At 45.7% G+C, this 222,503-nt stretch overlaps 2 protein-coding genes and 1 non-coding gene across 6 annotated transcripts; 2 read left to right on the forward strand and 1 right to left on the reverse strand.

Annotated features, from left to right (window-relative positions):
* Positions 1-4,419: 4,419 nt before the first annotated feature.
* LOC134355303 (U6atac minor spliceosomal RNA) lies at positions 4,420-4,546 on the reverse strand. The gene has a single exon (XR_010020024.1). It is a non-coding gene; the product is annotated as a U6atac minor spliceosomal RNA (small nuclear RNA).
* A 2,730-nt stretch (positions 4,547-7,276) lies between these two features.
* Positions 7,277-51,561, forward strand: eif3k (eukaryotic translation initiation factor 3, subunit K). Its single transcript, XM_063063562.1, has 8 exons — positions 7,277-7,445; positions 9,416-9,514; positions 17,500-17,620; positions 21,722-21,796; positions 39,172-39,238; positions 45,240-45,317; positions 51,203-51,328; positions 51,447-51,561. Exons 1-8 carry the CDS (start codon positions 7,387-7,389, stop codon positions 51,476-51,478), a joined length of 657 nt encoding a protein of 218 aa, XP_062919632.1. The 5' UTR covers positions 7,277-7,386; the 3' UTR covers positions 51,479-51,561.
* A 6,525-nt stretch (positions 51,562-58,086) lies between these two features.
* On the forward strand, positions 58,087-165,677 carry LOC134354589 (calpain-9-like). Of its 4 annotated transcripts, XM_063063558.1 has the most exons (20): positions 58,087-58,366; positions 76,270-76,339; positions 80,901-81,019; positions 84,967-85,100; positions 86,035-86,203; positions 89,535-89,606; positions 90,915-91,000; positions 92,628-92,699; positions 100,086-100,252; positions 106,005-106,177; positions 106,261-106,469; positions 109,453-109,492; positions 123,248-123,325; positions 125,950-126,010; positions 126,623-126,687; positions 127,893-127,961; positions 134,551-134,629; positions 137,639-137,755; positions 157,062-157,120; positions 161,378-165,677. In XM_063063558.1, the coding sequence occupies exons 1-20, from the start codon at positions 58,130-58,132 to the stop codon at positions 161,402-161,404; spliced, it is 2,103 nt and encodes a 700-aa protein (XP_062919628.1). In that variant the 5' UTR covers positions 58,087-58,129; the 3' UTR covers positions 161,405-165,677. The 4 variants fall into 4 exon arrangements, 3 of the variants coding, with proteins under 3 accessions (XP_062919628.1, XP_062919630.1, XP_062919629.1); XR_010019855.1 differs by lacking the exon at positions 161,378-165,677 and having other exon boundaries at positions 109,453-109,504; positions 134,555-134,629; XM_063063560.1 differs by lacking the exon at positions 123,248-123,325 and having other exon boundaries at positions 109,453-109,504.
* Positions 165,678-222,503: the final 56,826 nt, after the last annotated feature.

Genomic DNA, 222,503 nt, shown 5'->3' on the forward strand with positions numbered 1-222,503 from the left:
TCGGGCCACCCCCCCCCCCAAGCACACTTTCCATCCGTGCCGGGTTGAGCGTCGAGCTAGCCACTTGGCCTCGTAAAAACAAGGGTCAAGTCAGGAACATTCATATCGTGACCTGGTTAATCCAAAAGGAGACCAGTCCTGACACTACGCGCCAGACAAGAATGGCTGACTGTCTGGTGCAACACGCTAGGGAGGAAGGACAGGGAGAATGTGCAAACTCCTTACAAACAGCTGGTGGGAAATGAATTCAGGTTGCTTGTACAGCAATGAGTTACACCACCCTGCTGTCTATGGAAGGAGAAACAGAATTGATATTTCAACTCTAAGATATCAAATTTCCAGCAAAACAATTGTTTAAAATTTTTGAAATAGAATTTTTAAATTGTTTTAGATTAACAGCAATATGTTACCTAGCCATTAAATGTTAACTTTTGTAATAGTTTGTGGGTTAAGAGTGGCTGTTATTTGTGTATGTGATCCTTCAAAACAGATATCATCACCCTTAAGCTAAAGGACACTCTTTGTCTTAACCAAGGAACTTGGATAAGACAAAGTCATTGATAATAGTTACTTCCTGCCATCTCCAGCCCCACATTATGCCTTGAATCCATCCTTTAACTCCTCTGTATGTATAATCTATTGTTAGAAACATGGGAGTAGGAATAACAGAGAAGATGGCAAAAGAACTCGGTGGGTCAGGCAGCATCTACAAAGGAAAATGGACAGTCGACATTTCAGGTTGAGAACCCTTCATCTAGTTGGAGGCTCCAGATGAAATTCCACTGTCCATTTTCCTCCTCAGATGTTGCCGGACCTGCTGAGTTCCTGCAGCAGCTTCTTAGTTGCTCCAGGTTCAGAGTGCTTCTACTTCCTTACGAGTTTGCAGCAGTACTTCTACTTCCTTAGACATTCGCAAAGCTTTGGCATGACATCTAAAACTCTGACAAACTTCTATAGATGTGTGGTGGAGAGTACTTTGATTGACTATATCACAGCCTGGCACGGAAACACCAATGCCCTTGAATGGAAAATCCCACAAGAAATAGTGGATATGCTCGAGTTTATCACAGGTAAAGGCCATTCCACCATTGAGCACATTAACACGGAGCATTGATGCAGGAAAGCAGCATCCATCATCAGGGACCCCCACCACCCTCATGCTCTCTTCTCACTGCTGCCATCAGGAAGAAGGCACAAGAGCCTCAGGAATTGTACCATCAGGTTCAGGAATGGTTACTAACCCTCAACCATCAGGCTCTTGAACTGAAGGGATAACTTCACTCAACTTCAGTTGCCCCATCATTGAAATGTTCCTGCAACCAATGGCCTCACTTTCAAGGACTCTTCATCTAATGTTCTCACTATTTATTGCTTATTTATTTATTATTATTTCTTCTTTTTGTATTTGCACAGTTTATTGCCTTCTGTACTCTGGTGTAAAGCCCAAGTTGGGCGGTCTTTCATTGATTCTGTTATGGTTATTATTCTATAGATTTATTAAGTGTGCCCACAAGAAAATGAAGCTCAGGGTTGTATAGGGTGCCACATATTTACCTTTATAATAAAATTTGCATTGAACTTTGAGTGTCTTGCGTCCCCACAGGAACATGAAGAGGAAGGTTAACTCTCAATAGTCCACCAATCAAGGAGCAGGAGAAGATGGCGGTGCGACGCAGCGCACAGCGACCACTCCGGTGAATGATATCTGTTATCTGTCAAGTACCGTGAACAGGGTGCCATGCACAATCCTGATTGGATGGAGACAGACGTGAGAAGCACGGAGGAACATCTGGAGAAACTTCTGAAATGCCTTCTTCGCTGCCGCTGCTACTGTGCGATCGAGAATCTCCGGAGGAGAAGGCCCCGAGTCCTCGGCTTTGCCTGTTGCTCGGCGGCCGGGATGGGGTCGAAGCGCTCGGTAGAGATGGTGCTCGGAGGCTCGAAGTTTTTGGACAGACTCAGAGTCGGCTGTGGTTGAGTGCTTCCAATGCATCCGCAGTTGTCGGCGCCTGGAGGTTTATGGCAAGGAGAGTTTCTCCCTTTTGCTGCCTGCTATCGGGACTATCAGGAGTCAATCGGAACTTTAAGACTTTATTTTATTGTGCCCATGGTCTGCTCTTTGTCAAATTATGGTATTGCTTTGCACTGTTGTAACTATATGTTATAATTATGTGGTCTTGTCAGTGTTAGTCTTTGGTTTGTTCTTTTTTTGTGTGATATCACTCTGGAGGAACATTGTATCATTTCTTATTGCATGCATTTCTAAATGACAATAAACAAGGACTGAGGGTCCTCATAATCTAATCTAAAGTTTATTTGTTAACAGATAGTGCTAAGAAAAATGTATCAATCTCAAATTTAAAATTAGTTAATAGCAACAAATGCCTACCATAAATTCCTGTGTACATAAGTGCTACCAAAAAAGCATGATTCTAATAGTTAATATATGCCTCCTAATCCTAGATGCCCATACCAACATTCTCTTAATATATCATATCATTTGCCTTCAACCTGTGCAGAATTATTCGAATCATTACATGCCAGGGAATATGACTCCAGTTTGTCATAGACTCATAGAACACTACAACACAGAAACAGGTCCTTTGGCCCATCTAGTCTGTGTCAAACTATTAATCTACCTAATCCCATCCACCTGCACCTGGACCATAACCATCCATACCCCTCCCAAGCCTCACAACACGCTGGAGGAACTCAGTAGGTCGGGCAGCATCCGTGGAAAAGATCGGTCGATGTTTCGGGCCGGAACCCTTCATCAGGACTGTAGAGGGAAGGGGCAGAGGCCCTATAAAGAAGGTGGGGGGAGGGTGGGAAGGAGAAGGCTGGTAGGTTCCAGGTGAAAAACCAGTAAGGGGAAAGATAAAGGGGTGGGGGAGGGGAAGCAGGGAGGTGATAGGCAGGAAAGGTGAAGAAGGAATAGGGGAAAACACAATGGGTAGTAGAAGGACCTCCTCTCTTGCCACCATTCAGGGCCCCAAACAGTCCTTCCAAGTGAGGCAACACTTCACTTGTGAGTCTGTTGGGGTCATCTATTGCATCTGATGCTCCCCGTGCGGCCTCCTCTACATCGGTGAAACCCGACGCAGATTGGGGGACCGCTTTGTCGAGCACCTCCGCTCCGTCCGCCAAAACCGACAGGATCTCCCAGTAGCCACCCACTTCAACTCTGCTTCCCACTCCCATTCAGATATGTCCATACATGGCCTCCTCTACTGCCATGATGAGGCTAAACTCAGGTTGGAGGAGCAACACCTCATATACTGTCTAGGTAGTCTCCAGCCCCTTGGTATGAACATAGAATTCTCCAACTTCTGGTAATTCCCTCCCCCTCCCTTCATCTATCCCTATTTCACTCTGCCCCCTCCCCCAGCTGCCTATCACCTCCCTCATGGTTCTGCCTCCTTCTACTACCCATTGTGTTTTCCCCTATTCTTTCTTCACCTTTCCTGCCTATCACCTCCCTGCCTCCCCTCCCCCACCCCTTTATCTTTCTCCTTACTGGTTTTTCACCTGGAACCTATCAGCCTTCTCCTTCCCACCCTCCCCCCACCTTCGTTACAGGGCCTCTGCGCCTTCCCTCTACAATCCTGACGAAGGGTTCCGGCCCGAAACGTCGACCGATCTTTTCCACAGATGCTGCCCGACCTGCTGAGTTCCTCCGGCGTGTTGTGAGTGTTGCTTTGACCCCAGCATCTGCAGGTTATTTTGTGTTTACATACCCTTCCCATCAATGTACTTATCCAAATTGACTTTAAGTGCTGAAATTAAACCTGCATCTCACCACCCTCTGTGAAGTTCACCTTTCACCTTTAACCCTTGACCTCTAGTTCTAGTCACACCCAACACTAGCAGAAAAAGCCTGATTGCATTTACACTACCTAGACCCTCATCATTTTGAATGGCTCTATCATATCTCCCTCCTTCAGAACTTGGAGTTTTTCCTCTTTTGTATTCCTTGCTGAGATTGTGAACATGCAGGTTGGTGCTACGTTAAACATCAATGTCTCCAGTCTGAAAATGCAGGAAGGAATGAATTTTGTTCTCTACTTGAGGTCCATGGACCCCTTGGTTAATGGTAAGGCTCCATGACATTCAGAAAGTTCAGGCAGCATCAACGTTTTGGGCTGAAACCCTTCTTCAGAACTGTGGAAGTGTCTCAGCCTGAAATGTTGACTGTTTACTCCCCTCCATGATGCTGCCTAACCTGCTGAGTTCCTTTAACAACGTAAACACGAGGAATTCTGCAGATACTAGAAAGTTCCTTTAACATTTTGTGTAGCTGCATTGATTTGGTTTTCCAGTATCTGCAGACTTTCCTGTGGTGATGGCATAAAAAAAAATTTGGAGCTTCTGAAACAAAGAAAAACGGGGGCATTCTTGCCCAAGAGAAGGACGAGAGGGAAAAAAACATGGTTAGATGCCACTAAGTAGATGGCAATGCCTTAACCATTTGTGTGTTGTAAGGCCACTAGGGCCCCTTCCATCCTTATCAAGGGGAGTGCTAACCTTCTCTCCTTTCATACAACACAACTTTTCTCTTGGAGAAAAATGTTATTTAAAGCTTGAAATTACAATTCACGTTAAGGTAATGATGAGTAATTCAATTGATTATATATTTCCTAGTTCACATTCTCAATTTTACATTAAAACGATATAATCATATCTGATATCTGTGCATTGAGCCTGAATTTCAAATTTTATTGCACTAAAGCAATTGTTTTAATTATGCTAATATATGCACAGTTTCAGCCAATTATAATTCGCTAAATATATTAGCTACAGGGCGTCACTGAAAGTTTGCGCAATAAATCTAACGAAAAAGCCTGGATGCAGTATGGAAAGGGAATGATTTTACGGCGGGTTAAATTAACGCGAAATTTAATCGTATAGACAAAACTGCTCCAACTGTGCGGTTTGCGCATGCTTCAATGGGTGTCCCGGCGCTCCGACGGTAAAAGAGCGATAACTTGCAGTCAAAGCTCCAAGATTGTTTCATGTCATTTCTGGTACAAAAGTATAAAGCAGAACCAAATAATTGTTACTCCAGATCCGATGCAGCACAAGAAGAAACATAATAAGATAAAGAACACAATAATAATTTAAAAAAGACAAAATAGTTTATATACATAGATCGAATGGCTGTCCATCAAGTCACAATCAGAATCAGTTTCAATACCACCGACATTATGTCGTGAACTTTCTTGTCTTTACGGCAAAGTACAATACAATACCTACTAATTGAGCAAGGCACTTAACCACACATTGCTCTGCGATGACACTGGTGCCAAGCTGTATCGGCCCCAATGCCTTTCCCTTGGACAACATTGGTGTTGTGGAGAGGGGAGACTTGCAGCATGGGCAACTGCTGGTCTTCCATACGACCTTGCCCAGGCCTGCAACCTGGAGACCTTCCAAGGTGCAAATCCATGGTCTCACGAGACTAACGGATGCCTATAAATGTTCCACTCTCAGAAAATAGAGGTGTTGGTGAGCTTTCCTGATCGTGTGGAATGTGTCCAGAGGTGTCAACAGCAACAGCTCCACATCAGATGCCACATCTTTGGCTCTTCACTCAGCCCTGGAACATCTGTACTGCAAAGATGCATTCATCAGGATGCTCTTCATTGACAAAAGCACAAACATCAAACCCTCAAAACTAATCAATGCCTCTATTCTCTACTTCCTCACTCGCAGACCCCTGTCGGTTCAAATTGGCAACATCTCCTCCATGATCTCCATCGGCACAAGGGTGCCACAAGCCCCCTGCTTTACTCACTTTACATTTATGACTGTGAGAAAAGTACAGCTTGAATGCCATATTCAAGTCATAGGCTGAGTCAAAGGTGGTGATGAATCAACAAATGAGAGGGAGATTGAAAATCTCCTGAATGGTGCCATAGCAACAACTTCTTACTCAATGACAGCAAGACCAAGGAGCTGATTCTAGACTTCAGAAGAAGGAAACCAGAGGTGTCTGAGCCAGTCCTCATTGGAGGATCAGAGGTAGAAAGGGTTAGCAACTTTAAATTCCTTCGTGTTTTTAACAGAAAGCCTCATCTGCTCCGAGGATGAGGCTTTCCGTTCCAGGACATCTCAAATGTCCTCTTTCTTTAAGGATCGTGGTTTCCCTTCTACCGTCATCAATGATGCCCTCACCCACATCTCCTCCATTTCCTGCACTTCGGCCCTCACCCCATCCTGCCACCACCACAACAGGGACAGAGTTCCCCTTGTCCTCACCTACCACCCCACCAGCCTCCGCATCCAGCACATTATCCTCCGCAACTTCCGCCACTTTCAACAGGACCCCACCACGCAGCACATCTTCCCCTCTCCGCTTTCCGCAGGGGTCAGTCCCTCCGCGACTCCCTTATCTGCACGTCCATCCCCACTGATCTCCCACCCGGCACTTATCCCTGTAAGCGTAAGTGCTACACCTGTCCCTACATCCCTTCTCTTGCCACCATTCAGGGCCACAAACAGTCCTTCCAGGTGAGGCAACACTTCACTTGTGAGTCTGTTGGGGTCATCTATTGCATCCAGTGCTCCCGGTGCGGCCTCCTCTACATCGGTGAAACCCGACGCAGATTGGGGAACCGCTTCGTCGAGCACCTCCGCTCCGTCCGCCAAAACAGACAGGATCTCCCAGTAGCCACCCACTTCAACTCTGCTTCCCGTTCCCATTCAGATATGTCCATACATGACCTCCTCTACTGCCACGATGAGGCTAAACTCAGGTTGGAGGAGCAACACCTCACATACTGTCTAGGTAGTCTCCAGCCCCTTGGAATGAACATAGAATTCTCCAACTTCTGGCAATTCCCTCCCCCTCCCTTCCCCTATCCCTATGTCACTCTGCCCCCTCCCCCAGCTGCCTACCACCTCCCTCATGGTTCCGCCTCCTTCTACTACCCATTGTTTTCAGGGCTATGACCTCAATGCTTCCTCTCCCCCACCCCTTTGTCTTTCAAATTACTGGTCTTTCAACTGAAGCTACAAGCATTCTTCAAATCCTTCCCCATCTTTCATTCTTCAGTCCTGACGAAGGGTTCCGGCCGGAAACGTCGACCCATCGTTTCTGACTGATGCTGCCCGACCTGCTGAGTTGATCCAGTGTACTGTGAGTGTTACCGAAAGTTTGGCCGATGCAGGAATGCGCATGCGCTTTAATTACCCTCGTCGGGTGCCGACGGCCGGTACAAGGCGTGCTTTTCAGTCACGGCCGGGGGTTAACGTCGGTATAGCGCATGCCTACTTGGTGTTTGGCCCTTTGACCCCTCTCCCTTTTTGACGGAGCCGCGTGTGAAGGCCTGTGTTCTCGGTGTGGAACCTGGGTTTGGCGTCCTCCTCTCCCCCGGTGACAGAGCCATGAGTGCCATTGAGCAGATGCGGGCCAACGTGGGCAAGCTGCTAAAGGGCATCGACCGGTGAGTGCGGGAGCCGGGGCTATGGAGGGAGAGTGGAGGAGGGTCCGGGAGGGCCAGCAGGAAGGAGGGGTGGGGAAAACGCTGAGAGAGGGGTAGAGTAGTGGTGGGGGAACGGTGAGCTCAGTGGATGCTGGAGAACCAGGAGAGCCCGGGGGACCGGATGGGGGGTGGGTAGTTGGACCAGGGTACCGAGATGGGGCGAGAGGGTAACAGATGCTGGAGGACCGGGAGACTAGCGTCTGAGACCAGGGAGGATGGGGTGTGTGTAGGGAAAGTATGAGATGGAGGCCTGTCCAGGGCTGTAGCCTCGATGATTCAGTAGGTTGCAGGTGTGACGAGATTCGAGCCCCTGGGTCCACTTTAATGATTCATGAGCCTTTAAAGTTGTGATAGTATTGAAGTTAGGGGAAGGCATGGGTGGGGAGAGGGGCTATCCAGGGCTGGAGTCTCGATGATTCGATAGGTGACAGCGTCACTAGATTCAAATTTCAAAGTAAATTTTATTATCAAAGTACGTATTTGTCACCGTATTCAACCCTGAGATTCATTTTCCTCCGGGCATACTCAGAATAGTAACTATAACGGGACTAATGAAAGATCAACCAGAATGCAGACGACAACAAACTGTGCAAGTGCAAATATAAATAAATAGCAATAAATAACGAGAACATGAGATAAAGAGTCCTTAAAGTGAGATGATTGGTTGTGGGAACATCTCATTGATGGGGCAAGTGAGTGTAATTATCCCCTTTTGTTCAAGCGCCTGATGTTGAGGGGTAGTAACTTCTTGAACCTGGTATTGTGAGACCTGAGGCTCTTGTACCTTCTACCTGATGGCAGCAGTGAGAAGAGAGCACGGCCTGGGTGGTGGGGATCTCTGGTGATGGATGCTGCTGTCCTGCAACAGCGTTTCATGTGGATGTGCTCATTGGTTGGTAGGGCTTCACCCGTGATGTACTGGGCCATATCATTACCTTTTGTAGGATTGTCATGATGCAGCCAGTCAATACGCTCTCCACTACACATCTGTAGGTGTGCTGGAATCTCAGTGAAGAAGCTGATGAGCCTTCCTTGTAATAAAGCTGACATAAGTCAGTGCAGGAGCCATGTGCCTATTTTGTGTCTGTCTGTATTGTATTTTGCAGCATGTTTATTATGGGTAATTTGTCCTGTGGGTTGGGGCGTGGTAGAAGCAAATGAGTATAGTTACATTAGTTTTGTTTAGTTGGGGGGGGCGCGAGCCATGGGGAATGATTTTTCTTTGTTGACCGCTAACTAGATCGCTATCATTGCTAATTATGCTTAGTTATATTGCTAGTTCGGCCACTTAGTTATTCTAATTTGAGTGCTAAGATTGCTACATCACTAATTCAGTTATAGGGCATCATGGTAGTGTAGTGGCTAGCACAATGCTTTACAGTACGGGTGACTAGGATTCAAATCCCACTGCTGCCTTTAAGGAGTTTGTACTTTCTCCCCATGACCATGTGGGATTCCAAAGACATACAGTCTGCTTGGTTAGTTGGTCATTGTAAATTATCCCGTGATTAAGCTAGGATTAAATCAGGGGATTGCTGGGCGACATAGCTCAAATGACCAGAAGGGCCTATCTTAAATAAATGGGTTCATTAGTTTCTTTTAAATTGCTACTAGATTGCTCGTCTTTGCTGGTTTCATAATAAAGGATCAAATGTACTTTTTTGGATTTGAAAATTCATTATTTGGAAGCGTGTCAACTACCTTGACTTAGTCTCTCAGTGGGTTTGGTTTGTTTTCAAGTAACCACTATAGTCTGGAGTTTGCCGACATATCTAAAGGAACCATTTGGGGTTTTGTGACACTCCAGCACATCCTAGATGCCCCCATTTTTTAATGTGATTCATATCCTCAAGCTTCACTAATTTCTATGCTTAAATTTATTTGCTCAGGTTTATCGATTACGGTGTCTAATCCTTTGCCCTCTCCCACAGATATAACCCTGAGAACCTCTCAACTTTAGAAAGATACGTGGAGACCCAGGCCAGGGAGAATGCCTATGATCTGGAAGCCAATCTGGCAGTACTCAAACTGTGAGTATAATTCTCTTCATAAGTGGTAGAGGGGTGACTTGAGACCAAGGCTGTGAGCCTACTTCTGCTGTTCCGGGTTTGGATTGATGGACTTAATTTGGTTCTGAATGCTGTTGCTTGCTTTTATTGTTTGCATTTGTTTTTTTCTCCCCCTCACCTGGAGGTTGGTCTTTTTTTTTAAATTGGGTGTTGGACTTTTTTAAAATTGGGTTCTTCGGGTTTCATGCTTTGTGGCTGCCTGTAAACAGATGAATCTCAAGGTTGTATAATTTATATATTGATAATTGCTCTGATCTAAAGTATCATAGCTCCTTTTTTTCCAAGAGGCTCGCAGCTGAATATATTTCAGACCCTTTTGGGTTCAATCTCCAAATTTCTGGGGTCTGTAGTATCTTGCTTTCATATTTTTTTAATGTATTGATACAGCACGAATTAGGCCCTTCCACCCTTTTGATACATGCTGCCCCTGCAAGCCCTGACAAACCTGGCTACCCCTAACCCAATCACAGGACAAGCTACAATGGCCTTTTAACTGACCTGGTACGTCTTTGGATCGTGGGTGGATACCGAAGCATCCGGAGGAAACCTACACATTCCACGGGGAGGGTGTGCAGACTCCTTGCAGAACAGCGCTCAGAATGGAGCTCCGGAGTGCCCTGAGCTGCAATAGTGTCACATTACCGTGCTGCCTGAAACATAAATCATCGCCCCAGGTGGGACAGTTGTCATTGCCAAACCTGAGTGTTTTGTCCCTGTATTTATTTTCCCGAATAACACTGATCTATTGAAACATTTTAATTCTGATTCCTATTCCTATTTGGATATTTCAGTCCATGGCCGCCTCTTGTGCCAAGATGAGGGTGGAGGAGCAACACCTTATATTTCTGTCTGGGTAGCCTCCAACCTGATGGCATGAATATAGATTTCTCCTTCCATTAAACACATTCCCCCCTCCTTCCCCTATTCCCCACTCTGTCCTTTCACTTCTTCTCACCTGCCTATTACTTCCCCTGGGTCCCCTCCTCCTTCCCTTTCCCCTGTGATCCACTTTCCTCTCCTATCAGGTTCCTTCTTCTCCAGTCCTTGACCTTTCCTACCACGTGATGTCTGCCGTAGACCTATTGTGGCAGTAGGCAAATTGTAGTGGGTCCAGGTCCTTTGTGTTGCCTGGAGCCTCTCCCGGAATTGTTTCTTGGCTTTTGAAATAGCCCCTGCAAGTTGTAGCTGGTTTTCTTACATAGACCTGGATCGCCAGATGATAATGCGCAGATCTGGCCCTCAGTAGATTACAAACCTCCTGGTTCATTCACAGCTTTTGGTTTGGGAATGTACATCAAGTTTTCATAAGCACACACTCATCCACACAGGTTTTAATGAAGGTGGTGACAACTGCAGCATACTCATCCAGAATCAAAGATGATTCCCTGAACACAGTTCAGTCCACTGATTCAGAGCGGTCCTATAAGTGCTCCCGTGCCTCCTTGGTTCTAACTACTGGGGCTACAGTCTTCAGTCTCTGCCTATACTCAGAGTAAAAGTGCAGCCAGTTGATAAGATTTTCCGAAGTGTGGGATGGCACGGTAGGCATTCTTGAACCTAGTGTAACTGTGGTCCAGTGTGTTATTCCCTCTGGTACTACAGGTGATTTGTTGATGATTATTTAGTGACTTACCAAGCTGGCCTGGTTAAAATCCCCCAAATTGATGGAGAAGGCGTCAGGATGTGCTGTTTCATGCCTGTTGATTACGTTGCTCAGTTTGTCTGGAGCCTGTTTGACATTGGCTGGAGATGGGATGTACCTACATGATCAATGAAATCTCCTGTTGGCAAGTAAGATGGCCAAAACTTAATTGTGAGGTATTCCAGGTCTGGTGGGCAATATTGGGAAGTCACCGACATATTAGTACACCAAAAGTTGATCATGAGGCACAAACCTCCATTTCGACCGACTTATCTTGATAGTATATTGTTAATCTGTCTATTCAAATCGCATCTGACATGGAAGGGGTTAACGAAGATTCTGTAAAACAAAAGACGCACATGTTCCTGACATCCCTCTGATGTAGCACCCTAGCTCTGAGATGGTCATTTTTATTATTTTTTTTTAAATTTTATTTTTATTTGGATAAGGAATTCACAAGTATCATGTACTTTTTTCATATGTATAAAACTATAATTATTTATGCATTCTTAAGTACACATTGAGATGATATAAAAAGAAATTAGACACTTAAATAGATAATTATGTACAGTAGAAATTCTAATCTATTAGGCTAAGTAATGGTATTAATTGTTAAGAAAAGTAGTAATAATAGTGGATTAGTAATAGTTTCCATATATCTCTTCTGGATCACTTCTTCTGGTCCAAAATATTGTGTTTAAGCCTATGTAACAACCATTGTAGGTGTTTATATCCTAACTTGTTCATGCTTGCTCCTGCCCCCAGACATAATTATCCGATCTCTATGTACTTATTTACTTAATTTTATCATTTTTTATCCCTTGCCCAAATCTTTTCCTTTACTTGTATTAATTCTCTATTTTCCAAACAAAAAAAAGACAAAAACAGTAAACATTTAGACTAGGGGTGCTTACATTAGAAACATTACTGTGTTGATAAGAAGAGCAGTATAAATCATTCGGAGATTCATCTAAAGTCTGCTCGCATTGGGGTTATATATTCAATCCATTTATTCCAGATTTGATAAAATTTTTCTTTTTGAATTCTCAGGGAGTAAGTCAACTTTTCCATTTAAAATATTTCCAAGATAATTTCGTGCCAATCTTCTAATGTAGGTGGTATTGGATTTAGCCACTTTCTAGTGATTGATTTCTTACTTGCCGCTAAAAGGGCCTGCAGCAACTTTATGTCTTCCTTCTGTTCAAGAAACAATACATGCCCCAAATAGAGCGTCTCAAAGTTCAGAGGTATCTGGGTCCTAAGGACCTTCACTAATGTTCTATGAATACCTTCCCAATATAGACTTAATTTAGGACAATCCCAGAAAATATGGAAATGATTTGCCTCCTTGGAGCCGCACCTTCTCCAACACGTCACGTTTGTATCTTTATATTTTTCCTGATATGGGGTCTTGAAGTATCTTATAATATTTTTCCAACAATGTTCTCTCCAAGTCAAAGAATTAGTCGAAGACCACTGAAAGCTGCATATTTTCCCCCAAGCCTCCTCTGAAAGTACCAACCCCGCTTCTTTCTCCCACTTCTCTTTAACATACAATGTGTTTACATTTTTAGCATGGGAGAGTGCATTATATAATCGAGAAACTGATTTACTAGGTATTGAATCGCAAGCCGAATTAAGAATCTTGAAAAATTCTAATTCTACTGTTGATAGGTCTATATATCTACAACTCTGGTTAAACATAATTTCGTACTTGAAGGTACCTAAAAAAGTCATTGTGTTCTAGGCCATGTTTGTCCTGCAGGATTTGGAAACTTTGTAATACTCTTTTATGTATAAATGAGAGGTAGGTTGTAAGACATTTCTTTATCCATAATTCAAATCTTTTATCTCTTCTGTTGGGAAGGAATTCGGTATCATATGCACACCATCTGAAGAGTTTTAGCATGTTATTAATTCCACATGAATTAACCACCTTCTGCCATATTTTTAATGTAAGATTTATCCAACTGTTTTTAAATTTTTCCAATTGGGCCATCAATCCTTTGTCAGCTATTGAGGCCTGTAGAGGAAAACTGTCAACCAACCCGAATACTATTTCCTTCCATCTAGCCTTATATTCCCTATTACACCAATATAACAGAGAGGTTATCTGTGAGGCATAAAAATAATTTCTCAGGCAAGGAAGAACCATACCTCCTCCTTCCTTCCCTAACTGTAAGGTGTTATATCGAATTCTAGGTTTCTTTCCTTGCCAAATGAAGCGGGAAATCCATTTGTCCCATTCCCTGAATTGATTATCATCCACCTCCACAGGTAAAGTACGGAAAAGATACAGTAAGCGAGGAAGAATATTCATTTTTATAGTATTTATCCTTGAATTTAAACTTAAAAAGGGGATAAGATTCCATCTATGCATATCTGCTTTTATCTCTGAGATTAATGGCCCATAATTTACCTGTGACAGTGTTGAAAGATCCTTCGGCAGGGTTATTCCTAAATATTTTAATGATTTAGCTTCCCACTTAAGATCATATGTATCCTGCAATTTTTTGGATGGTGTATAATTTAGGGTCATAACCTGCGTTTTCTTTACATTTATTTTATAACCTGATATTTTTCCAAAGTCATCCAACAGTGTAAACAATCCTATAAATGATTTTTCTGGTTCACTCAGATAGACTAAAACATCATCTGTGAATAACGCCACTTTCTGTTCAATCCCTGCCACCTTGATACCTTTTACGATTTCGCTCTGTCTTATTAGTTGGGCAAGCGGTTCAATATATAGCGCGAAAAGGAGAGGAGAAATTGGGCATCCCTGTCTAGTGCCTCTCTCTAGAATAAAGGAGTCAGAGAGATCCCCATTTATCTTAATTCGAGCTGTAGGGCTGTCATATAGAGTCTGAATTACTTTAATAAACTTTTCTTGAAAGCCGAATCTTCCTAACACTCTGTATAGGAATGCCCAACTAACTGAATCAAAAGCTTTCTCAGCGTCTGATCCTACTACCATTGTCTCTGTCTCGTTCTTATTAACCTGTTCTAATATGTGTAGAGTTCCCTTATGTTGTCCTGTGTTTGTCTTTGTTGAATACATCCAGTCTGGTCTAAGTGGATTAGGCCAGGTAAGAGCTTTTCCAATCTGCGCGCTAATATAGATGTAAATAGTTTGTAATCTAAATTAAGAACACTAATTGGCCAATAATTGCCACATTCTAGTTTATCTTTACCCTCTTTAGGAATAACTGAAAGAATCGCTTCTCTCCAGGAAGGTGGAGTTTCTCTTCTCTGCAAGATCCAATTAAAGGTGTTAAGTAGTAATGGGGATAACTGTGACTTCAGGGATTTGTACCACTCTGAGGTAAACCCATCTGAACCCAAGGACTTTCCAGCCTTTAACCTAGAGATGGCCACATTCAGTTCTTTGGCAGTTACTGGTTCTAATAGACTTTCATTTTGTAAGTCTGTAAGTTTAGGTAAATCTAAAGAATTCAATGAACAGTCTATATAGGGCTCATTGGAGGCCCGGGGTTGGGAGTACAGCTCTTGATAATATGTTTCAAAAATCTCTTGAATTTTCCCTATTGTACTCTCCACAAGCTTTGTCTTTGGATTCTTTATTTTATGAATTGTATTGTCTGCTTGTTGTTTTCGTAATTTATATGCTAGTAATCTAGCTGATTTACCTCCTACTTCATAATTCTATTGTCTCAGGTAAAGAAAATTTCTTTGAGTTTCCAACGTAGAAATATCGTCAATTTCACTTTGCAATTTCCTAATTTCCTGTTGTCATTTTTATTATAAACGCACCAGAGACTATACATTTGCCAGCAAGATAGTCGGTATTGGGAGTCGAAAACCTTTTTTTTAAATGCACTATCAGACCAGCACGTTGATCCCTCTTTTGCTGGCAGCTTCTTAACTTTTTACTCCTTACTGCTCTATATAGTATTCTTTTTGATATTTAGAAACTTTTCATTACTTTTGAAAGCATTTTTGCTTTACAGCACTTTGACATGTGCCTAAGACTTTTGCACAGACAGGCTAGCTTATATACATCAATTTGATTGTATGTCCATAAAGATACACGAGGCACAGGAATGTCTGTACATAAGGACATGATAAAGCAGTGGTTCAAAGGTTTAAAGATTCATTTGTTATCAACGTATACAACTCTGAAAACCTTCTTCTCCAGATAGCCATGAAACCAAGAAAGAAAAGAACGGGAGCACGATCATCAACCCCCAAATCCCCCTCCCCTACACACAAAAAAACAAGAAAGATCAGGTGGAAAACACAGAATACAGGCTATACAACTGAAGAAAAGTCTATAGTCAAAGTCCATATCCAAAATGCAGAAAACTTGGGTAACATTCTGCAGGCACAGCGGCAGGCCTTTCCCAGCAGAGCGATCCCACCAGCGATCAGAAGGCAGGCAGCCAGTGCTTGCCTTCACCATTCTCCCCAATGTTTCAATTTCCCTCGGTGAATGGGGGTGTGGAGGGGTGGGTGAATGGAGGTGTTGATCAGCTTTACTACTTGGGGAAAGTAATGGTTCTTGAATTCGGTGGTCCTGGCGTGGATGCTACATAGCCTCCTCCCTGATGGAAGTGGGACAAACAGTCCATGAGCAGGGTGGGTGGAATCCTTCATGATATTACTGGCCCTTTTCCAGCACCTTCCCGAATGTATGTCCTTGACGGTAGGTAGGCTGGTGCCGGTGAATGCTTCAGTTTGTAAGTCTCCCAATTAGACTCAGTTCTTTGGGCATTTTATACTACAGAGTACTTGTGGTGTAAAATATTCTCACTCTCCCTCTGTCAGTTCCTTTAAATTTGCCTCGTCTGGTTATTGACTCACCTGTGAGTGAAAATTCACATCTTGTGTATTTCACATTCAAGTCCAGTTTATTGTAATTCAGCCTTTGCCGGTACACTTGTATACCGTCAAAGGAAACTGCGTTCCTCCAGACCAAGGTGCAACATACTTCTTGCAAGGTTGAAGTTTGAAAACGGCTGATTTGATTCTGTAATTTACTGCCAAAGACCCTGTATTTGCTGACCACAGGCTTGTTAATGCCTGATGGTCTCCTTTGCTCTGAAATAAACTCCATACCGATAACCCTGTGAAGTATCTTAAACCCCCGCCATTCTGGGGTCTTGATCACCGCTAACATGATTGCTGCTCTATAAGTAGTGTTGGATGGCAGGAAGAAGATAACACCCCTACCAAAGGAGGCGTAAGGTGCTCCTTCCTTCCTCTAGCCTTGGGCAAGGTGTACCACCTACTTAGCCCCCCACCCCCCTCCAAAAAAAAGCAGGGTTACGTGAAGCCATGGGAGCAGCTGGTGGATGGTCGTATGAGCAGCCAGTGTATATCACAAGTCCTGGTTATGTGACCACTGATGCCAGGTAGACAATCTCTGAAAAATATTGATAACGGCTGGGATTATGGTAGTGTGATGGTTAGCACAATGCTTTACAGTACTGGTAATCAGGATTCAATTCCCACCACTGCCTGTAAGGAATTTGTGCATCCTCCCCGTGACCACAGGCATATCCTTCCACGTTCCAAAGGCGTACTGATAGGTAGGTTAATTGATCTTTGTAAATTGTCCTGTGATAAGGCTAGGTTAAATAGGGGAATTGCAGGGCAGCATGGCTGGAAGGGCCTATTCAGCGCTGCATCTCAATAAATTTTTTAAAAAATTAATGTTCAACGTAAATTTATTATTCAGTGGCCACTTTATTGGTACACCTGCTTGTTAATGCAAGTATCTAATCAGCCAACCATGTGGCAGCAATTGTGTGGCTCAGTTGTTCCGGTCAGACATCACAGTGGGAAAGAAATGTGATGTGAGTGACTTTGATTGTGGAGTGGTTGTTGGTGCCAGGCGGAGTGGTTTGAGAATCTTAGAAACTACTGATATCCTGGGATTTTCTCTTGAGTTCACAGAGAACTGTGCATGAAACAAAATAAGCACCCAGTTCTAAAACACCTTAGTAATTAGAGGTCAGAGGAGAATGGGCAGACTGGTTCAAGCTGAGAGGAAGGTGACAGTAACTCAAATAACCACGTGTGACAACAGCGGTGTGCAGAAGATGTGCACAGCATGCTGATCCTTGAAGTGGTTGGGCTACAGCAGCAGATAACCACAAACATGCACTATCTTGAGATTCATTTTCTTGCAGGCTCTTAGAGTAGAACAAATGGGTAATAGGAGGTGGATATTATGTAATGTTTACATCATTATGAAAGGTGAACAGGAGACGGAGGCATCTTCAAACATAAAGGAAAAGATGGCCACTGCAGTGATCCGTTTGTTTTATGTTCTTTGCAGGTACCAGTTCAATCCCGCATTTTTCCAGACTACCGTGACTGCACAAATCTTGCTAAAGGCCCTGACTAACCTGCCGCACACAGACTTCACGCTCTGTAAGTGTATGATCGACCAGGCCCATGTATCTTTACCCAAAAGGCTGCTGATTGTGGGGTCACCCAATACTGTGCTTCACAGGGTTCTCATGTTGGGTTGGGGAGGGGGTGAGGGGAACTGGAATGCAATAATCCAATTTTCAGGTATTATTTCTATACCATTGGGTCATAAAATCATAGAAAAATACAACACAGAAGCAGACCTGTCATCCGTGCCGAGCCATTTAAACTGCCTGCTCCTATTGGCCTACACTGGGACCATAGCCCTGCTTACCCCTCCAAACGTCTCCTAAACGTTGAAATTGAGCTCTCATCCACCACTTGTGCCAGCAGCTTGATGCACATTCTCATGACCTACTGAATAAAGAAGTTTCCCTTCATGTTACCCTTAAATCTTTCACCTTTCACCCTTAAGCCATGATCTCTGGTTGTAGTCCCACCTAACCTCAGTGGAAAAAGCCTGCTTACATTTATCCTCTATACCCCTCTTAATTTTGTATACCTCTTTCAAATCTCCCCTCAATCTTCTACGTTCCAAAGAAAAAAAGCACCAAGATTAAGCCATCACGAAAGCATAGAGCTGCTTCCCTCCCCTTGATTGCAATTGGCAATCTCCTCTGATCTGGGCAGACATTTAGGTGCCGGGCGGCACCTAATTAATTGGCTTGTTTATTTCGGCTTTTTTCTTAAAGATGCGCTGGGTGCGTCCCGGCTACCGCTGCATTCTTCCAGGCCCGCTATCGGTCTGTGGCCTGGTGGTTGGGGACCACTGGTTTAGAAGATGCATGTCAGAATGAGAATCAGAATCGGGTTTAATATCACCAGCATTTGTCATGAAATCTGTTGGCTTTTCAGCAGCAGTACAATGCAATACATCATAAATATAGGAAAAAACTGAATTGTCGCATATGTGTATATATATTGTGTGTGTGTTTATGCACGTGTTTGTGTGTGTATGTATGTAGATATATTAGTTGAAGTAGTGCAGAAACAGAAATAAAAGTAGTGAGGTAGTGTTCATGGGTTCAATATCTTTTCAGAAATTGGATAGCAGAGGGGAAGAAGCTGTTCCTGAATCGTTGAGTGTGTGCTTTCAGGCTCCTGTACCTCCTTCCCGACAGTAGCAATGAGAAGAGGGCATGTTCTGGGTGGTGGACTCCCTTAATGTACTGCTCCTTGAAGATGTCTTGGATTCTATGGCAGCTAGTACCCATGATGGAGCTGACTAATTTTACAACTTACTACAATCCTGTATGGTTGCCTCCCCCCCCCCCCCCCGCCAATACCAGGTGATGCAGCCAGTCAGAATGCTCTCCATGGTACATCTGTAAAAGTTTGTGTTTTACATGACAAACCAAATATCCTTAAACTCATAATGAAATATAGCCACTGTCTTGCCGCCTTTACAGCTGCATGGGTATGTTGGAATCAGGTGTGAAAAGGGAAAGCAACATGTTTGGCTTTTGGTTTCAATTGTGTTCTTGGTTTGCAGAGAAAATCAATCTGGTCCCACTTCCAAAGACCTGCGGGTTAGGGTTAGTAAGTTATGGGCATGCTCTGTTGGCGCTGGAAGCGTGGCAGTTCCTGCAGGCTGCTCAGCACAATCCTCACTGATTTGATGCAAGTGACACATTTCACTGTATGTTTTGACGTACAGTACTGAGTAAAGTTTTGGGTGCATATACCCGGTATGTCTAAGACTTTTGCACAGTACTGTATTTGTCAGAAGCAGAAAGTGTGAGCAATTTCAAGTTCCAAGAGTCAGTATCTCTGAGAAGCTAGCCTGACCCAACATATCGATGCAGCTACAAAGAAAGCAGTAGCTATATTTCTTGGGAGTTCAAAAAGATTTGGTATGTCACTAAAGGCACTTGCACATTTCTGCAGATGTACTGTGGAGAGCATTCTCACTGACTGCATCACCATCTAGTATTTTGTGGGGGGGGGTGCATTACACAGGATTGGAAAAAAGCTGCAGAGAGTTGTAAACTTAGTCCCCTCCGGCATGGGCACTAGTCTCCATAGTATCCAGGATACCTTCAAGGAGTGATGCATCAAAAACGCAACATCCATCATCATTAAGGACCCCCATCACCCAGAACATGCCCTCTTCTCATTGCTACCATCAGGGAGGAGCTACAGGAGCCTGAAGGTATACATTCAATGTTTCAGGAACAGCTTCTAACCCTCTGTAATTCAGTTTTTCTTTCTCTATTGTTATGTATTGCAATTTACTGCTGATGCAGTACAAATTTCACGATGTATGCTGGTGATATTACACCTGATTCTGATTCTGACGGAGTGGAGAGAGAGTTTATAAAGGATGTGGGAATGGTGAGGGTGGAGCGTCGTGGGAGGGTGTGGAAAAGGTGCAGGCGCACCCAGCCCTGAGACACCAGGAAAGGTCATTTAATTCCAAACTATTGGTTTTTTAATCATTACAGAATGTCTGTCTGGTGTTTCCCACTCCCTCCCCTCTCCCTTCCTCTTTTCACAACCATAATTCTCCTCTTCCCACTCTCGGTTCACAATAGAGACCCATATCAGAATCAGGTTTATCATCACTCACATGTCATAAAATTTGTTGGTATTTTTTGCAGCAGAATACAGTACAATACATAAATGAAAAAGTCTTGGGCACCCTAGCTATATATATAGCTTAGATATATATATTTACCTAAGACTTTTGCACAGTACTGTACATGTGACAAATAAAACTAATCTCTTTACTTGGGGTATAGTGGACAGCTGTTAGATTAGAATACCAGTAATGAGGAGTGTCAAACAGGTGGGGATATGAATTCAAAACCTACCATGACAGCAAGGGGAAATTAGATGAGTTTAACAAAATGTGTATTTAAAACATAATTAGTGGCTGAGGCCAACATGTTGAGAGCCGATCAATGTCACTAATGACCATGAGGATCTGCTCTCTCTGCCTGGTCTGGCTTGTCACTGACACCAAAATTGTAGTGGACATTAAGGAAGGCCATCATGGCTTGCAGTGGGATCTGGACCAGATGGGAAAATGGGTTGAGAAATGGCAGATGGAATCTAATGCAGACAATTGTGACGTGTTGCATTTCTGTAGGACCAACCAGAGTAGGTCTTGCGTAGTGAGTGGTAGGGCACTGAGGAATGCAGTAGAACAAAGGGATCTGGAAATACAGGCCCATAATTCATTGAAAGTGGCGGCACAGGTAGATAGGGTCATAAAGAAGGCTATTGGTGCATTTGTCTTCATAAATCAAAGTGCTGAGTATAGGACTTGGGATGTTATGTTGGCGTTGTATAAGACAATGGTGAAGCCTAATTTGGAGCATTGTGTGCAGTTTTGGCCACCTACTTGCAGGCAAGGTGTAAATAAGGTTGAAGAAGTACAGAGAAATTTTACCAGGATGATGCTGATTCTAGAGAACCTGAGTTATAGGTAAAGGCTGGATAAGATAGGAATGTATTCTTTAGAACGTAGAAAATTGAGAGGAGATTTGATAGAGGTATACAAATTAAGAGTGGTATAGATAGGGTAAATGCAAGCAGGCTTTTTTCCACTGAGGTTAGGTGGGACTACAACCAGAGGTCATGGGTTAAGGGTGAGAAGTTTTAAGTGAACCATGAGAGGAAACTTCACTCAGGATGGTGAGAATGTGGAATGAGGTCCCATCAAAAGTGGTGCTTGTGAGCTCGATTTCAACATTTAAGAGAAGTTTGGATAGGCATATGGATGGTAGGGGTATGATGGAGGGCTATGGTCCCGGTGCAGATCAACCGGAGTAGTCAGTTTAAATAGTTCAGTACAGATTAGTAGGGCCAAATGGCCTGTTGCTGTGCAATACTTTTCTATGACTGATTAACATCCAGTTGGGTTTGTGTCAAATTCAGAAACTATCCTGAGCAGAGGAGAGTGCTAGGAGAAATACTGGGGTATTCTGGGATGCGAAGCTGTTTTCTGAAAATTAAAAGTCGTTAAGTGCAGCGACGTCCTGTTAAAACTGAGTAGTTAGTCTGCCATAGTTAAACTTGCCGGATAGTTACTTACAACAAGCACGGGCTGTGTAAACGACGTTTCCTTCACCCCTTGCTGCTGAGAGTTTTAAGATGAGCCTTCCTTAACCAAGCGTACACAGCAGGAGGAGCGGCCGATCCAACAAATCCTAAATCTGGGTGACCTCTTAGAGACCTGTCATTTCCAGGAATTCTGGGTGAGTAAAATGCCTTTCTTCTTTGTTCATGTTAGAGATTCTCCGGTAAATGTACCTTGTGTGAAACCTGAGCCGTCCTTGTGGGTAGTGGCATTGCAATGTTTTGTTGTGTTCGTTTTAATGGATGTGCACATTATACAGTCGGCTTTCTGTCCACAGGCCCTCAGCAATCTTTCAGAATCGGGTTTAATATCACCAGCATATGTCGTGAAATTTGTTAACTTTACGGCAGCGGTACAATGCAGTACATGATAAATATAGAGAAAAAGATCTGACTTACAGTAAGTGTGTATAAAATAGTTCAAATAAGCAGTGGAAAAAAAAAGTAGTGAGGTAGTGTTCATGGATCCAATGGCCATCTAGGAATCGGATGGCAGAGGGGAAGAAGCTGTTCCTGAATCGTTGAGTGTGTGCCTTCCTACTTCTGTACCTCCTTCCCAATAGTAGCAATGAGAGGAAGGCATGACCTGGGTGGGGGGGGTCTTTAATGATGGATGCGCCTTTTTGAGGCATCGCTCCTTGAAGATGTCCTGGATTCTGCAGATGCTAGTGCCCGTGATGGAGCTGACTGAGTTTACAACTTACTTCAACCTTGTGCACTTGCTTGCCCCCAATCCCCATACCAGATGGGGATATAACCAGTCAGAACACTCTCTACAGTGCATTTGTAGAGGTTTTTGAGTAATCTTTCCATTACATCTTTGAGCTGTGGGTCCCTACGTATAGAAGGGGGTTCATAGAATGTAGTCACCTGTCAGTCAGCATCTGTGGAGATTGAAGTAGTGTTAATGCTTTAAATTAATGATTCTTCTTCAGAATGGGAACAGTGGAGAGAACAAAGATTTTGAGTTGCAGGGAGGATGGAGGCTATTGTGAATACAGGACATTAGAGTATGACATACAAAACGTTGGAGGAACTCAGCAGGTCGGGCAGCGTCAGTGGAAGGGAATGAACAGTCGATGTTTCAGACTGAAAAGGAAGGAGGAAGAAGCTGAAATGAGAAAGTGAGGGGGAGGGAAGTTATAGTCATACTTTATTGATCCCAGGGGAAATTGGTTTTTGTTACAGTTGCACCATAAATAGTAAATAGTAATAAAACCATAAATAGTTAAATAGTAATATGTAAATTATGAAAGAAGTCCAGGACTAGCCTATCGGCTCAGGGTGTCTGACCCTCCAAGGGAGGAGTTGTAAAGTTTGATGGCCACAGGCAGGAATGACTTCCTATGACACTCTGTGCTGCATCTCGGAGGAATGAGTCTCTGGCTGAATGTACTCCTGTGCCCACCCAGTACATTATGTAGTGGATGGGAGACATTGACCAAGATGGCATGCAACTTAGACAGCATCCTCTTTTCAGACACCACCGTGATAGAGTCCAGTTCCATCCCCACAACATCACTGGCCTTACAAATGAGTTTGTTGATTCTGTTGGTGTCTGCTACCCTCAGCCTGCTGCCCCAGCACACAATAGCAAACATGATGGCACTGGCCACCACAGACTCGTAGAACATCCTCAGCATCGTCTGGCAGATGTTAGAGGACCTCAGTCTCCTCAGGAAATAGAGATGGCTCTGACCCTTCTTGTAGACAGCCTCAGTGTTCTTTGACCAGTCCAATTTGTTGTCAATTCGTATCCCCAGGTATTTGTAATCCTTCACCATGTCCACACTGACCCCCTGGTTGGAAACGGGTTACCGGTACCTTGGCTGTCCTCAGGTCTACCACCAGCTCCTTATTCTTTTTCACATTAAGCTGCAGATAATTCTGCTCATACCAAGTGACAAAGTTTCCTACCGTAGCCCTGTACTCAACCTCATCTTCCTTGCTGATGCATCCGACTATGGCAGAGTCATCCGAAAACTTCAGAAGATGACAAGACTCTGTGCAGTAGGAAGGGAATACAAGCTAGAAGGACCCACCACCACTTATAAGGAATTTGTACGTTCTCCTAGGGTTAGGGTTAGGGCTTTCTCCAGTTGCTTCGGTTTTGTCCCACAGTCCTGGTACTGGTTTAATAGGCTAATTGGTCATTGTAAATTGTGCCATGATTAGGCTAGCTTTAAATTGGGGGATTGCTAGGCGGCACGGCTGGAAGGGCCCACTCCACGCCAGATCTCAATAATAAATAATCTAAGAATGAATGAATAAATAAGGTGCTAGGCCACGTGACAGGGAAGGTGGGAGATGATGGCTGGAAAAGGTGTAAAGGGCTGAAGAAGAAGGAATGTGATAGGAGACGAGAACAGACCTTGGGAAAAAGGGAAGGAGGAGCACTGGGGGAGATGATCAGGCAGGTGAGGAGAAGAGGTAAGAGGGGAGCCAGAGTGGGGAATAGAAGAAGGGAGGAGGGGGAAATTGTGAAGTTAGAGAAACCAATGTTCATTCCATCAGGTTAGAAGCTATCCAGATGGAGTATAAGGTATTGCTCCTCCAACCTGTGAGTGGCCTCATAGTGGCAGTAGAGGAGGCCGTGGAGCAGTGTGTCAGACTGGGAGTGGGGAGTGGAATTCAAATAGTTGTCCACTGGGAAATCCTACTTGCTGTGGACAGAGCAAAGGCGCTTGACGAAGCAGTCTCCCAATCTGCGTTGGGTATGTATGGACATGAGAATCAGGAGTAGACAACCTGGCCCCTCAAGTCTGCCCTACTATTACGAGACAACTGTGTGGCAGAATCTCAAAACAAAATGCTGGAGGAACTCAGCAGTTCAGACAGCGTCTTTGGAGAGGAATGAACAGTTGACATTTTGGGCCAAAACTCTTCATCAGGACCAAGAAGGTTATAGCCCGGAACAATTGACTGTTTTGGATACTGCCTGACCAGCTGAATTCCTCCAGTATTTTGTTGCTCTGGATTTCCAGTATCTACAGAATATCTTGTGTTTCAAATTTCACATCGGTGATGAAGTCTGTGATAGGTGAAGCCAAGTGAGGGAGAAGGTAGGTGGGTGATGAAAGCCTCAACCTATCACTTTCCACCTTGTACTCCTTCCCCTCCTCCCACCTTATTTCTGGTTTTTTCTCTTTCCAGTCCTGATGTAGGGTTTCAGACCAAAATGTTGACTGTTTATTCACCTCCATAGATGCTGCCTGAACTGCTGAGTTTTTCCAGCGTTGTGTGTACAGAACCTCTTGTCAGATTCTCATAGTCCCCAATTCCCCAATCTTTCAAATAATTAGCTGCTTCCATTTTAAGTTCTTTGAGCAAGCTTGGAGCAATGAATTCCAGAGATTCACTATCCTTGGATGAAGTCTGTTCAGAGCTCTGCTTAAAGTGACTAGTACCTTGTCTTTAAACCATGTCCCCTCGTTCAATGTTTTCCCATTAGTGTAAGCATCTAAACATCTACCTGAGGTGTCTCCTTATATCTTGTGTGTTTCCATACCATCTCTTCTCATTCCTCTAACTCCAAACAATGTAGTCCCAACCTGTTTAACCTCTCTTGAGAGGACAATCTTCTCACCCCAGGAATTAGCTGGTGAAGCACACACAAAATGCTAATGGAAGTCAGACAGCATCTATGGACGGGAATAAATGGTGGACATTTTGGGCCAAGAGTCTTCCAAAAGATCAGTGTTTATTCCCATCCATAGGTTCTGCCTGATTTGCTGAGTTTAACATAGAATACTACAGCACATGATGAGGTTGTTACAGCTGGGGTGGCCATGGGCATGAGCTCCCACTACCTATTAAATGCTCCCAATGGCATGTATCTCAAATAGCCTTTGGCAACCAAGACCAGCTTGTGGCCTTTGCACCTGGCTTAGCGACTAGGCTCTGCAGAACTATTTCTATTGACAGGAGAAGGGGCGAAGGCGAGTTACTGCACCTTAAAACTATTCGCATCAGACAGATGAGGCTCCTCTGCCATGATTGACAGCTTATCTAGGAGAAGGAAAACTCTTGATCTCAAATTTCCACTGCCATGGGGAAGGCTCAGGGGTAAACACTGAGGAAAAATCCAAAGCTGGAGTCCCTAAGGCAATCGTACATTGAGTTCAATGTTGACTGGTGACTCCTGCAATGTTCCTGGTGCCAAACTGTATTGATTGCTGCCGTTCCTTTGGGTTCATCAGATGCGTGGAGGGGGGGAGCTTGCTACACACACAACAGCTTGCTCTCCACATCATATTTCCCAGGCTTGTCTGACAGCTAGGACACAACATCCATGGTCGACCCTGACTGATGGAGGTCTCACTCATTAACACATCTCTAGAAGTTGGTCAAAGTTTTAAGTGTCAGCATTGTCACAGAAGTTGCTATTCCACATTGAACTCAACTTAGAGCTGCCTTAGGGACTTCAGCTCCAGATTTTTCCTCAGAGTTTACTGCTGAAGCCTTCCCCATTGGTTGGTATAGCCACAAGGCAACAAAGGTTTCAGATAAGAGATTTCCTTCTAGATGAGCTGCAAACCACAACTGGGATGCAACGTCCATGGTTGTCCCTGACCAACAGAGGGCCTCATTTAGCATAGCACTGTACAGGCCTTCAGCCCATGTTATTGTGCCAACCTTATAACCTTCTCTTTCATTCAAACCCTTCTCTCTTAGATAGCCTTCCATTTTTTCCCCTTAAAATGATGTGCCTTCCAGCATTTTGTGTGTATTGCTCAAGATTTCCAGCATCTGCAGGATCTCTTACATTTATGATTATCCTGGTGAATCCATTTTGGAATGCCTCCAGTGCTGTTATATCCTTTCCTCGGGTACGTCCTCACCAACACCCTGTACAATCTGAACAAAACATCCCTTTTTCTAAACTACAAAACCCTTTGCAATAAAGGCCAGTATGTCATTGTTACAAGAATCACTGCTTGTAATAATGATCAGGAAGGCACAGAGAGAATCTGTACTTACCAACACATACCTTTATTGTCTCATAGAAGAACTTGTGAACTTGCAGAACTAAATACCTGTGTGCATACCTACTAAGTTTCCATGACCTTCCATGAATAGTCAAACAATAAAATAGTAATACCAGTTAAAATAAGTCTTCGCTGCTGGCCGCATGTTCCTCAAAGTTCCATTTTAAATCTTCACGTCTGTGAGGCACTTCACATCCACGATGGTGAATCTCCTACCAGTCATCGGTGCCAGTACACTTGAAGTGTTTGCTTTCAAACTCATTGTTTACCAATTCAAATATTGCATTTCAGTGTCTTTGGCTACAGCATGAGTCTGACCCTTAACATCTTATTGGCTCTTCTCCAATGCAGCATCCATTTATTGCCCTCTTCCCGCAACTGACAATAGGTAATCTATGGCTCTTTGTTCTCAATCAGCAACCAGTCTGAATCACACAGGGCAAGTACAGACCCCAGCAGTCACAAACTTGCATGTTATATACAACTAAAGAACACCTCGCAAATAACTTCTTATTTAGAAATGATCCCTAGTTCAGCAGGTTACTCGGAGCCCCATTGTGTTGACTTTAGAACGTGAATCCAGCCAAACGAAGTGGAGAACACAGAGTCTCTTCATAAAATGGCCACCTCCATCTCCTTCCTCATGGCAAGAACTAAGTCTGTTTACTTCCACTGTCATCAGTTCATTCCAATTCACTGATGTGTAGACTAGTTCTTTCTGGCCAAGATCATTTACCTTCTTGCCAACTTCTGGCCGTTATCAGCTAACTCTTTTTGTCTGATTCAGAATCTGTTTTATTACACTGGACAACAATTTTTTTTGAGTGTAGCCGCAGATTTTTTTGGTTTATGATAGACCACTTGAAGCTGAACACAGATATAAATTCAGACTATTTGAATCACATAGGAATTTGGAGAAATGAAATTAACTTTTATTGAATACATTATATTTAATTTCATAATAGTGCTGACGCTTTGCAATAGCTTGTCTCTGAGCTAAAAATGTTTTGTTGATGATTTCCATTTGTACTCAGAATCTCAGGCTTCTCGCTAAGTGTCCAACAATAATCAGGCAGCATTGATGGATTCCAGTTGCTCTGATACTGTTTCTCCATGACCACAATGTCTTGGTGAAACCTTTCACCATGCTTGTCACTGACAAGAAAATTTTCAGCAACATCCTTGAATGCTTTTCATGCAATTTACTCTGGTCCCACCAGAAGTTCTTCAAATTCCCTGTCATTGATGACCTGTTTGATTTGTTGACCAAGAAAAATGTTTTCCTTAATCCTGGCATAAGTTATTTTGGGGAAACATCTGCCTCAAATATTGAAATCCTTCATGGAAATTTATAGCTTTTCTAAAACCTGATCTGCTATGCAGTGTCTGCACTGCTTAAGCATACCTAGACAAGATAGAAAATTTTTCAGCTTACGTTGTGGGCAACATTTTAATTGACTTGAATTATGAATCGAAATAACAAATATGGCTAATATTTTTAAAATGGTGTGTGACAGGGAAATTTCATGGTGATTTTCAAGATACACCCAAAAGCAAAATTTTTGTTTATCTAGTGCTATCACTGATGCATGTTTTGCAGCAGTCTATTGTAATACATTAAATATACCATAAATTAAAATAATAAACATAAAAATGTAAATAATTGGTGCAAAAAGAGTGTTCATGGGTTCATTACTTACAGCCCATTACACCCCTGGTGTTTAGGGCAGCAATGAATGTCCCCCATCTGTCTGTCCATACCGTCACACAAAGATGTAGAAGAATTCTTCATTGATGTTTCCATAACAATGTTTTTATGACTGGTCAGGGCTGTTAGCCCTGGGCTGAACCTGGAGGACTGGTGGACCACTCTTAGTCTGGCCTCTACCCTTTGACCTGTTTGGCATGGATGACCCTACCAAGAGCCAAAACACAAAGCCCTGACTCCAGCCAATGTAGCTCTCCAAGTCATTAAAGCACACAAGCCTCCAAACCCTATGACAACGTTGTGGTTCTCTTGGAGAATAATTTTGTATACCTCCTATCAAAACTCCTCTCAATCTTCTACATTGCATGGAATATACATTCTTTCCTTATAACTTTAGTCCTCCAGGCTTGGCAACATTCTTGTAAATTTTTTCTGTGTTCTTTCCACCTTATAGACATCTTTCCTGTAGGTAGGTAGGTGACCAAAACTGCACACAATACTCCAAATTAGGCCTCACCTATGTCTTGTGCAACTTCAACATAACATGTACTGGAGGCATGGGTTCATTGTCTGTTCAGAAATCTGACGGCAGAGGGGAATAAACTGTTCATAAAACGTGTTTTCCAGACTCCTATACCACCTCCTTGATGGTAGTAATGAGAAGGAGGCAGTTCTGGATAGTGAAGGTCCTTAATGATGTTTGCCCCCCTTTTTGGTGCCTCACTTCTTGAAGATGTCCTCGATGGTGGGGCGGCTAGTGCCCATGATGGAGCTGGCTGAGCTTACAAACCCTGTGCACAAGAGCACCTCAATCTCTCTGTACCGTTTGCAGTCTCTATCCACTTAGATCATTTGTCTTTGCTTCCTCTTACCAGAATGCATGTCATCAGTTCCCCACATTTAGCTCCGCTTGCCAAGTTTTCGCCCACTCACTCGGTCTATCTATATCCTGCTGCAGATTCGCAATATCCTCATTAGAGCTTCTGTCTACATCTGTGCCAGAGTGAACACCACAGTTGTCCAAGTGACACAGTGCATTTAATTAAAAGATGAACTAGGGCAGCTAAAGGCGGTGGTGGGGACGGGGGTGGAATCGATGCTTGGGCAGTGTGATGCAGAACACAGGAGTTGCTGTCAACTTGAAACTAAAGAGAAAGCTGGAAATACGGTATCTGTCAGTCTGCTCTATAGCACAGAAATGGCACTTTGGCCCATCTAGTCCATGTCAAACTGTTATTCTGCCTAGTCCAGGGGCTCCTGACCTGGGGTACATGATTCAATGGTTCATTTAATATCAGAGAAAGTATACAGTATACAACCTGAAATTCTTGCTCTTTGCAGAAATCCATGAAATATTAAAAAAAAACAAAGATTAAACGACAGAAAAAAACATAATCCCAATGCCCCCTACCCCTCTCTCACACACAAGCATCAGCAAGCAGCATCAACCCTCTCTTCCCCCCCGCCCCACACACACCCCACTTAGTCTGGCATAAAGCATCAGCATTCTCACTACCCACCCTGCAAGCTACTGCAAAGCCTACCAAAGAGAGACCATAGTCTACAGTACATTAAAAAAAATTAACTTCATTCCAACATTTTTGACATGCCTCTGTCTCACACAAAAGGGAGGGACAGATATTACTCTTTCCACGTTGAGAGGGGAGGCAGTTGCTGTTTCAATGTTACAGTCACATCTGAAGTGTTGCTTTTATTTCGAGTTCCCCTATCCGCAAATCCACAGCAACGTCATTCACCCCTGAGAGGGGGAGGGGGAGAGGGATAGATATCACCAAGTGCAGAGCCTTCTGACTGCTGCTCTCACTGTCTTCAGTCTTCCAACTCCTGCTACGCTTCAGTTTGCGACGGAACCACCTCCCCAATGGTAATTAGAAGAGGGCATGTGCTGCATGTTGAGGGTCATTAATAATGTACATAGTCTTTTTGAGGTGTCACCTCCTGAAGATGACCCTTGTTCAATGATATTGGTCTATGGCACAAAGAAGGTTGGGAACCCCTGGCCAAGTCGCATCAATCCACACCTAGACCATAGCCGTCTGTTCCCCTACTGCCCATGCACGTATCCAAAATACTCTTGAATATTGAAATAAGCCCGCATCCACCACTTCCGCTGGCTGCTCATTGCATACTCATCACTCTCCGAGTGAAGTTCCCAATAAGTATTTCATCCGCAGCCTATGACCTCTAGTTCTAGTCTCTTCCAAGCTCAATGGAAAAAGCCTGCTTGTGTTTTCCCGATCATTCATTATGGGTGGTGGGGTGGAGATGCATCCTGCCAAAGGAGGTGTAAGGTGCTTCTTCATTCCCCTAGCCTGCAGGTTACACTTGGGCTGGGTGTAGCACCTGCTTAGCCGCACCTTCCCCCGTCCGGCCAGAATCAGGGTCATGTGAAGCCATAGTCGTACGAGCAGCTGGCCATGTCACAAGTCCCTGGTTATATGACCACTGACTCCAGGCAGACACTAGCAGGAAGGACAGCAGAGCAGCAATGGCTGGAGTTTCTGTGGAAAATGAGGGAACTGCAAGACACACATGTTCCAAATAGAAGAAATTTTCGGATGGAAGGAGGACACTACAGTGGCTGACAAGTGAAGTCAGAGCCAAAGTAAAAACAAAACAGAGGGCATACAAGGAAGTCAAAGCTAGTGGGAAGATAGAGGATTGGGAAGCTTTTAAAAACTTGCAGAAGGAAACTAAGAAGTTCATTAGGAAGTAAAAGATGAATTATGAAAGGAAGCTGGTGACTAATATCAAAGAAGATACTAAAAGCTTTTTTAAGTATATAAAGGGTAAAATAAGTTAAGGGTAGATATAGGACCAATAAAATGACGCTGGGGATATTGTAATGAGAGACAAAGAGACGGGCACTGAATGTGTATTTTGCATCAGTCTTCACAGTGGAAGGCATCTGCAGTATACTGATATTCAAGAATTTCAGGGAAGTAGAGTATGTGCCGTGAGAATTACGACTGAGAAGGTGCTCAGGAAGTTTGAGGGTGGATAAATCTAATGGAATGTGTAGCTGGAGAGATTGCGGAGGCATTAACAATGATCTTTCAAGAATTGATAGATTCTGGCATTGTACCAGATGACTGGAAAATTGCAAATGTTACTCCACTATTTAGAAAGGGTGGGAGGTAGCAGAAAGGAAACTATAGACCTGTTAGCCTGACATCAGTGGTTGGGAAGTTGTTGGAATTGATTGTTAGGGTTGAGACTACGGAGTACCTGGAGGCACATGACAAGGAAAATCCTGCCTGACTAACCTACTGCAATTTTTTTGTGGAAATTACAAGCGGGGGGGGAGATGCAGTAGATGTGGTGTACTTGGATTTTCAGAAGGCCTTTGACAAGGTGCCGCACATGAGGCTGCTTAGCAAGATAAGAGCCCATGGAATTACAGGGAAGTTACTAGCATGGGTGGAGCATTGGCTGATCGGCAGAAAACAGAGTGGGAATAAAGGGATCCTATTCTGGCTGGCTCTCGGTTTACCAGTGGAGTTCCACAGGGATCGGTGTTGGGACCGCTGCTTTTTACGATGTATGTCAATGATTTGGACTATGGGATTAATGGATTTGTGGCTAAATTTGCTGATGATACAAAGTTAGGTGGAGGAGCAGGTAGTGTTGCGGAAGCAGGGAGCCTGCAGAGAGACTTGGATAGTTTTGTAGAATGGGCAAAGAAGTGGCAAATGAAATACAATGTTGGAAAGTGTATGGTCATGCACTTTGGGGAAGAAATAAATAGGCAGACTATTATTTAGGTGGGGAGAGATGCAGAGATGCAAAGGGACTTCGGAGTGCTTGTGCAGGATACCCTAAAGGTTAACCTCCAGGTTGAGTTGGTGGTGCACAAGGCGAATGCAAGAGCAGGGATGTGATGTTGAGGCTCTATAAGGCACTCGTGAGACCACACTTGGAGTATTGTGTGCAGTTTAGAAAGGATATACTGACATTGGAGAGGATCCAGAGAAGATTCACGAGAATGATTCCAGGAATGAAAGGGTTACCGTATGAGGAACATCTGGCAGTTCCTGGGCTGTAATCCCTGGAGTTCAGGAGAATGAGGGGAGGATCTCATAGAAACATTCTGAATGTTAAAAGGCCTGAACAGATTAGATATGGCAAAGTTATTTCCCGTGGTAGGAGATTCTAGGACATGAGGGCACGACTTCAGGATTGAAGGACGTCCATTTAGAACAGAGATGCGGAGAAATTACTTAGAGGGTGGCAAATCTGTGGAATTTGGTGCCACGAGTGGCTGTGGAGGCTAAGTCATTGGGTGCATTTAAGGCAGAGATAGCTAGGTTCTTGATTAGCCAGGGCATCAGAATCAAGTTTATTATCACCGGCATGTGATGTGAAATTTGTTAACTTAGTAGCAGCAGTTCAGTGCAAACATAATATAGAAGAAAAAAAATAAGTAAATCTTATTCACTATACTTCATACAGTTGTATTGAATAGATTAAAAATCATGCAATAAACAGAAATACTATGTATTTTTAAAAAGTGAGGTAGTGTCCAAGGGTTCAATGTCCATTTAGGAATCAGATGGCAGAGGGGAAGAAGCTCTTCCTGAATTGCTGAGTGTGTGTCTTCGGGCTTCTGTACCTCCTACCTGATGGTAACAGTGAGAAAAGGGCATGCTCTGGGTGCTGGAGGTCCTTAATAAAGGACGCTGCCTTTCTGAGACACCGCTCCTTGAAGATGTCCTGCAAAGGGTATGGGAAGAAGGTAGGGAAGTGGGGATGACTGGAAGAATTGGATCAGCCCATGATTGAATGGCAGAGCAGACTCAATGGGCCGAATGGCCTACTTATGCTCCTATATCTTATGGTCTTATGGATAATCTCTGAAACATTGATAATCGCTGGGGACACCGGTCTTGTAAAGACACTGCACAGAAGAAGACAATGGCAAACCATTTCCGTAGAAAATTTTGCCAAGAACAATCATGATCAAGACCATGATCACCCAGGTCACTATCTATACTCAATATACTTCCCTTCTTTCTCCTACACTGGCAAGAAATAAAGTCCTAACCTATTCAACCTATCCCTGTAACTCAGGTCCTCAAATCCCAGCAGCATCCTTGTAAGTTTTCTCAGTACTCTTTCAAGAATTCAAAGCAAATTTATTATCGAAGTACATTCTGATGTACTTACGTTTGCTCCTGAGAACTGCAGAACTGTTTCCAGTGACCAGTCTCTCTCCCCCACCCTGCCACCAAATGTTTAGTTGTTGCTTATCAGCCTTGCTTGCTTTCTTGCCGTTCATTACAATACTGTGACAGTATGGATACCATGTAGTGATCTTTTATATTATCCAACTTGTGTACAGAATTGACTTGGGAACATCTGTAAAGGAGGAACCGTTCATTACTCTGGATGGCCAGTAGGTGAAAGTGGGGGCAGGGTGGAAAAACTTTAAACACAAGAAATTCTGCAGATGCTGGAAATCCAAAGCAACACACACAAAACAGTGGAGGAACAGTGCAGGCCTGACAGCATCTATGGAAAAGAATAAACAGTTGATGTTTTGCACTGAGACCCTTCACCGGGACTGAGAAGGAAGGGGAAGATGCCTGAATAAAAAAGATGGGGGGAAGGGAAAGAAGCTGGCTGGTAGGTGAAACCAGGTCGGTGGAAAAGTCAAGGGCTGGGGAAGAAAGGACCTGATGGGAGAGGAGAATGGACAATATGCGAAAGGGAAGGAGGAGGGGACCCAGAGGGAAGTAATAGACAGGTGAGAAGAAGTGAAAGGTCAGAGTGGGGAATAGAGGAAGGGGATCGTTGGAGTTTGTTCACTGGAAGGAGAAATCAGTATTCAGACCATCAGGTTGGAGGCTACCCAGACAGAATATAAGCTGTTGCTCCTCCACCCTGAGGTTAGCCTCATCTTGGCATAAGAGGGGGCCATGGATGGACGTGTTGGAACGGGCATGAGAATGGCTATTAAAATGTTTGGCCACCAAGAAGTCACGCTTGTAGCGAATGGAGAGGAGGCAAAGAGCTCCCCAATTTACAACAGGGCCACATTGAGAGCACTGGATACAATAGACCCCAGCAGCTTCACGGTTGAAGTGTTGCCTCACCTAGAAAAGGGGGGGGGGTGGTCTGAATGGAGGTGAGGGGGGATGTGAAAGGCCGGGTGTGGCACTTTGGCCGCTTTCAGGGATAAGTGCCAGGAGGGAGATTAGTGGGGAGGGACGAGTGGACAAAGGGAATCATGGAGGAATGAAGGTAAAGATATGTTTAGTGGTAGAGTCCCTTTGGAAATGTTCAAGTTGTGGAGGATAATTATCAGAAAGCAGTTTTTCAGCCCATTGAGTTCTGCTAGCTCCTCTGTTAGTCATCCCATTACCTTCTATTTTCCTGTGACTCTGCAAGTAACACTAAACTACAGTGACCAATTAACCTACCAGCTCATCTTTGAGATATAAAATGAAGCCAAAACACTTGAAGAAAGCTATACAGTCATAGAAAGAATTGCAAACTCTGTACTGTTGGTACCGGAGATTGGTCTAGCTTCTACAGTTTTTTTTGTTTACAGACTAGTTACCTTGTATTACCAGTACATTTCTAGTCACTGCCCATTAAGTAGTAACAGTAGCAGCTGGGTTTAGGGTGGTGAAATGTAGAAGAGAAAGTTATTGGAGTTATAATGAAAATAATCTGGCTTTGTTTCTCCTTTTTTCCTGCTAAAGAGGTATGGGTTAATAAGGTTTTATGTGGGCCTGTTGATACCAGAAGCATGGTGTCACTTTCCCCAGCACGTTTTCAGAGTGTGTTGGATATTGATGCAAATGATGCATTCACTCTATATTTTGATGTACATGTGACGAATAAAGCTAATCTTTATAACGTCCTTATTATTGGTCTCCCTCCATAATGTGTGTATGTTTGGTGAGCTACTTAATGTGCTTTTGAAGGCAGAGAAGTTAGATGGTTTGCATGTGGTCATAAAATAAAATTTCCCTCGTCTACTGTGTCCGGTGGTCCTGATGCGGCCTCCTGTACACTGATGAGAACCAATGTTCCCTCTAAGGTGTGCACGCGCACACATCCTAGCATACTAGCATACAAAAGGTTGTCACCCTCTACCTAGTTGGCACTTTAAGTGTATTTCACAATCATACACAATCACACTTCCTTCTCTGGTTTCTGACATGGACAGTGTTTACAACGTAGAGTTTTCAATGATTTGTCTGCAGATTTTAGAACTGGCTTATTTATGCTGTTTTTATTGAAGAAATTATTGATGTCCTATGTCGAATTCGAAAGCAGCAAAGGGCATGAAGTTCAGAAGAACTGCTAGTTCATTCAAAGCAGAATGTCTTAGTGAAACAGTAGAAACTGTTACACTGTAAGCTCATGAGATCAGGAACGTGCAGCTACCAGAAATATTTATGTACAAAACAGAAACTGGTGTTACCTGTGTGTATTGTCATGGTGCAAAAGTTGCTGACAAATTTGCGAAGTGGAGTGATATTTGGAAACTTGACTTTTTAAAGCATCATTTATCAAGGAAATCATATAGATGGTGTGCAAAAGCTCTGACGAGAATATCTTTCATTGCCTGCTACCTATGTTTTGTGAGAGTGCAGATGAACGAGAGTGAAAATGATCAACCCCAGAGGACATCAAAGTTCTTATTGAGAGTTAAAATAGATACTTCTGTACACTCAGTTGGACATGTGGGAAAGTATGTGAGAAATAAAACTCATTGGTGTGTATTATTTTATTTCTTTTAAACAAGTTAGTAGTTTATTATCCTTAGAATGGCTGCAGATTTACTTCCACTTAAAATTTCAGTGTGCACATATCACTGGGCAAAAAATTGCACGGCACAAAGATTTTTGCACACACTAGTCATTATAAATTAGAGGGAACATTGGTGAGACCCCATCATAAATGAGGGGACCACTTCATCGAGCACTTCCAGTCCACCCACCAGAAGCTAAATCCCTGGTGGCCAAACATTTTAGTTCCAATTCCCACTCGACATGTCGGTACATGTCCTCCTCTTGTGCCAAGGTGAGGCCACCCTCAGGGTGGAGGAGCTTATATTTTGTCTGGGTGGCCTCCAACCTGATGGCATGAATAAAAATTTCTCCTGGTTAAAACACGATTTCCCTCCCCCTCCTCTCTTCTTCTATTCTCCATTTTGGCCTATTGCCTCTTCTCACCCGCCCATCAGCTCCCCCAGGTCCCCTCGTCTCCTAAGATCCACTCTCCTCTCCTGTCAGCTTCTTTCTTCAACCCTTTAACTTTCCCACCCACCTGGCTTAGCTATCATCTTCTAGCTAGCCTCTTTCCTCACCCCACTCACTTTTTTTTAATATTCTGGCATCTTCTCCCGTACTCTCCTGTCCTGATGAAGGGTCTCAGCCCAAAACACTGACTATATATTTCTCACCACAGATGCTGCCAGACTTACTGAGCTCCTCCAGCACTTTGTATTGATTATAATTTCTGTCAGACCTCACCTCAGCAAACACACTGTCTGCCTCTGCTTGTCTGCTGTCTACAAACTTGAGCTAGCCATCAATTCTTTTGGCCACATTTCACACTGAGTTTCTGTCTGGTATTGGCTCTTGCTTTAAACTTTTTTCTCTTGTTCGCGAATCACTTCATGGTTTCCTCTTGATGCCTCTTTACCTTGTACAGTTATGGATAATAAGACACATGAGCAGAATTAGGGTGATTGGCCCATCGAGACCGTTGTGCCAACTGAATGAAGGTTTGTCACAGAAGATATTTGGTTATTTGGCCGTGGTGTGGTATCTGTGGTCTCCAAGGGAGAATCATCTAGACTAATCTCACTTTCTGGCTCTGTCTAGAACCTAGATCAGGGGTCCCCAACCTTTTTTGTATCGCGGACCGGTTTAATATTGACAATATTCTTGCGGACCGGCCGACCGGGGTGGGTGTTCAAGTAGGGTTAAACTCACCTCAACATGTCTTTTACAGTTAGGGTTGCCAACTTTCTCACTCTCAAATAAGGGACAGAAGTAGCAGTCAAATCCCGGGACACTTTACCCTGGGAAAGACTACCATGACCATGAAGCTTTGAGCAGGCACCTGTCGCGTACGTGCTGATTTTCCCCCCACAAGTTGGTTTTGCCTTCATCTTCCCGACTATACTGTACATATGTTATTTCTACTTTATATAGGCTGTGTATTTATCATATCATTCCTGTTCTTACTATATGTTAGTGTTATTTATTTTCAGTTTTATATGTTATTTGGTATGATTTGTTAAGTTATTTTTTGGGTCTGGGAACACTTAAAAATTTTTCCCATATAAATTAATGGTAATTTCTTCTTCGCTTCACGCCATTTCAGCAGGAAAGGTTTCATAGGAACGCTCTACCTTAGCGGGGGAAATATGGGAGAATGGCGGTCCCGTATAGGACAAACCAATTTAGCCCAATATACAGGATGTCCCAGCAAGTACGGGACAGTTGGCAACTCTACGTTCAAGTTCAACAGTGTGTGACAGGGAATGAGGAAAGGTGCAGCTGACTCATATCGTTTTCTCACGGCCCGGTAGCACGTGCTCTGCGGCCCGGTGGTTGGGGACCGCTGACCTAGGTAATGATGTCAGTTGCACCTGTAAGGATGACACTATCTTTGAACTTGGCTAATTGGTCATTGTAAATTGTCCCATGATTAGGCTTGGGTTAAATCAGTGAATTGTTGTGAGGCATGGCTCGAAGGGCCGGAAGGACCTTTTTCTGTGCTGCATCTCCATAAGTGAATAAATATATGGTATCTATAGTGTGTGCTTGTGTATGCTTTTCTGTTTTCATCTGTGTGCGCGTGCGTATCTGTCTACAGACAAGGCATGCGTATGTGCACGCACACTCACTCCCAAATGTAAATGCTCACCACCAGTAGTTTTGTCTTAAGGTGTCTAATCACAAGATTCTGGAACAACCTCCTCATTTCCCCTGACTCCTTTGAGGCTCCTTACCCCAGTTCCAAGTTCTGCAGTGCAAACTTCTGTTTTTAATATAATACTGAAGTTCTTCAGAATGTTAGCTAGTTTGAAAAATGCAAGTATTTTGTTTGTCAGAATCGGGTTTATTATCACTGGCATGTGTCTTGAAATTTGTTAACTTAGCCGCAGTACAATGCAATGTACTGTAAGTATTGCCAGCTATAAAATGTAAATATTTGTTTTAGACTGTGGTGTTTTTATTGGGTGGCAGGGTCGAGACTCATCTCTACCAAAGGAGGTGTAAGCGCTCCTTCCCTACGCTAGCCTGAGCAAGGTGTAGCAGCTGCTTAAAGCCCCCAGATCAGGGTCACATGTGGCCATGGGAGAGGTGGTGGATGGTTGTACCTCCTGTTTACGCAACCACTGACACCAGGCAGAGTATTGATAACAGTGGGGGGGGGGGGTCACCCATCTTGTAAAGACACTGCCCAAAAGAAGGCAATGGCAAATCACTTTTGTAGAAAAATTTGCCTAGAACAATCATGGTCAAAGGATCACAATGGCCCATGTCATACAACACTGCACATAACGATGATGGTTGTATTTATGGATGGCTGGTAAACAGTTGGGGTGTATGCTTCACTCTGTATTTTGAGGCTGATATGCTAATTGGCTAAATTGTACCTGAAGTGTAGGTGAGAGGTAGAGTATGAGGAGGATTAGTGAGAGTTGGGAGACAATAATATGGTTGGGATAGACTCGGTGGGCTGAAGGGCCTGTTTCTCGCTCTCTGACAAATCTATACTCTTTTCTCTTTCCTTCCCCATCTAGCGCAATCTAGAAGAAAATGCTGAGCTAATTGACGGAATAACAAGTTTTGAAGATTCTGTGCGTAAATGTGAGTGCAAGTCATGATTAATAAGCTCCTTAGATTTTATTCTGATAAATGGGAAGAGGGAGTGGGACTGTGCAAGGGAGGCAAACTGGCTGATATTGTAATACATCCCAGATACCACTAGAATTTAAAACCTCTGTACTTTGATCTCTCTCTCTTTCTCTCGATGGTGGGGCCGAGTTTGCTGCTGATGCTTGTGTCGGAGGATTTAGGTTGGGAGGGAGGGGAGCAACACGGCGGACTTTAACATTGCTAACAGTGAGTTGTTTTCTGTCTTTTTAATCTCCCCTTTCACTGTGTGACACCTCTGTCCCTTGATTAGGGGGGAGGGAGAGAGAGAGCCTGTGGCATGCCGAATTTGTCGAGGTGAACGATTAATTTTTTGTCATACTGCAGATTATGGTCTCTCTTTGGGGGTTTTACTATTCCTTGCTTGGTGAGTGGTGGGTGCTGCTGCATTTTACTGAAATAAGTGGAGGGGGAGGTTGATGCTTTGCAGCTGCTTTTGCATGAGGAGGGTATGTGGGGGGGCTTTGGGGTTCCGATGTCTTTACTGTCACTCATTCTTTGGAATACTCTTCTGTTTTTCTTGGATGCCTGCAAAGAACAAGAATTTAGGTTGCATAATGTATACATTCTGATATTAAATGGAACCATTTGAAACCAGTAAACTGCCTGTGTTATCGAGGATATTGTGAAACAACATATCTATGCAAGTGTAAAAAACAGCAGCAGACATTTGTATGGCTCCTTTAAGATCCCAATGTCCTTCACAGGAGCTTAACTCTTTATTGAAGAATTGTGATCCACAGTCATCACTGGACTTGATTACTTAGGAAGTCACTATTTTTAATTGATGTCTGCTTTTTCAATACTAAAAATTGACTTAGAGCATTTTGGCCAAATGGTGCAAGCTGAATCATCAGTAAGACAAAGGTGATGGACTTTGGGAGTAATTGAACCCTGGTCATGATTGTTAGTGTTGTAAAGTGTTATGGTAACTGCTACACCACAATGCTGCCCTGTTTTACAGCCAGTGAAGACCTCCTGAACTGTAGGCACTGGTATGATGTAGGGAACATGGAGTAGTAAGCTGTCACAAATTCCAATATAATTACCGCCAGATCTATTTTAATGATGAACAAAGATTACTCTGAGCTTCGATGCCTCGAGCTGTAATAGTGTAAAGACGTTGCTTGCATAGTGTCCTTTCTGAAGTTTTCAACTCCTAATTTGTGAACTGGTGGCACAAATTAGTACAAAGAGGTATGATTTAGTGGCCATTACAGAGATGTGCTTGCAGGGTGTGGAGGACTGGGAATTAAATATCCAAGGGTATCAGGTAATACGGAAGGATAGGCAGGAAGGTAAGGGAGGTGTGGTAGCGCTCTTTATTGAGGATGAGATCAGGGCAATAGTGAGAGCCAATATAAGATCTAAGGAGCAGAATGTTGAATCCATCTGGATAGAGATTAGGAATAGTAAAGGGGGAAAAAACCACTGGCGGGAGTTGTCTATCGGCCATCGAATAATAACATTACAGGCAATAAACAGAAATATCTGAGGCATGTAAGAATGGAACAGCGGTTATCATGGGGGATTTCAACTTTCACATAGATTGGATGAATCAAGTTGGTCGAGGTAGTCTTGAGGAGGACTTTATAAAATGAATTTATGATGGCTTTCTTGAATAGCATGTTGCTGAACCTACAGGGGAATGTACTATCTGAGATCTGGTACTGTGCAATCAGACAGGTAAAGTTAATGATCTTGTCGTTAGGGATCCTCTTGGAAAGAGTGGTATGACTGAATTTCTCATACAAATGGAGGGTGCATACAAAGTCCCCAAGAGTAGTGGGAAACTGAAAGATTAGGAAAACGTAAAAAAACATCCAAGTACCACTAAGTAAGCAATAAAGAAAGGTAAGCTAGATTATGGAAAATAACCTAGCTCAAAATATAAAAATGGATAGTAAAAGTTTCTGTAATTATATAAAGCAGAAAAGGGTGGCTAAAGTGAATGTAGGTTCCTTGGGGGACGAGAAAGGGGAATTGATATTGGGTAATGAGGAAATAGCTGAGGCTTCGAATGACTATTTTGCGTCTGTCTTCACGGTGCAGGACACATCTAACATGCCAAAGAGAGATGTTATAGATGCGATGGGAGGTGAGGACCTTGATACAATAGCTACCACTAAAGAGGTAGTGCTGAGCAAACTTGTGGGCTTGAAGATAGACAAGTCCCCTGGTCCTGATGGAATGCATCCCAGGGTACTGAAAGAAATGGCAGAAGTTATAGAGGCTTTGGTGATGATTTACCCAAATTCTCTGGACTCTGGGCAGGACCCGGCAGATTGGAAGACGGCAAGTGTCACACCACTGTTCAAAACAGGATGTAGGCAAAAGGCAGGTAACTATAGGCCAGTTAGTTTAATATCTGTAGTTGGGAAAATGCTTGGAGCTACCATAAAGAGGGAAATAGCGAGGCATCTGGAAAGAAATGGATCCATCAGGCAGACAATCATGGATTCAGCAAAGGCAGGTCCTGTTCTTTGAGGATATAATGAGCGCAGTGGATAGAGGGGAACAGATGGATGTTATTTACTTGGATTTCCAGAAGGCGTTTGATAAGGTGCCACACAGAAGACTTATCGATAAGATAAGGATGCATGGAGTTGGGGATGATGCATTAACATGGATAGATGATTGGTTAACTAATAGAAAGCAGAGAGTTGGGCTACATGGGTGTTACTCAGGTTGGCAATCTGTGGTGAGTGATGTGCCGCAGGGGTAGGTGCTGGGCCTGCAACTGTTCACAATATACATCAATGATCCAGAAGAGGGGACAGTGTAGTGTATCTTAAGTTTGCCGATGATACTAAATCGATTGGAAAGTCTGCAGAGGGATATAGATAGGTTAAGTGAATGAGCAAGGGTCTGGCAGATGGAGTACAATTTGGCAAATGCAAAGTCATCAACTTTGGAAGGAAAAATGAAGAGAAGATTATTTAAATGGTGAAAAAATGCAGCATGCTGCTGTGCAGAGAGACATGGGAGTGCTTGTGTATGAATCACAAAAGATTGGTTTGCAGGTACAGCAGGCTATCAAGAAGGCAAATGGATGAATTTAAGAGCAGGGAGGTTATGTTGCAACTGTACAGGGTACTGGTGAGGCCACACCTGGAGTACTGCAGGCCGTTCTGGTCTCCTTACTTGTGGAAGGATAGACTGGCTTTGGAGGCGGTGCAGAGGAGGTTCACCTGGTTAATTCCAGAGATGAGGGGGTAGACTATGAGGAGAGATTGAGTGGCCTGGGACTGTACTCGCTGGAATTCAGAAGAATGAGAGCAGATCTTATAGAAACATACAAAATTATGAAAGGAATAGGTAAGATAGAGGCAGGAAAATTGTTTCCCTTGGTGGGTGAGACTAGAACTAGGGGACATAGCCTCAATATTTAGGACAGAGATAAGGAGGAACTGTTTTTCCCAGAGAGTGGTGAGTCTGGAGTTCTCTGCCCAAGCAGTGGAGGCACTACCTCAGTAAATATATTTAAGACAAGGTTGGATAGATTTTTGCATAATAGCAGAATTAGGGATTTTGAAGAAAAAGCAGGTAGGTGGAGATGAGTCCATGACCAAATAAGTGATGACCTTATTGAATAGCGAAGCAGGCTCAACAGGCCAGATGGCCTACTCCTGCTCCTATTTCTTATGTTCTAATTCAATATGAGCTACATATATTGCTTTATCCCACTTCCATTAATACACAAATGTAAAGATACTTTTATAAATAAGTAAATTATGTTTGGAGGTTGTTGAATAAAAATTCAATCTGTTGCTGACTATACTGTACAAGATCTAGGATGCCTAACACTGCAAAACAAATTCTAGAATTCTGATTAGCTCAGAGAAGTGAATAATTTAAGGGAGACAAACAGTCTACAAATACTGCTGGGCTAAATTTAACAGAATACATTTAAAGTTCCTAAGCACTGGATAATCTGTCTGTTTATTGAGATACAACGCATAATAATAGGCCCTTCCAGCCTTCTGAGCCAAGCTGCCCTATAACCCCCAATTTAACCCTAGCCTAATCACAGGACAATTTACAATTATCTGTTCAATAACCTGCCAACCAGTACATCTTTGGAAACTGGAGCACCCAGAGAAAAGCCGTGTGGTCATGAGAAGAAGGTACAAAATCCTTACAGACAGCAGTGGGGAAATGTCTGAAACATAGTGTTAGCAGCCCAGAATTTTAAGTTTGTACCCTATTTAATTCCTTCAGTCTGAGAGTTATTGTACAGAGTTACTGGAGTTTAGAAGACTCGGGGTGGCGGGGGGGAATCTCATGAAACCTGTTGAATGTTGAAAGAGTGAATGCGGAGAAGGTGTTTCCAATTGTGGGGAAGCCTAGGATCTCAGACTACAAGGACAGCCCTTTAGAACAGAGATGTGTAGGAATTTCTTTAGCCAGAGGGCAGTGAACCTGGAGAATTCGTTCCCACATATGGCTATAGAGGCCAGGTTATTGGGTATTTTTAAAGAGGAAGATGATAGATTGTTCATTTGTCAGGGCATCAAAGGCTATGGGAAGAAGGAAGGAGAGTGGGGTTTGAGAGGGATAATAAATTAGCCAATATTGAGTGGCACAGCTAAATGGCCTAATTCTACTCCTGTGTCTTGTGACCCCAAGAGAGGAAAATATGGCTGTGTCCTCTGCCCATTCTCAGCATCTGCTTTGTTAAAAGGGAGCCCTTGCCTTGTCTAATTTGATGAATTGGTGATTCCAATGCTCTGTATACTTGGCTCAATGCCCTGTGGTTCAGATTTAACAGCAATCTGCATTATCCAAATAATCACTTTGCTACCAGTTTCTTGGTAACTAGGAGGTGCCACGAATGCTCGTCAGTTTTGTGTAACACACACAAAATGCTGGAGGAACTCAATAGGTCAGGCAGCATCTATGAAGAAGGAATAATCAGGCAGGTACTTTGGGCCCACACTTTCCATTAGTTCTGTGTACTCGATCCTTTTTTGTTATGAGCCCTCTGTCGGTTGGGGTCGACCACGGATGTTGTGTCCTAGCTCTTTAGGTATGCAAGCCTGGGTAGTACAATATGGAGAGCCCATGTAGCAAGCTCCCCCTCTTCACGTGTCTGATGAGCCCAAAGGAATGGCAGAGACCGGTGCAGTTTGGCACCAGCAGCAACATAGGAGTTGCCAGTCGGCACTGAACTCAATGTAGGGGCTCTAGCTCCAGATTTTTCCCTTGGTGTTTACTCCTGAAGCCTTCCCCATGAGCGGGTATAGCTGCAAGGCAGCGGAGGTTTGAGATCAGAGCAGCATAGAAGTGTGGTGGTTAGCACAGCGCTTCACAGTACAGGCGACCCAGATTCAATCCTCTCCACTGCCTGCAAGGAGTTTGAACGTTCTCCACGTGACCGCGTGAGTTTCCTCTGGTCATTCCGGTTTCCTCCCACAGTCCCAATATGTCCTGGTTGGTAGGTTAATTGGTCATTGTAAATTGTCCCGTGATTGGACCAAGATGAAATCAGGGCATCGTTAGGCGGTGTGGCTCAAAGGGCCTGAAGGGACTGTTCTGCACTGTGTCGCTAAATAAATAAAAATAAAGACAGGATAACGCTGCTCTCGCCCACGAGCTCTGCAGTGCACCTTGAAAGGACCTGGATCGTGGAGGATAATTATACAGTTTTTCTTAAAATTAAAGTGTGGCAAAAGAAGCGGATATCATCTGTAGTGATAAATGATTTTGTATTAAGTTGTTACATAAAGGAAACATGGCCAAAATAACTGATGTTCCAATGTACTTCCTCTAGGACAAGAGTAGCCAAACTAGGGTCCACAGACCTATCAGTGAATGGTAGAGATCTATGGCATAATAAAAGTTTGGAAGCCCTGTACTAAGACTTAAGTAGTCTGCCTGGGATGAAACTGTCCTGTCAGGGATATGCCCTAACGTATTGGAATTCTTTCCGCAGTTATCTGTCACGTGGTTGGAATCACATATCAAACAATAGATAAGTGGCTGCTGGCTGAAATGTTAGGAGACCTGACAGGTAAGAATCAATGCAGACTTGGGGGGGTTGGGACGTAAACTGTCGTAACCCCAGCAGGTACAGTACTTTGCGTCTATTTCTAGGGTCCCCAGGACTTTTGCACAATATCATATTCAGGAACAGCTTCTTCCTCTCTGCCATCAGATTTCTAAATGGACATTGAACACATGAACACTAATTCTCTATTTCTATTTTTTCACTTTTCTATATTTATCACGTTTTGCATTGTACTGCAGCCACAAAGTCAACAAATTTCACAACATATATCGGTGATATTAACCTGATACTGATTTTGCACGTTAGAGTATTTGCCAACATGGAGCAGAGTCAGTTTGTATACCTGGTGGTTTACAATGGATGTTGGGAATGGCGAGAGTGGAACGCCGCGAGAGGATTGTGGGACAGGTGGCAGAGAAGGAGTGACAGGGGCAGGGGGTGCAGATACCCCCAGCACTGAGACACTAAGCAAGGTCATTTGGTTCCAAACAATTGGTTTATTGATCATTACAGAACGTCTCTCAGGTGCTTCCCACTCCCTTCCCTCCACTGTGCTACAAAAGTCTTAGCGCCCTACCTATATATGTGCCCAAGACTTTTGCACTGTACTGTAAGTTCTTTAGCACTAAATTTAAATATAAAGCAATATACTACAAATGTATCAGAACTGTCTCCATTTTTACTCCTCCCCTCAAAGTTTCAATCTAACATTGATGTCCTGAATTAATTTATTCTTTCTAAGGAGCCCAGGATTGTCGACTGCTCATTCCTGTTCTACTCCTTGTGGTCTTTCAGTGCTCCTGAATCACTTTCCCACACCTTAACAGCTAGAGCGAAGAAATTTTAAGACTGTCTTCCAAGGTGAATCCGTGTTTTCTGGAAGACAAAAGGAAACAGTCTTTTTTCCCTCCCAGTTACTCTCGACTGACTTCTTGCTATTGATTCCATTTACCTTTCTCAGAGTGAGGAGGGAGCTGTGCTCTGCCTTTCCACTAAACCACATCCACAGGATGAATTTTAGGGACTGTTTAACATGGGACAGTCCTTCCATCTTAGTTGGATTGTATTTGTTCGCTTCAATTTTTTGCATGATTTGTGTTTTATTTGTTTCTCTTGTGTATTGTGTGTTGGTCTTTTATTTTTATTTTTATTTTTTTTCCCCTTTAATTGGGTTCTTTCTTGTTTGTGGCTACCTGTGAGCAAGCAAATCTTAAGGTGGTATAACTTATATGTTCTTTGATAATAAATGTACTTTGAATCTTTGAATATCTTCCCTTCCATCCAGGTGAGGCTGTTGGTTTGAGAACATAGAGCATTAAAGCATAGTACAGACCCTTCAGCCCACAATGTTGGGCCAACCGATTTACAACTGTAAGATGTAGGAGCAAAATTAGGCCATTCAGCTCATTGAATCTGCTCCACTATTCCATCATGGTTGATCCATTTCCCTCTCAGCCCCAATCTCCCTTCTCCCCTTCATACCCTGACTAATCGGAATCTATCGACCTCTGCCTTAAAGGTGTGGCAACAAATTACACAGATTCACCACCCTCTAGACGGAAATTCATCATTTCTGTTCTAAGTAGACATCTCTTTATTCAGAGGCTGTGGCCCCTGATCTTAGACTCCCCCACTATAGGATATATCCTTTCTACATCCATTCTATCGTGGCCTTTCAACACTCAATAGGTTTCAATGAGATCCTTGTCATTCTTCAGAATTCCAGTGAATACAGGCCCAGAGTCATCAAGCACTCTGCATATGATAAGCCTTTTAATCCCAAAATAATTTTCTTTGAACTCCCTCCAATGTCAGCACATCCTTTCTTAGATAAGGAACCCAAAACTGCTCACAATACTCTGAGGCTTCACCAGTACTTTATAAAGTCTCAACATTACGTCCCTGCTTTTATATTCTAGTCAAGACTATTCCAAAATAAATCTAGCCCTTTCCTCCTGTATATTAATTTGGCCTGTTATAATAATGTTGAGCTGTATAATAGTTTACCCCTGGATTTCCATTTAAGAACCCAGGTTACTGTATTCCTGTTGACCTGCTGTTACAGCTTATATTGTTCACACCAGAATTAGCCCATAGAGTGTGCTCCGCCATTCCATCATGGCTGGTTTATGTGCCCTCTCCTGACTTCAGAGTGTAACCCTTGATGCTCTAATTATCCTCCGCTTTAAATTTACCCAAAGACCCCAGCCGTCTGTTTCAATGAATTCCACAGATTCAACCCCCTCTCCCAATCACCAATGGCTCAAGAAATTCCTCCTCGTCTCTGTTCTAAATGGACATCTACAAGTACATGTTCTACGAGTCTGTGGTGGCTAGTGCTATCATGTTTGCTGTTGTGTGCTGGGGCAGCAGGCTGAGGGTGGCAGAAATCAACAGGGTCAACAAACTCATTCGTAAGGCCAGTGATGTTGTGGGGATGGAACTGGATTCTCTGACGGTGGTGTCTGAAAAGAGGATGCTGTCTAAGTTGCATGGCATCTTGGTCAATGTCTCCCATCCACTACATAATGTACTGGGTGGGCACAGGAGTACATTCAGCCAGAGACTCATTCCACCGAGATGCAGCAGAGAGTGTCATAGGAAGTCATTCCTGCCTGTGGCCATCAAACTTTACAACTCCTCCCTTGGAGGGTCAGACACCCTGAGCCAATAGGCTGGTCCTGGACTTATTTCATAATTTACTGGCATAATTTACATATTACTATTTAACTATTTATGGTTCTATTACTATTTATTATTTATGGTGCAACTGTAACGAAAACCAATTTCCCCCAGGATTAATAAAGTATGACTATGACTATGACTATCTTTCTATTCTGAAGCTATGCCCTCTGGTCCTAGACTCCACTGCTATTGGAATCATCCTCTCCACTTCCACTCTATCTCCGAATCAGTTAGGTCTGATATCATTGGCTTATGTTGTGAAATTTGTTGTTATGTGGCAGCAGTACAAAGCAATACATAATAGAAACTAAATTACAGTAAGTATTTGTAAATGTATATTGAGGAGGGTGAATGAGTAGTGCAATGAGGGAGGGGAAAAACGTAGTGAGGTAGTGTTCATGGGTTCAGTGTCCATTTAGAAATAGGATGGCAGAGGGAAAAGAAGCTGTTCCTGAATTGCTGACTGTGTGTCTTCAGGCTTCTGTACTTCCTGATGGTAGCAATGGGAAGAGGGCATGTGTAACACTCACAACACGCTGGAGGAACTCAGCAGGTCGGGCAGCATCCGTGGAAACGATTGGTCGACGTTTTGGGCCCATGTCCTGGGTGATAGGGTTGCATCACTCCTTGAAGATGTCCTCAATGCTGGGGAGGCTAGTGTCCATAATGAAGACGACAGTTTACAGTTTTCTGCTGCTTATTTCAATCCCCTACCCTGCTCTCCCCACCCCCCATACTATCCTCCTTTATATTCTTGGCTAGCTTACCTTCGTACCTCATCTTTTCTCCCCGTATTGCCTTTTCAGTTATCTTCTGTTGCTCGTTAAAAGTTTCCCAATCCTCTGGCTTTCCGCTCATCTTTGCTATGTTATACCACTTCTCTTTTATTTTTATACTGTCCTTGACTTCCCTCGTCAGCCACGGTCACCCCTTACTCCCCTTAGAATCTTTCTTCCTCTTTGGAATGAACTGATCCTGCACCTTCTGTATTATTCCCAGAAATACCTGCCATTGTTGTTCCACTGTCATCCCTGATAGGGTATCTTTCCAGTCAACTTTGGCCAGCTCCTCCCTCATGTGTCCATAGTCCCCTTTGTTCAACTGTAATACTGACACTTCCGATTTTCCCTTCTCCCATATCGGACCGCAAAGCACTCCAGCGTGTGGTGAAAACTGCCCAGCGGATTATCGGCACCCAATTGCCTATCATTGAGAACATCTACCATAAACACTGCCTGGGCAAAGCGAAAAGCATTATCAAGGACGAGGAATTCTGCAGATGCTGGAAATTCAAGCAACACACATCAAAGTTGCTGGTGAACGCAGCAGGCCAGGCAGCATCTCTAGGAAGAGGTACAGTCGACGTTTCAGGCCTAAAGGGTCTCAGCCTGAAACGTCGACTGTACCTCTTCCTAGAGATGCTGCCTGGCCTGCAGCATTACCAAGGATGCATCTCACCCTAACCATGGACTTTTTACTCTCCTCCCATCCAGTAGGCGCTACAGGAGCCTCCGCTCCCGCACCAGCAGGCACAGGAAGAGCTTCTTCCCTGAGGCTGTGACCCTGCTGAACCTCACATCACAGCGCTAAGCAGTATTGCACCCATATTGTACTGTCTCAGTACTTTTATATTTGTGTGCTGTAGCACTTACTTTTTATTCGCAGTTATTGTGTAAATAATACTATTCTTTGTATTTCTGGTCAGATGCTAACTGCATTTCATTGGCTTTGTATCTGTACTCGGCACAATGACAATAAAGTTGAATCTAATCTAATCTAATCTAATTAAGCACTTGGACTTTTAGAGTACAGACTCCCTGTTCAATGTAGCAATTTGGAGTGGGGGTATTTTTCCTTTTGCCAAGCTCTTCAGGCAGAGCTTATCCACAACCCAACCTGAAATCATCTGAACTCAACACAGATAACGCCATTAATTCCCGGACTTCGTAATGGTGATCCACCATCCTGCAGTTATATAATACAAAGTCTTCCGGTGCCATTTTAATAACTGATATCAAGATCTCAAGTAACACACACACAAAGCAGTCGACGTTTTGGGCCGAGACCCTTCAGCAGGATTCCTCTCCACGGATGCTGGCTGACCTGCTGACTTCTCCAGCACTTTGTGTTCCTATGGATTTACAGCACCTGCAGAACCTCTTGTGTTCAGGATGTCAACATCTGTCTGTACTTGGGTCTCCACTAGTAGACATTTAAGAGACCATTTAGAGCTCTTTGCTGGGGACCTTTGTTGAGCCCCTCCCCTGGGTCATGGCTGTGTCAATGAGGAGTGAATCCTCATCATTAGTACAGCATCGTTGTACATTTCAGGAGAGTGAAACCAGAGGTCCATGACCAAGTCCTCAGAGGATCAGAGGTGGAGAGGGTCACAGCTTTAAGTTCCTGAGTGTTACTATTTCAGAGAACCTGTCCTGGACCTAGCACAAAATTGCAATTGCAAAGAAAGCACGACAGTGCCTGTACTTCCTTAGAAGTATTCGGAGATTCAGCATGACATCCAAAACTTTGACAAACTTCTATAGATGTGCCATGGAGAGTATATCGAAAGGCTGCATCACAGCCTGGTATAGAAACTGTCTTTGAATGGAAAATCCTTCAAAAGGTAGTGGATTTGGCCCAGCACATCACGGGTAAAGCCCTCCCAACTATCGAGCATATCTACATAAAGTGCTGTTGCAGGAAAGCAGCATCCATCATCAGAGATCGCCACCACCCAGGCCGTGCTCTCTTCTCACTGCTGCCATTAGGAAGAAGGTACAAGAGTCTCAGGACTCTCATCACCAGGTTCAAGAACAGTTACTGCCTTTCAACCATCAGGCTCTTGAGCAAAAGGAAATGTCTTCACTCACTTGCCCCATCATTGAAATGTTTCCACAACCAATGATCTCACTTTAAGGACTCTTTATCTTGTGTTCTGGTTAATTATTGCTATTTGTGTATATTTGTAGTTTGTTGTCTTCTGCCCTTTGGTTAATTTTTCATTGATCCTGTTATAGTTTGCTATTCTATAGATTGCTGAGTATGCCCATAAGAAAATTAGTCTCATGGTTGTATATGGTGACACATATACTTTGATAATAACTGAAATTTTAGTGTGGATTGGAAAGAGAGCCCCAGACTTCATCATGAATAATCAGTGGTCCGTTTACAAGCTTCGTAATCTCTTTGAATATCTTCTTCAGATTCCCAGTTGCAAGCTTGGATGAGCAAGTATGGGTGGACAGAGTCAGAACCTGATAAAATCTTCATTTGCAACCAAGAAGAAAGTATCAAACCTAAAAATATTGTGGAGAAGATAGATTTTGACAGTGAGTAAAACGTGGCCCACATTAAGGTGGCCGATAGTCTTTTAAAGGTGCATGTATTTTTTTTTCAAGTTCTAATTTGTAAACATGACATTGATGTATGCTATTCTTTGCATTACAGGTGTGGCAAGTATCATGGCTTCATCACAGTGAAATCCCAAAGTTCCTCAGTTTTGTTTTCAGACCAAATAATACTTTCTATAATACATTATTGACAATAAAGTTGAAATCATTTACATTGTCTCCTTGGAATAAATTGCCAACTAAAGGTGTTCAGTGGTATGGAATATTCCGTCGTGTCTCCAGAATAACTTACTGTGTTTATTGATTTGTTCTTGAAACACTATTTCTAGCCTCTTGCATCTCTCTCTCTCCCTCCCTCCCCTCCCCTCCCCCTCACACAAAAAGGATTAACCACAAGCAAGAGAAAATCTGCAGATGCTGGAAATCTAAGCACAAACAAGAGAAAAATCACCCATTTTAATTTCACTTTCCATTCAGACATGTCCATCCTTGGCCTCCTGTACTGTTGTGATGAGGCCACACTCAGGTTGGAGGAGCAACACCTTGTATTCCACCAGGTTTGCCTCCAACCTGATGGCATAAGCATTGATTTCTCAAACTTCCAGTGATGCCCCTCCCCTCTTCTCTATCCCCCATCCCGTGAAAGCCCAGAGCTACAGAAGCTCCAAGGTCACTTCCTCTCCCGGGGATAAAATCTTTGAAAATGGGCTCCACCTGGGGACTGTTTGAAAGACAGGCCTGGTGCAGAGGAATCAGGTGAACTGCTATGGGCAGCCTATACCCCAGTTGGGGCGGTGGGCTTAACTAGCTGATCTCACAGCATTCATTCACGGGGATGAAGGAACGGGGCTCGTTTTGCTGCTGTGTTCTGCCTTCTGCTCAACATTGTGGTGGGTATGTGATGTTGGTACCAGAATGTGTAGAGACACTTGTAGCCTGCCCCCAGCACATCCTTACATTGTGTTGGTTGTTAACACAAACAATGCATTTCACTGTATAAATCTAAATGCTGGAACTCTTCACAACGACACTGGGAGCAGTTGTATTCAACTGAGGAAGCTACCTGACAACTGCATTCTCAAGGTGAATTGCCAGCTTCATCATGGGAAATGACAGCCACTATGGGAATTAATTTTATGACTTCCAGTAGATATTAAGTACAGGTTCAGTAAAAATTGTTTAACAGCAGAAGAAACCAACCTTTGCCTAGTCTCAATGATATCAGAACAAGTAGTTTTTGCTTGGGAAGGGAATCATAAGCAAATAGTTTGCCCACCAACTACAACTGTACAATCAATGTTATTTGCCTGCAGATTAACAGCAAAGGGGATTACGCCGCACAACAAAGATTCTGTTTCCTGAATACTTTTGGGAGCATCTTACTGATTTTGGGCTATTGATCATGAAAATCTCCATGAAATTTCCCTATCCTGTGTACCATTTAAAAAAAATAATTGCCTACTTTGTTATTTCAATTCATAATTCAAGTCAGAGTAGTTGATGCCAGGACCAAGTAAGGCATTCTGTTGGTCCACAAATCAAACACGCCATCAATGTCAGGCAATTCAGAGAACTTCTAGAGGGACCAGAGAAAAATCGCAAGGAAGGCATTCAAGGATATTGAATATTTTCTTGGCATCTACAGAGCACCAAACTACATTCAGCTGGTTAACAACATGCTTCAAGCATACAAAACTATAAAGTGCAACATATCACTGAAGACTCATTTTTGCATTCCCATTTAGACTTCTTCCCAGCAAACTTCAGCACTGTCAGTGACAAGCATGGTGAAAGGTTTCACCAGGACATTGCGGTAACTCAGGGCAACTGGAATCCATCAGTGCTAGCTGATTATTTAAGCAGAATGCCTCAGACACTGAGTACAAATGAAAGTCATCAACAAAATATTTTTAGCTTAGTTGAACCATTGCAAGGTGTTAGCATCATTATGCAATTAAATACATTATAGTCAATAAAAGTTATTTTCTTGTTTCTCCAAATTCCTATGTGATACAAGTAGTCTGAAATTATATTTTCATTCAGCTTCAAGCGGTCGATCATAAACAACAAAAATATCTGAGGAAGCAAGGCTTTTGGAAAAATGTGTCCAATATTATATATATCTCCATTGGAGACCTGGAGGAAAAGAATCATTTATCTCAGGGCTTCCCAACCTGAGGTCCACAGACCCTTCAGTTAATGGCACAAAAAAAGGATCAGAACGTAGTGTAAAGCTATTACGCCACCAACGACCGAAGATAGTTGTTCAATTCCTGCCACTGTTGACAAAGAGATAACTAATACAGCGGACATGCATTGAAGGTGAGAGTGGCTAGTTTTAAAAGGGCTGTGGGGGGGTTAAGGATTTTTACTCAGAGTGGCGGACACCTGGAATACACTGCCTGGTATGGGTGTAGAGGCAAATACATTAGAAACTTTTAAGAGACGTTTAGACATGGATATGAGGAAGATGAAAGGATATGGATATTGTGTAGGTAGGAATTTTTTAAACTTACTGTTTAGCTGGCCCAGCACAATATTGTGGGTCAAGAGCCTGTCCTGTGCTGTACTGTTCTCTGTATTCCACATGACTGTGGGCTTCTTCCTGTGCTATACTATTCTATGTAATTCCACATGACTGTGTGGGCTTCTTACTGATGCTCCAGTTTCCTACCACACTCCAAAGATGTACGGTTAGGGTTGGTAAGTTGGCGCCAGAAGCATAGGCTGCCCCCAGCACAATCCTTGCCAATTTGATGCAAACGACACATTTCAATGGTTCGGTCTAATATCAGATACTGTATACAGCCTGAAATTCTTACTCTTCACAGACATCCACAAATGAGGAAGAAAAACCGTAAGCATTAATGACAGGTAATGGCAGAACTCCACAGTCCTCCCCTCTCCCACAAACAAGCAGCAGCGAAAGCATCAACCCTCCTCTCCTCCCCCCCCCCCACCACTAGACAAGCAATAGCAAAGTCCCAGAGACCTTGATCCTCGAGTCCATCAGAAAACACCAGTCCATAACTCAGTGCAGGGGCCTTCCGATAGCAGCACACACCGCCTGCTGTCCCGATGTTTCCATTTTCCGCCACACTTTGTTCGGTGGCAGCAGCGAAGAACCGGGTCGCCCACGGGACCCCACCCCGAAAGCACACCTGGAGATATTGAAACACCAGACCGCACATTTTGAGGTAGGTGTGAACTATCATTACTATGGCTCGTACTTATTGCCCGTTACACTGCTGGCGTTTAGGGCAGCAATGAAGGTCCTCCTGTCTGTTCACACCGTCACACTCAGGTTCTTCATTGCTGTTTCCGTAACAATTTTTTGACCAGTCAGGGTTGTTAGCCCTGAGCTGAACCCCCGAATTTGGATCACTGACCACTCTTAGTCTGTTCTTTACCCTTTAACCTGTTTGGCTGGGTGACCCTACAAAGAGCCAAAGCACAAGGCGCAAACTCCAGCCAGCAGCTGTCTAGGTCACTGAGGCACACAAGCCTCCAAACCCTAAAGCAAGCTTGTAGCCCTCTTTTTATTGAGATACAGTGCGGAATAGTTCCTTCTGGCCCTTGGAGCCGTGCTGCCCAGCAACCCACCGATTTAATCCTGGTCTGATCACGGGACAATTTACAATGACCATTTAACCTACTAACCGGTACGTCCTTGTACCATGGAACGAAACCAACATGGTCTCGGGAGGTAACGTTCAAACAGCAGCAGGAATTGAATCTGTGTCACCTGTACTGTAAAGCGTTGTGCTAACCACTATGCCTCTGTGCCGCCCCAGTAGGGCCGGATTAAGCTAGTGCGGGGCCTGTGGCATATGTTATAATGGGTCCCTAAATTTAAATAATGCACATGAGTGTTAAAACATAAATTATTTACTTGCATAGTAAAGTAATTCAATTTGTTCATTTGCTGTACAGCCAGATAATACGACAAATATCTGACACTTCAGTAATAGTATTACTTACATGTAGATATCAATTTCAAATGTCAAAAATAACAAAACTACAACTTAAAAGTTAAATTTTCTAGATTTAGCATGAGCAAATTTGTTGGTGATACTGGAAATGTCTATTTCACGCAGAGGTTCATGTTCAATGCTCATTAGAGTGAGATTGTTCAATCTGTTTTGACCCATGGTGATCCTTAGTTCATTTTTAATCCTTTTCAATTTTGAAAATGAGCGTTCTCCACTGCAGATGGTAACCATGAGTGACAAATAGATGCGCAAGGCATCTTCTGCATTTGGAAAACATGACTCCAAAGAATTGTCAGTTATCAAACGGTACAACTGTAACTCTACAAGGTCTTGTTTGGTGCCAATATGAGAAGCAAGATCAGTTTTCAACAGTTCAGTAAACTGCACAAATTCTTCATTAAGACTTTCTTCCAGATCTTCCGGATATGATTTAATAAGATTTGATGACCTCTTTATGATCTCTTCAGGTGTAAACGACTGTAACTGATGAAGGAATCCAAAAACACCATTCACCTTTAGATAAGCTTTCTGCCTTTTTGACAGGGCAGAAAGCAAGCTGTTAATAATGGCAAGAAATGTTCAGCTTTTAAACTTCTGAGAAGGTGTTTGAGATTCAACAAATGAATCAAGAGTGCTGGAACCACTGAAATCATCATACACGTGATTTTGCTTGTGTTTTCTTCGAGTTTACTATTGATAATCTTCACACTTAGTCAGATCCTTGGTTTTTTGCTCAATGTCTGAAAAAGTAGACCGCATAGCTTGAATATATCCATGCAAGGATTCATAGAGTGCACAAGCTGTGTTCAAGTCTTGGCCAGAAGATTGCAAAGAAGCACTGGTCATTTGAAAACACTGTAATACTTGATCCCACATTATGACCATTATTCCTCGTTCCAACCTCATCGTGGTTGAAAGCAGTCCACAAGCCTGTTGTCGACACTCTGCCTTCTGATCATTGTTATTTGAAATGTCATCCAAGACTGGTTTTATTGCAGAAAAGCTGTGTGAAAGTGCTTTTGTTGCATCTGCACAAGCTGACCACCTGGTATCTGACATTCTTTTCGCAATGGGCAAATGAGCACCACCATCAGATAATGCAGCAGAAAGGAGACCCCACCTGTAAGTAGGAGCAGAAAAAAATGTGTACAGGCTTTCTACAAATTGAAAGAAAATTAATGCTTCTTGACAACATTCAGCAGCACATTTTCCAACCAAATTTAGTGAATGTGCAAAACATGGAATGTAATCCACAAACTCATTCAGCTCTTTAATTCCTGCTTGTAAACCACTATACTTGCCACTCGTGTTGCTGGCATTGTCATAACTTTGACCAACCATGGCAGTCTTTTATATCAATGTCATTTTCCTTTTAAAAAGTCAACTAAACTTTGAGTGAGCTGTTCAGCACTATGACCTTCCGTATCCAAAAACTTCACAAATCTTTCAACTGGTCCAGACGGCAAAACATGGTGCACAGTCAAAGTCACCTGGTCCACATTAAATATATCTGGAGTAGAATCCAATGAAACAGAATAATACTCGTATTTCTTCACTTCACCGATAATGTGATCCAGTATGCTGGATCCAATCAGATTGATGAATTCCTCACATGTTGTTTTAGATAGGTATGATTTATGTCCCCTTCCTTGGTTTGCATGAGCATTTATACCATGACACAGCAAGGAGCCAACACACGCCTGCACACACATACTGTACCATGCAGCATGCAGCTCCCCCGACATGAAAACAACAGCGTTGCCGGATCGTTGTTGTTGTGGCGTGGATGAAATCACAGAGCGTTGCATTACCGGCAGTTTCTTTATTTGATAAAACAAGGTTACAGCAGGCAGAGACCCCGGCAGAACAGGTCTAACCACCTTGTGATTGAGGCTCGATATTTATTTGCTGAACACAAAGGACAGTTCATAGTTACAAGTAGAGATAGCTCTTTGAAGTTTTCACATCTTTTGATTAGATTCATTCTACTGGCGCCAGTATGCCTAAACTGGAGTTCATGGCCTTTAGGGATCCATAATACATTATTTGGTATGTTACGTGCTAACATAGAGGACAATTCATATTCAAAAAGCATAGATATGGTGTCTTCATAACTACCTGTAAATTTAGCATTCTTGTCTCGGAGGTGCCAGAGATGCATTGTTACAAATGAAACTGGGTTCACAGCTTTTAGGAAATGCATTGTTATGAACTCAATCCACAGTATTTTGTCGAAGAACAGACGACTGATGGCCGAAATCATTTATTTAAGTGTAAATGAATCGTCTACCCAAAACTCACTCTAACAGTCGTGAGAATACCGATTTCACCAGACTGCAGTTTCCAAGCACCTAGTGCGGGCGGGGCCCGTAGCATATGCTACTTGGTTAATCCGGCCCTGCGCCCCAACCGTCCACTTGGAGAATTATTGGAATTTGTTGACTTTTTAAACAATTTCTGTTGTAACTTTTTTTTTAAAAAATGGGTACACAGTTGTAAAAGAAATAATAACATGAGCAGAGACTGGGAGCAACAAGATATTTTCTATAAAGGGGTAACACAGGGGCGATGGGCCGATTGACCAGCATCTTTGCATTCTCCCGATCTAAATTTCTGGCGGGTTGTAAATATCGGCGAGGCTTCAAGCCGGCAGTGTTTGCTCGTTCTGGTTTGGGACTGGGTGCCTTGGACAGGTTGCCCCACCCGCTCCATGACGTTGGACCTCTGTTGCTGGAGCCGCTCACTTCCCTGTTCCTGTATAAAGAAGGCAGCGGGTTTTTTTTACACCATGTACCCGTTGCCCTGGAGTGGTGGCGATCGGAGACCGGGCTTCTACGACAACAGCTCGGTGCTGTTGAGGAACGCCAATTTTCACCACAACCCCGCAGTCCCTAAACTTCCCCAGCCTCGTCCCGGCGCCGGGCTGTTCGAGGACCCGCACTTCCCCGCCGACAACTCGTCCCTGCACGGCCCGGGAGGAGCTTCTCGCTTCAACGTCGCTGTATCCAGCTGGAAGCGACCTCAGGTAAAGACTGGGACAGGCTGGTGGGGGCTTGTCCATGAACGGAAGGGGGGATATCTTCGGGGGCATAATTTTAATGTGATTGGGAGGAAAGTATGGGGGAGATGTCAGAGATAAGTTTTTTTTAACACAGTGAGGGTGGGCACTTTGAACGCACTGTACAGGTAGATACATTCGGGGCATTTCAGACTGCTCTAATGTTTTCTTTGTTGCATTGGGAACTGAGGGGAGATCTGATAAGTGTATAAATTAGAGTGGTACGGTGGTGTAGTGGTTAGCAAGACGCTTTACAGTACAAGCAACACACATCAAAGTTGCTGGTGAATGCAGCAGGCCAGGCAGCATCTCTAGGAAGAGGTGCAGTCGACGTTTCAGGCCGAGACCCTTCGTCAGGACGTCGACTGCACCTCTTCCTAGAGATGCTGCCTGGCCTGCTGCGTTCACCAGCAACTTTGATGTGTGTTGCTTGAATTTCCAGCATCTGCAGAATTCCTGTTGTTTGCTTTACAGTGCAGGTGACCTGGCTACCATTTGTACGTTCTCCCTGTGAGTTTCCTCCGAATGCTCCGGGTTTCCTCCGACAGTCCAAAGATGTACGGGTTAGTAGGTTAATTATAATATAACTAGGCTAGGATTAAGTTGGGGGCTGCCGGTTGGCACAGCTCAAAGGCCCGAAGGGACCTGTTACAAGCTGTATTTCCAAATAATGTTTTAAAATTAAAAATAATCTTGCACTTGCTTTTAGTACATATTTAATTGAAAGGAACAAGGTGAAGCCTCCGTTGGTCTGGGTCGACCATGAATGTTGCATCTAGCTGTCTGGACACACAGGCCTGGGCAGTACGATATGGAAAGCAAGCAGTGGCCCAAGCCCAAGCAGCAGGCGCCCCCTCTCCAGCATCTGATAAACCCAAAGCTAGACAAGGTGAGGAGGTCCTGAAGGAAGATTTTAGGGAGCTAGGTAGAAAGCTGAGAGACAGGACCTGCAGGGTAGCAATCTCAGGATTGCTGCCTGTGCCACGTGCCAGTGAGGGTGATTTGGCAGGTGAATGCGCGGCTGAGGGACTGGTGCAAGGGAGCAGGGGTTCAGATTTATGGGTCATTAGGATCTCTTCTGGGGAAGGTATGACCTGTACAAAAGGAACGGGTAACACCTGAACCTGAGGGGGTCCAATATCCTTGCAGGCAGGTTGGCCTGGGTTGTCTGGGTGCGTTTAAACTAATTCGGCTGGGGAAAGGGAACAGGAATGATAGTGCTGAGATGAGGTAGTTGGGTTACAAACAGAGCCAATGTGTAGTGCGACTCCTAGCAAGGAGAGGCTGATAACAGGGCAAAATTGCAGTCAACAGGATGAGTTGCAGTGTAAAAGGTGGACAAAATCAGGACTGCAGATGTTATATTTGAATGCACGCCGTATACGGAATAAGGTAGATGAACTTGTAGCATAGTTACAGATCGGCATGTATGATATTGTAGGCATCACTGAATCATGGCTGAAAGATTATAGTCGGGAGCTTAATGTCGAAGAATTGTATTGAAAGGACAGACAGGAAGGCAGAAGGGGTGGTGTTGCTCTGTTGGTTAAAAAATGAAATCAAATCATTAGAAAGAGGTGACATATGGTCGGAAGGTGTTGAATAATTGTGGACGGAACTAAGGAACTGCAAGAGTAAAAAGACCCTGATGGGACTTGTATACAGATCCCCAAATAGTTGTGAGGATGTGGTCTACAAATTACAATAGCAGATAGAAAATGCACGCCAAAAGGGCAATGATACAATAGTCATGGGGGATTTCAATATGCAGGTAGATTGGGAGAATCAGGCTGGCGCTGGATTCCAGGAGGGGGAATTTCTAGAATGCCTACAAGACGGCTTTTTAGAGCAGCTTGTGGTCCAGTCCACCAGGGGATCTGCTATTCTGGATCAGGTGTTATGCAAGAATCTGGAATTGATAAGAGAGCTTAAGGTAAAAGAACCCTTGGGGGGGGGGGGAGCAATCATATTATGATTAAATTTACCCTGAATTTTGAGAAGGAGCAGCTAAAGTCAGATATGCTACTATTACAGTGGAGTCAAGAGAATTATAGAGGCATGAGAGAGGTGTTGGCCAGAATTCATTGGAAAAGAACACTGGCAGGGATGACAGCAGAGCAGCAATGGCTGGAATTTCTGGAAACAATTGGGAAGGCACAGGATGTATACATCCCAAAGAGGAAGAAGTATTCTAAAGGAAGGATCACACAACTATAGTTAACAAGAGAAGTCAAAGCCAACGTAAAAGCCAAAGAGAGGGCATTAAATAAGCAAAAATTAGTGGGAGTTTAGAGGATTGGGAAGTTTTCAAATGCCAACAGAAGGCAACTAAAAAAAAGTCATTAAGAAGGTAAAGATGGAATATGAAAATAAGCTAACCAATAATATTAAAGAAGATTCCAAAAGTTTCTTCAGATACATAAAGTATAATGAGGAGGCGAGAGTGGATATTGGACCACTAGAAACTGATGGTAGAGAGATGCTAATGGGGGACAAGGAAACGGCAGACAAACTGAATATGTATTTTGCATCAGTCTTCACTGTTGGAAGACACTAGGAGTATGGTGGAAGTTCCAAGTGTCGGAGGGCTTGATGTTTGTGAAGTTACCATAACTAGAGAGAAGGTTCTTGGCAAACAGAAAGGTCTGAAGGTAGATGAGTCACCTGGACCAGATGGTGTACACCCCAATGTTCTGAAAAAGGTGGCTGAAGAGATTGTGGAGGAATTAGTGATGATCCTTCAAGAATCACTAGATTCTGGAAGACTGGGAAACTGCAAATGTTCCTCCACTCTTCAAGAAGACAGAGAAATTATCGGCCAGTTAGTTTGACCTCAGTGGTTGGGAAGGTGTTGGAGTTGATTGTTAAGGATGTGGTTTCGGGGTACTTGGAGGCGCATGCTAAAATAGGCCTTAGTCAGCATGGTTTCCTCAAGGGAAAATTTTGTCTGACAAATCTGTTGGAATTCTTTGAACTGACAGAAGAATCAGTTGATGTTGTGTGTCTGGATTTTCTGAAGGCCTTTGACAAGGTGCCACACATGAAACTGCTTAACAATCTACGAGGCCATGATCTTACAGGGAAGATTCTAGCATGGATAAAGCAGTGACTGACTGGCAGGAGGTAGAGTGGGAATAAAGGGAGCCTTTTCTGGTTGGATACCAGTGACTAATGATGTTCCACAGAGGTCCGTGTTGGGACTGATCCTTTTTACATTATATATTAATGATTTGGATAATGGAATTACTGGCTTTGTTACAAAGTTTGTGGATGATACAAAGATAGGTGGAGAGGCAGGTAGTTTTGAGGAAGAAGAGATGCTACAGAAGGACTTGGAAAGATTAGGAGAATGGCAAAGAAATGTCAGATGGAAAGCAGCGTCGGGAAGTGTATGGCCATGCACTTTGGTAGAAGAAATGAACAGGTTGACTATTTTCTACATGGAGAGAAAATACAAAATCCGAGGCACAAAGGGACTTGAGAGTGCTTGTGGAGGATTCCCTAACGTTAATTTGCAGGTTGAGTCTGTTGTGAGGAAGGCAAATGCGATGTTAGTATTAATTTCAAGAGGACGAGAATATAAAAGCAAAGATGTAATGTTCAGACTCTATAAAGCACTGGTGAAGCCTCACTTGGACTATTGAAAGCAGTTTTGGGCCCCTTATCTTAGAAGGGATGTGCTGAAACTGGAGAGGGTTCAAAGGAGGTTCACAAAAATGATTCCAGGTTTGAATGGCTTGTCATACGAGGAATGTCAGATAGCACTGGACCTGTATTCATTGGAATTCAGAAGAATGAGGGATGACCTCATTGAAACCTATTGAATGGTGAAAGGCTTTGATGAAGTGGATGTGGAGAGGATGTTTCCTCTGGTGGGGAGAGTTTAGGGCCTGAAGGCACTGCCTCAGAATAGAGGAGTGTCCTTTTAGGACGGAGATGAGGAGGAATTTCTTTAACCAGAGAACGGTGAATCCGTGGAATCTTTGTCACGAGCATACATACAGACTTGGTATTTATATTTAAGGCAGAGACTGATAGATTCTTGATTGGTCAGGCACGAAGGGATGTGGGGAAAAGGCAAGATGTTGGGTCTGACAGCAGAAGTTTGAGATCACAGTTTTCCTTCTCCTAGATGAGCTGCCAACCATGGCCGACAAGCCCCATCTACCCGAAGCAACTGGTTTTAGGGTGCCAGTAACCCACCTTTGCCCCTTCTTCTGTCAGTAAAAATGGTTCCACTGGGTCTAGTAGCTGAACCACATGTGAAGGCCAGGAGCTGGACTCGGTTGTCAGAGGCTATTTGAGACATGCCATTGGGGACATTTAATAGGTAGTAGGAGCTTGTCGCAGTGACCATCAATGGGGAACTTATCCCAGTGACCATCCCTGGCCATGACAACCTAATGAACCAAGGTATAACTGCCAGCTTTTAGCAGTTTGGGAAGAGAAAGGAAGCTGTTGAACCTCTGGAACCTTAGCTGTTCTGTGATGTGTTTCATGTCCTCTGATACACTTGTTCATCAGATTCAGAATTACCAAATGTTCCAGCATTAATTACTGTCTGCTGAGTGAAGACCACTCCAAGCTGCTGCCAAGTCAGTGTTCCCTGACTTCACTCTGTTTCACTTGTTGTGCCTGTGTGAGATATTAACCATCAGACCATGAGAGATAGGAGCAGAAATGGGCCATTTGGCAAATTGAGTCTGATCCGCCATTCCAGCATGGCTGATTTATTATCCCTCTCAATCCCATTCTCCTGCCTCCTTTCCCAAAATCATTCTCATGAACATCCTCTGGACCCTCTCCAATGTCAGCACCATCCTTTCTCAGATAAGGAGCCTAAAACTGCTCACAGTACTCCAAGTGAGGACTCATCATTAAGTCCTTGCTTTTGTATTCTAGTCCTCCCGAAATGAATGCATTCACCTTTCTCACCATCAACTCAACCTCCAAGTTAACCTTTAGGGAATCCTACACAAGGGCTTCCAAGTCCCTTTGCACCTCCGATTTTGAGTTTTCTGCCCATTTAGAAAATAGTCTGTGCTTTGCTTCCTCCCACCAAAGTGCATTGGCATACATTTCCCGTCACTGTTATCCAGCTGCCACTTCCCTGCAGTCTCCCCACTTCCTCAACACTACCTGCCCCTCCACCTATCTTCATATCATCTGAAAACTTGGTCACAAATCCATCAATTCCATCATCAAAATCATTGATATATAAAGTAAAAAGAAGCAGTCCATATCCCCAGTGGAACACCACTAGTCACCAGCACCAATCAGAGAAGGCTTCCTTTATTCCCCCTCTTTGCTCCCTGAAAACAGCTACTGCCCTATCCGTGCTAGAATCTTTCTTGTGATGCACTGGGCTCTTAGCTCATTCAGCAGCCTCATGTGTGGCACCTTGTCAGAGGCCTTCTGAAAGTCCAAGTACACAACATCAACTAATTCTCCTTTGTCTATCCTGCTTGTTATTTTCTTAAAGGATTCCAACAGATTTTTCAGGCAAGGTTTTCAGTTAAGGAAACCATGCTGACTTTGGCTATTTTATCATGTGCTTCCAAGTATCCTGAGACCTCATCCTTCACAATGAACTCCAACATCTTCCCAGCCACTGTCATGAGCTGACTGGTCTATCAATTCCTTTCTTCTGCCCCTTGTTGGAATTCTTTGAGGAGATTACAAGTAGAATAGATAAAGGGTATGCAGTGGATGTTATATATTTGGATTTTCAGAAGGCTTTTGACAAGGAGGCTGCTTAAGACCCATGGTATTACAGGAAAGTTACTGGCATGGTTAGAGCATTGGCTGATTCGTAGGAGGCAGTGAGTGGGAAAAAAGGGATCCTTTTCTGGTTGGCTACCAGTGACTAGTGGTGTTCTGCAGTGAAACATAGAAACAGAAAACCTACAGCATAATACAGGCCCTTCAGCCCACAATGCAGTGCCGAACATTTACTTACTTAAAAATTACCTAAGGATACCCATAGCCCTCTATTTTTCTAAGCTCCATGTACCTATCCAGGAGCCTCTTAAAAGACCCTATTGTATCCGCCTCCACCACCATCGCTGGCAGTCCATTCCACGCATTCACCACTCTCTGCGTTTTTAAAAAAAACTTACCCCTAATATCTCCTCTGTACCTGCTTCCAAGCAGCTTAAAATTGTGCCCTCTCACGCTATTCACTTCAGCCCTGGGAAAAAGCCTCTGACTATCCACACAATCAGTGCCTCTCATCATCTTATACACCTCGGTCAGGTCACCTCTCATCCTCCGCCACTCCGAGGAGAAAAGGCCGAGTTCACTCAACCTATTCTCATAAGGCATGCTCCCCAATCCAGGCAATATCCTTGTAAATCTCCTCTGCACCCTTTCTATAGTTTCCACATCCTTCCTGTAGTGAGGTGACCAGAACTGAACACAGTATTCCCAGTGGGGCCTGACCAGGGTCCTATACAGCTGTAACATTACCTCTTGGTGCTTAAACTCAATCCCATTGATGAAGGCCAATGCACCGTATGCCTTCTTAACCACAGATTCAACCAGTGCAGCAGCTTTGAGTGGCCAATGGACTCGGACCCCACGATCCCTCTGATCCTCCACACTGCCAAGAGTCTTACCATTAATACTATGTTCTGCCATCATATTTGACCTACCAAAGTGAACCACCTCACAATTATCTGTGTTGAACTCCATCTGCCATTTCTCAGCTCAGTTTTGCATCCTATCAATGTCCCGCTGTAATCTCTGACAGCCCTCCACACAATCCACACCTCCAACCTCTGTGTCATCAGCAAATGTACTAACCTATCCCTCCACTTCCTCATTCAGGTCATTTATAGAAATCACAAAGAGTAGGGGTCCTAGAGAAGATCACTGAGGCACACCACTGGTCACCGACCTCCATGCAGAATATGACCCCTCTACAACCACACTTTGCCTTCTGTGGGCAAGCCAGTTCTGGATCCTCAAAGCAATGTCTCCTTGGATCCCATGCCTCCTTACTTTCTCAATAAGCCTTGCATGGGGTACCTTATCAAATGCCTTGCTGAAATCCATATACACTACATCTACTGCTCTTCTTTCAGCAATGTGTTTAGTCACATGCTCAAAAAATTCAATCAGGCTCGTAAGGCACGACCTGCCCTTGGCAAAGCCATGCTGACTATTCCTGATCAAATTATACCTCTCCAAATGTTCATAAATCCTGTCTCTCAGGATCTTCTCCATCAACTTACCAACCACTGAGGTAAGACTCACTGGTCTATAATTTCCTGGGCTATCTCTACTCCCTTTCTTGAATAGGGGAACAACACCTGAAGCCCTCCAATCCTGCGGAACCTCTCCTGTCCTCATTGATGATGCAAAGATCATCGCCAGAGGCTCAGCAATCTCCTCCCTCGCCTCCCACAGTAGCCTGGGATACATCTTCTCCAGTTCCAGTGACTTATTCAATTTGGTGCTTTCCAAAAGCTCCAGCACATCCTCTTTCTTAATATCTATATGCTCAAGCTTTTCAATTGTCTGTAAGTCATCCTTGCAATCGCCAAGATCCTTTTCCATAGTGAATACCGAAGCAAAGTATTCATTAAGTACCTCTGCTATCTCCTCCAGTTCCATACACACTTTCCCACTGTCACACTTGATTGGTCCTATTCTCTCACGTCTTATCCTCTTGCTCTTCACGTACTTGTAGAATGCCTTGGTGGTTTCCTTAATCCTGCTTGCCAAGTCCTTCTCATGGCTCCTTCTGACTCTTTTAATTTCATTCTTAAGCTTCTTCTGCTAGCTTTATGATCTTCTAGATCTCTATCATTATCTAGTTTTTTTGAACTTTTCGTAAGCTTTTCTTTTCTTTTCTTCTTGACTAGATTTTCAACAGCCTTTGTACACCACGGTTCCTGTACCCTACCATTCTTTCCCTGTCTCATTGGAAAGTATCTATGCAGAACTCCATGCAAATATCCCCTGAACATTTGCCACATTTCTGCTGTATGTTACCCTGAGAACATCTGTCCGAATTTATGCTTCCATGTTTCTGCCTGATAACTTCATATTTTCCCTTACTTCAATTAAACACTTCCCTAACTTGTCTGTTCCTATCCCTCTCCAATGCTATGGTAAAGGAGAAAGAATTGTGATCACTAACTCCAAAAGAGAGACCTGACACCTGACCAGGTTCATTTCCCAATACCAGACCAAGTACAGCCTCTCCTCTTATAGGCTTATCTGCATATTGTGTTAGGAATCTTCCCGAACACACTTAACAAACCCCTTGCTTTAGGGAGATGCAAATCAATATTTGGGAAATTAAAATCTCCCACCACGACAACCCTGTTATTATTACACCTTTCCAGAATCTGTCTCCCTATCTGCTGCCCGATGTCCCTGTTACTATTGGGTGGTCTGTTAAAAAAACACCCTGTGGAGTTATTGACCCCTTCCTGTTTCTAACTTCCACCCACAGAGACTCAGCAGGCAACTCCTCCATGACTTCCTCCTTTTCTGTAGCCGTGACACTATCTCTGATCAGTAGTGCCACGCCCCCACCTCGGTGTTTGGTTGGTGTTGGGACCGCTTCTTTTTATGCTGTATGTCAATAATTTAGATGATGGAATAGATGGCTTTGTTGCCAAGTTTGCAGATGATAGGAAGATTGGTGAAGGGGCAGGTAGTGTTGAGGAAACAGGAAGGCTGCAGAAGGACCTGGACAGGAGAATGGGCAAGAAAGTGGCAAATAAAATACAATGTTGGAAAATGCACGGTCATGCACTTTGGTAGTAGAAATAAACATGCAGACTGTTTTCTAAATGGGGAGAAAATCCAAAAATCTGAGATGCATAGGGACTTGGGAGTCCTTGTGCAGAACACCCTAAAGATTAACTTGCAGGTTGAGTTGGTGGTGAGGAAGGCAAATACAATGTTAGCATTCATTTCAAGGGGTCTAGAATACAAGAGTAAAGATGGGATGCTGAGGCTTTATAAGCCGCACCTTGATTATTGTGAACAGTTTTGGGCTTCTTATCTAAGAAAAACATTGAAGGTTCAAGTATTTTAAAATCTGAAGTTTGTAGTGCAGTAAATAAGATGAAAGGCAGCAGGTCCTGATGAATTAGTAATAGAACAAATTATTGCCCTTGAAGATTGTGGAATTGAAAAACTTACTGATTGAATCAATGACGTTTATGAGACTGGAATAATGCCAGAAGAGATGAAAAAATCAGTATTATCACTCTTCCTAAGAAAGCTGGAGCAATAGAATGTGAATTACATAGGACCATAAGTTTCATGAGTCATATCACCAAGATACTTCTAAGAATTTTGATGACAAGAGCTAAAAGTAAGATACAAGCTGAAATAGGCAAAGAACGATGTGGTTTTGTGAAAGACAAAGGTGCAAGAAATGCAATATTGATGTTAAGGATACTATCAGAACAAGCTATTCAAGTGCAAAAAGATGTGTTTGTTTTATCGACTACACAAAAGCATTTGATAAAGTGAAGCACAATAAGTTAAGGTGTTATACTTACATGCACGCAGCATAAGGAATAAGGTCGATGATCTTGTCATACAGCTACAGATAGGCAGGTATGATATTGTGGCCATCACTGAGACATGGCTAAAGGATGCATGTCTCTGGGAGCTGAAATCCAAGGAACATCCAAGGATACACGGTGTATCGGAAGGATAGGCAGGTAGGCAGAGGGGGTGGCGTGGCTTTATTGGTAAGAAATGATATTAAATCTTTAGAAAGAGGTGACATAGGATCAGAAGGTGCGGAATCTTTATGGGTTGAGCTAAGAAATCGCAGGGGTAAAAGGACCCTGATGGCAGTTATATACAGGCCTCCAAACAGCTGCAGGGATGTAGACTACAAATTACAACAGGAAATAGAAAAGGCTTGTCAGAAGGACAGTGTTATAATAATTGTGGGGGATTTTAACATGCGAGTGGATTGGGAAAATCAGGTCGGCACTGGATCTCAAGAGAGAGAATTTGTAGAATGTCTGCGAGATGGCTTTTTAGAACAGCTTGTTGTTGAGCCCACTAGGGGATCGGCTGTACTGGATTGGGTATTGTGTAATGAACCAGAGGTGATTAGAGAGATTGAGGTGAAAGAACCCTTAGGAGGCAGTGATCATAACATGTTTGAGTTCACTGTGAAATTTGAAAAAGAGAAGCCGAAATCTGATGTGTCGGTATTTCAGTGGAGTAAAGGAAATTACAGTGGCATGAGAGAGGAACTGGCCAAAGTTGACTGGAAAGGGACACTGGCGGGAAAGATGGCAGAGCAGCAGTGGCTGGAGTTTATGCGAGAAATGAGGAAGGTGCAAGACAAGTATATTCCAAAAAAGAAGAAATTTTCAAATGGAAAAAGGATGCAACCGTGACTGACAAGAGAAGTCAAAGCCAAAGTTAAAGCAAAGGAGAGGGCATACAAGGAAGCAAAAATTAGTGGGAAGACAGGATTGGGAAGTTTTTAAAAGCTTACAAAAGGAAACTAAGAAGGTCATTAAGAGGGAAAAGATGAACTATGAAAGGAAGCTAGCAAATAATATCAAAGAGGATGCTAAAAGCTTTTTCAAGTATATAAAGAGTAAAAGACAGGTAAGAGTAGATATAGGACCGATAGAAAATGATGCTGGAGAAATTGTAATGGGAGATAAGGAGATAGTGGAGGAACTGAACGAGTATTTTGCATCAGTCTTCACTGAGGAAGACATCAGCAGTATACCGGACACTCAAGGGTGTCAGGGAAGAGAAGTGTGCGCAGTTACAATTATGACAGAGAAAGTACTCAGGAAGCTGAATAGTCTAAGGGTAGATAAATCTCCCAGACCAGATGGAATGCACCCTCGTGTTCTGAAGGAAGTAGCTGTGGAGATTGCGGCGGCATTAGCGATGATCTTTCAAAAGTCGCTAGATTCTGGCATGGTTCCGGAGGACTGGAAAATTGCAAATGTCATTCTGCTATTTAAGAAGGGGGCAAGGAAGCAAAAAGGAAATTATAGACCTGTTAGCTTGACATTGGTGTTTGGGAAGTTGTTGGAGTCGATTGTCAAGGATGAGGTTACTGAGGACCTGGAGGCATATGACAAGATAGGCAGAACTCAGCATGGTTTCCTTAAAGGAAAATTCTGCCTGACAAACCTATTACAATTTTTTGAGGAAATTACAAGTAGGCTAGGCAAGGGAGATGCAGTGGACGTTGTATATTTGGATTTTCAGAAGGCCTTTGACAAGGTGCCACACATGAGGCTACTTAACAAGATAAGAGCCCATGGAAATACGGGGAAGTTACATACATGGATAGAGCGTTGGCTGATTGGCGGGAAACAGAGAGTGGGAATAAAGGGATCCTATTCTGGTTGGCTGCCGGTTACCAGTGGTGTTCCACAGGGGTCCATTTTGGGGCCGCTTCTTTTTAACGTTGTACATCAACGATTTGGATTATGGAATAGATAGCTTTGTGGCTAAGTTTGCTGCTGATACAAAGATAGGTGGAGGGATCTGTAGTGCTGAGGAAACAGAGAATCTGCAGAGAGACTTGGATAGATTGGAAGAATGGGCAAAGAAGTGGCAAATGTAATACAATGTTGGAAAGTGTATGGTTATGCACTTTGGCAGAAGAAATAAATGGGCAGACTATTATTTAAATGAGGAGAGAATTCAAAGTTCTGAGATGCAACGGGACTTGGGAGTCCTTGTACAGGATACCCTTAAGGTTAACCTCCAGGTTGAGTCAGTAGTGAAGAAGGCGAATGCAATGTTGGCATTCATTTCTAGAGGAATAGAGTATAGGAGCAGGGATGTGACGTTGAGGCTCTATAAGGTGCTGGTGAGACCTCACTTGGAGTACTGTGGGCAGTTTTGGGCTCCTTATTGAAGAGTGGATGTGCTGACGTTGGAAAGGGTGCAGAGAAGGTTCACTAGAATGATTCCAGGAGTGAGAGGGTTAACATATGAGGAACATTTGTCTGCTCTTGGACTGTATTCCTTGGAGTTTAGAAGAATGAGGGGGGACCTCATAGAAACATTTTGAATGTTGAAAGGCATGGACAGACTGGATGTGGCAAAGTTGTTTCCCATGATGGGGGAGTCTAGTACGAGAGGGCATGAATTAAGGATTGAAGGGCGCCCATTCAGAACAGAGATGCAAAGAAATTTTTTTAGCCAGAGGGTGGTGAATCTATGGAATTTGTTGCCACAGGCGGCAGTGGAGGCCAAGTCATTGGGTGTATTTAAGGCAGAGATTGATAGGTATCTGAGTAGCCAGGGCATCAAAGGTTATGGTGAGAAGGCGGGGGAGTGGGACTAAATGGGAGAATGGATCAGCTCATGATAAAATGGTGAAACAGACTCGATGGGCCGAATGGCTGGCTTCTGCTCCTTTGTCTTATGGTCTTATGGTCTAAGTTATTTGAAATATTACAGGAAACTCTAGATCTAGATTCGAAAGACCTCTGCCTAATCAGAAATCTGTACCAGGAACAAACTGCCGCTGTAAGAATAGATGGAGAAGTGAGTCAGTTTACGAAAATCAAGAGAAGCGTTAGACAAGGGTGTGTTTTCTCCCCGATTTATTTAATGTGTATAGTGAAACAATATTACAAAAAATAAGGGACATCTTGGGAATTAAAGCTGGCAGTGAAAACATCAATAATTTCAGATATGCAGATGACACTGTGTTAATTGCAAGTACGGAGGAAGAACTATAAAACTTAAATTGATATAATTGTTGAAGAAAGTGCAAAAATAGGTCTATCTATCAATTGCAAAAAGACAGGATGTATGGTGATATCCAAAAAGAAGGAGAATCCTATCTGCAGGCTGAGAATAAAGGGGGAAGACATAAAACAAGTACAGAACTTTTGCTGCTTAGGAAGCTGGGTGACATCAGATGGCAGGTGCGACATGGACATCAAAAGAAGAATAAGGATGGCAAAAGACACCTTTACGAGAATGAAGAGTATACTGACCAATATTAAACTAGGCATGACAACCCGCCTCAGAGTACTGAACTGATATGTTTATCCAGTTATGTTATATGGCTCAGAATGTTGGACAATATTTAGTAATGTGAAGAAACGAATTGTAGCAGCAGAGATGTGGTTTTTGAGGAGGATGCAAAGAATATAATGGACGAAACGAATATTTAATGAGGATGTCATGAACAGAGCAAACACAAAAAGAGAAATAATGTATGAGATCATGAAAAGGCAACGTAACTTCATTTGACATGTGATTAGGAAAGAGGAGTTAGAATGCACCATCCAATCTCTCTGCCTACCTGCCTGGCAATAATACAATGTGTATCCTTGGATGTTAAGCTCCCAGCTATAATCTTCATTCAGCCACAATTCAGAGATAACCACAAGGTCATACGTGCCAGCTTCTAACTGTGTCACAAGATCATCTACCTTATTCTGTATACTGTGTGTATTCGGATATAACGCCCTCAATCCTGTATTTGTCACCCTTTTTGATTTTGTCCTCGTGTTACACTGCAACTTATCCCACTGACTGCAATTTTGCCCTATCATCTGCCTGTCCCTCCTCTCAGTCTCACTACACACTGCAACTAGTTGTATGCCAACTGCCCCATCCTCAACTCTATCTCTCAGATTCCCAGCCCCCTGCCAATTTAGTTTAAACCCTTCCCAACAGCTCTAGCAAACCTGCCCACAAGGATATTGGCCCCCTCTGGCTTTCAATTGTAAACCTTCCCTTCCCAGAAGAGATCCCAATGATCGGGAAATCCGAACCCCTGCCCCTTGAGCCAGTGCCTCAGCTCTACGTTCACCTGCCAAATTATCCTGTCCTTGCCCTCACTGGTGTGTGGCACAGGCAGCAATCAGGTGCTACGGTTTCTTCCCACAGTCCAAAGACGCACTGCTTAGATGATTAGTTGGCCATTGCCAATACTCTTCAGAGATTGTCTGCCTGGCATCAGTGATCACATGACTAGGACTTGTGGGTATGCACCAACTGCTTGTACAACCACCCGCTCCCATGGCTTCACGTGACCCTGATCAGGGTGGGGGGTGTTGCCAAGGGTGCCCCGCAGGCTCGTGGAGGGAAGGAACTCTCTACTTCTCCTTTGGTATAGAATGTTTGAACGTTGGCAGTAGAGGAACACTGTTTTGTTCGGCTGCATTTATGTATGGTTGAATGGTAATTAAACTTGAGTTTGATTTGATTTGACTTAATTCCACCACCGCCACCCAACCTATGATTAGGCTAGGATTAAATAGGTGGGTTGCTGGGCTAGACCACTCCTTGGGCCGGAAGGGCCTGTAACACACTGTATTTCTAAATAAAATTTAAAAATAAATAAATAAGAGCAATTACGGCAATAACAGGTAGATTGTGCAAAGACCACACATGCACTGGCAGATTGTGCAAAGACCACACATTTCCTTTTCTAAAAGGAATGGGAGGATTCCGATGGGATTAGAGGGTATGAGTTATACGGAGAGGTTGGACAACTTGGAATGTTTTCCCCGAAGCACTTGGGACTGAGGAGAGATCAGATAGGCTTATAAAGTTATATTAGAAACACAGAAAACCTACAGCACAATACTGGCCCTTTGGCCCACAAAGTTGTGCCAAACATATCCCTACCTTAGAAATTATAAGGCTTACCTGTAACCCTCTATTTTTCTAAGCTCCATGTACCTATCTAAAGTCTCTTAAAAGACCCTATTGTATCCGCCTCCACCATCTTTGCTGGCAGCCCATTCCACGCATTCACCACTCTCTGAGTAAAAAACTTACCCCTAACATCTGCTCTGTGCCTGCTCCCTAGCACCTTAAACCCGTGTCCTCTTGTGGTAACCATTTCAGCCCTGGGAAAAAGCCTCTGACTATCCACACGATCAATGCCTCTCATCATCTTATACACCTCTATCAGGTCACCTCTCACCCTCTGTCGCTCCAAGGAGAAAAGGCCGAGTTCACTCAACCTGTTTTCATAAGGCATGCGCCCCAATCCAGGCAACATCCTTGTATATCTCCTCTGTACCGTTCCTATGGCTTCCACATCCTTCCTATAGTGAAGCGACCAGAACTGAGCACAGTACTCCAAGTGGGGTCTGACCAGGGTCCTATATAGCTGCAACGTTACCTCTCGGCTCCTAAATTCAATTCCACGATGGATGAAGACCAATACACCATACGCCTTCTTAACCACAGAGTCAACCTGCGCAGGTACTTTGAGCGTCCTATGGACTCAGACCCCAAGATCCCTCTGATCCTCCACACTGCCAAGCCTTACCATTAATACTACATTCTGCCATTATATTTGACCTACCAAAATGAACCACTTCACACTTATCTGGGTTGAACTCCATCTGCCACTTCTCAGCCCAGTTTTGCATTGTATCAATGTCCTGCTGTAACATCTGACAGCTCTCCACACTATCCACAACACCTCCAACCTTTGTGTCATCAGCAAACTTACTAACCCAGCCTTCCACTTCCTCATCGAAATCATTTATAAAAATCACGAAGAGTAAGGGTCCCAGAACAGATCCCTGAGGTACACCACTGGTCACCGGTCTCCAATGCAGAATATGACCCGTCTACAACCACTGATTGCCTTCTGTGGGCAAGCCAGTTCTGGATCCACAAAGCAAAGTCCCCTTGGATCCCATGCCCCTTTACTTTCTCAATAAGCCTTGCATGGGGTACCTTATCAAATGCCTTGCTGAAATCCATATACACTACATCTACTGCTCTTCTTTCAGCAATGTGTTTAGTCACATGCTCAAAAAATTCAATCAGGCTCGTAAGGCACGACCTGCCCTTGGCAAAGCCATGCTGACTATTCCTGATCAAATTATACCTCTCCAAATGTTCATAAATCCTGTCTCTCAGGATCTTCTCCATCAACTTACCAACCACTGAGGTAAGACTCACTGGTCTATAATTTCCTAGGCTATCTCTACTCCCTTTCTTGAATAAAGGAACAACATCCGCAACCCTCCAATCCTCCGGAACCTCTCCTGTCCTCATTGATGATGCAAAGATCATCACCAGAGGCTCAGCAATCTCCTCCCTCGCTTCCCACAGTAGCCTGGGGTACATCTCATCTGGTCCCAGCGACTTATCCAACTTGATGCTTTCCAAAAACTCCAGCACATCCCCTTTCTTAATATCTACATGCTCAAGCTTTTCAGTCTGCTGCAAGTCATCACTACAATCACCAAGATCCTTTTCCATAGTGAATACTGAAGTAAAGTATTCATTAACTACCTCTGCTATTTCCTCCAGTTCCAAACACACTTGCCCACTGTCACACTTGATAGGTCCTATTTTTTGACGTCTTATCCTCTTGCTCTTCACATACTTGTAGAATGCCTTGGGGTTCTTACAAAATCTTAATAATTATATGATAATCGATACATTATTTCAGATAGGACAATCCATAATAAACATCTGGATATATTACAGGATAAACAAAGAGGAACAACTCCCTCAGTAGATATAACCATTCTCAAGACACACATGCCCCTTGACCAATGGAGACCCTTACAACATGCATTCCTTATGTCATTAGTCCGACAACCGAATTACTTTCTCTGTCAATCAGCTTCTAAATGTTGCTACTCTGTCATTCGTTGCCATGCCCTGCTGCTGATTCCTTCTCCTCATCATACGTTCTTACCCCGACCATCGTCCAGAGCCCCAAACTCTGCCCTGTGCAGACCCGCCTCTGGTTTCTGACCCTGCTCTGTTGAACATCCAACTAATGGTTTCCCATTCTGCTTTCAGTCTTTAGAGGACAGTGGTGTTTTCTAACAACCCTTTAGAAGCTGGGAAAATGACCCATAATGTGGAAATGAGCCCTGAATAAGGAGGTTAGCTACCAATGTCATTCTTCCTCAGCCCAGAGATTTGAGGGGCAAAGACTATGTCAGACAGAACGTCAGTCAGCTCATCTTCTTTAGTCTGCAGAAAATTCAAGGGAAACCTCCTCACCCACAGAGTGGCAGAGATAGGATAGATTGAGCCTCATTCCCATGGTGGAAACGCCAAATACTGGAGGGCAGAGGTTTAAGGTGAATGTTCTTGCGCAGAGTGATGGTGGTGGGAGCAGGTACGGTGACGGGGTTTGAGTCATTTAGACCGGCATGTGAACGCGCAAGGCGATGCAGTACAGTGCAGAAGTCTATGGCACATATACCGTATACAGCTAGGGTGCCTGAGACTTTTGCACAATACCGTAGCAATTTTATGGATTACACTATATAGCTGCCACAAAAAAAAAACAAATTTCATGATATGTGAGTGACGATAAATCTGATTCTGATATGGGTCTGTATTGTGGATTTAGAGTCGGAAGGGCACAGGGAGAGGGGAATCATGGTTGGGAAAGGGAGAAGGGAGAGGGGAGCGAGTGGGAAGCGCGGAGAGACATTCTGTAATGATCAATAAACCAATTGTTTGGAATCAAATGACCTTGCCTGGCGTCTCAGGGCTGGGTGTGTCTACAGATTTACAAACTCACTCTCTGCTCCACATTGACAAATGCTGTACTGTGCAAAAGTCTTAGGCACCCTAGCTATAATATATACTGTATGCCTGACTTTTGCACAGTACTGTACATGCCACCATGTTCTACACTGAGATTCATTTTCTTGAAGGCATTCACAGTAGAACAAAGAAATACAATAGAATCAGTGAAAAATTACAAATGAAGACTGATAATGTGCAGAAGAGACAATCTGTGCAAATACAAAAAGAAAATAATAATAAATAATAAATAAATCTGAGAAAATGAGTTGTAAATTCCTTGAAAGTGAATCCACTAGCACAATTGTCAAAAGTCTCAACATTTTCAAAGAATGCGCCTATCTTCCCTTCCACAGGAAATCTGTGCCAGGCCTCAGTTTGTGGTTGATGGGACCACCAGAGCTGACATCTGCCAGGGAGCCTTGGGTGAGAACCGCTGATGTGGGGTAATGTTAACGTTAGAAATATTTCCTTGTGATGGTATGCACATAGTTTGGAAATAAACATCCAGGCAAGTTATTCAAAGTTTACGCCAAATAGCAAATATAAGATGTTGAGGTGAGACATTGAAATGGAAGGTGAATTTGACTCTGAGCTTAAGATCATAAAACATAGCAGCAGAATTGGGCCATTCGGCCCATCTAGTCTGCTCCATCATTCCATCATGGCTGATTTATTATCCCTCTCAATCCCATTCTCTTGCCTTCTCCTTGTAACCTTTGACACCCTGACTAATCAGGGACCTACCAACCTCTACTTCAAATATATCCAATGGTTTAGCCTCCATAGCCATTTGTGGCAATGAATTCCACTGATTCGCCACCCTCTGGCTAAAGGAATTCCTCCTCATCTCCATTCTAAATGGACAACCTTCTATTTTGAGACTGTGCCCTCTGGTCCTAGACTGTCCCTCCAAAAGAAGCACCCTCTTCATATCCACTCTATCTAGGCCTTTCAATATCAATAGTTTTCAATGAGACCCACCCCCCCCCGATTCTTCTAAGTTCCTTTGAGTAAAGGCTCAGAACCATCAAACACTCATATGACAAGTCTTTCAATCCCAGAATCATTTTCGTGAACCTCTTCTGAATCCTCTCCAATATCAACGCATCATTTCTTAAATAAGGAGCCCAAAACTACTCATGATCCTCCAAGTGAGGCCTCAGCTCTGCCTTACAAAGCCTCAGCATTACGTCTTAATAAGATTATTAAGGGATTGGACACGCTAGAGGCAGGAAACATGTTCCCGATGTTGGGGGAGTCCAGAACCAGAGGCCACACTTTAAGAATAAGGGGTAGACCATTTAGAACAGAGTTGAGGAAAAAAATTTTCACACAGAGGGTTGTGGTTCTGTGGAATGCTCTGCCTCAGAAGGCAGTGGAGGCCAATTCTCTGGATTCTTTCAAGAAAGAGTTAGATAGAGCTCTTAAAGATAGCGGAGTCAAGGGGTATGGGGAGAAAGCAGGAAAAGGGCACTGATTGTGTATGATCAGCCATGATCACAGTGAATGGCGGTGCTGGCTCGAAGGGCTGAATGGCCTACTCCTGCACCTATGGTCTATCGTCTGTTGTCTTTGCTTTTATATGAAAGGAATGCTAACATTGCATTTGCCTTCCTCACCAGTGATTACCCTCTGCTTCCTGCCACTCAACCAGTCTTGAATACTGTGAATGGCAGGTAATTCATTGCCATTGGTGGCAGTGGAGGCCAAGTCATTGGTTATGCTTGGAGCGGAGAGGGCGGGTACAGGCCGGATCGAGGTGACGGGGTCTAGCCCCCAGAGCGTATCAGAGCAACTACTTGGCCAACGATTTAGAGGCCAGGACAGATTGAAAAGGCCAGGGTGTCAGGGCCTGAGGTGAGGGCCAGGCCGGTTCAGCTCGCTGCTCCACAACGTTTACTCAGCTCTGCGCTGAAGTAAGGGTTTGCGGATGGACTTTCTTTGTGGTCTTCAGTTCAGAACACTATTAGCTTGCATTTATAGTTTGCACAATTTGTTTTATTTCTCTCTGCGCATTAGGTGTTAGTATTTTCTTAATGGGTTCTTTTGGGTTTCTTTGTTTCACGGCTGCCTGTGAGGAGACAAATCTCAAGGTTGCGTAACGTTTGATGATAAATGTACTTTGAGATTGACAGATACTTAAATACTCAAAATTTACAGGGAGAAGGCAGGAGAATGCGTTTGTGAGGGGAAATAGATCAGCCATGATGGAATGGCAGAGCAGACTTGATGGGCCAAACAGCCTCACTTTGCTCCTACAGCCTTATGGAGTAGTTATTCATGTGGAAATTTCTCAAAAGTTTTTCTAAAATCTATGCAGACTAATTGGACGTTAACCCTCTAAATTCTATGGAATGTACAGAGAACAAATACAGCTTATTGGCCTTGGCAGACACCAAAGCAGGTGCCTTGATATGAAAAAAAAAATGAAGATGTTGGAAATCTGAGTTAAAAATTGACTCCTCATATTAAAGATTAGCTTCATTCAGAACACCCAGTGAAATGTGTCGTTTGCAACTGAGCAAATCTGTGAGGATTGTGCTGGGCAGCCCGCAAGTGATGTCGTTCTTCTGGCGCCAACGTAGAACGCCCACGGCTTGCTGATCGTAAGCAACGCACACAGAATGCTGGAGGAACATTTTAATTCTGATTCCCATTCCCGTTCCGACATTTCAATCCACGGCCGCCTCTTGTGCCAAGATGAGGCCACCCTTAGGGTAGAGAAGCAACACCTTATATTCTGCATGGATATTGATTTCTCCTTCTGGTGAACCAATTCTCCCCTCTTCTCCCCCTCTCCCCCCCCCCCGCCACCTCCGCTTTCTTCACTTTGACCTTTCACTTCTTATCTGCCTGTTACTTCACCCTAGGTCCCTTTCTATGGTCTGCTCTCCTCTCCTATCAGATTCTTTCTTTTCCAGCCCTTGACCTTTCCCACCCACCTGGCTTCACCTCTCAGCTCCTTCCCTTCTCCCCACCTTTTTATTCTGACAACTTCTCCTTTCCTTCTCCGTCCTGAAGAGGGTCTCAGCTCGCAAAGTTGATTATTTATTCTTTTCCGCACATGGTGCCTGACTTGCTGAGTTCCTCCAGCATTTTGTGTGGTTTGCTCTGGATCTCCAGCATCTGCTGACTTTCTCATGTAACCAGGAGAAGAACACTTGGTCACAGTGAGAATCCAAACCCGACCAATGATCGGGTGCTGTTCACCAACGTGCTGATCGCAATGCTATCGTGCCGCCCCAGACAGTGTCTGGTGAAGGGAAGCTGAGTATTCTGATGAAGGATCTTTGATTTGAAATAACTGTGCTCCCACAGATACTGCTTGACATGCTGAGTGTTTCAAACATTCAAATTACATTATTATCAAAGAAGCACACAACGTCCAGCCAAGCTGGTCACTCTACCCTACATCAAGAACGTATCAGAAATGACCAACAGATTTCTACGACCATTTGCCATCACAGTAGCACACAAACCTGCAGCCACACTACGCCAATGTTTATCAAGAATAAAAGACCCCCTACCTACAATGTAAAGAACAAACACCATATACAAAATTCCATGCGCCAACTGCCGCAATATTTATATTGGACAGACTGGTAGGAAGCTATCAACAAGGGTACATGAACACCAACTGGTTGTAAACTGTCATGATCAACTTTCCCTATATCTATATATTGTGACAGCGAAGCACATGAATTCGACTGGACCAATGTCACTATCCTGGGCCAAGCCCGTCAACAACAAGCCCAAGAATTCTTAGAGGCTTTGTTCTGTACACAGAATTTTATCAACAAGCACGTTTACATCCCACTTCAGTGTCAAGTCATCAGTCCAGAGCCAAGAGCCGATTCACACCTGATTACACGCGTCAATCAATGAGGATGACGTTAGTCCTGAATAACGGTCGACTGACTCAGCCTGGACATCAATTATGACCTAATCCGATTTTAATGAACCAATCGCAGATTACATAATCTGTACCCAATAGAAATGGCAAGCATACCCACACCCCCCCCCCCACACACCACAGGACACATAAAAGACAAACAATATAGATCATCAACATTTCATTGGAAGTTGCACTGATGATGTTGCCTAGCTGGGTAATGAAACATCTGCAAGCTAACAAGCTAGCTGGGTGAGCCACTCAACAACAACATTATCGAAGCATGTATTCAGTATACAACCCTGAGATTCGTCTTCTCACAGACAGCCACAAAACAAAGAAAACCATGGAACCCATTCAAAAAAAACATCAAATTCCCAACGTGCAAAAAAAAAGAACAAATTGTGCAAACGACAAAAAAGAGTGAAACACACAGAGTATAAAACATCAAACCACATCGAAACAGTCTGGGATTGTTCAGTTCAGCTTAAGGTGGCGCATTTTCTATTTTTGTTAAAGCTGCTGCCTTTTTGGTCGAGGTAGTTCCGAATCACATGTCTAGAGACTGAGCTGAGCGAGGTATTTAGGTCACTGCTGTGTTTCTGTGCAGTGTGTTACGACATATTTTGGAATGAGGGTATATAGCAAGTATTAATTTCACCAGCAACCAATCTTCAGACATGAACATGGATTGTAGATTAAATCTAAAGTGCAGCCCTGAACTATAATCTTCCTGGAGCTGTCGTCTGGAGTTGATTGCAAACCAGACAATGCTGATTAACAATCATTTTTGGTGTCTGGAGTGTGGGTGTGAAGACTATATGTGATTCAAAGGAAGCATTGTAGATAACGTTGTAACTCTAGAATTGTCTTGCTGTTAACTTTGAAGTTTAACATGTAAAATGTCATGTAATATTGGGTTGCGATATAAAATGGTGTCTCAATATCATTTCTGCTGCTCTTTTTGTTGGATAAAGCACGTCTGTATCCACTAGCTTCAGTGTTTCTCCAGTGACTTTGTACCCGTCACAGCAGTGTGTACAAAGCTCTGTACATCTTCTGATCATTAACGCAAACCCATCTTGTTGCCAGGCGACTGCTGGCTCCTGTCTGTCATCACTTGCCTCAGTCTCAACAAGGATGTCATGAAACAGGTGATCCCACCAAACCAGGGATTCGGGACCGGTTACTCAGGGTGTTTCCGCTTTAAGGTATGTCCTGGTCGTCCATGTCCTTTTGCTATCTGTAAGGGGTTTGTACATTCGCCCTGCAATCATGTGGGTTTCCTTCAAGTACACCAATTGGTAGGTTAATTGGTCATTATAAATTGTCCTGTGATTCGGCCAGGGTTAACTTTGGGGGATCGCTGGGTGGTGTGGCTGGAATGGTCTCAATTTTTAAAAAAAGAGAAAGAAACAGTGGCCACCAGTGATTCGTAATTGGCTTGTTTTTGTCATGTGTACCAAGGTACAGTGAAGAGTACTTTTTACATGCCGTCCAGGGTCAGATCATACCAAATACAAGTACTTTGTCAATACAAAAGTCAAAACTATAACAGAAAGAAGAAGCATACACACACAAAATGCTGGAGGAACTCAGCAGGTCAGGCAGCATCGATGGGAATGAATAACAGTGAACATTTCGGGCTGAGACCCTCCTTCAGCACTGAGAAGGAAGGGGGGGGGGGAGACGGCAGAATAAAAAGCTGGAGAGGGGAAGGAGGATAGCTGGAAGGTGATAGGTGAAGCCAGGTGGGTGGGAAAGGTAAAGGGTGGAGGAGGAGGAATCGGATAGGAGAGAAGAGTGGAGCATAGGGGAAAAGGAAGGAGGAGGTAACCTAGGGGGACGTGATGGGCAGGTGAGAAGAGGCAAGAGGGCAGAGTGGGGAACAGAGGAGGAGGGGAAGATGGTGGGGGGAGTAACTTGGTTCACTGGAAGGAAAAATTGATATTCATGCCATCAGGTTGGAGGCTACCCAGATGGAATATAAAGTCTTGCTCCTCCACCCTGAGGGTGGCCTCACCCGATAATCTATTCTGTACCTGACAATAGTTAATTTATGCAACACACATAAAAGTCGCTGGTGAACCAGGCCAGGCAGCATCTCTAGGAAGAGGTACTGTTGACGTTTTGGGCCGAGACCCTTCGTCAGGACTAACTGAAAGAAGAGCTAGTAAGAGATTTGAAAGTGGGAGGGGGAGGGGGAGATCCGAAATGATAGGAGAAGACAGGAGGGGGAGGGATGGAGCCAAGAGCTGGACAGGTGATTGGCAAAAGGGATATGAGAGGATCATGGGACAGGAGGCCTAGGGACAGGGTGAGAAGAGGAATAGTCCAGATAGCTGTAAGAGTCAGTAGGCTTATATTAGACATCAGTAGATAAGCTGTCTCCAGAGATAGAGACAGAAAGGGGAGGGAGGTGTCAGAAATGGACCAGGTAAACTTGAGGGCAGGGTGAAAGTTGGAGGCAAAGTTAATGAAGTCAACGAGCTGTCTCTTATAAAAATGCCATCCCCTTCTTTCAATTCCTCCGTCTCCGCCACATCTGCTGTCAGGATGAGGCTTTTCATTCCAGGACGAGGGAGGTGTCTTCCTTTTTTGAAGAAAGCGGCTTCCCTTTCTCTACCATCAACTCTGCTGTCAAACGCATCTCCCCCATTTCATGCACATCTGCTCTCACTCCACCCTCCCGCCACCCCACTAGGAATAGGGTTCCCCTTGTCCTCACCTACCACCCCACCAGCCTCCGGGTCCAACATATAATTCTCCGTAACTTCCGCCACCTCCAACGGGATCCCACCGCTAAGCACATCTTTCCCTCCCCCCTCCTCTGCTTTCCGCAGGGATCGCTCCCTACGTGACTCCCTTGCCCAGTCATTCCCCCCCATCCCTCCCCACTGATCTCCCTCCTGGCGCTTATCCTTGTAAGCGGAACAAGTGCTACACATACCCTTACACTTCCTCCCTTACTACCATTCAGGGCCCCAAACAGTCCTTCCAGGTGAGGCGACACTTCACCTGTGAGTCGGCTGGGGTGATATACTGCATCCGGTGCTCCCGATGTGGCCTTTTATATATTGGCAAGACCCGACGCAGACTGGGAGATCATTTTGCTGAACACCTACGCTCTGTCCGCCAGAGAAAGCAGGATCTCCCAGTGGCCACACATTTTAATTCCACGTCCCATTCCCATTCTGATATGTCTATCCATGGCCTCCTCTACTGTAACGATGAAGCCACACTCAGGTTGGAGGAACAACACCTTATATTCCGTCTGGATAGCCTCCAACCTGATGGCATGAACATTGACTTCTCAAACTTCTGCTAATGCCCCACCTCCCCCTCGTACCCCATCCGTTATTTATTTTTATACACACATTCTTTCTCTCACTCTCCTCTTTCTCCCTCTGTCCCTCTCACTATACCCCTTGCCCATCCTCTGGGTTCCTCCCCCACCTTTCTTTCTCCCTGAGCCTCCTGTCCCATGATCCTCTCATATCCCTTTTGCCCATCAACTGTCCAGCTCTTGGCTCCATCCCTCCCCCTCCTGTCTTCTCCTATCATTTTGGATCTCCCCCTCCCCCTCCAACTTTCAAACTCTTACTAACTCTTCTTTCAGTTAGTCCTGACGAAGGGTCTCGGCCCGAAACGTCGACTGTACCTCTTCCTAGAGATGCTGCCTGGCCTGCTGTGTTCACCAGCAATTTTTTATGTATGTTGCTTGAAATTCCAGCATCTGCAGAATTCCTGATGCTTGCAAGTTAATTTATGCACTTTACTTTGTTTATTTATGCATAATTCATCTGTAAATTTTTATCCTTGCTTTCCTAACTTGCACTACACCTTGGTTTGGAGTGGTCTCGTTTGACGATATACATGTATATAGTTAAATGACGGTAAACTTGCCTTGATTTGAAAGGGGAAGAAAGTAAACTTTTGAAACATCAGAGAATTGAGTTGAATTGGCAGAGAAGAGGAATTGTACTGTGTTGTAATATCAACTAGACTGTCAGCCAAACTCCATTCAAAAATAACAGAGTCTGGGTACGGCCTCCTAGCTCCTTGGTTTGTTATCCCTCTCCACACCTTGTGGCACATCAGCTGGCCATCTTGCCGTTTCCTTAACGTTTTATCTTTTTTTATGAAGCTGGGTTGTTAGCTCGACGCTGAACCTAGCCCGGATGGAAACTGTGCAAGGAGCCGGCCGGATTTGAACCCAGATCTACTTGCCTTGGAGTCTGGGGCTGATGCCACCACACCACCTTCCGGCTACAGTGAGCAGGGAGTGAAACTGCAAAACAACAAAATACAGTGTAATCACTGCGTTGTTCCTTTCACACAGATAAATGTACACAGATAAGTAATGACTTAGCCAAGTTTTCTGCAGGTGAATATTATAAGATTCTGACAAGTAAATACTGCAGGTAAATACTTGTGTAAGTCATTTGCATCTAGGTGAGTGCCTAAAAGAACTCAAAATTAACATTCTATTTCAGCAAAATATTATTGATACCTTCTGATTTATTTCTAAACAATATAACATCGACTTACAAGCAATGCTTTTGTTAGGGAAATAATAGGATGGCTTTAGATAGTAACTACTTTTGCTCCTAACATAAATCTCTGGCATTTTACCAGCCAATGTGCCTTCCTACTCACTACTTCCTGACTGCACCGGAAGTGACCTAATACAGATCTGAAACTGCTCATTTCAAAATAAAAGCTGAACGTGCTTAATTATATGATTTAAAAAAAAAACAAACTTAAATCAATCGCCTGAAGGACAGAACAGGAGGTGAGGCCTGGGGCAGATCATCTGTGATCACATTGAATTGTGGGGTTGGTTTGAGGGGCCAAGTGGTCTATTCTTGTTGCTATCTTTTCCAGGAGGTTGTGGGTTGGAGTTCCGTCCCAGACACAAAAGTTTGGCTTATGTCTCCCCACCCCCCCCCCAACTTCCTTTCCCGTCCCTACGAAGGCTCTCAGCCCAAAACGCGAGTTGTTTATTCCCCACCATAGATGCTGCCTGACCTGCTGAGTTCCTTCAGTATTTTGTGTGTATTGATTTAGGTTAACGCTGCTGAGTTGTTTGAAGAGAAAATTGCCCTGGTTTGCTGCTGATAATCTAACGTTTGATATTGCCTTTTATTTCCACAAGTTCTGGCAGTATGGGCAGTGGGTCGAAGTGATAGTTGATGACCGATTGCCCACCATTGACAACAAGCTGGCATTTCTCTACTCCAGGAACAACAATGAGTTCTGGAGCCCTCTCCTGGAGAAGGCCTATGCCAAGTAAGGACCTGCTGAGTGTTTCACCGTGACTGAGCGTCCACAGTAACGGTCTGTGAGTAGCTTGAGTTACCAGACATAAGACCCTTAGACATAGGAGTAGATTCAGGCCAATCAACCTATTGTGTCTATTTTGCCTTCTCCCCATAACCTTAGACATCCTAATTAAGAGCCAACCAACCTGTGTGTGTCTATATTAAATAAAACACGCGCGTGCACACACACACACACACACACACACACACACAGAGCGCCTAAGACTTCTGCACAGTACTATATGTGTCAACGTGGGGAAGAGAGCGAGTTTATAAATCTAGCAGGAGCAAAGGGTGTTGGGAATGGCAAGGGTGGAGCACCACGGGGGTCGGGGGGGGGTGTGGTGGTGGTGTGGGTGCAGACACACCCAGCCCTGAGGCACCAGGCAAGGTCATTTACTTGCAAACAATTGGTTTATTGATCATTACAGAATGTCTCTCTGGTGTTTCCTGCTCCCTCCCCTCTGCCCCCTTCCCACTCTCAGTCTATAATAGAGACCCATACAGAATCAGGTTTGTCATCACTCACATATGTATGAATTTTACTTTTTCTTTTGCAACAGCAGCACACTGCAATAATTAAAATTACTACAGTACCGTGCAAAAGTCTTGGGCACCCGAGCGCTATATATCTATCTATCTATCTGTGCCTAAGAACACATATATATGCCTAAGACCACATATATAGATATATATATACCTAAGACCACATATATAGATATATATATATGGCCTCCACACCCATCTGTGACAATGAATTTCACAGATTCCCCCCCCCCCCCCGGTTTTGTTGGAGCTGGAGTGTTTGGCATAGCGGTGGGACCAAGGCAGTGGACGTTGGGTGGTTGGTGCTTTGGGCTGTGTCCCAGTTAACCAAGGCCTTCCATTCTCTCATTGCACAGGCTGAAGGGGTGCTATGAGTCGCTGTACATCGGTTACCCTCTGGAAGCCATGGTCGATCTCACTGGTGGAGCCCCTGAATCCCTTCAGATTGACGAGATGCCCAAGGACCTTTGGAAATTCTTGAAGAAACTCCTGGACAAAGGCTCCATAGTTTGCTGTGCAAAGCCGGTAAATAGAAACGGCATTCAGGAAATAATAGCCGTGTTTTCATCTGGAGGGTGCTGTTGGATCTCTGTTTATTTTCTGAGCCTTGGGGTCCTTCCGGGAGTCAGGAATAGTGAGCAGTGTTAATTCCAAGATTCCAGGGAGTCTTGCGAGACCATGGATCTGCACCTGAAAAGTCTTCACTCTCCAGGGCGCAGGCCTGGGCAAGGTTGTATGGAAGACCAGCAGTTGCCCATGCTGCAAATCTCCCCTCTCCATGACACCAATGTTGTCCAAGGGAAGGGCATTAGGACCCATACAGCTTGGCACCGGTGTCGTCGCAGAGCAATGTGTGATTAAGTGCCTTGCTCAAGGACACAACACGCTGCCTTGGCTGGGGTTCGAACTCACGACCTTCAGGTCGCTAGTCCAATGCCTTAACCACTTGGCCACATGCCCACACAAGTACCGAGTAAACTAAATAAAGAGCTGAGAAACTATGCTCTGAGGGGACAAGGGAATAAAGAAACCAAGACGGTGCCTCTGAAAATCCGTCACTTTTATAGATAAGATATTCCTTAGATAGAGATAAACTAGATAGGCACTTTATTGATCCCAAAGGAAATTACAGTGTCACTGTAGCATTACAAGTGCACAGCTATAAATATTAGAAGAGAACTAGAAAGAATAAAAAAAAGTTACCACAAACAGTCTAACAGGAGGGGTCATCACTTCCCCGGCTACAGGTTGACTCATTATAGACCCTAATGGCTGAGGGTAAGAATGACCTCGTTTAGCACTCTTTGGAGCAGCACGGTTATCTTAGACTATTACTGGAATTGTTCATCAGCTCAGCCAAGGTGGCATACAGAGAGTGAGAAACATTGTCCAAAATTGTCAGGATTTTCCGTAGGGTCCTTTGTTCTACCACAGCCTCCAATGTGTCCAGTTTGGCTCCTATAACAGAGCCAGCCTTTCTAATCAATTTATTGACCCTGTTGCTGTCACCCATATTGATGCCATTGCCCCAGCACACCACCGCTTAGAAGATTGTAGTGGCGACAACAGACTGGTAGAACATGTGAAGGAGGGGCCTGCATACTCTAAAGGACCTCAGTCACCTCAGGAAGTAGAGGCGACTAGTGAATAGGCTGCATAATTAAAACAATTACATCACACGGGTACTGTGCTAATACTTAGCCAATAAGAAATGACAGAGTTGATAAGACCATAAGACATGGGAGCAGAATGAAGCCATTTGGCCCATTGAGTCTCCTCCATCATTTTTCCTCTCGGCTCCAATCTCTTGCCTTCTCCCCACATCCCTTCATGCCCTGACCAATCAAGAATCTGTCAACCGCTGCCTTAAGTATACATACAGACTTGGCCTCCACAGCTGTCTGTGCCAACGAATTCCACAGATTCACCACTCTCTGGCTAAAGAAATTCCTCCTCATCCCCTTTCTAAAAGGACAAGTCTCTACTCTGAGGCTGTGCCCTCTGGTCTTAGACTCTCCCACCACAGGAAACATCCTGTCCACATTCACTCTGTTTGTTGAGGCTTTTCACCATTCAGTAGGTTTCAATGAGGTCACCACTCATTCATCTGACTTCCTGTGAGCCTGAAGACACACACTCAACATTTCAGAAACAGCTTCTACCTCTTGTCCATCAGATTTCTGAACAGTTCATGAACCCATGAACACTACTTCACTATTTTTGTTGTCTTTTTGCATTACCTACTTATCAATAGCAACACACACAAAATGCTGGAGTAACTCAGCAGGTCAGGCATCATCTGTGGAAAAGAGTAAGCTGTCAGTGTTTCTGCTGAGACCCTTCTTCAGTCCTGAAACGACAACTGTTTACTTCTTTCCGTAGCCGGTACTTGAGCTGCTGAGTTCCTCCAGCATTTTTTGTGTGTTGCTTTAGGTTTCCAGCGTCTCCGGGCTGCTTCTCGGGTAGAATATTGGCACAGTAGTCTGCGTTACCATTCATTCTTTGGAGTTTTATCTTCTATTTTGAGGATGTCTGTGAAGAGTAAGACTGTCAGGTTGTATACTGTGTACATTCTCTGATATTAAATGGAACCATTGACCCATTGTCATTAGAAAGGATGACAATAATATTAATGGACAGGAGTGGACTCGATAGTGTGGGGGAGGAGGGAGTGCGAGAAAGATGGGGGGACAGATTGGCACCTAGAACTCACTACAAGGGTAAGTGTTATTTGCAAATTTGATAGCAACACTGGCAGTTAGCGTAATGCTTTACAGTACCAGTGACCCAGTTTCAATTCTCACTGCTGTTTGTGAGGAGTTTCTATGTTCTCCTGGTGACTGCATGGATTTCCCCTGGATGCTCTGGGTTCTTCCCACATTCCCGAGATGTACCGGTTAATAGGTTAATGGGTCATCTGGAGTATGGTGTGCAGTTTTGGTCACCAAATTTGAGGAAGGACATTCTTGCTATGGAGGGAGTGCAGCGTAGGTTCACTGGGTTAATTCCAGGGATGGCGGGAATGTCATATATTGGAAGATTGGAGCGACTGGGCTTGTATACACTGGAATTTAGAAGGATGAGAGAGGATCTCATTGAAACACACAAGATTATTAAGAGATTGGACACGCTAGAGGCAGGAAACATGTTCCCGATGTTGGGGGAGTCCAGAACCAGAGGCCACAGTTTAAGAATAAGGGGTAGACCGTTTAGAACGGAGTTGAGGAAAAACTTTTTCACACAGAGGGTTGTGGATCTGTGGAATGCTCTGCCTCAGAGGGCAGTGGAGGCCGATTCTCTGGATGCTTTCAAGAAAGAATTAGATAGAGCTCTTAAAGATAGCAGAGTCAAGGGATGTGGGGAGAAGGCGAGAACAGGGTACTGATTGTGGATGATCAGCCATGATCACAGTGAATGGCGGTGCTGGGTCGAAGGGCCGAATGGCCTACTCCTGCACCTATTGTCTATTGTCACATGGATGGAATTGGGTGACGTGAGCTCGTTGGGCCGGAGGGGCCTGTTCCATGCTGTATCTCTAAATAAATAAACTTAGGCCAAAAAAAACTGCAGATTTTCTTGTGTTTGTTATTTATTAATATTTCTTACTACATCTGATAGTGTAGTTTTTTTGTGATTGAACTGTAGTCCTGCCACAAAACAATAAATTTTACAGTGTATTTTCAGTTGTTGTAAACCTATTCCTGATTTTGATTCTGGATTTGGTGAAATAGACAACTCTTCAGTGCCAGCAACCTCGGGATGAGCTTCGAGGAATACAAGTGTAAAGTATTTTAAAAATTTACAAGAGTATTATAATCCGATAAGTAACATGTAATCCTCCTTGTTCTCTGCACAGGGTCCAGTGGGAGTATTAGGTGAACAAGGCATTGTAACTGGACATGCGTACTCCGTGACTGGTGTTGACAAGGTGAGCTATGGCTGTTATGTGAAGCAGTGGTGTGTGACCCCTCTCGGGTTTCTCTGCAGTTTGTACTGCTGGCTGATGGAATGATAGGTGACCTTCTCAGAGCCTCGGTAAACCTCCAGCTCAGCCAGACATCCTGTGAAATAACTCTTCCTCTCACTGTGCTTCCTTCAGGTTGTCATAGCCTTAGAAAGGGGCGTGGGTAATAGTCATAGTCATACTTTATTGATCCCGGGGGAAATTGGTTTTCATTACAGTTGCACCATAAATAATTAAATACTAATATGTAAATTATGCCAGGAAATAAGTCCAGGACCAGCCTATTGGCTCAGGGTGTCTGACCCTCCAAGGGAGGAGTTGTAAGGTTTGATGGCCACAGGCAGGAATGACTTCCTATGACGCTCCGTGTTGCATCTCGGTGGAATGAGTCTCTGGCTGAATGTACTCCTGTGCCCAACCAGTACATTATGTAGTGGATGGGAGACATTGTCCAAGATGGCATGCAACTTGGACAGCATCCTCTTTTCAGACACCACCGTCAGAGAGTCCAGTTCCATCCTCACCACATCACTGGCCTTACGAAAGAGTTTGTTGATTCTGTTGATGTCTGCTACCCTCAGCCTGCTGCCCCAGCACACAACAGCAAACATGATCGCACTGGCCACCACAGACTCATAGAACATCCTCAGCATCGTCCGGCAGATGTTAAAGGACCTCAGTCTCCTCAGGAAATAGAGTCGGCTCTGACCCTTCTTGTAGACAGCTTCAGTGTTCTTTGACCAGTCCAGTTTATTGTCAATTTGTATCCCCAGGTATTTGTGATCCTCCACCATGTCCACACTGACCCCCTGGATGGAAACAGGGGTCACCGGTGCCTTAGCCCTCCTCAGGTTTACCACCAGCTCCTTAGTCTTAGTAATGGGGACAAACTCCCACTCCCAATGGCATTCATGTGAAATGGCCTCTGACAACCAAGTCCAGCTCCTGGCCTTCACGTGTAGTTTAGCTACAAAGTCTGGCACAACTGTTTCTACTGACAGGAGAAGGGTAACACGCACAAAATGCTAGTGGAGCTCAGCAGGTCAGGCAGCATACGGGGAAAGGAATAAACAGTCGGCGTATGGGGCAGAGATGCTTCGCTTCCTCCCCACTGAATTTATCCCTCACCGAGGTCTCCCACGTGCTTCCTAAAGTGGAAGTGCCTGTTCTTTAGTCAGTGCCAATTTCGAGATTTGCCTGCTCTTGGCCTGTTGAAAGTGTGTGAGGTGTCCAGAGTCTTGGTGATCACTTTTATTTTTGTGGATTTCCCAGGTTCAACTCAAGACAAGCGGAGTGGAGTTGGTGCGAGTTCGCAACCCGTGGGGGAGAGGGGAGTGGAGCGGTGCCTGGAGCGATGGGTAAGGGGAGAGGGAGATCTGGTCAGAGGATTTCACCCCTAAATTCTTATTCCTCTGCATAGATGCTCTTTGACCTACTGAGTTCATCAGGCATGTTCAAGTTCAAATTTAATTGTCGTTCCACCATACATTTTTCCACTGAGGTTGGGTGGGACTGCAACCAGAGGGCATGGGTTAACGGTGAAAGATGAAAATGTTAAGGGGAAACTTCTTCACTCAGAGGGTGGTGAGAATGTGGACCGAGCTGACAGCACAAGTGTGCCAGGTGAGCTTGAGCTCGATTTCAATGCTTAAGAGAAGTTTGGATAGGTACCTGGATTTGAGGGATATGTACTCCGCCTCCACACGCCGACTCCTGTTGTAGACGGCAATATGATCTGTAACAAATCACAGAAAAGTACAGCATAGAAACAGGCCATTTGGCCCATCTAGTCCATGCTGAACCGTTTAAAATGCCTAGTCCCATCAACCTGCACCGGGACCATAGCCTTCCATATCCCTCCCATCCATGTACCTATCCAAACTTCTCTTAAATGTTGAAATTGAGCTCGCATGGAGCACACTCTCACGGTCCTGTGAGTGAAGAAGTTGCCTCTCATGTTCCCCTTAAACTATTCACCTTTCACCCTTAACCCATGACACCTACTTGTAGTTCTACCCAACCTCAATGTAAAAAGCCTATCTATATCCCTCATAATTCTGTATACCTATATCAAATCTCCTCTCAGCCTTCCATGTGCTAAAGGATACAGTCCCAACCTATTCAAACTTCCCATATAACTCAAGTCCTCCAGACCTGGCAACATCCTTGTCAATTTTCTCTGTACTCTTTCAACCTTATTTGTGTCTTTCCTGTAGTCCTGCTCCTCCCCTATTGATCAGCTTGCTAGTGGGGTAGACCAGATGTACTAATTTGCAGAAAAAAAGACGTCACGGACGAACAATTATACCTACCTTTGGAGCCAGAGAGGCCACTGTCACCATGCGCATCGCCATCTTACCGGAAGTGGTAAGATCTTACCGTGCGTTACCCTGGATTTCCACGCCAAGGTTTTATGCGTTGTTTCAATCTCTGGGTGGGGAATATCTAGGTGCTAGTGTAGTGTGAGGTATACCATTCTCCTCCTCTCCACAACGCTTCCACTTCCCGTTTTCTAGTTGCCACACGGGATCACTGAGCGTTCCAGGTGGCGCTCCCTGCATTTTCAATGTGCTCGCAGGATCAGAATCAGGTTTAATATCACCGGCATATCTCGTGAGATTTATTGTTATGCAGCAGAGTAATAAAAATTGTAAATTACAGTAAGAAGTATACATTTTAAAGTTAAATTAAGTAAGTAGCGCAAAAATAGAAATTTAAAAAGTAGTGAGGTAGTGTTCATGGATTCATTGTCCATTTAGAAATCAGATGGCATAGAGGAAGAAGCTGTTCCTGAATCATTGAGTGTGTGCCTTCAGGCTTCCTGATGGTAGAAATGAGCAGAGGGCATGTCCTGGGTGATGGGGGTGCTTAATGATGGAAGCTGACATTTTTGAAGCATCACTTCTTGAAGATATCCTGCATGCTGGGGCTCTCACCATTATATTCTGAGCGTGAAGATTTTAGATCACTTCTGTCTCTCTGCAGGTCTGCAGAGTGGAGCCAGGTCTCAGAACAACACCGTCCCCTGAAGGTACACTTGGAAGATGGAGAGTTTTGGTAAGAACCTCTGTTCATTTCCCACTAACTATCCAACAGTTCCTCCAACCCCGAGAAGAGATCTCTGAAGGGTCTGATTAAAAATGAAGTGATGGGGGCCAGGGAACTGAGAGTTGTTGAGATGGTGGTGCATGTGCCAGGCGTCCCTGATTCCCAGATGTAGGTGAGAAGGGACTAGGCCAGGCAGGACAAGATGGAGTCCAGATGAAGGCCCTCAACCTAGAGAGCATCAACGTCCAATCCTTCCACAGATGCTGCCTGACCTGTTGAGTTCTTCCGGCGTATTCTGTGTTGTTTAATACCTTCCATCTCCACTGCCTCAATCTATAACAGTCATTAGAGACACCATCAAAACAGAATTAGAACCAGCTTTATTATCACTGACGTTTGTTGTGAAATTCATTATTGTGCTGCAGCAGAATCGTACAATACAGAAAACACACTATAATTACAATTATCATTAAGTGCCGTGTCGTATGATGTGGGCGATCTTGGTCTTTCCATGATCATTAGATTAGATTATGAGGACACTCAGTCCTCGTTTATTGTCATTTAGTAATGCATGCATTAAAAAATGATACAATGTTCCTCCGGTGTGGTATCACAGAAACACAAGACAGACCAAGACTAAAACTGACAAAAACCACATAATTATAACATATAGTTACAACAGTGCAAAGCAATACCGTAATTTGATAACAGCAGACCATGGGCACGGTAAAAAAAAGTCTCAAAGTCCCGATAGCCCCAACATTTCATGCAGATGGTAGAAGGAAGAAAGCTCCCCCTGCTGTGAGCCTCCAGCGCTGCAAACTTGCCGATGCAGCATCCTGGAAGCACCCGACCACAGTCCGACTCTGAGTCCGTCCGAAAACTTAGAGCCTCCGACTAGCCCTCGGATACCGAGCACAATCTCTGCCGAGCGCTTCGACCCCGGCCGCCAAGCAACAGGCAAAGCCGAGGATTCGGGGCCTTCCCCTCCGGAGATTTCGGATCACACAACAGCGGCGGCATTTCAGAAGTTTCACCAGATGTTCCTCTGTGCTCTCACATCTGTCTCCATCAAATCAGGATTGTGCACGGCACCCTACTTGACAGATTACAGATATTCATCACCGGAGAGGCCACCGCAAGCTGCGTCGCATCGCCATCTTCTCCTCCTCCCAACTCCATGATTGCTCTTGGGAAATTTTTCTACAGAAGTGGTTTGCCATTGCCGCCTTCTGGGCAGTGTCTTTACAAGATGGGTGACCCCAGCCATTATCAATACTCTTCAGGGGTTGTCTGCCTAGCGTCAGTGGTCACATAACCAGGAATTGTGACGTGCACCAGCAGCTCATATGACCATCAGCCACCTGATCCCATGGCTTCATGTGATCCTGATCGGGGGGGCTAAGTAGGTGCTACACCTTGCCCAAGGTGACCTGCAGGCTAGCGGAGAGAAGGAGCGCCTTACAGCTCCTTTAGTGGAGATGTAGCTCCACCCTGCCACCCAAAATAAGTAAGTAATGCAAAGAGAGAGCAAAAATATTGAGGTGATGTTTAGTATTCATAGGTTGATGGACTCTTCAGAGATCTGATGGCAATGGGAGATAAAGCTGTTTCTAAAACACTGAGTCTCCCTAATGGTAGCAATGAGAAGAGGGCATGTCCTGGATCATGGGGATACGAGTGCCAAGATCATTCACATGGAGGTGTGGAAGCAGGTTTTCCAAATTATAGTATCTGATGACAAACGAGAGAAAATCTGCAGATGCAAATTGTATCTGATGTTTGGGTACACAAAGGTTACACTCACTGACCCTGGGGGGGCGAATGTGGTCTTTGTGCTGACTGACAATGGAAGTTTTGTCTAGAACAGGATGTCCTAGTTGCTACACAACCAATGTTGGGCAGTTTGGCTTGTTCTGAAACATGGTTACTGTTGTGATATAGGAAACATGACCACGTTGGACACGCGACTGAAACTTGCCATGCAAGTTGACAAGTTGGCTAAGAAGGTGTATGGTCTGTTAGTCTTCATCAGTCAAGAGACTGAGTTGAAGAACCGCAAGGTAATGTTGCAGCTCCATCAAACCCTGGTTGGACCACACTTGGAATGTTGTGTTCAGTTCTGGACACCTCATGATAGGCAGGATGTGGAAGCTTTAGAGAGGGTGCAGAGGAGATTTACCGGGATGCTGTCCAGATTAGAGAACATGACTTATGAGGAAAGGTTGAGTGAACTGGGGCTCTTCTCTTTTTGGAGGCGACTTGATAGAAGTGTGCGAGATGATAAGTGGCGTAGATTGAATGGATAGCCAGAGTGGAAATGGGACATGATTTTAAGATGATTGGAGGAACGTATGGGGTGGTGGGTAGTATCATGGGTAGGTTTTTTTTACACAGAGAATAGTGTGTGAAATACCCCACTGGGGTTAGTGGCAGAGACAGATACATTAAGGGCATTTAAAAAGGCACATGGATGATAGAAAAATGGAGGTCCATGTGGGAGGGAAGGGTTGGATTGGATTTAGAGTGGTTACAATGTCAGCACAAAATTGTGGGCCGAAGGGCCTGTAAGGTACTGTAATGATCTTTGTTCTATGCTCTGGAATTCAGAAACATGAGGGGTGACCTCATTGAAACCTATCAAATGTTGAAAGGATGTGTAAAGGGAACCTAACACCAGAGGACATAGCCTCAGAATGGAGGGGCATCGTTGTAGAACGGAGATGAGGAGGAATTTCTTCATCCAGAGAGTGGTGAAGCTGTGGAATTCTTTGCCATAGATGGCTGTAAAGGCCGACTCATTGGCCTTCACAGCCGAGGTTGATAGACTCTTGATTAGTCAGGATATGAAGAGATACGGGGAGAAGGCAGGAGATTGGGCTGAGAAAGGAAAATGGATCAGCCATGATGAAGTGGCAGAGCCGACTCGATATTCTGCTCCTGTGTCTTATGGTCTTTGTGAACACCAGTTGTTGAGGGATGAATGTTGGCTGAGATCCTGGGGAGAACATCTTTGCAGTAGTAGTGTGTGGTCTTCCATGTCCGTCTGGCGGGGGGGGGGCGCGGTTGGTGAACACACAGATTGGTGAGAGTCTGGAAAGGTGTTGGGTGAGGGGAAAAGTAGCTGGAATTTTTCACCAGTATGCTCCTACCACAAACATTTCATCTTCACCTCTCTCCAGGAGCATCAGCCTGTTTCATTTGCTGAAGGCTCCCTTCTTGAGAAAAGATAAGTTAATTTGTTATGTGGTCTGCTGAACAGTTTGGGCCTGCTGTGATGGGGCCGGAATGTGTAGCGACTCCTGTGACACCAGCGCTCTCTCACCATATGTTTTGATGCACATATGATCAGTAAACTTGAATCCTGAATTTTAATAAGCTGAACCTTCTTAACCTTCAAAGAATGTAAAAATATTGGACTGCCTTAAAGATTAAACCACTTTCATTCCTCAAGGCCCTGACCCAGGTACAAGGGTCTGGCAGATGGAGTACGTTGGTAAATGCAAGGTCATCCACTTTGAAGATCAGATTATTATCTAAAGGGTGAAAGACTGTAGCGTGCTGTTATATCAAGGGACTTGAGAGCACTTCAGTACCAGAATCAGGTTTAATATCACTGGCGTATGCTGTGAAATTTGTTGTCTTTGTGCCAGCAGTACAATGCAATACATCATAATAGAATAAAACATGAATTACAGTAAATAGATATAATGGTTAAATTAAATCAGTAGTGCAAAATAAAAATTAAAAAATAGGGAGGTAGTGTTCATGGATTCAATGTCCATTCAGAAATCTGATGGCAAAGGAGAAGAAGCTGTTCCTGTACCTCCTCCCTGGGTTTTGGGGGTCCTTAATGATGGATCTCTCCTTGAGGATGTCCTGGATACTGTGAAAGCTAAGCATGATGGAGCTGACTAAGTTTACAACTCTCTGCGGATTATTTTAATCCTGTGCAGTAGCCCCTCCCCACCATCCCCACCGCCCCAGGCTTCTGTACCTCCTACCTGATGGTTACAGTGAGAAAAGGGCATGTCCTGGTGCTGGAGGTTTTTAATAATGGACACTGCCTTTCTGAGACACCGCTCCCTAAAGATGTCCTAGGTACTTTGTAGGCTAGTGTCCAAGATGGAGCTGACGAGATTTACTACCTTCTACAGCTTCTTTCAGTCCTGTGCAGTAGCCCCTCCATACCAGACAGTGATGCAGCCTGTCAGAATGCTCTCCACAGTAAAACTATACAAGTTTTTGAGTGTATTTGTTGACATGCCAAATCTCTTCAAACTCCTAATAAAGTATAGCCGCTGTCTTGCCTTCTTTATGACTACATCAATGTGTTGGGACCGGGTTAGATCCTCAGAGATCTTGACACCCAGAAACTTGAAGCTGCTCACACTCTCCACTTCTGATCCCTCTATGAGGATTGGTATAGAAACATAGAAACATAGAAAATAGGTGCAGGAGTAGGCCATTCGGCCCTTCGAGCCTGCACCGCCATTTATTATGATCATGGCTGATCCTCCAACTCAGAACCCCGCCCCAGCCTTCCCTCCATACCCCCTGATCCCCGTAGCCACAAGGGCCATATCTAACTCCCTCTTAAATATAGCCAATGAACTGGCCTCAACTGTTTCCTGTGGCAGAGAATTCCACAGATTCACCACTCTCTGTGTGAAGAAGTTTTTCCTAATCTCGGTCCTAAAAGGCTTCCCCTCTATCCTCAAACTGTGGCCCCTCGTTCTGGACTTCCCCAACATCGGGAACAATCTTCCTGCATCTAGCCTGTCCAATCCCTTTAGGATTTTATACGTATGTGTTCCTTCGTCTTACCCTTCCTGAAGTCCACAATCAGCTCTTTCTTCTTACTGACATTGAGTGCCAGGTTGTTGCTGTGACACCACTCCACTAGTTGGCATATCTCACTCCTGTACGCCCTCTCGTCACCACCTGAGATTCCACCAACAATGGTTGTATCATCAGCATATTTGTAGATGGTATTTGAGCTATGCCTAGCCACACAGTCATGTGTAGACAGAGAGTAGAGCGGTGGGCTAAGCACACACCCCTGAGGTGTGCCAGTGTTGATCGTCAGCGAGGAGGATATGTTATCACCAATCTGCACAGATTGTGGTCTTCCAGTTAGGAAGTTGAGGATCCAATTGCAGAGGGAGGTACAGAGGCCCAGGTTCTGCAACTTCTCAATCAGGATAGTAGGAATGGTGATATTAAATGCTGGGCTATAGTCGATGAACGGCATCCTGATGTAGGTGTTTGTGTTGTCCAGGTGGTCTAAAGTCATGTGGAGAGCCACTGAGTTTGTCTCTGCCGTTGACCTATTGTGGCGATAGGCAAATTGCAATGGGTCCAGGCCCTTGCTGAGGCAGGAGTTCCGTCTAGTCATGACCAACTTCTCAAAAGTATTTCATCACTGTCGATGTCAGTGCTACCGGGCGATAGTCATTAAGGCAGCCCACAATATTCTCCTTTGGCACTGGTATAATTGTTGCCTTTTTGAAGCAAGTGGGAACTTCTGCTCGTAGCAATGAAAGGTTGAAAATGTCCTTGAATACTCCCACTAGTCGGTTGGCCAAGGATATGTTGGGCCCAGGATAGATCCTTCGAGATATTGACACCCCAGAACTTGAAATTGCTCACTCCTTCCACTTCTGTTCCCTCTATGAGGACTGGTGTGTGTTCCCTCATCTTATCCTTTCTGAAGTCCACAATCAGCTCTTTGGTCTTGTTGACTTTGTTGTTCCTGCGACACCACTCAACTAGCTGATATATCTCACTTCTGTACACCCTCTGAATTTCTGCCAACAATAGTTGCATTATAAGCAAATTTCTTGATGGCATTTGAGCTGTGCCTAGCCACCCAGTCATGGGTGTTGAGAGAGTAGAGCACGTATCCCTGGTGTGTGTCAGTGCTGATCATGGAGGTTCAACTAAGCTAGAAATGTATCTTGATGATTCTCATTTGTACTCGGTGTCTGAGGCTTCTCACTTAAGTGTCCAACGATAATCAGCCAGCACTGATGGATTCTAGTTACCCCAATACCGTTTCTCCATGACTGCAATGTCCTGGTGAAACCTTTCACCATGCTCATCACTGACAGCACCAAGATTGCAGGGAAGAAGTCTAAATGGGAATGCAGAAAATGAATCTTTAGTGACATGTTGCACCTCATGGTTTTGTATGCTTGAAACATGTTGTCAACCAGCTGCATGTAGTTTGATGCTCTGTAGTTGCCAAGAAAATTTTCAACAACATCCTTGAATGCCTTCCATGTGATTTTCTCCGGTCCCACTAGAAGTTCTTCGAATTGCCTGTTATTGATGACCTGTTTGATTTGTGGACCAACAAAAATGCCTTCCTTAATCTTGGCATCAATTATTCTGACTTGAATTATGAATTGAAATAACAAATATAGGTGACTTTAAAAAAAATGTGCATGATAAGGATATTTCATGGTGGATTTTCATGATCAGCAGCCCAAAATCCATAAGATACGCCCAAAAGTATTCAGGAAGCAAAATCTTTGCTGTCCTGAGTATTCAAGGAATAGACTGTGTAAAGGTTTTAGGTAAGACTTTTGCACAGACTGCAGTAATTTTATGTATTGCACTGTACTGCTGCCACAAAAGAAACAAATTTCATGAAGTATGTGGGTAATGATAAACCTAAGTCTGATATGGGTCTCTATTAGGGATTGAGAGTGGGAATGGGACAAGGAGAGGGAATCATGGTTAGGAAAAAGGGAGGAGAAGTGAGAGGGGAGAAAGTAGGAAGCACCAGAGAGGCATTCTGTAATGATCAATAAACCAATTATTTGGAATCAAATGACTTTGCCTGGTGTCTCAGGGCTGGGTGTGTCTGCACCCATGACACTGCCTGTCCCTGGCACTCTCTCTCTGCCATCTGTCCAACCCCTCTCCCATGGCACTCCACCCTCACCATTCCCAACATCATTTGCTCTCACCAAATGTACAAACTGGCTCTCCACTCCACATTGACAAATGCTGTACTGTGCAAAAGTCTCGGGCACCCTGGCTGCGGTGTGTATGTGTGTGTATATAAAAAAAAGTATCGAATGCTTAGGACTTTTGCATAGGACTGTACATAGCAGGAATATTAGGCATTATGGCAAGTAGGTAGATGGAGCTGAGTCCACTGCCAAATCAGAATGGCCATATTGAATGGTGGAGTAGGCTCGATGGGACAAAATGGCTGACTCCTGCTCCTAGTTCTTATGCAGAATTTGAACCCACAACCTCCAGAAGCAACATACAACACACACAGCCGCGGCTGACAGTTAAATGACTGTGTGCGAGTGGGTTATTTTCCACCCTGGTGCTGTTTAATCAGATGGTTCTTTTGTGTGTGTTTGCTTCAATGAGGATGTCCATTGAGGACTTCAAGAAACATTTTTCTTGCGTGGAGATTTGCCATTTAAGTCTGGATCTGCTCTCCAACCCAGATGGGAAGCTGAAACCCTGGGTCCAAATGATCTACGAGGGTCGCTGGATTCGGGGCTTCTCTGCTGGAGGCAATTTACACTACAAAGGTAGGACGCACGCACTGAGCGTCAGATGTTGTCTCCATCACTCTACCGTCCGGGTGGGTGATCAGAGCAACATCAGGGGTGCCCCACTCTGGAGCAAGGAAGGTCAGCAGGATTTTCATCCCTGAACCAGTCTCACTCCTGTATTTACCCTGTGAGGACCCCTTCCCTCTTCCACCACCCCTGAACCAAGGTCTCCCGGTGGCCACCCATTTCAATTCTGCTTTTCATTCCCATTCTGACATGTCAGTCCTTGGCCTCCTCTACTGCAGCGATGAGGCCACACTCAGGCTTGAGGAGCAACACCTTGTATTACGCCTGGGTAGCCTCCAACCTGGTGGCATGAGTATCGATTTCTTGAACTTCTGGTAGTGTCCCCACCCCTCCTTTCTGTTCACCATTCCCCATTCCCATTTCCCTCTCTCACCTTATCTCCTTACCTGCTCATCACCTCCCTCTGGTGCTCCCCCCCCCTTCCCTTCCTTCCATGGTCTTCTGTGTTCTCCCATCAGATTCCCCCTCCTCCAGCCCTATATCTCTTTCACCAATCAAGTTCCCAGCTCTTTACTTCACCCCTTTCCCCTTCTCTGGGTTTCGCCTGTCACCTACTACCTTGTACTTCTTCCTCCCCTCCCCCCCCCACCTTCTTTCGCTGACTTCTCGCCTTCCTTTCCAGACCTGAAGAAGGGTTTCTGCTGAAGCATTAGCTGCCTGGCCTGCTGAGTTCCTCCAGCGGTTTGTGTGTGTCACCCCTGTCCTGTACACAGTGGGGACCCTTTCCGTCCTTCCTATTTCTGTTAACTGGAGCTTAATCTGAACTGGGTTCCATTTCTAATCTGTACAAGTCCTGTCCACGCGTCATTCCCTCACTTACTGATCTCCCTACCCACGTCCAACAACACCCGATTCTATTTCTTCATTCCTGCCGACAGCCTGCACCTCCAAGCCCTGCCTTGCCTCTAATTCTGGCTCATCATCCATCACCAGCTCCATTCAGAATTAGGTTCACTCATCACACATCCCCCAAAACATGCAGTGTACGGCCTCATCTGCGTTAACAACCAGCACATTCTGAGTGTGTGCTGGGGGCAGCCCGCAAGTGTTGCCAACACAGCATACCCACAGTGTTCAGCAGGACAACACAGAACGCAACAGGCAACAAAGACAGAGCAACAGTTTTTTAAAAAAAAACAAGTCCCTTCCCCAAGTTCCTACCCACACAGATAGGCTTCCAACCCCAGTTCAGGCTTTGAGTGTAGCCTTGTGTGTACATTGAAACATACAGAGAAAAGCATTGTCTGTGTCATAGTCATAGGAAAGTAAAACACATAAAGGAGCCCTTCGGCCCATCTAGTCCATGCTGAGCCATTTAAACTGCCTATTCCCATTGACCTGCACTGGGACCATAGCCCTCCATACCCCAACCATCCAGGTACCCATCCAAACTTCTCTTAAATGTTGAAATTGAGCTCACGTGCACCACTTGTGCTGGCAGCTCAGTCAACAACCAAAACGGTCTGAGGATTGTGCTGGGGGGGGCAGCCCACAAGTGTTGTAATGCCTCCAGTGCCAGAAGAGCGTGCCCACAACTCACTAACCCTAACCCTGTGGAACCGTCCTTGAAATGTCAGAGCCACTTTCTGGGAAGAAGACGCTTCGGCCCATCGAGTCAATGCCGGACTTGCAGCGTAATCCCATTCCCCAGTGTCCTGGACGGAGACTGCCCCACTCTCTCCCCAACTTCCCATCAGTGCACCTTGCCCTCACACTAGGGGCAAATTCATAGCAGCTGAACAACCCACCGTGTCTTTGAGACGCGGGAGGAAATTGTTGCACCCGGTGGGAAACGCATACAGTCACGGGGAGAACACACAAGCTCCACACCAGTAGTGCCGGAGATCAGAATCGAGCAGAGCTCTCTGGTGCTCTGCAAGGCAGAAGCTCTACCCATTGTTGCTCTGCCCCGACCACCTCTTGAGTTTCAAAGTTCAAGGTAAATTTAATATCAAAATACATGTATGTCATCATGTACAACCCTGCGATATGTTTTCTTCTGGACATTCTCAATAAACCCATGATAAAATAATAACCATAACAGAATCAGTGAAGACTGCTCCACCTTGGGCATTCAAGCAGTGTGCAGACAACAAACTGTCCAAATACAGAAAGAAAAGTTAATAATAATAAATAAATAAGCGATAAATATCAAGAACATGAGATGTAGAGTCCTTGAAAATGAGCCCATAGGTTGTGGGAAATTTCAGTGAAGGGGCAGGTGAAGTTGAGTGAAGTTTTCCCCTCTGATTCAAGAGCCTGATGGTTGAGGGATAATAACTGTTCCTGAATCCGATGGTGAGAGTCCTGAGGCTCTTGTACCTTCTTTCTGATGGTAGCATCGAGAAGAGAGCATGGCCTGGGTGGTGGGAGTCCCAATGATGGATGATGCTTTCCTGTGACAGTATTCAACAGTTAACATAGAACCTGGGAGTGTGGTAGAGTCATAGAAAAGCACAGCACAGAAACAGGCCCTTTGGCCTATCTAGTCCATGTAACCATATAACCATATAACAATTACAGCACAGAAACAGGCCCTTTGGCCTATCTAGTCCATGTAACCATATAACCATATAACAATTACAGCACAGAAACAGGCCCTTTGGCCTATCTAGTCCATGTAACCATATAACCATATAACAATATAACAATTACAGCACAGAAACAGGCCCTTTGGCCTATCTAGTCCATGTAACCATATAACCATATAACAATTACAGCACAGAAACAGGCCCTTTGGCCTATCTAGTCCATGTAACCATATAACCATATAACAATTACAGCACGGAAACAGGCCCTTTGGCCTATCTAGTCCATGTAACCATATAACCATATAACAATTACAGCACAGAAACAGGCCCTTTGGCCTATCTAGTCCATGTAACCATATAACCATATAACAATTACAGCACGGAAACAGGCCCTTTGGCCTATCTAGTCCATGTAACCATATAACCATATAACAATTACAGCACGGAAACAGCCATCTCAGCCCTTCTAGTCCATGCCGAACTCTTATTCCCACCTAGTCCCACCGACCAGCACTCAGCCCATAACCCTCCATTCCTTGCCTGTCCATATAACTATCCAATTTAACTTTAAACAACAACATCGAACCTGCCTCAACCACTTCTGCTGGAAGCTCGTTCCACACAGCTACCACACTCTGAGTAAAGAAGTTCCCCCTCATGTTACCCCTAAACTTTTGTCCTCTAATTCTCAACCCATGTCCTCTTGTTTGAATCTCCCCCACTCTCAATGGAAAAAGCCTATCCACGTCAACTCTATCTATCCCCCTCATAATTTTAAATACCTCTCTGAAGTCCCCCCTCAACCTTCTACGCTCCAAAGAATAAAGACCCAACTTGTTCAACCTTTCTCTGTAACTTAGGTGATGAAACCCAGGTAACATTCTAGTAAATCTTCTCTGTACTCCCTCTATTTTGTTGACATCTTTCCTATAATTCGGTGACCAAAACTGTGCACAATACTCCAAATTTGGCCTCACCAATGCCTTGTACAATTTCAACATTACATCCCAACTCCTATACTCAATGCTCTGATTTATAAAGGCCAGCATACCAAAAGCTTTCTTCACCACCCTATCCACATGAGATTCCACCTTCAGAGAACTATGCACCATTATTCCTAGATCCCTCTGTTCTACTGCATTCTTCAATGCCCTACCATTTACCATGTATGTCCTATTTTGATTAGTCCCACCAAAATGTAGCACCTCACATTTATCAGCATTAAACTCCATCTGCCATCTTTCAGCCCACTCTTCTAACCGGACTAAATTTCTCTGCAAGCTTTGAAAACCTACATCATTATCCACAACTCCACCTATCTTAGTATCATCTGCAGACTTACTCATCCAATTTACCACCCCATCGTCCAGATCATTAATGTGTATGACAAACAACATTGGACCCAGTACAGATCCCTGAGGCACACCACTAGTCACTGGCCTCCAATCTGACACACAGTTATCCACCACCACTCTCTGGTGTCTCCCATCCAGCCACTGCTGAATTCATTTTACTACTTCAGTATTAATACCTAACAATTGAACCTTCCTAACTAACCTTCCATGTGGGACCTTGTCAAAGGCCTTACTGAAGTCCATATAGACAACATCCACCGCTTTACCCTCGTCAACTTTCCTAGTAACCTCTTCAAAAAATTCAATAAGATTTGTCAAACATAACCTTCCACGCACAAATCCATGTTGACTGTTCCGTTAAAACTGCATACTCCCATCGACCTGCACCAGGACCATGGCCCTCCATACCCCTACCATCCATGTACCTATCCAAACATCTGTAAGTCTTGGAATCAAGCTCACACATGCACCACTTGAACTGACAGTAAACACAAAGTACTCTGCAGATGCTGGTGTCAAAGCAACACTCACAACACGCTGGAAGAACTCAGCAGGTCGGGCAGCATCCGTGGAAACGATCAGTCAATGTTTCGGGCCGCCTCCACCTCCTTCTACTACCCATTGTGTTTTCCCCTATTCCCTCTTCACCTTTCCTGCCTATCCCCTCTCTGCTTCCCCTCCCCCACCCCTTTATCTATCCCCTTACTGGTTTTTCACCCGGAACCTACCAGCCTTCTCCTTCCCACCCTCCCCCCACCTTCTTTATAGGGCCTCTGCCCCTTCCCGCTACAGTCCTGACGAAGGGTTCCAGCCCGAAACGTCGACTGATCTTTTCCGCGGATGCTGCCCGACCTGCTGAGTTCCTCCAGCGTGTTGTGAGTGTTGCTTGCGCTGGCAGCTCGTCCACGCTCTCACCATCCTCTGAGTGAAGAAGTTTCCCCTCATGTTCCCCTTAAATATTTCACCTTTCACCCTTAACCCATGACCTCTAGTTGCAGTTCCTCCCAACCTTGTTAAAACTAACATGACCCTTGAGTGGATGAAGGGTTGTGCTTGCCTGGTTTCTGATGCTTTCTGCTCCCTGGGTTGAGGAATGAGCTGTTTGGGGTGCTTATTATTTATTTATATGGAGATACAACACGGTACAGGCCATTCTGATCCAACAAGCCTGCACTACCCAGTTACACCCATGTAACCGATTAACCCACAAGACCATAAGATATATGTGGGAGCAGAATTTGGCCATTTTGGACAATCGAGACTGCTCTGCCACTTCTTCATCAAGGCTGATCCATTTCTCTCTCAGCCCCAATCTCCTGCCTTCTCCCTATATCCCTTCATGCCCTGACTAATCAAGAATCTATCAACCTCGGCCTTAAATATACCCTACGATTTGGCCTCCTGTGGCTCCCCCACCAAAGGAAACATCCACTGCATCGAGGCCTTTCAACTTTAGGTAGATTATTGACGTCACCCTTCATTTTTCTGAATTCCAGTGAGTACAGGCTCAGAGCCATCAAACACTCTTCATACGACAAGCCACTCAATCCTGGAATCATTTCAAGCATGTACGTCTTTGGACTGTGGGAGGAAACCGGAGCACCCGGAGAAAACCATGTGCTCACAGGGAGAACGTACAAACTCCTTACAGGCAGGAGCGGGAATTGAACCCGGGTTGCCGGTATTGTAAGGGGGTTGTGCTAACCACTGCTCTACCGTGCCACGGCTTTAATGGGTTCTATTGGCTGACGCTGTAATAGCATCACGCTACTGTGCCGCCCCTTTACGCGATTCCCTTTGCCTTGTTGCTCTCAGACAAGTACTACTGGATGAACCCACAGTTTAAACTCACCCTGCTGGAAGAGGACGATGATTCAGAGGACGCTGAGGTGAGCTGTACCTTCCTGGTGGTCCTAATGCAGAAACACAGGCGAAGGATACAGCTGACGGGAGTCAACTTCCTGTACATCGGCTTTGACATCTTCCAGGTGAGGTCACGCCGCACGGCCTCATTCTTACTTCACCCGCCTCCGACTCTCTCTCTCCTCACTCCCTCCATCCTCCTCTGCAGGGAGACCCCGCGAAGGCTTTCCTGACGTTTGAGGACCTGCAGAGGACGGCGCCCTTGCTGTCCACGAAGGAGCACAGAAACACCAGTGAGGTGACGCTACGAGGCCGCCTCCCGCCTGGACATTACATCATCATCCCGTCCACGGCCAACCCCAACGAGGAGGGTGAATTCCTTCTACGGGTCTTTACTGAGAAGGGTAACCTAGCCAAGTAAGCAAGAGGATTTTTGTCCCAAAATCGGGCTACGGAGAGTTGAATTCAATTATCTATCCATCTATCTATCTTTTTATCTACCTGTCTATCAGAATAGGCCCTTCTGGCCCTTCGAACCGCGGCGCCCAGCAATCCCCCGATTTAACCCGAGCCTAACCATGGTACAATTTACAATGACCAATTATCCTACTAACTTGTACATCTTTGGACTGTGGGAGGAAATTGGGGCACCCGGAGGAAACCCACACAGTTACGGGGAGGACATAGACAGCGGTGGGAATTGAACTTGTGTTAACCTATGTTAGGTTGGGCAAGGATGGCCCGGTAGTGTAGTGGTTAGTGTAATGCTTTACCGTACCACGAATGATAGTACAGGGTTCAATTCCCACCACTGTCTGTGAGGTGTTCGTATGTTGTCCTGAGCAGCGCGCAGAGTGCTGGAGGAACTCAGCCCAAAACATTGACTATTTACCCTCTTCCATGGATGCTGCCTGGCCTGCTGAGCTCCCCCAGCATTTTGTGTGTGTTTCCCTGATGATATTGCTGGCCTTCTCGTGGCAACGCACCGTGACGATGGGCTGGATGGAAGGGGATAACAAGCCGGTGATGGAAGGGGGCTGTTTACCACTTGCCGTGGGTTACGTTGGCCCTGAGCAGAGCAGTTGCCAGAACCAGGCCTCAATGCTAGTGGAGGGAGAGAAACACCACCAGACCTCAATGCTAGTGGAGGGAGAGAAACACCACCAGGCCTCAATGCTAGTGGAGGGAGAGAAACACCACCAGGCCTCAATGCTAGTGGAGGGAGAGAAACACCACCAGGCCTCAATGCTAGTGGAGGGAGAAAAACACCACCAGGCCTCAATGCTAGTGGAGGGAGAGAAAGGCTACCAGGCCTCAATGCTAGTGGAGGGAGAGAAACACCACCAGGCCTCAATGCTAGTGGAGGGAGAGAAACACCACCAGGCCTCAATGCTAGTGGAGGGAGAGAAAGGCTACCAGGCCTCGGTGCTAGTGGAGGGAGAGAAAGGCTACCAGGGCTCAATGCTAGTGGAGGGAGAGAAACACCACCAGGCCTCAATGCTAGTGGAGGGAGAGAAAGGCTACCAGGCCTCAATGCTAGTGGAGGGAGAGAAACACCACCAGGCCTCAATGCTAGTGGAGGGAGAGAAACACCACCAGGCCTCGGTGCTAGTGGAGGGAGAGAAAGGCTACCACGCCTCAATGCTAGTGGAGGGAGAGAAACACCACCAGGCCTCAATGCTAGTGGAGGGAGAGAAAGGCTACCAGGCCTCAATGCTAGTGGAGGGAGAGAAAGGCTACCAGGCCTCGGTGCTAGTGGAGGGAGAGAAAGGCTACCAGGCCTCGGTGCTAGTGGAGGGAGAGAAAGGCTACCAGGCCTCAATGCTAGTGGAGGGAGAGAAACACCACCAGGCCTCAATGCTAGTGGAGGGAGAGAAAGGCTACCAGGCCTCGGTGCTAGTGGAGGGAGAGAAAGGCTACCAGGCCTCAATGCTAGTGGAGGGAGAGAAACACCACCAGGCCTCAATGCTAGTGGAGGGAGAGAAAGGCTACCAGGCCTCGGTGCTAGTGGAGGGAGAGAAAGGCTACCAGGCCTCAATGCTAGTGGAGGGAGAGAAACACCACCAGGCCTCAATGCTAGTGGAGGGAGAGAAAGGCTACCAGGCCTCGGTGCTAGTGGAGGGAGAGAAACACCACCAGGCCACAATGCTAGTGGAGGGAGAGAAACACCACCAGGCCTCAATGCTAGTGGAGGGAGAAAAACACCACCAGGCCTCGGTGCTAGTGGAGGGAGAGAAACACCACCAGGCCTCAATGCTAGTGGAGGGAGAGAAACACCACCAGGCCTCAATGCTAGTGGAGGGAGAAAAACACCACCAGGCCTCAATGCTAGTGGAAGGAGAGAAACACCACCAGGCCTCAATGCTAGTGGAGGGAGAGAAACGCTGGGACAGGTTACTGAGTGCAGCCAGGCTTTATCTGGAAGGTGCAGCGGACGCAGTCAGTTTTACAGAGAGGTCTTGATACACAAGAGAGGGGGTGGTGGGTGGTGAGGTAGACTACAGTTAGTGTTGCTGCCTCACACTTCTGGGGTTCCCATGTTCGATTCTGGCTTTGGGTACTGTCAATGTGGATTTGCGTTTTCCCCCGTCTCTGCTGTGTGCTCCAGTTTCATCCCACATCACCAAGGGATCCTCTGGTTGGTGAACTGGCCCTCAGTGTGTATAAGTGGTTAAAAAGATTCAAGAAGTTGGGAGGAATGTGAGAAGGTATAAACCATCGAGCTGCAGAGAACAAAGCAGTGGGGAGTGGGGCAGTATGGACCCTATGGGCAGAATGGCCTCCTTTATGATGTATCAGCAATAAGATGAAAACTTGGAGTCACAGAGGGAGAGAGGAACTAATTGGCAAGCTACTTATTCCCAAAGAGCCCACGAGCTGATGGTTGTGCGGCCTTCTGTGGAGACTGCCTCGACACCCGAGGTGGCTCAGTCTTTTCGGCTGGGTGGGCCCTGGTTCACCACCACAGGTACCTACCAGTAGGTTCAGAGCCTCCGAAGAAGGCAGTGGGCTTCATTGCTGTAAACTACACCAAAGTTTAAGTTTTAGAGTCCCACTCTGCAATCCTCTCCCCCACCCCCCCACAACAGTGAAGCAGATCAGAGCCTTTAGGGCAATCCTCCCAACTCCCCCACTTTGAATCTTTTTAACCATTCATCCACATCGAGGGCCAGTTATCCACCCAACTTATCTTTGGCAATGTGGGAAGAAACTGGAGCACCAGGGAGAATGTGCAATGGAAGGAAGTGAGGACAGAGGTCGTGGACCTCGGGGATCATGTCATACTCTGTACACGTACCGCTGGGAACTGAACGCTGATCAAAAGAATCATCGATCAGTGGATGTTTCTGTGTCTTCATGGTGAACGGACCACAGTTGATTGAATGCTTCTCTCCCTTAGACCAGTAGAGAGGAACGTGTCGCCAGCTGAGACTCCACAGGCAAGTGCAGAGGTAAATGATTTTATGCACGCGTATGTGTGCGCACGCGTGCCTACATGCATGTGTGTGTGTGTGTGTGTATTTGTGTGCACATGCAAGTTTGTATGTATGCATGTGTGTGAGCACTTCTGTGTCTTTGTGTGTGTGGATGTGAACACGCTGGGTTGAGCTGTTCTCTGATCTCAGCAATCGATTTGCAAATGTTTCATCACCATACGGGGAGATGTCGCCAGTGCGCTGTTCTCTTGTGAGATTGGATTGTGAACTCAACCTAACCGTGCACCACATGAGCGACACATTTTCCGAGTTATTTCCATGTGAATGTGTGTGTGTGTGTGTGTGTGTGTGTGTTTGTAAGTGTATGACTGTGCCTTACTTTTAAATTCGTTCGGATGTGAGCTAGTGAACTGAGGCCAGATGTTTGGGACTGAGAGATGTGGATCAACAGAGGCAGGTAAATTCTCTATCGCTGAAATTATAGGTCACTGAGGGAGTTGCTAGTGAACTAAGTATTCAGAGCCACATCTGGCTCCCCTTTAAAAAGCTGCCATGGCACAGAAACAAGCCCCTTGGCCTGTCAACCCTCAACACCTGTATGGAAGCACCAATGTCTTTGAATGGAAAATCCTACAAAAGGTACTGGAACCGGCCCAGTCCATCACTGGTGAAGCCCTTTCAACTATTGAGCATGTCTATGTGAAAAGCTGTCGTAGGAAAGCAGCATCCATCATCCGGGATCCTCACCACCCAGTCGTGCTCTCTTCTCGCTGCTGCCATCAGCTGGAAGGTACAAGAGCCTCAGGACTCACACCACCAGGTTCAGGAACAGTTACTACCCCTCAACCATCAGGCTCTTGAATAAAAGGGGATAACTACACTCACTTGCCCCATCATTGAGATGCTCCCACAACCAATGATCTCACTTTAAGGATTCTTTATCTCGTTATCTCATGTTCTCATTATTTATTGCTGTTTATTTATATTTGCATTTGCACAGTTTTTTTTTGCACTCTGGTTGATCTTTTATTGATCCTGTTATAGTTACTATTCCATAGATTTATGAGTATACCTGCAAGAAAATGAATCTTGGGGTTTACACATATGTACCTTGGGTCCCTAAGGCGGTTTGATGTTGTTTACAACTTGACTCTGGCAACCTCTGCGATGACACTAGTGCTAGGCTATATTGGTGCTTGCCCTTCTCTTGGACTACATCAGTGATGTGGAGAGGGGGAACCTGCTGCAGGGGCAACAGCCGGTTCTTCAAATCTTCCCACCCAGGCTTGCACCCTGGAGAGGACACAGTCCACCAGAGGCACAAACCCGTGAGCCCCTGGGCTCGATGGCTGCCTACTACTATATGTACTTTGATAATAAAATTTACTTAGAACTCTGAACACTGGCCCCAGGTTGGGCTGTTGTTAAGGCCAGTCATGATGGGTATAATATCCATGAATCAGGAGCAGAAATAGGTTTAATATCACCAGCATACGTCGTGAAACTTGTCTTTGCAGCAGCAGTACAATGCAATACATAATAATAGAAAATGCGAATTACTGTAAGTGAGTGTGTGTCTACTTTTATATATATATATATATAAATCTATTTTATATGATGGTAACAATGAGAAGAGGGCACGTCCTGGGAGATGGGGGTCCTTAATGATGGATGCCACCTTTTTGAGGCATTGTTCCTTGAGAAAGAGGGCTCTACTGGTAAAGAATGGCATCAGATCAGTGGAAAGACGTGACATAGGATCGGAAGAAGTTGAATCCTTGTGGGTTGAGTTAAAAAAACTGCAAGGGTAAAAGGACCCTGATGACAGTTATATACAGGCCTCCCTACAGTAGGTGGGATGTGGAGGACAGATTACAACAAGAAATAGAAAATGCATGTCAAAAGAGCAATGTCTTGATATAGTCATGGGAGATTTTAACATACAGGTCGATTGGGTTAAATCGGGTTGGTAATGAATCTCAAGAGAGTGAGTTTGTTGAATGTCTACTAGATGGCTTTTTAGAGCAGTTTGTCATTGACTCTGTTAGGGGATCAGCTCTACTGGATTGGGTACTCTGTAATGAACCAGAGGCGATTAGGGAGCTTAAGGTAAGAGAGTCCTTGGGAGCCAGTGATCACAATATGATTGAGTTCACTTGAAATTTGATAGGGATAAGTAAAGTTTGATGTAGCAGCATTTCCGTGGTACAGAAGTTACAGAGGAGTTGGCCAAAGTAACTTGGAAGGAGATGCTAGCAGGGATGACAGCAGAGCAACAATGGTGTGAGTTTCAGGGAAAAATGAGGAACGTGCAGGAGAGATGTATTCCAAAAACAAAGAAATCCTCAAACAGCAAAATAGTACAATGGTGGCAGACAAAGGAAGTCAAAACTAATGTAAAAACAAAAGACAGGGCATACAACAAAGCAAAAATTAAGCAGTGAGTGGGAATAAAAGGATCCTTATCTGATTGGCTGCCAGTGACAAGGGTTGGTGTTGGGACCACTTCTTTTTATGCTGTATATCAGTGATTTAGATGATGGAATAGATCATTGCCATGTTTGAGGATGATACGAAGATTAGTGGAGGGGCATGGCAGGTAATGTTGAGGAAACAGGTAGGCTGAAGAAGGACTTAGACAGATTAAGAGAATGGGCAAGAAAGTGGCAAATGGAAATACAATTTGGAAAATGCATAGTTATGCACTTTGGTAGTAGAAATAAATGTGTAGACTATTTTCTAAACAGGGAGAAAATCCAAAAATCTAAGATGCAAAGAGACTTGGAAGTACTTGTGCAGAACAGCCTAAAGGTTAACTTGCAGGTTGAGTCGGTGGTGAGGAAGGCAAATGCAATATTAAGCATTCATTTCAAGAGGTGTTGAATACAAGAGCAGGGATGTGAGGCTGAGGCTTTATAAGGAACTGGCGAGGCCCCACCTTGAGTATTGTGAACAGTTTTGGGCTCCTCATCTAAGAAAAGATGTGCTAGCATTAGGGAGTCCAGAGACGGTTTACAAGGATGATTCCAGGAATGAAAGGGTTATCATACGAGGAACGTTTGATGGCTCTGGGTCTGTACTCACTGGAATTCAGAAAGATGGGGTGGGGGAATCTCATTAAGTCCTTTCGAACGTTAAAAGGCCTAGACAAAGTAGACGTGAAAAGGATGTTTCCCTTGGCTGGGGAGTCTAGGACAAGAGGGCACAGCCTCTGGATAGAGGGGCGTCCATTTAAAACAGAGATGCAGAGAAGTTTCTTCAGTCAGAGGGTGGTGTACTTGAGGAATTTGTTACCACAGGAGGCTGAGGAGGCCAGGTAGTTAGGTGTATTTAAGGCAGAGGTTGATAGATTCTTGATTGGACTGGGGAATGGGGTTGAGGGGAAAAAGGCTCAGACATGATTGAATGGCAGAGTAGACTCAATGGGTCAAATGGCCCAATTCTGCTCCTGTGTTTTATGGTCTAAGATATCCTGGATACTATGGAGAGTAGTGCCCATGATGGAGCTGACTAAGTTCACAATTCTATGCAGCTTACTTCAATCTCGTGAACTCTACCCCACTATTTTACTCTCTGTTTACACTAATTTATATTTTTAATTTTTTCTTTTTGTAACTCGTGGAAATGTTTAGGTATTGCGCTGCCCTGCTGCCACAATACAACAGATTTCACAACGTATGTCATCGATAATAAACCTGATTCTGATACAAACAGGAGCACCTCAGATTCCCCTTGAGCCTGCCTCCTCATTTATGAATATAAAGCTCAAAGCAAGTTTATTATCAATGTACATCTATGTCACCATATACAACCCTGAGATCATTTTCCTGTGGGTATACTCAACAATTCCCCAATAGAATAATAACCTTAATGGAATCAATGGAAGACCGCACCAACTTCGGCGTTCAACCGAAACACAAAAGACAACAAACCCTGCAGATGAAAAAAGAAAGAAATAATAATAAATAAATATTGAGAGTGTGAGATGAAGTGTTCTTGAAAATGGGTCCATATATTTTGGGAACGTTTCAGTGAGGAGGCGAGTGAAGTTGTCCCTTTGGTTCAAGAGCTTGGTGGCTGAGGGGTAATAACTGTTCCTGAACCTGGTGGTGTGGGACCTGAGGCTCATTGTGGTGAGTGAAGTTATCCACACTGGTTCAGGAGCCTGATGGTCGAGGGGTAATAACTGTTCCTGAACCTGGTGGTGTGGGACCTGAGGCTCATTGTGGTGAGTGAAGTTATCCACACTGGTTCAGGAGCCTGATGGTTGTGGGGTAATAACTGTTCCTGAACCTGGTGGTGTGGGACCTGAGGCTCATTGTGGTGAGTGAAGTTATCCACACTGGTTCAGGAGCCTGATGGTTGTGGGGTAATAACTGTTCCTGAACCTGGTGGTGTGGGACCTGAGGCTCATTGTGGTGAGTGAAGTTATCCACACTGGTTCAGGAGCCTGATGGTTGTGGGGTAATAACTGTTCCTGAACCTGGTGGTGTGGGACCTGAGGCTCATTGTGGTGAGTGAAGTTATCCACACTGGTTCAGGAGCCTGATGGTTGTGGGGTAATAACTGTTCCTGAACCTGGTGGTGTGGGACCTGAGGCTCATTGTGGTGACTGAAGTTATCCACACTGGTTCAGGAGTCTGATGGTTGTGGAGTAATAACTGTTCCTGAACCTGGTGGTGTGGGACCTGAGGCTCATTGTGGTGAGTGAAGTTATCCACACTGGTTCAGGAGCCTGATAGTTGTCGGATAATAAGCTGTTCCTGAACCTGGTGGTGTGGGACCTGAGGCTCATTGTGGTGAGTGAAGTTATCCACACTGGTTCAGGAGCCTGATGGTTGTGGGGTAATAACTGTTCCTGAACCTGGTGGTGTGGGACCTGAGGCTCATTGTGGTGACTGAAGTTATCCACACTGGTTCAGGAGTCTGATGGTTGTGGAGTAATAACTGTTCCTGAACCTGGTGGTGTGGGACCTGAGGCTCATTGTGGTGAGTGAAGTTATCCACACTGGTTCAGGAGCCTGATAGTTGTCGGATAATAAGCTGTTCCTGAACCTGGTGGTGTGGGACCTGAGGCTCATTGTGGTGAGTGAAGTTATCCACACTGGTTCAGGAGCCTGATGGTTGTGGGGTAATAACTGTTCCTGAACCTGGTGGTGTGGGACCTGAGGCTCATTGTGGTGAGTGAAGTTATCCACACTGGTTCAGGAGCCTGATGGTTGTGGGGTAATAACTGTTCCTGAACCTGGTGGTGTGGGACCTGAGGCTCATTGTGGTGAGTGAAGTTATCCACACTGGTTCAGGAGCCTGATGGTTGTGGGGTAATAACTGTTCCTGAACCTGGTGGTGTGGGACCTGAGGCTCATTGTGGTGAGTGAAGTTATCCACACTGGTTCAGGAGCCTGATGGTTGTGGGGTAATAACTGTTCCTGAACCTGGTGGTGTGGGACCTGAGGCTCATTGTGGTGAGTGAAGTTATCCACACTGGTTCAGGAGCCTGATGGTTGTCGGATAATAAGCTGTTCCTGAACCTGGTGGTGTGGGACCTGAGGCTCATTGTGGTGAGTGAAGTTATCCACACTGGTTCAGGAGCCTGATGGTTGTGGGGTAATAACTGTTCCTGAACCTGGTGGTGTGGGACCTGAGGCTCATTGTGGTGAGTGAAGTTATCCACACTGGTTCAGGAGCCTGATGGTTGTGGGGTAATAACTGTTCCTGAACCTGGTGGTGTGGGACCTGAGGCTCATTGTGGTGAGTGAAGTTATCCACACTGGTTCAGGAGCCTGATGGTTGTGGGGTAATAACTGTTACTGAACCTGGTGGTGTGGGACCTGAGGCTCATTGTGGTGAGTGAAGTTATCCACACTGGTTCAGGAGCCTGATGGTTGTCGGATAATAAGCTGTTCCTGAACCTGGTGGTGTGGGACCTGAGGCTCATTGTGGTGAGTGAAGTTATCCACACTGGTTCAGGAGCCTGATGGTTGTGGGGTAATAACTGTTCCTGAACCTGGTGGTGTGGGACCTGAGGCTCATTGTGGTGAGTGAAGTTATCCACACTGGTTCAGGAGCCTGATGGTTGTGGGGTAATAACTGTTCCTGAACCTGGTGGTGTGGGACCTGAGGCTCATTGTGGTGAGTGAAGTTATCCACACTGGTTCAGGAGCCTGATGGTTGTCGGATAATAAGCTGTTCCTGAACCTGGTGGTGTGGGACCTGAGGCTCATTGTGGTGAGTGAAGTTATCCACACTGGTTCAGGAGCCTGATGGTTGTGGGGTAATAACTGTTCCTGAACCTGGTGGTGTGGGACCTGAGGCTCATTGTGGTGAGTGAAGTTATCCACACTGGTTCAGGAGCCTGATGGTTGTGGGGTAATAACTGTTCCTGAACCTGGTGGTGTGGGACCTGAGGCTCATTGTGGTGAGTGAAGTTATCCACACTGGTTCAGGAGCCTGATGGTTGTGGGGTAATAACTGTTCCTGAACCTGGTGGTGTGGGACCTGAGGCTCATTGTGGTGAGTGAAGTTATCCACACTGGTTCAGGAGCCTGATGGTTGTCGGATAATAAGCTGTTCCTGAACCTGGTGGTGTGGGACCTGAGGCTCATTGTGGTGAGTGAAGTTATCCACACTGGTTCAGGAGCCTGATGGTTGTGGGGTAATAACTGTTCCTGAACCTGGTGGTGTGGGACCTGAGGCTCATTGTGATGAGTGAAGTTACCCACACTGGTTCAGGAGCCTGATGGTTGTGGGGTAATAACTGTTCCTGAACCTGGTGGCGTGAGTCCTGAGGCTCCTGTACCGCTTTCCTGATGGCAGCATGGCTAATCCAAGACATGAGAAAGTCTGCAGATCCTGAAAATCCAAAGCGACATACACAAGATGCTGGAGGAACTCAATGGGTTAGGCTGTGTCTATGAAAATGAATAGATAGCTGATGTTTCAGGTCAGGACCCTTCTTCAGGACCTGAAGTAGTTCCTGAAGTAGCGACTTGTATGAACCTACTCCATGATCAATCTAACCCTTCCCTCGTGAATCAAACATTTGCTGATCTGTTTATTTTTCTATTTGGGATCAGAATTATAAATCTTAGCTGACCTTGGAGGGGAGTTGGGTGATCCTGTACACCTGTGCCTGTGGTTCCGGGAAGGTGACGGGTGCCAGGTTTGAGAGCTGCTCACAGGAGGGTGCCCGCTTGCCTTGATCACCAGCAGACAGGCAGTGTGTGTCTTTGCCCATTTGTGTGAAGAGCAACCATAGAGTCATAGAGCACTACAGCATGGATACACACCCTTCGGCCCATCTACTCCATGCTGGATATTTTATTCTGCTCCATCCCATCCACCTGCACCCGGGCCATAGCTCTCCGTACACCTTCCGTCCATGTACTTATCCAAACCTCTCTGCTGAAGAAGCTGGGCTTACTGCAGCCTGCTTCAGCCACCCAGGGAAGAAGGCGTCAGAGGCAGTGTGCGGAGATGGTGCACGATCCAGCAAGTGGTGGAAGTGATAGGCTTGGATGTTTTTATTATGATGGTTGTCATCATCATAGCTTGTCACACCAGACAGCCAGCCACTTTAGTGTTGTTTGGTTGATGTTGAGCAGGTCAGTGTCAGCTAAATCAGGTGAGAGTGGGCAGTTGCACAGAACGTGTTCAATGTTCTGCACCCTTTCGCCACACGCACAGGATTCGCTGGTCTTTAAACCCCACTTCACCATATTGTCTCCTGTCCTACAAACTCCCGCTCTCGCTCTGTTGAGAGTACACCACTTCCGTCTGTCAAGCAGTGCCCCGTCTGGTAACATTCCTGTGGGGTCTTGCACTGTATTGTCTGGTGGGGTTCTGGCTTCTGTTTGTTGCCAGAAGTCAATCTTGTATGTTTGGGGGGGATGTTCCGTGCGGTAGTTCCTCCACTGTAGCAAAGCTTTTCCTCGATTTTAGGCGGTTGGAAGCTGACACATGATGATGTAGTGGGTGCCGTGGATCCAAGTTCTGTTTACCTCTTTCAATTTTTGTTGTATTGTGTCTTCGGATCTCTGGGGAAGCAATGTCTGCAAGTCTGTAAATGATGTTAGTGGGTGTGGGGCGCAGTGTGCCCGTGATTATTCGGCAGGCTTCGTTAAGCAACGGGTCTATTTTCTTCGCATGGGCTGATCTGCCCCACACAGGTGCACAGTATTTTGCAGGTGCATAGCAGAGTGCGAGGGCAGTTGATCTAAGTGTGTGAGCATTAGCTCCCCATTTCGTGCCTGCTAATTTTTTCATTATGATCATTTTTAATTATAAGATCCTGTTGGACATCGGTACTGTGGAACACTGTGAGTCCGGTTCACTGGTTCATTGGTGAGACCAACAGCAGGGGAGCTGCATGGCTTCGAAGGTAGCGCGGACCAGCTCCTCATGCCTCAGGGCCGCCCGTTGCAGGCTTCAGGGAAGGAGAGTGAGAGCTGGCTTTGTGCTGTCGGACTCCGTACTGGGTTGGGGACTAACCTGTCCTGTCGGTGCTGCTCTCCTGTGTTCACTCGGTGGAAGACAAGTTGGAACTGTAGCTGCCCGTGAGCGATATGAGGAACTGCTGCAGGCTTGTTCCTGCGGAAACATGGCTCCAGGGTAGCATCCTGGCACCATCAGGCTACAGGATAAAGCGTGCAGGGATGTGGACTATATTAACATTATTATTATTTTGTAACTGTGTCTTTCTGCTGTCATGATGATATGTGCGTGTTTCATACCTTGGCCCCGGAGGAATCCTGTTTCTTTGGACTTTATTCGGGGGTATGGTTGACAATTAAACTTGAATTTGAACTAATTGTTGTAATTGATCCCACATCCATCACTTGTGCTGGCAGCTCTTTCCACACTCCCATCACCCTCTGAGTGAAGAGGTTTCTCCTCAAGTACCCTTCGATACTTCACCTTTCACTCCTAACCAATGACTTCAGTGGGAAAAGCCTGAGGTCATGGGCAAAGCAGTTACCAGACAAAGTCGTCATGCACCCAGACAGGATACCTTCGCTATAGCAAATTGATCTAAAGAGGAGTTTGGTGAACCTGTACACCTGTACCTGTGGTGAGAGGTCCCAGGTCTAAGAGCAGCACCGCAGGTCGTGGTTTGACGGCAGGACACGTCAATGAAAGGTGCACATGTGAGCGCGATCCTTACCCTGATCACCAGCACACAGGCTGTGTGTGGCTTTGTTCACCTCATGTGAAGAGCAATGGTCTTTGCCTAAGAGTATTAACTATGAACTTAAGTGTTATTCTTAAGGTGTTATATTTAAATGCATGCAGCATAAGGAATAAGGTGGATGATCTTGTCATACAGCTACAGATTGGCAGGTATGATATTGTGGCCATCACTGAGACGTGGCTAAAGGATGCATGTCTCTGGGAGCTGAACGTCCAAGGATACACGGTGTATCGGAAGGATAGGAAGGTAGACAGAGGGGGAGGCGTGGCTTTGTTGGTAAGAAATGATATTAAATCATTAGAAAGAGGTGATATAGGATCAGAAGGTGCAGAATCTTTATGGGTTGAGCTAAGAAATTGCAGGGGTAAAAGGACCCTGATGGCAGTTATTTATAGGCCTCCAAACAGCTGCAGGGATGTAGACTACAAATTACAACTGGAAATAGAAAAGGCTTGTCAGAAGGGCAGTGTTATGATAATTGTGGGGGATTTTAACATGCGAGTGGATTGGGAAAATCAGGTCGGCACTGGATCTCAAGAGAGAGAATTTGTAGAATGTCTGCGAGATGGCTTTTTAGAACAGCTTGTTGTTGAGCCCACTAGGGGATCGGCTGTACTGGATTGGGTATTGTGTAATGAACTAGAGATGATTAGAGAGATTGAGGTGAAGGAACCCTTAGGAGGCAGTGATCATAACATGATTGAGTTCACTGTGAAATTTGAAAAAGAGAAGCCGAAATCTGATGTGTCGGTATTTCAGTGGAGTAAAGGAAATTACAGTGGCATGAGAGAGGAACTGGCCAAAGTTGACTGGAAAGGGATACTAGTGGAAAGGACGGCAGAGCAGCAGTGGCTGGAGTTTATGCGAGAAGTGAGGAAGGTGCAAGACAGGTATATTCCAAAAAAGAAGAAATTTTCAAATGGAAAAAGGATGCAACAGTGGTTGACAAGAGAAGTCAAAGCCAAAGTTAAAGCAAAGGAGAGGGCATACAAGGAAGCAAAAATTAGTGGGAAGACAGAGGATTGGGAAGTTTTTAAAAGCTTACAAAAGAAAACTAAGAAGGTCATTAAGAGGGAAAAGGTTAACTATGAAAGGAAGCTAGCAAATAATATCAAAGAGGATACTAAAAGCTTTTTCAAGTATATGAAGAGTAAAAGACAGGTGAGAGTAGATATAGGACCGATAGAAAATGATGCTGGAGAAATTGTAATGGGAGATAAGGAGATGGCAGAGGAACTGAACGAGTATTTTGCATCAGTCTTCACTGAGGAAGACATCAGCAGTATACCGGACACTCAAGGGTGTCAGGGAAGAGAAGTGTGCGCAGTCACAATTACAACAGAGAAAGTACTCAGGAAGCTGAATAGTCTAAAGGTAGGTAAATCTCCCAGACCAGATGGAATGCACCCTCGTGTTCAGAAGGAAGTAGCTGTGGAGATTGCGGAGGCATTAGCGATGATCTTTCAAAAGTCGCTAGATTCTGGCATGGTTCCGGAGGACTGGAAAATTGCAAATGTCACTCCGCTATTTAAGAAGGGGGCAAGGAAGCAAAAAGGAAATTATAGACCTGTTAGCTTGACATCAGTGGTTGGGAAGTTGTTGGAGTTGATTGTCAAGGATGAGGTTACTGAGGACCTGGAGGCATATGACAAGATAGGCAGAACTCAGCATGGTTTCCTTAAAGGAAAATTCTGCCTGACAAACCTATTACAATTTTTTGAGGAAATTATCAGTAGGCTAGACAAGGGGGATGCAGTGAATGTTGTATATTTGGATTTTCAGAAGGCCTTTGACAAGGTTGTTGTTGTGGTTGTTCGTCCATCGTTGACGTCGATGAGGACCTCGACACCATAATGATGGTGTCGAGACTAGCGCGTGATTTGGATTTAAGTGAGGGAGAGTTTGACAAGGTGCCATACATGAGGCTACTTAACAAGGTAAGAGCCCATGGAATTACAGGAAAGTTACATACATGGATAGACCGTTGGCTGATTGTCGGGAAACAGAGAGTGGGAATAAAGGGATCCTATTCTGGTTGGCTGCCGGTTACCAGTGGTGTTCCACAGGGGTTCGTGTTGGGGCCGCTTCTTTTTAACATTGTACATCAACGATTTGGATTATGGAATAGATGGCTTTGTGGCTAAGTTTGCTGACAATACGAAGATAGGTGGAGGGGCCGGTAGTGCTGAGGAAACGGAGAGTCTGCAGAGAGACTTGGATAGATTGGAAGAATGGGCAAAGAAGTGGCAAATGAAGTACAATGTTGGAAAGTGTATGGTTATGCACTTTGGCAGAAGTAATAAACGGGCAGACTATTATTTAAATGGGGAAAGAATTCAAACTTCGGAGATGCAACGGGACTTGGGAGTCCTCGTGCAGGATACCCTTAAGGTTAACCTCCAGGTTGAGTCGGTGGTGAAGAAGGTGAATGCAATGTTGGCATTCATTTCTAGAGGAATAGAGTATAGGAGCAGAGATGTGATGTTGAGGCTCTGGTGAGACCTCAGTTGGAATACTGTGGGCAGTTTTGGGCGCCTTATTTAAGAAAGGATGTGCTGATGTTGGAGAGGGTACAGAGAAGATTCACTAGAATGATTCCGGGAATGAGAGGGTTAACATATGAGGAACGTTTGTCCGCTCTTGGACTGTATTCCTTGGAGTTTAGAAGAATGAGGGGAGACCTCATAGAAACATTTTGAATGTTGAAAGGCATGGACAGACTGGATGTGGCAAAGTTGTTTCCCATGATGGGGGAGTCTCGTACGAGAGGGCATGACTTAAGGATTGAAGGACGCCCATTCAGAACAGAGATGCGAAGAAATTTTTTTAGTCAGAGGGTGGTGAATCTATGGAATTTGTTGCCACAGGCGGCAGTGGAGGCCAAGTCATTGGGTGTATTTAAGGCAGAGATTGATAGGTATCTGAGTAGCCAGGGCATCAAAGGTTATGGTGAGAAGGCGGGGGAGTGGGACTAAATGGGAGAATGGATCAGCTCATGATAAAATAGCGGAGCAGACTTGATGGGCCGGATGGCCAACTTCTGCTCCTTTATCTTATGGTCTTATGGAACCAGCTGTCGATAGTTCAGCTGGTAGGACGCAGGGGCACAGCTGTCATTCTTTGTGTGTTAACAAATTACTAGCAAGTACTCCATTTCAATGCTGCTGTTTCATGCTGCAGAGTTCACAGACGCCTTGCTTAATGCCATTGGTCCACGTCATTAAAAAGGTTGGGAACCCCTGCCGCAGACATTTGAAACAAAGCTGTAAATAGACCATAAGACATAGGAGCAGAATTAGGCCATTCAGCCCATCGAATCTCCTCTATCATTCCATCACGGCTGATTTATTACCCCTCTCGACCCCAGTATCCTGCCTTCTCCTCGTAACCTTTGACTCCTTGACTGATCAAGAACCTATCAACCTCTGCTTTAAATATACCAAATTACTTGGCCTCCACAGCCGTCTGAGGCGATGAATTCCACAGATTCACCGCCCTCTGGCTAAAGAAATTCCTCTTCATCTCTGATCTAAATAGATTTCTCTCTGTTCTGAGGCTGTGACTTCTGGTCCTAGACTCCCCCACTATAGGAAACCTCCTGTGCACATCCAGTTTGTCTAGGCCTTTCAATATCCACGGCACCCACTACATCATCATGTGTCAGCTTCCAACCGCCTAAAATCGAGGAAAAGCTTTGCTACAGTGGAGGAACTACCACACGGAACATCCCCCAAACATACAAGATTGACCTCTGGCAACAAACAGAAGCCAGAACCCCACCAAACAATACAGTACAAGACCCCACAGAAATGTTACCAGACGGGGCACTGCTTGATAGACGGAAGTGGTGTACTCTCAACAGAGCGAGAGCGGGAGTTTGTAGGACAGGAGACAATATGGTGAAGTGGGGTTTAAAGACCAGCGAATCCTGTGAGTGTGGCGAAAGGGGGCAGAACATCGAACACGTTCTGCGCAACTGCCCACTCTCACCTGATTTAGCTGACACTGACCTGCTCAACATCAACCAAACAACACTAGAGTGGCTGGCTGTCTGGTGTGACAAGCTATGATGATGATAATATTCAGTAGCTTTCAGTGAAATCAAAATCAGATTCAGGATCACTGGCATATGTCGTGAAACTTGTTAACTTTGCGGCAGCAGTACAATACAATACATGATAATAGAGAAAAAAACTGAATTACAGTGTGTGAGTGTGTGTGTGTGTGTGTGTGTGTCTATACAGTATAATAGTTGAATAAGAAGTGCAAAAATAGAAATAAAAACTGAGGTAGTGCCAAGGGTTCAATGTCCATTCAGAAATCAGATGGCAGAGGGGAAGAAGCTGTTCCTGACTTGTCGAGTGTGTGTCTTCAGGCTCCTGTACCTCCTCCCTGATGGTAGCAATGAGATCAGGGCATGTGCTAGGTAATTGGGGGGTCTTTAATGATGGATGCTGCCTTTTTAACTCCAGTGAGTACAGGCCCAGAGCCATCAAATGCTCCTCATACATTAACCCTTACATTCCTGTGGACCTAGTACTGATAGTGTTTAACCCCTTATTCTCCAGGTTCAGCCCGACCTTGTACACTGCCCCCTTCCGCCTGCTGAAGATTCCAGGGAATTGTTTAACAAGTACAGTGGGCCGGTGAGTTTGTATGCAGTTCCTCACCAGACTTCCTCTGCCCTCTTTCAGGCTGCAGCCTTCCACGCTGGACAGACTTCTCCTTCGGGCTCATCCACCTGGTGTGGAACTGGAATTGGTTTTATTATTGTCAAATTTTGTCTTGCGTCTCTGTTTGATTTCTGATCCTTGGATGTTCTTCCAGGAATGACGAGAAGTCTTAGTTCCCAGATTTCAGTTCATATTAAAATACAGGCAACATACAAAGAGCTGAGAGATGATGATGCAAAGACAGAAGAATAAAGAAGCTAAGCAAAGCGAAAGATGGTGCCTTAGATAGGAACAAACTAGTTAATAGTGTACAAAATTAAAACAATTACATCAAGTGGATAATGGGCTAATACCTAGCCAATGAAAAATGAGAGTGGTGATAAATCGTTAGTTTAGCTGCTATACCGCTTTCTGCCAGTGAGTGGGGATGGAAAAGTACTGTGAAAAGTACATGAGATTGTTAAAAATACAGAGCTTATAGAAAGTATTTTTTTAAAGTGATTTCCAACAATACAGATGAAAACATTACACAGTGGATGGAGGTAGAACATGGTAAAACAGAAAGCGGAATAAAGTACAGAGAAGATGGAGAGCAGGTAGACAAAGTGCAAGATCTAAATGAGGTAGATTGTGAGGTCAAAGGTCCATTATATCGAACAAGAATCTGATTACAGTGAGGTAGGAGCTGTCCTTGAGCCTGGTGGTACGTGCATTCAGACTTTTCTGTCTTCTGCCCGGTGGGAGAGGTAAGAAGAGAGAATGTCTGGGGTTGGAGAGGTCTTCAATTTTGACATCTGGATGCTTTACTGAGGTAGCAGGGAGTGATGGATCTCTGTTTAATATCTGACCCTTAGGGTTCTTCTGGGAGTCAAAAAATGGCAAGCAGTCTTAATTCTAACAGAAGTTTATTTTAGAGTACAAACCGACGTACAAATACTGAGCAAACTAAATAAAGAGCTGAGGTACGATGCTGAGCAGTGAATGCGAAGACAAGAAGCAAAAGAAAAGATGGCACCTCTGAAAATCAGTCACTTTTATAGATCAGAAATTCCTTTGATAGAGAGAAACTAGTTAATAGCCTACTTGATTAAAACAATTACATCACATGTGTAATGTGCTAAATCTTAGCCAATGAAAAAGGAGAAAGGTGATAAACTGTTTGTTTAGCTGCTATACAGCTTTCTGCCAGTGAGTGTGAGAAATACACAAGTTTGTTAAAAACTACAAATCTTATTTAAAAAAAACAGTGGTTTCCAACAATGCAGATTAAACCCTTACACGGTGTATTGAGCTAGAATGAGGTAATACAGAATAAAGTACAGGGAAGTTGGAGACTGGGTAGACAAAGTGCATGAACATAATGAGGTAGGTTGTGAGGCCAAGAGTCCATCTTACTGTACAAGAGATCTGACAGCGTTGGGACAGAAGCTGTACTTGAGCCTGCTGGGACGTGTTTTCAGGCTTTTCAATCTTCTGCCTGATGGGAGAGGGGAGAAGAGAGTGTGTCTGGGGTGGGTGATGTCTCCGACTTGAGGTCTGGCGGTGAGAAGTGTAGACAGAGGGGATCAGTGCACAAAAAATGGTCAAGCATACTTGGAGGGAAATGGACAGTCAACGTTCCTGAACTGAGAGATAAAGTTGACAGTTTAATACGTAGTGAAATTTGTTGTTATGCAGTAACGGTACATTGCCATACAAAATAATAAAAACTGTGAATTACAATAAGTATATAGAAAATAGTTAAATAAATAGTGCAAAAAAAGTAGTGAGGTAGTGTTGATGGGTTCAACGTCCATTCAGAAATCGGATGGCAGAGGGGAAGAAACTGTTCCTGAATCGCTGAGTGTGTGTCTTCAGGTTTCTGTACCTCCTCCCTGATGATAATAATGAGAACAAGGCATGCCCTGGGTGACGGGGGTCCTTCATGATGGATGCTGCCTTTTTGAGGCATCGCTCCTTGAAGATGTCCTGCATGCTGGGGAGGCTGGTGGCCATGATGGAGCATCTGAGTTTACAACTCTCTGCAGCTTATTTCGATCCTGTGCAGTGGTCACTCCACCCCCCCGCCATACTAGACAGTGATGCAGCCAGTTAGAATGCTCTCCATGGTACAACTGCAGAAATTTGCAATTTCCTCAACTCCTAATAAAATATAGCCGGTTGTTTGTAGCTGAATCAATATGTATTAACAATGTATGACGTGCTTCTGAAATAAATAACTTTCAAGTTGAAAAAGTACATTCGATCGTGTATTACAAGACCAGCAAAGATGAACCATCTTATAGAGATTCTTTTTAGAAAATTGATTAAACTAAATTAGCGATACAGCAGAATTATTAGTGAAGTCAGCGGTCAACAAAAAAATACCGTTCCCTTGGCTTACCCTCTCTCAACTCGACTAAACTGACTAAGGCAAAGTGAAAATACATAACTATATGCCTTGCTTCTAGCACGCCCAACCCACGTGACAAATTGTCCATAATAAACGCCCATCACAAAATACAATACAGACAGAAAATAGATGCATGGCTCCTACACACTGTATGTTTTGATGTACTTGTGACAGATAAAGCATTCTATCTTTAATGTCAATGCAGGATGAGGCAATATCAGCACTGGAGTTTCAGAAACTGCTGGCAGAGATTCTGCAGAAAACGGGTAGGTATGACAGAGTTCAGACACTTGCAGTCCCTTCTCTCCCTTGGACAAAGGAGCTAACCAAGCGAAATGGGTTTCCCAGACCCACCTGTGTGTCTTGACGAGACAAGGTTCAAAGTAAATAAACTGGGTAAAGAGTTGGAAACAGATAATGAGGCGGTAAGGTAGCACAATGGTTTACAGTACCGGTGACCCGGGATCAATTCCCGTCACTGCCTGTAAGGAGTTTGTACGTTCTCCCCGTGACCTCCGGGTGCTCCAGTTTCCTCCCACAGTCCAAAGATGTAATGGCTGGAAGGTTAATTGTTCATTGTAAATTGCCCCATGATTAGGCTAGGATTAATTTGGGGGATTGCTGGGTGACGTGGCCTGAAGTGTTTACTCCATGCTGTGTGTCAATAAGTGGATAGATGATCTTGTAAACCTGTATCAAATCTGCCCTCAGCCTCCGTCAGTTCAGAGAAAACATCGCCATAGATGCTGCCTGACTGGCTGGGTTCCTCCCACACTCTGTGTATTCATCGGGGGTTATTGACTTCTGAGATTATAAAAATTTAAATCTTTAATTTCAGGCAGGAACTACAGTCACCTTCTGTCTCATTGTCCTTCTAGGTCTCAGTGAGAAGTGGGATCAGTTTGGACTGGACGCCTGCAGAAGCCTCATTTCGCTGACAGATGTATCCTTTTATGGCCTCGAAAAGGACCTGTGTGGGAGGATGAAAGTTCAGTGTGCCCTATCCCTCTCCGGTTCCCCCCCCCCCACCTCAGGCTGGGCTAAGGTCCTGCAGATGTCACACTGACATTCAGAAGCGAGCCCAGATTTTCCAACTGCCTGAACAACCTGCCGCTGAAGATATTGCAGACAAGGTGCACCCAGGAACAACACTCGAGTTAAGGGACAGACCACTGATCTAACTAGACCATGATTGTCTGATAATCCAGTTTGGTTCATTGAGTGAGCACATCATATCACTAGCAAGCATTAATAGTTTCATGGTCTGGACCTCACAACGTGGTGGCATGGTAGTTTGGTCTGCACCCATTGGTGTCCCAAGTCATTATCCTGCAGAATGAGCAACATCAGCCAGATGGACTACTGACCATTGCTGATATCCTCCGCACATCAAATTCGGTCGGCTTGCCCGGGTCACATATAGTTGTTCACCCACATCATAAGGTTGAAAAAGTGCAGAGAAACTTGACAAGGATGTTGGTGGGACTGGAGGGCCTGGGTTATAAGAAATGATTAAATATGTTAGGACTTCAGTCCTTGGGACATAGAAGTTTGGGGGAGACTTGATGGTATACAAAATTATGAGGGGTATAGATAGGGTAAATGCAAACAGGCTTTTTCTACTCAGGTTGGGTGGGACTACAACCAGAAGTCATGGGCTAAGGGTGAAAGATAAAAAGATTAAGGGGAACATGAGAGAAAACAACTTCACTCAGAGGGTTGTGCAAGTGTAGAACAAGCTACTAGCACAAGTGGTGCATTCGAACTCAATTTCAACATTTAGGAGAAACTGGGATAGGTACATGGATGGTAGGAGTATGGAGGGTTACGGTCCAGGTGTAGGTCGATGGGAGTCGGCAGCTTAAATTAATCAGCACAGACTAGATGGGCCAAAGGGCCTGTTTCCAGGTTGTACTTTTCTATGTCTCTATCAAATATAGTTGCCCTACCCACATTAAATGTCATCCCATGCCCACATCAAATATGGTTGCCTTACCCACATTAAATACAGTTGATTACCCATATCAAATATGGTTGCCTTGTTTACAACAGGCATGACTGGCCCTTTTTGGTTATTCTATTTAAGCATTTCAGAATCCCATTGTGTTTACGTGGTAATTAAACAATTCCTTAACCTGGGATAAACAGAACCAAGGCTTTGGAAAAATGCGATTTGAAGGATTTAGTCATCTCTGGACTAAAATCTGCCATTGGACAGTGAGTATTGGCAAAGGATCTTTACCCCGTTGTGTGGAAAGGTCTGGTTATAATGTACTGAGGTCTGGTGTTAGAGTGGGACAGGGATGAGAGTGAGACTGAGGTGGGGTAGGGTGGGGGTGTTGGCTATTGGAAATACCTTAACCAACCTCTTATTTTTCACTTCAAACCTCAGAGTCAAACTTGGAGCTTTCTTGTCAACGTTGTTGTGGTGGGACTTAATAGTTTATTTCTAGTTTCTCGCTGGGTCCACATGTGCATACATTGGTATACACCCCTTCAGAATGCCTGCTGCCTGAACTATTTTGTGAAAGTACAAAGAATGTAGGAAAGGCATTCACATTTATGACATAGAAACACACCCCATTTACCTAACCAATCTGTCCAGGAAGTTAGAGAGAGGTGTAGAAAACTCCCAGCAATAAATGGAAGTGAATTTATCCGAAGTCCCATCACCTGGTTCCCATCTCACACTGACGTACAGTAATTATTATTTTTATTTAAGTTATTCAAAGTTTTATTTTATGATCAAAGTATGTATGCAGAATACAACTCTGAGATTTGTCTTCTCCAGATAGCCTCAAAATGCAGAATACCATAAGAGTGATTGAAAGAAAGACATCAATCCCCCCGTACCAAAAGAAAGAGAAACAAAAACTCGCAAACCCCAAACACTCCCCACGCCTCCCTCACACAAAAACTAACAGATCACCCAAACCCCAGCCCGTGTATCAGCAAGAAGAAAGCATGGGCGAGAACACGAAAAAAACAGAACTAAAAGAGGCCAATGTCCAATCCATAAAACTCAGAACTTCAATAACATCTCCAAGAGCATCGGGACCCAGCAGCCCCTCCGAGGGCAATAACTCAAACCAGCGGCTTCCCCGAGAACCCCTCACTCTCCTCTGCATTTGTCTCGATGTTTCATTCTTCTTCGATGCTTTATGGCCCCTCGTCTCTCTCAGTTTCTCGTGGTTGATCACGGCCCTTCGTCTCTCAGCTTCTCCTCATGGTAGTCGATCACGGCCTCTCCTCTCTCTCAGTTTCTCCTCATGGTAGTCGATTACGGCCTCTCCTCTCTCTCAGTTTCTCCTCGTGGTAGTCGATCACAGCCGCTCGTCTCTCTCTCAGCTTCTCCTCGTGGTCGATCACAGCCCCTCATCTCTCTCTCAGCTTCTCCTCGTGGTCGATCACAGCCCCTTGTCTCTCTCTCAGCTTCTCCTCGTGGTCGATCACGGCCTCTCCTCTCTCTCAGTTTCTGCTCGTGCTGGCTTGTGCTCACATTTTTCTCCTGGCGTTTTCTAGCTCACTCGATCGAACTACAGACTGTAAGTCACAGGCTCCAACAGTTTCAAAAACAAAATTATGCCAAAAAAGATTAAGTTGAAGACGTAGAAAAGCTGAAATGATTTACTATTTGGAAGATGTTGATTGAGGAATCGTTCGCTTGCTCCTCTCTGCCCTTGAAGCCACCACCGCTCAACTGTCCAAGATCGCTGTGTCCCTCCAGTGCCGACCGTTCTTCCAACGTTACCTTCCTTCAGTTTACCACTGGCTGCGTGTCTTCAGTGGGCCCGATCTCTAGAATTTCACGTCACATGCCAGTGATGATAAACTTGATTCTGATTCTGAACCCTCTCTGTCTCTCCCCACTCCTTTGCGGCAGGCCTGTGGTGTGTCGCTCAGGGCACGACGTGCAACAAAGCCAACAACGTACCACAATTATAAAGAATTCCAAGTACATTTATTATCAAAATGTGTATACAGTATACAACCCGGAGATTTGCCTTCTCCACAGACAGCCACGAAACAAAGAAACCCCTGTGGAACCAACCAACCAGTTCAAAGAGAAAAAAATCAACCCCCCCCATACATAAATAAACAAAAGCGCAATTGGCAACAAGAAAAAAGAGTAAAAACACAGAATATTAAAAACACAAGATCAAAAGGTATATTTCAGCTCATTATCTGCAGGCTGCCCCAATTCAAGATCGCCGAAACTAGCAACTAAAATAGGAATGACCAGAAACACATCATAAACGAGAATTAGAGTCCACATTCCACAAACCACGTCGATTAAACTGTGCTCCAGTACCTCCCTACCACCCTCTTTGACAGCATGGAGGGAGAAAGGGGAGTCAAACGAACGGAAGGACCTTCCCTGGGCAGCAGCGAGTGAGAGACCGTCACACGCAGACGCCTTCTCCAGCAGCAGCAGCGAGCGGGAGGATGGTGGACAGTGCTGAACATCGCCCGCCTCGATTTCAATCTTTCCTGGCACTTTAATCGTCAAGATGGGCGGGAGACGGAGTCGATTGTGGGGGATACGCCCCGTTTCCACGCCTCCACGGTGCACACTTTGCTCACAGCCTCATGGAACCCTCACAGAGACAGTAAAGCGCCAGATTGCCCAGATCAGCCCGAAAACACACAGTTAGAATGTAGACAGAAGGCTCCAACAGCAGCAGAACCACGTCTGGAATAAAAAGATGTAAAATAAACGAAAGGACTTGCTTCCTGACCCATCTTAGTCATATTGTTCACTGTCACCATCTTCCAAATATCAGAATTATGTGAAGAATAATATAAAAATAAAGTTAGAAACATGGATATGGAATAAAATGTGTGTAAGTATAGTATATTAATACCAGCATGTATTTACAATGTAGATAGCATTATAAAAAGTAGTTTAAATTATTTATAGTGCAGTGATAGAGGGGAAGAGTGGTAGATTAACTGCCTGGGGGAAGGAAGTTTTAAGATAGTGTGAAGTTTTGCCTTTAATAGCCCTATAGCTATTGGGGTGGTGTGGTGGAGATACGTCCCTACCGAAGGAGGTGTGGGGCGTTCCTTCCCTACACTAGCCTGCAGGACGTCCTTGGGTAAGGTGTAACACCTGCTTAGCCCCTCAGACCCCCCACCCCCTCTGATCAGCGTCACGTGAAGCCATGGGAACACGTGGTGGATGGTCGTATGAGCAGCTGGTGCAGATCACAAGTCCTGGTTATACGACCACTGACGCCAGGCAGACAAACTGGAGAGTATTGATAATGGCTGGGGTCACCCGTCTTGTAAAGACACTGCCCAGAAGAAGGCGATGGCAAACCCACTTCAGTAGAAACATTTGCCAAGAACAATCATGGTCATAAGACCATGATCGCCCACGTCATATGACATGGCACATGATGATGATGTTGGCGCTTTCTGGAAGTGAGCATTTGGAAACGTTTATACACAGGGTGAGCAGTGTCCACAATGGTTTTCCCTGCCCTCTACTTTGTCCTGGAGACATGCAAGTCCTGCAATGATGGTGGACTGTAGCTAATAGCATCTTCTGCAGGCCTGACAGCTCTCTGCAGTTTCCGCCTATTGTGAGAAGATGCTGCACCAACCAGACAGTCATGGCTGATGTGAGGATGCTTCCTGTGATAGCAGCGTAGAATTACACCAGGATGCTCTGGGGAAGGTGAGAGGACTTTGCACCCAAACCAGATAGTCGTGGCCAATGTGAGGATGTTCTCGCTGATAACAGTGTAGAATTGCACCCCGATGTCCTGGAGAAGTTGGAATTTTACCAGCTGCCGCAAGAAGTACATTCTCTGCTGAATATTTTCGTCACTGGAGAAGATGTGGTTCTCTCTTGTGAGGCTCTGTGAAATAATGGTGCCCAGGAACTGAATGTTGAAATGGTGCTAACCATCGAGCTGTTGCTGGAGACCGGGTAGAGAGGAGGCACATTTCTCCTGAAGTCAATGTGTATCTGCATGGTTTTGGGTGCATTCGGTTCCAAGTTATTGTGATTGCACCTTGTGTTTAGAGTCATAGAGCTCGACAGCACAGAAACAGGCCCTTTGGCCCATCTAGTCCGTGCCGAACCATTTAAACTGCCTACTCCCATTGACCTGCACTGGGGCCATAGTCCTCCATATCCCTACCATCCATGTACCTATCCAAACTTCTCTTAAATGTTGAAATCAAAATCGCATCCACCACTTGCGCCGGCAACTCGTTCCACTCTCTCACCACCCTCTGAGAGAAGTTGTTCCCCATCACGTTCCCTTAAATATTTCACCTTTCACCCTTAACCCATGACCTCTAGTAAAAGACTCACCCAACCTCAGTGGAAAAAGTCTGCTTATATTTACCCTATCTAGAATCAGAATCAGGTTTATTATCACTGGCATGTGACATGAGATTTGTTAACTTAGCAGCAGCAGTTCAATGCAAAGAGAGAAAAATAATAATAAGTAAAATAAAAATAATAAATAAACAAGTAAATCAATTACATGTGTTGAATAGATTAAAAACAGACGTGCAAAAACATAAATACTGTATATTTTTAAAAGGTGAGGTAGTGTCCAAAGCTTCAATGTCCATTTAGGAATCAGATGGCAGAGGGGAAGAAGCTGTTCCTGAATCGCTGAGTGTGTGTCTTCAGGCTTCTGTATCTCCCCCCTGATGGTAACAGTGAGAAAAGGGCATGCCCTGGGTGCTGGAGGTCTTTAATAACGGACGCTGCCTTTCTGAGACACCGCTCCCTAAAGATGTCCTGGGTACTTTGTAGGCGAGTACCCAAGATGGAACTGACTAGATTTACAACCTTGTGCAGCTTCTTTCGGTCCTTTGCAGTAACCCCTCCATACCAGACAGTGATGCAGCCTGTCAGAATGCTCTCCATGGTACATCTGTAGAAGTTTTTGAGCTATACTCCTGATATCAAATGTATACTCTATCAAACCTCCCCTCAATCTTCTACATTCTAGGAAATAAAGTCAATCTTTCCCTACAACTCAGGTTCTCCAGACCTGGCAATATCCTTGTAAATTTTCTCTCTACTCTTTCAGCCTTGTTTATTTATTTATTTCTGGCGTCTGTGTGCGGATCTGTGCGTGTGTGTGCCTGCGTCCATGACGATGGATTTTTCATGGCTTTTTTACAAGGCGCGGAGTGAGAGAGAGACCGTGTGACACGCCACTCCTCACACAGATACCCTCGCAGTATTTTTCCCTTCATTTTACGAGGTCGAGTTGCGATCTCGACACTCAGCCTGGCACGGATGGAAAGCGTACTCGGGAGCGGACCCGACTGGTTTCGAACCCAGGAACCTCCGCTGCCGGGTCCGACGCCAATGTCATTGCGTCTCCAGCCGGCCCCTTTCAGCCTTGTTTACATCTTTCCTGTAGGTAGGTGACCAAAACTGCACATAGTACTCCAAATTAAGCATCAGTAGGTACATTTATTGTCAGAGAAATGTATACAATATACACCCTGAAATTCTTTTTCTTCGCAAACATCCACAAAAACAGAGGAGTGCCCTAAAGAATGAATGACAGTTAAATGTTAGAATCCCACAGCACCCCCCAGCTCCCCCCTCCCACACACAAGCAGCAGCAAGCAGCAAACCCTCCATCAGCAAAAAAGCATCTGTCTCTCCCACCGAGCACTCACACATGCAGCAGAGCATCAATAAAGACACAGACTCGCAGTACCCCAAACACTACTTGCTTACCGCAGGCTCTCTCTCTCTCTCCCTAATAAGGGAAAACAAGGTGTCCCTGTTTCATAGCGAGAGGGGAGACATAACAAAACAACTCACCGATTTATAGTGTTAAAAGTCTACTGCGTCGCTTTTTCCGAGCTCTGTACCCAAAGAGAAAGACTTGGGTCTCTGGGCACACAGCCAGCAGCCCACTCGCTGCTTTCGATCTTCCGTTTACTCCCGTGACACATCAGGCGGCAGCACCGGCCTCGAATCAGCCCATCTCCAGAGCCACGAAAACCCGGCACCCTGAAGGTGTGCTAGTCTTCCAGACCACGTCCTTGGAACCAATGCCTTAAACAATTTCAACATAACATCCTATCTCCTGTGTTCAATACATTGATTCTGAATGCCAATCGTCCAAACGCTTTTCTTATGGCCCTCTCTACCTGTGAAACTACTTTTCAGTGAATTATGAGCCTGCCTTCCCAGAGCCCTTTGTTCTTCCACTTTCCTCAGTGCCCTACCGTTCACTGTAATTGATTAAATTTTAACTGGTATCGAGTTTATGATTTTATTCTGATAATGAGCATAATTTCAGCTGCTAAGAGTGTGGGCGTTGAATGATATGGACACAGACCTTCACTGTTGTTCTGCCTGCAGCCTATCCCATCACTTGGGAAATACAGGTGGAAGATATGGCACAAATAATTAACTCTGCAAGTTCTCAAAGGGATTATTTATTCACATTCCACAAGTAGCGTAGAGATTACCGCGACACTATTACAGCTCAGGGAGTTGGTGTGTGCAGTTCAATTCCAGCATCTTCTGCAAGGGGTCGGAACTTCCCCGTGGAATGCTTGGGTTTCCTCCGGGTGCTCCGGTTTCCTCCCGCAGTCCAAACGTTTACCGGTTGGTGGGTTCGTTGGTCATTGTAACTTGCCCCGTGACTGGGCTACGATTAAATCGGGTTGCTGGGCAGCAAGACTCAAAGGGCCTGTTCCACGCCGAGACTCAATGAAACAAAATATTTAATAGTTGAAGGCATTGTAGTTTATCACAGACCGATTACGTGCTGAAAATCCTTTTGTGTTTTGCTGTTTCCTCCAGCAAGTCTTCATTCGATACGATAAGAATGGATCAGGGACCATGGACAGTCAAGAGATGTTCGGAGCTCTGCAGGCAGCAGGTGAGGGGATAGAGTTGACTGCAATCCAGGCGAGACGGTAACACACACGGTAACGCACACGGTAGCGCACACAGTAACGCACACGGTAACACACACGGTAACGCACACAGTAACACACACGGTAACACACACGATAACACACACAGTAACACACACGGTAACGCACACGGTAACACACACAGTAACACACACGGTAACGCACACGGTAACACATACAGTAACACACACAGTAACACACACGGTAACACACACAGTAACGCACACGGTAACGCACACGGTAACACACACGGTAACACATACGGTAACGCACACGGTAACGCACACGGTAACACACAGTAACACACACGGTAACGCACACGGTAACGCACACGGTAACACATACAGTAACACACACAGTAACACACACGGTAACACACACAGTAACACACACGGTAACACACACGGTAACACAAACGGTAACACACACGGTAACGCACACGGTAACGCACACAGTAACACACACGGTAACACATACGGTAACACACACAGTAACACACACGGTAACGCACACGGTAACACACACGGTAACACATACGGTAACACACACAGTAACACACACGGTAACACACACGGTAACACACACGGTAACGCACACGGTAACACACACAGTAACACACACGGTAACGCACACGGTAACACACACGGTAACACATACAGTAACACACACGGTAACACACACGGTAACACACACGGTAACGCACACGGTAACACACACGGTAACACATACGGTAACGCACACGGTAACACACACAGTAACACATACAGTAACACACACAGTAACACACACGGTAACGCACACAGTAACACACACGGTAACACACACGGTAACGCACACGGTAACACATACAGTAACACACACAGTAACACATACGGTAACACATACGGTAACACACACAGTAACACACACGGTAACGCACACGGTAACACACACGGTAACACATACAGTAACACACACAGTAACACACACGGTAACGCACACGGTAACACACACAGTAACATATACGGTAACACACACAGTAACACACATGGTAACGCACACGGTAACGCACACGGTAACACACACAGTAACACACACAGTAACACATACGGTAACACACACAGTAACACACACAGTAACACACACGGTAACGCACACGGTAACACACACAGTAACACACACGGTAACACATACGGTAACACACACAGTAACACACACGGTAACGCACACGGTAACACACATGGTAACACACACAGTAACACACACAGTAACGCACACGGTAACACACACAGTAACCCACAGTAGTGCACACAGGAACACACTCCTGACATAGACACAGAGATTCTGCAGATGCTGGAAGTCTACAGTAACACACACTAGATGCTGGAGGAATTCAAGTTAAGACAAGTCTATTGCCATTTAACTATATACGTGTATATAGATCATATAACTGTACAATGTATGTAGAAACGAGACAATGTTTCCTTGAACCCGGATGTAAAGCACAGTGATACACGTAAGCCACCTGGTACACGATGAGGTAAGGATAAAACTTACAGGTGAATCACACATAAATAACAAACTGAAGTGCATTAATTAAATACTGTAAGATACTGAACAGATTAGCCGGTGACACTTGGAATGTGATGTGGCAGGGAGCTTAGAAGCCGAATGGTCTGGGGGAAGAAGCTGTTTCCCATCCTGATCGTTCTTGTTTCTATGCATCGGAGTCTCCTGCCTGATGGTAGAAAGTCAAAGACGACGCTGGATGGATGGGTGGGACCATTGATAATACTAAGGGCCCTGCGTAAGCAGCACTCCTGATGAATATCCCTGATGGATGGGAGATTCTCGGCCGTTCTGACAGGCCTTTGTCGGGACTGCCAGTCCAGTGCTGGGCTGCTCCCAGACCAGACGGAGAAGCAGCTTGTCAGGACCCTCTCAGTGGTGCTCCTGTAAAACACAGTCAAGATGGAGGGAGGTGGTGGCAAATCAGCAGGTCAGGCAGCATCTACGGGGGTGGGGGGAAATAACAGTCAACATTTTGGACAAAGACTATTCAGTAGGACTGGAAAAGAAAGGGGGAAGAAGCCAGAGTAAGAAGGTGGGGGTAGGGGAAGGTGTGCAAGCTGGCAGGTGTAAGGTGAGACCAGGTGAGTCACCGGAGGAGAGGGGGCATGTAGGAAGAAGCTAGGAGAGGATAGGGGATAGGGTCCACTTTGACAAGCATCTTCACTCCATCTGTCTGGTCATTTCTCCCTCCTCCCCTTCCCATTCCCCATTCTGACTCCCCTCTCATTCCTTCTCTTGGTTGCCTCTTACCACCCTCTGGATCCCCCCCCCCTTCCTTTTCTCCTCTCCTGTGAGATTCCATCTTCTTCAGCCCCTTCATCTCTTCCACCTATCACCACCCAGCTTCTAACATCATCCCTCCATCTTCCCCCTCAGCCTGTACTCCTCCCCTTCTCCGCCACCTTCTCAATCCGACTTCTTCCCCCTTCCTGTCCTGTCCAGTCCGGATGAAGAGTCTTGGCCCGAATGATTGGTTGTTTATTCCCCTCCAAAGATGCTGCCTGACCTGCTGAGTTCCTCCAGCAATTTTTTTATTGGGATACAGCACGGAATAGGCCCTTTCAGATCTTCAAGCTGTGCCACCCAGCAAAACTGGAATTTAACCCCAGCCTAATCATGGGACAATTAACCTACCAACTGGGTTCGTCTTCGGACTGTGGGAGGAAACCAGAGCGCCTAGAGGAAACCCTCAGAGTCACAGGGAGAACGTAGAAACTCCTTGAACCCAGGTCCCTGGCACTGTAAAGCATCACGCTAATCACTGTGCTGCTGTACCGCCCCATTTTATGTGTGTTGCTCAAGATTTCCAGCATCTGCAGAATCTCTTGTGTCTCCAGTCAAAGCTGATAAAACCTGTGTGAGCCATAACTCGCACCGCTGATATTTCAGCCGTCTTTCACTGTTTGATTACTTTCCCCTAGGATTCCAGATAGATGAGTTCTTGATGCAGCTGATCGGCCTGAGGTACACCGATCCTGATCTCACCATCAGTTACGTGAACTTCATTTGTTGCTTGACAAAGCTGGACACCATGATCAGTAAGTAATTTGCATTTTTCTCAGCTCCAGCTCCCCAGGATCCTAGTGCTGGTTGAGTGTCCTCTGACCAACTGAACAACCGTGCCCCAGAATCTCCTGAGCCGCGGTTCTTGGATCTGATAAATCAGCTTCAGTTAGACTGGAACATAAATCAGAAATAAGTTTGTTGTTTTGTAGCAGCAGTACAGTACAATACATAAAATATACTGTAAACTATAATTATACTTGCAAGAGAATTCCTAGAAGCACGGTTTTCTGTGATCAATTCTGTAAACAGACATGTAGTGCTCAATCCTATTTATGAGCCAATGCGGGCAAAATTTAAGACCATAATGCACAGAGTTTGCCATGCAGCCAATCAGTGACAAGATTTCCTCCCTATATCACAACTGAGCTTCTGTAATGACCAATCAGCTGATGGATAAGTATATAAAGGCCAAGCATTCGGAGGGCACACCATAATCGGTTGGGACAGAAGGAGTGAGAGTGGCTGAGTTGGCTCGACTGGAAGCTGGCTGTTGGCTGTGTTTTGCTTGATGCGTGAGTGTATTTTGGAACCTGTTGAGGGAAAGAGAGTGGGGAAGGAATGGGAATTGCTGGGAGGGGGTCGTGTGGGTCCGGTAATGGTGGACAAGATAAGAGGCGGGGTTGAGGGAAAGAAAGTGGAGAAGGAGAGGGATAGAGACTTGGGACCAGAGGTAGGCAGCTGGGGAGAGGTGGATTATTGTGAAGGGAGAAATAAAGGGAATGAGGAGGTAGTGAGGGGTCGGATGAATAAAAACCAAGACAAAGGGAATAAAAGAATAAGAAATGATAGTGGAGAAAGCTCTGAAAGTGAGGAAGATGAACAAGCTCAGAGAGGAGGTGTTGTCATAACTAGGTTTAATGAGAAGGCTCAGGGACATATGAAGAAAATTAACCCTTTTGTGCTAACAACAACTCTGACAAGATAGGGGAAATAGTATTTGCAAAAGTCCTTAATGATGGCAACTTATTGGTAAGATGTGCGAATGAGGAACAACTTGAGAAAGCACTCAAGCTAAAAGAGATAGGACAATGCAAGGTGGAATACACTGGGAGGGTGGGAGCACAAAACAGTGGTTGTAAAGGAGTGATCACGGGATACCAATGAGTATAAATATGGAGGAGATAAAGAGGAATATCAAAGGAGGGAAAGTAATGAATGTTCAAAGACTGAAAACAACAAAGGAGGGAGTGAAAAAGGAAAGTGAATCTGTATTGATTGAATTTGAAGAAGAAAGAGTGCCAAGGAAGGTGTTCCTGGGTTTCATGAGTTACCCAGTAAGGGTGTATGTGCCAAAGCCATTGAGGTGCTATAATTGTCAAACGTTTGGACACGTGGCTAAAAACTGTAAAAGGCAGAGGAGATGTGCTAGATGTGGGGGTGATCATGAATATGGAAAGTACGGAACAGAAGTTCAACCAAAATGCTGCAATTGTGGAGGAGCTCATAATGTTGCATATAGTGGGTGTGAGGTTGTCAGACGGGAGACTAAAATTCAAGAAATAAGAGTGAAAAGAAAGATCACTTATGCAGAAGCTGTAAGAATGTCAAGAGAACAGAATAATGCTCCTAATGAACAGGGAGCAATAGGGATACGAGAGATGCAACAAAGAACAAGTGACAGGATTTATGTAGACAAAAAGGCTCTAGTAACATTCATTGCAGGAGTGATTAATAGTACTGCTGAGGTAAAGTCAAAAAGTGACAAAATTCAGCTGGTGGTAAAAGCAGCAGTAAACCATTTAGGGTTAGTAGGACTGACATGGGAGGAAGTGAGGGAGAACCTCAGTAATCAGTCAAGCCAGGAAGTGTCATGTGTTGGTTAATACTAATTATGGTGATTCTTTTACAATGGAATGCAAGGAGTTTACTGGCCAATAGCCAGGAATTCAAGCACTTTATTAAAGAAATGGTTGTAAAACCGGATGTAGTGTGTATTCAGGAAACTTGGTTGAAACCAACTTTAGACTTTGTGGTATATGGGTATACAATGATAAGGAAAGATAGAAATCTAGGGGGAGGAGGGGGTTGTGCTATGTTAATCAAGCAAGGTATACCATATAGGGTACTGGAAAAAGGAGATGATCAGGAATACATAGTGGTGGAAGTGTGGGAGAGAGGGGAGGGAGTGGTTATAATTAACTACTACAATCCATGTAAAAGGTTGGATTTGGACAGCCTATTAAGGATACAAGGACAAAACAGACATAAAGTAGTGTGGTGTGCAGATTTCAATGCTCATAGCACAATATGGGGGGATCAGATTACAGATCCAAATGGAAAGGTAATTGAAGATTTGATGGAAGAAAGGGATTTGGTGTGTATGAATGATGGTAGCGGCACAAGGATAGATATAACAACAGGAACTGAGTCAGTGTTAGATATTACGTTAGTGTCTAATACCTTGGCTGGCATTAGTAACTGGGGAGTTTGGACTGCTTCAACAGTAGGCAGTGATCACTACCCAGTTTTATGTTCAGTGGGTGAAGGAGTTGAAGTAAGACCAGGTGGCGGAACCCCAAAGTGGGTGTTTGAAAAAGCTGATTGGGGTAAGTTCCAGAAGTTGAGTGAAGAAGGGTTGACAAAGATTGATATTTCTGGAAATGTAGATGAATTAAACAGTCAGGTGACTTCAGCAATTATCATGGCAGCAGGAGGATCTATACCTAGGAGTAAAAATAGGATGAATAGAAAACTGGTACCATGGTGGACAGAGGAATGTTGTCAGGCTGTAAAAAACAGAAATAGAGCATTCAGGCTAGTTAAAAGAACCCATAATATGCAGCATTTGGTTCAATATAAGAAAGCACAGGCAGTGGTGAGAAGAACTATATGTCAAGCTAAAAGGGCAAGTTGGAGGAGCTTTTGTGACAAGGTAGGAAGAACAACACCTGTGGGAGAGATATGGGGAATGATTAAGAGGATGGGGGGAGATAGAAGGGAATGGGAATATCCAGTAATGATATCTGAGGAGGAAACTGCAGTCTCCAGTAGGGATAAGGCTGAGGTCATGGCCAAGTCATTTGTACTGATACACAGTTCAGAAAATTCGTCTGAAGAAGGGAGAAGAAGAAGGGAAAGAATAATGAGCCAACACCCAGGTGTGTTAAGCAGGAGGGAAGGAACAGATGATATAATTGATGATCCATTTACATTAGCAGAAATGGTGAGAGCAATAAAGAGATCGAGACCAACCTCCCCAGGGAAAGATCTGATATGCTCTGTGATGCTAAAAAATCTAGGAGAAGGAGCGCTCTTGAAGCTGCTGCATTTTTATAACAGAGTGTGGGAGGAGGGAAGATTACCAAGTGCATGGAAAGAAGCAGTAGTAATTCCAATAAGGAAGCCTGGCAAGGATCTGTCAAAACCCACTAGCTACAGACCAATTGCATTAACATCAAGTATATGTAAGATAATGGAAAGGATGATAACAGAAAGTTTATCATATGAGCTTGAGAAAAGGGGAATGCTGGCAAGTTATCAGAGTGGTTTTAGAAAGGGAAGGAATTCCATGGACTCAGTGATTATGTTAGAGACTGAAATAAGGAAGGCCCAGGCAAATAGAGAGTCAGTAGTGGCAGTGTTCTTTGACATTGAAAAAGCCTATGATATGATGTGGAAGGAAGGATTATTAATTAAACTGCACAAGATGGGGGTTGGTGGGAGAGTTTTTAATTGGATTAAAGATTTTTTGTTTGGTAGAAAAATTCAAGTTCGGATTGGATCAGAATTATCAAAACAGTACATAGTGGAAAATGACACACCTCAAGGTAGTGTGATTAGCCCATTACTTTTCATGATTATGATCAATGATGTCTTCACAAAGGTACCAGTGGATATAGGTAGGTCACTGTTTGCGGATGATGGGGCCTTGTGGAAAAGAGGCAGGAACATGGACCATATAATCAGGAAACTACAAGAAGCAATTGATGAAGTGGTGGAGTGGGGTTATGATTGGGGATGTAGATTTTCAGTAGATAAAACTCAAACTGTATTTTTTACCAGGAAAAGGGTTGAGGTAGGGAAGAAGTTAAGAATGTATGGGGTTGAATTAGAAAGGGTTGCATCATTTAAATTTCTGGGAGTTATATTTGATTCACGATTAACATGGGCAGACCATATCAGGAAAGTTGAGGAGAAATGTAAAAAAGTAATAAATGTGATGAGATGTTTGACTGGTAGGGAATGGGGAGCAAGTTGTTCAGCTTTGAAGAGAATGTATGTGGCTTTAGTGAGATCTGTATTGGATTATGGAAATATAGTATATGGATCAGCAGCTAGGTCTCTTATAAGGAAACTGGATGTGATTCAGGCTCAGGCCTTGAGAGTGTGCAGTGGGGCTTTTAAAACGTCACCAGTGTCAGCCCTACAGGTAGAAATGGGAATAATGCGTTTGGAACTAAGAAGGATGCAACTGATGGCAAACTACTGGGCTAACTTGCAGGGGCACAATGATTCTCACCCTACTAAAGGAGTGTTGCAGGAGTGCTGGGAAAATGGGAGGTTTCAGAGGGGATACCTTTAGTCAGGTAGGGAATGATATCGCAAAAGAATGTGGAGTGTTTGATCTGAGGATAAGTCCTTCAGTAGTTTATCCGGTTGTAGCTCCATGGAAGCTTGTATGGCCTGACATAGACTGGCATTTGTTAGAGGTAAAAAGGAAAGAAAGATATAAAACAGATTTGGTAAATGCATTTAACTGTCATGTGATGGAAAAGTATAGTGATTATACTCACATTTATACGGATGGTGCGAAGGAACCTGAAACAGGAGTGACAGGGTTTGGGGTGGTAATACCAGCAAAAGAAATTGGAATCAGCAGAAGAACATCTAATAAGTTAGGGGTGTTTACAGTGGAGATGCTGGCAGTGTTGGTTGCGTTGCAATGGGTGCAGAAAGCCAGACAAGCCAAAGCATTGATATGTTCAGATTCATCCTCAGTTCTAGCAAGTTTAAGGTCTTTTCACACAAACAGTCGGCAAGATGTACTTCATGAAGTCCTTCAGTTAGTTACAAGAATTGCAAATCAGGGAGGTCAGGTAAAATTTCTATGGGTTCCAGCACATGTAGGGGTGAAGGGGAATGAGAGGGTGGATGAGTTGGCAAAGAGGGCGTTAAAGAAAGAAAATGTGGAAATGCACATTAGTATCAGTAAAGCAGAGGTTAAGTGTGTAATCTGGGAAAAAGTCAACCGAATGTGGCAAGAAAGATGGGACAGGGAGGGGAAAGGGAGGCATTTATATCAAATACAAAAGAGTGTTGCAGTTACTAGGGTAGGTCGTGGATACAGAAGAGAGGAAACTGTGTGGACTAGGTTAAGGCTGGGGCACTGTGCATTAAATAAAACATTGAAAATGATAGGGAAACACCAGACAGGATTGTGTGAGGAATGTCAGGAAGAGGAGTCAGTAGAGCATGTAGTTTTGTGTTGCAGGAAGTATGGGATACAGAGAGAGATGATGAGAAATAAATTAAGGGAGTTGTGGATGCAGGAATTCACATTAAAAGGGTTGCTGGGCATGGGTGAGAGAGCACAAGTCCGGGTATTTTTAGCGTTTTTAAGGGGTACAGGGGTTTTTTATAGAATATGACGAATAAACAGGAATAGGATACTAGGATGGTCAAAGATGGGAGGGTGAAGTGTAGGTTTGTATATGTGTATGTATGTATGTGTATATATATATATATATATATATATATATATATATATATATATAAAATAATATGTGAGAGATTGGGTGAAGGGATTTAGAATGTATGTCTAGTGCACATTCTGGAGCAGAGGGTGGCGGTAATGCACCATTAAGCTGGATGCCAACCGCCGTAAAACAAGATACAGACAGACAGACAGGTAGACCATAATCAACAGCACACCGGTGATGTCGCCTCACATGGTGGTGAAATGTTTGCAAGTAAATTGCCAAGATCGGAGAACAACTCAACCCAACCATCAAATGCCTGAGCTACATCTTGTAAATAATTTCTAACAATTATATAAAATAAGTACTACAAATGACAGAGGAAAAAATAGTGAGATAATGTTCATGAAACCATTCAGAAATCGGATGGCAGAGGGGAAGAAGCTGTTCCTGAATCGTTGAGTGTGTGTCTTCAGGCTCCTGTACCTCCTCCCTGATGGTAGCAATGAGAAGAGGGCATGTCCTGGGTGGTAGGCACTGATCCCTCAAAGCTGTGCGGGTGCGTGGCCCTGCAGTAACTGAAATGCTCCCATGCACATAGCCTTTGTTGCCACGCAGCTGGGATTTTCTTTCATCATTTGTTGGTTATGTGTCGTGCCGTATGACGTAGGCGACCATGATTGTTCTTTCCATCCTACCCTTTGGCTACAGTCACATGCTTACAGATACTAATTCCAATGTTTCAATGGTAAACCAGATCGTCTTCCTCAGGCACCGGTCACTCAAATGGCAAGTCTCCCTATAGACCCCTCCCCACATACACTCAAGTGAACAGGGCATGGCAGGGCTTAATACTCAATCCTGATTGGCTGGATCTGAATTGCCTATTCCTGATTGATTAGTTTGAATTGGCCTCGTTCTGATTGGTCGGTTGTGTTTTTTAGGAACCCTCTTTAGGAGTGTGTGCTATCTTTACACTCTTGGAACCTACATTGCGTCCCTCCCCCCTACATGCTCCATCTCTAGTGATTCCCTAATCTTGCTCTTGTAGGCATTCTCTTCCTTGCCAAGGATGTTGGTCTCACCAACCCTTGGTCTACATGACCATGATAGACAGTGTTCAGTGATCCCACGTCGTTCTGCTCTCATGTTTTTTAGGGCACTCTGATGTTCTGCTATCCTGGTTCTCAATGGCCTCCCAGTCTCACCAATGTATACCTTTTGGCATGGTGATAGAAGTATGAAGTACACAACTGCCTGACATCATTTGTTGGGTCTTCTAGGTGCCAGTTTGCTTAGCCTTTTTCTAATTTTGTCCTCAGTTAGAGGTGCCAGGGTCCGGGATGTTTCTGATCGCGTCCAAGATATCCTGAAGTGGAAGGGTGAGGGAGCCAGAGGTCGTGGTACATATAGGTACCAATGACATAGGTAGGAAAAAGGAAGAGGTCCTGAAAGGAGAATATAGGGAGTTAGGAAGGGAGTTGAGAAGAAGGACCGCAAAGGTAGTAATCTCAGGATTACTGCCTGTGCCACGCGACAGTGAGAGTAGGAATGCAATGAGGTGGAGGATAAATGCGTGGCTGAGGGATTGGAGCAGGAGGCAGGGATTCAAGTTTCTGGATCATTGGGACCTCTTTTGGCGCAGGCGTGACCTGTACAAAAAGGACGGGTTGCACTTGAATCCTAGGGGGACCAATATCCTGGCAGGGAGATTTGCGAAGGCTACTGAGGTGACTTTAAACTAGAATGGTTCAGGGATAGGAATCAAATTGAAGAGACTAGGAGGGAGGAGGTTGGTTCACAGATGGAGAGAGCTGATGGACGGTGTGTGAGGGAGGGTGGGCAGGGGACAGAGATCAGGAGCACTCAGACTGAAGATGTAGGGGAGAAGGAAGAAAAAGATAACAAAGTTGTTTGCTCCATTAAGGATAAACAAAGAGGAAGAGGTGGGGAGTTTCTTAAATGCATCTATTTTGATGGTAGGTGAATTGTAAGAAAGGTGGATGAGCTTAGAGCATGGATTGATACCTGGAAATATGATATAGCTATTAGTGAAACATGGTTACAGGAGGGGTGTGATTGACAACTAAATATTCCTGGATTTCGTTGCTTCAGGTGTGATAGAATCGGTGGGGCAAGAGGGGGAGGTGTTGCATTGCTTGTCAGAGAAAATATAACAGCGGTGCTTTGGCAGGATAGATTAGAGGGCTCGTCTAGGGAGGCTATTTGGGTGGAATTGAGGAATAGGAAAGGTGTAGTAACACTTATAGGGGTGTATTATAGACCACCTAATGGGGACCGAGAACTGGAGGAGCAAATTTGTAAGGAGATAGCAGATATTTGTAGTAAGCACAAGGTTGTGATTGTGGGAGATTTTAATTTTCCACACATTGACTGGGAAGCCCATTCTGTAAAAGTGCTGGATGGTTTGGAGTTTGTAAAATGTGTGCAAGATAGTTTTTTTGCAGCAATACATAGAGGTACCAACTAGAGAAGGGGCAGTGTTGGATCTCCTGTCAGGGAATGAGATAGGGCAGGTGACAGAGGTATGTGTTGGGGAGCACTTCGGGTCCAGTGATCACAATACCATTAGTTTCAGTATAATTATGGAGAAGGATAGGACTGGACCCAGGGTTGAGATTTTTGATTGGAGAAAGGCTAACTTTGAGGAGATGTGAAAGGATTTAGAAGGAGTGGATTGGGACAATTTGTTTTATGGGATGGATATAATAGAGAAATGGAGGTCATTTAAAGGTGAAGTTTTGAGGGAACAGAATCTTTATGTTCCTGTTAGGTTGAAAGGAAAGGCTAAAAGTTTGAGAGAGATATCAAGGGATATTGGAAACTTGGTTCGGAAAAAGAGAGGGATCTTCAATAAATATAGGCAGCTTGGAGTTAATGAGGTACTCTAGGAATATAAAGAATGTAAAAAGAATATTAAGAAAGAAGTTAGAAAAACTAAAAGAAGATATGAGGTTGCTTTGGCAAGTAAGGTGAAAATAAATCCAAAGGGTTTCTACAGTTACATTAATAGCAAAAGGATAGTGAGGGATAAAATTGGTCTCTTAGAGAATCAGAGTGGACGGCTATGTGCGGAGCCAAAAGAGATGGGGCAGATTTTGAACAATTTCTTTTCTTCGGTATTCACTAAGGAGAAGGATATTGAATTGTGTAAGGTAGTTATGGAAACTATGACGATTAAAGAAGAGGAAGTACTGGCACTTTTAAGGAATATAAAAGTGGATAAGTCTCCGGGTCCTGACAGGATATTCCCTAGGACCTTGAGGGAAGTTAGTGTAGAAATGGCAGGGGCTGTGACAGAAATATTTCAAATGTCATTAGAAATGGGGATGGTGCTGGAGGATTGGCGTATTGCTCATGTTGTTCCATTGTTTAAAAAGGGTTCTAAGAGTAAACTTAGCAATTATCGGCCTGTGAGTTTGACGTCAGTGGTGGGTAAATTGATGGAAAGTATTCTTAGAGATGGTATATATAATTATCTGGATAGACAGGGTCTGATTAGGAGCAGTCAACATGGATTTGTGCATGGAAGGTCATGTTTGACAAATCTTATTGAATTTTTTGAAGAAGTTACCAGGAAAGTTGACAAGGGTAAAGCGGTGAATGTTGTCTATAAGGCCTTTGACAAGGTTCCACATGGAAGGTTCAATCGTTAGGTATTAATATTGAAGTAGTAAAATGGATTCAGCAGTGGCTGGATGGGAGACACCAGAGAGTGGTGGTGGATAACTGTTTGTCAGATTGGAGGCCAGTGACTAGTGGTGTGCCTCAGGGATCTGTACTGGGTCCAATGTTGTTTGTCATATATATTAATGATCTGGATGATGGGGTGGTAAATTGGATTAGTAAGTATGCAGATGATACTAAGATAGGTGGAGTTGTGGATAATGAAGTAGGTTTTCAAAGCTTGCAGAGATTTAGGCCAGTTAGAAGAGTGGGCTGGAAGATGGCAGATGGAGTTTAATGCTGATAAATGTGAGGTGCTACATTTTGGTAGGACTGCTCAAAATAGGACATACATGGTAAATGGTAGGGCATTGAAGAATGCAGTAGAACAGAGGGATCTAGGAATAATGGTGCATAGTTCCCTGAAGGTGGAATCTCATGTGGATAGGGTGGTGAAGAAAGCTTTTGGTATGCTGACCTTTATAAATCAGAGCATTGATTATAGGAGTTGGGATGTAATGTTGAAATTGTACAAGGCATTGGTAAGGCCAAATTTGGAGTATTGTGTACAGTTCTGGTCACCGAATTATAGGAAAGATGTCAACAAAATAGAGAGAGTACAGAGAAGATTTACTAGAATGTTACCTGGGTTTCTGCTCCTAAGTTACAGAGAAAGGTTGAACAAGTTGGTTCTTTATTCTTTGGAGCGTAGAAGGTTGAGGGGGGACTTGATAGAGGTATTTAAAATTATGAGGGGGGTAGATAGAGTTGACGTGGATAGGCTTTTTCCATTGAAAGTGGAGGAGATTCAAACAAGAAGACATGAGTTGAGATTTAAAGGGCAAAAGTTTAGGGGTGACATGAGGGGGAACTTCTTTACTCAGAGAGTGGTAGCTGTGTGGAACGAGCTTCCAGCAGAAGTGGTTGAGGCAGGTTTGATGTTGTCATTTAAAGTTAAATTGGATAGATATATGGACGGGAAAGGAATGGAGGGTTATTGGCTGAGTGCTGGTCGGTGGGACTAGGTGAGAGTAAGAGTTCGGCACGGACTAGAAGGGCCGAGATGGCCTGTTTCCATGCTGTAATTGTTATATGGTTATAATTAGGTTCTAAGAGTGTAAAGATTGCTTCAGTCTGGGACCATGCATTCCTAAAGAGGGTTTGGCCTAATCAATATCTGTAAGTATGTGACTGTTAAGGCCAAAGAATAGTATAGAAATATTTGATAACTACTCAGAAAGCTTCTGTAGTCAGTCATGATTATTTTTGGCAAATTTCTCTACAGAAGTGATTTGCCATTACCTGCTTCTGGGCAGTGTCTTTACGAGACGGGTGACCCCAGTCATTACGAATTGACTGCCTGGCATCAGTGGTCATCTAACCAGGACTTGTGATAATGCACCAGCTACTCATACGACCATCCACAACCTGGTCCCATGGCTTCTGATCAGGGATCTGAGGAGGTGTTACATCTTCCCAAGGGTGACCTGCAGGCTAGTGGAAGGAAGGAGCACCCTACACCTTCTTTGCTAGTGACGTATCTCCTCACTGAAGAAGAAAGACAGTGGACCATGGGAGAAAGGGGAAGAGGAGAGGCATTGATGGGAGGTAAGGAAATGAGAAGGGGTAAGAGGCGAGCTGGAGTGGGGAATGGAGCAAGAAAGAGAGGCGAGGGACTTGACAAATTTCATCTTCAATCTTAATAATGGTCACACCGGGGGCACCAGATATAGTAGAAGACCTCAACAGACTTGCAGGTGAAGTGTTGGGACCCTGACTGGAGCTGAGGGAGGTTGTTTGACATTTGTCCAGCTTGCAGGAATAATAGGGAGATCAGTAGGGAGGAACAGGTGAACGATGGAGTTTGGCAGAGCGCGATCCCTTTGGAAGCCGAGAGTGGGATGTGGGAACGATGTGCTCAGTGGCAGATCCCTCTGCAGCTAGTATCTCTTCTGCTCCACAGATGCTCCCTGACCCGCTGAGTTCACTCTGCAGTTTGAGCGTGGCTCTGGATCCCAGCATCTGCCTGAATTCCTTGTCTAGTGTCTATTTTCTCACAGTGACTGATCTGCTGAGACTGTGGGCATCCTAGATAAGGTAAATCCTCCTTGTGTCGGGGGTAGAAGTCAAAAGTTCAAAGTTTGAAGTCACCGTATATTTCCTTGCGGGCATTCACAGTAAATACAAAGAAACACAATGCTGAGGCTTCCGTCGGACAGGGTCGACCATGGACCATAGACACGCAAGCCAGGGCAGGACGATATGGAGAGCAAGCTGTCGCCCATGTAGTGAGCTCCCCCCTCCACGCAGCTGATAAGCCCAAAGGATCTGCACAGACCGATACAGTTTGGCGCCAACAACGTGGGACCGCCTTCGGGACTCCAGCTCCGGATTTTTTCCTCGGGATTTACTCCCAAGGCCTTCCCCATGAGTAGGTATAACCACAAGGCCGTGGAGGTTTGAGAACAGAGTTTTCCTCCCCTTAGCTGAGCTGCTGATCTGTCCAAAGCAGCCCACCTTTTGTCCTTCCGCCGGGGTTAGTCACTGAGCTGTTTAAGAAGCACACCACTGGGAGCGTTTGATAGGTAACGGGAGCTTATCCCCATTACTTCCCCCGACTGTGACAGCCTTAAGAAACCAAAGAAACACCGGCAGCAGAGTAGCTTTACACGCTTCACAGTACACGTGATCTGGGTTCAATTCCTGCCGCCGCCTGTGACAAGTTTGTACGTTCTCCCCATGACCTCGTGTGTTTCCTTCAGGTGCTCTGGTTTCCTCCCACGGCTGCTCATTGTAAATGGTCCTGTGATTAGGCTAGGGTTAAAATCAGGGGGCTGCTGGGCACTGCAGCTCAAAGGGCTGGAAGGGCCGATATCTCAGTGAATGAAAAAACAATCCTGAGGTTCGTATTCCTGTGGGCATTCACAGTAAAGACAAAAGAAACACAAAATAATCAATAAAAGACCCAAAGGAGTCAGCTCGTCTCTTCAGACTGTGGCCAACTTTGATATGAGCTCACAGCACGAGCAGTGGCGTGGCAAGCAGCCACCAGTGGAAAGCAAAAAAAACGTCTGACCTAATCGCTGTTTACAATGATAAGTACGATGCAGAAAGGAATTTAAATTCTGTGATATTAGCCCCAGGAAAAAAAATGTCACTGTGCTGTAATATACTCTGTAACCTCCAGGGGGCAGTCGTGGATCAGATTTCCATCATGCCCCATTAAAAATGATGCAAGATTAAAATAACAATGCTGCCACTCCACCCTGTCCAAACCCTCCTGTTTATGAGACAGGCAAACTCAGATTAATTGAGGCTTTATTAAGAGCAGATTGACAAGGGCGATGCCACATCTTCTTTGACCCAGGTTTCCTCTGCTGGCTTGCCGCATAGTTCCACAAAGCAACACACACAAAATGCTGGAGGAAATCAGTGGGTTGGGCAGAATCTATGGGAGTGAATAGATTGTCGACGTTTTGGGCTGAGATCCTCCTCCTTCTAGGGAGAAATATTAAACAGCCTCAGAATAGAGGGACATCCCTTTAGAACAGAGATGAGGAGGAATTTCTTGAACCAGAGCAGAGGTTGATAGGTTCTTGATCAGTCAGAGTATCAAAGGTTATGGGGAGAAGGCAGAAGAATGGGGTTGAGAGGGATAATAAATCAGCCATGATGGAATAGTGGGGCACATTTGATGGGCTGAATGGCCTAATTCTGTTCCTGTGTCTTAAGGGGTTTCAGTGGTAATGCTATTTATTGTTAATGGGGTGCATAGAGACATGGTAGTTGGCGTAGCTACCCATGACCATGTGGGTTTCCTCAGGGTGCTCTGGTTTCCTCCCACACTCCAAATGATGTGCCTACAGTTTAGGGTTAGTAAGTTGTGGGTATGCTACGTTGGCACCTGATGTGCCAAAAGCTTTCTTTACAACGACGTTCAATGAATTATGGGCCTGTATTCCCTGATCCCTCTGTTCTACCGCACTCCTCAGTGCCCTACCGTTCACTGTGTTAGACCTACCCTGGCTGGTCCTACCAAAGTGCAACACCGCGCCCTTGTCTGCATTGAATTACGTCTGGCATTTTTTCAGCCCATTTTTCCATCTGGTGAGATCCTGCAACAAGGCACGATAGACTTCCTGATGTTCTCTACACCCCAATATCGGTGTCATCTGCAAAGTTGCTGATCCATTTAAACATATTATCACCCAGATCGTTGATATAAGTGACAAACCACAACGGACCCAGCATCAGTTCCTGCAGCACTCCACAAGTCACAGGCCTCCAGTCAGAGGCAACCGTCTACCACCACTCTCCAGCATCTCCCCCCAAGCCAGTGTCTGATCCAGTTTGCTACCTCGTTTTGAATGCCAAGTATCTGAACCTTCATGACCAACCTCCCATCCGGGAATCTGGGAGATGGGACACGGTGGATTTTTTGTCTCCCTCTCAGGCTAGGTGAGTTCTCACAGTAGTTTGACTTTTATTTCTACTAGCACCGTCAAATACTACACAATTCATTGAAATTGGTCCTAACAACTTTGCCCTCATGGGATTTGAAGTCTGGTTTGCTGCTGCAGTTGTTCTTGCCCCAGTCCTGGGCTCGCGACCATGCTCCTCAGTTCCACGGGATGTTTGTCAGCAGCGCGGTGAGGAAACTGATCTCCTCGTCTGCATTTCTCACTTCGGGCTACAGTCCCGCCCTTGCACAGTAACTTCTGGGGTGGTGTTCCAACTTGTTTCTGCTACTCCGTTCCCACGAGAGCGCATTCACCTCTGCTGGAAGGTTTCAGGAACAGGAGCTCCAGCCGAAAACAGTAGTTAAGTTGCCGTTAACCCACCTACTGATCCCTTGAGAATTTTATGGTCTATAAAGTTCATGTGCTGACATCATATCGTTATAAAAGTTTCAAAAGATAAAGATTAGCTTTATTTGTCAGTGTACAGTGACACACACAGTGAAATGTGTCTTTTTGCATCAACAATCAATGCAGTCCTAGAATGTGCTGGGGTCAACCCGCAAGTGTCAGTGCACTTCTCAGAACTTAACTCTAACCGTTTTGTCTGTGGACTGTGGGAGGAAACTGGAGCACCTGGAGGAAACCCACACGGTCACGGGGTAAATGTGCAGGCAGCGGTGGGAATCGCATCCGGGTCGCTGGTACTATAAAGCTTTGTGCTAACAACTATGCTACTTCCCAAACTTCTGAATACCTTGGACCAATACCATTAAGCAAAAGGTCCACGAGGCCCAGGTTGGGAACCCCTAACTTAGAGGTCAAAGTACAGATATGGAATAAAAGTGGTTTGAAGTGTTTACAGTGCCTAGTCTGAAGTAGTAGATGGGAGGGGAGGAGGTCTAACTAGATTGGTCATAGAAAAGTACAGCACAGAAACAGGCCATTCAGCCCACCTAGTCAGTGCCAAACCATTTAAACTGCTGGCTCCCATCGACCTGTGCTGGACCATAGCCTTCCATACCCCTACTATCTAAGCTTCTCCTTAACTTTGAAATCGAGCTCGCACATTTCACTTGCACTGGCAGCTCGTTCCACACTCTCACACCTCCCTCTGAGTGAAGAAGTTCTCCCTCATGTCCCTTTTAAAGGTGTCACCTCTCACCCTTCACCCATGACCTCTAGCCGTAGCCCCATGGAGACCGATGTCTGCGACAGCACACACACACACACACACACACACACACACACACACACAGAATGCTGGGGGACTGAGCAGGCCAGGCAGCGTCTGTGGAGAGCCTGATGTTTCAGGTTAAGGCCCTGGACCGGGGTGTAACTCAGCCATCCATTTGCTTGCACAGATACTGCCCGGGCCTGCTGAGTTCCTCCAGCCTTCTGCTCCTTCCTCGCCTGCGATCGGCCGCAGTGTGCGAACTCAGATGAAAATAGATTTACGACCGCTGGTTAATGACATAAATAATATTATATGTAAAATATGACTCATCGTCCATGGCCCTCTCTTCTCACACTTTGAGGCCACCCTCGGGGTGGAGGAGCAACACCTCATATTCCTTCTGGGGAGCCTCCAACCTGATGGCGTGAACTTTCTCCTTCTGGGACATTACTTTTTTCCCTCCCCCTTCCCCCCTCTCCTATTCATTTATTTGCGGAGATACGGTCCAGAATTGGCTTTTCCAGCCCTTCAGGCTGAGCCGCCAGCGGCCCCCGATTTCGCACTAGCCGAATCACGGGACCAGTTAACCTACTAGCTGGTACGTCTTTGGGCTGTCGGAGGAAATCAGAGCATGCGGAGGAAACCCACGCGGTCACGAGGAGAGCATTTGAGCTGCACTCTGACCTCGGGCCTCTTTTCCTCACCTGCCCATCACCTCCCCCTGGAGCATCCCCCCCCCCACCCCTTCCCCCTCTCCCATGGTCCACTCTCCTCTCCTATCAGATTCCTTCCTCTCCAGCCCTTTACCTTTCCCACCCACCTATCTCCTTCCCCTACCCCACCTTTTTATTCTGGCATCTTCTCCCTTCCTTCTCAGTCTTGATGAAGGGTCTCAGCCCGAAACGTCGACTGTTTATTCCCCTCCATAGATGCTGCCTGACCTGCTGAGTTGCTCCAGCATTTTGTGTGTGTTGCTCTGGATTTCCAGCATCTGCAGAATCTCTTGTGTTTTTGACATAAAAGTTGTTACATATCGGTGCAAAGGCGTAAAAATCTATAAATTAAATGTTTAAAAAATACAGGTAAAAAGGGAATAACAAAGACAGTGTTCGTGGCCTGTTCAGAAATCGGATGGCAGAGGGGAAGAAGCTCTCTCTGAATTGCTCAGTGTGGCTCCTGTACCTCCTCCCTGACGGTGGTTATGAGAGGAGGGCATATCCTAGGTCTGAGGGTGCTTTTGGGATGGTACCACCTTCCTGAGGATGTCCTCGTCTTCTATCCAGCTGAGAAGGGAGATGAGGCCTCGGTTTAATCTGGCGGGGCCAACTGTGGCGCACTCCCTTGGTGACCGTGCACGCAGACGTCTGTCTGCGCTGCCCCATTCCCCGTCCTAACTGGATTGTACTGAACTGCATTGGCCACCGGTCTGCCCAGCCCGACCATGTGCCTACCCTCCACAGTTAATGCTACACACCCTTGAGGTGTTGATAAACTCCCCTCTGCCTGTTTTCAGGCTATTCACACAACTTGGGGAAACAACAGAACTCCGGCATGTGGGAAGTTCATGGGAGTTAAAATTCTTTTGGCAGTGTTCTCACGAGGGTCCAGGAATGGTGGGAAATCCGTGAGGAACTGGGTCTGACTCGTCCGCATGAAGCTGAAATTTCACTGTGGCTGATACACTACCACACGCGCCCACATGTAGACACATGCATCTCTCACACACACACACACACACACACACACACACACACACACACACACATACACATACACACAAACGTCCAGACACAGACAGACACACTCACACACACACACACGCACACACGCATCACACACACGCACACACGCATCTCACACACACACACACATACATACATACACACAAACGTCCAGACACAGACACACTCACACACACACACACACACACACACGCATCACACACACACACACACACACACACATGCATCTCACACGCACACACACACACATACATACATACACTCAAACGTGCAGACACAGACAGACACACTCACTCTCACACATACACACCCTTGCTGATGCAGGAACTGGTCAGATTAGATGCCACACATAACTCCGTGTTACACCCTGCCTACACTTGCGCAAAGAAGCGCTGTTTATTTTACACTGGAATGCTGGGTCAAGGCCCAACCAAAGAAAGGAAGTTCAGATGAGATAAAAGACGTGATATCTGTTCTGCTGTTGTGACATGAGTTTCTATAGTCTTGTGGCGAGATAAAGAAGTGAGGGTGTGGATTACAGTTCACTTTGTGCTTTCGGAAGAGGGCTTTCCTGCCGTGAGAACCCCTTTATGTCACAGGTAGAAGCTCCAGGTGGAAGTTAAGCTCTTCTAGGTAGATGGTGATTTGGTTTAATGGTGTGACATATACCGAGGTGCAGTAAAACTCGCCTTGCACGCTGTTCACATAGATCAGATCGTTACAGAGTGCGTTGAGGTAGAACAATAGCAGAATGCAGAATAATTGTAACAGCTACAGAGAAGGTGCGGTGCAGGTAAACTATTAGGGTGCAAGATCATAACAAGGTAGATTGTGAGCTCGAGAGTTCACCTTTATCGTTCTAGGGACCTATTTAATAGTCCTGTAGCAGTGGGGTAGAAGCTATCCTTGAGCCTGGTTGTACGTCCTTCCTGGCTTTTGTATCTCCTGCCGGATGGAAGGGGGGAAGAGGGAATGTCCAAGGTTGATTATGCTGGCTGCTTCACCGAGGCAGTGACAGAGTCCACGAGGGGAGAGCAACACGCACAAAATGCTGGAGCAACTCGGTGAGTCGGGCAGCATCTACAGAGGGAAATAAAGAGTCGGTGGTTTGGGCTGGAACCCTTCACCAGGACCGACCAGATTGTCTGCACATGCTGCCTGGCCTGCTGAGTTCCTCCAGCATTTTGTGTGCGTTGCCCAAGATTTTCAGCATCTTGTGCCTCCTTTTGGCGCATTGGCCTTCATAAATTAAAGTTTCCTGGCATAATTTACATATTACTATTTATGGTTTTATTACTATTTATTATTTATGGTGCAACTGTAACGAAAACCAATTTCCCCCGGGATCAATAAAGTATGACTATGACTATTGACTACATGAGATGGGGTGTTATGTTGAAGTTGTATAAGATGTTGGTGAGGCCTAATTTGAAGTATTAACATAGAACATAGAATAGTACAGCACAGTACAGGCCCTTCAGCCCACAATGTTGTGCTGACCTTCAACCCCTGCCTCCCATATAAGCCCCCACCTTAAATTCCTCCATATACCTGTCTAGTAGTCTCTTAAATTTCACTAGTGTATCTGCCTCCACCACTGACTCAGGCAGTGCATTCCACGCACCAACCACTCTCTGAGTAAAAAACCTTCCTCTAATATCCCCCTTGAACTTCCCACCCCTCACCTTAAAGCCATGTCCTCTTGTATTGAGCAGTGGTGCCCTGGGGAAGAGGCATTGGCTATCCACTCTATCTATTCCTCTTATTATCTTGTACACCTCTATCATGTCTCCTCTCATCCTCCTTCTCTCCAAAGAGTAAAGCCCTAGCTCCCTTAATCTCTGATCTCTGAAGTATTGTCTTCAGTTTTGGTCACCTACCTACAGGAAAGATGTAAGTAAGCTTGAAAAAATACAGAGAAAATTTAGAATAATGTTGCTGGAACCAAAGGACCTGAGTTATAAGGAAAGATTGAGTAGGTTAGGATTTTTACTGTTTGGAATGTAGAAGATTGAGGGAAAATTTGATAGAGGTATACAAAATTATGAGGGGTATAGATAGGGTAAATGCAAGCAGGCTTTTTCCACTGAGGTTGGATGGGATTACAACCAGAGGTCATGGGTTAAGGGTGAAAGAAGAGAAGTTTAAGGGGAACATGAGAGGAAACTTCCTTCACTCAGAGGGTGGTGAGAGTGTGGAATGAGCTGCTGGCACAAGTGGTGCATGCGAGCTCGATTTCAATGTTTAAGAGAAGTTTGGATAGGCAGAGTGTATGAATGGTAGAATATGGAGGGCTGTGGTCCCACTGCAAGTGGATAGGAGTAGTCTGTTTAAATGGGTTGGCACAGACTCGATGGGCTGAAGGGCCTGTTTCTGTGCTGTACTTTTCTATGCCTCCTGTGGAGGGAGGCTAGTTTCTGTCTTGGGCTCAGCTGTGTCCACAACTCTCTGCAGTCACAGGCAGAGCAGTTGCCGTACCAACGCATCCAGACAGAACTGTTCTTCTCCAACTACGTTCTTTATAGTTCTAAAAGCCTCTGAATGTTGATTTAAGGTAACAGAATCTAATTCTCTTCCAGGGGCTTTCAGAACACTGGACAAGTTTGGAACCGGCGTGGTCAATATTGGCTACAAAGAGGTGAGCTTGGCCACACAAATGCTTGAAGCATACAGCAAGTCAGTCAGCCTCTGTAGAGGGAGGAACCAAGCTAATAAAGTGCCAATAAAAAGTATTCACACCCCCTCCCTTGGAAGTTTTCATGTTTTATTGTTTCGCAGCATTGAATCACAGTGGATTTAATTTGGCTTTTTTGATACTGATCAAAAGAAAAGGACTCTTCTGTGTCAAAGTGAAAACAGATCTCTACAAGGTGATCTAAATTAATTGCAAATATAAAACACAAATTAATGATTGCATAAGTATCCATCCCAAAAATATGACATGGCAAATCACTACTGGTTTTAGAAGTCACATAATTAGTTAAGTGAAGATGTTTTGGAGACCTGTGTGCAGTCAAGGTGTTTCAATTGATTGTAGTAAAAATACACCTGTATCTGGAAGATCCAACTGCTGGTGAGTCAGTATCCTGGCAAAAGCTACACCATGAAGACAAAAGAACACTCCAAGCAACTCTGGAAAAAGGTTATTGAAAAGCACAAGTCAGGAGATGGATACAAGAACATTTCCAAGTCACTGAATATCCCTTGGAATACAGTTAAGTCAATCATCAAGAAATGGAAAGAATATGGCACAGCTGTAAATCTGCCTAGAGCAGGCCGTCCTCAAAAACTGAGTGACCGTGCAAGAAGGGGACTAGTGAGGGAGGCCACCAAGAGACCTATGACAACTCTGGAGGAGTTACAAGCCTCAGTGGCTGAGATGGGAGAGACTGCACATACAACTGCTGACCAGGTTCTTCACCAGTCACAGCTTTATGGGAGAGTGGCAAAGAGAAAGCCACTGTTGAAAAAAGATCATACGAAATCTCGGCTAGAGTTTGCCAGAAGGCATGTGAGAGACTCTGAAGTCAGCTGGAAGAAGGGTCTATGGTCCGATGAAACCAAAATTGAGCTTTTTGGCCATCAGACTAAACGCTACGTTTAGCATAAGCCAAACCGCACATCATCAAAAACACACCATCCCTACCATGAAGCATGCTGTGGGGATGCTTCACTGCTGCAGGCCCTGGAAGGCTTGTGAAGGTAGAGGGTAAAATGAATGCAGCAAAATACAGGGAAATCCTGGAGGAAAATCTGATTCAGTCTGCAAGGGAACTGTGACTTGGGAGAAGATGTGTTTTCCAGCAAGACAATGACCCCAAGCATAAAGCCAAAGCTACACAGGAATGGCTTAAGAACAACAAAGTTAATGTCCTGGAATGGCCAGGTCAGAGTCCAGACCTCAATCCAATTGTGAATTTGTAGCTTCACTCACAATCCTCATGCAATCTGACAGAGCTTGAGCAGTTTTGTAAAGAAGAATGGGGAAAAATTGCAGTGTCCAGATGTGTTGATAGAGACCTATCCACACAGACTCGAGGCTGTAATTGCTGCCAAGGGTGCATCTACTAAATACTCACTTGAAAGGGTGAATACTTGTGCAATCAATTATTTTGTGTTTTATATTTGTAATTAATGTAGATCACTTTGTAGGAATCTGTTTTCACTTTGACATGAAAGTTTCTTTTTCTGTTGACCAGTGTCAAAAAAGCCAAATTAAAACCATTGTGATTCAATGTTGTAAATCAATAAAACATGAAAACTTCCAAAGGGGTTGAATACTTTTTATAGGCACTGTATTTCAGGTTAACAAGCGTTCATCAGAACTACAAAGATTAAGAAGCGAAATAAATTCTAAATTGGAGAGAAGAGGAGGAGGGTTAGAGTTCAAAATAAGTTTACTTTGAATGCAAAATCCTACAAAAAGTAATGGAGTTGGCCCAGTACATCACAGATAAAGCCTTCCTAACCCACTGAGCACATCTATATGAAAAGCTGTCACAGGAAAGCAGCATCCATCATCAGAGATCCCCACCACCCAGGCCGTGCTGTCTTCTTGCTGCTGCCATCAGGTAGAAGGTACAAGAGCCTCAGGACTCGCACCACCAGGTTCAGGAGCAGTTACTACCCCTCAACCATCAGGCTCTTGAATAAAAGGAGATAACTACACTGACTTGCCCCATCATTGAGATGCTCCCACAACCAATGATCTCACATTAAGGAATCTTTATCTCGTTATCTCATTATTTATTGTTATTTATTTATATTTCCATTTGCACAGTTTGTTGTCTTCTGCACTCTGGTTGATCTTTCATTGATCCTGTTATAGTTACTATTCTATAGATTTGGTACGTTTGCCCACAGGAAAATCTGGGTTGTATATGATGATATATATGTACTTTGATGATAATATTTATTTTGAAGGTTGATATATGTCACAGTATCCAACCCTGAGATTCATTTTCTTGGTGGCATTCACAGTAAGTACAAAGAAACACAATAGAATCAGTGAAAGACAGCAGACAACAGGACGGACAGTGTGCAGAAGAGAACAAACTGTGCAAATACAAAAAGAAAAATAATAAATAAATATCAAGAACATGAGTCCTTGAAAGTGAGTCCATAGTTCAGGCCATCGTTGGGGTGAGTGAAGTTATCCCCTCCATGTGAGCCTGGTGGTTGAGAGGTGATAACTGTTCCAAAACCTGGTGGTGTGGCTCCTGGGGCTCCTTCCTGATGCCAGCAACAAGAGAACAAGAGGGAGGTCTCGACACCAGGAATGATTAAATACCACATGCGAACAGTTCAGGCTCTTCGGCCCACAATGTCGTGCTAACCTATATAAATACTTCACGATAAACCCGACCCTTCTCTCGTACACAGCCCATCGTCCTGCATGTTTCCTACATCCATCTGCCTATCTAAGTCTCTCTTAAATGTCCCTAATTTTATTTAGATTATTTATCTTTTAATTAAATATTTACTTAGAGATGCAGCGCAGAACTGGCCTTTCCAGCCCACACTGCCCAGCAACCCACTGATTTAACCCTCGCCTAATCACAGGGCAATTTACAATACTCAATCAACCTACTAACCAATACATCTTTAGACTATGGGAGGAAGCCAGAGCACCTGGAGGAAACCTATGCACGCACACGTTAAGAGCTTACAAACCTTCTTACAGAGGACGCCAGAGCTGAACTCACAACTCCACCCACAGCTGTAGTAGTGTTGAGCTAACCACCATGCTACTCTGCTGCCCTGTGTGTCAACCTCTAACACGACTTCCAGCAGCGTACTCCAGGCACCCGGTCGTGCTCTGTGTTTCAACTATCTCTGACATCTCCCCCGAAGTTTCCCCCACCCAGCTTAAACAGATGTCCTCTGCTATGGGGCATTGTTGCCCTGGGAATCGTGATACACTCTCTTCTGCCTCTAATAATCTGTAACAGCTCTGCTCCCACCCTCCGTCGCTCCAAAGGAAAAGCCCCAGCTCGCACAACCTACCCGCGTAAGACATGCTCGCTAATCCAGGCAGCGTTCTGGTGAATCTCCTTTGATTGAAGTCAGCTGCAGAAAGTTGTGAACTCAGTCAGCTCAGTCACGGGCACTCGCCTCCGTAGTATCCATGACATCTTCAAAGAGCGATGCCTCAGAAAGGCAGCACCCATCCTTAAGGACCACCCTCACTCAGTTCACGCCCTCTTCTCATTGCTACCATCAGGGAGGAGGTTCAGGAGCCTGAAGACACACACTCAGCAACTCAGGAACAGCTTCTTCCCCTCTGCTATCCCATTTCTGAATGGACATTGAACCCATGAACACTACCTCACTTCCTTTTTTTTTCTTTTTTTGCACTACTTATTTAACTACAAATTTCAAGACGATATTAAACCTAATTCTGATTCTGATTTCTGCCGCTCTCTGTGAGGAGTTTGTATCTTCTCCCGGTCACTGCATGTGTTCCCGCTGGGTGCTCCAGTTTTCTTGCACAGTCCAAAGACTTGGGGGTTAGAGTTTATAAATTGTGAGCTTGCCCAGAGTGTGGCAACACTTGTGGGCTTGCCCTGACGCGTCGGACGCCACTCTTTGTCACAGCAGTGCTGGTGTTTGTGTGAGGTTTCTTTGCGTGTAAGTTTTTGCCACGGTGGCAAAACCCTTCGTTGCCTGTAAAACTCTAAAGGGTGATCTGAGAGGGACGTGAATGGTGATTTAGAAATTTAGAAATTTTTCCCTTTTCAGTCTTTAATGAGGAAAGAATACAAATATTATTAGCAACTCTTCTAAATACTGTCACCATATGCGCATTTACCGTGAATTACCCTGATGTGTAATAACTACATTATTGTTCAGTTTTCCTTAAGAAAATAACCACTCTTGTTCTTACCTCCAACAGTGGCTGCAGATGACCATGTACAGCTAAGACCCTATGAACTCTACTGTAGAGCTGGGATCCTGTGGACCATCCATTGGACATCTAAGACCCTTTGGACCATCCAACGGACATCTAAGACCATGTTGACTATCCAATGGACAGCTTAGACACTATAGTCCATCCATTAGACAGCTGAGACCTCGTAGACCATCCAATGGACGGCGAAGACTATGTGGACCGTCCAATGAAAAGCTGAGACCCCATGGACTACCCAATGGACAGCTGAGCCCCTGTGAACCATCCAATGGACTGCTAAGACCCTGTGAACCATCCAGTGTAGAGCTAGGACCTGGTGAATTATCCAATATATAGCTGGGATCCAGTTGACCATTTTATGTACAGCTAAGATCCTATAAACCATTCAATGTCCACCTAAGGTCCTCTTGACCATTCAATGTCCACCTAGGGTCCAGTAGACTATTCAGTGCCTACCTGGGTCATTTGGACCATTCAATGTTCATCCAGGGTCATTTGGAACATTCAATGTCCATCCAGGGTCATGTGGACCATTCAACGTCCACCTAGACTCATAAGGACCATTCAATGACCATCCAAGGTCCTGTGGACCATTCAATGTATGGTGAGGATACCATTCTCTATGTACCACTGGGATTCTACGGACCAGTAGCTCTCTGAAGCAGATACCCACCGCCTAGTTCTGAGCAGAGAGCCAGTACACATTCACAGACACAAGCTATGGACTTTGTATGGTTCCTTGTATCTGGCCATCTCCATGATGTACTGTAGGAACGTTAAAAATATCTAAAGCAGAGGGAATGCATTGAAGGTGAGAGGGGGTAGGTTCAAAGGGGATGTGAGGGGTAAGTTCTTCACTCAGAGAGTAGTGCTGGTATGATGGTAGAGGCAAATACATTTGAGGCTTTTAAAAGACCTTTGCACAGGCACATGAACATCAGGAGATGGAGGGATGCGGACATTGCGTAGGTGAGAGGGATTAGTTCTTGGAGATTTTTGATTTGCGTTTTAGCTAGTTTGACACAGCATTGTGGGCTGTTCCCATGCTGTACTCTTCTAGGTTCTATCTACATCAAACCATACAGGGAAATGTTGGTGTTACCCATTCGTGTTTAAGATCAAGGTGTGCAGGGGGCAGCCACAAGTGTCGCCGCACATTCTGGCACCAACATAGCGTGTCCACAATCCTTGGCAAAGCGATACAGAGCACAGCATTCACAAAAAAAACATAAATTAAAGTTTATACATAGAATTTAGTATAGTACAGGCCCTTCGGCCCACAATGTTATGCCAACATTTAATCTAATCTAAGATCAGTCTAACATAGGGGTTCCCAACCTGGGGTCCAAGGATCCCTTGTTTAATGGTGTTGGTCCATGGCGTAAACAAGGTTGGGAACCCCTGATTTTTAACACACTCTTCCCTCATATTCTTCTATTTTCCTATCATCCATGTGCCTATCTAAGAACTTTTTAAATGCTCCTAGCAAACCCGCCTCCATCACCACCCCTGACAGTATCTACCTCTGACATCCCCCTATACTATCCTCCAATTATCTTTCAATTGTGACCCCTGATATTAGCCATTTCTGCCCTGGGGAACAAAAGTGCTGGCTTCCAATACAATGGTATTAACTATAATTAATGAGGAGGATGCAGGGTGACTTGGATAGGTTAGGTGAGTGGGCAAATTCATGGCAGATGCAATTTAATGTGGATAAATGTGAGGTTCTCCACTTTGGTGGCAAAAACAGGAAAACAGATTATTATCTAAATGGTGGCCGATTAGGAAAAGGGGAGGTGCAACGAGACCTAGATGTCATTATACACCAGTCATTGAAAGTGGGCATGCAGGTACAGCAGGCCGTGAAAAAGGCGAATGGTATGCTGGCATTTATAGCGAGAGGATTCGAGTACAGGAGCAGGGAGGTACTACTGCAGTTGTACAAGGCCTTGGTGAGACCACACCTGGAGTATTGTGTGCAGTTTTGGTCCCCAAATCTGAGGAAAGACATTCTTGCCATAGAGGGAGTACAAAGAAGATTCACCAGATTGATTCCTGGGATGGCAGGACTTTCATAAATGACTGGATCGACTAGGCTTATACTTTCTGGAATTCAGAAGATTGAGGGGGGATCTTATTGAAACGTATAAAATTCTAAAGAGATTGGACAGGCTAGATGCAGGAAGATTGTTCCCGATGTTGGGGAAGTCCAGAACAAGGGGTCACAGTTTAAGGATAAAGGGGAAGCCTTTTAGGGCCGAAATGAGGAAAAACTTCTTCACACAGAGAGTGGTGAATCTGTGGAATTCTCTGCCACAGGAGACAGTTGAGGCCAGATCATTGGCTATATTTAAGAGGGAGTTAGATATGGCCCTCGTGGCTAAAGGGATCAGGGGGTATGGAGGGAAGGCTGGTACAGGGTTGTGAGTTGGATGATCAGCCATGATCATACTGAATGGCGGTGCAGGCTCGAAGGGCTGAATGGCCTACACCTGCACCTATTTTCTGTGTTTCTGTATACATGAAATGTAGGGTCCATCTGCTGTGTGTTCATATCACCACTGTAGTAGAGGTGGCTTTGGTGTATTGGGTTGTTGTGATGTGAACAAAGGTCAGCAGAGAGACAGCTGAAGCTAGCGGACACAGAAGTGTCTTATTCAGTAAAAATGAGCAGCAGGCATCATATTGAGACACTCTTAGAGGAAGAGGCCTCCTGACCCAATATTACACAACATTTTGTATGATAAAGATCAAAGGTAACAGCAGGACAATTCTTTGGTTGCAATGTATCTACAATACTTCCTTTGAATTACATATAGTTTCACACACCACCACCTTCCCACCCACTCTCCAGACACCCAGAATGAATGTTAATCAGCATTGTCTGGTTGGTAATCAACGGCAATCCACAGCTCCAAGAAAGCAATTGTTCAGGGCTGCATTTTAAGTTCAGTCTACTATCCACATTGTGGTTGCTGGTGAAATTAATATTTCCTATATACCCAAACTCCAGAATATGCCCCGAAACCACAACAGATTGTTTCGAAGAAGGGCGTCAGCCTGAAAGGTTGACTGTTTATCCCCCTCCATAGATGCTGCCTGACCTGCTGAGTTCCCCCAGCATATCGTGTGTGGTTCTCTAGTTATTTTCACTGTTCTTTTTAGGAGCTTACAGTTTGCAAACTGGCTGTTTCCTACATTCCAACGCTTCAAAATTAAAAGTAAATTTTGTCATCAAAGTACATATATGTCACCATATACCAGCCTGAGATTTGCTGGTATACCCAATGACTTGGCCTTCACAGTTATCTGTCACAATGCATTCCACCCTTTGGCGAAAGAAGATCCTCCTCGTCTCCGTTCTGAATGGACGTCCCTCTGGTCTGAGACTCCTCCACCATGGGAAACACCCTCTCCACATCCACACTATCGAGGGCTTTCAACATTCGATAGGTTTCAATGAAGTCACTCCTCCTCATTCTTCACACAATAGAATTAATGAAAACTACACACAAACAACCACTGTGCAAAAAATGCAAATACAAAAAATAAAAAAAAACAAAATAATAGTAAATAAACAAATAATGTATATTGAGATCATGAGTTGTAGAGTCTTTGAAAGTGAGTCCAAAGGGTTGTGGAATCAGTTCAGTGTTGAGGTGAGTGAAGTTATCCTCAACGGTTCAGGAGCCTGATGTTTGCAGGATAATAAATTCAGTAACTTGGCAACACATCAAAATTAGTTCACTGATTATCATATGTTTGGAATGCAGAACAATAGAATTGTATTTTTTTCTCAATTCTCTCTCTACAGAAGCTATATTCAGGAAAATAGTGAGATATTCACAGTTATTCGCATTTATTTGTGTGTATTGCTTTGGATTTGCAAAAGTCTTTTGTTATTTGCAATAACATTTTTGAGTGCTGCTCTTGAACATATGATAATTGCATCAAAGAATCCAATTCTGAACCTTAATGGCAAAAGATTGATGTTTTCAAATGTTTCTTGTCTTTGGAAACACTGATGTATGTTGCTTGAATTTCCAGCATCTGCAGAATTCCTGTTGTTTGCGTTTAAATTCTAAGTAAAGATTTAGGTTTATTTATCACGTGTACATTGAAACATACAGTGAAATGCCTCGTTTGTGGTAACAACCAACACACCCAAGGACGTGCTGGGGGCAGCCCGCAAGTGTCGTCACACGTTCTGGCACCGGCGCAGCATGGCACACCCACAATGCAAGAGCAAAACAAGGCGTGTTTTCCTCCCTCCCACCCACTGAAATACACAGACAGTCCTCCCATCTCCAGGACAGGCCACTGGGCCCTCGGGCGACAACTCCTGGACTTCTGATTGATCAGCATTTTATTGAGGTACAACACAGTTCAAGCTCTTTTGGGCCTTGGAGCCACTCCACTTCAGCAGCCCCCCATTTAACCCTAACCTAACCATGGGACAATTTACAATGACTAATTAACCTACCCGGTACGCCTTTGGACATTGGGAGGAAACCAGAGCACCTGGAGGAAACCCACGCCTTCTACGGGGAGGATGTACAGAGACTCCTTACGGAGGGGGCAGGATTGAACTCTGAACTCTGCCCATCTGAGCTGTAACTGCGTCACACTAACCACTGTACTACTGCCCCCCCCCCCCCAATGGTGGGACAGGGTTTTGCAGACAAGGCTGCTGTTTGGTACGCTGTGCAGGAGGTTCTGGGATGTGTGAGGTGTCCAGGGAGGGGTAGCACATCAGTGAAGGGGCTTGTCGTGTCCATTCCAGGGCAGCTCACTCACCTTTGGTCCCCACCGGACACCCAGCTCTCCCCTGTGGCTCCAAGCAGCTGTCTGCATGTGACACAGGGCCCATCCCAGTACTTTGCTGCGACAGGCGGGCTAAACCAAATGAGGGTTGCTGGTAGCCTCGTAGTGCAGTGAGACAGGAACCTGGCCGTTCTAGCATTCAAAGCCAGCTCTAGTGGGCTCGGTGGATTAGATCCAATGGCCAGGAGGGCGGTTCTGCGATGCTTTGTGGAGACTACCGCAAACAAAGAAGAGCCCAGTTTGTGACAACTATTGGTACCACTGGACCCGAAGGTGCGAGGTTGAGGGCGTTGTACTGCCCCACTTTGAAGACTCTCACGCACAGGCCTCAGACTCAGGTTTAATATCACAGGTATTTGTCATGAAATTTGTTGGATACGATGGACAACTGCCCAGGAGGTACTGACGGAGGATAAGAGGTGACCTGATAATGAGAGGCATTGATCGTGTGGATAGTCAGGAGGCTTTTTCCCAGGGCTGAAATGGCTAACACGAGAGGACACAGTTTTAAGGTGCTTGGAAGTAGGTACAGAGGAGATGTCAGGGGTAAGTTTTTTTTTACGCAGAGAGTGGTGAGTGCGTGGAATGGGCTGCCAGCGGTGGAAACGGTGGGGTCTTTTAAGAAACTCCTGGATGGATACATGCAGCTTAGAAAAATAGAGGGCTATGGGTAAAGCCTAGGTAGTTCTAAGGTAAGGACATGTTCGGCACAGCTTTGTGGGCTGAAGGGCCTGTATTGTGCTATAGGTTTTCTATGTTTCTTCAGCTTTGTTCACAGTATTCCCAAAATTTAATGGGTTAGGGTGTATGTGGAGGACTGAATGGCCTTGTTTGTATTTCAGTGATTCCAAGGGCTGATTCTGAAAGGAGCCCCAATGTAGGATGAAAGTTGTCCACCTAACCATTGTGTTGTGACTGTGAGCAAAGTCACTGGAGAGACGCTGAAGCTACTGGATACAGAAGTGTTTATTCAGCAAAACCAGCAGCAGTCATCATATTTGAGCCACTCTGGGTCAGGCAGGCCTCTTCCTCCTAATGTCACATGACATTTTTATATGCTAATGAGTAAAGGTAACAGCAGGACAATTCTGTAGTTACAATGTGTCTGCAATGCTTCCTTTCAATTACATACAGTTTTGAAACACCTTCACACCCTCACTCCAGACACCCAAAATGACCCTAGGCTGCATTCATGCAGATGCTGGCACCTGAGGTCAAGTGGAATGTTCCTTTGTTTGTGATTGAGCCCAACCTGCAGCTCCAGGAAGCCCATTATTCTGAGCTGTTTTAAATTCAATCTGCAATCCACATTCAAATCTGAAGATCTGAAAATCTGTTAGTGAAATTAATATTTGCTATATATTCTAACTGCAGAATACACCCAGAGAACAGCAAATTTGGTTTGAGTGATAGAACAGGTTGGTACTCCAGTCCATTGCTGGAGCTCCCATCTTCCAAATGAAAGATGGAATAAAGACACACAGTGATGCAGAACAGAGCTTCATAGAGACATACCCTTCAGCCCAGCTGGTCAATGCCAACCAAGATTCCCATCTAGTCCTATCAGATTCGGGCTTAATAACACCAGCAGATGTCGTGAAATTTGTTTTCCTTGCAGAAGCAGTACATTGCGATACATAATAATTACTGCCCCAAGCTATAAGTTCATTCTCCCTGTGACCGTGTGGGTTTCCTCCGGGTGCTCCAGTTTCCTCCCACAGTCCAAAGACGTATCAGTTGGGAGGTTAATTGGTCGTTGTAAATAGTCCAGTGATTAGACCAGGATTAACTGGGCAGTTGCTGGGCAGCATGGCGTGAAGAGCCAGAAGGGCCTGTTCCACACTGTATGTCAATAAATTAAATAATGTAATGAGGTAGTGTTCATGGGTTCAATGTCCATTCAGAAATCTGATGGCAGAGGGGAAGAAGCTGTTCCTGAATCGCTGAGTGTGTCTTCGGGCTCCTGTACCTCCTCCCTGATGGTAGCAATGAGAAGAGGGCATGACCTGGGTGGTGGTGGTCCTTAATGATGGATGCTGCCTTTTTGAGGCATCGCTCCTTGAAGATGTCCCGGATACTATGGAGTCTGGTGCCCATGATGGAGCTGACTGAGTTCACAACTCTGCAGTTTATTTAGATCCTGTGCAGCACACCACCCCATACCAGACGGTGATGCAACTTCACAGCAGCGATGTGAAGAAGAGCATCTCTGAACCTTCATCTTTATAACTGGAGCAGTCTGGACTCCAACAAACGATTCTGCGCTCCTTCAGAGAAGAGGCATTCCACCCGCTGTCCCTGTGCGCGGTAGCATAGTAGTGGTTAGCACAGCACCTCACAGTACCAGCAACCCCGGTTCAATTCCCACCACTGACTCTGAAGATTTGTACGTTCTCCCCATTACCATGTGAGTTTCCTCTGGGTTCTCTGGTTTCCTCCCACAGTTCGCAGACTTATCAATTGGCAGGTTACTTGATCATTGAAAATTGTACCATGATTAGGCTAGGATTAAATCAGGGGTTGCTGGGCGATGCGGCTTGAAGCTTTTCCGCGCTGTAGCTCAAGAAATAAATAAACAGGAAACATATGATCTAGTCATCCGCTCATCTGTGGTTTCCAGAATCTGTCCAGGTGAAATGTCATTCCAATACTACAAGCATGAAAAACTCTTTATCAATCCATTTGATTGTGTGAAGCAGTTGTTCGATCCACGGTAGGTTTCTGAATAAAGTGACTGGAGATAAAGAGAAATGTGGGTAAACATAGTACTGAGCAAAAGTCTGAGGCACATGTATATAACTAGGGTGCTTTACGTATTGCACTGTACTGCTGCCACAAAACAAAACGAATTTCATGATGTATGTGAGTGATGATAAACCTGATTCTGATCTGGGTCTCTATTGTGGACTAAGAGTGTGAAGGGGACAGGGAGAAAGGAATCATGTTTGGGAAAAGGGGAAGGGAGAAAGGAGCGCGCGGGAAGAACCAAAGAGACATTCCGCAATGATCAATAAACTAATTGTTTGGAACCAGATGACCTTGCCTGGTGTCTCAGGGCTGAGAGTGTCTGCACCCCCCTCACCCCTCGCACTCCTGCCCTGCCACCTGTCCTGCTGTGCTCCACTCTTGCCGTTCCCAACATCCTTTGCTCTTGCCAGATTTACAAACTCGCTCTTTACCCCATGTTGACGAGTACAATACTGGTGCCAAGTCTTACCCACCCTAGCTATATTTATGTGCGTTAAGCCTTTCGCACACCATGGAAGGCAGGGGTATGCTCCAGGTGCAGATCGATGGGGTCAGGCAGATTAAAAAGTTCGGCACAGACCGGAATGAATACAGCTTCTATAGCAATTGGTTAGACTCCCCACAGCAACTCAATGAAGTGACGCGCCTGATCAATGCGTGCACTTCACAGAGAGAAAATTAAAGCTCACACATGCAAAAACAAGTTCTTGACTTTGTTTATTGGTGGAGGCAGATGTACGCAGGATAGAAATGCCATGAAAATTAGCTCATCACAACATCAGATTAAGATTAGCTTCCTTTGTCACATGTACTGCTCATCAAAACTTCGAAATGTGTTCTAACACACACAAAATGCTGGAGGAACTCAGCAGGTCAGGCAGCATCTGTAGGAATGAATAAACAGTTAACATTTCGGGCCAAGACCCTTCTTCATGACTGAGAAGGAAGGGGGAAGATACCAGTATTAGAAGGTGGGTAGGGGAAGCCGGGTGGGTAGGAAAGGTAAAGGGCTGGAGAGCAAGGACTCAGATCGGAGAGAAGAATAGACCATAGGAGAAAGGGAAGGAGAAGGTGCACCAGGAGGAGAAGTAAATGACCACAGTGGCGAATAGAAGAAGAATGGGGAAGAGGGAATTTTTTTTTGACGGGAAGGAGAAATTGATGTTCATGCCATCGGGTTGGAGGCTACCCAGACGGAATATAAGGTACTACTCCTCCACTCTGAGGATGGCCTCATCTTGGCAGAAGAGAAGATCATGGATCGACATGCTGGAATACGAATGGAATATTTGGCCACCGGGAAGTCCCGTTTTGTGGCGGATGGAGTGGAGGTGCTCGATGAGGTGGTCCCCCCATCTGCAACAGTCTCACCAAGGTAGAGGAGGCCACGTTGGGAGCACTGGACGCAATGGACGACCCCAGCAGTTTCGGAGGTAAAGTGTCGCCTCACCTGGAGGACTGTTTGTGGCCCTGAATGGAGGCAAATTGTGGTGTGTCGGCAGGTATAGTGCTTAGGCTGCATGCAGGGATAAGAGCCGGGCGCAAGATCCTGGGAGACGGGTACTATTTGCGTCAACACCCAAGCACAGTCCAAGGATTGTGCTGGGTGTTCTGTTTTTAATATTTCAGTAATACTTGAGTAATCTTGTAAATACATTGTTTGATAAAGCACTCTTTGTTGTTTATATAATTAATGTGATGAAAAATATATGATATTGTAGCGGTGTGCTTATGCACAGCGCTAGAATAACCACGCGGAGTCGGTGAGTTGGAGTTGCGATAAACAGATTTATTCAAACTTCGCGGCCTGCTTTAAAGCCTTCCCGTTCCTGCCCTCCCTGGGGCGGGACTGCTGTGGGGAATGCACATTCCCAGACCCTTTCCGCGCGCGGGATTTTCCCCCTGCTGGTGAAGATGGCCTGGCGCTCTTTTTGGGGCCGGCCCTCTGCCTGCGCGCGCTGTTGTGAGCCGGTTCGTGTGTGCCAGAAAGTGGGTCGCCACATAACCCCCCCCCCAAGAATCGGCGATACCTCCCCCAATGTCCACAGTCTGGATCGGCCTCTGTTTGGGAGGTCTGCCCCTGCGCCGCGGTGCCTGAGCCTGGACCAGCTGCGCCAAGTCCACATGGGCCGGTTTGAGTCGGTCCACCGTGAAAACCTTCTCTCTCCCCCCAATGTCCAGCACGAACGTGGACCTGTTGTTCCTGATCACCTTAAACGGCCCCTCGTAGGGCCGCTGTAGCGGTGCCCGGTGTCCGCCCCATCATACAAAAAGAAACTTACAGTTCTGCAGGTCTTTGGGTACACAGGTCGGCCTCTGTCCGTGCTGTGAAGTGGGTACGGGGGCTAGGTTACCGAGCCTCTCCCGTAGTCTGTCCAGGACTGCTGTGGGTTCTTCCTCTTGCCCCCTTGGGGCTGGTATGAACTCTCCTGGGATGACCAGGGGTGCGCCGTACACCAACTCAGCCGACAAGGTGGGCAGATCCTCTTTGGGCGCCGTGCGGATTCCAAGCAGGACCCAGGGAAGTTCGTCCACCCAGTTAGGCCCCTCCAGGCGGGCCATGAGAGCCGATTTCAGGTGACGGTGGAAACGCTCCACGAGTCGGTTCGACTGTGGGTGGTAGGCAGTTGTATGGTGTAGCTGTGTTCCTAGAAGGCTGGCCATAGCCGACCACAGGCTGGAGGTGAACTGGGCGCCCCTGTCGGAGGTAATGTGGGCCGGTACTCCAAAGCGTGCTACCCAGGTTGCGATCAGTGCTCGGGCACAGGATTCGGAGGTGGTGTGGGCGAGCGGGACTGCCTCTGGCCATCTGGTGAACCGGTCTATCATAGTTAGCAGGTACTGAGCTCCTCGCGACACTGGGAGGGGCCCCACGATATCCACATGAATGTGGTGGAACCTCCGTCGGGTGGGTTCGAACCGCTGCAGTGGAGCCTTGGTGTGCCGCTGCACCTTGGCCGTTTGGCACTGCATGCACATTTTGGCCCATTCACTGACCTGTTTACGCTGCCCATGCCACACGAACCTGTTGGCAACCAGCCGGACGGTTGTCCTGATGGAGGGGTGCGCTAAGTTGTGAATGGATTCGAACACCCGCCGGCGCCAGGCTGCTGGGACGACGGGGCGGGGTTGGCCAGTAGCTACGTCACATAGTAGGGTCCTCTCACCTGGGCCTACGGGGAGGTCTTGGAGCTGCAAACCGGAGACTGCAGTCCTGTAACTGGAGATCTCAGCGTCTGCCTGCTGTGCCTCTGCCAGCGCTGCATAGTCCACCCCCTGGGACAGGGCCTGTATAGTAGGTCTGAATAGTGCGTCCGCCACGACGTTGTCCTTTCCAGAGACATGCCAGATGTCCGTCGTGTACTCGGAGATGTAGGACAGATGTTGCTGCTGGCGGGACGACCAGGGGTCGGACACCTTCGTGAACGCAAAGGTAAGCGGTTTGTGGTATGTGAACGCGGTGATGGGCCTACCTTCTAAGAAGTACCTGAAATGCCGGATTGCCAGGTATAGTGCCAACAGCTCCCGGTCGAAAGCACTGTATTTGAGTTCGAGTGGTCGTAGGTGTTTGCTGAAGAACGCCAGGGGTTGCCAGCGACCCTCGATGAGTTGTTCCAGCACTCCACTGACTGCTGTGTTGGATGCGTCCACCGTGAGGGCAGTAGGAACGTCCGTTCTGGGGTGCACTAGCATCGCGGCGTTTGCCAAGGCTTCTTTGGTTTTAACGAAAGCGGTTGCAGCCTCTTCATCCCAGGTAATGTCCTTGCCCTTATCCGACATCAGAGTGAACAGGGGGCGCATGGTTCGGGCTGCTGAGGGGAGGAAATGGTGGTAGAAATTCACCATACCCACGAATTCCTGCAGGCCTTTGATCTTGTTGGGTCGGGGGAAGTGGCGGACCGTGTCTACCTTGGCGGGCAGATGGGTTGCCCCGTCTTTAGTAATCCTGTGGCCCAAGAAGTCGATGGTGTCGGGTCCGAACTGGCATTTGGCTGGGTTGATTGTAAGGCTGAATTCGCTCAGGCGGGAGTAGAGCTGGCGGAGGTGGGACAGATGCTCCTGCCGACTACTGCTGGCTATGAGGATGTCGTCCAAATAGATGAATGCAAAGTCCAGATCGCGTCCCACCGCGTCCATTAGCCGCTGGAAAGTCTGTGCGGCATTCTTTAGACCAAACGGCATTCGGAGGAATTCGAAAAGTCCGAACGGGGTGATTAGTGCTGTTTTGGGGATGTCGTCCGGATGTACGGGATTTGATGGTATCCCTGGACGAGGTCTACCTTGGAATAGATCCTTGCGCCGTGTAGGTTTGCTGCGAAGTCTTGAATGTGCGGCACAGGGTAGCGTTCTGGCGTTGTAGCCTCGTTCAGTCTGCGGTAGTCACCGCATGGTCTCCAGCCCCCCGTTGTCTTGGGCACCATGTGCAGAGGGGAGGCCCATGGGCTGTCGGACCGTCGTATGATCCCCAATTCCTCCATCTTCTTGAACTCCTCCTTCGCCAGTCGGAGCTTGTCCTGGGGAAGCCTTCGAGCACGGGCGTGGAGGGGTGGTCCCTGGGTCGGGATGTGGTGCTGTACTCCGTGTCTGGGCATGGCTGCCGTGAACTGCGGTGTCAGTACTGCTGGGAAATCCGCCAGGACCCTGGTGAATTCGTCGTCGGACAGCGTGATGGAGTCCAGGTGTGGGGCTTCAACTGTGCTTCACCCAGGGAGAACGTTTGAAAAGTCTTGGCGTGGACTAATCGCTTCCCTTGCAGGTCGACCAGCAGGCTGTGGGCTTGCAGAAAATCCGTGCCCAGGAGTGGTTGGGCCACGGCGGCCAGTGTGAAGTCCCACGTGAACCGGCTGGAGCTGAACTGTAGCTGCACCATGCGGGTGCCATAGGTCCGTATTGTGCTGCCATTTGCGGCCCTCAGGGTGGGTCCCGGTTCTCTGTTGCGGGTGTCGTAACTCATTGGAGGTAAAACGCTGATCTCCGCTCCGGTGTCGACCAAAAATCGGTGTCCCGACTGCTTGTCCCAGATGTACTTGTCCTGATGGCCAGCCGCCGTAGCGATTGGCGGCAGCTGGGCCTTGGCGTTTCCCGGGAATTTGCGGGGTGGTCTGCAGTGGCCGGCCTCTGTGCCCCACCGCTGGTGGTGGAAACACCATTGTTCATTGGGCTCCTCACTCCCGTCTCCGGGTTTTGTAGGCTCTGCTGCCAGGCCTGGTCTGGTCTGTCGTTGGGCACGCGGCTTGGTGATCTGTGCGACGGATGCCCCTCTCTCTTTCCTGGCATTCCACAGCACATCTGCTCGGGCCGCCACCTCCCGGGGGTCACTGAAATCTGCGTCGGACAGCAGCAGGCATATGTCCTCGGGCAGTTGCTCTAGCAACGCCTGCTCAAACATAAGTCAGGGTTTGTGTCCTTCAGCCAGGGCCAGCATCTCGTTCATTAATGCTGATGGCGGCCTGTCTCCCAAACCATCCAGGTGCATTAAGCGGCGTGCTCGTTCACGCCGTGAGAGTCCAAAACTCCTTATGAGCAGGGCTTTGAATGCTGTGTATTTGCCGTTCTCCGGGGGCGACTGTATAAACTCCTCAACTTGTGCAGCTGTCTCCTGGTCGAGGGAGCTCAGCACGTAGTAGTAGCGAGTGGACTCCGAGGTTATCTGCCAAATGTGGAATTGATCTTCTGCTTGTTCGAACCATAGATGGGGTCGCAGTGCCCTGAAGCTTGGCAGTTGTAACGAAACTGCGTGAACAGATGCGGCGTCGGTCATCTCTGGCCCAAATATCGTTTGGGCCGTCGGGGTCACCAATTGTAGCGATGTGCTACACACAGCACTAGAATAACCACACGGAGTCGGTGAGTTGGAGTTGCGATAAAGAGATTTATTCAAACTTAGCGGCCTGCTTTAAAGCCTTCCCGTTCCCGCCCTCCCTGGGGCGGGACTGCTGTGGGGAATGCATATTCCCAGACCCTTTCCGCGTGCGGGATTTTCCCCCTGCTGGTGAAGATGGCCTGGCGCCCTTTCTGGGGCCGGCCCTCTGCCTGCGCGCGCTGTTTCGTGAGCCGGTTCGTGGGTGCTAGAAAATGGGAGGCCACAATATGTAAAAATACATGGATTGCGTACATCTTGATACTACCTCGTGATACGTGTGTGCCTCACTAAAGTAATGAAAGTGATTCCAGAATTGAAAAGCTTATCGTACGAGGAGCGTTTGAGCATTTGACCCATCAAGTCTCTCTGCACCATTTCATCATGGCTGATCCATTTTCCCTCTCAGCCCCAATCTCCCTGTACCCCTTCATGCCCCAACCAATCAAGAATCTATCAACCTCTGCCTTAAATATACATACAGACTTGGTCTTCACAGATTCACCACTCTCTGGTTAAAGAAATTCCTCCTCATCTCTGTTCTATGTCTATTCTGAGGTTGTGCCCTCTGGTCTTAGACTCCCTCCCACCATAGGAAACATCTTCTCCACATCCACTCTGTCGAGGGCTTTTGCCTTTGGATAGATTTTAATGAGGTCACCCCTTATTCTTCTGAATTCCAGTGAGTACAGGCCCAGAGCCATCAAACACTCCTCGTATGGTAAGCTTTTCAGTTCTGGAATCATTTTCGTAGAGCATGGGCCTCAGATTAACGTTAAAAAAAAAATCAGGAAATGCAGAAATTTGATGAGCCAAATGGACTAATTCTGCTCCTATGTCTTATGGTCTCAGGATCTTATTTCATTGTTTTCCTGTAAATCATTACACAGTGAATGGTGAAATAGTTTATGGTGGTATATAGTACTTTGATAACAATTTCAGTTTGACTGAGCAACGATGAAGGGTCACCAGCCTGATATGTTGGCTTTATTTCTCCACCCACAGATGCAGCCTGACTTGCTGAGTCCAGCATTTCCTGACTTTTTTTAAATGTCAATCTGAGGGTCAGGCTCTACTTTGATAGGAGTTTGAGGAGATGTTTGGTATGTCACCAAAGATTCTTGCAAATTTCCACAGACGTACCATGGAGAGCATTCTGACTGATCGAGCCATCGTCTGATAAGGAGGCTCCAGTGGAGGGGATTGCAAGAAGCTGCTGAGGTTTGTGGACTCAGCCAGCTCCATCACAGGCACAATCTTCCCCACCATCAAGAACATCTCCAAAAGACTGTGCCTTGAGAAGGTGGTGTCCATGGTTATGGACCCCTCACGATCCGCTTCATGGCTGTGGACTCATTTTGGTGAACTTCAGCTCTGAATGTTAATTGCTTACTTTGATAGCTAGCACATTCTTTTTCCCTGCACATTGGGCGTTTCACAGTCTTTTTTTAATGGGTTCCATTGGGTTACCTTGTTTCATGTTTGCCTGTTAGGAGATGAATTTCAAGGTTGTATAATGTATACACACTTTGATAATAAATGCACTTTGTACTTTCAGTTTTGACTTAGGACGTGCCCTCTTCTCATTACTACCAACAGGGAGGAGGTACAAGAGTCTGAAGACCCACACTCAATGATTTGGGAACAGCTTCTTCCCCTCTGCCATCAGATTTCTGAACAGTCCTTGAAACCACGAACACTACCTTGTCATCCCTCTTTCTACTGTCGATATATTTTTGTAACTTGTACTATCAGTATTTATGTTTGCACTGTTCCATTGAATGGGAATCAGAATCATGTTTTTTATCACTGACATCATTTACGTTGTGAAATTTGTTATTTTGCGGCCGCTGTACAGTGCAGTACATAAAGATACTATAAATTACCATAGCAAATGTACTCTGTTGTTCAAAGTTCAAAGTGTATGTGCAGTTTACAACCTTCCCCACAGAGCTGTGAAACAGAGAATCAAGCTGGAACCTGGTCAAAGAGAAACTTCAAACCCCAGCACTCAAACGGCAAAATGGGGAACAGCTGGCTCAATGGGAAAAAGAATGAGCAAAATTCACAGAATATAAAATATCAAACCACAGAGCCCTCACTGACTGCAAGTTGCAATGCCAGTCCAGAGGAGTTTGTATGTTCTCCCCGTGACTGCATGAGTTTCCTCTCACAGTTCAAAGACCTACAGCTCCGTAGGTTAATCGGTCATTGCATATTATCCCGTGATTAGGCTAGGATTAAATCAGGGGTTACTGGGCAGCATAGCTTGAAGAGTGGGAAGTGCTTACTCTGTGCCGTATCTCAATAAATAAATAATCATAGTCATAGTCATACTTTATTGATCCCGGGGGAAATTGGTTTTCATTACAGTTGCACCATAAATAATAAATAGTAATAGAAATAGTAATAGTAATATTACTATTAGTAAATAGTAATAGTAATAGAAATAATAAATAGTAATCGAATAGTAATAGAAAATAGTAATAAATAGTTAAGTAGTAATATGTAAATTATGCCAGTAAATTATGAAATAAGTCCAGGACCAGCCTATTGGCTCAGGGTGTCTGACCCTCCAAGGGAGGAGTTGTAAAGTTTGATGGCCACAGGCAGGAATGACTTCCTATGACGCTCTGTGTTGCATCTCGGTGGAATGAGTCTCTGGCTGAATGTACTCCTGTGCCCACCCAGTACATTATGTAGTGGATGGGAGACATTGTCCAAGATAGCATGCAACTTGGACACCATCCTCTTTTCAGACACCACCATGAGAATCAAGCAACCAAGTAAATAAATGTGACATGCAGAAATAGTGAGGTAGTGTTCATTGGTTCTGCTGCCGTGAAGCAACAAATTTCATGACATACAGTGAGGCCTCTGTCGGTCAGGATCAACCACAGACAGTGTGTCCTAGCTGTGTAGATACTCAAGCCAGAGTAGTACAAGATGGAGAGCAATCTGTTGCCCATGTAGTAAGCTCCCACTCTCCACATATCTGCTGAACCCAAAGGAACGACAGAAACCAATACAGTTTTGCACCAGCAACGTCGCAGGAGTTGCCAGTCAGCATTGAACTCAACGTAGGACTGCCATAGGGACTCCAGCTCCGGACTTCCCCTGCCTTCTGTTTCCTCACCTGAAGCCTTGCCTCAAGCCTCGCCTTGTCTGAAGCCTCGCCTCGCCTCCTCTCGCCTCGTCTGAAGCCTTGCCTCACCTCATCTGAAGCCTTGCCTTGCCTCACCTCATCTGAAGCCTCGCTTCGCCTCCCCTCGTCTGAAGCCTTGCCTCGCCTCACCCTGTCTGAAGCCTTGCCTCGCCTCACCTTGTCTGAAGCCTCGCCTCGCCTTGTCTGAAGCCTCGCTTTGCCTGTAACCCTCGCCTGCACTGCCGTCAAGTTCCATCGCTGGAGCAAGATAAGGTACTGTCTATTGTTGTTTTGAACTGTCTCTGTGTCCTCGCCTTCACTAGGTAGGTCCGGCCGTTTGCCGCTACCTAGTATTGAGAACTGTCTGTATCCATGCCTTCGCTAGGTAGGTCTGGCCATCTGCCGCTACCTTGTATTGAGAACCGTCTCGTCGTATTCTGCATTCTGTGTATGAGACCCAGCCCTACGTCCTGTTTCCAAGGAGGAGTCCCAGCTCTGTATTCTGTGTATGAGTCCCGGCCCTACGTCCTGTTTCCAAGGAGGGGTCCTGGCTCTGTGTTCTATGTTCCTGTCTCTCCCTCAACCAAGGCTCTGCGTTCCTGTCTCTCCTGTGACCTAGTCAAGGCTTTGGGGTCTCGTCCAGTCCTAGCCACGATCCAAGAACCTTGTCCTGTCCAACCCATGGCTTTGTGTTCTCGTCTTGTCCATGTGCCTCGCCCAGCCCAGGAGTACCTTGCCCAGCCCGGTGCTGGGGTTCCCTTGTCCTGTGCTGGAGTTCCCTTGTCCTGTCCAGGAGTCTCACCTCCAGTCCTGTTGCCTCTCCTTGTCCCATAGCCACGTCTTGTCCTCGCCTAGTTCTGGAGTCCGAGCCTGAGTCAAGTCCCAGGTTCTGGGTCCTTGGCCAGTCTCTGGCTCGGAGTCCATACCCTAGCCTTGAAGTACCCTACCCTCGAAGAACCCAAGCCTTGTCGTGTCTCTGCCTAGATCTGGGGTCCGAGCCCGAGTCAAGACCCAGGTTTCGGGTCCTTGTCCAGTCTCTGGCTCGGAGTCCAAGCCCTGGCTCCTAGCTCCTAGTTCCATGTCCTGGTTCCGCTATCCAAGTCCTAGCCCAGGGCCTGTATCCTTGTCTCGTCCAGGGCCTGTGTCAATGTCCAGCGCTCCTTCTTCCCCACTTTCCTTGCTTTCTTGACTAACTAGTCCTGTTCCTGGTGCTTCAGTGTCTGTGTCTTGCATTTGAGTCCGCTCCCAGTGCCTCATTATGACGTGTTGCCTGACCTGCTGAGTTCCTCCTGCGTTTTGTGTGTGTGTGTGGCTAGGGGTTGGACTATTTGAGATGCATGCCATTGGGAGCACTTAATAGGTGGTAGTAGCTTATCCGCATTTCCACCCATGGCTGTAACAACCCGAAGGGACCATGACAGACAGTATGCTAGTCGTAATAAATCTGGTTCTGTATCTGTCTGTCCTCTCAGGTGGAACTATCTCAAAGGTTGGGAGAAACCTCACTTAGCATCCTGGCAAATATTTATCTCTCAACCAACATAACTAGAAACAGATGATCTCATCATGGTAATAATGTTGTTTGTGAGAGTTTGCTGGGCATTTTTATTACCTTACAACACACTACAAGTTCTTCTTTAATTGGGAAATGCTTCTTGACAACACAGCATTGTGAAAGGTCTTATGAAAGTGTTGATTACACAAGTGTACTGAACTTTCTAAATGTTGCACTTTCTCTTCCCTTTTTCAATGTTCCCAATTTCTGTTCCAAATGATGCTTCAGCTTTCAAGCAGCCCACTGCTGTATCTCCAGTTGTGAGCGCTGATATAACTGGAGGTCTTTGCGGGTAAGGAAGCCAAATCCCAGGAACAGGTAGAGCAGTACCAGAGATGGGGGTGAAGTGCACAACATGAGCCTATAGAGGTGGGGTGTGGAGGTTTCTGCTGGCTACTCTCTCTTTGGCATCACAGGGGCCGCAAAGAATAGAGCCATCAGGACAGTTACTGACGCTGTGGAGCGAGCCTCTAGATGGCTATGGAGTAAGGGGTGTGACCCATGGACCAACACTGCTGGGACGCAAGCCGGGGCCTTATCCACCCTGGCTGGGTGTCTGGTGTTCAAAAACCCGAAGCACCCGATAACCCCAGGTTACATCATTGATGATGTGTCCCAGTGCATCTAAGGATGTATCTCAGCATCTATTCAGCTATTCCACTGGGAACTGCTTCCCAGACAAAGCTGCTTTGGTTCAAGGCTGGGAGTGCAACGTTAGTATCACAGCATTCAATAGCACAGAAATGGGCCCTTCCTTCCAATCCATCTCAGCCGACTGTGATGTCTGCTTACGCAAATCCCATTTGCCCGCATTAAGCCCATATTCCTTAACTCATTTCCTATCCCAAAGCCTTTTAAACATTGAATTTGCCTCTACCACCTCCTCAGGCAGCTCATTTCAGACATTCATCACCCTCTGTGTGCAAAAAAAAACTTTTCCAAAGTGCACAGTAAATTTTATTATCGAAGTACATATATGTCACCATATCCAACCCTGAGGTTTATTTTCTTGTGGGCATACTCAACAAATCTCTAGAGTAGTAACCATAACAGAACCAATGAAAAACTACTCAACTAGGGCATTCAGTCAGAGTGCAGAAAACAACAAATCGTGCAAATACAAAAAGAAGAAGCGATAATAATGAATAAGCAATAAATATCAAGAACATGGGACAAAAAGTCCTAGAAAGTGAGTCCTTTGGTTGTGGGAACATTTTCAGTGATGGGGTAAGTGAGGTTGAGTGTCATTATCCCCTTTAGTTCAGGAGCCTGATGGTTGCGGGGTAGTAACTGTTCCTGAACCTGGTGGTGTGAGTCCTGAGGCTCCTGTACCTTCTTCCTGATGGCAGCAGTGAGAAGAGAGCATGTCCTGGGAGGTGGGGCTCCCGGATGATGGATGCCGCTTTCCAACTACAGCGTGTCATGCAGATTGTTCCATGGCTGGGAGGGCTTTAGCCGTGATGCACTGGGCCATATCCACTACTTTCTTGTAGGATTTTCCTTTCAAGGGCATTGGTGTTTCCATACCAGGCTGTGATGCAGCCAGTCCATCTACTCTCCACTACACATCTATAGAGGTTCATCAGAGGATTAGGTGTTTTAAATTCCTCCTCCCTCACGTGTGTTCACTGGAGTTTAGAAGAACGGGAGGAGGTAGGGAAGGTGATACCTCATTGAAATATACTGAATATCGAAAGGCCTTGACAGATGGGGCTCATCAGCCGTGGTTGGCAGTTCGTCTCGGAGAAGGAAAACTCTGATCTCAAACCTCCTCCGCCCTGCATCTACACCCATTCATGAGGAAGGCTCTGGGAGTAAACCCCTAGGGAATATCCTGAGCCAGAGTCCTTAAGGTAGTCTTGCAGTGAATTCAACGTTGACTGGCAGTTCCTGCGATGCCACTGGTGCCAAACTGGATTGGTCAGTACTGCCGATGTTTCGGGCCGAGACCCCTCGTCAGGACTGACCAAGGGTCTTGGCCCGAAACGTCGACTGTACCTCTTCCAATAGATGTTGCCTGGCCTGCTGCGTTCACCGGCAACTTTTATGTGTGTTGCTTGAAATTCCAGCATCTGCAGATTTCCTCGTGATTGGTCAGTATGGGGTCATCAGTTCACGGGCAACAGCTTGCTTTCCGTACCATACTGTATCTAGACAGCTAGGACACAATGTCTGACCTAGACCAACAGAGGCCTAAGACAGAGTGGATGTGGAGAGGATGTTTTCTATGGAGGGGGAGTCTAAGACCAGAGGTCACAGCCTCAGAATACAAGGAATCCTATTTAGATTGGAGATGAGGAGGAATTTCTTTAGCCAAAGGGCGGTGAATTTGTGGAATTCATTGCCACAGACAGCTGTGGATACCAAGTCATTGGATAGATTTAAGGTGGAAGCTGATAGGTTCTTGATTTGTCAGTACATCAAAGGTTTTTGGAAGAGGGCAGGAGAATAACGTTGAGAGGGATAACATTGAGAGATTTAGGCCATTTAGAAGAGTGGGCTGAAAGATGGCAGATGGAGTTTAATGCTGAAAAATGTGAGGTGGTACATTTTGGTAGGACTAATCAAAATAGGACATACATGGTAAATGGTAGGGCACTGAAGAACGCTGTAGAACAGAGGGATCTAGGAATAATGGTGCATGGTTCCCTGAAGATGGAATCTCATGTGGATAGGGTGGTGAAGAAAGCTTTTGGTATGCTGGCCTTTATTAACCAGAGCATTGCGTATAGGAGTTGGGATGTAATGTTGAAATTGTATAGGGCAAATTTGGAGTATTGTGTGCAGTTCTGGTCACTGAATTATAGGAAAAACGTCAATAAAATTGAGAGAGTACAGAGGGGGTTTACTAAAATGTTGCCTGGGTTTCATCTCCTAAGTTACAGATAAAGGTTGAACAAGTTAGGTCTTTATTCTCTGGAGCATAGAAGGTTGAGGGGGGACTTGATAGAGGTGTTTAAAATTATGAGGGGGATTGATAGAGTTGACGTAGGTAGGCTTTTTCCATTGAGAGTGGGGAAGATTCAAACAAGAGGACATGAGTTGAGAGTTAAAGGACAAAAGTTTAGGGGTAACATGAGGGGGAACTTCTTCACTCAGAGAGTGGTAGCTGTGTGGAACGAGTTTCCAGCAGAAGTGGTTGAGGCAGGTTCAATGTTGTCGTTTAAAGTTAAATTGGATAGATATAAGGACAGGAAAGGAATGGAGGGTTATGGGCTGAGTGCAGGTCGGTGGGACTAGGTGAGAGTAAGAGTTCGGCACGGAGTAGAAGGGCCGAGATGGCCTATTTCCGTGCTGTAATTGTTATATGGTTATATGGTTATATAATAAATCAGCCATGATGGAATGGCAGAGCAGACTTGATGGGACCAATGGCGTAATTCTTATATATCTTATGGTCTTTTGGACTCAGGAGGGTTTCGAAGCAGAGCCCTCTATCTCAGAGACAGCTGTTTCACCCATTGACCCACAGATGACAATAACAAAACTTCCAAGCAACATTTGTGGTCATTGACCTACAAATTTAAGGGCACTAATTCAAATCGTGATGTTACAATGCAATAAGAATTCAAAAGGGCTAGCAACAAGCCAGTATCTATATACCATGCATTTACATACCTTGCGTTTACATAGCAATTTACATAGCTTGTATTTACATACCACCTTTAATTTAATAAAATGTTCCTGATTGCTTCCAGAGGAAGTTATCTTATAAAACTGTCTGCTGAACTATGTAGAGCTGAGCGTCTCTTTAATAAGGGAGGAAGGCAAAAGAAAGGAAATTATCGGCCAGTTAACCTCAACTCAGTGGTTGGGAAAATGTTGGAATCTATTATTAAGGATAAGATTTTGGGGTACTTGGAGATTAATGATAAAATAAGTCAAAGTCAGCATAGTTTCTGTCAAGGGAAATCTTGCCTGACAAATCTGTTAGAGTTCTTCGAGGAAGTAACAAGCAGGGTGGACAAAGGAGAGCCAGTGGATGTCATTTATTTGGATTTTCAGAAGGCATTTGATAAGGTGCCACACATGAGGCTGCTTAACAAGATAAAACCCTATGGTATTACAGGAAAGATACTGACATGGATAGTGGAATGGCTGACAGGCAGGAGGCAGCGAGTGGGAATAAAAGGAGCCTTTTCTGGTTGGCTGCCAGTGACTAGTGGTGTTCCTCAGGGGTCAGTATTGGGACCGCTACTTTTCACATTGTTTGTCAATGATTTGGATATGTAATGTGCAATAATAATGTATGAAATAATAAAACAGACTATGTGTGCTCTCCTGTTGCACAGAGATGAACTGTTGTATATGCTTATTAAGGCAGCTTTGATGTTGTCGTTTAAAGTTAAGTTGGATAGATATATGGACAGGAAAGGAATGGAAGGTTATGGGCTGAGTGCAGGTCGGTGGGACTAGGAGAGAGTAAGAGTTCGGCACGGACTAGAAGGGCAGAGATGGCCTGTTTCCGTGCTGTAATTGTTATATTGCACTTGTTGGAAAGATTTTCTGTAACGATCCTTCTGATAGGGGAGCTGAGTGAGTCTCTTCCAAAGGGTGCTCCGCTGCTTATTCAGTAGGTCATGGAGAGGATGTGCCGGATTGTCCATAACATAGTGACCTCCTCTCCACCACTAACTCAAAATTGTCCGGGTTGTAGCCAAGGACGGATCCAGCCTTTTTGATGAGTTTATTTAGGTTTTTTGCATCACCAGCACCGATGCTGCTCCCTCAACATAAAGCTGAAAAGAAGACTGCCACCGCTACAACAGACCAGTTTAAGAGATCTCCAACATCCTGCTGCACGCATTGAAGGATCTCAGCTTCCTTCGAAAGTAGAGTCTGCTCATCCCCTTCCTCTGAACAGTCTTGGTGTTGGTTTTCCAGTCAAGTCTTACAGGCAATGACGGGAATCGATCCCAGGTCGCTGGTACTGTAGAGTGTCGTGCTAACTGCTACATTACTGTGCAGCAGGATATGTGAAATCTTCAAGGAAGCAGAGTCGGCTCTTTTACACGGCCCGGTCCACCCACATGGCTCGAATTCAACTTTACAGTTTGAGATTAATGCCCTCTGATTTGGCCTACTAAACCACTCAGTTGTAACAGAATAAAAACAATGTCAGCACAAAACAAGAAGTACTTTTAATCCCTCAGGGGAACTGATGACCAGAACTCAGAGTGGGGCTGCCAGCTTCGCCTGTACCCCAAGGACAAATTAAAATTTTAAACATTCTCTGAATTCTTTTCGCATTGTTCCTTTGAGTTAGAAGAAAAGAGCATGGAGCTCTCAGTGAAATTCACCATTCCTTAATGCACGTTCACACCTCGTTGCAATCTACAGCTGAAAGGATTTGTTTATTGAGATACAGGCCAGAACAGGCCTTTCCGGCTCTTCAAGCCGCACTACCCTGCAATCACACAGTTTGATCACAGGACAATTTACAGTGACCATTTAACCTACTAAATGGTACATCTTTGCAGTGTGGGAGGTGCCCAAAGGCAACCATGCAGTTACAAGTAGAACTGGCAGTGGCAGGAATTGAACCCAAGTCACCTGTACTGAAAATCATTGTGCTAACCATTATGCTGCTGTGCAGTGGGACCTGAGCAATTAGATCAAGGGTTCTTAACCTGGGATCTACTGACTCCTTGGTGGTGTCTCAGCAAGGCAGCGTCCATTATTAAGGACCCCCAGCACCCAGGGCATGCCCCTCTTCTCATTGCTACCATCAGGGAGGAGGTACAGAAGCCTGAAGACACACACTCAACAATTCAGGAAAAGCTTCTTCCCCTCTGCCATCCGAGTTATAAATGGACATTCAACTTGTGAACACTACCCCTCTTTTTTTAATATGTATTATTTCTGTTCTTGCACATTTTTCAATATACATATACTCTAACTTATTTATTTATTCATTCATTCATTCTTTTTCTATATTATGTATTGCATTGAACTGCTGCTGCTAAGTTAACAAATTTCACGACACATGTCGGTGATAATAGACATGATTCTGATTCTGATCTTGATTCTCTGGATACATTCCAGGGAAATCCATTAACTTGGATGGGGAAAAAATTACGGCTTTATTTTCAGTAACGTCTAATTTAAAATGTAACATTTCCTTCAATTATGAATGTAAGTAACTGTGACTTGTCACCAGTAGAAATCACAGAGGTTTTCATATCACATTACTGTAGTTACAAATATCGTTTACAACACGCTCATCACTACTTTGAATTCAGAAGAATGAGGGGTGACCTCATTGAAAACTATCAAATTCTGAAGGCCTCGACAGAGTGGATGTGGAGAAGATGTTTCCTATGGTGGGGGAGTCTAGGCCAGAGGACACAGCCTCAGAGTAGAGGGACGTCCATTTAGAATGGAGATGAGAAGGAAGTTCTTTAGCCAGAGGATGGTGAATCGGTAGAATTTGTTGACACAAGCAGTTGTGGAGGCCAAGTCATTGGGCATATTTAAGGCAGAAGTTGATAGATTCTTGATTAGTCAGGGCATGAAGGGATACGGGGAGAAGGCAGGAGATTGGGTCTGGGAGGGAAAATGGATCAGCCATGATGAGACGGTGGAGCATACTAGATGGGCCAAATGGCCTAATTCTGCTCCTACACCTATGGTCCTAAACCCCTGAATTAGATGAGCATCTCTTGACCTGTAAATGGCATGCCTAGATATAGCGCAGTATTGCATCTAGTGCAGCCCCTCTTTCTATGTGTCAATAAGGGATCATTTTAAGGCATAGTCAACAATTCACTATTGCTTTGTCCGGTCGTCTGCATTGGAGCCTCCATACCAGACAGGGATGCAACCAATTAGAAAGCTCTCCATGGCACATCCAGAGAAATTTGCCAGAGCCTTCCTTCCAGTTTAAGATGGCACGACTGAAAGCGAGCGGAAGCCCACCGGTAATTTGAAAGGCAAGAAACTTGACTAAAAACATTAATAATAAGACCTTCCCTTAAGCAAATCGTGGTAAACTATCAGCACAAACAATGAAGAGGTGAGGGAAAAGGAAACGAGTTCGAGGGACGAGCCGTGCTGGTGCGTTGCAAAATTGACACGGATGGAGTGAGCGGTTCTGGGAGGAGGAGTTGAGGCAGAAGAGTTTCGATGCCCGCCCGACTAACCCAGGTGCAAGGCTGGATTGCCCTCTGCACCAAGCCAATTTGGAGTGGTGGAGAACGGCTTCCGGCTGGGTAGCAAGAGCTATCCCAGAGCGAATCGTTAGGCAGTGTGGTCGGGGCCCAGGTCCTAATGAGAGGAATGATCCATTGTTTGGACGATTTAAACACGGGCCCAGAAAGACTGGAAAGGCAAGCTGTCGGGACTGGAGGCGGGAGTCAGGCCGATTTTGCTCGCTCTCCCGCGATGTTCACTCCTCTCTCCGTGGCGCTGAGACCGTGAGACTGCCATGGCTGCTGTTCTTTGTGCCTGCGAGCTTCGTGGTGATTGCTCCACTAATATGATGAACCGACACTGAGGCTCGGACCCACTACGGGCTCCTCTGGGGAATCCGATCTCTGGACTCAATGTAGTTCAGAATGCTGTTTCTCGCTTCTATTGTTCCCATGATTTGTGATTTTTTTCCTCTTTCTCTGCGCATGGAGGGTGGGTCTTTTTTTAAGTTAGGTTCTTTCAGGTTTCTTGCTCTATGGCTGCCTGTAAGCAGACAAATCTCAAGGTTGTACAATTTATACATTCTTTGATAATAACTGTACTTTGAATCTTTGGTGACATACCAAATCTCCTCAAACTCCTAATGAAGTGGAGCCACTGGTGTGTCTTCTTCATGACTGCATGCCAGAGTCTACTCTTGTCTTCTTGCTCAGGAGAAAGAAACTCCTGGCTCATCTCTGAGAGTCACATAGACATTGGCATCTCTCTGGGGTCTATCCTGGGCCAAAATATCGATGCAGCTACAAAGAAGGCACAACAGTGGCTATATTTCATTTGGAGTTTGAGAAGATTTGCTGCATCACCAATACATAGTCATACTTTATTGATCCCGGGGGAAATTTGGTTTTCTTTACAGTTGCACTATAAATAATTAAATAGTAATATGTGAATTATGCCAGGAAATAAGTCCAGGACCAGCCTATTGGCACAGGGTGTCTGACCCTCCAAGGGAGGAGTTGTAAAGTTTGATGGCCACAGGCAGGAATGACTTCCTATGATGCTCTGTGCTGCATCTCGGTGGAATGAGTCTCTGGCTGAATGTACTCCTGTGCCCACCCAGTACATTATGTAGTGGATGGGAGACATTGTCCAAGATGGTGTGCAACTTAGACAGCATCCTCTTTTCAGACACCACCATCTGACAAATTTCTACAGATGTGGAGAGCATTCTGACTGGCTGCTTCACTCTCTGGAAAGGAGGGGTAGGGTCATGGCACAGGATTGAAATAAACTTTAGAGAGTCGTAAACCCAGTGACCTCCATCATGGAGATTAGCCTCCATAGTATCCAGGATATCTTCAAGGAGCGATGCCTCAAAAAGGTGGTATCCATCATGAAGGACCCCCATCACCCAGGTCATACCCTCTTCTCATTGTGACCATCAGGAAGGAGGTACAGGAGCCTGAAGGCGCACACTCAGTGATTCAGGAACAGCTTCTTCCCCTCTGTCATCAGATTTCCGAATGAAAATTGAACCCATGAACACTACCTTATTGAACCTTTCCTTATAAGGGTCAGGCCCTGGAAATATCCTTGTAAATTTTCTCAGTACTCATTCAACCTTATTTACATCTTTCCCGTAGGTGGAGATTGATGGGCCAGATGGCCTCCTTTATTCAAAATCATTTACGTATCATCAAGATATACAATGAAATGTGTCACTTGTGTTAACGACCAACACAGCCTAAGGATGTGCTGGGGGCAGCCGGCAAGCATTGCAGCACGTTATGGCAGCGACTTAGCATGCTCACGGTGTTTAGTACAACACAAACAACAGCAATAACGCAATAAACAAAGGAACAGCAACAAAACAATACCCTTACCACCCCCCACTCAAGAACACAGACAGGCCTCCAACTCCAAGACAGGCCGCCTCCAGTAGACTAGCGGACTTGCAGACTGACAGACTTCCTGCCTCCAACCTCTGAACATACTGACCCCAAGCTTTGATTTGTGTGAAAAATTGGAAAGGGTTTCTAGTTTTTGTGGATGAACATCACCGAGGAGCTCCCTTGGTCTATCAACACAACCTCGACAGCAGGGAGACACAGCCGTGATCATAGTACCAGAGGTGCTTAAGGAGATCTAATCTGCCCTAAAAATTGCTGGCCACCTTTGATCGATGTGTGACAGAGAGCATACCGACATAGGGAATGACATGTGGGACTGTAGCTGCAGCAAGACAGATCAGAAAGCACTCCAGCGGGTGATCAGGACGGCTCAGCACCTCGTTGAGACTCAAATACCAGACTCGGAGACAATCTACAACAACTCTCGATGCCTATGGCAACTTGTAACGTCACAAAAGACCCGTCCCAACCCAGGCACTGTCTGTTCAATCTCCTGCCATCTGGTAGGAGATACAGAAACATCTCAGCCAAGACAGTAAGACTGAAAAACAGCTTCTTCCTGAGGGCTGTTCTGCAGCTGAATAACGCTACACCCCGGCTTGCCAATGGCCTCTGAGTGTTACGGACTGTCAAAGACACTTGTTGCTTGTAAATATGGGAATTTTAAAAATTAAGCCGTACCGCATGGATTGTAAATGTCTGTTTTGCATGGACTGGAGTAGCACCACAACCTCGTTGTTTTGAGCAATGACAATGAAGTTCTATTCTATATTAAAGATTCAAGATTCAAAGTAGATTTATTATCATAGTAAGTGTGCGGTACACAGCCCTGACATTCATCTTCCCCACAGACATCCACAAACAAAGAAACACCATGGAACCAACCCATTTATGGAAAAACATCAAACTTCAATGCCCCTCCCCTCACACGCAAATACCAGCAAAAAAAAGGAGTGAAAACACAGAATACAAAACCCAAAATCAAAAGGCATATTTCAGTACAGTTCAGCTCAGTGTTCACTACCTGCAGGCTGCCCCAATTCAAAAATAGCCCAAAGGTAGAAAGGAACTATGAAATAGATCATTGCGCTGTTGAGGAATGAACGTCAGCCCGAATACCAGATCTCACTGATCTCCTGTCTTCAAAGGTTCTAAGATTCACTTATTATCGAAGTATGTCTTCAAAGCGTACAACCCTGAGATTCATCTTCTCCAGATAGCCATGAAACAAAGAAAACCATGGAAGTCGCTCCTAGAAAAACATCAAACCCACCCTCTGCACAAAAACGAATGGCAACACAATTAATGCCTCGCACAAAACACAACAAAACATGAACTCCCAAACCCCTTCCCCCAGCACATAAAAAACCCTTCCTTCGCACAAAAAAACAAGAAAGAACGGGTGAAAACACAGTATATAAAAACCATAAGACCGGAAAAGTCCACAGTCCATAAATGCAATAGTCCAAATCCATAAACACAGAACCTCAGTACAACCCCCAACATCGTCAAAAGAGAGAGCCATCACTTGGACGCAGAGGGCTATCCTCTGGCAACAACAGGGCACCACACCAACTCCTTCACAGGCAGCAGAGGGATCCCATCAGCAGTCAAAGGGCAGGCAGTCGATGCTTAACCCTGGCTTGCCTTCCAATGTAGAGTCTTGATGTATAGTTTCAACGCAAAACGTTGACAATTTCTACCCCTCCCCCCCCGTAGTGCCCTCCACAGGTTCTGCTCAACTTGATGAGTTCCTCCAGCAGATTGTATACTGCTTCATATTCCAGCAACTGCAGTTCCTCATATCTCTCTGAATGAATTAGTTGGGACATGGAACATAAGTACAAGGAAGTTATGGTCCAACATTATAAAATGTTGATTCACCCATAGCTGGAGTACTGTGTATCGTTCAGGTCACTGCTCTGTAGGGACTAAAACATACAAGTGAATATGTAATGTTGAGGCACTGGTGAAGAGTTTTGAGCCCCTTATCTAAGAAAGGATGTGCTGACATTGGAGAGGTTTCAAAGGAGGTTCACGAAAAATGATTCCGGGACTGAAAGGCTTGTCATCCGAGGAGCAGTTGATATCTCTGGGCCTGTACTCACTGGAATTCAGAAGAAGGAATGACCTCCTTAAGACCTATAGAATATTGAAAGGCCTCGATAGAGTGGATGTGGAGAGGATGTTTCCTATGGTGGGGGAGACCGTGACTAGAGGACGTAGCCTCAGAATAGAGGGGTGTCCTTTTAGAACAGAGATGAGGAGGAATTTCTTTAGCCAGAGAGTGGTGAATCTGTAGAATTCGTTGCCACAGACAGCTGTGGAGGTCAAGACATTAGGAGTATTTAAGGGAGAGGTTGATAGATTCTTGGTTGGTCTGGGCATGAAGGGATGCAAGGCAAAGGCAAGAGATTGGGGCTGAGAAGGAAGATGGATCAGCCATGATGAAATGGCGGAAATGGCCTGACTCTACTCCTATATCTTGCATTATCATGGAAAGGACACGAGAAAAGTGTGCAAAGGAAATTTATCACGATCTTCATGTTATGAGGAGGGACTGGATAAGATGTGCTTGTTTACTGCAGAGTATAGAATGCTAAGGAATTAAATTCAATTCAATTGAAGTTTAATTGTCATTCAACCATACATGAATACAGCCAAATGAAACAGCATTACTCTGGGGCCATGGTACAAAACACAGTAACAACCGTCACACACAGCACAAAGCACACATAGCACGTATAAGATAGCAAGCACATGTAAGATACAGCTATGCAAAAAAAAGCAGTCCAGACCTGAGTCCATGAATGCAGCAGCAATCTGCAGTGGACCACAATACAACCCGTCTTCTTCCCAGTGAACACTGGGGACAGCACCGACCCCAGCCCGAACACCAGGTAAATTAATCACTTATTTACTGCCTGTTGCGATGTCAGTCATATGCAAGTCCTGGGTGGAGACTCAGGAATACTGTCACACGCAGATGTAGGGTTCTTCATTGCTGTTCGCGTAACAATTTTGTTTGACCAGTCAGGATTGTTAGCCCTGAGCTTGAACCCGAGAACCTGGAGGACCGGTGGACCACTCTTAGCCTGACCTCTACCCTTTGACCTGTTTGGCATGGGTGACCCTACCAAGGGCCAAAGCACAAGGTCCTATCTCCAGCCAACATAGCTCTCCGGGTCATTGAAGCACACAAGCCTCCAAACCATAAGGCAAGGTTGTGGTCGTCTTGGAGCAGTAGGTTAATTAGTCATTGTAAATTGTCCTGTGATTAGACTAGGGTTAAATATGTGGGTTGCTGGGACGCCGGAAGGAACTGTTCCGCAATGTAGCTCTAAATAAATAAATAATAAATCTATTTCAAACAACATAGCAGAGGAGGTCAGAGGTTTACAGTAAGAATCAAGAGGCTTGAGAAGGATCCAAAGAGGAATTTTCTCACTGAGAGGGGAGCTAGAAGCCGGAATACACTTCCTGAGTCAGAGACTCTCACTATTTAGAGAGATTCCCTTTATTTTTCATATGTACAGTGAAATATATGTTGTTTCACATCGACGACCAACACAGTCCAAAGATTGTGCGCTGGGGGGGGGGCAGCCCACAAGTTTTGCCCTGCTTCCGGCATCAACATGGCATGCCCACAACATATAACTGCCGAGAGGAATGCCAGGGTCTCCCCCCACCCCATTTGTGACATTTACTGGGAGCGTTGTATGTGAACAGCAGAATCTGAGGCATTGTTGAGAATCCCTATCACCCACCCCATGATCTCTTTCATCCACTACCATCAGGAGGAAGGTACAGACGTATCAGGACTGGGCCTGCCAGGCCAGACCACACTTCATTCCTCAGGTTGAGAGGCTAATGGACACCCTGCCACCACTGAGGTCCTGGCACCAGGACGGTGAGCTGCTTACTGCTAACTTCTAGGGTGTATGGGGTGTCCAGGGAGGGCTAGCACCTCTGGTGAAGGGGCTTGCTGTGTCCAGTCCCGGGAGCTTGCTCACTTTTGGTCCCCACCGAACACTCAGCTCTCACCTGTGGCTCCAAGTAACTATTTACACGCGACAGCAGCCACACCCCCCAGTATACCACTTCGACAGCTGGGATAAACCAGGTGAGGGTAACCGGCAGCCTCGTACCTGGTGAGATAGGGACACGCCCGTCCCAGCGTGCGGTCAGTTCCCGCGGACTGGGCGGGTGAGATCTCCAGTGAGTTCCAACAGACAGGAAAGTGGTGCTGCAACGGTCTATGTAGAGCCAAGGACATGACAAGGCACAGAGGACATCATGGTCATCCAATGCACCCTAGGAAGATCCCAGTTTGTGACCCTTGTTCATACCCCTGGACCTGGACTTCTGAGGTCAAGAGAGTGGAACTGCCCCGGTGAAACGATTTTTCTAGTTTAAAAGCTCTCCCGCATAGGTTTTCTCTCATCGTCGGACACAATGGGCAACAATCACTGTTAACCTGTGCACCACATGCATTTTCAATGATATTTTATTAACTTATTAATGGTAATATTTTGTTTTACATGCTGTGTGTGATATATGTTTTGTGTGTGCTCCATGGTCCGGAGGAACATTGTTTTGTTTGGTTGTATCTATGTACAGTCAGAGGACAATAAACTTGAACTTGTACTACTAACTGAGATGCAACACAGAGCGTCATAGGAAGTCATTCCCGCCTGTGGCCATCAAACTTTACAACTCCTCCCTTGGAGGGTCAGACACCCTGAGCCAATAGGCTGGTCCTGGACTTATTTCATAATTTACTGGCATAATTTACATATTACTATTTAACTATTTATGGTTCTATTACTATTTATTACTTATGGTGCAACTGTAACGAAAACCAATTTCCCCCGGGATCAATAAAGTATGACTATGAGTATGACTAATTGTAACCATGCGGAGCAGACGGGTCATGGAGACAAGCTCCTTACAGACGGCAGCGGGAATTGAACCCCTGTCGGTGGTCATTGGTGTTGTGAGGCAATGGTGCTAACCGCTATGCTACCGTGCCATCCATTTAAGAAGCATTGTTGGTTGGTGGCATCCATTAGTCTCGTGGGATCATGGATCTGCGCCTGGAAAGTCTCTGTGCTGTCATGGTGAGGCGACGCTGGAGTGTCCTCTCCAGGGCACAGGCCTGGGCAAGTTTGTATGGAAGACCGGCAGTTGCCCAAGTAGCAAGTCTCCCCTCTCCACGACACCGATGTTGTCCAAGGGAAGGGCCAGGGCCGATACAGCTTGGCACCAGTGTCGTCGCAGGAGTTGCCAGAACAAGATTGAAGGCCTTAGGGACTCCAGCTCCGCATTTGTCCTCAGGGTTTACTCCCAAAGCCTCTCCCATGAGTGGGTACGGCCGCAAGGCAGCGGAGGTTTGAAATCATTCCATCTAAGAGAGGGAAAAGATTTTCCCTCTCTTAGATGGACTGCCTTCCCAGGCTGATGAGCTCCATCTACCCGAAGCACTGGGTTTAAGGTGCCAGGACCTGCCTTCGCTCCTTCTCCTGTCAGTTGAAACAGTTCTGCCGGGCTTAGAGGCCACACGAGAAGGCCAGGAGCTGGACTTGGTTGTCAGAGGCCATTTGAGGCGCATGCCTTGAGGAGCACTTTTAGGTGGTGGGAGCTTGTCCCCATTACCACTTCTTGGCTTGACAACCTTGGAAGTATTAGACCAGCACTTAAATTGCCAAGTTATGGTAGGCCATAAGCCACGTGCAGGTAAATAGGATTAATGGAGATGGGAAGGAAGGTTGTCATGGAGACTGTAGGACAAAGGGCCAGTTTCCATGCCATCTGGCTCTAATTGTGATCTTTTATATCCATTTGAGAAGGCAGGGTAATACTTTGAACCCATGAACACTACCTCACTACTTTTTTATTTCTATTTTTGCAGGAGGTAGGTCAATAGGTATACTTAATGTCAGAGAAGTGTATGCAATATACATCTTGAAATCCTTTTTCTTCGCAAACATCCACAAAAGCAGGGGAGTGCCCCAAAGAATGAATGTTAAACATTAGAACCCCAAAGCCCCCCCAGCCCCTCTCTCCCACGCACAAACAGCTGCAAGGCAACGAACAACCCCTCACCCCCACCGGCAAAAAAGCATCGGCCCCCTCCACCGAGCACTCAAGCATGCAGCAAAAACATCAATAAAGACGCAGACTTGCAGTACCCCAAAAACCACTCATTCACTCGGTAATTCAACATACCACTGGCTCTCTCTCTCTGTAATAAGGGAAAAAGAGGTGTCTCCGTTTCACTGTGAGAGGGGAGACATAAACAACTCGCTGATTTACGATGTTAAAAGTCTGTTGCATCGTTTTTTCCGAGCTCTGTGACCAGAGTCAGCCCCAGAAAGGCACAGCTCTCTGGTCACACAACTCACGGCAGCTAACCCACTGCTCCCGATGTTCTAGGCACCAGCCTAGGATCAACACGTCCCCAGAGTCATGAAATCCCAGAACCCTGAAGGCTTGGTTGTCCTCCAGGCCGCGTCCTTGGGATATCAAGAAGCAGCAGTCGTGGTGCCCTGAGAGCGGGTCCCATTCCCACAAAGAACCGAAGTCAGAGTGTAACTCCAGGTCAGGGTCTTCAAATTATTTAATTTAACTGTTTTATATATATATATATAGTTAGTGAAATTCACAGTTTTTCCCCACCCCCTCTGTTATCATGTTTTGCATTGTACTGCTGTTGCAAAGTTATCAAACTTCATGACATATTCCATTGATATTAGACCTGATTCTTATTCTGATACAGCACGGAATAGGCCCTTCCATCCCTTTGAGCCACACTGCCCGGCAACTCACCTATTTGACCCTAGCCTAATCACAAGGCAATTTACACATTAGCCTACTAACCCACACGCCTTTGGACTGTCGGAGGAAACCGGAACACCCGGAGAAAACCCTTGCGGTCTCGGGGAGAAAGTACAAACTCCTCACAGAATGATACCGGAATTGAACTCCAAACTCCGTAACGGAATATCCCGAGCTGTAATAGCATCACGCTAACCGCTGCATGACCGGAAAATGAAAACTTTAAAAAAAATTATTGCTTATTGAAATGAAAGCTGGATTGTAAATGCAGAGCCACTGATAACTATGCAAACGGCTGCATTCAGGATCAAGTTCCTGCCAAATTCTGGATTTCGCCAACTTGATACCATTGAAACATTCCGAAACTAAATCCCTGCTTACGAAAGGACTTGGACAAAGCTGCTTGGAAAATACTACCAATCCTTACATGTTACTAGTGAGTAATATGAGATTGGTTCCAGCTTGTACATATTAATCCATTGAATGCAACTTTAAATTAGCACAGGCCAGAAGTTTATTATGCTAGCTGTTTGATTTAGCAACAACTGTGACATTTGCATTATTAATAGCAACTCAAATTGAGCTTCCAGATACTGACATTGGGATGTCACTTCCCAGCACAAAAATTACTGATTGAGGCTGTTCCATTTTATCACTTTGTACTGTGCATTCAAAAGTTCACAGACAAGAATAACATGGTTTATCACTTCACTTGCTCTCGGACAACATGCACAAAATGCTGGAGGAACTCAGCAGGTCAGGCAGCATCTGTGGAAATGAATAAACAGTCGATGTTTTGAGCTGAGACCCCCCTTCAGGACTGAGAAGGAAGGGGGAAGAAGCCACAATAAAAAGGTGGGGGGAGGGGAAGGAGGCTAGTTGAGGGTGATAGGTGCGGCCAGGCGGGTGGGGAAGGTCAAGGGCTGGAGAAGAAGGAGTCAGACAGGAGAGGAGAGTGGAAACAGGAGAAATGGAAGGAGAAGGGGACCCAGGGGGGAGGTGATAGACAGGTGAGAAGAAGTAAAAAGTCACAGTGGGGAAAGGTAGGGGCAGAGTTGACAAGTAGTAAATAGGGATAATCAAGAAAGCCAGAAGCTCTCCACTCCACAGCAAGTCCCAGAGGCCTGCAGAGCTCACGACAGTCACGTTAGTGCGGGCTGGTGGCACCAGGCACCTAGTTCAGTGCACACGAGGTGGATGAATTGCCTGCTTTTGTGCTGAAGCACTCTGTTGCTCTATATCAAAAAGACAGAAACAAGTCCATGGTAGCTTGAGTAGTCTGGGGTGTTCTTTTACCAAGGTAACGTTAGGGTTTATTTTGAATTTATTTGTTAAATCGGGATATACAAACTCCTTACAGACAACAATGGGAATTGAAGCCAGGTTGCTGGTACTCTAGTTGCTATGTAACCAGGTCAGACCTTCCCCCCCCCCCCCGCCCCCACCGACCCCTGAACCACAACCAGGGGTTGTGCAGGTTGGTTCAGGAACTGGATGGTTGTGGAAGAGTAACTGTTCCTGAGCCTGGTGTTACCGAGCCTCAGGCTTCTGTTCCTCCTGCCCGACAGTAGCCGCGGGAAGAGGGAGCAGCTCGAGCGGTGATGTCAGATGCTGCTTCCTACAGGTAGCACCTCCATTGATTCAGTTAAAAGAGTTCTTTTAACAGACATTATGAACAGTCCTGCTCTAGATGTTGTTCCCTTTGTTAGAATCACTCAATCCAAGTATTCTTCTCTTCCCATCCGTCTCCCCCACCTCTCTCCCCCCTCCCCATCTCTCTCTTTTTCTCCTGTCTCTATCTCTCTTTCTCCAACTGTCTCTATCTCTCTCTCCATCTCTCTCCCTCTATCTTTCTGTCTCTTTCACTCTCTTTCTCACTCTCTCTCCATCACTCCTTCCCTCTCTCTCTCTGTCTTTCTCTTTCTCTCTCTTGCTTTCTCTCTTACTCTCTGACTGTCTTTGTCTCTCTCCATCTCTCTCCCTCTATTTTCCTGTCTCTGTCACTCTCTTTCTCATTCTTTCTCTTGCCCTCCCTCTTTCTGCCTCTCTCTCCTTCTCTCTCCCTCCCTTTCCATCTCTTCCTCCCTCTTCCTCTCCCTGTATTCATCATTCTCTCCCTCTCTCTTTCTCTCTACCTCTGTCACTCTCACTTTCTCTCCAACTGTCTGTCTCCCTATCTCTCTCTCTGCCTCTCTCTCTTTCTCACTTCTTCTCTGTCTCGCTCTCACATTGCTTGTCTCTGTCTCTGTTTCTCTCCATCTCTCTCATTGACATTCTCTCTTACCGTTTCTCTCTCCCCACCCCTCTCACTGACTTTTTCTCCCTATCTGTCTCTCACTGACGTTCTCTCTTTGTCTCTCACTGACATTCTCTCTCTCTGTCTCTCACTGATGTTCTCTCTCTCTGTCTCTCACTGACGTTCTCTCTCTCTGTCTCTCACTGACGTTCTCTCTCTGTCTGTCACTGACGTTCTCTCTCTCTGTCTCTCACTGACGTTCTCTCTCTCTCTCTGTCTCACTGACATTCTCTCTCTGTCTCTCACTGACGTTCTCTCTCTCTGTCTCTCACTGACGTTCTCTCTCTCTGTCTCACTGACATTCTCTCTCTGTCTCTCACTGACGTTCTCTCTCTGTCACTGACGTTCTCTCTGTCTCTCACTGACGTTCTCTCTCTGTCTGTCACTGATGTTCTCTCTCTCTGTCTGTCACTGACATTCTCTCTCTGTCTCTCACTGATGTTCTCTCTCTCTCTGTCACTGACGTTCTCTCTCTGTCTCTCACTGACATTCTCTCTCTCTCTCTGTCTCACTGACGTTCTCTCTCTGTCTCTCACTGACGTTCTCTCTCTGTCTCTCACTGACATTCTCTCTCTCTCTGTCACTGATGTTCTCTCTCTCTGTCTCTCACTGACGTTCTCTCTCTCTGTCTGTCACTGACATTCTCTCTCTCTGTCTCCCACTGATTTTTGCTCTCTCTCTGTCTCTCACTGACGTTCTCTCTCTCTCTCTGTCTCACTGACATTCTCTCTCTGTCTCTCACTGACGTTCCCTCTCTCTGTCTCTCACTGACGTTCTCTCTCTCTGTCTCTCACTGATATTCTCTCTCTCTGTCTGTCACTGACGTTCTCTCTCTCTCTCTGTCTCACTGACGTTCTCTCTCTGTCTCTCACTGACGTTCTCTCTCTCTCTGTCACTGACGTTCTCTCTCTCTCTGTCTCTCACTGACGTTCTCTCTGTCTCTCACTGATGTTCTCTCTCTGTCTCTCACTGACGTTCTCTCTCTGTCTCTCACTGACATTCTCTCTCTCTGTCTCTAACTGACGTTCCCTCTCTCTGTCTCTCACTGACGTTCTCTCTCTCTGTCTCTCACTGATATTCTCTCTCTCTGTCTCTCACTGACGTTCTCTCTCTCTCTCTGTCTCACTGACGTTCTCTCTCTGTCTCTCACTGACGTTCTCTCTCTCTCTGTCACTGACGTTCTCTCTCTCTGTCTCTCACTGACGTTCTCTCTGTCTCTCACTGATGTTCTCTCTCTGTCTGTCACTGACGTTCTCTCTCTGTCTCTCACTGACGTTCTCTCTCTCTGTCTCTCACTGACGTTCTCTCTCTGTCTCTCACTGACGGTCTCTCTCTGTCTGTCACTGACGTTCTCTCTCTGTCTCTCACTGACGTGATCTCTCTCCCTCTCTCAGCAGAGCTGTACTTTACAGTTCGCCAATCACCACCAGCATGTTTTGTGTGTTCTATGCTTGTGTGAAGTGCTTTGTGCTTTTGACAGTGCTGAAATCAGCTGCCTGTTAGCCTCTGAGTCAGAGAGAATGAGGGGTCAAGTTTCACTCCTGAATCCCAGGGTGACCCATCAGTTCAGTACCGAGGGAACGGTGCACTCTCTGAATTGTCAGAGTTCAGATGAAATGATTGATCAAGATCTCAGCTGTCTCACTCTCGGACATACAAGGCATTCTTTTGAAGACAAGCAGGGTAGTTCTCCTCAGCATTCTCCAAGACGTATCACTCAATCACCATTTGTAAAAGAAAACAGGATATCTGGTCATTATCGCATTCCTGTTTTGGAGCTTGGCTACTGCATTCCCTGCATTCCAATGGTGACTGAAACAGATGTGAAAAGCACCACAAAGATGTATGCCTTCATTTTCTTCTCTTTCTTGTTTACAAATTCTTTTCAACTTTTCAACTTGCCCCTGTAATCTATTCCCAATGCCAGACTCCTTTTTCAGATTATTCAACACCATGCACCCCGCCATGTATCTCTGCCCCTGCATGGCTGACGGGGTGGAGTTACGTCTCTACCAGATAAGGCGTAAGGTGCATCTTCCCTCTGCTAGCCTGCAGCTCGTCCTTGGGCAGGGTGTAGCACCTGCTTAGACCCCCAACCACCACCCCAGTCAGGGTCACGTGAAGCCACGGGGGCAGGTGGTGGATGGTCGTATGAGCAACTGGTGTGGATCACGAGTCCTGGTTATGTGACCACTGACACCAGGCAGACAATCTCTGAAGAGTATTGATAATGGCTGGGGTCACCCGTCTTGTAAAGACACTGCCCAGAAGAAGGCAATGGCAAACCACTTCTGTAGAAAAAGTTGCCAAGAACAATCATGGTCATGGAAAAACGATGATCACCCACGTCATACGACACGGCGCATAATGAAATAAGGACACCCCTCCCTTGACCACTTTGCATGCCCTTGAATGGAAAAGCCTATGAAAAGTAACGGACACAGCCCAGTCTATCACAGGTAAAGCCCCCTCCCCACACTGAGCACATCTACATGAAACACGGACGCAGCATCCATCATCAGGGATCCTGACCACCCAGGTCATGCTCAGTCTCGCTGCTGCCATCAGGAAGGAGGTAGAGGAGCCTCAGGACTCTCACCACCAGGTTCTGGAACAGTTATTACCCTCAACCATCAGGCTCCTGAACCAAAGGGGATAACCTCACTCAACTTCACTTGCCCCCTCACTGAAATGTTCCCACAGCCAGTGGACTCACTTTCAGGGACTCTTCATCTCCTGTTTTTGATAGGAATTGTTTATTTACTTATGTATTATTATTTTGTTTGTTTTTCTTTCTCTTTTTGTATTTGCACGGTCTGTTGTCTTCTGCACATTGACGTTTGTCCATCTTGTTGGGCGTGCTCTTTCATTGATTCTATTGTGTTTCTTGGTACTTACTGTGAATGCCCACAAGGATACGAATCTCAGGGTTGTATATGGTGACAAATGTGTTCTTTGAACTTTGAACGTAGTCTATGTTAAAAGCCTCGAGAATCGCCCTCCTTTTCTCCTACTTCTAGTCTCCCTTTTTTTCATTTATTTAGTTACAGCGTGGAACAAACCCTTCTATCTCAACCAGCTGCACCACCTACCAACCCTCCCCTTTAACCCGAGCCTAACTGAAAGACTGCATACAATGACCAATCAACCACTAACCGGTACGTCTTTGGACTGTGGGAGGAAACTGGAGCACCCCGAGGAAACCCACATGGTCACGGGGAGAATGAACAGTCTCTTTACGGATGGTGTTACAACTGAATCAAGGGCTCTCTGGGGCTTGGGGGCCTTCTGCTGTTGCTTACATTGTGTGGGGGGAGGGGGAGGGGGAGAGGAGGGGGAGGGGAGGGGGAGAAGGAGGAGGAGGGGGAGGGGAGGGGGAGGGGAGGGCTGATGCTTTTGCTGCTGCTTGTGTGAAGGGAGGGGAGGGGAGGGAGGCTTTGGGGCTTCGACGTTTCTATCATTCATTCCATGGGGTTTCTTTGCTTTAGAAACATAGAAAACCTACAGCACAATACAGGCCCTTCAGCCCACAAAACTGTGCCGAACATGTCCTTACCTGAGAAATTACCTAGGGTTACCCAAGTCCCTCTATTTTTCTAAGTTCCATGTACCTGTCCAGGAGCCTCTTAAAAGACCGTATCATATCCGCCTTCACCACCGTCACTGGCAGCCCATTCCACGCACTCACCACTCTCTGTGTAAAAAACTTACCCCTGACATCTCCTCTGTACCTACTTCGAAGCACCTTAAAACTGTGCCCTCTCGTGCTCGCCTCTGACTATCCACACGGTCAATGCCTCTCATCTTCTTATACACCTCTATCAGGTCACCTCTCATCCTCCGTCACTCCAAGGAGAAAAGGCCAAGTTCACTCAACCTATTCTCATAAAGCATGCTCCCCAATCCAGGCAACATCCTTCTAAATCTCTGCACCCTTTCTATAGTTTCCACATCCTTCCTATAGTACTCCAAGTGGGGTCTGACCAGGGTCCTATATAGCTGCAACATTACCTTTCGGCTCCTAAACTCAATCCCACGATTGATCAAGGCCAATGCACCATATGCCTTCTTAACCACAGAGTCAATCTGTGCAGCAGCCTTGAGTGTCCTATGGACTCAGACCCCAAGATCTCTCTGATCCTCCACACTGCCAAGAGACTTACCATTAATATTATATTCTGTTTTGTGGATGTCTGTGAAGAGTATGAATTCCAGGTTGTATACTGTATACATTAAATAAACTTTTGAATTTTTGACGTCCAAGGCTCTGAGCTGTAATACTGTCGCGCTAATAGCTACCCTACCATGGTGCTCTAATTTTACAAATTTTCTTTCACAGGAGCATTACCACATAAAATTTAACTTGTTATGGATTGATCACACCCATTGTAAACACAAAAGATTTGTGCGAAGGATTTTGGCCTGAAATGCTGATTGTCTATTCATTTCTATAGATGCTGTCTGAACTGCTGAGTTCCTCCAGCATTTTGTGTGTGTTGTTTAGACTCCTGGATTGGGAGGTTACATGGTGTGATTGGGTGATGAGGGCACACTGGGCCGGAACAGCCTGTTACCATGGGGTTGTATCTCCAAATAAATAAATAGATGCTGCCTGGCCTGCTGAGTTCCTCCAGCATTTTGTGCATTGTTCTATAGCTCCATAGTATCTTCCTGCATTTTCCTGATGGGTGTAGAGTTAATGGGAGGTGTCAAACTAACTAATCCTGCTAATCTACCAGAGCTGGAAGCCAGTCCAGATGAAGGGTTTCAAGTCTAAATGTCAACCCCAGTGCAAATGAAATATCTCGATCCTTAACAGTTGAGATGAAGAGTTCCTCCAGCACTTTGTGTGTTGCTTCAAATCTACCAGTTTAGATTTAAAGGTCAGTAACAGGCCCTCCTGGCCCAGCAAGGCCACGCTGCCCAATTACACCCCTCTTCCAATTAACCTACAAACCGTACATTATAGGGAACTGGATCAACTGGATGGAACCCGCGCAGTCACGGGGAAAATCCTTACAGATAGTGGTGGGAATTGAACACTCCTCATTGGCACTGCAGTAGCATTATGCTAACTGATGTGCTACTGGGCCACCAGCTCTAGGTAGGAGTTACAACTGTCTGTTGCTATATTTCTGACCCAGCCATCCAAACTAGGTGGCAAAAGAAACTAACATGCAGAATTTGACAAGAGAGCCTGTGGCTACAATGGTAACATTTGTTTGTTCTACACTTACTTATTTACTGAGATACAGCACGGAATAGACCCATCACCCTTTGAGCCACGGCACACAGCAATGCTCTGATTTAATCCTAGCCTATTCACAAGACAGTTTACCACGGCCAATTAACCTAACAACTGGTATGCCTTTGGAATGTGGGAGGAAACTGGAGCACCCAGAGGAAACCCATGCGGTCACGGGGAGAACGTACAAACTCCTTACAGGCAGCGGTGGGAATTGAACCTGGTTCACTGATGCTGCAAACCACCACACTACCATGCCACCCCACATATAGCATCGTCATCACTATGTGCCGTGTTGTATGACGTGGGCAAGCATTGTCTAGAACTGTGATTGTTCTTGGCAAATTTTTCTGCAGAAGTTGTTTGCCATTGCCTTCTTCTGGGCAGTGTCTTTACAAGTCAGGTGACCCCCAACCCATTTTCAATACTGCCTGGTGTCGGTGGTCACATAACCAGGACTTGTGATCTACACCAGCTGCTCATACGACCATCCACCACCTGATCCCGTGGCTTCTCGTGACTCTGATTGGGGGTGGGGGCCTATACAGGTGCTAAACCCTGTCACCCTAAAGACGATATCTATGCTTCACAAGTAGGAAATATTAGCAACTGCCAACCCTCAAGGTGAAAGGCAGCAATGAGGCATGTCTGCTAAACTGAGGTTCTCACTTAAAACCAGGATTAAATTTAGAAACTCTTTCCTGTACACTGGTTATTTTTTTCCCACCTCCTCGTTACATATACAATTGCTTGATTTTGCCATCGGTTTAAGAATCACATTTGCTGATCTTTATATTTTGTGCGAAGAGGAAGCATTTCAGGGTGTATATTGTTTACATTTCTCTGACATTAAATTGAACCTTTGAGGAGAGTCCTGGCCGAGGATGGTTTAGACCCAAATGTTGGAGTGTCTGAGGCTAGGATCGAAATACGGTATCAAGCTGGATTGAGAACGGAGCACAAAACAAACATTAGACAATATCACTACTAGGCTTATGATTGAGCACCAAACCCTAGCTCAGGTGCTCTTTAATTTCTCAATTCTTGGCACCCAAGATGTGATTTTCAATAAGTGGGACCACCCTGAACCCATAAAGGAGCCACGCCAGCTACCCACACACCGGACAGGTCGAGAGTCTAAATTCCAGAAGCTGGCATGCTTGGGAGCATCTCATAAGAAGACCCCTTCTCCTACAGCTGACTCCTGGTGGCCCTGTCTGCTCAGAGAGTTGGAAATGGTAGTTGAGGATGAGAGTTGATCTAAGGTGACTTTTTCAGGCACCCAATGCCTCTCCTCAGGTCTGAATCCTTCCAGTTCACAAGGTATTGCTGAAGTCCTCGTACAGTATGCGAGTCCAGAGTCTTCTCACCGTGAAGACCTGTTACCCACCGGTAAACCTGGGTGGTGGTGGGGCAGACAGGTTTTAATTTAGAGATGTGTAAGGTAGGGTCGATCTTTAGGGTTTTGGGGAGCTGCCAGGTTTACTATGCTCAGGAGCCTGAAGGGTCTGATGAACTTGGGCGCCAGCCTTCTAGATTCCACCCAGCGAGGCAGCATTGGATGAGACTCTCGGCCGCAGGGACCCCAAGCTCAGCCTCCTGTTCCAGAAAGAGAGGTGGAGCTAAACCAAACTCAAACAGTGACATCCTGTGCGCCGAATGCTGTAAAGAGCTCTCATCACACAAAATGTGTGACATCCTGTGCACTGAATGCTGTACAAGTTGTGGGCAAACTCTGCCCACATCAAATGGTCACACCACTCATCGGGTCCTTCCGAGGCCGGGCATCTTAGGGTACGTTCTAAATCTTGGTTGGTCCACCCTGTCTGGCCATTGGATTGCAGCGGAAAGGCTCGCTGTTGCCCCTATCAACTTACAAAACGCCCTCCACAAATGTGAAGCAAATTTGGGACCACGATCTGAGACAATGTCCACCGGGAATCCGTGGATCCTGAAGACCTGGTCCAGGACAATTTTGGCCGTCTCTGCCGCAGATGGCATCTTCTTCAAGGCAATGAACTTGCAGACTTTCGAAAAATGGTCCACAATGACCATGATGACCATCTTCCGCTTGGACGGTGGAAGACCCGTGACAGTCCATGGAAACGTGTGCCATGGTCTTTCCAGAACGGGTAGGGGGTGGAGGGGTCCTTGAGTTCAGATACGGGGATTCTTGTTCCGGGCGCACACCTCGCGTACCTGCACATACTCTGATCTTCTTTCCAGGCACAAATACCTTCTCTTGATAAACTCGAGGGTCCTGGCAATTCCAGGGTGTGCGGTCATTCTTAATGAATGTCCCCACTGGAGTAGCTGGGACAGGACGGAACTTGGGACGAGCAGCCAACCTAGAGAACCGTTCTTAGGAATCTCCCCTTGTGCCTAGGCCCACGGACAAGAGTGTCGATTCCCCAACAAGTTGGCACTACCACCCTGGCTTGGGGCAATTTGGTGGTAGGCTGCTCCTCTCGTTCTGGTTTGTCAAACTGATGGGACAAGGCTTCTGACTTCTGGTTCTTCGACCCCGGTCAATAGGTCAGGATGAAATCAAAGCGATTAAAGAACTAAGACCACCTGGCCTGCCTGGAATTCAGCCTCTTGGCCTCGTGAATATAAGCCAGGTTCTTGTGGTCAGTCCAAATGATAAAAGGGTTCTTGGCCCCCTCTAGCCAGTGACGTAATTTATAAAGGCCTGGAAAATCTCTGGAGCTTTCAGAAGGCCGAAAGGTATAACCAGGTACTTGTAGTGCCCCATCAGTGTATTGAATGCAGTTTTCCACTCATCACCTTTCCGGAGCAGGTTGTAGGCACTCCGTAAGTCTAGTTTTGCTCCTTGGAGCATCTTGAAGGCCATATTCATAAGAGGAAGGGGATAGCGATTCTTGGTCCTTATATAGTTTAATCCCCTGTAATCAATGCACAACCACAGGCTCCCATCTTCCTTTTGTACGAGAAAAAATCTGCGGCAGCAGTTGCGGCAGAGGGCCAAGTGAAGCCTGGGGCAAGAGCTTCCTTTATATACCCTTCCATTGCGCTTCTCTCTGGGCCCTCGACCCCGCGGGGCAACAAGTATCAAGCAGCAGGTCTGTGGCACAGTCATAGGGTCAGTGCGGTGGAAGAGTGGAGGCCTTTCCCTCGCTGAAGATCTCCTCTAGATCCTTGTAAACAGTCGGGATTTCGAACGGTCTGGGTGTTGCAATCTCCTCCAGACATTCCTTTGAGAACGAGCCCTGAGGCTTCTTAGTTGGATGATTCAACAGACATCAGAATCCCCACCCCCTAGGTTCACAAAGCTCATTTGTAGAATCAGATCCAAAGCCCCATCTGTGTCCTCAAGCCCAAATTATACTTCTGTGTCAAATGTACACCATAGGTACCGTGTACCCTACGCTGTAGGGTGACATGCACCTCCCCAGAAATGTAACTCGCGCATCACGGTGACGCAGACCGCAATGACTGTGATTGGTCCGCTTGGTAGCATCGCATTTCCTCCTACACATTTCCGGTTGCTTTTCTCTGCCCTGTCTGTCACTGATGCGAGATAAACGGTTGGAAACGATGAACCAAATCGTCAAACCTACCTGCCGACATCCAAAAATATTTGAAATGCATTTCCTCATCCATGTCTCTCACAAAGAAACTCAACACAGTGGCGTAGAAACCCCACTGCCAACTAGCGTTTTGGCGGTGAATTGCAGAGTGATGCAGACACAACTACGCATGCCGTAGGGCTACCAAAAGGTATAAATCAGGCCTATGGCGTAGCCCGTACGCACAAGTATAAATCAGTCTTCAGGCCATGGCAGTAGGGCATTACAGATGGTCTTTGAGCCCACCCACCCGCCTGGGAATAGGCTTCAAGGATTGGCGTACAGGAGTCTTTCCCTTCCTCAAGACCTGGCAGTGGGATTCCTTAAGCTTAGCGGCAATTTTCCCAGACTGTTCGGGTGTCCCCTTGGTTCTCTTCTAAACCAGAGATACCCTCTCCCTAGTTCCCATGCAGTCCTGACTAGAAAGTTCCGGGACTCGCACAGTCCCGTTGGCTGGGACCGGCTTGTCCGTCCTTGAGGGCAGGACGAGGTCTCTCGATGGCCTCAGGTTACCTCACACTGAAGGTTGCCCCCTTACTGGTCACTGGTCATGGGAGAGTCTGGGTGTCCGAACACCATGACCCAACAATTCTCGCCTCCCTCCAGCCTGTGATGGGTTATGCCGGGACACTCAAGGGTGATGGCGGATCAGGGGTATGAGTGGTGAGTCAACGATGTAGAAGCTAATGTCTCCCACACGAACCCCTACCGTCATCTGCAAAACCACAGTCTGTTGCTGGATCTGCCCAGAACCCAGTGGTCGGCCGTGTAAGACAGATGTGGGCACAGACTGGCTCAGCTCTCGCCAGTATGTATGTCAAGCCGATGGGCATTTCCTAAATCCAGAAAATTACCCGTTGTCCCAGAGTCCACAAAAGCCTTCACCTGCCTCAGTTTCTTACCCCAGGGGAACTCCACCTTCCACGCAAAACCAGAATCCATGAGCTTGGGAGTAGTGGCTGCTACCGCCATAGCCCTCCCGATACTGGACGGTCTAAGCAGTTTTCCCGACTGCTGCACCTTGGGACATTTGGCCTGCAGGTGACCTGCCTCTCCACAGTAAGAGCAGGTACCTTGACTCCAACGCCAGGATCTCGCATCAGCGGCGAGTCTGGTGCAGCTAACCTGCATGGCCTCGATAGGATCTTGAGCAGGTGACAGGCTGGTTATGGTCCAAGGCTGGGGAGTGGAACTGCGATGCGTTGGGACTGGGCTCGGACCTGCTTTATTCAGCCTCCTGAAGTAGTCCCAGGGCATAGAACATAGAATAGTACAGCACAGTACAGGCCCTTCGGCCCACATTGTTGTGCCGACCCTCAAATCCTGCCTCCTACATAACCCCCCACCTTAAATTCCTCCATATACCTGTCTAGTAGTCTCTTAAATTTCACTAGTGTATCTGCCTCCACCACTGACTCAGGCAGTGCATTCCACGCACCAGCCACTCTCTGAGTAAAAAACCTTCCTCTAATATCCCCCTTGAACTTCCCACCCCTTACCTTAAAGCCATGTCTTCTTGTATTGAGCAGTGGTGCCCAGGGGAAGAGGCACTGGCTGTCCACTCTATCTATTCCTCTTAATATCTTGTACACCTCTATCATGTCTCCTCTCATCCTCCTTCTCTCCAAAGAGGAAAGCCCTAGCTCCCTTAATCTCTGATCATAATGCATACTCTCTAAACCAGGCAGCATCCTGGTAAATCTCCTCTGTACCCTTTCCAATGCTTCCACATCCTTCCTATAGTGAGGCAACCAGAACTGGACACAGTACTCCAAGTGTGGCCTAACCAGAGTTTTATAGAGCTGCATCATTACCTCATGACTCTTAAAGTCTATCCCTCGACTTATGAAAGCTAACACCCCATAAACTTTCTTAACTACTCTATCTACCTGTGAGGCAACTTTCAGAGATCTGTGGACATGTACCCCCAGATCCCTCTGCTCCTCCACACTACCAAGTATCCTGCCATTTACTTTGTCCTCTGCCTTGGAGTTTGTCCTTCCAAAGTGTACCACCTCATACTTCTCCGGCTTGAACTCCATCTGCCACTTCTCAGCCCACTTCTGCAACCTATCAATGTCTCTCTGCAATCTTCGACAATCGTCTACACTATCTACAACACCACTAACCTTTGTGTTGTCTGCAAACTTGCCAACCTACCCTTCTACCCCCACGTCCAGGTCGTTAATAAAAGTCACGAAAAGTAGAGGTCCCAGAACAGATCCTTGTGGGACACCACTAGTCACAATCCTCCAATCTGAATGTACTCCTTCCACTACGACCCTCTGCCTTCTGCAGGCAAGCCAATTCTGGATCCACCTGGCCAAACTTCCCTGGATCCCATGCCTTCTGACTTTCTGAATAAGCCTACCGTGTGGAACCTCGTCAACTGCCTTACTAAAATCCATATAGATCACATCCACTGCACTACCCTCATCTATATGACTGGTCACCTCCTCAAAGAACTCTATCAGTTCATCCTTCAATTCATCTCGGAGTCCTTGGCTGTATAGAGTGGCGAGGACCTCCCTGTTCCAGCCACTCTCTTGGGCCAAGGTGCAAAATGTGATCACGTAGTCAGCTGCTGACCAACCACCCTGCCTAATCCGAGGCTCGGCTGGCTCCAGTGGAGAGACGGAACACCTTCCTCATGGCGGCCACGAATTACTCCGAATCTGAACAAACCTGCGACCTTTCTTCCCAATGCACGGTGGCCCAGGCCAGGGCTCTTCCAGTCAGGAGGGAGATACCGAAGGCCAGCTTTCCGCGTTCCAAAGGGAACCGGGATGGCTGGAGTTCGGACACTAATGAGCGTTGAATGAGGAAGCCACAGCAAGAGCCCGGGTCACTGACGAATCTCTCTGGGGTTGGAAGATGTACTGGCTCCACAGTGGACAAAAGACTCTGTACCCCGCTTGGGCCATACTGGCTCAAACGTACTGTGATGACAGTCCTTGACAAGGATGGTTTGGACCCAAATGCTGGATATCCAAACCAAGGGTCGAGACACAGTATCAAACTGGCTCGAGAACTGAGAACAAAACAAATGTTAGATATCACGGGTAGGGCTTACGATTGAGGACCTAACCTCAGTTCAGGTGCTCTTTAAGGACTCAACTCTTGTTGCTCCGAACATGATTTCCAATTAGTTGGACCGTCCTGATCATGTAAAGGTGCCTCGCCATCTATCCATACTTTCTAAACCCTGCAAGCAGGCATGGTTGGGAGTGTCTCCTAGCAAATTGTTTGTTATGGAAGGTGGTAGTTTGGTGTGGCAGCTTTACTGAGTTGGTAGCGCCATCTGGAATATCGCATCAGAAAGGCTAATCGATTGATTGGTTGTCCATCGCATCTGATTTCAGGGAAATCCATGCGGGTGAGTTTTTGAAATGGAAAAGCCACTTCACTGGGATAGTTCCTCGCTCAAGTACTCAGAAGACTGGGCCCAGTGGTAGGAGTAACCATCACAAACTGGGGTCTTCCTTGGTTGCAATGGATGACCATGACTTTGTCTGTGCCTTGTCATGCCTTTTCCAGAACCACCTTCGTGGCCGTTGCATCTCACTATAGATCTCGTCCTCCGAGTCCTCCAGAGCTGACTTCAGATGCTAGGACAGGCGTGTCCCTATCTCACCGGGTATGTGGCCGCTGGCTACCCTCGCCTGGTTCAGCCCGCCTGTCGAAGTGGTATACCAGGATGTGCCCGCTGTCGCGTGCAAACAGCTACTTGGAACCACAGGTGAGAGCCAAGTGTCCGGTGAGGACCAAGGGTGAGTGAGCTGCCCAGGAATGGACACAACGAGCCCCTTCACCGGAGGTGCTCCCCCTCCCTGGGCACACCTGCTCCCTGTCAGTTTTGTAAACCAGTTCTGCCACTTTGGCCATTTCTTTTTCTCCCTTCTGTGTTCTAGAAAATAGAGGAGCCTGAAAGCCCAGATGCGCAGGGTCAAGGACAGCCCCTTCCCCACGGCGTGAACCAGTCACCCCTTTAACGTCCCCTCGGTGCCGCTGTGTTCTTGAACACTCAGCTCTACCTCACCAAATATTGTCTCTTTCATCAACATTGTTATTTGCCACGTTGTATGAGGTGAACAGTCCACCGGTCTTTGCCTGTGGGGAAGACCACCCCCTCCCCCGCAACACACTATTGTTCTGATTGTTCTCTCTATCCATGACCATAATTAGTCTTGACAAATGTTTCTACCAAAGTGGTTTGCCATTGCCTTTACATTGCCATTGACTTTACAAGACAGGGGATCCCAGCCATTATCAATACTCTCCAGTTTGTCTGCCTGGCATCAGTGGTTGCATAACCAGGACGTGTGATATGAACCAGCTACTCATATGACCATCCACCACCTGCTCCCATGGCTTCAGGTGACTCTGATGGGGGGAGGGGGTGATAAGCAGGTGCTAGGCCTTGCCCGAGGGTGACCTGCAGGCTAGCAGAGGGAAAGAGCGCCTTACACCTCCTTTGGTAGAGATATATTTCCACCCCGCCAACCAGAGATAGAAAAATAGATAGCTAGATAAATAAATAATACTGAGAACATGAGTTGTAGAGTCCTTGAAAGTGAGTGGAGTGGAAAGTGAGTCCTTATAGGTTGTGGAATCAGTTCAGAGTTGAGGTGAGTGAAGTTATCCACACTGGTTCAGGAGCCTGATGGCTGTGGGGTAATAACTGTTCCTGAACCTGGTGGTGTGGGACCTGAGGCTCATTGTGGTGAGTGAAGTTATCCACACCGGTTCAGGAGCCTGATGGTTGTGGGGTGATAACTGTTCCTGAACCTGGTGGTGTGGGACCTGAGGCTCACTGTGGTGAGTGAAGTTATCCACACTGGTTCAGGAGCCTGATGGTTGTGGGGTGATAACTGTTCCTGAACCTGGTGGTGTGGGACCTGAGGCTCATTGTGGTGAGTGAAGTTATCCACACTGGTTCAGGAGCCTGATGGTTGTGGGGTAATAACTGTTCCTGAACCTGGTGGTGTGGGACCTGAGGCTCCTGTACCTCCTTCCCGGTGGCAGCAGTGGAGCTTGCCCTCGATGGTGGGGGTCCTTGAGGATGGAGGCACCACAAGAGATCAGTGTCCCATGCTGTTGTTTGAACGTTCACAAGGCGTTCTTGCCAACACTCTTCCCCAAATGATAAGTCATCTTGAGGCGCCTTTCTGTGCCCACTTTGGCAGTGAATGAATAAAGGTCTGCACGGTGGCACAGTGTTATACGTAACGCTTTACAAATCCCGCCCCGTGGGTAAGGACTTTCTATGTTCCCCTGTGACCACGTGGGTATTCTCCAGGTGCTCTGGTTTCCTCCCGCAGTCCAGAGACGCACAGATTCGTAAATTGTGGGCACACTATGTTGTTGCCTGAAGCGTGACGACACTTGCAGGCTGCCCCCAGCACAACCTCGGACTGTGTTGGCTGTTGGGCGCAAACAACGCGGCTCACTGTATGTTCTGAACGGAGATGAGGAGAGAGTGGTGAATCTGTGGAATTCGAGGCCAAGTCATTGGGTATATTTAAGGCAGAGGTTGATAGGTTCTTGATTAGTCAGGGCATGAAGGGAGAAGGCAGGAGATTAGGGCTGAGAGGGAAATGGATCAGTATGATGGAATGGCGCAGCAGAGTTGATGGGCCAAAAGGGACTAATTCTGCTCCTATATCTTAAGGTTTTGAGGTACGTGTGACAAATAAAGCTTAACCTTTATCTTTAAAGTAAGGTTGGGTGGGACTATTACTAGAGGTCATTGGTTAAGAGTGAAAGGTGAAAAGTTTAAGGAAAGTGAGCTGCTGGCTCAAATGCTGAATGGAAGCTCGGTTTCAATATCTCAGAGGAGTTTAGATGGGTATGTGGACAGTAGGGGTGTGGAGGGCTATGGTCCGGTACAGTTCGATCGGAGTAGGCAGTTTAAATAATTCTGCACAGCCTAGATATGCTGACAGCCTGTTTCATTGCTGTGGTTTTCAAAGATTCTATGAAGCTACGTAAAAGTGACTCATTTGAATGCACTCTAGCATATGAGTAAATAGGTGAAAGATTCAGGTCACATTCCATTCATCTGAGCAAACAAAGCCTCTCCCAGCTCATTACTGTTCCGTAGGAGCCTGCCCTTCCCTGTGGTTCAGTTGGGAAGCATGCTGCATCGTGGAGCCATTGTTCTGTACAGAGGGAGTGGAGTTTACCCAATCCCACTGGTCACAATTGGAGATGCCATACCCAGTTTTCACTAAACATTCCTGGCATTGATGTAAAGAACATTTTTGATATTTCAAAATCCCATGCCAAAACACACTCCCCTCGGCTGTGCTAAACACACCCCCACTCAGCAGTCCGAAACACATCCCCACTCAACAGTCCGAAACACATCACCACTGAACAGTCCGTAACACATCCCACTCAACAGTCCGATACACATCCCAATCAACAGTCCGATACACAGCCCAATCAACAGTCCGAAACACACCCCACTCAACAGTCCGAAACACACCCCAATCAACAGTCCGAAACACATCCCCAACTCAACAGTCCGATACACATCCCAATCAACAATCCGAAACACACCCCACTCAACAGTCCGAAACACATCCCCACTCAACAGTCCGTAACACATCCCACTCAACAGTCCGTAACACATCCCACTCAACAGTCCGATACACATCCCAATCAACAGTCCGAAACACACCCCACTCAACAGTCCGATACACATCCCAATCAACAGTCCGAAACACACCCCACTCAACAGTCCGAAACACATCCCCACTCAACAGTCCGAAACACATCACCACTGAACAGTCCAAAAAACACCCCACTCAACAGTCCGAAACACATCCCCACTCAACAGTCCGTAACACATCCCACTCAACAGACCGATACACATCCCAATCAACAGTCCGAAACACACCCCACTCAACAGTCCGATACACATCCCAATCAACAGTCCGAAACACACCCCACTCAACAGTCCGAAACACATCCCCACTCAAAAGTCCGAAACACATCCCCACTCAACAGTCCGAAACACACCCCACTCAACAGTCCGAAACACATCCCCACTCAACAGTCCGAAACACATCCCACTCAACAGTCCGATACACATCCCAATCAACAGTCTGAAACACACCCCACTCAACAGTCCGAAACACACCCCACTCAACAGTCCGAAACATATCACCACTGAACAGACCAAAAAACACCCCACTCAACAGTCCGAAACACATCCTCACTCAACAGTCCGAAACACATCCTCACTCAACAGTCCGAAACACATCCCAACTCAACAGTCCGAAACACATCCCCAACTCAACAGTCTGAAACACATCCCCAACTCAACAGTCCGAAACACATCCTCACTCAACAGTCCGAAACTCAGCCCACTCAACAGTCCAAAACACACCCCACTCAACAGTCCGAAACACATCCCCACTCAACAGTCCGAAACACATCCCCACTCAACAGTCCGAAACACATCACCACTGAACAGTCCAAAAAACACCCCACTCAACAGTCCGATACACATCCCAATCAACAGTCCGAAACACACCCCACTCAACAGTCCGAAACACATCCCCACTCAACAGTCCGAAACACATCACCACTGAACAGTCCAAAAAACACCCCACTCAACAGTCCGAAACACATCCCCACTCAACAGTCCGTAACACATCCCACTCAACAGTCCGATACACATCCCAATCAACAGTCCGAAACACACCCCACTCAACAGTCCGATACACATCCCAATCAACAGTCCGAAACACACCCCACTCAACAGTCCGAAACACATCCCCACTCAACAGTCCGAAACACATCCCCACTCAACAGTCCGAAACACACCCCACTCAACAGTCCGAAACACATCCCCACTCAACAGTCCGAAACACATCCCACTCAACAGTCCGATACACATCCCAATCAACAGTCCGAAACACACCCCACTCAACAGTCTGAAACACACCCCACTCAACAGTCCGAAACATATCACCACTGAACAGACCAAAAAACACCCCACTCAACAGTCCGAAACACATCCTCACTCAACAGTCCGAAACACATCCTCACTCAACAGTCCGAAACACATCCCAACTCAACAGTCCGAAACACATCCCCAACTCAACAGTCTGAAACACATCCCACTCAACACTCTGAAACACATCCCCAACTCAACAGTCTGAAACACATCCCCAACTCAACAGTCCGAAACACATCCTCACTCAACAGTCCGAAACTCAGCCCACTCAACAGTCCAAAACACACCCCACTCAACAGTCCAAAACACTCCCCAACTCAACAATCCGAAACACACCCCACTCAACAGTCCGAAACACACCCACTCAACAGTCTCAAAAGAGATCCCACTCAACAGTCCGAAATACATCCTACTCAACAGTCTGAAACCACATCCCACTCAGCAGTCCGAAACACATCCCGCTCAACAGTCCGAAACACATCCTCACTCAACAGTCCGAAACACATCCCAACTCAACACTCCGAAACACATCCCCAACTCAACAGTCTGAAACACATCCCACTCAACACTCCAAAACACATCCCCAACTCAACAGTCCGAAACACATCCCCACTGAACAGTCCGAAAAACATCCTCACTCAACAGTCTGAAACACATCCTCACTCAACAGTCCGAAACTCAGCCCACTCAACAGTCCGAAAAACATCCCACTCAACAGTCCGAAACACACCCCAACTCAACAGTCCGAAACACACCCCACTCAACAGTCCAAAACACTCCCCAACTCAACAATCCGAAACACACCCCATTCAACAGTCCGAAACACACCCACTCAACAGTCTGAAAAGAGATCCCACTTAACAGTCCGAAATACATCCCACTCAACAGTCTGAAAACACATCCCACTCAGCAGTCCAAAACACATCCCACTCAACAGTCTAAAACACAGCCCACTCAATAGTCGAAACACACCCCACTGAACAGTCCGAAACACATCCCCACTCAACAGTCCGAATCACACCCCACTCAACAGTCCGAAACACCTCCCACTCAACAGTCCGAAAAACATCCCACTCAACAGTCCGAAACACACCCCACTCAACAGTCCAAAACACATCCAACACAACAGTCCGAAACACAGCCCACTCAACTGTCTGAAAACAGATGCCACTCAACAGTCCAAAACACATCCCACTCAACAGTCCGAAACACACCCCGTTCAACATCTGAAAGCAGATCCCACTCAACAGTCCGAAACACATCCCACTCAACAGTCCGAAACACATCCCCACTCAACAGTCCGAAACACATCCACACACGACAGTCCGAAACACATCCCTACTCAGCAGTCCGAAACACACCCCACTCAACAGTCCGAAACACATCCCGCTCAACAGTCCGAAACACATCCCACTCAAAAGTCTGAAAACCGATCCCATTCAACAGTCAGAAACACATCCCACTCAACAGTCTAAAACACAGCCCACTCAATAGTCGAAACACACCCCACTGAACAGTCCGAAACACATCCCCACTCAACAGTCCGAATCACATCCCACTCAACAGTCCGAAACACATCCACACACAACAGTCCGAAACACATCTCTACTCAGCAGTCTGAAACACACCCCACTCAACAGTCCGAAACACATCCCACTCAACAGTCCGAAACACACCCCACTCAACAGTCTGAAACACATCCCCACTCAACAGTCCGAAACACATCCCACTCAACAGTCTGAAACACACCCCACTCAAAAGTCTGAAAACCGATCCCATTCAACAGTCAGAAACACATCCCACTCAACAGTACGAAACACATCCCCACTCAACAGTCCGAAAGACATCCACACTCAAAAGTCCGAAAACACATCCCAATCAACAGTCCGAAACAAATCCCAAATCAACAGTCCGAAACACATCCGCAGTGAACAGTCCAAAACACATCCAACCCAACAGTCCGAAACACACCCCACTCAGCAGTCCGAAACACAACCCACTCAACAGTCCGAAACACATCCCACTCACCAGTCCGAAACACTCCCCCACTCACCAGTCCGAAACACATCCCACTCAACAGTCCGACACACACCTCGACTCAACTGTCTGAAACACATCCCACTCAACAGTCCGAAACACACCCCACTCAACAGTCCAAAACACATCCAACACAACAGTCCGAAACACAGCCCACTCAACTGTCTGAAAACAGATGCCACTCAACAGTCCAAAACACATCCCACTCAACAGTCCGAAACACACCCCATTCAACATCTGAAAGCAGATCCCACTCAACAGTCCGAAACACATCCCCACTCAACAGTCCGAAAACACATCCCCACTCAACAGTCCGAAACTCAGCCCACTCAACAGTCCGAAACACATCCCCACTCCACAGTCCGAAAACACATCCCCACTCAACAGTCCGAAACACAGCCCACTCAACTGTCTGAAACACATCCCCACTCAACAGTCCAAAACACATCCAACCCAACAGTCCGAAAAACATCCCACTCAACAGTCCGAAACACATCCCACTCAACAGTCCGAAACACTCCTCCACTCAACAGTCCGAAACACAACCCACTCAACTGTCCGAAACACACCCCACTCAACAGTCCGAAATACATCCCACTCAACAGTCCGAAAACACATCCCCACTCAACAGTCCGAAACACACCACACTCAACAGTCCGAAACACATCCCAACTCAACACTCCGAAACACTCCCCAACTCAACAGTCCGAAACACATCCCACTCAACAGTCCGAAACACATACCACTCAACAGTGCAAAACACTCCCCAACTCAACAGTCCGAAACACATCCCACTCAACAGTCCAAAACACATCCCACTCAACAGTCCGAAACTCAGCCCACTCAACTGTCTGAAACACATCCCCACTCAACAGTCCAAAACACATCCAACCCAACAGTCAGAAAAACATCCCACTCAACAGTCCGAAACACATTCCAACTGAACAGTCCGAAACACATCCTCCACTCAACAGTCCAAAACACATCCCCACTCAACAGTCCGAAACACACCCCACTCAACAGTCCGAAACACATCCCCACTCAACAGTCCGAAACACATCCCCAACTCAACAGTCCGAAACACATCCCACTCAACAGTCCGAAACACATCCCACTCAACAGTCCAAAACACATCCCACTCAACAGTCCGAAAACACATCCCCACTCAACAGTCCGAAACACACCCCACTCAACAGTCCGAAACACATCCCAACTCAACACTCCGAAACACTCCCCAACTCAACAGTCCGAAACACATCCCACTCAACAGTCCAAAACACATCCCACTCAACAGTCCGAAACACAACCCACTCAACTGTCCGAAACACACCCCACTGAACAGTCCAAAACACATCCCACTCAACAGTCCGAAAACACATCCCCACTCAACAGTCCGAAACACACCCCACTCAACAGTCCGAAACACATCCCCACTCAACAGTCCAAAACACATCCCACTCAACAGTCCGAAACACATCCCACTCAACAGTCCGAAACACATTCCACTCAACAGTCCGAACATTCCTCCACTCAACAGTCCGAAACACAACCCACTCAACTGTCCGAAACACACCCCACTGAACAGTCCAAAACACATCCCACTCAACAGTCCGAAAACACATCCCCACTCAACAGTCCGAAACACACCCCACTCAACAGTCCGAAACACATCCCAACTCAACACTCCGAAACACTCCCCAACTCAACAGTCCGAAACACATCCCACTCAACAGTCCGAAACACATCCCACTCAACAGTCCAAAACAAATCTCACTCAACAGTCCGAAACACAACCCACTCAACTGTCCGAAACACACCCCACTGAACAGTCCAAAACACATCCCACTCAACAGTCCGAAACACATCCCCAACTCAACAGTCCGAAACACATCCCCAACTCAACAGTCCGAAACACATCCCAACTCAACAGTCCGAAACACACCCCAACTCAACAGTCCGAAACACACCCCACTCAACAGTCCGAAACACATCCCCACTCAACAGTCCGAAACACATCCCACTCAACAGTCCGAAACACATCCCACTCAACAGTCCAAAACACATCCCACTCAACAGTCCGAAACACATCCCACTCAACAGTCCGAAACCACATCCCACTCAACAGTCCGAAACACATCCCCAACTCAACAGTCCGAAACACATCCCCAACTCAACAGTCCGAAACACATCCCAACTCAACACTCCGAAACACATCCCCAACTCAACAGTCTGAAACACATCCCACTCAACAGTCATCCCACTCAACAGTCCAAAACAAACACTCAACCGAAACACACCCACTCAACAGTCCGAAACACACCCCACTGAACAGTCCAAAACACATCCCACTCAACAGTCCGAAACACATCCCCAACTCAACAGTCCGAAACACACCCCACTCAACAGTCCGAAACACATCCCAACTCAACACTCCGAAACACTCCCCAACTCAACAGTCCGAAACACATCCCACTCAACAGTCCGAAACACATCCCACTCAACAGTCCAAAACACATCTCACTCAACAGTCCGAAACACATCCCACTCAACAGTCCGAAACTCAGCCCACTCAACAGTCCGAAACTCAGCCCACTCAACACTCCGAAACACTCCCCAACTCAACAGTCCGAAACACATCCCACTCAACAGTCCGAAACACATCCCACTCAACAGTCCAAAACACATCTCACTCAACAGTCCGAAACACATCCCACTCAACAGTCCGAAACTCAGCCCACTCAACAGTCCGAAACTCAGCCCACTCAACAGTCCGAAACACACACCACTGAACAGTCCGAAACACTCCCCAACTCAACAGTCCGAAACACATCCCCAACTCAACAGTCCGAAACACATCCCCAACTCAACAGTCCGAAGCACATCCCACTCAACAGTGCGAAACACTCCCCAACACAACAGTCCGAAAAACATCCCCACTCAACAGTCCGAAACACATCCCCACTCAACAGTGCGAAACACATCCCCACTGAACAGTCCGAAAAACATCCCACTCAACAGTCCGAAACACATCCCACTGAAGAGTCCGAAACACATCCTCACTCAACAGTTTGAAAACACATCCCCACTCAACAGTCCGAAACACACCCACTCAACAGTCTGAAAACACATCCCACTCAACAGTCCGAAACACTCCCCAACTCAACAGTCCGAAACACACCCACTCAACAGTCTGAGAACAGATCCCCACTCAACAGTCCGAAACACATCCCACTCAACAGTCCGAAACACTCCCCAACTCAACAGTCCGAAACACACCCACTCAACAGTCTGAAAACAGATCCCACTCAGCAGTCCGAAAAACATCCCACTCAACAGTCCGAAACACATCCCACTCAACAGTCTGAAACACATCCTGCTCAACAGTCCGAAAAACATCCCACTCAGCAGTCCGAAACACATCCCGCTCAACACAGTAAAATACATTCCCACTCAACAGTCCGAAACACATCCTGCTCAACAGTCCGAAACACATCCTCACTCAACAGTCCGAAAACACATCCCACTGCACAGTCCGAAACACATCCCACTCAACAGTCCGAAACACATCCTCACTCAACAGTCCGAAACTCAGCCACACTCAACAGTCCGAAACACATCCCCAACTGAACACTCCGAAACACATCCCCAACTCAACAGTCCGAAACACATCCCCACTCAACAGTCCGAAACACACCCGCTCAACAGTCCGAAACACACCCCCACTGAACAGTCTGAAACACATCCCCACTCAACAGTCCGAAAAACATCCTCACTCAACAGTCCGAAACACATCCCCACTGAACAATCCGAAACACATCCTCACTCAACAGTCCGAAACACTCCCCAACTCAACAGTCCGAAACACATCCCCACTCAACAGTCCGAAACACACCCACTCAACAGTCTGAAAACACATCCCACTCAACAGTCCGAAACACACCCACTCAACAGTCTGAAAACAGATCCCACTCAACAGTCCGAAACACATCCCACTCAACAGTCTGAAAACACATCCCCACTCAACAGTCTGAAACACATCCTGCTCAACAGTCCGAAACACACCCCACTCAACATTCCGAAACACAGCCCACTCTACAGTACGAAACACATCCCCACTCAACATGCAAAAAACATCCCACTCAACAGTCCGAAACACATCCCACTCAACAGTCCGAAACACATCCCACTCAACAGTCCGAAACACATCCCAGTAAACAATTCGAAACACATCCCACTCAATACTTGAAACACACACCACTCAACATTCGGAAACACATCCCACTCAACAGTCAGAAACCTATCCCCACTCAACAGTCCGAAAACATCCCATTCAACAGTCAGAAACACATCCCACTCAACAGTCTAAAACACAGCCCACTCAATAGTCGAAACACACCCCACTGAACAGTCCGAAACACATCCCCACTCAACAGACCGAAGCACATCGCACTCAACAGTCCGAAACACACCCGACTCAGCAGTCCGAAACACATCTCACTCAACAGTCCAAATCACATCCTACTCAACAGTCCGAAACAAATCCCAAATCAACAGTCCGAAACACATCCGCAGTGAACAGTCCAAAACACATCCAACCCAACAGTCCGAAACACACCCCACTCAGCAGTCCGAAACACAACCCACTCAACAGTCCGAAACACTCCCCCACTCACCAGTCCGAAACACTCCCCCACTCACCAGTCCGAAACACATCCCACTCAACAGTCCGACACACACCTCGACTCAACTGTCTGAAACACATCCCACTCAACAGTCCGAAACACACCCCACTCAACAGTCCAAAACACATCCAACACAACAGTCCGAAACACAGCCCACTCAACTGTCTGAAAACAGATGCCACTCAACAGTCCGAAACACATCCCACTCAACAGTCCGAAACACACCCCATTCAACATCTGAAAGCAGATCCCACTCAACAGTCCGAAACACATCCCACTCAACAGTCCGAAACACATCCCCACTCAACAGTCCGAAAACACATCCCCACTCAACAGTCCGAAACTCAGCCCACTCAACAGTCCGAAACACATCCCCACTCCACAGTCCGAAAACACATCCCCACTCAACAGTCCGAAACTCAGCCCACTCAACTGTCTGAAACACATCCCCACTCAACAGTCCAAAACACATCCAACCCAACAGTCCGAAAAACATCCCACTCAACAGTCCGAAACACATCCCACTCAACAGTCCGAAACACTCCTCCACTCAACAGTCCGAAACACAACCCACTCAACTGTCCGAAACACACCCCACTCAACAGTCCGAAATACATCCCACTCAACAGTCCGAAAACACATCCCCACTCAACAGTCCGAAACACACCACACTCAACAGTCCGAAACACATCCCAACTCAACACTCCGAAACACTCCCCAACTCAACAGTCCGAAACACATCCCACTCAACAGTCCGAAACACATACCACTCAACAGTGCAAAACACTCCCCAACTCAACAGTCCGAAACACATCCCACTCAACAGTCCAAAACACATCCCACTCAACAGTCCGAAACTCAGCCCACTCAACTGTCTGAAACACATCCCCACTCAACAGTCCAAAACACATCCAACCCAACAGTCAGAAAAACATCCCACTCAACAGTCCGAAACACATTCCACTCAACAGTCCGAACACTCCTCCACTCAACAGTCCGAAAACACATCCCCACTCAACAGTCCGAAACACACCACACTCAACAGTCCGAAACACATCCCAACTCAACACTCCGAAACACTCCCCAACTCAACAGTCCGAAACACATCCCACTCAACAGTCCGAAACACATACCACTCAACAGTGCAAAACACTCCCCAACTCAACAGTCCGAAACACATCCCACTCAACAGTCCAAAACACATCCCACTCAACAGTCCGAAACTCAGCCCACTCAACTGTCTGAAACACATCCCCACTCAACAGTCCAAAACACATCC

This window comes from Mobula hypostoma, chromosome 12, assembly GCF_963921235.1.
Source record: "Mobula hypostoma chromosome 12, sMobHyp1.1, whole genome shotgun sequence".
In the NCBI taxonomy this organism is placed as follows: domain Eukaryota; kingdom Metazoa; phylum Chordata; class Chondrichthyes; order Myliobatiformes; family Myliobatidae; genus Mobula; species Mobula hypostoma.

Bases quoted from the DNA above. Each gene is read 5' to 3' on its own strand.
- eif3k (XM_063063562.1), top strand. From the start codon at position 7,387: ATGAGTGCCATTGAGCAGATGCGGGCCAACGTGGGCAAGCTGCTAAAG. The intron at 39,239-45,239 runs GTGAGTGCAAGT...TTCTTTCCGCAG, and splicing joins TGAAGATTCTGTGCGTAAAT to TTATCTGTCACGTGGTTGGA. The intron at 45,318-51,202 runs GTAAGAATCAAT...TATCTTCTTCAG, and splicing joins AATGTTAGGAGACCTGACAG to ATTCCCAGTTGCAAGCTTGG.
- LOC134354589 (XM_063063558.1), top strand. From the start codon at position 58,130: ATGTACCCGTTGCCCTGGAGTGGTGGCGATCGGAGACCGGGCTTCTAC. The intron at 76,340-80,900 runs GTGAGAACCGCT...TCTTGTTGCCAG, and splicing joins CATCTGCCAGGGAGCCTTGG to GCGACTGCTGGCTCCTGTCT. The intron at 137,756-157,061 runs GTAAGTAATTTG...ATTCTCTTCCAG, and splicing joins AAAGCTGGACACCATGATCA to GGGCTTTCAGAACACTGGAC.